This window comes from Amphibalanus amphitrite, unplaced genomic scaffold, assembly GCF_019059575.1.
Source record: "Amphibalanus amphitrite isolate SeventyFive unplaced genomic scaffold, NRLGWU_Aamphi_draft 000970F_arrow, whole genome shotgun sequence".
In the NCBI taxonomy this organism is placed as follows: Eukaryota; Metazoa; Arthropoda; class Thecostraca; order Balanomorpha; family Balanidae; genus Amphibalanus; species Amphibalanus amphitrite.
Window position 1 is genome coordinate 1 of NW_024882464.1, and position 272,705 is coordinate 272,705.

The following is a 272,705-nucleotide window of genomic DNA, read 5'->3' on the forward strand; positions in this document are numbered from 1 at the left end:
ACATACTTTAACCCTCGCCCTGGCAGGGGGGGGGGGGTCGATGCGCCCCCCCTAAGGTTTTTCGAAGATAGCGTAAAAACGGCGGCGCGCAGCGCCGCCAAATTTGGCACAGCCTATGGGGCAACCTTTTACATATGACCTGAAAATTTCAGGTCCGGGTGACCTTAGGTCAGGTCACCAGGTCAGAAAAACCGGTACAGGTCATGGTCAAATTTCAATTTTCTTTTTGCACCTGTCCAACTCACAGTTTTGCACTGATTTCCTTCAAACTTTCAGGATGTGCTAAGTTCACCGAGTTGTATAACATATAGTTCGGGTTTTTTGAGGTCACTGACCTGAGGTCAGTTAGAGGTCATTACGTCGTAATGTTAAGCCTATGGGAAAATACTAAATTCGGAAAATACTGGAGATATCCGCTTCGTTCTATCACTTTTGTGCTTTGAAACCACAGTACTCAACAGCAGTCACTTGGTGCTTCTTTGTTTGTGTGTACTTATCCATGGGTCAGGTCAAATGAGGTCAACTGAGGTCAAATGACGTTTTTGCCAATAACGTGGCACATAATGACGCTAGAGCTTAACAAATGGTACCATTGTGTTCCTGGTGATCAGCCGAATCGAATGATATGCGATATGATGCAATTTGGTTAACTTTAACTTAATTTATTAATTTAAGTTTACTTAAAATTTAAGAAAAACTTTAAGTACACTTAAGCAAGCTAAAAAGTATATCATTCGACGCGCCTTGACGTGCTGAGTTCACTGGTGCTTTTCTTTTTGCTTTATCTTAATTAGATCAAAAGTTATAAGCGAAAAACTTTTGACCTGTTTTTAGCGAAATTTTTACATTTATACCCCCCAAAACCCCCCTAAATATTGACCTAGAGCAACCAAATTTGCACAGGGGCGAGAACTCCAGGGGGCCCACCTACCTACCGAATTTGGTGTTTCTAGGTGCCATAGGAGCCAATCGTGAGGGGGGGTCGCATCGACCCCCCCCCCCCCCCTGCCAGGCCGTGTTATGAAAAATGCCCTGCCAGGGCGAGGGTTAAAAGCCCAAAGGAACATTTAAGTATACATATGTCTATCTAGCATCCACCATCCATTCTCTCTTCACAGGAAAAAAATACCATTGATCATATGTTAAAGAAGACAACAAATATCTCTTGACTCATCTTCCTTTTGCTATCCCTCCATTTCTCCTCCCTCTCTCTCCTCCTGCCCTCTCTGCATCCCCTCTTCCCCTGATTCTCACCTTCCCTGGCTCCGCCGTCTCCGGACCGAGTCGCCTAAATCGCGTCACTGTACGCCGCGGCACACCCGACACCGTCACACCGCCGCGCGTCGTCCCCGTCTGCCGTTCGTCGACAACGACAACCGTTCGTCGGTGCCGACGACGCAGCGCGGACCGCCGGCGGTTCCGGCCACGCCGCCCCGGGATTCAGACAGAGGCGGTCGGTGGCAAGGCGCCGCGCTGGGGCGTTACGGTAAAAATGCACGGAGAGCGTAAAGGAATGGGTGATCTGCGCAAGGCTGTGAATTGTTGATTGGGAGGGGTGTGGTTTTAGTTTTAGCTGTTCACTTCTAGCAGTGCTGGGCGTGCATAGTTGCATAGGATGTGGATGATTCATTCTATTGAAAACAATGCTCAGTAATTGCAAAGGAAGAGTTAGAGGAGAAGAAAGAGAGGAGAGAGAGAGAGAGAGAGAGAGAGAGAGAGGAGAGAGAGAGAGAGAGAGAGAGAGAGAGAGAGAGAGAGAGAGAGAGAGAGAGAGAGAGAGAGAGAGAGAGAGAGAGAGAGAGAGAGAGAGAGAGATTAAACGTCTGACTCACGTCATATGGCGTCGCTGATGAGATCTGCTGTTTGAGCTGCTCTCGCTCCGTAGGCGCCGGGGTGTGCTTAGCCAGAGAAGGTAGGCCAGTTACGGGGCGACACGGTAAACGAGCTAATTATGAGACAGAGGCTCAGACTGCAGAGATATATCAGAAAACATGGGCGGACAGGCACTTGAAGATCAGAGAAGTAGAGTGGATGGGATATGATGGAGGACAAAGGTTATGTGGTAACCTGCCGTTCGCCGCACCTGTGCCCCTTTCAAGGGGATCGAAATGCCAAAATAGCACTTACCAGTAAAACCATAGGCATGTTGAGCAATTAATGCGTAGCTAATGTGCTTGAATAATGATCCAAATATAAGAGCTTACGATTAAAAATGATGTTGTGGATCATTACTTGCCACGATTCTGCAATAAGTTTAACATGTATTTACGTTTTCTCCTCATCAATATAATATTTTACAAGATTTTCTTTTGCTTAAAAGTTAAGGGTCAGTTATGTTGAAAGCACTGCTCTTTTAAATATCTTACAGGAATCGAGCAAACACCTTGTGTGTTAGTTTTGCCATAACTGCAAAGGTCAGCTCCATGTCATAGCACCACATGGGCACCACCTTTAAAGTTCGAAACTGTTTTAGAGCTCACTAAGCTCAGTGTTAGCTTGATTGAATCCGGTATCGTGTTCATCCAACGCATCAGCAAACTGCAAGCGGAAAAGTCGCTTAAGTCAATTATTGACATTTGAGGCTTTTATCATTTAGCTGATAAAAAGACCTCAGACACTCAAGTTGATGATTCATCGGCAGAGGTGACCTTTTTACAAGAAAGAAAATGCATGCGACGAGGTGAATGCATATAGCATCCAGCAGAAGCACAATTAGCGCCTCAACGCTTTATTTTTCTCGCTTACGTGAACATAGCTGCTGTGCTGTGTGCAACTACGGCGCCTCCTGATTTGTAACGAAGCCTTTTAGTTTCCAAAGAAATGCTCCCATTCCAACGTTTTTACTCCACAGGGCAATTTACAAAAGTGGCTTGTTGTGTCTGAACACGGCCGAGACATCATAAAACAACAATATAGGTTTAATCTTATTAGAAAATTACATGATTTCCGCGACTAGCGCCCGTCACCGCAGGCGGCGAAGGCCAGGACAGCGCCGACAGGGTTTACGGGGCAGCTTATCACGAGTTGCACCATTTGCTGAAGGGCGTCGCCGGTCCGCATCCATTTGTCGTGCTGCCCGGGCCTCATTTGTTCCATGGCAGCCCGGCCCCGGGTCGCGGCCATTTGTTCGCGTCGGCCGTCCGTTTCTGCGCGCCGCCGCGGTCAGCTCGACTCGGCCCTGTTTTGGCCGCGTCGGCGCCAACAGGAGCCGGGACGCCGTGACCGGGGGTCGTCAGCGGAGCCGCCCCCGCCCCCGCCCCCGCCCAGCCGCCCCCGCTGTCGCCGTCATGGGCTCTCACATGGATCGCCACGCCTGACCTCCGACTGGGCGACATATTGTTCGGACGTCACGCCGTTCACCGCGGGGCCTCCCTGCTCGGAGCCTCGCCACTCGCCGGAGACCGAGTACGCTCGGAGTAGCAGCATCCCTGCACCGTCTGCCGTATTGCCGCAGATTGCCTGCTATTCTGAGGCGCGCGGCGGGACCCGTTCGACACGGAATGCTCCCAAGTGCGCCGCTGATGTAGTTTGCTGCGTGACGTGGTTTTCCGAGTTCTGCCGCGCATTTTGGGTTAAAGAAGGTGACTGGTTATAACGCTTGTGAGAGAACACAGTTCAACGTTGTGTTGATATGTTGACTAGCTTATCACCGGTGGACCGGTGATATTCAGATTGTCCGTTCCGGAGTATCTGCGTCTTGCTTTCATTCGTAATACGCCTGTGATATCTGTAAGCCATCCAACTCGCCAGCCCACCAGTAAATGCCCCCGCAGCAGTCTGGTGCCGGTTCACCGCCTGTAAAGCGCCCGCGGCTGTCTGGCGGCGGCAGCTCCCCACCCCTCCGCCGCCGCCGGCGCGACCGCTGATCGATGCGCCCCGTTGTCGCGCTGTCCGAACTGTCCGAGCGGTCAGCTGGGGCGCTCGAGCACCAAACCAGCTGTCAGCGCGACCAGCTTCGGTGTCGGTATCTCCGGCCAGTGAAGCGATGTCAATATCAGACGAAATTTCACAGCACTGCCAAATTACTGATGGTATTTCCTAGCCGGCCAGCAGAATCCCAAATTCAAGCGAAGGTCGGTGATGGTATGTCAGTGTCAACAGGGGTTTCACCAAATTCGGAGTGTACCCCGGGGGACTACCACAAGGTCTTTGTTCTTAGTTCTTTTTAATGTTTTTAATAGATATCTATTATCTATAGCTATTCGTAAGTACTAGGTAAACATTTTTGAAATCGCTGGTGCTTTTCATTTATCAGAATTTCATCGAAATCTCGTTTTGTATCGGGTATCAGCATGTTATTTTTATTTGCCAAGCTGGCCATTTCAGGCAACACTATGACTCTGTGGGCTGCGTGGGGTAGTCGGCTGATCCGTGCGTAGGTATGCACTTTCGTTTCGCTGTTTGCCTTCAGCAGAAAGCGATAACGGCGACCACCATTACGGGCACGGCGCGCGGAGCCCGCTGCGGAGTGCGCTCGCAGCTGTAATCGGCAGATATGTTTGTGTGTCAGAGGCGCGGTGTAAGTGACAGTCGCCGCCAAAAGTGATAGTTGAGCAGTGTCCAGCCGCCACTCCAACTCTGCAGGTGAGCCGAGCCGCCGCTCAGAGTTCCGGGAAGTGAAGAATCCGTGATTGGAGTGGCTGGACGGATGGACGGCGATCGAAGCAGCCCGCGTGGCAGCCCGTGTTTTATGTGGCATAAACCGTAATGCAGCTGGACGATTTGTCAGACGCCTGGATTTCAGGGAGCGGTGGGCTTCCGACGGTTGTCCGAGGTCGGTAGGCACAGGTTTGGTGAGTGACTGAAGGCGCACAAAGACAGGAAAAGACAAACATGATCCCATTCATTCAACTTCGATAGTCAAGCCCGATCGGCTTTGGACAGTGTTGACTTAACAGCAATATTCAAATAGAGTTTACAGAAACAAAGCAATGTAATTTAACGTTGCTTGCGAGTTCAAAGAGGATATCCAAACTAATTATTATGCTATAGAATTAATTAATGAAAAACTCATAGCAGCTGTACCTATTGCCGATCTTGTGTGTCTCTGAGGTCACTATTGGGTCTAGGACGGACACCCGTTTGGTTCACAGCATCCCTTGAAGTTCAACACATTGTTTTTCAGCAACTTCTAGCTCAATAGGCGGCAAAGTGGTGAAGTCGTCCTATAAAGTTTCTTGTTTCGCATTCTTTATGTGTTGGGAACACAAGTCGCAAGAATTTATAACAGCAATGTATGCCGGATATTACAACGGATATGAATTGCCATCAATTGATTGATACAAGGAGACGAAAAAAAAAAAACAAAATTAAGCAGAGATCGCAGTAGACCTAGTCTATCTACAGGCCTACTCAGGTAATTTAGGTGATATCATGCGAGTAAAACAACACACCTAGTTATTTGCACCGCAAACCCTAGCTCCACATCGCAATACTCAGCTGTAAATAATTCACTGTATTGAGAGCACTCTCGGTACCCACTATAAGCGGCTCTCACGGCACTCAGTCTTCTCCACTGGCTGCGCATCCAACCCGAAAAGCGTTTCACCGCCTCTTGGTTCATTCAGAACCGTCGCGTCCCCGCGGGAGGTGCGACGGCCGAGACCTTGGGCCGCGGAACTCGCTACTCGTGTGCCGACCTCTCCATCGATTTCGACGCCACAAGCCGGCGAGTCGTTTGTAGCCGCTATTAGCGTTGAGGCGGGTACCGGTCGGAGCGAGGCACCGCCGCCCAGTCGAGGCTCCTTCCCGACCATCCACCCTCGCGGCCCAACTTGACCGACTTCCGCCCGACCCCGCTCCCAACAGTCGAGCTTTCTATCGCCCCTACTTAGCCGAGCGGCTGAGGGAGCGACTCCCCGCTGCTGAGGGGCGTCTGTCGACTGACTGGCCCGCCCGTCTGACCCGGCAATGAGCGCGCCACCATAATGACGTCGACAGGTCCAACTGGCGGACAAAGTGGACCATTCACAAAGGGCACGAGCGCGATTGGGTCGCGTCCAGCTCGACCGAGATCGTAAGTTCAACTGGTTTGTCCGCAACGGTCTCTCTCTCTCTCTCTCTCTCTCTCTCTCTCTCTCTCTCTCTCTCTCTCTCTCTCTCTCTCTCTCTCTCTCTCTCTCTCTCTCTCTCTCTCTCTCTCTCTCTCTCTCTCTCTCTCTCTTTCTCTCTCTCTCTCTCCCTCTCTCTCCCTCTCTCTCTCTCTCTCTCTCTCTCTCTCTCTCTCTCTTTCAGCCCCTCTTTCTAGAGCATCTTTCTTAAGCGTTCATTTCCCTATTTTATTTGCTATTTCCCCTTTGACTTCTTTCACAGGCGTGTGATTGTGCTTAGATGTCTGTGTAAGCTCGTTTTGTAAATATTTGCAGAGAAAATACTGAATAAAACATCATGTTCTGGTATTCGTTGGACGTGCACAAACCGTGAAAAGGAAATAAAGTGAATGGGATAAAAGTGCAGTATGTATTAAAGGTAACTATGTACGAGTAAAGCTTTGTTTGATAGCTCACTTCATTAGAAACAGGGCGACCTAGATAAGGTATGGAGATTATTTAACGTTAGTTGCAGCTGAAGCTGCATTATGTGGAATTTAAATTTTCATCTTGTTCAATCCTGGTAATTGATGTGAACATTATGCTAGTCGACATTTATGATAATGAATATAAAGTGTACATATATACTTTATGCAAAAAAAAGTAAATTTTATGCCATGGCTATTTTTGTCATATACATGTTTGCTATTCGTTAGTTTAATAAACCTGCATATTTATGACGTAGAATTGATAAGCTGTTTAAATAGAGAAAATTACTTTAGATTAGTGTCCAGAAATGCATGTAAGCACTAGAGCTTTTTTAATGATTAACCCTCGCCCGCACATGGGGCGTTCTACTATGGGGGTCTTTCTACTCTGCACTCAACATTTTTAGAGCTAGAAGGCTGATTTTTCGTATAGCTGCTCCTCTATCCTTTCTTGATGTCCACTGAAAATTTCAAGTTTCTGTGATTTTTGGTTTCGGAGATATGACCTTGTTTTTCAGGTCATGTCATGACCCAAATGGCCAATTCTCAACATCTTGCGTTTGCCATGGGCCTTATGAGCTTTTGACACCCTGATTTCGGCCTTTTTTGCCAGTCTTACCTCCCACCTATCATGGAACATGTTGTTCGACGATGTACAGGGGTCAAGGTCAGGGTCAAGGTCAACCTAGGTCATCTAAGATAAATGCGTTTTAGGCAAGCTGAATTTACTTTTTTTGAAGTTTTTTTACTGCATTTTTGGTAAAAGCTTCTCAGATCATGATTTCATGTAATATGGACCCAAAAACAATCGGTGCACACATCAGTATACACACAGACACACACAGACATACAAACACATATAATTGACCTTGACCTAACTTGACCTGAAATGACCTCAGCAGCAAAATTCTGGTCGGGTAGTGTGACAAAGAGGTTCTAGCTGGCTTGGCACCAGAAAACAGCATCGTCATCGGTATTTGATAAGCAGCACACTTGATATCCAAAGGTGACCCAAAACAGCAACATTTTTTAGTTTGACCTGACCTGGAAGGTCAATGACTGACCTGAGAAGGTAAAACTGGGTATCATTGGATTCGTCTCTTCCCAAAGAATCTTTTTGGTCTTTACTGCTAAGCTCTATCTCCAACCGGAACGAAATGGCGCGGGGGGGTGGCAACCACCCCCCCCCCCCATGTGCGTTCTAGGATGGGAAAATGGCATGTGCGGGCGAGGGCTAATAATGTAAGCCCTTCATTTGGGCATAATCTGGCCTAATTCTTCACCTAATAGGTACCCGGTACTTACCAGAAAGCACATTTTAAAGCAATTATCCTCAGATACAGCGTTGAAGTTCATAAGCACCTTTCGCCACGTTAACGTTTTCTTCAAAATAAATGATAACAAAAAGAAAATGCGTTAGATGTAAAAATGTCCAAAATAAACCCGTGCCTAGACAGGGACACATGCCTCAGTGTTGTCATTGAAGCAAGGTCAGATTCATCCGTTCCTCGGCTCTGTTGAGTTATGACTTTAACTACCTCCCTGTAACATTTAATTTGTCGGAAGCTCTGATCGCCTCGCCTGACCATTGCCATCCATTTGTGCCAATGTGCATGAAACATTAAATCATGCGAGTGCATCCTTTGTTTCATTAAGGATATGGCGTTCATGACCGACCTCGTTTGCTACTATTCCGTTCATGGTGCGCCATATGGCTTCAGTCACGACCAGTGCTGAGGCATGGCGAGGCCTCGGAAGGCACACGATCCTTGGGCCAGATTGCGGAACTCGAATATGCTAAAATAAGCATGTCTGTTATAATAACTGATTGCGCATTAGGTACCAAAGTACGACTATCACCAGTTGAAAATGTGCTTGCGGTAAAGTTTAAACATGACATGCTTGATTCATCTCAGTTGCTAAAGTAGAGACAAGTTAATTGTTTTATGTACTTGTTACAAGGCACTCCTACAAAAAAAAATGGTTGAAATTCTACTGCCATGCATTAGGTTGGGTTGTCGGTTGTAAATAAGTATAGGGTTATGAAAAGCATATGATCGATGTGCATTCCAGTCTGGTCTTCAAGGGAACTAATTTCGGGGTTAAACTGAGAAATGGGACTAGGCATAGCCTGCTTCGCCTAGCAACAAATGCTTTTTTCAAACGGCTTGCTTTGAATATGCACCCGTCTTCAACATGGAAAGAACGTGCATTATACTGCGCACGATCGGAGGCGAATATCTTCCCTCCAAATGCAATCCCTTCTTGTCAGTAAGCATAACCAAATCACGTAATTCAAACAAATAAATGTTCACTGAAACAGAGTAAGTTGTTTGTACGTACTGATGTGGGTCGCCGTCCATATAGATCCCAACCCGCAGTCGGGCTTGCTTCCATTTCGCCGGCCCGTCTCACTGTCGCTGTAAGTCGCTGCGGCTCGCTGCTCTACATGGCTTGTCGCTTCCGTGGTGCCGGGTCATAAGGGCAGGGTTTCAATCCCGAGCAGCAGGGCCCGGCTCAATTGACCCAGCACTAATCCGAGACATGACTAGACGGTCACGCGCTGCGTGAGTGGTATCTGGAAATTGGTACAGCTGCAGTGGTGCTGAAAGTAGAGAGACGACTCGTCAGAAAGGCTCTACAGATATGCTGGTTTGTTGGCTTGATAAAATTGTTACCAATGGCATTGGGCAATCGCTGCACACTGATCATTGTTTTATTACGTATGTACATCAGTCAGGCATAATCAGCAGAAAAAGACGTAACCGATCTGGCGATGTCCTCAACCAACTGGGTTGACGATATGCCACCCATATAATGAATTACGCAAATCGTGTTTGTTTGATTACGGAGCGAGCGAAGCGAGCGTAGTCTTTCCTTAGATTAACGGAAATTTCTGAGTATGAGCGGCCGGCCGGCCGGCCGTGGTCACGATTCTGCGACGCTTATATCTCAGCAACCACTTGACCGATTTACACGCGGTAATTTTTGTAAGGTAGCTTCATTCCTTCTACCAAGTATTGGACTATTCCCGATGCATGTGGGCGACCCCTTATGCACGTGCCACGTGCAAAACGAAAAGGTGTCACTTTTGTAATTGTTGCAATATCTCGGTAACTACTTGGCCGATTGCGCTGAAAGTTGGCATGTAGGTAGGCACCCACTAGGCAATTATCCATGTGCCAGAATTGGGGTGCTGCTGCACGTGCGCACGTGCAGGGGTCGATTCCAGATCTCGAGAACGGCTGGACCGATGGCGCTCAAATTTGGCACATGGTTAGGGACCGGTTAGTAGGGTGTCATGCAAAAGTCAGTTGGGATCCATTTTGCACGTGCGCACGTGCAGGGTGCCGCTTCCAGATCTCGAGAACGGCTGGCCCGATTGTGCTCAAATTTGGCACATCGCTAGAGACCGGTTAGTAGGGTGCCGTGCACAAGTCATTTGGAGATACCCCGTCGAAATTTTGCACGTGCAAGGCTCACCCTTTCGCTCGCTCAGTTAGTCGCCCCAAAAGGCGTTATACTGGTGGTATTTGCAATGAGCTTCATTTCTTAACCCTCGCCCTGGCAGAAGGGGGGTCGATGCGACCCCCCCCCCCCCTCCCAAGGTTTTTCGAAGATAGCGTAAAAACGGCGGCGCGCAGCGCCAAATTTGGCAGAGCCTATGGGACAACTTTTTTACATGTGACCTGAAAATTTCAGGTCTCGGTGACCTTGGGTCAGGTCACCAGGTCATAAAAACCGGTACAAGGTCATAGTTAAATTTCAATTTTTTTATGCACCTGTCCAACTCACAGTTTTTGACTGATTTCCTTCAAATTTTTAGGATGGGCTAACTACACCGAGTTGTATAACATATAGTTCGGTTTTTTATGTCACTGACCTGAGGCCAGCTAGTGGTCATTACGTCGTAATGTTAACCCGCGCCGTGCTGGTGGCCTGAACTTTCCGCCGAGTGCTGGGGGGGGGCGTTTTCACGCCCCCCCGTCTAACTCGGCTCCTGGGCCACGTAGCGACACGCGGTAAGCGGCAATCGAAAGAGTGTCAAAAATAAGGACGAAAACACTTCGGTCATTTTTTGGGTCAGGTCAAAGGTCAGGTCACCAGAGGTCACCAAAGGTAAAATGTTGACTATTTCAACATTTTGGAAACTGCCAACGGCTATCTCGGGAACCGATAGAGCTACAGCGCCGCGGAAAAGCGCATTCGATAGCCCTTTTACAGACCTTTCTGAGCAATGTTCTCAGATTTGACCTCAGGTCAACGGTTTAGCCTCCAGAGGGCAAAAACTCCAAAAATAGCCGTTTTTACGAAAAACGTTTTTTCGTCAATAACTTTTGACTCATAAGCGCCATGACATTACTTTTGCCAGCATCGTGTTCCTCTCGTCGAGACGCGTCGAATGAACTATTTGTTGACCTTGAAAGGTCATTTTGAAAATTTGACCTCAGGTCAAGGTCATGACCTGACCGAAAAGGGTCATGTTGCATATCAGTCGATCCGTATCGTCGAGCTGAACACATCTGACGTGTTTTCACCGCTCTAGCACGTCTCTATCAAAAGTTATAGCCAAAAAACTGCTGGCGACCGTTCATGACCTGAGATGACCTCAGGGGCACACAGAGGGGTCACAGGTGCATTTTTCCTATTCAGTGTGTCATGTTTACCTATGAACCGATGTTTGAGAGCGTTTTGAACGATATTCGTCCAAAAGAGGCGCATTTCAATTTTCTCCCATTGACTTATAATGGAGAGGTCGCAAAATTGACCTGACCTTAGGTCACAGATATCAAAAATCCGAGATATACATTTTATACATACTGTTACTCATATCAATCGCTGAAAGTTTCAAAGTGATCGTTCAGTCGGTGTAGCTATAGCGAGCCTTTGAACTTTTTCTGAGGTAAGGTCACTTGACGTGACCTGGTGACCTGACCTTGAACGGCCTAGGTCTGAAATTTTCACAACATGTGCGGAAATGATGTAGGAACACGTGTTCCAAAAACGGCGGCGCTGCGCGCCGCCGTTTTTGAGATATTTGCGAAAAACCTGAGGGGGGGGCGTAAAAACGCCCCCCCCCCCCAGCACGGCGCGGGTTAAGCCTATGGGAAAATAATCAATTCGGGAAATGCTGGAGATATCCGTTTCGTTTTAACACTTTTGTGCTTGGAAACCTTAGTACTTAACATTATGTCTCTTGGTACTTCTTTGTTTGGTGTGCTTATCCATAGGTCAGGTCAAATGAGGTTAACTGAGGTCAAATGACGTTTGTGCCAATACCTTGTCACATAATAAAAATACAGCTTTCAAAATGCTATCATTCTGTTCCTCCTGAAGAGCCGAGTCGAATGATATGCAACATTAAGCATTTCGACCATTCTTAAGATTTAGGTTGTACTTAAGATGTGCTTAACTTTTAAAGTACACTTAAGCAAGAAAAAAGTATATCATTCGACGCGCCTTGACGTGCTGAGTTCACACTTTTCTGTTTGCGCTATCTTAATTAGATCAAACGTTATAAGCGAAAACTTTGACCTGTTTTTAGCGAAATTTTTACATTCATACCCCCCCCCAAAAAAAAACACTAAATATTGACCTAGAGCAACCAAATTTGCACAGGGGCGAGAACTCCAGAGGGCCCACCTATCTACCAAATTTGGTGTTTCTAGGTGCCATAGGAGCCAACGCGAGGGGGTCGCATCGACCCCCCCTCCCTGCCAGGCCGTGTTATGAAAAATACCCTGCCAGGGCGAGGGTTAATGTTAAACGAAAATAGAAAATTACTCACTATACGCATGTTGCATAAGACAATTGATGTTCAGAATAGAAAGGTTATATTCATTGCGCTAAAGGGGCAGGCAGGGGCATCAAGGGATGCTTTATATAGTTCCAGTGGTTCCAATAACATGCGTCCTTGGTCGGCTATCGATGTCGATTTGTTATCAAACAGACAATTATAATAGTGTTCGCTACGGTGTCGCGATATATACATAAATATGTACAATACAATCTCGGACGTCCAGTGGAGCTGAGAATGCATTCTGATCTCACTAAAACTTCACACCCTAAACATGATCCTACGCTTGGAAAGCTTCATCTTCATTTATAGTTTCTAAACAGAAGCAATCGTCCTGAAATTGTGAAATGGTCTTGATGGCATCTGCTTACCAAAACAGATATGAGTTTTGCAAATAGCAAGCTCCTTTCAGATTTCCGGGAGCCCATTCAGACCCGGATTAAATCTAATCGAAAACCGCTACTCTCCGACGGCGCTGCAATTTCGCGGTGCAGTCAGATTCAGTTAGTTCTGTTCCAGAACGCTGGTAATATTTCACTCCGCGGGATTTAGCTGTTAATTTGTCATTCAGCGAGGCCGCTGGCAATCTGACCATCCCCATTCTATCCGTCCCAGGGGAGGTGGTGGTGGCACTACTTCCGTCGATGACCTAGGTCGTAGGTCAGTACCATAATGCCTACATCAGGCGCAAAAGCATAAGGCTGAATTTCCGTCACTGATAGCATACCAGGGTGGATAAGTAACTCTGCCCCTCTTTGTTGTTAAAATAGTCCTCCTGGTTCAATTGTGCTAGTGCATCATATTCTCAATATTAATAGCAATTTCAGCAACCATAGAAATAGTTTCGTGCATTTGCTGGGGTCTTCATTCTTCAAGTCATTGGTTGAAGTACTTCAATGTATGCCCGCTCGAACAAGCATCATTTGCTTTATTCCAGCTCAAACAGCAATTCTTTTTTGCCGTAAGACTATACCCTTAAAAGAGCTGAATCGACATACCCGGACTGAACACCCGGACTGAACACCCGGACTCTGAACACCCGGACTGAACACCCGGACTGAACACCCGGACTGAGCACCCGGACTGAATCAGCACCCAGACTCACTAATACAGTTCGGCTTCATAACTCAGGCAATGTGGAACATGTGGAAATACCTATAATGTAAGCAAACCTTTCAGCAGCACTTGCTATGCAACTTTGGATTCAAGTGTGGGGTTTCATTCACCTGACTGTATTATGCATTAGACCTCGCCAATATACTGCACCAGTAAGTGAAAACTGGTGCTTCTGCTTGTTGTAGGATACAAAATTCCAAGGAAGGTGGGTTCGGCATCATCTTCCTGACGTTTCAGAAAGAAATAAGCTGTAGACATTCTGGAAGGAGAAAAAAATTAGAGTCTCAATGAAAACACCATCATGGTGAAATGGAGCGGCTACGGATACGGACTTGGCGCCCGCTGACGAACGGCTCAGCTTTATCCTCGTCATACGCCGGCCAGCTGCGGGTCACTATCACAATACTGGGTGGAATTTGATTCCTTGTGCCGCATCGTTGCGGCCGAAGTGCGGCACTAAATGCGCTAAGTATGCATCCATGACACGTGTCAACCATGAACAGCTTATCCAAGGACGTTGGGTCACAATGCCACGAAGGGCCATTTAGGGTCAATGCGAGTCGGTTTGCGGCAGCCAGCCACATTTATCGTAAACGACAGCACAGCTGGGTTATCATTACTATCGAGAGCGCGACGGCTGGCTTCACAGGCCACAGCAACGTTCAAACATCCAGGATTACGATGTGAAGCTAATCATCTACCGATTGGCTGACGCTTTGTACTTGATAAATAGCTCACAAGTTTTTGAATCATTTTCTAACTGTATACCTACACTAATACAGTCCTCTCAAGGTATATTGTGCAGCGGTTTAAGCCCCCACCGACGTGGCTCTAACTAACGGAGTGATTCCAAGAAGACTAGCGCTGTCAGCCGCAGCCGGATGGTTGGCGCCAAATTGACGCGCCAGATTTGTGTCACGAATACTGAACAGAGAGCGTCCCCATTTAAATGTCACCTGATATGGGGCCCAGCTAGAATACAAAATGTGGAGCTCACTTCAAATATCCGGACAACATAACAACGCAAAATGTCATTTTGTTGTGTCACAGTATGCTGTGGTGTTGACGATCTGACAATCCTCAATTAGAGAAGCATCGACACTAAGCGTATTCGTACACGGAAAGCTTTTGCTGCAGTCGCAAATTGCAAGTCACCGTAACAATACTAAACTAGTGGTAGTTGAGTTGATATGTAACTTATTTGAATGGAATTACAGCTGAAGTGATACGGAAACACAGAACATCATAAAAAGTTTGCATTGCGTAACTTCTCAAAGTACTTCCCACCTTATGAAATGGCTTGGAAAGGTTATAACGACTTTGGCAACGCCATGGTTTCAGTTGTAAATAATGGAGGACTCGACTGTCTTAGCTGGGAGACCAACACGCAGCATATAAGTTTGCAATGAATCAGATTCACATTGAATCAATAATATTAGACATGCAATACACGGGACTTCTGCTCAATGCTGCAGCCTCATGATAGGTAATTTTGAAAATTATATGACTTGATGGCTGTTAAGCGACTGCGCGTTAACTTTTAATCATGACGAGTAATGCAGGACGTAGTTGATGTGCGTTTTATAGTTTCAGCCTATCGCGGAGAGACAGGAAATCCATACCGTTGTTAAGTACGACTGTTACGATCTTTGGATGAAATAAAGCGTCTTCAAACTGGAAAGTACACGCATGTAGATTCAAAGTAACACCAGAGGTCTTCTAAAAAATGTCTGATGGCGAATACTACCTGTCCTACTTTACAAGGTAAATTAGTCATCCAATGATGTCTCGACAATTTTGTGGCGCCGTATTGACCTATGTTACCGTTCAGTGGTCACAGTAACCCGGTCACTGAACTGTTCTGACTTCGTGTGCTACGGTCAGTGTGATTGAGCTACATAGAGTCAGCTTCAACATGACGCAGACTCAGCCAGTTCAGAGGTTCCAAGATTTCTTTATAAAAGGATGTTTTGACTTTGGCCTGGCCTGATACTCAGTATAACAGCCATGATAGGTACTCTAGTACTTCACTTGACTTCGCTCACAATTTATCTGTGTATAAGTCTGATGAGCACCGGTACCAGACTGGCACCGAGGCCATGGCTGGGCAGGGGGCAGCCAAAGGCGCGCAAAGCAATCCGCAGTCATGAGAGTCATAAGTAACAGCGGATAGCGGTTCGATCGTTGCCGGCAGCGTCTCTGGTCGACGCCTACCGCTCAAACCTTGGTTCCATCCCACCTCTCCAGCCGACTGGGAATGCGGCGGCGGTAAATTCTGATGGCGAAGCTCGGGAACTCAGTTCTTCCTGTAAACTTCATCTCCCTTGGGAAAGATTCCCTAGCATTGAGGGCGCTGCATATTGGCATTTGAGGATATTTGTGCAGAGGTTAGCTTATGATGGTATGGGTCAGTGTTTGTGTCACAAGGTCCGGCTTGAAACACTACTCAAGTGTGCCAGCTTCTCAGCTCTCTATCCCCAACGCGTTCTAAGCAATCGCGAGCAAAACGTCCGCAGGTGGCATCCCCGCAGCCGGAGAGGGCTAACTGTTTTCAATTTCATCTCTCCGTAATTTCATCAACCCTATCTCAGCAACACGAAATCAAACAAATGAGAAGGCGACACAAGTTAGCACATCAGCCGTCGTCGCCCGGCTGATTGCGGTCAATATTCAGTCCTTTTAGGCCGGCCTCATGGATCTTTTGGCTACCGTTGCGCGCGGCCATGTTTTATCGCACATTGGCGATGGGCGGCACTGTTTCAGCGGCCGGCCGAGATTGACCGGAGCCGACTCGCCCGGGCGGAAAATGTACCACTGCTCCGTGTGGCGGGTCCCACTGTGACCACTGGAAAATGCACCACTGCTCCGTGTGGCGGGTCCCACTGTAACCACTGGAAAATGCATCACCGTTCGGAGGATCTTAGAACCACCGGGAAAGGCACATACCGCCGGAGACGTAAAAGAGGTGACCGCGTTCAAGATATAGTGAAAATACAATTATGCTGCTCCTGTCGGAAAAGCAGTCACCACTCAGCGCCAACATCCCAATTTTTATAACCGGTTGATACACCGTGTCCAGCACCGCATCCTGAATGAAAAGAAAATCCACCAGTATTGGGTGCAGGCCCCAATGCCCTGGTGGATCAAACCCTCAGGTCTGGTTCATTTCTCACTGAACCACACTTGGTAGTGAATGCACATATTCAGTCATCCGTATACCATTTGCCTATCGTTCTAGAATTAAATCGCAGAAACATGTTCATCTCTCTCAGCTTCCTGCCCTGGCTACCCGAGCCTCTCAATTTCATGTCCTTATGACCCATGATTTCTGGCTCCCTGTTATAGGAGCTCACTTCTCCCGACTTTCTGTGTGCTGGTGGCTCGCGTTTCCTCATTTCCTAGGTTCATGGCAATGTACCGACATTACCCTCAGCCCGCATCCCCCTAATTCACGTTCCAATGGCAAACATTCCCTGAGGAAGTTTTCTCACGTCTATCCGACGCAGCACGGTTTTGAGGGCGCAGCATGGACGCGTTCAGTTGGACCAATGGAGACAAAGCCTCTTGTTGACGCGGACCTAATGGCCTGGAATGGTCGCAGCCTGTCGCCTCGGCCCGCAGGGACCGACTGCAGTAAAACATGTAACGCTCTGAGTCTCTAGCTCGCTCTCTCCCTCCCTCCTCCTCTTTCTCCTCCTCCTCCTCCTCCTCCTCCTCCTCCTCCTCCTCCTCCTCCTCCTCCTCCGCCTCCTCCTCCTCCTCCTCTCTCTCTCTCTCTCTCTCTCTCTCTCTTCATCTCTCTCTCTCTGTCGCTCTCTCTTTCTCTCTTTCTCTTCCTTCTTTTTTCGTTCTTTTTTCTATGTCCCTCCCTCTCTCTCCCTCTTCCTCCTCTGCTCTTTTAACCTTCTTTTTCTCGCATTCTATCTCTCTATATGCATACCATTCCAACCTTGCCCCCTATCTATACCTGAGGGTGAGCTATTATGCGACTCCGAAGGGCATCTAAAATAGAGGAAATCTACACAGTACACATACTTCATAAAGCGGACTACTTGAATCTCTTGTAATCTATTTGGCATGTTCTTCCTTACGTTTGAGTCCAGGGATCTCCAATTAGGGCATTAGTCCCGTTCTATTCCAGAAGATGCAAAGTTGACCGGCTCGGCTAATTTGGGCCTCGCTCAGCAGACTGCACCCCTGCGTGTTCGTTCACAGACTCTCATAGACAGACTGATATTTCTACTACGGTAGGCTACTAACTCCATAGAATTGACTGACCTGTTGACCTAAGGTATACTCGTATGCTGACATCTAAGGGAACTCTGTCCGAACTATTTATTTACACTGTACGGCTGTTGTTATTTTAATTAGCAATAATTAAATGAAAAAGCCGAGTACTTTAATTTTATTTCTATACAGTATTTCTATTTTATTTCTGTAGACATGCTGAGGACTATAATAATTAAATGGATAAATTGCATCACAAATATATACGATACTTTCATGTTGATCAATGTCACATGTCCGCATGCAAGACTTGAATGTGATGAGCTAGCAGTAATCCCATCAATAATTAATTCCGACCCTCGGACGTTTGAAGCGACACCTATTAATCACAAACATCTGCTGAAAATCGACTTACGACGTCACTCGCCCAGACATGGGACATAACCCGACTCCAATCGACCTCCACTATCGAGAAGCAGCACCGGAGCGAACGCCGCGATCGCCTCCATTTGTATTTAACACCACCGCCCCTAAAAGGCAGCTTCTCCAAACGAGCCACCGATGAGCTGACCGATGAAAGGATCTCGGCTCTGCGGCACTTGTTATTCGCCGGCAGTATCCCGGTTAGCGCGATGCTGGCCGTGTCTGGCGGCCACGATTTTCTCTGGCCGGTCCAACCCCTCTGTCCCCTCCCCCCTTCCTGGCTGACGGTGGACGATAACCGGCTAGGAGCGACGAAGGCGGCGCGGTGGCGACGAAGGCGGCGGCAGAGGCACGCTGCCAACATCTGTTTCGAACCGCCGGGGGAAGCTCTTGTGTGGCTCCGAACAGAGGGTGAAATAAGTGTGGTGAAATGATTTGCTGTTCTAGAGGATCTCCGGGGAGAGGAAAAATAAATGTGGAAATAGTGAAATGAAAAAGAGATAAGCAGATTGTAAAGTGATTCGCGAGCATAAATATTTGTTGATATTGATTGGACGTGCATTGTAGCTCTGTGGGATTGAAATAAAATTATGAAGTGCCTAAAATGTAGGCCAATTCACTCGTGCTTCGCCGGACCTAACATGCGTCACATAATTTAATAGGCATTTATCATGCCTTTAATTTATGATGAACTGATTATGGTAAACAATTATATAAGATGGCAAGCAACAATTTTCTTTCGCAAAACACATTATGACCTTCTACTTATTTTAACCAATTATTTTGAGCTGATGGCTGTATTTTTGACAAATGCGATCATAATTCAATAAAAAAAAAAAAATAATATCATAAGTGGGTAGGTGTATATGGAGGGTGCTCAATAGAGATGTCAATCGGATGCCAATTTTTTGGTATACCGATACCAAACCGATACCAACTTGGTATTTGGTATTTCAATCCTAATGTACTTGGTATTTTGTTGGTATTATGAACCCTCACTTATGTATAAGAGGCTGAGAAATTGGTTAAAAGTCGGTATTTCCCTCATGTTATGAAGTTGGTTCGGTATCGGTATTTCTTCACGGTTTATGTTGGTATTTGGTTTGGAATTGGTATTCATATTTTCTATAATTGACATCACTAGTGCTCAAGCAAAGTCTAAGTTACACGCACAGGAAATCTAGAAAGCCTCTGAATGGCTTTATGCTTTTATGAAAGGGCTTGGGTATATGAAAAGTTTTCTGATGCATGTGCAAAAACTTTCAAAATGAACAATTTCTAAGAGTGGTATTTAAAGTATCGTAAGACATTTATTTATGTGTCCCTTATCATGTATTTGATCCATGATTGAGATGAAATCAACAACTCCAGTGACAGGCGATTAAAACGCAAACTGTCTGTAGTCCTGAAATAATATCGCGTCGTCAATCAAGGCCGAATCATAAGACGGCCGGAGTTCCGTTTCTGAGCGATGCGGCCGCGATCTGTAGCGGATTATGTGCTCTGGGAGTCTGCGATGGCCCTTTGGGAACAATGTCTCCGGGTCGGCAGCCACAAGGCAGTTATTGGGATTCGGCCGGGCGTCTGGCAGTACCAGCTGCCTACCAACACTGCACTGGCGCCGAGCGAACGGTTCGACCAGGCCAGCCAGACGAGCGATCCGACTCAGCCTTGTGCAAGGCGGATTCTGGAGCAATCAACGGCTGTCTGCTTAACTTATTATATTGGTACCTAGATGTATAATTAGGATAATTTTTTTAAAGATAACTTGTCGATGATTATAGCGAGAAACATTTCGGCAGATAATAGCGATGATTGCATGAATGTCTGCTTATCAGTGCTTCTCGATCGTTCCTAAGAAAGAAAACATTATGGTGAACGTAAAGAAGCAGCGATGAAGAGGTTGAGGACCAAATGATGCCCATCTTTACCAAGGGCTTACTAAATTCTATGTATACCTACTAGCTGTCCAAACTAGCCAATGACACTATACTCCTGATCCACAATGCAAACACTTAATCCCCATACCCCATACCAAGGTTGACAGCTGTATCGGCCAACGTGGGTGGTACTTACATTCCTGCGTTGCGTCGGTTGCCGTGCGATCACCTGACACGCAGCGGCCGGGTGTGCTCCGATCTATGTGATATGTCCCACCAATCACAGACCGCCGTCGGGGGACGGGTCGACAAAGGTCACGGCGGTCAGAGACAAGTCAATCGGGTCGGCTTGTCCTCGGCGAGAGAGCAGTGCCGTCTTCCGCGAACGGCCGACCCTTCCGGCTCCTCGGGAGGCACGGTTCGCTGGCCGGTCACTTCCACTGGCGGACACCGAGCTGCGCTTGCACTGCATGCAAACACGAGGCTTTTAGAGGCGCAGGGTCACTAAGGTCGCCTCAAGCCTGAAGCGCATATCTTCTTCTGAGAGCGTGCTCTGTAAGAGGGTTCCTGTATCAGGGTCATGCTGGCGTGGACGAAGGTTAAGCCTGTTTTCTTGCACCATTCCTATATATTTTCCGTTGTTTCAGTGTAAAAACAGCTGTTTTGTCATGTTTTGATAACATAAAATGATATGCTATGTCAGGAAATTGTAAAATCGCCTCAGCGACTTCAAAAGGTGTTTTTGATTGTCGAGTTGTTCGCCACCCGTTTGTCCATTAGGTACTACAGCAATACGTTTTTTTAGCATTTTGAAGTCAACTTTATATCAGATTGGGAGATTGGAAGCAAGCATCGCTGATCTTGTTTTATTTCATGTTAGTATTTGATTTTTTTTTTTTGGTGCATGTAACAGTAAAAGCAAGTAACAGTAAAACCGAGCACATACACATTGAAAGACAAAAAGATTGGGTGACAGCCTGTGAGTCTGTGAAAGTGCCGAAATGAGTCACAGAGAAACGAAATCAACATCAACATTACGTGACGACTCACGAGTCTCGAGTAGAGGTGGCAAAATGTGGACCCGGGGACCCGGTCTATGGAACCGGTCTGGACCCGGATGGGTCCAGACCGGGTCCCCCAAAATATTGGGCCGGGTCCAACCGGGTCCTATCATTTCCCTGTGCTTTATGGTAAACATTAATATCTTTTATGCTTTGGCAAACATAGTCATAGTTGATGCAGTTTCCAGTTCATAAGTCCCAATTCCACTTTTGAATTTTAATATTTCAGCAGATTGGGCTACCTATTCTATAGCATACTGATACTGGTCAGTCTTGCTTCAATTTCTTATCTTGTCAGTTGTCACCTACAACAGAATAAACAAGTTCTAAGTGCTAGCAATCCAGAAAACATTTCACCAAATGTTTGTACGGATCACTTCCATTCAGTTTGCTGTACAGCACCTAGCAATATTTTGAGCTGTAGAAATCAAATACCAATAACATATGTAGGTAAGTAGGTATGACTGAAATCCATTTATAAATGGACACAAATCCAATTGAAGCAAGGCTGGCCAGTGGCATTCTCACCTGCCTTTTCAAAGACATTGACATACCAAAGTCACTATGCCCACCGGAAATCAGAGTTCATGTTTGAATATTCAAATGCATTTCATAACTCAAACAGCTTTGAAATTATTTCTATCACGGCCAGAAGACAACTCATAAAACCAACATGCCCTTGCATAAATCCATAAAGCTAAAAATGAATCCAAGGCATTCTCCAGAAACCGTAGTATTGATCAGATTTTAGCCAACTGGCGCCGCATGGTGGCGCTAGCAGAGCGTATTATACATATAGCGCTCTACTAGCGCCATCATACGGCAGCAGCTGACAAAAAACTGAGTCAATACCAATGCCCTTCTCCAAGGCCAATGATTCCGTGTTGATGTGAAAATGGCACATTTGAGCGTCATATATGCTATACCTTATCGCACGCTAATCTACTGCATAAAGGTTACAATTTTGGAACACGTTCGGGAAGAAAGTCTCAGAACCCTTGGTATTTATTCTATGTCTAGGTACTAACAACAAAATGTAGTTTGTTTTCTACGTTAATAAATTGGCACTTAAGTCATGATCGCAACCTACTTAACCAACTTGCAGTATAAGTTTATTGCCATTACGATTTTGCAGTACTTTAACCCCAACAAAATTTTGCAGTGATTTAACGCCTGTTTTGTCCTTGCATTGCTATCGTGTCGACATTTCTGGCGAACCTCACACAGTTTTCATGTTTCTATTTTGATTTTGAATGTTTTATCGTTTGGGGCCTTTGATAGTTGATAATATTTGTAAGGACTAATGAACTTAATTCTAAAAACGAATATCTTTTACCAAGAATATTAGAAAAGGTATGTATCAGTATGGTTATCTTGTTCCATGATGATGTTAGGTTCTTGTTCTGACTCTGGTGAAGGCACTGGTCCATGGATCCCCAGTTCAAATCATTTTTAGCAGCTGTAGTAAAAGTGGCTTAGGTTAGCATGAAATTCATTGGTCTACTTCCTTCTTATATTCTTAAATATGACCTGAATCTGGTTCCAAAATACAAACTGTGAAGCGAAGTGAAATGACAATGGCATGAGTTTTTACTTTGCAACACAAGTATGCCCAATTGGAAAGAAACTATTTTATTTTGCTATACCTACAACTGTACACAATTTTCATAATGAATTTCGGGAACGGGTCCATCTGGTTCCAACGCTGACTTAGACCGGGTCTGACCGGTTCCAGAAATGTGCCAGCCAGACCGGGTCCGGGTCCGGGTCCCAAAATTTTCCAGTTTTGCCACCTCTAGTCTCGAGCTCCTGCCCCAATGTTTCCTTATGCTATGTAGGAATTAAAAGTTCCAGGCAGCACAAGGTCTTGGAGCTTACGCACCCAGCTGCCCGTGGTCGGCCATGGGAGCCGAACAGGCACCTCACATTTGCAAAAACGTAGCGTGAGGGTGGGTGGCTCCTTAGCTGATAGCCGGTGTCCTTCTACATTTTATTACCGCTCTAATGCCCTGCTCGAGAGCGCGATTACATTGGGCTTGGCGCCTTCAGAGCCTTTCCTTTGAGCGCTGCCGTTGTGAGGATAGCGTGCGAGGAATAACATCCACACCACACAGTCAGTGTCAGTGGCAAATGCGGAAACCGTGGACCCTCTGTTGACAATTTGGGGCTTAGCTTTCGGCTATATGTGCTGAAATGGAGATTCGTGACATTAGAGAATGTAGTGGAAGTTTCTGTCGGCGTAGCATTATTAAGCAGATTATCCAGATTTATGGACTATGAAACTCCGCTGAAGACCAGTGTGGAGAAACTCTGAGCAGTTCCCTAGCCGACGGTAAAGCAGCAGATTGATTATTAATCAAAGGACCGATGACCATACAACGATATGCACTGTGGACTCAGCAGTGATGTATAGGCATTACGCAGTGTAGCTGTAATACGAGTACAGGGCTTTGGTTGGGTCACGCGTTCAGTGCGGTGAACACTGAACAATGACCTATGTATTATGATGATCCAAAGATAAGACATAGTTTATTCATCATAATCTAATCGAAATGGCAAAATGTCGGCCGATTTCACACCCTGTACTTCAGTTGTTGACAAATCTAGGATATGAAAAGGATATGAAAAAAAAACATTCATGGGGCCGAATGTTCAATCTTCGCAAGAGGCGTGTGTATGTGTACGAGTAGTGTAATGTCTGGTAACCGTCACTTAGTTTGTCTTCTACTTTATTGAAAACTAAACGGAGGGGCTGCTTCAGATGACGCGGGACGTCGAGCCGCCTTCCTAGGGCCCGCTGTTGCCAATCCGGAATGCAAATCACAGCCGGCATTCGACGGATTCCGGGTCAGGCGGCGTTTCATTTCCCATCTGACCCTGCCGCAGTCACGGGACAGCTGCTGCCGCCAAAGACTCATACATAATTCAAATATGCGCACGCAAATTGTCCGTTTTTGCCGCGACGGCGTATTCGCCGGCCGGCATCGATCACTGCCGGCGGCGTCACGGTGCAGCGGTCACGTGACGCGGGCTGGGCGTCACGTGACGTAGTCACGTGTCACCCGCCGTCGACTTTGCATATACGCCGCGCCGTTTTCAATTATAAATCGTCAGCTCGGAGAGCGTGGCTGCCGACAAGCCATGTCGATCGATACGCTAATGTCCAACTTTTCCGCGGTCGCGGGCCGCTGGAATGGAAGTATTTGGTGAGTATGTATATTTGCTGGGTAATGAAAAGCGATTTGCGCAGCGGAACTCGACAGTGTGAACGATAGGAATTTCCGCACGACAAATGAAAGTAATCATCAATCGGCTCAGAAGACATTACCTAAAGCAAATTCGGTTTCAATGAATGCCGCGCTACGCCCGCGGCTTGAGGCTGGAATTTCCAAATAAATGCGTAGCAGGCAAAATGTCGTTAACTTGGCTTATTGTAAATGAAAGTCTGCCACCTGCTGACAACGGCGAACTCTTCCGACACATTCTGCTTAGTTTGAGGATGATGTAGTTTAAAACAACGTCACATCTCATTCACGTCCGCATCGAATTATGATGTCGATTGTCGGTCACCCGGTTTAAGCATAGTGTGACATTCAGAGAGCTGCCATGGACTTATAAATGTGTATTCGGTGAAACATATGTATAGGCCACCAAGCGTTTAAGGTGACTGCCATATTTTCATTTTCTTTCAAAGAGTGACATAGACTGTGGAGTGAAAGGAATAAAAAGGTTGAATGGCTGTAGTTTTTTTGCAGTCTTTTTGCTATTCCTAATATACATGTTTTTAATAAACCAGTATAACGCCTTTTGGGGCGACTAACGGAGCGAGCGAGAGGGTGAGCCTTGCACGTGCGAAATTTCGAGGGGTACCTCCAGTTGACTTGTGCACGGCACCCTACTAACCGGTCTCTAGCGATTTGCCGAATTTGAGCACAATCGGCCCAGCCGTTCTCGAGATCTGGAAGCGGCACCCTGCACGTGCGCACGTGCAAAATGGGTCCCAACTGACTTTTGCACGGCACCCTACTAACCGGTCCCTAACCATGTACCAAATTTGAGCGCCATCGGTCCAGCCGTTCTCGAGATCTGGAATCGACCCCTGCACGTGCGCACGTGCAGCAGCACCCCAACTCTGGCACATGGATATACATTGCCTTGTGGGTGCCTACCTACATGCCAACTTTCAGCGCAATCGGCCAAGTAGTTACGGAGATATTGCAACAATTACAAAAGTGACACCTCTTCGTTTTGCACGTGGCACGTGCATAAGGGGTCACCCACATGCATCGGGAATAGTCCAATACTTGGTAGACGGAATGAAGCTACCCTACAAAAATTACCGCGTGTAAATCGGTCAAGTGGTTGCTGAGATATAAGCCTCGCAAAAGCGTGACCACGGCCGGCCGGCCGGCCGGCCGGCCGCTCATACTCAGAAATTTCCGTTAATCTAAGGAAAGACTACGCTCGCTTCGCTCGCTCCGTAAAAAGTATATCCGTTATCCGGCTTTGCGCGATCGGATGCCTATATGGCTTGGGGCCTGAGCAACAAGTCCATTTAGCGTGGGTTTCGGCCCTGTCAATTCATCCAATCAAATATTCCAGATACATTTATTTTTAAGGCACTTTAAGTGCATTTTCTGCGAAAATTTTCCGAACGCTGCAAATCATCACATGTGTAGCAGGAGCCAGCCGAACTGAACACGCAAAACACATCTAGTTATCCAATCGGGACCTAGGCATAGCAATCACTAGCTGGATAATAGCGACGTTCAGTGCTAGCTGGAACCAGCCAACGCAATCCTGGCTGATCCACTGAAGATAAATGATGCTCTTAGGGGATCGAATCGTCACCAGGAAAGAGCCTATACCGCACACTAATAGCTTACCGTAAGAGCAAATATACCGTAATGGACTTGGCATCTTATGAAGGTCAATGCTAACATGAACACCAACGTATTGCGTCATAATTTCACTTCCGAGAGAAAAACAAGAACCATTAAGCCTAGGTTTATTCTATTCACTCTGCTTGGCTGGTTTTCAAAGTCGCACGGGACATGAGAGGGACGTCCACTGAACTCTATAATGGGGACGTCGTAAGTAGTATAAGTGATAATACAAATCCAGCGTATTGCAAAATTTTCTCGAACCAAATTAAGAACAGTCTGTAGTCGAAACAGGTGTTTTCAAGGCCATGCTTGAGGATCTTAACATCTTTTGCCCTCAATTTAATTTATTGGTAAGAAAAGTCAAGTAAACGTTTTATTATAAGCGCCGGTTTTATTTTATGTGACTGCTAAAATACTAACATTTTCAACACCTTCCTTTTGTGGCATTGCGACAGGTAAAGCATACACAAATGCATCGGTAGACTGGGGAAACAAGGTAATTGTGCGTTAAGTCTGCCGTGATTTCTTTTGTAATACCAATATCGTCCTGTCAGTGTTTAAAAACATGCATATAACTAAAAAAAAAAAATAGTATATAGGTAACAAATCAAGGTTAAAGCAGTCAGATCGTGTTTTATTCTTAACTGAGCATTTTAATTGCATTCGATCAGATCGGTTACTTGTCAATATATTTTAATTGCATTCGATCAGATCGGTTACTTGTCAATATAACCACAAAATTCATTATCTATGTTTACAGATATCTGTTTCATTCAACTGGTGTAGCACCCACTGACGTCGCACGTCCGGATACACTGAGGGCGTTTTTAACACAAACCAAGCGGCACTTCGTCCATCATCATTCGTGTCTGGTGCCATTTATCTGGCCGGCTGCCGGGAGCCATCAGGCCACTGTGTGCGACCACTAAAAAGCCGAGCCATGTTTGCCAGACCTGAGCAGTACATCAACAGAAAGGCGGGACCACCCCTCAAACTTTCAGCATAAATAGCCGACGCTGACCGAAAACCACCGCTGGAAACAGCAAATAACAGCCTAGTGCCCCGCCACAAACTATCGCTAGCGAGCAGGGCCCAGATTGGGAGTAATTATGAATTATCGCCCACCGCTGGGTACATTTACATTCAGAAATGAGTGAGTCCCGTGGGGCTGACTGCGGGCTGTCCCATAGCGATTTATAGTGGAGGAGTAGGATTTTATAAAGATGCTATCGGAAAGTGAACGATGGGAGTGAGAGAGGAGGAGAGTGGATCAGAGAGACAGAATGTGTGTTGTGTGTGCGTGAGAGAGAGAGAGAGAGAGAGAGAGAGAGAGAGAGAGAGAGAGAGAGAGAGAGAGAGAGAGAGAGAGAGAGAGAGAGAGAGACCATTTTATTCACACTGCTACAACATAAAATTCATAAATTACATAAGCAAGTGGCGCAAAAGTGCTACGCACTTAACCCTATTCCTGGCGGGCTCCGCCGGGACAAGAAACTGGCGGGGGGGGCCGATTCGGCCCCCCCCTGAGATCTCGAGAACGAAGCAAGATAGCGACAAGCGGTAAACGGCATCGGATACGCACGGCCAAGATCTACAATTTTTACAAAGGTCATTTTCAGGTCAGGTCAAAGATGACGTCACAGGGGTCGAAAAAGTCAAAATGGCGGCACTAGATATGGAGAGAGTTTTTCTCGAATAACTTTCGAATTAGTCAAGATAGGAACAAACTAAGGGCATCATCGTGATCCTCTCGTCAATCCGCATCGAATGATATATATGTTGACCTCGAAAGGTCAAGGTCAAAGGTTGACCTCAGGTCACGTGACCTCGAGGTCATCATGTATATCATTCGATGCGTCTTGACGAGCTGAACACAATGAGACCATCCACGCGTCTGTATCTTGTTCCTGTACGGAGTTATTGGCCAAAACCCTTTGGTGACCTTTGATGACGTCACATGACCTCACAGCTGCCCAACAGCAAAACAGATCTCAAGGTAGTGAAGGTTGATCGTATATGAAGTCATGTATGGTATATGGGGCCATTCCGACCCGTTTTAGTGGTAAAAACAGGGAGTTGATTTTTCCCCCATTGACTTATAATGGGAAGGTCGCGAAATTGACCTGACCTTAGGTCACCGATATCAAAATTCCGAGATATACAAATTGCACATACTGGTACCCTAACTAAACCCTGAAGAGAAGAAATTGATCGGTCAAAAACTCTAGCTCTGGCGTGATTGCAAACTTTTCTGAGGTAGCGTCACCAAACCGCCTCTGGTGACCTGACCTGAGGTCAGATCAACTCAAAATTTTCAGACATGTTGCGTAGAAGCCTTTTAGGAAAAGTCAGAAAATTTGAGCTTCCTAGCTCAACGCGTTTGGGAGATATAACCAAAAAACATCAGGGGGGGCTCCTGAGGCCCCCCCCCCGCCAGGAATAGGGTTAACTCTTTGGCGCTGCTTGCAAAGAATGGTAACACAATGATGAAACTAAATAAGACTCCTACCGCCCTATGCCGAGCCGCAACCCCGCAACCCCGGCAGTACGTGCGTTATATTGCTGCGCGTCAAACACGCCGTCATGACTGGACTAGGTAGAGAGAGAGAGAGAGAGAGAGAGAGAGAGAGAGAGAGAGAGAGAGAGAGAGAGAGAGAGAGAGAGAGAGAGAGAGAGAGAGAGAGAGAGAGAGAGAGAGAGAGAGAGAAAAAGAGAGAGAGAGAGAGAGAGTGAGAGTGAGAGTGAGAGTGAGAGAGAGAAAGAGAGAGAGAGAGAAAGAGAAAGAAGAGAGGGAGGGAGGAAGAAAGGGGGAGGGAGGAAGAGAGCGAGAGAGCGGGAGGGGATGGAGAGAGGATGGATGAAAGCGACAGAACAATGAACAGGGCCCTCGACTAAAGGCCAAAGTAGGCTCTCGCCCCACAAAAAAATGAAATGTAAATAAGTCCGATTCCGGCAATGAACTAAATGACACGGCACCTGATAAGTCCGCCGCAATGTGTCCAGTCACGTTCCTCCCAGCCAGCGCGGTCTTCTGCGACCATCCAGTGGCGCTGCAGCTGGCGGTAATCTGTCCGCGCACAGACATAGGGCCTTGGCACAGACGGGTAGCCGATTCGCCTCATGTCGCCCCGGCGCGCGCCACCGGAATATCGAGAGTCGCTCGAGCGTCCCGCGCGGCCCAGTTTGACTGATGAGACGCTCATTTCCCAGACAGCGATCGTCCCGAGAGCATCCGTATGCGGATGATCGATCTGTCATTGACATACGTCAACAAAATAACCGGTCGAGTGGAGGCACTCCGACGCCGGGTATCTATCTCCCTGACCGCCAGAGGACTGAGGATCGAATGGCTGAGAGTACGTACTGTAGCGAGACCATCGTCCAGAATAGCCAGTGTCCGCTGCATTGTTAGTTATGTTTGTGGCTTAGAATTCCGCGGTGGTAACTTGGAGCTATTCATTCGTCATCACCCAACAGTTAGTACATCGCGACTCGAGAATATAAACACATTACTTGTTGCCACTTTTTCAACGCACATTTTCCGTGGGGAGCTGTAAACTAAAAGAGATGGGCGAGACAGTCATCTTAGCTTCGCCGATGCCGGACTTTGTTAGAAAAACAGCCTTCCGCCGAGACGCGAAATTTTTAGAAATGAACCGCTGCTCCGTCGGAAACTGAGACGTCGGTAAGGAAAAACACAGCTGTCGCTTGAATGGTGTGGATATAGATGAAAACAAATATTGTTATTCTATTCGATTCTCATCGAAAACTAACTATTTCAATGTTACAAGTCAGTGTGCAGTTTTTCTATGCAAAATCGCTTTGTGATTTTAAACGTTCATGCCATGAATGTTGCATTTTCAATTGCAGGATGCATGCAATAAGCTTAGACAACGCAGCACCACTGTGGCCAGCTCTTCTTCATTTCTCTCTATACACATGGGCGGTACACTAGTTGAATGAAGCAGATAGAGTCCGTGATCAAATGTCACTGGAAACCAAATGAGAATCGGATTAATTGGCAGCTCTTCGGCACACAAGGAACGTTCGCTGTGGTTCAGGTTTCGAGTCCCTTTATTTCCTGAGCAGCAGTGTGGCAGCTTTGAGCTCTAACTATTACCTGTCAGAGCCCTGCTGATTTCCCGCGTCATGTCAGCCGGTTAATTTTCGGCCACGGGTGGTGCTAATATGCGCCTCCAAGGGCAAGTCCTCGCCACAATTAGCACCGCCTGTTTCGCTTGGAGAGGTCGGTGTCGAATAACGGCTAGAGTAAATGAAAAGTACAGAAATAACTGTCTTTCATTTGGAACCCAACCGCTTTTCCAATGAAAACTGTCAACCCATACAGACATCCTATTATTCAAGGGTTCGACAAGTGCAATAATGCTAAGGACGTTCCGGGACTACCCTCGCCCTGGCGGTGGTGCAAGTGAAGAACATCGAAGCGGAGGAAGGAGGCCATCTTTAGAGCCCTCCTCTCTTCAGGTCACACATATGTTTACATAGGCTTGAATGAAGAATTTGAGATAAGCGAGTGTTTGTAACGGTCCCTTCACGCAATGCATCGAGTTTCAGCGAATTCTTCAACATAAAGAAAATCCGCAGATTGGGTTGCCTAGACCACCGAGAAAGGCCGTACTTACAACATAGTAGTACGCCAGGTTAACCAGCATGGTTCCATTTGACCGTTCCATTTATTGGTCAAACATTGGTTTATTTTCACGTCATTCAATCTTCATTGGTAGCCACTTCCTGGTGCCGCCGTCTGTTGGTGCCTCTCAATTCAAACAGATAACATCTCACTGAGTTAGGTCAATGGATATTCATTCTACATCGTCGCATCTCCATTCATTGATATTCATAGTATCGAGCGCCACTCGACGCCTGCGGGCATCCGCCCCGACCCCCATGCCCGAGGGCAGCTGTACATATAACTAGTGCCGAGGCGTGAAACACTGAACCTGCAGAACAGGGCCTTCGGCAACAGGTGAAACACAGCACTTCCGTTGTCTGACAAAGGTGGTGTTCGGTCATATTTACCAATGATGAATGTTAAAATTCATGTGCACCACAAATGGACTTGCGGCCGCTATTAAATACAAACTCAACTTGCGATGCTTGTTTTACTTGTTCGTAGCTCTTGAATCGATAAATATAAGTATCTAATAAAACGTATTAATCTGAGACTTCATTTAAAAATCAATCGAAGAAAAAAACCGACTCAGCAAAAGTTTAAGCTAGGCTGTCACTTATGAGCAGCGTAACATTTGAGTTGCAAAACCTTGATCGCTGTTCCATTGACACCACAAGACCATCGATTATCGAAGCACATGACTGGCGCTTCCGCACAACACAGATCATACCCGCGCCCCCGCGCTGTCGAGCAGCCGACAGACGCCACAGATCATCCTCCAACGGGCGGCGTTTGAAGTGTGCCCCCGTGACCCCATCTGGGCGCGATGGTCGGCCCGACCAGGTCGACTGACGGTGAGTCTCAACACACCTGCGGTGCCGGGCCACATCAGCCGAGTGACGGTGAAAGGCAGCGCGCTGTTTACGGCGTGACATGGCGCTGGAAATAGCCTACAGGTGATCGCCTGATGGAGGTCAACTCGCGCCGCACAGAGGGGAGTGTCGAATTGTGGGTCGGTGGAGCGTCGACCCGTGCCATTTTACCCTTATTGAATGGTCGGCTAATGGCCGACGATAAGGATGATCAAATGCACTCGCTGTTTACTTTGTGTCCTAACATAAGTACCAAAATGTGCCAAATGGCGCGCACTAATTTAGTGCGTACCTATCACTTACTTCCCATTCAATGGTGTCAATCCCGAGAGACCTTCCTTGTAGTTCCCTCTCATCGATAAAAGAAGCACCATTTGAAAGCATGCCACAGTCCACTTCACACACAATAATAGCCGTTTTCACGACGGGCTATCCGGCGAGTGCACCTAATTTGACCAAATCTGCACCTAATCTGCACCTGCATCTTTTACAGCAAATATCTTTATCTTATGAATTTATTTCAGTGTTTTAATCGATGATACTCTGATAATATGACAAAGCAGGCATATAAGCAATTAGTGCAACCCTAGCTGATAGCTACTAAGACTGATACACTGAACCTAATTTGACCAAATATGCACCTAATCTGCACCAAATGTGCACCAAATGTGTATCAGATGGCCGTCGTGAAAACGGCTATTATTGCGCCTACCAGTCGATCGTAACCAATGCCAATCGTGCGCAAGTTAATGACCATTAAGGACTAAGACCATAGACGTGGCCTAACGCAACGACCATCTGAGGGAGGCATCAGCATCAGATCCAATCGGAGCAGACTGATCATTAGTTTCCTGAACTGATGGCGTCAATTAGGTCAATAATCGTCAATCAGGGCGGCGCTGATGGATCCCGAGAAAAAGGTTCGCACGCTTGGGTGGTGGACCGTGCGGCCTCGTCTCAGCAGTTAGAGCCGACACCATCTGGAGGACGTGACCGGCAGAGAGTTATCCAATGACGTCATAAGACCGCTAAACGTTACGACACGGCGATCAGCGACTTATTGTGCCGTGAGCGGTGTTCGATATTTCTGAGGTGAGATATTTACATATGAATGAGTTTACGACAGGACGGATCTCGGGTTGACGAAAATCTGCGGATTACACTAGCCCAGAGCACGATAATGCCACTCGTTCCACTGATATTTTCGGAGCCACTACACGACTCGAAAAACATCTGCGAATGCCGCTCTCTCCGAAAGGCGTTCGCTCCATCATCCTCGAACCTTACTTATGTACATATGTACGGTAGGAGCAAATAGTCGAGCTTCGATGTTGTAATAAGATTTAGGAATCAATTTGTGTGTGTAACCGGTCATTTGTGAGCAAAAATAAAATGCCGTCAAAGTAGCAAAAATACCGTCCATCGGTAAAATAAATAGGAATTTACGATGGGTGATTGTTTGCTATTGGTAGCTTGTTGCGTCAATGTATGTGAACTATCAGAGCTTCACACATACAGACACATTTTCTACCTTTTTGTCGGAAAACACCGCACTGACGTGTTTCTACCCAGAATTGTGTCCGTCGCTCGCTGCTAATGTCCTCCAAATGCACCAATTATGTCGCAGCGTCACAGGTCACACGCAAAGGCCAAAGGTCACGGACAGCCTTTCCTGTCCCCACCGTCAGCGCCTTAGTATTGACGTCACACACATACACACACGAACGTACACACACACATACACATATGCACGCACAGTCGTGATTTCATAAATGGCCCATTGATTATTTAATCTTGGCATTTGGCAGGATCCATGAAAAGAAAATTCTCACGTACGGCATACCTTAACACCTACACGCGTGCACATGCAAATTCCCACACCCACGTAGGTAGGCGTGCTTCGGTGATTCGTTCGAGGCCTTTCTCCCTCTCCGTTCTCCACCCCCATGCACCCCAATTCATTTATCTTCTGCGCCGGTCGTTTTCCGATTCGCTACCGCCTTCCAGTTAGATCGCGGCCCCACTTCCACTCCCTGCCGCTACTGTCGGGGCGGGGCCGCGGACGGATTCGGTGCCAGCGCCGGGCCGGGGGAGGGGAGGGGAGCGGGCGACGGATGTTCGTGACGACTTCCCGTGCGGCACGGATCACGTGTCGTCGTCACGTGTAGCCGCGAGTCGCCATCCGGTGACAAACACGGTGGCTACGTGTCGTAACCCGCACGGAGGCGCCGGAGCCCCCTCCCCTCCCCGCCCCAGTTGCTGCGCGGTGAGGTACCCCACTTGAACCCCAAGGGCGAGACGGTGAGAGTGGTAAGAGTATCGATCCGCGTGTCACTGTAGCCATGCTACAGTGATACGATTCCAGCGACCCGCGACAGCAGAGGATCTCGCTCTGCACATGTTACGAGCGTGTAAGTGCTCTTGTATTATGTAAGCACACAGTTCGTGTAATTACTTGTGTGCGCACAGGCGCTCAGTAACCAGCGGCCTCTGGATGACTCCCGGAATCGAGACTCTGATCCGCTCGTCGCTCTCGGGATGAGCGACGGGTAGTCTGCGCGACCGAGCGGCACTGCTGGGGCAGTCTGGACGGCCGAGGCATGGGAGTAATGCGGCAGTCGGCATCCCCATACGACTTCCTCAGCGGTGCTGACTCGGCGTCTGGCGCAGTCAGCCAGCAGCGACGGAAAAGTTTGGCGAATTCGGTGATTGCCAGATGAGAAATGCAAAGAGAAGACAGGCAAACAAAGACGAAAAGGCATCCCCACTGCCCAGGATGTGGGAATTGTGCGTTTCTGCAGCGAGGTTCGTCCGTCAGCTCGGCCCCAACGGAACAGCAGTGGATTCCAACCACCTTCCCGACGACATAGGTCGGACGGGACGCAGAACGTCGTTTTATGTGATGTAGTCACAGCTGAACGTAATTAAGTAGTACTGCGCATAGTGCCGTTCTAGGGGCTACTCTCACTGAATCTCATTTGTGGCGTATTACGTGACCTGAAATTGGGATGCAGTGCTTTCTCCGCGCCACACCATTCAGCTAAGGATTACAATCACATTTCTGACATGTTCTGGCTGCCAATGTTCTTTCTCTCATATGGCACTGGGGGCAGAATGTTTCGCGATGTTGGTATGGGTGGGATGAAAGCGAAACAAATTGCCTTTTCACGGCAAATATACCACAAATGACGGGAATTTAAGTCTGGTTCTTGACGATTCAATCAGGAGCACAATCTGTACCATCAGCAGCAATAGTCACCTTATTTTCTTCCGCTATGGGAATAAATAATAAATAATGTTAGTGGACGGTATTAAAAAAACTATAAGGAAATCAAAGAGAATGCAGCAAATGGTGACAAGAGGATTTCATACACATCTGGAAAGCTGAGCGCGTGTATGTAATAAAATATAACTAGCTGCAGTAGAATTAAGGTCCTTCGGAACCCTTCAGGAAGCATTTGTTGTAAAGCATCCTTCTTCGTTGCTTTACGCAGTGTAGCGAGTCGGGAGGCTACACCTTTTAATTGTTACTGTTTTTCAGCTACCTTCTAACAGCCCAAGATGACCTTTTGACACCAAAGCTTGCTGCTCATAAGTCGCGGTGTCACACGGGCAAGAGTTGGATAGGGACGGTCTGCCAGAAACAGTGTATTCTGTGCTAAGAAAGCTGTATACCACACTGCAGGGCACTGCGCAATGTTCCCGACACGGCAGACGTGGGTTTCCCCTGCAGGCTTTACTCGAGCGTACTTACCATCAAGCTGCAGGCTTGATGGAGCATCGCCTAATCGGTAGGTAGCCTAGCAGCAGCCACTCTAACCCATATAATGGATTCAGAGAAAAAGCGTAGGTAGGCACATACTTTCGCATACTGTAGGCGAGCCAAATGAAGAGCAAAATTAGTTTTAGAGGAAACTAAATACAACTTGGTCACAAGAACCTTGACAGGGCTTGATGCACGCAACGAGTGAAGATACGTAGATTGTTGGTACTGGAGAAATGCATCCTCTTGTGTGCTTGCTTTACTACTTCAAATAACAAAGGCAGGTCACAAGGAAAAATCAATATCGATTATCGAAATATCACTTCGTTATGGTTTTCAAACTTTTGACAGTGCTGCGTACTCGGCTGAGATCCTACGTCACTTGACCTGACCCATGCCTTACATGATCTTTGGATAATCCCGATAATCCGTAGTGAACAGCTTAGACGAAAGCCACTAAAACCAGCCGGGTGGGATGGGGATTGGGGAGGTCTCGATGGCATTCTCAGTGGGTACATACTTCATTGGCGATTGGGGTGTGCTCGTAACTCATCATTGTGTTTACAAGGTGCAACTTAACTGAATTTAATCACGTAATGTCAGCACACTGATCAGCGGGCACTGAGGCCATTATTCATCAATTGCCATCATGGCAAGCGAATTATCAAATGATGTATTTCCAAGTGGAAGCCAAACACGGCACATTGCCTATTAAGTACGTCATGATATGCACCGCTAGGCGGCTTCCGCTGAGCCAATGTATCGTCTCTGAAGTGGCCGAGGATTGTTCGAACGAATATCAGTTTGATCGATGGGAGTTTGGTATTAGCAAGGCATGCAGTGCTTCTCATTGTTGGCATGAACATAACAAACAAATCGTGAGAAAGTCATGACCTATGATATTCGTATACTATTGGTCATTAAAAGTAAAACACCGACTACCTTCTTCAGCCGCCTCAATAACATTATGTTCTGAGTGACACTGGCGGAAACTGTCTCGCTACCAAAACGTATATAATCATAGAAAAATGCTAATAACTTGTCTTTGAGAATGCCTATCAAAGGCAGTTGCACAAACAGGTGACGGCCCACGAAACGCACCGGCTCCAACCACCCTCATCGACAACAAACATGCCCAGCCTGGCGGCTTTATCTCCGACGCTGTTAGCCTGTAATGTAACAAGACAATCACTGGTGTGATTGGCCGTTGCCAAGTTCTCTAACACAAAAAGCTACTCTCTGGGTAATGGGCATATTGTTTTAGTTTATATCAACATTGTTCCGGAGACATTGATGGAAACATTAACGGATAGCCCCAATAAGCTGCAGCTGGCCGAGGAAGCAATGACACTGCGAATGAAATCAAACCGACGAGACCAGCAAACAAGACTATATGCCTCTTAGAACTCCGGAACAATAAGCATTAAAGGGACTATCCCACCTTCTAAAATGTTGTTAAAACCAGTTAAATTGTGCCCGACTTTATAGATTGGATGACCAGGAACACGGTTCTGGCATTTATTTTTCATTAAACATCTTAGGCTTCCCATATTCCAAACACAAACTTTCAAATATGTGACGTCACAGCCCAAAATTAGCTCCTTCCCCAGGCCACATTACTGTCATAAAGCTGATTCTTTTTACTCTTTATCCTCTAGAGACCCGAGAGCAAGTTTACAGATAAAAAAGACGAAATTTGGGATATAGTCTGCTTAAGTGGTGCGATTGATAGATTTCCAGTCGTTTTGGCCATATGCCCCAATGCGCATGCGCAGTGACCTGTATACTATAGTATACATTCGGTTTCAGAGCTTTTGCACTTGGTTGTTAATATTAAAAGTGATAAATATGCTTTTTAAGGGTCGCATGGACAATGTCTAGCAATGTGATGAATGGGCTGATGTGTTCTAAACCTTTTGAGGTGATAGCTGCATGGAAAAAACATACTTGTTGTTGTAAACATACTCAGGAGCATTGGGGGTGACATCTTGATCACCTAATTCGAGGTCACTCTCACTGTCGGACCCAGGAGCAGGATCGACTCGAGGGATATACTCGTCTCCTGAATCAGAGACATCTAGGTCGGATCCGGAACAGGGGGCGTAGCCAAGGGGGGGCCATAGGGGCGATGCCCCCCTGGAGCCCAAAAGGGCCCCCATCGTGGTGTCATAGTACGGTAAGGGGCACAATAAAAGTAGCGTAAGGGCCCCTCGGGGCACTCCACTGGGTTCGCGGGGGCCTTTCGGGCCTGACACCTTGCCGCTAGGGCCCTCTGGGCTCTCTTCATTGGTTATAAAAGGGCCCTTCTGGCCTGAGGCTTTGCCACTGGGCCCCTCGGGGCCCTCTCCATTGGGTTCGCAGGGGCCCTTCGTAATTTGAAGGTAGTTAAGCAAATAATACGTCATGAACTTAAGAAAATGTTGGCCCCTTCGCTCACATGGGCCCCTTTCGGTCTGATTGGCCCCCCTGAGGAAAACTCTGGCTACGCGCCTGGCCCTGTCAGGCGTTCAGGGGCCCCTTGGGGTCCTTAACATGCTCAGAAAGTTTTCCTGTAGATCAGAGGACCCGTCACGCGCGCTCAGGGGCATCTTCATGCACTTAGAGGGCCCTGTCGTGTACTCAGAGAGCCTTTCTGTGGCTTAGAGGGCCCCGTGAAGCGATCAGGGGCACCTCCATGCGCTCAGGGGGCCTTGTGTATTCAGAGGGTTTTCTGTTTCTTAGAGTGCCCTCGTCAAGTTATCAGAGCTTACGAGGCTCTCATGGGCTGTAGGGGCCTTTGGCGGTCTGAAGGACCCTCATCCGACCTACGGGGCCCTCAAGACCGCCTTCAGAACTAGCTGAGCGACTCTATGAAGCTATTCGTGGGCCTATCTAGCAGGGACCCATGGACTGCTTGCCCCTCAGTTCTAACATTTTTTTCATTTTTCATGTTTTTTAAATTATTTGGGCCCCCTCCAAAAAATAGTGGATGAAATCCGATAACTTTTTGAATTTTGAGGGGGCTTACCTTGGGCCCCTGTAAGTTTAGCCCCCTCCTGGAGGAAATCCTGGCTACGCCCCTGAATTCCGGAATCAGGTGCTTCGAGTATGGCCTTGATACTGGCAGACGACAGGCCACCTATAAAACAGCACAGTTTATCAAACTTCGCTCTATAATCCGACCTAACTTTTCAGTGATGGCATGCAGACTGTGACGCCACGGTCCCTTTTGGTAGTTTTACCATTTATTCTCCATTCAAAAACAGTATTTTACAACCAGTATAACGCCTTTTGGGGCGACTAACGGAGCGAGCGAGAGGGTGCGCCTTGCACGTGCGAAATTGCGAGGGGGTACCTCCAACTGACTTGTGCACGGCACCCTACTAACTGGTCTCTAGCGATGTGCCAAATTTGGGCACAATCGGCCCAGCCGTTCTCGAGATCTGGAAGCGGCACCCTGCACGTGCGCACGTGCAAAATGGGTCCCAACTGACTTGTGCACGGCACCCTACTAACCGGTCCCTAACCGTGTACCAAATTTGAGCGCAATCGGTCCAGCCGTTCCCGAGATCTGGAAACGACCCCTGCACGTGCGCACGTGCAGCAGCACCCCAACTCTGGCACATGTATATGCAGTGCCTAGTGAGTGCCTACCTACATGCCAACTTTCAGCGCAATCGGCCAAGTAGTTACCGAGATATTGCAACAATTACAAAACTGACACCTCTTCGTTTTGCACGTGGCACGTGCATAAGGGGTCACCCACATGCATCAGGAATAGTCCAATACTTGGTAGAAGGAATGAAGCTACCCTACAAAAATTACCGCGTGTAAATCGGTCAAGTGGTTGCTGAGATATAAGCCTCGCAAAAGCGTGACCACGGCCGGCCGGCCGGCCGGCCGGCCGCTCATACTCAGAAATTTCCGTTAATCTAAGGAAAGACTACGCTCGCTTCGCTCGCTCCGTAATCAAATACCAGTATAACGCCGTTAGGGCGATGAACGAGAGAGCGCAAAGGTGAGTCGTTTACGTGCCTGAGTGTGAAATGGTACCCCGACTGACTTGTGTGCAACACCATACTAACCGGTCGCTAACGTTGTGCCATATTTTAGCGCAATAATTTTTGAGATGTGTCCGTGGGAACCACAAGTATGTTTACGCTTCACGTCTTGAATGTATACTTGAGTGCACATGTCCTGTTGTAATGTAAGCCTAAGTGTATACTATAGTACACAAATCAAGAAACGAGCGAATCCTGATGGATACCATAGTACCTATACACATTCAATAAGTAGGATTTAATTTTGTGGTTTAGGTATGACAATTATCTTAATATGCGTCTTACAGTCACGATACATTAAAGTTTTTTTTCAAGAGAGTGGAATATAAGATATAGGGCACTTGCATCATCGGGTGGCATGAAATGAAGTCTGAAGTCCGGATGTATACTATAGTACACAATCAAGTACGATAACACATTTCGTCAAAATTACGAACGCTAAAGCAAAAATAACTATTCACATATTTGCACAGCACCTTCCTCATAACTAGCAACATGTCAAAAATGATGATAACATGGCATGATAATAAGAAAAAAAGAAAACATGTCGGAGCCTCACCTGAACGCGTCCGTCGCCCCGACGCGGACGTAGCGAAATCGAAAAGGCCCCTGGCGGCAAATTTTGCAACCAAAGGTTTGTTTTTGGCACTAGATGGCAGGCATTGGATCAGTCTGAGGTATGACCATAGCTATTCCCAGCAAACATGCCCACATGGGTCCCATATGGGGTGAACATGGGCCAGATGGGCCCACGTGGGACATGGGCTACAGATGGGCTACCCATATGGGCCCCATATGGGATAAAAATGGGCCAGATGGGCCAAACGCATGCATGGGCTGGAGATGGGCATCCCATGTGGGTCCCATATGGGGTGAACATGGGCCAGATGGGCCCACGTGGGACATGGGCTACAGATGGGCTACCCATATGGGTCCCATGTGGGCGCTGCGTGGGTCCCATATGGGGCCTACGTGGGCTGACCCATATGGGTCCCACGTGTCACCCACTGCCATTCCCATGTGGGACCCATATGGAAGAGGTGGGGGGCCCATGTGGGCCCCATATGGGAACCATGTGGGCATGTTTGCTGGGTTGCGATCTCGGAGTACATCGGAGCGATATAGACGGCGCTGAAGCCATGTATACTATAGTGCACCCGGGGTCTCTAGAGGCTATGCACCACAACAAAGTTCAGACCAAGTTTTAAGCGATTTGTTAACGAACAAACCCATTTAAATCAGAATGACTAAATGAGGTGACGTCACACTAACGGTCGCTCCATGTTGAAGATAGGGCCTTGTACAAGGCCCATTTTCAAATGAAGGGAACGAATTTCTTCAACACCAAGAGGCCGCGGGGGTTGCAACCTAGATAGATAGGGGTTTCTGAACCTCGCCGCAAACTTGGCTATCTCAACTCAAACCCCATGTTAAAGGTGGGATAGTCCCTTTAAATGTTCTTACTCAAAGTTGCAATGCTCGAACCGTGCTCATACTAAACCAACGTTTATATTTGTTGCCTTTGATGACTGCTTTTCAAGAACCTTGTGAGACGCAGCAGGCAGCTATCTTCCCACTAAGTTCATTGTCTTCCGTCTGCGACCCATCTCACGCGATGTTTCAGCTGCGCTACCAACGCAAAAACAGTGGCAATAACACCGTCATTGGTCATTTCGATCGCGCTGCGTATATATTTCCACGGCCCCTATGATGGAAGAAGGAAAAGCTGGATGGTGGTGATTGTGTAACGCGTTTTTGCGCTCAAGAGATTCGCACTTTTTCTTTTTTTGGCGTGGGTGCGGGAGCGAGCGGGAGGCTCATATGACGATTCTGGTGTTTTTCAATTATGCGACAAATATCTTCATAATTACTTATATTGTCCATCTGTCTTTAGATGATCCTCTCAGCACTGCCGCCGCGGTTCCATCAAAGCGGTACTGTGTCACGTTCAATGACATTCAATAAAACGTCAGATAAAGTTTATATCATAAACATCACCAATACAACAAATGCAAAACAGGTTTCTGCGAATACATATAAAGCGTCCTTCCACACAGCGAAGCTTTCAGCTCAACGGAACATCGTCTAACTCCCAGACATGACGAGCTGCTCTTGCCTTAACAAAACAACTGAACGCACACATGGTGTCAGCTCAAGCAAAAGACATACGAAGCTCGAGCCTCTCGTACGTAAACTCACCCCACGTGTCAATGCATATGATGACTTCCAGAACGCAAAACCGTCATGGAAACGTAGTCCTTACAACAAACCAAGTACAATACAAAATTACGACCGTTTATATAATCACATACAACATGACTATCGTAAAACACATGCGAGATACGATTTTCTGGAAACACAAATCGACTAATATCCATCTTCCCATTAAGTTATCACTCACTCGCGCGCGGTTCGGTCCCGTTTTGCCCGTACTGACGTCACTCAGCTGCGCGTGGCACGTGCCTGTAGTGCGTGCGCCGCCTGCGTGGCCGTCAGTACCTCGTCGAGGAAGGAGCGACTGTTGTGGAGGCACGTGCCGCCCAGGAGGACCCGCACTCCCGGCACGGTGCTGTTGACCTGGTGAACGGCCAGCGATTCCTCGTACGTGACGCCGCCGATCATAAACACGATGACCTCGACCGGCCTGTGACAGGCGGTGGCGGCGTCAGAGAGCGGAAGGGTGGCCATGGCATGCGGTGTCAGAGAAAATGGGTTGAGAAAAATAAAATAATGCAACTTAGGAGCACGGAATGTAACTCGAGGACACAATACAGAACACACAGTACCGTGTTACCGTACAGGCAATAAGCAGCAAGACAAGAAACATACAACAGTACACAGCGCAGGAAATTGACGAACTTTAACGAAGACAGACAGTAAATATAAGGCTAGACAAAAAGATAAATAAAAAATGACGCAGACAATTAATATTTGGATAAAGACGGACAGCATGCCTGCCCAACCCCTCAATCAAGTCGATAGCTTCGTCAGCGTTCAGAGCTTCATTCAATCACGGAGCAGGACATAAATCAAGAGAGCTTCACCGTTACTTGAGTGATGTATTGCACACTGTGGTCGTCATTTGCATGATGTACGACAATAAATGCCTGATTGACGTAGATCATTGACGATTACGACAATTATAAAATAACTTAAAGTCGTGTAACGCAGGAGCCTTGAAATATTGTACAGTCGGTGCAATGGAATGAGCACCTGAATCACGCGGCCCAGCCGGCGACCGAGACTACGAGCGGCGTCAGATCAGACACTGGGATGGTAGGCTGTTCCGCAGCACACCGACGCACTGCGGCACAGTCTATGTCCCAGGCACCCAGCCTCAGCCACCGCGCTGGCTCCAGCGAAGGCAGCGGAGCTATCGCGCTAGAGTTGCCATCGGCTCGGTCAAATAAATATTCGACCCACGTGGACAGTGTATGTTTACCGTAAGCACTCAGGCTTTTAAAGGCTTTGGTAATGTCCAGTGATACGTCCCACACAGCCATTTCCATGCTTTTGAGTGAAATCCTGGAGAGGTAGGCTGCCTTAAATGTTTTTGCAGCTCAACGTAGTGCCAACCCGAGCGTCAAGTAGTTCAATGCAACTCATTTTATAGCATGAAGTTTGAGCTACACAAAAAAACTTCTGGAAAACTGCCAATAATGACAATTCGTATTCTACCTAGAAATTGTCTGTCAAAAGAAACTTAATATTTCCGATGAGCAAAAGAATAAAGGGCGAACAAGCCGCGAGAAAGATAGTTTGATAAGCAAGAAGGCGTGTCAGCTTTTTCGTCTCATTTAGAAAACAAAATAGATTTCAGTGTTGGTCTGCTTCAGAGTTCACTACACGCCAGAGATTCCATGGCATTGGCGACCATCTTAAACCCAACCAATAATCCCTTATTATGCTTAGATTCTATGAGGGTCGGGCACGTATAATCCCGGGGTGTGAGCCTTCCACCCTCCGAGTAATAGTTCACTGGCTTTACTCGTGCATTGCAGGAATCAATGCCAAAGCTAATCACCCACCGAAAACGCCAAGCCGCCGCGCTGGAAAACAGCCCATCAATGAACCCCAAACTAAACACCCGAAGGTCACACAGCTGCCACCCAGTAACAGCTAATGACTACCCCCGGCTAGCAACAGTGTCAGCTAATTATAGAGCAGCGAATCACCGGCCGCCACCAGGACTGAGACCCACCTGAGCGGCTGGCTGTAGCTGCTGCTGTGGTAAGGGTAAGCCGTCTCCCTCAGCCGGCCCTTCAGCAGGTCGTCCAGCAGACGCGACAGCAGCGGCTTGTGCTGCGTGTAGATGTTGTCGACGCCCTTCACACCCTGTCAGATACGCAGCGAGGTTGGTATCATTGCGATCGGCGTTACAACGAACTGCTACGACACGGCGGTGAACGACCCGTAACCTAATCACCGGCGCGGTAGGCCGGCGGAATTCCAGATCAAACGCCAGCACGGGGACTCGGCGGGACCGGGCCGGGGCCGAGCCGAACTTCGCAGATTCGGAGCCTCAAAGGACCGCAGTTCTAACGGTCGCGGAAGCCAAAAGCAAATACTAGCGCACGCCACTCACTGAATTCCGCGGAGGAATGCTGGTTCGGTTAGGGAAACCACCGTACACTAATAAATCACCGCGAATCAGGGACAGTCAGATCAGCGCGCATGGTAATCGAAATCCCGCGAACCTGGCGTTCCTCGGATACTCGCCCATGGAGCTCCGCTGAACCATGTTTAAACAGTGCAAACAGTGAACACGCATTGCCGCCGATTCCGTTTCGCGAATCTAGTTATAAGTGGTGATTATCAGGCTCGTTTGCGCGTGACCTCAGGCGGCTAAAGACGGAACAGTACCTCGGCGTGCACATTGACGTGGGCGTAGGTCCGGGAAGGTGGGTGCCAGGTGTGCACTTAGCATTGATTCGGGCCATGGCTGATGCCGGCCAACAAGGTTATACAATATACATCGCTAACGAGCGGGGATTAGTGGTCAGTGGGGAGGGACGTATGGCCGGACGAGGGGGGGGGGGGGAGGGAGCAGGAGGGACATGGGCACCTGGGCCTCGTTTTATAAAAGGAATCATTCAATGTACGTCAATCAGATCATATTTGGCGCAATTAACGTCTGAATTGACTGCAGTCGGAAAAAAGGAAAATGTTACCATCTGCACACTTGTATAGCGAGTTCAAGACACTTATTTTGGCGTTGATAGGTTGTCGATATAAACGTCTTTAACAGACGATAATTACGACCGACGCCCAACACAAAAACCTTTTGTAATGCGCATTTGCTGTCTCATGTATCTGGGGGTAAGCAAGTCTCATCCCTTAATCCCGGTGACGTAACTTATGTCCGAGAGAAACCTATAAAATAATTAACACATATAAAAGTAGAAAGATGATGATTGAAGCTGGCCGGCGCCGTCGTAAAAGCGACTTTATGACGTCCAATGCAGCGGCGGCTCAGCCGCGGATACGTGCAGTAATGTACGGGGAGATTAGACCAGCTTACTAGCCGAGTGGCGGATTCTCTTTCATGCTGTTACAACTCAATACCTCGTTCCCCGAGGAATTTCAGCGTCGCGATGCATACTCTAAAGGCCACGCAACATGGCAAACACTTCTGCGAAGCGGCATTCACCGGCTCATTCCGGTTAGTCCTCCGCCCTCTGCTGCTGCACTGACCTTGAAGAAGCGCTTGGTGACGGCCACGGGGTCGTCGTCCCCGAAGAGGTCACTGCCGCGGGCGCGAGCGCCGCCGTAGTCCAGCATCGGGTACACCAGCTGTGGCGAGAAAACGAGTGCCAGTCCCCTCATCGAGCGCGTACAGCCTGGCATCAGACTTTCTCAACATCCCCCACCCCGACAAGGCGAGAAACAAGCACCACTCCTGCGTAACAGCCCCGCCATCACCACCACATCACACCACATCACATATATTTGAATATCCAGAAGCCATAAAACGTGTTCAGCCTCCCTGGCCTGGCATCAGACCCTCTCAGCAGTCACCACCCCAACTCCCACGCGCTAAGCCGCTCAAAGTGCGTCGACCGTCGACAACCCATCAGTGGCCTCGTTGGTCGCGCGGCGCTGTCCGGTGCGAACCGGCGCAGTGTCGACGATCACCCATTACCACCGACGGGTGTGTGTGCAGCGATCCGCACCGAACCCTGGCTCCGAGCGACGCGTCCACTGTCCGATCGTGATTAGAGCGACCAGCTTCAGCGCCAATTACAGGGTCGATCCCCAGCCGGGTCGGATTTACCCAATGATGATGTATTGATGCGCTCAGATAACCTCCAATTTGGAGTCTGCCGGCGCAACGGCGCCGACAATTTTCGGAAAAGCTTTATTGGATAAATCGTGCGATATGGTACAATTATCGCGAAGAATGCACATATTGTTTAGGGCATGTGGGTTACTTGAAAGTACCTGTGCGCCTTTTTTCGAGCATGTTACGTAAAGGAATCATTCTGATTATATAAGGAACTTATTTCCTTCAGGAAATTGAGCCCTCTGAGGAAGAAAAAAAAAACAGACCTGTCTTATCATTGCGGTATATAAAAACTTAGGTGGACTTAGAACAGATCGTTTTACAGACCAGGCCGTTTCTACCGCTCGTTGTCACCGTGCCTGGAGAAGTGGACGTAAAGCAAGATCAGTTTCGCCCTTGTAATGAGGAATGCAAACATATTAATTGCACAAGGCCAAGGACTTAAGCCAGGACTGCGGAGTCGATGGATTTTCTGGTGACTTCGACTCCGACTACAGCTTCAAAAATCGACCACGACTGCGAATCCAGCTCTTTTTTTCTCGAAAATCCAACTTAAAAGTCAATACCATGAGAGTAAAGTTTACGTCGGAAAACTTTATCTAGCTCAAAATAATCATTTGTGCGTTGCAAGATTTTAAATCGAAAACATACTTCATAAAGAACATACAAAATAAAAACAGGTTCCAGCGTCGCCGCCATCTGTTTTTTCCTCTCCGAAAACGCTCGCCCAAACCAGGAGTATGGCCTGAGCTTCGACAAAATCTGTTTTGGAAAGGTTAATGAGAGTAATATTTTAACCCGCGCTATACTGGGGGGGGGGGGTTGAACATCCCCCTACGGTTTTTCGCGGATATCTCAAAAACGGCGGCGCGAAGCGCCACAGTTTTTCGCACACTTTATCATACATCTTTTCTTCATATGTTGTGAAAATTTCAGACCCAGGTGACTTAAGGTCAGGTCACCAGGTCAGGTCAAGTGACCTCACTACATAACAAGTTTCAATGTCTGCCAAAGCTTTACCGAGTGACCGATCGCTTTGAAACTTTCAGAGATTGATAAGAGCAACATTGTGCACAAAATGTATATCTTGGAATTTTGATATCGATGACGTAAGGTCCGGCCAATTTTGCGACCTCCCCATTATAAGTCAATGGGAGAAAATTGAAAGTCACCTTTTTTAGACGGAAGTCATTATAAACACTCTAAAACACTGAATTACTCGTATCTTTGACACACTGAACATGAAAATGGCACACGTGACGCCTTTTTATGCCCCTGAGGTCATCTCAGGTCACCAATGTAATCTGTTATTCGCGAACAACTTTTGATAGGGGCATGCTAGAGCGATGAAAACACCTTAGTTGTGTTTGGCTCGAAGATACGAATCGACTGATATAAAACTTGACCCTTATCGGTCAGGTCATGACCTTGACCTGAAGTCAAATTTTCAAGTTGACCTTTCAAGGTCAAGTGATAGTTCATTTGACGCATCTTGACGAGAGGAACACGATGCTGGCAACAGAAAGTTCGTGCAAGGTTTGAGTCAGAAGTTATTGCAGAAAAAAACGTTTCCGAAAAATGGCTATTTTGGCAGTTTTTGCCTCCTGCAGGCAAAACTGTTTATGGTAGGTCAAATCCGAGAAAATTTGTCAGAAAGAGCGTTAATAGGACCATCAAATGAGCTTTTCCGTGGCGCTGTAGCTTTATTAGTTTCTGAGCTGTGCGTCGATTTGTTGAAAATTGTCGACATCTGACCTACAAATGGACGAATTTTGGCCTTCAATGACCTCTGGTTACCTGACCTTTGACCTGACCAGAAAAGCGACCAAGTAATTTCTTCTTTATTTTTGACGCTCTTTCGAACGCCGCCTTCCACGTATCGCTACGTGGCCCAGGAGCCGAGTTAGAAGGGGGGGGGGTGTTCAACCCCCCCCCCCCAGCAGGGCGTGGAAATACAGGACCCCCAGCCGGGCGCGGGTAAAAGCAAACATATGTAGGGCATGACTTTGAGCCATACACTATTGACTTGAGACTTCGACTGTCGACTCTAAACGACTCAGACTCAGACTCCGCAGCCCTGATTTAAACATACTCATAGAGCGATAGCGATTTATAATACGCCATTGATAAAGTCAAGCAAGGTTTGTCAAACACACATGACGAGTTGAAATACGTGGTGTTCATTCGAAAATGTGCATCATGGAGGGAAAGATAAGAAAGAAAGTCGCTTTACGATCCGTTTGGTTTTGTAGACACAGAATCAATGAGCGTGATCTTGAGAGCCTTCCGCCAAGTAGGAGTTCAGAGGCTATTTTCTGACGGTATTGTTTCATAACGTCCGGCTGCCATACTCATGGCAAGCTCGTAAACTCAGCCTTGGGCTTCGACATAAACTTCCAGCACCACGATAGCCGATAGCGCTGTGGAAGTATTGGCTTTTGAATCGCCGTTTGCTCACAGATATCTAGAATCCGAAGTAGCCGAGTATAGTGGCGCATCCTCGAGAAGATAAAGGGTAAGAGAAGATAAAGAGAAGATAAAGAGAAGACACAGGTATCCTATTCTTGATGAGGGACGGCGATTAGCTTCTGTCGCTGGTACCGCTGGTACGCCCTCTCAAAATGCAATTTGAGAGCATAAATTTAAAATACGAAACAAATGTTGCGGCTATGTGCTAACATATAAGCTAAGAACATGAAATACACAAATTTAGATACATGAAATGACATGAAACATGGCATGACGTGATGAAATACATGACATATAGTACATAATGCTTGTTGAACGTGATTGATAATCTGCCCACGCACGATTTCGTTACCAATCTGGGCTTAAAAGCCCCATGTGCAATTATACTTCCAATGTCATAACTTGAGTTTTGAAAGTGAATTGAGATTATGAGGCATGCAATTTAATGCGTTATCTGTGAGTAAGAACGTGAAAGCCATAAGCATAAGTCCATATAACAGAGCAACGACCCTTTGAGCAAGTGGGCAAACAACCTTATCTGCTTACGGTCCATTAACTTTAAACGGGCTGCATTCGATAGTACGATTTGGCAGCGGCTCTTTGGACCCTTAACGTTTATCTGTAGCACCTCGTGTTGAGCCAGGGGGAGCTACGCACACGAGTGGCAATGGCCGCAGCTTCGCTCCTTGGCCAAGAAGCCCTGGCGTGCCTCCAAAGGTCCGGCGCAAAACAGGGACGTGGGGTAATCTGTGTAAGCCTGGATATCGCTGTATCTTCACAATTATAAGCAAAAGCTTACACACTTCTTTTTATGGCTCCTTTTTACTCGCAGATCAAGTATTTTACGGGAAAAACAAACTGGTGACCACGGAAGTATTATGTAAAGCCAAAACATAAACGCTTGCAGAAACGTGCGCGATCGTGAACTTTAAAGCCAAAAATTAAATCAAAAATTAAAAATTCAACTCCTTGCCACAATAAATTAACGTCAAGGCCTTCCCTTAACACTTTCGGGCACAACGGACATCCCCTGCTGTTTCTTTTCCCCACAATCCATGTGGCTATATAATAGCAGATGTCAATGAATGAAAGAGACACGCGAGCTCCAGAGGTCTAAAAATATACCCCGACAGACAACACGAATTGACAGCGCTGAGCAAATTGATGAACATCCGCATCAACTAAATGTAAATATACGTCAAAAGAGCGATATTTCAGACATTCATTTGAGCGGCAGAAACTCCACCTATAGTCGTCAGCTGTTTCACCGAGCCGACAACGGGCCGACGAAAAAAGAATGTAGCTGACGAAGCCGTCTAGCTGTCAGGTGGCTGTGTTTCTTAAATGTAAGTCGAGCCGAGTCGGCTTTGTCTTCTTCCAACTGAGCGAAATGAGCAGCATGACAGCTTAGCAACAGCCAGAGGCAAGTGCAGGCGAAGTGTTTTGAGATGGATATCCCCAGGGTAATAGTGCAATAGTCCAGCCTCTTGGAGCTCTTCAGAGCACATAAACCGAGATTATATACGGTTTGCATCACCCGTCCTCTCAGCATACACAGTGGGGGCGGTCCAGGACTGTCTCCATGAGACTCTTAACACTAATGCCAACGTCTTTTCTCTCTTCCCACTGACCAGTCGCGGCGTGAGGTGCACTTAAGTGTGCTTATCATCAACTCTCTCCCTTCTCTTGGCCAGTGAAGACGCTAACTTCGGATTTGTGTATATGCTTGTCTCGCCTCTTCTTCTCTTCCATGTCAGTGTGGGCGTATATCCTACGTGTCATCGCCTCTTTCACGCCCCTGTGCACTTGTCTTGCCTCCCCTCCTTCCCTCTTCGGCCACTAGCAAGCAGCTGCATGGACCACACCTAGGTACAGATACTTGCCTAGCGCCTCCTCCCCTCCTCTCCTGCCACTAGCAGCACTCCTCACCATGGAAGGCAATAGGCATATATACTTGCCTAGCGTTCCCTCCCCTCCCCTCTCACTAACAGCGCGACTGCGTGAACCGCACCTTGGCGGAACTACTCCTCTCGCCTCCCACTGCCAGACTCGCAGCTGTTCACCTTGGTATACTTGTCGTCCACCCCTCGGCGCCTCAGCGTGTCCACCAGTCGGTTGATGTCGTTGTTGGAGTGCGTCTCGTACCGCAGCGCGTACAACATCACCAGCCTCACCGCGTCCAGCTCACGCGTCTTCTCAGAGTTGAGCAGCCGGTAGATCCGCTGGATGGTCAAAGATCAGTCAACAGTCAGCGATAATCAACGATCAGTCAACAGTAAACAGTCAGCGATGGTCAACGATAAGTAAAGAGGAACCATGATCCAACGATCAGGCGGGGACGGTCAACGATCAGTCAGTCAAACATAATCCAACGATCAGACAGGGGCAGTCAACAAAGTGGGTCTAAGGGCGGGTTGCATTGTAGGTCAGTGTGAAACTAGCGGATACATGGGACGAGCTGAGCTTGGAAGAATAACGGGATGGATAAGCTAGTACATATTTGTCTATCCAGAACATGTCCATCTGTTACAAACACTAAGCGGAACATGGTACTACGTGGCATATCATATCCTGACAAAACATCGCACCTGTCCGATAGGCATCCCTTTCATCTTCAATCTAGCTCATATTGCATTACATATCCGTCTATTGTCCACCGCCTAGCCTGAGGCATTAGTATGACATTTTTCATCAGGTACGCACCTGCAGGCTCTGCTGATGTTCGTCGTGGCAGGCCAGCTCCTGTTCAGTCTCGGAGCACTCGAGCAAGGCGTGACGGTCTACCAGGCGGGACAGCTCGCCCACCACCGTCACATGCTTGGCCACAGTGCCGGACATTTTCTGCGGACACAATGCGGACAGGGTTACAGCGGGAGCACCGTGCAGGGTATTTTCTGCGGACACGGCGCGGACAGGGTTACAGAATACAGGGGGGACACCGTACCGATCATTTTCTGTGGACACGACGCGGACACGGTTATAAGGACCACACCACGCACCGTGCCGGACATTTTCTGCGGATATGACGTGGACACGGTTACAGAGGGAGCACCGTGCAGGGTATTTTCTGTGGACACGACGCGGACACCGTCAAAGACACGACCATGGTGGGGGTGCCGCTAATAGTCAGTCTCACACGTCGAGTTGTGGGCCGACCGAAACCTTGAGAAGGGAAACTGAACGAATGTTGAGCATGCTGTATGGCTACGAGAAGTGGTCTATGTAAATGTCAGTTTGTTTATGGTGTTTTCAAGAGCATGTCATTGGACGCTTCAGAACTTTGTGCATAAAACTGTCACGCGCGCTGGACTGCAGAGCAGCCATTCGTTAGTCTTACACCCAGTTGGTTTTAGGCAGACTTTTCAAACTAGACTTAGCTACATCGATCAGCCGCAAGATGTCTGGTGGAAGGGTAATTTCGATATTTATAGTCCATATTAGTTAGGCCTTTTCCGTAAGCGATTTGATTAAAAAAAAAACATATAAATAGTGTACAGACTACATAAATAATTAAATCAATACACGAAGATGGGCATTGGGCACCGATGCACAGTGATGCAAATGGGGTTCACGAGTGGCCATAAATACCCAAAAGTCAAGTTTACCAAATCGAGTTAATTGCGATATGGCCGAGTAGACAAATGTTTGGGGCATCTGAAATCACATGGTTTTCATGTTTTTGTCAAAACCGGCAAATTGAAAAAATTATTGAAAACAAATTGAAAAAAATTATGCATGGAAATGATCCCCAAAGCCTTCTGCTTCTAATGCCGGGTCACAAAAAGCCGTATCTCATTCGCTTTGGCGGTAATCTGACTATCATCATGCTGCAATCGCAGTTTTTTACTAAGAAAAAAATGCTTTCGTTTCACCTACAGCACTTAACACAGTGTGTGCCCGTTAATCCACCATACCATAGCCTTCCCTAATCATTTCTGAGTCGCATCGTGAAAGAATTAAGGTGCTAGCACAGGGCTGACCGGCGCTACAGAGGTTTTTGTCCGGGCGGTCGGGTGCCGCAGTGGGCGCGCAGTGGGCGGGTGGGTGCCGCCACGCGGCGTCCGGGCGGCGCGGCGGCACGGCCGCCCGGGCCGCCCGCTGCGCCGCGGCACCCGACCGTGCCGGACGAAAACTTCTGTAGCGCCGGTCAGCCCTGTGCTAGCGCCTTAATTCTTTCACTTTGCGACTCAGAAATGATTAGGGAATGCTATGATATGGTGCACTAACGGGCACACACTGTGTGAAGTGCTGTAGGTGAGTTGAAAGCAAATATTTTTGGTAAAAAACTGCGGTTGCAACATGATTACAAATAGTTAGCTCACCGCCAAACCAAAATAGATGCGGCTTTTTATGACGTGCCATTAGAAGCAGCAGGTTTCGGGGATCATGTTCATGTATAATTTTTGCAGTTTGTATGACATGAACGCACGCTAGCGGCACTTGAATTTCAAGTACCTGACAGTCATTTTACGACATCGAAAATGTCTCGACTTCTGACAATCATACACGAGGCCGGTTTTGACAAAAACATTAAAATCATACTTTTTCAGACACCCCAAACATTTGCCTGACTGACCATATTACGATTTATTCGATTAAGTGAACTTGAATTTTGGGCCTTTTTCGTATTTATGGCCACTCGTGAACCCCATTTGCATCACTGTGCGATGGCCGGTAAAGAAAGAGGAGAAAATCTGGTGTATTATATTCACGAACAATGCATTTTAAAAACGTATCAATAGGCAAAACACACTTTTGGCTTTAGTCGGCGCGGAACGATTCCGTTACCGTTTGCCCAGAGCACAAATGATATTGCAATAAAGTCAACCATTCCCCAGTATATCGGGAAAATGTGCCTTGTCTGACATAGGGTAGGGTGTGGTAATTTGAACATGTGGGGCAATTTGAACATAGTGTGAAAAACACAAAATTACGGAAAATCCATAAGTGGCATGACAATAAGACCAATGAGGGAAATCATCGTAAATAAAAGGGCTATCATATGAAAGGGGTTTAAAGTTTCAGGGAATGAAGATGTTTACGCACAGTGTAAAAAATCAATTTCGCAAGGAAAAACGCCTAACAACACGTCATTGCAACTTCATTGCAGCGCAAAATATTGCATTGCTAGCGCCTAATACGCAACGGCTTTTGTTGTATAATGACCTAATCAGTGCCTTCAATCCAAGAAATTTGCTTTTGAACCCTGTTTTTAAAATGGCAAAATAACTTTTGGCGTGGGGTAATTTGAACATAGTATGAGAATTTCAATGAAGACAGGGATATCTCCGAAAAAAAACAACGCTCCCAGTTTTTTTTTTGCCAATACCTATTTGCGAACCAAAGCAGTAGCAGATAAGTGATGCCAGTTTTAGAAAATTTACCTCTTATATCCGTCTAATGTCCGGCATTTTCGTTGATTTTCCGTCCAAAAATGTTAAAGTCAACTATACAGGGTGCGGAAAAAGTTCTGTCATATGCATGCTAATCTCGCCTACGAGCGCTGCGGTTGAGTTCTGGGCAGCGAATAGCCGCAGGCGTGACCTTCGGTGACCTAGCCACCTGGCCGGAGGGCAGAAACTACCAGCCATTCACGGTCAGTCATGAAAAGGCAGGCTAAACGTCACCTCGTCGCTGGGTGCCTGCGCGCGGCGGCCGAATCGGACATGACCGATAAGCAGGTTATGGCAAAATGTGGAGTCACCTGGCGAACAGTCATGCGCATTAAAGCCAAAATACGAGCAGGGGAGACCAAGGGGGAGACTGTCGATCCGATGGTTCGATTCAATCCGGTGAATAAACATCCACAGAAAGTGATGGTGCTCGGCGTGCTGCGTTCGGACGGCAAGAAGTGCCCGATGCTCTTCATTGATGCCAATGAGAAGGTGAAGATGGTGGTGTACGAACGTCTGCTGAACAATGACGTCATCCCATGGATCCTGAAGACCTATACACTCGGCAATTTTGTGCTCCAGCAGGACGGAGCGCCCGCGCACACTGCAAGTTCCACCTAGCAGAAGCTGACGGAAGAGCTCGAGGGAGGCCCATTTCTGGCGCAGGGAGATGTGGCCTCCTCAGTCCCCCGACCTGAACTCCCTCGACTACGGCATCTGGAGCGTATTGCAGGAGGAGGTCCAGAGAGTGTCTCATCCTAATGTGGAGGCTCTCAAGGCGCACATCGTGAAGACGTGGGAGGCGATGGACCCCGCATACATCTTCAAGACATGCCAGTCTTTTCACCCCTGTGTGGAGAAGGTCATCACCGCTGAAGGGGGTTATATTGAGTAAGGGGGGAGTGAAAGCATGTGGTAAGATGTGGCAAACCAGTGTTTGGTGGTTTTATTAAATATAGTTTTATTAAATATATTAATTAACTTATGTTTAGTGAATTGAAGACCGTAAAGGACGGATGGCCAACGAATTTCCTTTCAAAATTATATAAAAATTCCACCTTGAATAATAATAATAATGTTAAACACGATTCCGCGAATATCTATGTAAGCTTAGTAGCTGATCATATTTGACTTTTTATTCAAGGTCCTTGAGCTTAAATAGACGTGGACGCGATGGAAATGAAAACGCTTCTTTGTTCGAAAACAGCTGCGACATTAAGAACAAGATGAAAGGTGCAGCTGCCGATTGTCTACAGCCTGCTAAGTATAATCCACTAATTCTATAATCACCATTCAATCTTTTTAACACATTGCTCGAACGACGAACGGTATGTTTACAGCAATCCAAGTATCAATTTCATAGCCGCGCCGAATAGCACAATACAAATAAAACAATTTCTCATGCTGTGATTGTAATTAAGCTTCTGCTGTATCCGAATAATTCACACCACGGCCCTGATCGCGGGCAGCTCCACTACAGAAAACGAGAGCGACATCGAGCGAGCATAGCAACGACCTGTCTCTCACCTTGAACTGTGGATACATTTCGACGAACTGCTTCATGTCGGCAATGCTCTCCACCTTTTTCTGACTCTGCAGCTTCTTCTGGTATTCGTCCATCAGACTCTTAATCGTCTGTCCGATCTCGCCAAAGTTTGAGAACAAATTCTGTGGAAATCGCACAGGACTTAGAACTCAAAGACGTTGAGGAGCTCCAACAGACTTCAGAGGACAGCTGATGACGTTTGTAATTGAGCCGGTAGTTAACAAAATGATTGGCATGACGACAGTGCGTTGCAAAATTTTCATTGCAAAATTAGCTTCAGATGCGAAGCACAAATATAAAATATCGGTCCGATTACAAAATGCAACAGCCCGAATCACAAAATGATGAAAATATGTATCGTTTCAGTGGGCGTTCATCCGAAGTGGGCGTTCTTTCGTGCATTAGACGTTCGTTATTTGGAATGTTTCATGATGCCCTGTGGGTAAATTCACCAAAGCAATATTTTTCGCCATTGTCATAAAGTCCTGAATTCTAAGAAATGTCAATTTATTCTTAGCATACCTACACCTCTAAGCTAGGCTTATCGTCACGAAGCGTTTCATATTTGATTTTCATCCCACCTGAGCATAGAACTCGTCGTGCTCTGCCGACATGACGACCTCCTTGAGTTCGGGCGGCACGTTGGGCACCTCAGCCAGGCTGACGCGGTTGTTGTTGATGGTCAACAGCTCGTGCACCATCGCCTGGTACGTCCACTGAGGAAGGAGGAGGAGGGGGCGGTGTCAACGAGTCAGTCGGGACGGAGCATGCAAGCTACCAAGTTACCACATACGGGCAGAAGTAGCGTGTATAACCATAACTAAACGCAACAGACTATGTAGATCATTTCGCACACTGTCTCTGCAGTTCAGCTTCACCATTGTGTACCAAATCGGTACCGTCATTGTCCCAGTCCAGCCCGGCCACTGTCCCTCTCAATTCAGTCCTTGTCACAGAATATCACCATGTCCCTACGTCTCTAGCCCGCCTCGCCAGTCTGCACCCTTGTCAGTTCATCCCCTCCCCTGCCCCAGTTCGGTTCTCATAGCCACCCTCCGCACATGCCGGCGCCGTTGGTACCTGGTTGAGCAGCGGCGTCACGCTATCGTCCCGCCGGTCCAGTATCAGCAGCAGCGGCGGCGGCTCGGCGCGACGGAAACTGAACAGCGTCGCCTCCTTCGTGAAGGTCAGCTGTGGAGTCGGACACGGCAGCCGGTCAGTGAAATAACAATGACAAAATAACGATGAATGAAGGATAGGTACTGGGCTGTCAGCTCGCTAAATAAAGTCAATGTCCACACAAGGCTACCGATCAAAGGGTTCGCACTCATTGTTTGAAGAGTCCCACTAACACGTGTTGGTTAGTTGATGTTACCCGTAAACAGTGCTGGAAATGAGGCCGCTTTCTGGTCCCGGTGTTTTATTCTCCTCGCGGGTTAATCCCGTCCAGCGTTTAGCCTTTCGGGACCCACTCGGGGTCGCGGTTGTTTTCGCCGCTCGCCCCAGTCGAGATGCAAAGTTAATAGTCACACGAAGCTTATTTAGGGTCAGCCAAACCAGTCTAGTTTGGAGTTTCTGTTAAATGTATGCATATAGATGAAAGAAAAAGGTTTTGTAGAATCGATTAATTTCGAAGTCGTATATTCAGAGGCCCCAAATAAACTTCGTGCGACTATCAACTTTGCATCTCGAATGGGCCGAGCGGCGAAAACAACCGCGGCTCTGAGAGGGTCCCGAAAGGCTAAGCGCTAGACGGGGCTATCTCACCCGGAGAATAAAACGCCGGGACCAGAAAGCGGCCTCATTTCCAGCACTGCCCGTAAATCAATGATTTAAAATATGAAAAATTAAAGGCAGGCAGCGTTTTCCGATGTAAGAGACTGCTGTTCTCTGGCCACACATAATTTATTGATTTCACCCACGCTGACCCAGCACCGACCAACGAGTCATCTCCGGGCCGATATATAAGACAGCGCGCGACCTACACGGTCCAATATAGCGACCGCCGCCCCGAAGGAGCAGCTATAGGCGGCCGCATGGGCGTCGGATACGGGACGACCGCGCCTGATCTCCCTGCCATCGATGGGGTACACTATATTAGGAGTTTCCGGAGCGGGCGCGCCACCTGAATTCAGAGTATATCACAACAGGCTGGGGTCGGCCGTTGTTAGTGTACTGAACGGACTCGGTGAATTTCTCCCTCACTCAGGGTCGAGGGGTTCGGATGGTGCACTAGACCGATAAAACACCGAGCCATCGAAAGCAAGGGAATAAATGTGCCTAGGCAAACGGGATAAAATAGTGGGGACTTTTCAGGTTCGATGAAAGCACTTTTCTACAACAAATGGCAAAGACACGTCCACTTTGAAGCACATTTCCGATGCGTTTTTTGAGTCACTTGTCATCTTTGGAATTTGTGATCTCCAGACAGTAAATATTGAAACAAATGCCGGACATCGGAGGCCAGCTCCAGACAGACGCGCATTTCGAGGTAGTTCCGTTCCTTGAAGCAACTACAAATGCACAGCAGGGCGCTTTTGTCGTTGGCCCTCCTTTTAACGTAAGCTCATTATTGTCCAGACTGACGTACATAAGCCCCAATTGCCCGACTCCCGGTATGCCGTAAGCGCAGTCGGGCTTCAATTTGAAACCAGTATCAAGTTCGTGGACTGAGCATAAACATCATCAGAAAGAAGACATCCGTTGACGTTACATCGAGAAATCGGATTAAAGTCAACAGCAAAAACTTTACATCGTGGGCTGGCAGTGACTCGTATGTATCGTGCGTTGATAATCGGTGCAACATTCTATGTGATACATTTGAAAGTCTAGGCCAAGTCGTCCCATGTTAGTGTGCCATTTGTTACACCGGTTCGGCTGTGCGCCGTTTGTATTGCCTCCTTTGAGAACTTCAGTACATTACCAAGACGTGGTTTGGGCTAAAATGCGAACGCTTTCCCGTCCAAAGTTGGCCGCTGGCCTATTGGTCTAAGTGTGGTGATCTGCTGGGGCAGATATCCAGGAGCGAACACAGGGTTAGATCCCCTCTGAACTGACCCTGTCCCCCCCCCCCCCCCCAACTGACCCGTATACTCTCCGCCAGTTTTCTGGCCATTTCGGACGAGTTCTGGTATCGGATGACGGGACACTTTTTCAGCGAGAGCAGCACGGCGGCCAGTCCCTGCGTGGCGCGCGTAAGACTCGGCTGCGTCCAGGCCAGACCTGGAAACAGACCCAGACCCGGATCTGGCGTCACATCTATGACAGCGGCGATTGAATCAGTAACCAGCCGGTGTGACGTCAACAGACGTCGGCAAACCTCCCTCCAGACATGCAATAATACCGTCTGAGACTGGGCAGGATGACATATCTGATAGGGATCGCGTATCAGAGAGACACATATACGGTTACGATTAGCCATAAAACCATCGACGATGATCGGCCAGACACCGGAAGGGCGTTGAACACAGAGACGTCTTTCTCAGTTGGCAACTGTAGAACGGGACATTAAGACATTTGTGGCCTGGAAATCGCTCCACTGCACAGCCAGGCAACGGACGCGGCAATGACACTGGAAGCCACCACACCGACAACACATGACAGCACAAGTCGGTGATCGGTGCGGGTTCAATTATGGCCTACATGACAGCATAAGTCGGTGATTGGGGCGGGTTCAATTATGGTCGAAGTCTAATCCATCCGAGCGGGAGCCAGAAACTGGGAACGGGCTACTATCTCACCAATAGAGATCTAATATTTAATACAGGAATTAGATGAACTCCCCAGTGGAGTAACCGCAAACGGTATGGTTACATTATTGAAATCTGGAGTGACACGGCCAGGAGGTCGCCATGATACTGAAGTCGAGAGCATATTTTGAGGGTGGCCACGTTCCTGAGCTCCGAGTACGACCTAGTTCGGTCACGTTACCCTCTAGTCTGTTCACATCATCCTCTAGTTCACCTCACCTCGTTCCGTCACCTCATCCCGCTAGTTCACCTCACCCTGCTGAGTCAACACTCCCAGCAGTTTGCCTCACCTTGGCTGCAGCTGGGCATCCCCAGGTGGAACAGGTGCGGGCCCACAGCCAGGTAGTCGGCGTACAGCTCCTGTACGTCTCGCACCAGCTCATTCTCGTCCGCTTCAGCGAGCTGTTTCACGTCGGCCTTGGCGATCACGTTACTGAAGTCTGGAGGGACGTGACGAGGGGGTGGTCAGTGGTTACATTACTACTTAAGTCACATTAATAGAGTCTGTAGAAGCATGGCGAGCGGTGCTCAGTGGTCACGATATTGAAGACTGGAGAGCAAGGCGAGGGCATATGCGGTCAGTGATCACGGTACTGAAGTCTAAAGAGACATGACGAGGGGGCTGTCAAGGTAGTCTGGAGCATACCTGAACAGCCACAACAGCCACTATCGTCTTAATGAAGTCTTAAGAGACACTGGGAGGGTATATGCGATCAGTGGTCACAGTTCTGAAGTGTGGTGGCATGAGGATGGTCACAGTTCTAGGTATGTGGATGAGTTTGAAAAGTCCGTGATCAGAGATGAGTTATCACAACACAGCTACGTAGAGGACGCGATGTAGAGGACGCGACAATCGGTTTACGGAGGCTGGGCTAGAGGTGCCATAATTCACGGAGTTTAGCAGCACCGACGATACTGAATTACTTAGTTACAGAGGTGCGAGAACTAGATACCATAGTTTAGTAGGTGAATGGCTTTCAGATAGAGCACTGTAACAGTCAACCGACAGAGAAACGTACCATTTTCCCACGCAACCTCTGCTTTGCCAACTCCAAGATGTGCGAGAAGTCGGGTGGCGAGATTCTTTGAAAAAAAGTTATAAACTAGTTCACCTGAACAAGTGATTCAAACGTCGTGACTTTGGATTGCTCAAATGTTCACAGTAATCAGCTGGAAAAAGATAGATTTATCCGTTTGAGTGAAAATTCCCATCGCATTGCGCGATACTCTCTTACATTTATCCGACTCTCGCATTCGCCTCGGATATTCTACACCACCCATAACCAGGATGTCGCCACTCCCACATCATCCCCCTCAGCCACTCACAGACATAGTAGTAGCCGTATCGGGGCCGGCGCAGCTCCCTGGCCAGTTTGGCCACGTTGTCACGGGTAGGCCGGACGAACACGATGCACTTGAGGTGTCGCATCACGTCCGGCGGGAGATCCGAGTCGAGACGCTCGAACAGGTACACCTCCTGCTGAAGCATCTCCGACTGGGCGAACACGATACTCACGATGCCCGTCTGAAGAGGGGGGAGGGAGTTGGGGAGGTCAGTCATGTCGGTGGACGGCGTGAGCGAGTGGTGGGTGTGTGAACAGCTCGTGAAGGAGGAAAATTAGGTACTGTCAATTGTAAGGGTGCTTTCCAAAAACTTAGGTTACATGGCATACAGACATCTTTGACTGCAGCTGTTTTGAATGCATCCTTGCATAACCAGTTACATGAACTGTATCAGCTGGTCTGATTAAGCCATGACAGCATTACAAAACCAGATGTGAAAACATCAACTCACCTGTCACCTTTTGAGTACCCTCAAATCACATTGACCACCTGATATTGGTCCAAAACAGGGCCCTGGGTGGTAGGTACTCACAGTTTCTTTGTCAAGCATCAGCACCTTCATGCCTGGCCCGCTTTCCTCAATCATCTTGGTGATGTACTTCCGAGCTGCCACTATGACGTCCATGGCGGTGGCTGTTCGCGTCAGTTATCACTAATACCAACTGCAAACTTTACTTTGCAGTGCAAAGTATCTGTGGGGGAAAAACAAGCAATGAGATTAAAAGACCAAGGGCCCGGGGGACCTGTGGGGTGCCTCAGCCTGCAGCTGCACCACTGCACACAAAATCCCCACTACAACTCAGTATATCTGCACTGCAATTCACTTTGCCTGGGTGTCTCTGGGCCAGCACTGAGACATCATCAATATTCAATTATGCAATGCTTTGTAGACATGTATGCAGTGCCTTCCCTCTGTAACATTGTTTCTGTCTCGTCCGCAGGACTAGATATGTCCAACATTCACTGAATTCCGAATACAGAATATCGAAATGGCGCGCATGCCTATCTATGTTGGACATATCTTAATTTGCAATCAAGCATAACGTCGAAACCCGAGCCTCGAACCATGGCAACAGCCTGCCCATTCAGCGGCTGTGAATACGTCGTCGCTGCAGATACCGCACCTATCGTGGTCGTACAACTTCTTCAAATGCACCAGTCCGAGGCCCATACCCGGCCTACAGTGAGCATTACTGCCGAAAAGGTCACCAGACCGCGCGTGACAGCTGCCGGATCCAGCGAGGACTGGGAGTATTTCACCAGCCGATGGACGGAGTACAAGAAAGCCACCGGACTCACCGATACAGACTGCGTCATCCAGCTGCTTGAATGCTGCGACGAAGGCCTCCGCAGGGACCTCACCAGATTCTCGGGGGGCTCCCTCTCATCCAAGGACGAACAGACTGTCTTGGCCGCAATGCGAAGTCTCGCCGTCCGCGAGGAAAACCTCGCAGTGGCTCGCGTCCAGCTCCACAACATGACGCAGGAGCACGAAGAGCCGGTCAGGGCGTTCGCCGCTCGTCTTCGCGGGCAGGCGGCTGTCTGTAAGTTTCACGTCACCTGCGAATGCGGACGGGTCGTCAGCTACCAGGATGAAGTCACACGCGATACGCTCGCCAGGGGGCTAGCGGACAGGGATATTCAACTGGACCTCCTCGCCCAAGGCCAGACACCGATCCCCCTGGAAGAGACCATTCGTTTCGTCGAAGCAAAAGAGGCTGGTAAGCGATCCGCTCAGACGCTGGGTCAGTCTCAAGGTGTGGCCGCCGCCCGCAGCCAGTACCGGCGAGCGAAAGCGAGCATCGGCGAGCAGGAGCGGCGAGTATCAGCTGGCGATGCTGGCCGTCAACAGAGTTCAGTCGCAGGACCGGCCGACGTCTGCCAATATTGTCGTCGGACAGGTCATGGCGTAAAAGCCTCTGTCGCGGTTCGCGCTAAATCCTGTCCCGCCTACCGCAGCCAGTGCCGTCATTGCAGACGCCGGGGCCACTTCACCGAGGCCTGCCTGCAGCGACAGGCAGCCGGTATCGCGACTACACATCCGGAGGGCGATGATGACGCTCCCAGTGACGCTCTCTGTAGCCTCAGAGACTCAACGCACGACACGGTAGCTTCATGCACCGCCGCAGCCATGCGGCACCACATGTACGACGACATCACCCAGAGCTGGTGTCAGCAACCCAGCCAGCCCCAGCCGTCGATTAAACTGGACCTCTCGCTCCAACCGGCCGATTACGGCGCCCTGGGCCTCCAGTGCACGGTCAGCCAGGCCACCATCACTCAGGAAGTCATCGCCGACACAGGCTGTCAGAGCTGTCTGGCGGGCATCTCTCTCATGCGACGCCTTGGCGTCACGGAGGCTGACCTCGTCCCGACGTCCCTGAGGATGCACGCAGCAAACGGCGATCCCATCGACATCCGCGGAGCGTTGATCCTACGTATATCCGGCCACCGCGACGGCATTCGGCGGGAGACTCGACAGTTCGTGTACATCACGCCGAACTGCGACACCATGTACCTCAGTCGAGATGCCTGTCGTGACCTCGGCATGATCGACGCCGCTTTCCCCGCTGTCGGGCTCGCGTCTATCTCCGCGGATGGGATCGGCATCGACGAGTACAACGCATGTTCCTGTCCTCGCCGTCAGACGCCTCCGCCTAAGCCAACAGAGCTACCTATGCCGGCAACGGAGAGCAACGTCGACGCCCTGCGTCAGTGGCTGGCCGACTATTACTCTGCGAGCACGTTCAACACCTGTGAACATCAGCCACTCACGCCGATGGACGGTCCACCCCTGCGCATCATGCTCAGACCTGACGCCGAGCCAGTGGCCCACCACAAGGCTATCCCAGTACCACTGCACTGGCAGACGGAGGTCAAGGCCGCCCTGGATCGCGACGTGCAGCTGGGGGTCATCGAGCCCGTACCGATTGGTGAGCCGGTGACCTGGTGCCACCGGATGGTCGTCGTCTCCAAGAAGTCGGGAAGCCCTCGCCGTTGCGTCGACCTTCAGCCCCTGAACCGCTGCGCCGCAAGAGAGACGCATCATACCCCAAGTCCCTTCCACCAAGCCCGGTCTGTGCCGAGGTCGACCTACAAGACGATACTGGACGCCTGGAATGGCTACCATTCGGTGCCCCTACACGAGGAAGATCGACACCTCACCACTTTCCTGACCCCTTGGGGCCGATACCGTTACTGCGCGGCACCCCAGGGCTACATCTCCAGCGGTGACGGGTACACGCGCCGCTATGACGAGATCGTGATGGCGGCAAACCTGTCACACGACTGCTACACGAAATGCATCGACGACACCCTTCTCTGGGGAGACAGCATCGAGGAGGTGTTCTGGCGCACTGTGGAATGGCTGGACATGTGTGGCCGTTCCGGCATCACGCTGAACAGCGAGAAGTTTGTCTTCGCCCAGAAGACAGCGGAATTCGCTGGGTTTGAAATCACGCCTGACACAGTCCGCCCGTCTCATGCCTTCCTTCAGAGCATCACCGAGTTCCCCACTCCCAGGAACCTGACAGACGTCCGCGCGTGGTTCGGGGTCGTCAATCACGTCGCCTACGCATTCGCCATGGCGGATGCCATGCTGCCGTTCCGGGAACTCCTGAAGCCCGGCAAGTTCACGTGGACGGATGAACTCCAGGCACTGTTCGACATGTCGAAACGGACCATCGTCGAGGAGGTCACGAAGGGTGTCCAGATCTTCGAGACAGATCGCCCAACCGTCCTGGCCACCGACTGGTCCCGTACTGGTATCGGTTTCTGGTTACTCCAGAAATACTGCACATGCGCCGGTCGGTCACCACTCTGCTGCGCTGAGGGCTGGAAGACCACGCTGGTGGGAAGCCGCTTTACATCCGGCGCTGAATCTCGGTACGCCCCGGTCGAGGGCGAGGCGCTGGCAGTGGCCGACGCCCTCGAGAAAACGCGCTTCTTCGTGCTCGGCTGCAGCGACCTCACGGTCGTTGTTGACCACAAACCCCTCGTGAAGATTTTCGGGGACCGATCACTGGTCGACCTGCCCAACGCCCGTCTCCGTAATCTCAAGGAAAAGACCCTCCGGTTCAGATTCGACATCAGCTATCTCCCCGGAGTCAAGAACCGCGTTCCCGACATCGCGTCCCGGTACCCAACCGGCGCTCCCATCGGCATAAGCCTCTCCGACGACGTCACCGTCGACGATGCTGGCGAGGTAGCGGCAGCCGCCATCACCACGATCCGGTCTGTCACCTGGGACCGCGTGAGGGACGCAACGGCAGGCGATCCGTCGATGATGCGACTTCTCGAACTGATCGAGGGAGGGCTACCAGCCCACCGCCACGAGATGCCTGAGGAGCTCCGAGAGTATCATTCGCTCCGTGATGGCCTATACACCAGCGACGGCATCATCCTGTATGATCAGCGAATCGTCATCCCACCCAGCCTCCGCGAGGAGGTGCTCCAGAGTCTCCACGGTGCGCACCAAGGGATCGGCATGATGCTCGCGCGCGCGGCCGTAAGCGTGTACTGGCCCGGCATCACGTCAGCTATTCGGCGCGCCCGTGAACGATGCCACACGTGCAACCGGAACGCCCCATCGCAGCCATGGGCCCCACCTGAGGACATCAGTTACCCAGAGTACCCGTTCCAGCAACTATGCGCGGACTACTTTACACACTGCGGCCGTACGTACCTCGTCATCGTTGATCGTTATTCTAACTGGCCAATCGTTGAGAGAGCACAAGATGGCAGCGCAGGCCTCCGAGACTGTCTCTACCGCGTCTTCAGCACATTTGGCATCGCTGAGGAGCTGACGAGCGATGGCGGGCCGGAGTTCACTGCCCACGAGACACAGGCGTTTCTGGCCGACTACGGTGTTCGTCACCGCCGCTCCTCTGTGGCATTCCCACACGCGAACTGTCGCGCTGAGGTTGGCGTCAAAACCGTCAAACGCATGATCGAAGGCAACACAGGTGACAACGGGGAACTGAACGTGCGACGCTTCCAGCGCGCCATGCTGAACTACCGCAACACTCCCGACCCCACGACAGGGCTGTCGCCGGCCCAATGCGTGTTCGGTCGTCCGGTGCGAGACTTCATCCCGATACCCCCCGGTCAGTACCGTCCTCATCCCACGTGGCGCGAAACCCTGAGTGCTCGTGAGGAGGCACTCCGGAACCGCCACATGCGGGACCACGAACGCTGGTCCGCACATACGAGGCGACTACCTCCACTGACCGTCGGTGATGCCGTCCGCCTCCAAAACCAAATCGGAAGATATCCCAGGAAGTGGGACAAAACTGGCCGCGTCGTGGAGGTGCGACAACATAACCAGTACATGGTCCGGGTCGACGGCAGCGGCCGAATGACATTGCGCAACAGGCAGTTCCTGCGCAAATACACTCCGGTTGTTCCGGCTCGTCGTCAGCACACCCGAATGGACGAACTGCTCGACGACTTCCGCCGACATCCAACACGCGTGTCACAGTCGCACGCGAACTCTGGACTGACGCCACCCACTTCTCCACCTGCGGCGCAACCCCCCGGCTCTCCGACTCCAGTGGTCGGCCAGATGCCGGCGACGCCGCCGCGGGCGCCCCGTGGCAGGCCCCCGACACCGCGTCCACCCGCGCCATCGCCGCCTGTGGTGTTATCCCCGCGCGAGCGAGATGCGTCGCCGCCCCTTGTGTCCCCACAGTGTGTGACGCCGTCACCGTCCATGTCGACTTCACCACCACATCGCGTGTCCCCGCATGCGTTGTCGCCCGGTCATGCCACGCCGTCGCCGCCGGCCATGCCGCCCCCTGCCGCGCCAGGCTCGCAGCCGCTGAGAGATACTGAACCCGACCGTCCCCGTCGCAGTGATCGCCCGCGCCAAATGCCGATCCGCTATCGCGACCCCAATTTCACGCGCTGACTGTGCCACTGACTCCCTATCATTGTCAAACTCGGCAGTTGTTTGCGATGTTCGGATATGTTCCGCGTTTAGTGTTTGATCGTTGTCCCGGCTCGTTTTCCAGCCGGTCCACTCGTTCTGGTTGCCTAGAAGCTGTGTTTTGTTGCCCCCTGGGCTATTTGTTTGTTCGCGCTCCCGTGAATGCGACCCGTCGTTTGGCCTTTCGGCGTCGTTTCGTTACGGCACCCTTCAATCTATGCCAATCTATGTAAGTCTTTGTTCCCGGCCGGCAAAGACTGGGGGGAGATAGACATGTATGCAGTGCCTTCCCTCTGTAACATTGTTTCTGTCTCGTCCGCAGGACTAGATATGTCCAACATTCACTGAATTCCGAATACAGAATATCGAAATGGCGCGCATGCCTATCTACTTTGTAGCAGAAAATGTTGATGGATCTTGGTGAAGGATCTATGATTTCAATGGATCTCAAAGCAAATGACAAGTTAGGAGCTGTACATCTGGGTCCCACATGGAAAATATATCCTGGGCCCTGTTCGGTTGCTATTTTTATATCAGCGTGCTGTCGGTCTTCCCCATATAAGGAAGCTATTGCTGGCGCGGCTTGGCCTCTCTGCTCTCATTGGTCTAACGAATAGACCACTTGAATTTGACCAATAAGGAGCCAAGAAGCAGCAGCATGGTCGCAGCCTGCTGATAAATAAACCGGGTGCGAACAGAGCTCTGTATCTATGATCTCATATTAATATGGTCTGACGATAAAACAAGAACCAAAGTTCTGTTCAATTAATGTTTTTTATCAGCATGTTGTCAGTTTTTGTACTCAGTTGTACTCAGGTGTCCTTAAGTGTATTTCATGCACAGACCTAGTCCTGAGTGAAATACATAGACGTTGCCAGAGGTTTTTGGTTGGGGTGGGGGGCAAAATCAACTTTTGTGTTAAATCTTGCCTTTCCGATTAGTCGTTACTCGTTACTCACTCGTTTTACATATCATTCGACCGGCCCGACTGGAAAAAATGCCTCCACTACGCTGAAGTTCTCGGCGGAGGTGATGCGCCGAAATTTCGGCGCAAGGGTTTATGCGCCGAAATTATTTTACCAAGCCATGCTTCATGCGCCGAAAATTTTCAAGGTTTACTGATGGCTGCAGGCTGTAGCCACGCACTTTTCGTCGAGGGGGGGCTGGTGTGTGTGTGTGGCTGTCTTCCAGTGACTACTGTCTACAGACGGTTGTTGGCACGGTCGACGGGATCGGGCAGACAATAGACATCAGCAGGCCATGCGGGACCGAGCACCAGCGTTCGCTATCACAAAATCTCCTGACTCACAAACTCACTGGCATGTTCCATAATTGTAATGTAACCTTTATTTTGTTGCCCGGCTCTGATCAGCAGTAGTGCCCAACCGGTGACTGACGCCTGACGGGGCCTTCAACAGGCGTGGTGCAAGCACGGCCGATGGGATCGGGCAGATACCACAACCAGGCCACGCGGGACCGATTGCCAGCGTCCGCTCGCAAACCACACGCCGGAAATACAGGAATCACAACGGTCAATATGCACATGATAGCATACGTTATCTGAACTAGGGAATCCGACAATCCATAACCTCACTCTCGACCGATGAACTGTTCCCGCCGTGGGAGAGTCACAATCAGGTTCACTGAACATGACTTAAATACCCTGAGACGAACACGAGACAAGATAAGTGATATTTAAGATGTTTAACTCCCAAAGACATTTAATCCTTGCCGGCCGAGGGGGGTTGGTGCCACCCCCTGACGGTTTTTTTCGCGATTTACGCCGAAGTACGCCGAAAATTTCGGCGCAAGCCGTCGATTTAACGCCGAAGTACGCCGAAAATTTTCGGCGCAAACGCCCAACTACGCCCGAGTTCTCGACGAAAGCGTGCATTTTTTCCAGTCGGGATTCGACGCGCAATGGTGCGAGGTGCGAGGAATCCAATGGTGACAAAGTTTTCCTTTTATCCATGACATGTAATTTTTTACAGAAAAATTCGAATTTTTGAAATTTATTGACAAAAACGACCGGTAGAATTACAGTCGCTGCGATTGCCGACGCACTGCAGAGGGCCCCTGTGCAAACGCTTCTCTCCCTTTAGCTCCTTTTTTGGTTGACTGCGGCTCAGCCAATACTACCTTAGCGCTGAAAAAACGACGAAATTGCCTCTAACCCAAGCTCTAACCCTTCTAACCTTCTAACGGAGTTCTATAGCCTTGCTTCTAACCACCCACGCAGCAAACAAGTACACAAATTTGCGCAATCGCAGCAAAAGCGCCACTTACTCTCCAAATGTTGTTTCCATATCGAAGGAAAGTGATTCCAAATCCTTCGTCGTACGCAAAAGTTAAGCCATGCAGCTAATTGCACTGGATCAATTATTCTACAATTTTACCGGAATTTCGAATTACCTGAAGGCGAGTAGTATTGTGTGTCGAAATTCCGTTTGCCTTGATTTTGCTTGTTTCGAATTTGAGGCGCTCTGGTATGGGAGGAATGAAGGACGGCTTATTTTTCAACATGCCTTTCAGATTTTTCGAAGGTGTCTCGGTCATGCAAGCAACGCCTCCAATTCTATGAAATTCCAAATATTCTTGCCATAATCTGAAACCGTCTAAGCTTCCATTCAGACGACATGAAGCAAAAACGCGCAAGGTGCATTGGCTGAAGCAGGATGCGGCCCACAGCTCCTCTCAAATGCGGCAAATTATCATGTAATATGCATCCACGCATTGGCGATGGAGTATCGTCATATATAAGCATCTTTGATCTAACTGACATGGCCAAAACTAAAAAACCCAAAGTAAAAATCACTCAAAACATTAGAAACAGGCTGCTAAGTTGCCTGCTGAGACGGGTTGCACCAAATGCCAAACACCTCACCAAATAAGAATGGATAACCGAACACGATTGACAAAACAGCTGGGCACTACCAACAGATGAACATTTATTCAGGAATTCATCGGAGCTGAACCCAGAGCGCTTTGGACATGTACAGTATGAATGCGGCAGGGAGCGATGAACAATAGTTCGGGCCGCCCCGATCGATCACAGCGCGCGCTACACTCCCCGCTCGCCGGCCGGCAGGGCTACCGTATAGAGCACCCGCGACAGCTGCGCGGCCACCCGCTGGTCCAGGATCTGCGACGTAACCAGCGCCAGCAGGCGCGCCTCGCAGCGCACCAGCGCCGGCCGCGCCTCGGCCAGCGGCGCCAGGCTGACCAGCAGACCCGCGGCGCGGCCCAGCAGGTCCAGACTGGTGCCCATCAGGTCCGGGTTCTCCCGCAGCGCATTCACGCCCTGCGAATTGGCCACGCTCATGGCACTCTGTTCGGCCGCCTCCACGAACCGCACCAGCGTGGCGGTCAGGTCTGTCTCGGCGGCTAGCACGCGCCCCACCCGCTCGTCCACTGCGGCAAGAGCGTGCAGCAGAGTGAGCGCCATCTCCCTGCGCACCTGGTCCCCCTCGGCAGCCACCCAGCCGGCCGCCAGCCGACAGACACGCTCCAGTCGCCAGCCGGGCGGCGTGGCCAGCAGCAGATCCACATTGTCCGCGTGCACACAGAGCCGGCAGAGCGCCTCGAGCGCCAACCGGGCGGCCGGCAGCGCGGCGCCGCTGACGGGCAGCGGGTCGGCCGCATACGAGGAGCGGCACTGCACCCAGTGCAGCAGACCGTCCAGCACGGGCCGCACCACGGCCTCGTCGTGCCCGCCCAGTCGCACATGGCCGCCGATATTGGTGAGCGTCACCAGCGCGTGCTCGTGCAGCGCCGGAAGGAAGTCGGCCCACCAGTCGTCGCCGCCGAAAGCCGGGCACGGCTCGCGCTGGTCGGCATCCTCGTCGCGGTCGTAGTTTGTGTGCGCGGCCGCGCGCGGCGGGTGCCGGTGGTGCAGCTGCAGCAGGTCGCCGAGCAGCACCAGAACCGGCTCGGTCGCCAGCTCCGCCTCGTTGCCCGGGACGAAGGACAGGTTCCGTAAGATGGTGCTGGCAGCTAGACAGCGAGTGGCCACGCTCTCCTGGGTCTCCGACGTCAGGAACAGGCTCGATTCGTCCCGCTGCTGGCACTCGTCCTCCTCGTCGGGTGGTGGCCGCTTCAGCGAGCCGCGCGGAAGGATCCCGCTGGGCACCGGCGCGGGAGGAGACACTGCGCCATTCGGCAGAGCGACCGGCTTCCCTTCCTCCGCCGGAACGGGCTCAGCCTTCACAGCCGACTCACCCTCCTTCACCGGCGGCTCGCCTGGCTCCAGTTTAACGTCCACATCCATTGCCTCCTGTTTTACACTCGCATCGCACGCGTCCCCCTTCGCATCGTTCGCACTGGGCTTTGCATCACTTTTCACACCGTCCGCATTCGGCTTTGCGTCCTGATCACTGTCCCCACCAGGTTTTACGTCCCCTTCCGCACTGGACTTAACATTGTCGTCCGCACTCGGTTTTACGCCTTCCCCACAGTCCGCCGGAGGAGCCACACGTCTCAACCGACTGAGGAAGAAACCAGGCTCCTCGAAGCCGGCCAGCCGCTCATCCAGCGGTGCCTGGCCGTTCACCTTCGGGGCGTCTTCCATCGGCTCGTCTGCGGGCTCCTCCTTGATTCGTCCGTCCACCAGCCGCCGCTGGAACGGTATCCGGCCGCTCTCAACTTTCACGTGCGTCAGGACGTGGTCCCAGCCGCCGTCAGCGTCGGCAGAGTCGGCCTCCCAGGCGCGCCGGCGAGGCGACACCAGGATCGTCTCCGAACAGTCGGCCAGCTCCACGGCCCTACCCAGACGGGACACTCGCGTGTAGTCGGCGCCGTGCAGCACCTTCTCGCTGTCCGAGGTGTCCGCCGGCCGGCAGACACCCAGGTCCGGCTCCGGCTCCCCCTCAGCGCCTCCCTCGAACCACTCTCCGGCAGCGCGCCGCGAGAACATGGCCGCCAACGACTGACGGAAGTGCTGCAGCAGCGCCGCCAGCAGACCGGGCATGCGAGCCAGGCCCAGCCACGACACGGAAGCGTCGTCGAAGGACAGGATCTGCAGCACGTCTAGCGCCCAGCGGCTCTCGGCCAGCTGGCCGGAGCGCAGTGCCATCGTCAGCCGCCAGCCGTCCACGGGGCCGACGTCCGCGCGTGTGCCGCGCCGCCGCCGCGCCAGGACGGGTAGCGTGGCCTCCACACTGTCAGGCGGGAACGTGGGCCGCAGGTACGAGGCAGGCATCGGCTGACGGGGGACGAAACGCGAGTCAGTGGTGGGTCGGCCAGGCGGGGTGAGGTCGATATGGTTCAACAGCACAATGCTTGGAGAAAATGGACCTGAAAGCCTACAAACAGCAAGCGAACAAATGATGCAAGTCATGTTCGTCACCTGAATTTACGCAAAACAGAAAGAGATGCATAATGCATCTCGTTCGACAGTGCATAAAAAGTTATCTTGAATTATCAACAAAATCATGAAGTCCGTTCGGAAAATCCAGCACAATAACCCATAGCCAACTCTAGCTCAATAATTCCCCTGTAACACCACACGCTTGTCCCACTGCCTCAGGCGTCTCTCACCTTGGCCGTCACGCCGGGTCTGTCGGGCCGGCCGGCCGGTCTGGCGCCGGGTGGGGCCGGCGAGGTGGTGGTGCCGCCCCACTGGCCAGGGGCCGGGTACCGCGGCGGCCACTGGCTGTACTGACCGCCACGCCACGCGCCTGAAGCAGACCGAAAGACAGACAGATGTGAATAATTAGGCAGGTTGGACACAGGGAAGAGTTTTGCATGAACATACAGAGGTGCATCTCGCATATCTCGCATAGAAGTAGTGACGCAACACTTACACGTACAAACACAATTGGCAAGACATAGACACAATGGGGCGCATCAGGGGCAGACACATACATTTTGTCGCATCAGAACCTCACCTTGTGATACATAAAGATATACGAAAACCGGATTCAGACACAAATGAACGGAAGCACAACGGATGCACCGAACAATGTCCAGACATGCGAAGCAAATACAAGACTCGTGACACCGAGTCGGTATGGGCCACCTGACCACCATCCATCATGTCCGTCAATCCACTCTGTTTACATCCACCCACAATCATCCACCTACCGTAAGGCTGTTGTTGCTGCTGCTGCTGCGGATGCTGCTGATGTTGCTGTGGATGCTGCTGGTGCTGCTGTGGATGCTGCTGATGCTGCTGCTGTGCCATCTGCGCCTGGTGCTGGCTGTAGGGCACGGCGGCGCCGGGCGCCGAGACGGGCGGCTGGCCGGGCCGGCCTGCGCCCGGCACCGGCAGAGCCCCCGGCGGAGGCGGAGGCGGAGCCGCACTGGGACTGTAGGGCCGCGGTGGACCACCGGATACCGACGCCGGGGCGTGGCTGTACGGCTGGGGGCGCAGAGGTGAGGGAGGTCAGGACCGGCGGGCTAAAAAGAATTGAGCTCGCCAATGGAACACGAGAACGATGAAACAGTGATGGCTTGACGCGCAAACTCGTGCCAGAATACACCGGCTGTTGCGCATGCACCCAAAACATAATAGTGTCCCGATGATAAAGACAATTGTGGCAATCCCTCAGAATAATAAAAAACTTCCTTTTTCACCATCTAGTCAGTTCCCTAGAGACAATCCCATGTTAAATATCGCTTCATCTCCGGATTCCTCTCCTGCAAAGTCTCCCAGCGGTTTCTTCCCCTGCCCATCAGACCCTCACTCACAACGCCGTGCCGGGCGACGCCCAGCTGCTGGGCGGCCGGGGAGACGAGCGCGGCCGGCGGCGCCGCCAGCTGACGACACAGCGTCGGAGACGACGCGGCGCCCGTCGGTTTCGACACAGCGCCCATCATCTACAGGAGACAGCCGCCGCACCGCGGGTGCGTGCAGACCGTGAGCGAACGGAACAGGAACAAAATATGGCGGAAAACGAAAAGTGATATAAAATGATCTGAATGTTTAAAAAAATTGCAAAAATAATGGTTTGATGCTAAAATTGACAAAACTATGAAACTGAGGCATGGACAAATAACAAATTAGTAAGAAATTGAGCTACATAAGTGCAAAATATAAGCAAAGCAGCATATCATACAAATACAAAGCATAAATAATGCACAGCCAAGCGGACAAAGCTGAGTGAGCAGCAGGCATGGCTGTGAGCTGCAGGCTAGCGCCTGCGAGCGCGCTGGGTGGCGGGGACGTCCACCGCCCTGTGGCACGGTACGTACCGGCGGCGGGGGTCGCACGCTTTGGCCGGGAGGAGCCGACAGCTGCTTGGCCAGCTGAGACTGCGGGGCGGCACTGACGCCCGGCCGAGCCTACGGGGGCAGCGGGGCCATACCGCGTGACCAGACGGTACACGGGGAGCCAAGCAGACGCGCCACGGAGGCACTATTTACATCACACACGTGCAAAGCAAAACAATGTCGTGGGAAGCAAAAATAAGTAAGCATAAAATAACTCAAAAAGCACGCAGTCAAGGCTGGCAATAAAAAGCTATAAAACAAAAAAAAAAAAACAAAAAAAACTAAATGACACACACACACACACACACACTAGCGGACTAGAAGCCGGTTGGCAGACGTATATCACACAGCCCCATGCACCCAGCCTCCCTCTCCTCCACTAACCGGCGTGTAGGGTCCTGGCGGGCCGGCGGCCGGCGCGGCTGAGGAGGTGGCCGGCGGGTAGCCGCCCTCTCCTCCGGGCGGCGGGCCGTAGCCGGGCGGGGGCGGCGTGGCGGCCGGGCTGCCGCCGCCGGCCGTCTGTGGCGGGGGCGGCGGGGTGCGCGGAGCCGCCGGGCCGCCCCCCGGGTAGTGCGGCGGCCGCGGCGGCGCGCCGTAGGTAGTCGGTCCCGGAGGAGGCCCGGGGTACCGGTACTCGGCGCCAGGCGGGCCGGCCGGAGGCGCGCCGCCCGGGTAACTCCTGGGGGAGGGGGCGCAAGGTCATCAGACGAAAGCACGCCGCGGGATTTCCAGAAACGCCGCGCAACACGGAGACATTGAACAAGATAGACAACTCGCGGTGGCCTATCCACCAAACACAAACAGATGAATGATGGGCGTGCCCTGACCAAAAATCTATCCAAGAACAGGGCCACTGGAACGCGTTAAAAAAGTTGTCATAACATGGCAGCAGCTGCTTCCAACCAACTGTGGAAGTACTCCGGTCAACGCCTACTGTTCTGTCAAGCTTCAGCCACCATCCAACACTCGCTCACCTGTTGGGGTACTGTTGCATATACTGCTGCTGCTGCTGCTGTGGATGTTGCGGATGCTGCTGCGGATGCTGCTGGGGGTGCTGCCCGTGCTGGGAGTGTGGCGGGTACTCCTGGCCCGGAGGCGGGGCGCCCGGAGGCCGCGGCGGGCCTCCCGGCATGTACTGTCCGTACCCGGGCTGAGGCGGCTGCTGGCCGGGGTAGCCGTGGCCAGGGTAACCTGACGAATATGAAACAATGGTCTTAGAGCACAGAGCGGGCCGGCGGGGCGCGACTAGGATCATAAGGAGAACATTGAACACTATGACTAATTCTTTTATAAGCGCTTTGGCGCTAAACAGTCATTCAGGGCCATGTAACGAGACAATAACGAATTCAGTGCCTCCAGCCTACTTGGCTTTACAAAAGTATAACAACATTCGTTATGAATGGGAGCGAAAGTTAACCCGCGCCCCACTGGGGTCTGCGTATAACACGCCTACTGGGGGGGGGGGGGCTATTCATAGCCCCCCCCCCCCCCTCCTAACTCCGAAACTACTGGGCCGATCGTCAAAATTCAAACGGCGTCTGATAGCCCCGGAAAAACTGTCGAGCGAAACCTAATTTCATTGACCTCAAGGTCACCGATGACGTCACAGGTCAGGTCAAAGTAAAAATTATTAGTATTTTGGCTTGCTCACGTTTTGGGCTCTGGCCGCCGTCCTACAAGTCAGATCAGGCTCATTTTTGGTTCACACACTCGTGAACAGATGCTCTGGATATCCTGAGGGTACCAAACTTGTACTTTGATTTTCAGGTCAAGGTCAGGTCATCACAGGTCACGAAAATATTATATCATGCGTCGGTCACGTGACACATGTTTTATGGTCCATTTAGGCCAAAGATTTCGAATTTGATGTCGTCTGTGTCATTCGAGGTCATTTTGAGTCGAATTTAGCTTAGGTCAGGTCACTTTCAGGTCAAAAAAGGTCAAATTTTGAAGTTATAATTTTTCAACAGAAAAGGTGTCTATTGGATGCAGTTTGAGCTCAGGAACACGATGGTGCTATTTATATTGGCGTACGATGTCAAATACGTGGTGAAAAATTGATTTGAAAAATTAATAATTGTGAATTTTTTGCAATAATGCGTATAACTTGGCCATTTTTGAAGATATTTAGCTGAAACTTGCTAGAGTTAGTCATAATAACGCATTCTATCATATATATTCCGTTTTTTTCGAAAAGTCAATAACTTTTTGAAAAAAAATGTAAAAATGTAAATTTAGAATTTTATTATATAAAATTTTCAAAATTTTCAAAATTTCGAAAATCCCAGATAGCAGTTTGATAGCGCAGTCTATTCTGAGTCGTCTCATGCAAAGAAATTGGATCTAGCTTAAAAACTGAGCCCTTGGGAGCGATTGCAGTGGTTCGATGTTTTGCGTCGAAATCGGCCGAACATGACGTCACTCTGACGTCATTTCCGGCCGACCTATGGTAGCTACGAAGTTCAAATTTTGACACAAGGTGTCAAATTGATGCAGCCAAAGGTACTGAAAGTTTGGCGTCGATACGTCAAGCGGTTTGGAAGTTATTGCAGAAAAACGGGAGGGGGGGCTATAAATAGCCCCCCCCCCCCTCCAGTGGGCCGCGGGTTAACAACCAAAAGCCCACAAATACTTTGAAGCCAGCTCCTATTATAACATTGTACCACATGAGTGTGTCAGCCACAACTGAATCCCCGTTGCAGTTCCTAGACTAATTAGTTGAAGAAAAAGCACTAAATAAGAAAATAATGCCTCAAAAGTACCAACCTCAACCGAATCAGAACCCAAATGCTCCCGTCGAATTCTCAAAGCAGCTGGTGTTGGCCCTCACTTACCCTGCCCCGGTACAGCTGGTCCGTTGCCGTTGAACTCGGGCCGCGGGTAGCCGGGAGGATAGCCGCCCGGGAAACCGTCCAAGGACCCAGAGTTGGAGAAACTGTCCTGGGGACCTGCTCGAATGGGGGGAGAGGAGAACGACATGTGTTAAAACTGTCCTCGGCAGTGTCAGCATAAGATCGGTGAAAAGAAGCATATCAGATTTCCACAACGAATGGGCAAACCCATACCAATATTCAGCAGCTATCAAAACCAGCATAATAGTTACCTCATACCTGAACATCGAATAAAGGCAAAAAGTAATAACACCAAACAATAATTTTCTCAATTGTACAGACACCCACTCTACCTCCCTGTCCACTATTTTCATTCACAAGTCATTCCATCCGTCTCTTCGGCTCTCCCATCGTAATGGCACTTACCGGGCGACGAGGCGCGCTTGGCCTTTTTGGAGCTCTTGGTCTCGAACTTGGCGATGATGGGCGCGGGGTCGGCGCCGCCGCGGTCGAAGCGACACTCGAACGCTAGCAGGTGCTTCATGTAGTGTTTGCGGAGCGTGTAGGCGCCGCTCGAGCTGCCGCCGATTCCCATCACAGTGGCCACGTCCTTCCACGTCTTGTTGGTAGTCACCTGGCGGGACGGAGGGTTTAGAGAGTTGTTAGCAAGGGGAGAACAGGAACAGGAGGGAAGGCAATGATGGAAGCGTTCGATTTAATCATACAGTTTATAGAAGAGAAGGAAACGGACTTACAAACAATAGTTATAAAAATTCACCCTAAGAGGGATTAAGACATAATGACTGTCAGGCGATGAAGCTCTTGAGAGAAAATGACCATCAAAGATGAGATGCCCCATTCGGCGATATAGCTGACATGAAAACCATTATTGGTGTTCACGATAAACTAAACCGTTTCATATTCCAGTGACCACCGGCTTCAGCACATCTCCCCAGTCCACTACCATCCATCCAACTCACCTCCACAAACCCGCCGCGCTCCTTGGTGAAGTGATACAGCTTGAACAGGTCCAGCGGCTGTTTGGAGACGGTGGGGCACTGCAGTATGGGCGTGCCGCGCTCCTCCATGAAGGATAGCAGACGGCTGACCCACTCCCGCCGGCCCGGCGAATCGTCCATCTCAAACAGTCGGCCCAGACTCTCTGCCTTCTGTTGATGGAGGGGGGGGGGGCGTCAGGTACGGAGGGGAGGGAAAAGGACAGACGCCGGCCTCCCCGTCAACGTTTATGTAGGCGGGCAGAGTGAAACTCGTACGAAAAGAACACACCAAACATATGTTTTGTGAACTTGTGAGCCTGAAGTCAGGTATGCGTTAGTGAACATTCAAAGAAATCCGGTTCGTGTGCTTTGAAAGTGACTCAAGACTTATTGAAAGCGACTGAAAGTATTATCACATCACAACTAGGTTTGTAAAAATCGGTACAAATTGGTCTAACAAATGTCAATTCGTATGTGAACTTTTCCCCCCTCCCCCCCCCCCCACACACATAACTTATAACACAACAGAAGAGGCCTTTAAAGGCTAGCTACAGGAACCACAAGTCCTTGACTCATTCGAAAGATAACCGAAATAAAGGCATTAAGCGCAGCAGCCTCTTCATCTTGGCCCGAGGTCAAAAGGACGGCTAGCACGGCCTCCTGAATCCCGAAAGCAACTCCTGCCAGGAGGTAACTACAGAAGCGAGCGAGCCTATCACCAACAAGCAAAGGGAACCAAATTGTAGAAAGCGTTTTACAAAGGCACGAACTTAAGCAGAACATCGACACCTCATCCAAAAATCTACCGCCGCTGGACGAATGAGAAAATGCATTCCGATTCCAAGCTGTGCTACAACGCGCCGCTTCCAAAACTGAGGTGAAAAGCGTAAGAACGTTTAGAGTGGATAAGCCAATATTAGACAGCTGCTAATTTAGGTGAAGAGGTGTGTAGAAAATAAGCACCTTTGACGATGGAGTGAACGTTTCCTTCGGCGGCGCATCGCTGGAAGCCTGTAGAACAAGGTGGTCAATATTGACGTGGCCTGGGAGATGAGTAAGCATGTCGCACATGCTGCAATTCAAGTGACGCAGAGATAAGCCTACGTTTCTGATGGACATTGTAGCAAAACGAACAAAGATCAGCAGCCCGAGAGAAAATCGACAAACTTGTGATCATATAGGTAAGCGACCTCCAGATGGACACATTGGGAAACTTGAATTTCAGGAACTCGACGTTATCAGTCGCAGCAATCAGGCAAGGAAACAACAGCTGTCGGCAAGTAAAACACAATGCTAATCACATGTAAGTTCAGTTCCCACCTTATCACTCTCCCTCTCCCTATACATCCCTCAAACCGCGCTTTCCCACCGCCCCCAACCCAGCTGGCCCAAGCCCTCCCCCCCCCCCCCCCCCGGGAAAAAATTATCCCACTCGACCTATGTAATTGTTCTTCCATCCCCTCCAACTAAAATACGATTCTTCACTCTCGTCCAGACATGTGCAGGGATCCGAGAAAATGGATCTGGGATCTGATCCCACGGATCCTGATCTCGGATCCAACGGGATCATAGATTCAGCTCTGTGATTTATCGAGAGATCCATATGGATCATAGATCCGAGTCTCATTTTTTGCTTGAGATCCAGTGAGATCATAGATCCTCACTAATTTTTTTGTCAACACATATATCCCCAAAAACACTTGTTTCAACTCACAAGCGTTCCGTTTTAGTGATTTTATGTGATCGCACGTCATAATCCATAGTTTTGTGGTACTTATTGGCATAGAAACCCTTTAAAACATGGTTTCAAATGTGGTGCATGGTGGGATCCACTCAGATCATAGATCCATGTTCTTAATTAATCGTCAGATCATATGAGATCATAGATCCAAAATGTATTTTTCACGCCGGATCCGGCGGGATCATAGATCTAAACCTGTACTTTGCTTCGAGATCCACTGAGATCATAGATCCATCACTCGGATCCATGCACATGTCTGCTCTCGTCCACGCCTTATTTCCGTCTCATTGTGACGGGGGGGGGGGCGGTATCCGTCCCGTACTCTGCCCCATGATCTTCTCGCCATCTTTTCAACCGCCCTCCCTTCTTCCTGTTTCCCCACACCACCCTTTCGAACCTTTCTCTCCGCTCCCCCACTCACCGATCCCGGTGACCTGGTCCACGATGCGGCGGTCGGCCCTGGCGGCCCGGCCGGCGGACCCCCCGGACTGGCGGCCGCCGCGGGGTCCTCCTCCTGTCCCAGCACTGACGGCGGACGCTGGCCCGGCCCCGGGAACGTGAGGCCGGAGGGGGGCGGCGGCGGCGCCTGGCCGATGCCGTCCCGCCGCGGTGACCGACACGCCTCCTCAGAGTCTAGTGGGGAGACAGGTGGCTTAGTCAGGGGGAAGGAACGGATGCTTGGTGCCTACAATCATACACCGGAATGCCAGTCCAAAAATCCTAACACAAGGATAGTCAGAGATAATCTGAGTCTAGCCCAGCCTGCAGGCACCGGGGACAATTCTTGTTAAGCGCTTTACGTTACGAATCGGTCCACGATACACAAGGTGCATTCTTTGAAACACATCTAAAAAGGGGAGAGCAATACCAGTGCAGGAAGATGAAAATGCAAAGTCAACCAATTACTAAACGCAGGGGATTAACGTCTGACTAGAGGCACGTGGAGTCTTTCAATCTAGAACACACCCTAACCCAGCAATATCACGTGCGACCTTCCCTCTCAGCCCCTGCCCTTCCGCGGTGCTCGGACACTCACTGGCGCTAGCGTTGGACAGCGTGCTGTGCTGCGAGCCCTCGTCCAGCGGTGTCCCGTCAGGGCCCATCAGAGCCGGGCCGGGCGGGGGCGGGGGCGGCGGAGCGGGCGCCTCTCCGCCCCCGCCGCCGCTGTCACTGCCCTGGGAGGTAGGCCGCGGCGGCTGCCCGGGCCCGTACTGCAGCTTCTGTGATATCTGGTGGCGCAGGTAGTGCGTCGAGAGCGGCGAGCCAGGCGCCGGCTTTCCGACGGCGGACGGCGGCGCGGCGCCCGCCGGCCACGGCTGGGGAGACACAGGGCGATCAGAACAAGGAAGAGAACGGCACGAGGCGGTTACAGGCGAAACACAGGGCATGGAGCTCAAGAAATGCCTAAAAATACGTCAGCAGCTACAGTTACTCTGTACAGTGCACAATGTGGGCTAAATCACTCCATCCTAAAAAATACTCAGCTATCCAATTGGACTGATTCGCATTATATCATATCGCTACAGGTCCATATCCCAAATCCAATTAAACCCAAAACAGCAAGTCAGCACCACAGCATCAACCACATCCACGTGTTCAAACCACACATCCGGTCCTATCCCACCCGGCACCACTCTCCCACACTCTGTCTTCCCATGACACCCTCCCTCTCCCCACCTCACCTGTTGGCCCGGATAGCTGGGGTAGTGCTGGGCTCCCGGCGGAGGCGCCGGGGCCGGACGCCCGTACGGCGACCCGTACATCCCGGCGTGACCTCCGTAAGGCATGGGTGTCGCTCCGGGCGGCGGCGGCGGCGGACCCTGGCCTTCGGATCCCGGAGGACGGTAGTTGGGATCCTGCGCAGATCCAGGCGGGCGGTAGCTTGGATCCTGCCCGGATCCTGGCGGTCGGTAGTTAGGATCCTGAGCGGACCCAGGCGGCCGATAGTTGGGATCCGGGCCGGAACCAGGTGGCCTGTAGTTTGGATCCTGAGCGGACCCGGGCGGTCGGTAGTTGGGATCCGGGCCTGACCCGGGCGGCCTGTAGTTAGGATCCTGTCCGGGTCGGTATCCGGGATCCTGGCCCGGCCTGTAGGCGGGGTCGTGTCCCGGCGGTCGGTAGGGTTGCTCGGGTCCGGCCGGTCGGTATCCGGGGTCCGGACCCGGTGCCCGGTATCCCGGGTGCGGCATATACCCCGGTTTGCCGGCCGCTGGAGGCACATATGGCATCGGTGCCAGGCGTTGTGACGGGTCGGGCCGAGCAGACGGCCGAGGGGGCACGCCCACTACCGGCTGGCCTGGCGACACGCAACAGCAGCGTGGTCAGAGAACATAGACGCGAGCCTAGGACGGAGCGGCGGCACACGGTCAGAGATACGGTTAGAAGGGAGAGGCGCACGGACAGCCAACTGAGGTACACGGTCAGACAAGAGACACACACGGTCAGACTAGAGTGACACGGTCAAACAACAGAGTAACAGAGCAGCGCATGGTCATACGGTCACAAAACGGCACACGGTCAGACGACGATAGATCACAATTCTCACGCAGTGGCACAAGGAAGCACACTAGCTATTTCGATCATCAAGCCGCGCCACGAGAGGTCACCTTTTCACTTTTAAAACGCCCACCTGTCCACCCCTCCTCCCATCCCCACTGCTCTCCCCCGCACACCACTGGTCGCCCCACCGCGCCGGTCGGATCAGTTCCATTTCCGCGCCGCGTCCCGGCAGTATCAGCTGATGCCATTAATCACCCCTCCCCTCCCCACAACAACGCCGGCCCCACGCGGCAGTGTCTCCCACGAGTGGTCCGTTGGCACGCGTCCGGTGTGAGTGTGTGGGTGTGCGCCCGGTCCCTCTGCCCCTCCTATCCTCTGAGACGCCACGGTCAGGGCCGCCACTGCCACGCGCTCTTAGGAGGGAAGGCGAGACTGCAAATCTAGCTAATTCAGCCAACAATCTGAGAAGTGAAAAAGAGATGACCCCGCCTGAAGATTAACTGTACGCACACCAAATCAAGAATATACCTCTACAACCATCACTTTTCCGGATATACAAGGACCAATGGATTTCGTCCTCCGATCTAACAGTCTTCCGGCACCGTGTCTACCACTGGAGCATGATCGGAGTTCAGTAACTGGTCCCCAGATTATCATTTACCGGCACCGTGTCTGCCCGTGGCGCTCGCTCTAAGTTCGCTCTAGATCGCTCGGAGTTAGGTCTATCATCTCACCTCCTGCCGGTGACATGGGTGTCGGTCGGCCGGCGGCGGCGGCGGCCGTGGCTGCAGCTGCAGCAGCAGCCGCTGCGGCGGACCGTCCGCCCGGGGGAGAGGACTCGTGCTCGGGCAGCGTCGCCGCCGACTCTGCTGCCGTCTGCTCCTGTAACGGCAACGACGGGGTCGTCAGAGGCACCGTCACAACGGTTAGTAAAAGAACGATACGGGTCAACGTCAAATAATGTTTAGCGTCGGTCCTGAATTTAACCTGTAAGGCTACACGTGTCACGAACTGGAAAAGTTATCTAACAAACACAGCAGGGAGTTTATCAACAGCAGTAGCAACATAGCCTGAGACAGTAGCGGCGGAACACCTTCAATTAAGGGGGGGGGCACTGCTTTTGGTCCCATTCTTTTCATGCAACGCCCAAAGGACTAATGTTAAAATGCCCAAATCAAAGGGGGCACGGTGCCCCGGTGCCCTCCCCGTTTCGCCGCCTATGGCCTGAGAGTGAAGAGTAGGACCAAAGGAAAAGGGTCAAGCTCAGGAATGTCCAGGCCACACAAATGTCATGCTGGCTCCATGCACTTGCCGGCGTATCCGTCCTGTATGCGTCAATCACCCAACGCAGCCTCGACACAGGAAGGCTTAGCGTCTAGCTCTAGCTAAAATAAACCCACGGGACCGCAGGAATCGCTCGTGCCTTATCCCAAACGCTGCATGAGTCACAAAACGCTAGAGTTAATAAGGGTTATAGTAAAAGACAAATGAGCTCATACTCAGCCACCCACTATTCCCCGTATATCCCATGTAGCGCTCACAGTCACGCCATCCTTTCTGTGCGCCTGGGACACCAGTCCCCCACATACGCCTGCCCGCCCCTCCCCGCCGCCACCCAACAAAGACCATCGAGCGGCCTACACACCACCGTACAACACTCGCTCACTGTAACAGCATGCCACCCGGGAGCTCCCAGTTCTCAGAAAGCCCCACGTGTTCCTGAGAAGCTCCCGGGGCCAACGCCAGTCTGCCGCCCGGCCGGCCGACCGCGCCGCGCCGCCACCGACCCTCGCCGGCCGGCTGGCCGCGCTGCTGACTCAGGAGAATCCATCCCACCCAGTCGGGTGACGTCACACGAACGGGAATGCATCAGATAGGAGCGTCGGCCAGCCGAGGGCGGACCACGTGAGCTTTCCGGGGGCGTGTTTACTACCAGCGTGCTATTATTTTACGCCGCTTTGAGATGCCCGCCAGACCGATCCCAGACTGAAGGGGACCGGAGCTAAATGAGGGGTGGACATTCGGGTAAAATTGCGATTATTTGGGACTTCACACTGACATTCCGGCTTAGCGAAGTAATGGAGGGACGATGGCGAGACAATACAGTGCAAAATCTCAAAAAATGATCCGCTAAACTAAGAACTAGGTTACTCGCCAACATTAGTTCCCGCCAAGCGTCGGCTACTGTCGGGCAGAGCCGAACCCCCGTCTGCCTTCCCGAGACGGTGGCCATGCAAAAACCCCGGCTTTTCTTGATGGACCCATTCAGCGATCAGCTGATCGGAAGGAATTCGGAAAATGTCACAGCACGTGCTATTGTTGAAGTGGGCGGGGCCGCCGTTCCGTCAGTAAAACACTGGCCTGTGACACAATGCCGGTTATGCAAATAGCGCGACCACAGGAATGCATGTCCACTCGGTGAGGGCCACGCACGTGTGCCGTTTCTCCGGCATATCGCCCATTGAAGCACGCCGAACCAAATAATAGGTGTTACAGATATAAAACAACACCTAACGATAACTATAAGAACTCGTCTGTCTACATGTCGAACAAAGAGGGAACTTTGCCTTTGTACAGGACGCATGGAAACGGGCCCGAAAAAAAATGAAATATCCAGAGGACAACAAACAATATAAAAAACGCGCCACAAATAACCAAATAACGTTAAGCATTAGAAAACAAAGCACACGCAAATATTCAACCTACCACCATATATCAGCGCCTCGCTCTGCACAGTTCTTCACCACGATTCAGCCACTTTTGAGCTCAAAATTCCACTTTCCCACAATCGCAAATGTCTCAATACACCACTGGAGCACCGGTAACTCCGGCCCGTCGGCCCACCGTAGCACCCGGCGCGGTAGGCGCGCGGCCCTCTGTCCCCGGCCCAGCCCGGCCCGCCCGCTGCCGCCGCCGACCGGTACGGTCTCTGACACCGAGTCCCGGCACAGCTACAGCGGCCGCCGCTGCGGCGCGCCGCGCGCTCAGAAAAAGGGTACCGGGCTTTTTTGGCGGACCAATTTATTTGCAGTCTAGGGTGTGTCATATCTAATATTTTTGTCTCAGATCAAGCGCTTCCGCGGATATTCCTCGTCCCTGGGTTCATTGAAGCCCATTGGCACCGTTCTTTTTTCGCTGCACCGAAAATTCAGGCGGCGCGGGCCCAATCAATTTCGACATTTCCCATGGCGCCCGGCGTTGAAGTCTCCATACTGAACACAATGCGTACCGTAGCGATAACACCAGCCATATGACTCGCCGTCGGCCTGTTGCGGCCAACACCGTTTGACGGTTAAAATTCGATTGCTATTTCTTGTTTAAATGGTCGTCGGACGAAACATACTGCTATCTTAATGTGTTGGGGCCATTCAGGGACCCACAGATGATCCATATAATAGGATCACGCTGGATGGACAGAGGGAAACGTGAGCGGGGTCTCGGGTATCTTTCTCCGTCGGCAACACAATGTGTCGGCTTTTGAGTCATGTGCATTGTGCTGTCTCCCCGAGGCACACGAGCTTGTGAAGAACGTGGGTCAGTCTGGTTTCAGCTGCGGCGTGAGCAGAAATGCGTGTGGCGCAATCGAATCGGACTATCCGTGCCGCAGTGATGCCGTTGCGAAGCAAAGCGAAACATTTTGTTATCGGGTCTCCCAGTGTGTTGCCGGTAGGTAAATCAGCTGCCTACAAACAGGGTTGTATTGAACTATGTGAGACTCTTGGCAGGGGATAGAAAAAGTGAGCGGACAGTCACTGCATGTTTACGTGAAGCAGCGGAAGCTGTGGTTGCAATGTGGTCGAGTGAGGGCATACCAACGAAACAAATGCACAATGTGGTTCGGAAGGTAAAGCAAATCTACGAAAGATTTCGCCGATCGAATAAGGTGCCCAAAAGAATGCAGGAGGGACAAGCGAAACAAAGTCTTTCTGAAGCGAGTCTGTTTCGTAAGCTTTGTGACATCGCCCGCTGCCGCTGTAAAGATCGGCGAAGCTGTACCTGTCCACTTTCAAACCGGGTACCGCCAGCGGAAATAGCATTCCTTCGAGACCAGAGAGGAGTTCGGAAGATGAGACTGGGTGGTGTGGACTACGAGGAGACAAGGAAACGGCGTGAGACTGCGAGCCTTAGAATGAGACGGGAGCGGAACGAGGGGAGGGGCGACGTGGGTCAAGCTGGTCCTTCCCACCTCCGTACCTATTCCAACGGCGTCAATATCGACGAGACAGGCCAGGTAGACTCGTCGGCAACGACCGACACCAACGACAGCAATGAAGACGTCACAAGTGATGCACTGAAGATGATTTGAGATGAAGAAATGCATCAAAGACTCAAACGATGATGATATGACAAACACTGCACTGGCAGCTGACTGACAGGTATGGTTTATCCAACCGTGCTGTGACGGCCGTCATCAACGGTTTTCAGATGGATATCGGTCGCGTAGCGAGCGGCAAAGCAGAATTGCTGGTCGACCCGAAAAAGTATAGAGAGAAAGATGCCGGATGAGACAAAGTACAGTGGCCGCGCGGGACCAACAACACAGCGACGCTGAGCTCAAGGCCATGTACTTTGATGGAAGGCATGATCAAACTAGCACGGGCCGAGGCGGCGACACGGCAGCTGAGGAACATGTGGCTAAGGTAGCAGAACCAGGAAACGAATATCTCTCCAACTTTACGCCAATTTCGGGTAAAGCCATTGATCAAGCCAATGAGCTGATAAACGCTGCCACTCTGGCTAATAGGCTGCGATGGCGCGGCTGTCAATACGGGCAGATCTGGAGGAATATGCCGACTTTTGGAGCTTATTGAAGAGAAAACGGTCCATTGGTTTGCTTGCCAGCTGCACTCGAATGAGCTTGTACTCAGGGAAGTGTTCCAGAACTTGGATGGCAAAACCAGTGGACCCGGATCATTCACGGGGCCGTTGGGTAAGGCAGCTGGCTGCTCCGTGCACCGTCTTTCTCCCGTGAAGTTCCGACCGGTGACTGGTGAGAGGCCCAGAGCTGGATCTGCCGGACATCATCGCCGACCACAGCAGCGACCAACTCCTGCTGTATCAGCTCACCAGAGCCGCGCGGACGGGCAACATCTCCTCAAAGGAGGCCTGGAAGAAAATCGGTCCCCTGAACCATACAAGGTAGGCAAATGCTAATTCAGTTGAATTCAGTTTGCTATTGAATGGCAAAGATGCATCTTTTCTGTGTAACCGTTGTCTAAAAAGAGGATACTGCCTCGTTTGCATTGCTCACATCCGTATTGACAGCGTCTGTCAACGCTAACAGGCGAAGACGCGCGCGGCTGGTGTTAGTGTCATCAAACGCATTACGCCAAACATGGAGACTGCAACGCCGGGCGCCACGATAAATCCCGAAATTCTTTTAGCCGGCGCCGATCGAATTTTCGATGCATGGAAAAAAGAACTGCACCAATGGGCTTCCATAGACACAGGGACAAGGAAAATCAGCGGAAGCAATTGATCTGTTTCTAGTGACACACCCTAATTTGCACCCGCCGGGCGCCGGGCGACGGTGCAAGGTTACGGGCGGCGGCGGCGGCGGCGGGCACTGGTAGACATGAGCGGTGCCACAGAGCGACTGTGAGTGACCGAATTATTTTCATAGTGCCAACCCCTCAACTTTTTTGGGACTATCCATAAGTGCGATGGGAAACAGCTCCCTTCACTCCTTGGCCCAAAAAAACAAAGATGTTTAAACTTTGCTAGCATAAAAACGCCGATTTTGTTTCCAAAAAAAAAGCCTTTTAACCGGGAGTAGCATGCAATAATGTTTTTCAAAACATATCGCACGTTTTAAACGTTCCTTTCAGTGTCAAGTATTGTGGGTTATGCATTTATGACTCATGCATATAAGCATGGCTATGAATCCGCGCTAGGTGGGGGAGAGGGGTTGACTCCCCTTCCCCTCTTACTCAGCTCCTGGGCCAGCAGTGGCACACAGTAAGCCAAGTTCCAAAAAGCGTCAAAATCGTTAAGTATTTGCGTTAGTTGTTTGTTTAGGGGGAGGGGCGGGGCAGGGTCAGCTCACGTAACCAGAGGTCCCTAAAGGGAAAAACCCCGATTTCGGCATTCTTGGAGAAATCGGTTATTAGCTCGTAATTTTAAAGAGCTAGAACATCGCTAAAAATGCATTTAAAATGCCTTTTAAAATGATATATTGCTGATGTGCCCTCAGTGTCAGCGGTTTAGCCTCCAGAGGGCAAAAACCGTTACAATGGACGTTCTTCTAACACCTTTTGGCAGAAACTTGTGTGACATTGATTTTATCAGCATCAGCCTGAAAAGATCTACTTGAAAACGTGGACTTGATTCAAGGTCATGACCTCACCGAAGTACCTAAATCATGATCCGTGCTCAGAAGATGTTTTCATCGCTCTGGCGAGTCTCCATCAAAAGTTATCGTCGAGAAACTGCTGTTGACCTTTTGTAACCTAGGATAACCTCAAGGGTTGAACTTTGCCAGGGGTGAAAATTTCCGACTTAGCATTCAATTTCACCTGCAACCGCTAACACGACGGTCGGAGTGTTAAATATGACTTTCGTCCACAAAGCGTAGTTCAATTTTCTTCCATTGACTTGTAATAAGAGCTAAAAAAATTGATCTGACATTAGGTCAACGACAAAAACAAATATGAAAAAAGTGTCCCGCACATCGTACGCCACTTTTATCAATAACATAAATTGCAAAAGTGATCGTTAAGCCGGCTTAGGATTGGCGAGTAAGTTTTTCGAGTTTAGGTCACTTGGCGTGACTTGGTGACCTGAACTAGAAACGAGCTAGGGTTTAAATTTTTACGTTTGCGAAAATATCCTAAGATGACATTTGTTAGATACCAATTTACCAGAAAACGAGGGTCGTCAAAACACCCCGGTTAACAATTGTGAGTAGTATTACACATATTTTAATAGATGAAATGTGCTATAGCCAGCAGGTATCACTAAACTAGCCAACTTGAAAGAGAACTTCAAATGATATTTGCATATTATGTATTTTTCGCTTGCGTTATAAAGACTTTGATCGATTCTCATGCTAGTCAGAATGTCCAGGTTCACTCTGCGACTACGGCTCAGCATTCCTGACGTGCTTTTATAAAATGCCATTCCGGCCAGGAACGGAAGAATAACCCAGTGCTGTTGCCTCGGAAAAAAAGTGAGAGGACGACCAACGTCTGTGTCCCTGACCGGCGAATTCTGGCATCAGATGCATTCCCAGGATGCTGACGCATAGTGTGCCAGATGTCCGAGCATATGACCATCGTAGACTCAGCTAAAAACGGCTTCCTCGGTGCTATCCAGTTGGGTTCGATGCTGTGCTGAGCTCGGCAGGCTGACTGCGCTGGAGCGCCGCCGAAGCACAGCCAAACGATTTATAAGTAAAAAGGCGCACAAGTTCGGGAATGGCACCATTGCTGTTTTGAGGAAAGGATAGGTAAGTAAGAGTTGGTTTCAAAAATTGCAAAAAGTTATCATCTTCGGAAAATTTTTGCTGCTCTGTATGAAAGTTGGAAGGCTATTTCAAGTGTTTATCTACACAGATTTAGGATCTAAAATGTCAGTCTACATTTATGCTTCTATACATAGAACAAGCACGATGCCAACCAATAACCAGAGGCGTGCCGATCCCGGTAAATCCCAAATCGACACATGTTATGTGTTGGCAGTGACATTAATGATCTGGCGCAAACGTGCATTGTTTCTGCATGATGAAAACAGCATTATATTATATACATCAACCACTATGTGAAATCACTAAGAGCTTATAAAATTATATAGAATATCGCCCCGACCTTCGCATAACAACAACAACCATTTATTTAGAAACAAAGTTGACGACAGTGGTGTTATGGGGAGATGGCACAAAGGCCCACAGCCTATCACTAGCCACCATCCCCCAGTATCGATCCCCAGTACCTATCCCAGTACCGTATCGATCTACATAATATCATTTTGTACACTTACTGGGCTGGGTAGTTCGATCCAAAATTTAAGCGTTAGCATTTTGTACCAGTGTCCTCGTTATCAATGAGCCTTGATGGAAAGCATCACGAAGCATCCATGACTGTATCCTCAGCGTCATAAGCGAAGACAATTGCTAAGCTCACCGCTCACAAACAGATATCCCGAGCCCTGCATAATGCATACCTGCTTCTGCCTATCAGACAACCAGCCGGCCGGCCGGCTCTGTGCCGTCGCCGCGCCGGCCGGCCGACCCGGCTCGCCTCGGCCTGCCTGGCTGGCCCCGAGCGCCGCGGCCGCGGCCGCCCGCCCGGCTGGCTGGCTGGCGTATCGCGGCCGGCCCGCCGGCAGCCGACGCTTGAAAGCACGGGCGGGCGGCGTGGCCGGTCGGCCGGGCGGGCAGGCGGGGGGCGCCAGATGCGGCCGCGCGGCAGCGGCGGCGGCGGCGGCGGCGGCGGGCCGCCTCCCTCGCCGGTTGGCGCTACGATCGATTTCCCGGGCCGGCCGACGGACGCGGCCCGAAAAACACCGGGCCAGCGCGGCGGCGGCGGCGGCGGCGCGGCCGGCAGGGGGCAGCAGCGGCCGCCGGGCCCGCCCGGCCGCCGCCGCCGCCCGAGATGGCCCTCTGGCCGGGGCGGCGTCGGCAATCGATGGTAACTATGGCGACGCTACTGATCTATGGGCACCTGGCGCGTGCTTGCACCGTGCGCAGTCGGCGCCGCGGCCGTCGGCGCACCTGATTCATTCTGCCCGGCCGCCGACCCCGTGTCCATGGGAGGCGAACGGGCGCGGTCACTGGCCGGCGCGGAAAAGTACCGCAGCGCCCGAGGAAGAAGCCTGACAGCTCAGATCTTAAAGTGAAAAATAAAGAATGAGAAAACGAAAATAAGTCAGATCCATGCTAGCTAGCAAGCAAAAAATGTTTATATTGCGACCTCCGCGGTTGCAACGCAAGAAATGCTCCCTGACCGTAACCAGAGTCAGGTCACGAGGCACGTCACAAAGGTCAAACATGTTCACCCGTCGTGGCATTTTGCCTAGACAGCTTAATGGCGTAGCGATGAAAACATGAATGAACCCAGGCACGACGTAGAGAAATACCCGGAATCATGCCGGAGGCCTTTTCTGTGAATTAGGATCAGCAGGACTAACATCAAATGGAAGAAGCTGCAGCCAAGGCAATATTCAGCGCCCTGCCCAACGTAGGAACGGAATAGGGATCTATCAGACGCAAAGTTCGCCAAGCTTGAGAACAGAGACTGATGCGTTAAAAAGCTTCTGGTGCTTTAACTACTGGCAAGACTAAAACCTACGAAAAAAATGACAGCCGTTCCTATGGGGTTGCTCCAGCATTGGCTAAGCTGAGCTTCATCAACTAAAGGACTTCCCTTTTCAATGCATGCACCGATAGGAAGAGGCGGAAATAAGCACGAAAACATGTACAAAAGTTTGCGGTGTATAAGAAGGCAGCAGACCCTAGCAAACAACGCAAAATGGACACTGATCTATCAAATATATCCTGATTAAGCAGTATGCACGACCCACATCATTTATGCACAATCGATTGGTTTTCCGTTGCAGCATGCACGGTTTGGATATTTTCCACTCCCCTGCCGGCAGCCACTCCCTCTCCGCCAGCACTGCCTTGCATCCAATGGGCGACGGGATGGCTGTACGGACCACGGTGATGATATAGATTTACGGAGGCCGTAACCACAAGGTTACAAGGCGCTGCGCCTCAGAGCCGGCCATGAACGCTGCAGCGGCCGACAGGCCGGCTCCAGGACAGCCACGATCGTGGCGCAAACACGTGGGGAAAGCGCCACGGGAGGCAGAGAACCGTTGGCGAAGAGCCGATGTCTAGTGTTGAAGCGTGTCGATCGAATGACGTGAAACCGTGAGCGAATAAGGAGATATTCTTGCACAGAAAATAATTACCTACCATCGGTAAGGTTTAGTTGCTAGTTCCCAATATATCTAGCACGGTTTGGGTGCCGAGCTGTCATCACTCATCAGCATATCTTCAGTAACACACTGCCGCGCTATGCAAATAGCAGCATGCGTGGATGCCTTCGCCGAACCACTCAATGGGCTCGCAAAGCAGCCGTACGACGCGCGTTTCCCGTCATAATCCTTCCCGGAAAGCCATAATCCGCGCCGTTCGAGTTCCCACGCCGCAAATACCAAACCCGAGACGATGCTGTCGGCACCCCCTCCCCCTCATCCCAGTCACAGAAGCCACCTAACCGTTCGGTGGACCGGTCGCCGCCGCCTGGGATCTCATTATCTACTACATCGCAGCGGTCGAGGCGGCACCTCACACACAGTAATCACTACGATCGCCCCCCCCCCCCCCCCGACCCTCCCCACTACAGCGGAGCGGTCACCGGGTCCGCAGAGCCCAGCGGCTCGGAATGCGGCGCCGGCTGTCACCCCTCCCCCTCCCCTCCCCAGACCGGAAGCGAGGTCGACCTTGCCTTGGCTGCGGCGGCAGACGAGCCGGCGTGGAGGGGAGGGGAGGGGTGGGGAGGGGAGGGGAGGCCACGTGTCGTCGTGTGTAAACAATGGCTGGCGGCAGCGACGGTCAGCTGATCGGCGTAGTGGTTCGAGGAGGGGAGGGGAGGGCCGGGGCTGTCGGCCCGTGAGGACGGCTGGTGACAAGGGCCGCCTGATGACCGCACTGAGACGGGATGCACCAGGTACGCCGGGAGTGACTGTGTGACTGATCACCTGACACTGGGAGAGACAGATTGATTAGTCATACTGGTAGAGTGACCGACTGACACTGGATCAGGAGGAGGCTGTATGCCTGGACCTCACTGACTGATACCGCCTGTGTCACTGAGTGACCAACTACTGACAAGAATTACTGAGGACTGACAAGAAGCGAGCCAGAAAACGATGGATGGACCGAAGCACTATTGGATGAGACGCCTAGCAAGCCATCCCATCTCAGCCAAAACCACCTACGGTGGGTCAGAGCTGAAGAAAACACGCCACTGAGTTGAATCAGAAGTAGGTATGGCAGGACGCTGGGCGTCGGACGATCCCAAGCTTGTCCAAAGCTAGACTGTCCAAAGCGGCCAAAAACGATTGTTAACTGCTTAGAAACGACCGTATCAGCTTAAGGACCTGAACCATTGCATTGCGCTGTCTATATGTGCCCCTAGCTTTTTTGAAATCGCCCACAATTCCGATTGAAGGTGGACGGTGGTTAGAAGGAATCTCTACGGAGAGTGCCGGTTCAAATGAGTCAAATGTCGGTTCCAACTTCAAAAAGGGTCTCTCACACCACCGCTAGAGCACAGAACGTCAGGTGGTTCACAGCAAAGGTACATTTGGATATTAAAGGGTCATATAACAGGTCCTGTCGCCTTCTCTAATGGTTTACGAAATTTGAGCGCAATGGTCCCAGCCGTTCTCGATATGTAGAAGTGACCTCTGCACAAACGCGCACGCGACTGAAGTATGATGATGATTTGGTGTTTTAGGGCGCACCAGCAACGAGGCTATATGGCGCCCAGCGCGACCGAGGTAGCATGGAAATGTGTTGTCTGGCAGGTGCCTACCGATATGCCAAGTTTCAGGGCAATCGACGTAAGAATTGTTCAAATATTGTAATCGGAACAAGATTGACACCTTCCTTTTGCACGAGCCACGTGCAGCTGTGGTTATTCATATGGAACGGGAAAAGTCCATTACTTTTTTCGTAACTACCTACCTTACAAGAAGACCGCAAGTCACCTCGTCTTTAATTGCCGATAGTTGAAAGTCTCGGTCCAAGAACACACTTTCCTTCTCGTTGTTGTCTCAAGTTTCTTATTTGATTCAAGCGCGCTCATTTCGGGATTTCAACGAAATCATCTGAGCAATTAAAATGTTTGTGCTAAATTTGAAATAAAGAGTTTGAGTAATGATTCGCATTATAATTTCGCGATGAATAAAATCGAGTAAGAGTCAATCATGATACCAGACGGTTCATTGTCATCAACACGTTGTCAGTTTGTTTTTGCCGAGGCTGAATCTGGTGATGTCGGCAGTCGGCGACTACCAGCTGTCGATGAAAAGATGCAGAAATACAGTGATTAAGACAGGCGACTACAATGATTCCAGATCGCCTCTGGATCTAAAGTAACACTCACCAGGTTGTCTGCGGCCGACTGCCGGCTGGAGGGTCGAGAGCCCGGCTGCTGAGACTGCGGAGACGGCACCGGCTGCTGCCGCTGCTGCTGCTGCGGCGACTGCGGCGGCCGCAATTGCTGCTGCGGCGACTGCGGCGGTCGCAGCTGCTGCTGGGGTGATTGCGGAGGTCGCAGCTGCTGCTGGGGTGACTGCGGCGGTCGCAATTGTTGCTGCTGCGGCGACTGCGGGGGTCGCAGCTGCTGCTGATGTTGCTGCTGTTGCTGAAGATGCTGCAGCTGCTGCTGCTGCTGCGGCGACCGCGGCGGTCTCGGCTGTCTCAAATCCTGGTGTGGGGACGGAGGCGGCTGGTGCTGATGAGGCGACTGCGCAGGAGCAGGCTGCTGCTGCTGCTGCAGGTGCTGGTGCGGGGATTGAGGGGGATGCTGCTGCAGCTGCTGCGGAGAAGACGGCGGCTGCTGATGCTGTTGCTGCAGCTGCTGGTGAGGCGACTGGGGCTGCTGCTGCTGCTGCAGCTGGTGATGGGGCGACTGCGGCTGCTGCAGCTGCTGGTGCGGAGACCGGGCCGGCGGCGGCGGCTGGTACGGGGAGCGCGGCTGCAGGTGCTGCGGGGACTGCGGCTGCTGCGGAGAGCGGGCCGGCAGCGGTCGGTGCGCCGCCAGCTGGCCGGCTGTCGGCGGCGCCAGCTGCGGCGACCGGGGCCGCGCCGCGGCACTGTACCCGGCCGGCGGAGGACGGTGCTGGTCCCACGGCCCCGGCGGGTATCCGTGGCCCGGAGCGGCCTGGGGGAGGACACAAACACATTGCAGCAAACGCACAGATAGGAAACAGGGCCAGCCAAGCGGCAGAGGCAGGCACATTTCACACGGACCTTTGGTTCATACAAAATATCGTACATAACAAATTTGACCCATCATAAAAAATTAACACTACAGCGAAATTAACAGTTCCAGGTTAATGCTGATAGTCCTCTCATGTTGCACAAGCACCACTATCTCAATCTCACCTGAGGTCGGGGCACGCCTGGAGCACCAGCGTAAGGGTGGTGCCTCAGAGGTGGGCCCCCCGGCTTCCCCTCGGCTGCCAGCTGCTGGTGCTGATACATGTAGCCCATGCTGCCTGGGACAGATGGACCGTAGCCTGGGTACTGCTGCAGCATTCTCGGAGGGTACCCACCGCCGGCGGAAAGGTACCGCGGTGGCTGGCCAGCCTGCGGTACAGACAGAATTACTTTAGAACCCCAAAAATTGAATGAGGTTAAAATGAATGTTATGTAAGGCTTGTTTCTTACCAAACTGCTACCTACCCCAATAATGCTTATTGTTTGCAGGACGGTTGCATAATGATCATTGATGCAGGTTATTTAACCTAAAATTAATGAGTAGTTGAGGTCTCTGCCCTCCCAGATCTAGACAAGGAGACTAACTAACTACCTAGCAGTAGTCAGTCAAAAGCATAGTCATAAACATTTCCAGCCTGGGTAAATGGTTGCCAGTCTGGGTGAGTCAACAGAATTGTGCCATCAGTGCTGTAATGCTTAGCCAGCAGATTTGTAGGACCACAATTTGCGAAGTATAATATAAGTATTGATTACATCATCAATAACAAAAAACATCATCAATAAACAACCACTTACTATTCCAAAAATTTGCATTCCTGGTCCTACTGCCCTGCCTTGTTGAGAGGCATCGCCCATTGATTTTCCAGGAATATAATTATTAGGAGTGGGTCCATTTCCAGCTCCATTCCCGTTTGCAAAAACAGGTCCAGTACGATCTTCTTCAGCGGAAGCGTGGGGCTGAATCTCAGAGTTTCTTTCATTTTCTGCCCCAACCGAAGCCATTTTCTCGCCGTTGCATCCGACGAGGGCCACGCCGCACCAGTGTCATCGAGCGTCACCACCTGAACGGCGCACCTATCGCAACCATTCACAAGCACTTTTCTTCAAGGTAAAGTATAACAATAAAAAACAACTACAAAAACAATCATTTTATCAATTGCCATCCACAAAAAAACACGCGCGTGGACCCGTGCGTCGCTTTCCAACTGCCGTTCAACTGCGGCGTTTGCGTATCTTTTATTGGCAGTCCCATCGGTGGCTAATCTAGGGAAATTATGGCGAAATCAGACTCACTTGAAAATTCCGCTAGGAATTTACAAAAAACCTCAATATGACAGTGAAGTGATTATGCACTACACATGGTTGAGTAGTGGGAGTCAGAGTCGGAGTAGGAGTCGGTCGGAGTCGATAGTTGTGACCGGAGTGGAAGTCAGAGTTGTTTTTTGAAGCCAAAGCCGGAGTAAGAGTCGGAGAAAATCCATTGACTCCTCCGCATAATGCCACTTGCCAAATGCCAGGGCTGCGGAGTCGGAGTCGGAGTCGATCTGAGTCGACCTGCTCGGTATCGGGGTCGGAGACGTAGATGATTTTGTAAGCTGGAGTTTGATACGAGTCGGAGTCACCGAAAATCCATCGACTCCGCGCAGCCATGAGGTGAGAAACGGCGATCCCCGCCAGCCGCCCCCCCCCCAACCATCGGGTTTTGACGGAGCCCTTGAGTAATAGTCGTTACCGCCAGTCGCCAGACGTGCTTTTATACACGCCAATCACCATCCGAAAACACCAACATTCCTAAAAAAACTTGCCTTGAGAAATAAAATTTTCTCTAGAGATTTTTCGACGAAATTCCCAAGAGATTCCCTAGTCTTTGCACTATCAGACCTGCAAAAAGATAAGCATGTTACACAAACCTTTTATGGCATTTCAATTTATTGCATTGACTTTTATTTTGCAAAGTGTATGTTATTTTGAATAATTCCACAGTTCTTTATACACCGTGAATCAAGGCGATCCCGTGAATTCCACTTGACAGTTGACACATCGATAGCTCAATGTTGCCGTGTGCTTTCTATTTTTGATTATTTTTATAATTCAATTTGTTGTCTTGTATGGGCTGCCTGCTGGCAAGAACAAGAAGCCCTAAATCCTAATTGTTCATTCAACTTGAAGGTAGGGAATCATGATTGCAGGATGGGGCTACTTATATGGCCTTGGGAATTGGGATGGCAGGTGGATTGGAGTTAAGCAGTCTAATACCAGTAATTATTTGCAACTTATGTGACGTGACCACTGACCAGTGACTGCACTCAGCCTCTCAAGTTGTTTGGGGTCACAGTATTAATTGGATAATTTGCCAGCTTTCGCCGTATGATGGCGCTAGCAGAGCTTGTTATATATATATATATATATATATATATATATATATATATATATATATATATATATATATATATATATATATATATATATATATATATATATATATATATATATATATATATATATATATATATATATATATATATATATATATATATATATATATATACCAAATATGTAGGTACCAAATTTCAGCGCAATCGGCTCAGCCGTTATCAAGATCTGGAATCGACCCCTGCACATGCGCATGTGCAGCAGTATCCCAACTGTGACACATGGATATGCAATGCCTAGTGGATGCCTACCTACATGCCAATCGGCACAGTATTTACTGAGATATTGCAATTGATAAAACTCGCACCTCTTCATTTTGCATGGGATGTGCATAAGTGGTCACCCACATGTATCGAAAATAGTCCATTACTTGGTAGGAGGAATGAAGCTACCTTGCAAAAATTACTGCAAGTAAATCGGTCAAGTGGTTGCGGAGATATAAGCTTTTCAAAAGCGTGACCACGGCCGACCTCAGAAATCTCTGTTAAAGGGACCCTCCCACCTTCAAAAAAGTTAATGAATTGGCATGAAAGTGATGTCGCTCGGTTCAGAAAGAGCGAATATGAATAACTACCAAATTTTGTGTAAAGATATTCACCGGTTTTCAAGATATTAGGCTTTTACTTTTGTTTACTTTTTGGCATCTCTGCTGTTCCTAGCGACTATATTTGAAAGTGCGGCACTTGTTGCGTGCAAAGCAGCAATACCACCATTATAGAGTTCAGTGAATACCACGCGTGCTACCATGCGTTTAAGTAAAAGATTTAAAATTGTTAGATCTGTGCTGACGTCACCGGTCACACATTCAGAGGGGCATTCTAATGCATTAACCCCTCTGAATCCAAGTGCTGCAACTTTGAATTTAGATATTTTCGATTTGAGGCATTTCTCGATGTTGTGAGTGCTCAAACCGGTAAGTGCAAGCCAGGGACCCCATTTTGGCTATCTCAACTCAAATCTAATGTTAAGGTGGGATGGTCACTTTAATTAATATATATATAGGAAAGACTACGCTCACTTTGCTCGCTCCGTAAAAATGGCCGGTAATGTCTGTAGTCAGTGTTGGTGATTTTTGATAAATCACGCCAATGTTCATGCCGAAGATTCACCAAAGCTCCGTGTTTCAGCCAACATGTCTTCAAGGGGCGGATCGGATCCACGAGCGGAGTTGGCGGAACTGGTGAAGAAAAGAGCCGACATATCGGTAAGCAGCCTGGCCTGGAGTAGCTGGTACCGCTCAACTGTTCAAATTTCGCGGAATCAGTAAGTTCGCGGAATCAGTAAAGCAAGTTTGTGTGCGTTCTTCATCTTTCCTTTGCTCGGAAGAAGCGTTTGACGTCTAGTCACGTCGTCTAGGATTTCTGACAGCATCAAAACTAGTCACGTATCACCAACTCTGTCTCGTGCGCCGTATACTTGCGACGGGGGAACCGCGGGAGTTGAGGTCGCTGTTCGTTGGTGTTGACCACGAGCATGGCACAAGACACGCAGACAGATTGGTGGTTTACCACATGCCGAGATATCCCTTTAACATTAGCACGTGCATTTGGGAAATGGCTTCGGCCCGCCTCGGCTAATGTTGAAGGTATTTGGGAAACGATTCGGCCCTAGGGCTTTTTGATTTTCCCAGACAAAGTTTTACTGAATATTCTGAGCGGAAGAACCAATTCCAAAGAAGATATTTTCGGATTGTGTGTTCACTAACAGCAACAGCAGAAGTGAGCAAAATTAAGTGACGGCGTTTTCACTTACTTTTGCTGTTAACGTAATTCAACTAAACAAGGGTAGGTATCGTTCCAATGCCAATGTATTTATTGCTGCAGAACATGGTCAGAGTACCTACTCATTATTACAACATAATGCACGCAAAAAACGAACACTTTAAATGCGCGAAGCATCTTAACGAGCCACAATGAAACATTTGGATATTGTTCCAGCTGGGATCTAAGACGCGTTTGATTCAGCGTTTCACCCAATTTTCAGTTTTCTTCACGGTTTCCTCACTCCTGCTGAACTCCATATCTTTATAGTTTATTCTAACTTCTGGCGCTTCACCATCTTCATCCTCAGCTTTTTTAATCTCTAAATAAGGGAAAAGTAAGGAATTTCATCTTTCATACTCAACGGCCAGCGTCGCCCAATAATGAAAAACACAAAAAATAATCGCGGTGACTATAAATATGAACATAGTATTAATAGAATAATTAACACCCTATTAAGAATATAATATATAATACCAAAAGAATATGATATTAAAGGGACCCTCCCACCTTAACATTAGTTTTGAGTTGAGATAGCCAAATTGGTGGCCATGGCCTGAAAATACCGGTTTGGGCACTCACAACATCGAAAAATGCTTTAATTCGGAGATATGGAATTTCAAACTTGCAGTTTTCGGATTCTAAGGGGCTAATGCATTGGTATGCCCCCTTAGAATTTGTGACGTCAGCGGAGGTCTAACGATTTTTAAATCTTTTACTAAAACGTTTGGTAGCACGCGGTGGTATATGCTGCTTTGCGCGCAACAAATGCCGCACTTTCAAATAAAGTCGCTAGGAACAGCGGAGATCCCAGAAAGTAAACAATAGTAAAAGTCTAATATCTTGAAAACCGGTGAATATTTTTCGATGAAATTTGGTAGATATTCGTTTTCGCTCTTCCTGAACCGAGCGACATCACTTTCATGCCAATTCATTAACTTTTTTGAAGGTGGGAGGGTCCCTTTAACTGTTGCGCCGGTACGGCATGTGGTAAATCTCTTCCCAACCTTGGGCTGTGAAAATGCAGTTTTATTCACCTCGGTTTTTGGCTACGGACCTCGTGCCTACCGGCACTCGGTCCTCCGCACAAAAACCTCGGTGAATAAAACGCATTTTCCCAGCCCCGGTCGGGAATATATAATCCCGTGCCAGAACCTGCGCGGGCGAGCGACGCTTATCCAATGTTGGACTGCGGAAGTTCAACAACTTACCGAGTGAAGTGCGGTGTGCTGTAACCATGGCCGGTTTTAAGCGTGCTTTGATGGCTGCACTGGGCGATGAGTGATGTTTATCTTTTAGCTGTGTATTTGTGTCTTTTATCCTTTTTATATATACATACTTTTTATTTTAACAATAGAGATACTTCTACAATTTTTCAACTGTGACGTGACGTCTGAAAAGCCTCGGTTGTGTTGAGGATGTCGTTGAATAAACTGAATCTGAATCTGAATCTGACGCTGAGATACATTCATTCTTCTTTCTATTTTACAATTTAAGTGTCTTGTCGCGCAGTCTTCATTGAATAATATTTTTACCGCAATACTTAAATGCCTAAGGGTAACGTAAATATGGTTTCCTGGAATCGGACCTTCATACTAGTTTACTTATACCGGTCTTCACGTCCTCCACAGCTACGCCAGTGTGCAGTGGGTAACTAACATAGGCACTGCGCCGTTGTAGCCTCGCTGCCACGCTCCCTTCGCTAGAGGAGCTTGGATTCGACCCCCGTGCCTGTCTGATTCCTCTCATGGCGCCCCGGCAGGAGACGCTGGCGAACTTGGAGCGTCAGATTTACCTGTTCGAGGGCAGCTACCTGGAGGACACCCAGCAGTACGGCAACATCATCCGCGGCTGGGACCGCTACCTCTCCGTCAACAAGAACAGCACCAGCAAACAGGACAAGCGCAGCAGGAAGTTCAAGGACGCAGAGCGACTCTTCTCCAAGTCGTCAATCACATCGATAGCGGTGGGTGCGAGATTGCCATTTGTCAATGTAGAAGACGGAGGACAAAGGTGCAATAGTTTAAAATTGTAATGAATTGTTGGTTGAGTTATATAATCACTGCCAGAGAATATTGTTCCGACAGTTATGACGTACAGTGTACACTGCACACTGCCCATTTTTAGGTTTCTTTTGTTACCTACGCCATACATTAGAAAATTCAATATGGTGCGTGTTTTGCGGTCTTCTCCAACGAAGCTCCTTTGCTTAGGTGACTTTTTGGTCAATTACTATGATTATGTGCCATAGCTTGATATGATTATATAAATACGGTTCACTCGATGTGTATGAGATCATTGTCGTCGTTGCCATTTCGGATTGGCATCCTTTAGGATTAAGGATATTGTGTCCTTGAATCGTTACGCATGCGGGATAGCCCAACAGAAGATTTATGTGACTTTCCTGTATGGTATTGCGAGACGGCACTCATGTTTATTTGTTGATTTTCAGGCGGTGAACGGCAGCATGGAGCACAATCACCACTCCTGTGAGTATCGATTACGTTACGTTAAAGCTTTGAAAATGTTTCCGACATTATTCGTTGCTTTTATTCCGACCCGTTGTAGTCGATGAGAAAGTGTGTGATAGTGCACAGCGATATGCCAACCCTCACGAGTCATTGACGCGCGGTGCGTGCCCTTTCAGACCGCGGCACCGACACCGACTCCCAGGGCGCCCACAGCGGCTCTGAGGAGGTGAACGGCTCCGTAGACGGCGTCAGCGACCTCAGCGAGCGGGACCTCTTCCGCGCCAAGAAGAACCGGCTCAAGAAGGTGTCGAAGAAGGTACCGCGACACCGCTGAGCTCGGCATATTCTGTGGATGGGTGCTGTGGGGGCTCTGTGGTGGGTGAAGTGTAACCCGCGCAGAGGAGGGTGGGCGGTGGGTAACCACCAGTGCTGCTAACGCTGAGAGCGAGGATGGATACTGGCTTCAGTCAGCCGAGGAGGGTTGTGGGTGGACTGTGGGCACCACCAGTGCTGCCATTGCTGAGAGCTGGGATGGAGACTGGCTAGGAGGGAAGGTTGGAGGTGGGCGGTGGGTGTCCACCAGTGCTGCCATTGCTGAAAGCGGCGATACACGGAGACTGGCTGTAGTCGGCCATGGGCGGTCGCAGGTGGGCAGTGGGCGCCCTCTAGCGCTACGCTATGACTCGGAGCGGTAATGGGCCAAGACTGGTTAAGACGCCACGGGCGACTTCCCACTCGTTATGACCAACTGGACGATACCCGGCAGCGTGTGGAGCACTATCATGAGACTGATGTACCTGGTGCTGGTGATTGACCAGCGCCGAGCGGACGTGCTTATTCTCAAACATTCATCGCTGGCGTGGGTGTGTACTGCGTATAGCCAGCGTAAATCATCAATGTCGAGAACAGTCGTATATAGGGAAGTACGACGGCGCAGAGCCACTTGTACTGTTTCCTGGGTTCACGGATATGACCGAATCGATGGTGACCTGCTCAGCATTTGTGCGTAGTGTTTCAACTGTGTAACCCCGTGTACCTGTGTACCATATATGAAATGCACCGAACGTCATCCATGTCTAGTAATGTTTCGTCTGCGGGCACCGTGGAACGATTCGGAGCCAGGTTTCCGTGATGGCCGGAAGATGGCAGCTCTCGGGACACTTCAGTATCGACATCTGTCTGAAACACTAACACTTTTGTCATCATATTTATGTATATCTTCAGTCACATTTCAGTACGAGTGAACAAAGCGATATGGAATCGAAACCTCATAGAAGCCACATTCTAGGGGTCTACGACGGCAAAATGTGCGGCAAACCACAATAAATTAGGTCTGGTATACACCTGTTGCTTGCAAAGCCATTGAAAATCGTGCTCAATGAAAGTATTTATTGCAGTAGCAATTGCAAAGGTACCCGGAATCCAAAAACAGACGCTTCAAATGTACGTTTGTACGAGATCACTAAAACCTTAGCCGGATGCGATAAGAATATTACAATCACTGATTCAGTGATTGGCTTCAGTTATCATTATGTACGAACATTATATTTGCATCCCAAGAATTATTCAATCATGTGATGCCAGGTGAGCAGCAAAGTTTATGTCTAACAAGCCTAGGACGTCTTCCACCGCCGTCACCGCTTCTTGGCAATGAGGACGAAGTTTCGAGGCGACATCTTGGGGTCGAAGGCAGGTACCAATATGCTAGGGTGCCCTGAAACGAATCAGAGTTCCGTCAGTATGTCAAAATCAACTGCCATATTGATGAAAGCATTTCACATGGTACGATCCTCACTTGGTGGGCGTTCTGGTCATCTCGACGTAATTGTAAATCCTTGCCCATTTTTATGGTATATCCTTGCAATGTTATTGTTATTTCATGATCCATATTGAAGGCAAATGTATGAAAAGTAATTGTTACATGGGATTCAACAAGTTCAAGAACTTCAAAGACGTGGCGGATTATAAATAAAAAATCATAATACCGTATCAAAAGACCACGGCCGTATAAAAGGGGCATCTGAGTTTGCACTGTTTGCAGGAATGGAGGAAGAGTGGGTGTGATGGATATTGACATAGCCTGGTAAACTAGCCAACCCATGGGAGGGTACGAACGACGCATGCCGCAGCGTGAGCATTGAGTAATGATTTGGCTTTCATAGCAATGGTGAGGTGACTCACAGCGATTCATCGACAATAGGGAACCTTAATACCGTAACGTCGCTGATTTTCTCAATGCAGGCCTCTTTTTTTTTGACGTAACGATGATACTGAGCTTATTATTTTCACCTTTTCAGCTTTTCTCGTGGGCGAGCACGAGACAATGAAGTTAAATGTCAGCATGGCTAGTTGACGTCATTTATCGCGTATTTCTCACTAGTCACCAATAAATGTTTCCATTCGATAATTATTTCACTCAAAGGAAAGGCTAGTGACGTCAAAAAAGCCCGTCAAAAGCGGGTAGGGTGGCGCTGTGTTCCGAAAATAAACACCGTACTGAGCACACGACTGAATCGACGTAGTGACCTCACACACATCCGCATATCGACCTGACCGCAAATTGAGCACCGGAGCACCGTCTACAGCCGTGTCCCTATTCTAGAACAATCCGCTTTGCTGTAAGGCAGTTTGGTAGCTCGTGCTGACTGTTGGCCAGAGAGTCGCCATCCACTGACCGTGCTCCCAGAGGTACATTTGACGGTCCAGCAGGATCACAGTCTCGATGACGGGCGCCAGCATCAGGCGCAGCGAGTAGAACGCCACCACTCGCCGCCAGTGCGCCAGGTCGGCCGCCGAGTGGCTGAGATCCAGCGCAGAGGGCGACACCGGCCCCGGGGTGTCCCCCGTGGCGCCGCTGAGACGGGACACGGCCCGGGCCACGTACCTGGGGGAAGGAGAGGTAACTTAAACCCTGCAAACTAATACGGACCTCATAATGACCATCCCAGCACGTATAGTTCGTAAGTTCCTTTCGCTGTAGCTTTCATCCTTAGTGTATGCCAGTTGCCGGGGGGGGGGGGGGGGACGAAACAAGGTTTCCCTGGCTCGCCAAAACTCCCAGCACCTCAGGTAATGCTAATGGTGAGGTGGGGCATAAGTTATTTTTCTATCCGAAATTCAGGTCGACCACCTCCCTATCACAAGTGTGAGCCAGTATTGACATCACTCGGGTAACGTAACGTCTCAGGTACGTTCCTTTACACACAGAGACAGTGAGCTCCAACATCCGGTTCACTCAAATGCCAAATCTTTCCCCGACCCAACTCAGAAAGAGTGATATCTGCCGTCCGCCTTACTCTGCGAAGGTGAGGGTGTGTGCCTTGTTGACACTGCGCAGGCCGATGTGCCTCAGCCGCGGGTCGTGGCGCACCAGTGCCCGCTCCAGCGCTGCCCGGTACGCATGCACCTGAGATACAGACGGGCCGAGCGAGTGAGACAGTCTGATACACACCGGATCGTCATATTATTTTTTACTTCGGAGCTATGTTGAAGTCACTGGTGAAAAAAGGGATAATTAATAGAACTCAAAAAGTGATCAAATGCGTTTGCTTTCCGAGAAGCATACATCCAATGCATGTTCGCTTAATTATCAATTCAAAATAAATGGAATAGGCGGAAAAAATACGCACTAAAATCTTCCCACACTTGATTGCATTGACATGAGACCGGTAAAAACCATTCATTGTAAAGCAATAACAGTCAAACTTAGCATTACAGCCACGCACGAGTGACCTATAGATTATCTACAGCGCGAGTGGCCTCGTACCTTGAGATGCTGCTCGCCTCCCGCCGCCAGTCGCGCGGCATACTCCTCGATAGCGTGGCACGACATCTCCCTCGCCTCGTAAGTCATATCGTATCCGTGCCTGTCGACCGTCTCCGCCACCAGTCCGCTGAGCGGGTACCCCGCCCACGTTGGAGGCCTCGTCCCTCCGTCCGCCGGCGGCGTCGACAGTTTCATGTAGCAGCAGCCGACCGAGACGACAGCGCCGCACTGCGGTGACCGGACGAACTGCCGCAGCTGGAGGGCGGCCAGGTCACCGCACGTGTGCAGCCCCACCGGGGTGAACTGCAGCGAATCCGTGGAGGTGCCCGTCAGGGAGCAGAGCGTCTGAAAAGAAACGAGATCGGTGCGTCAGACACCATAATAGCGGCTCGGTTACAGTGCGCCAATGCATGAACACTGTTGATAAATAAGAATCTGGCATGCTTTGATGTATTCGAACGAGGATGACCCTAAGATCTAAAATGCCAGACATTTCGGGCAAAGCGTGCACTCGTTAGTGGGTGGGTACTGGGTAGGTACTGCACACAGTGAGTTGTCGTGTTAGCATTTTGTCATCTGCGCTTGAACACGCCAATTAATAAATATTTCAGGCAGGCACATGCGTAATTGCCATCCCTTTATAGCAAAGCAAGAAAGCCGTTTTTACCTCTCAGATACCTCTCAGTAAATAAAGCAAGGCAATTTCAACATTTGATCAAAAATAGGCCAGTTAGTTCCATTCTCAATCATAAACATCTTCAATCTTCATGGATGTAATTAAGCAGGATCGCTGGTAGGAAGTGCCAGTTTCAAAGTTATTAACCTGCAAGATATAAGATGCAATATTTGGGAGTTCACGTGCAATGCACGCATTTACGATTTTGATAAATAATTTGCTTTGCTGTCTCGGCGTCTTGGACGGCCGTTAGCGACTTTGCTAATAAGTTGAATCAAAACAACTGTTATAACGGATAGTTAAGTAAAAATGAAGGCGACACATCTTATTCGCTATATTGCTTAGAATCCAAAACACAGCAATCATGTAGACTTGATGAGAAGTTGCCACTGTGTCCGTTAACAACGCTGGAGAAATGTGACAACACCGCGATCATTTTAGAGTGAACAATGGCCAATCCGGAGAAGAATGAGTCCCTGTCCGCTCCTGGATCAAGGACTGGGGCGTCGTCTATGGCCCAAATGCGATCCAGGTCGAACACCCTGATGCCGACAGACGAAGTGTCCATGCGCCAGTCAGCTTTGTCATCGGTGCTCGCCCATGCCTCCTCCTCGGCAGTAGGAAAATGCCGTGCGATCGGCGGCAATGGACCCATTCGAGACCGATCCATGTCACTGGCACAGGCACAGGAGACTGCCAAAGAGAAACAACAACGAGCAAAAGAAGCCAGAGAGGACAGAAAATCCCGCATCGATCTGACGCACAGACATTTGATTGAATGCACTGCACAGCTTCTCGGTCTGCAAGAAATTCAAGTGGAGGAAAGCATTCTAGACTGTGTCAAAAGCATTGAGATGATCGATGACCTGTTCGCCAAGGAGGGCAGCAAGTCGCTCTTCATGTTCTACATGGAAGCTGAACCTCCCGGCCCCGAGTCTGGACGAATCATTGGCGCCGCAGCCAGGGCCAACAAGGTTCGGCGCATCCTGATAGCTGACGACACGCCGCTACAGGCCCAAGGCACTTGCATCTTCTTCTGCCGCGACAAGAACGACGTCCCGATCACGATGAAGAACATTGCCGAGGAGTTGCGCTTCGGCAGCTTCCAGTTGTCTGGCGATGGCAGCACAGGCGGCGTACTGACCGGCCTGAACCAGTACCTCAGCACCATCTACAACCCGGTGCTGAAGGCGCTGCGCAACTGGGGACAGATCGAGAAAGACTCGCACCACATATCCGACTTTCTCGTCAACATGGCCGGCCTGGCAAACTTCCTGGACGCGGTGCACACCAACCTGGAGCAGCGCGTGGTGCTGAAGCAGAACGAGGAGTTGTCGACGCACCTGGGCACGCCCCGCGAGGTGATCGCCGCCGCCGCCAACCCGGAGCTCATCGAACAGGCCGAGGAGCTGGTTCTCTCCTGGTGCAAACAGATGGAGACCGTGCTGGTGCAGAGCGAACAGATGCGCAAGGAGGGCGATGACACGGGCCCGCTGGCCGAGCTCGAGCACTGGAGACACCTGACAACCAAGTTCAACGACATGGTGGAGCAGATCCGCTCGGAGCCCGTGCAGATGGTCCTCCAGGTGCTCATACAGTCTAAGTCTAAGGTGTTCAAGGCCTGGCGCGACATCGACATGCGCGTGACGGACGCGGCCAACGAGTCGCGCGACAACCTCAAGTTCCTGTACTCGCTGGAGAAGTTCTGCCGACCGCTGTACGCCTCCAATCCGGTGGCCATGCGAGAGGCGCTGCCCAGTCTGATCGGCGCCATCCGGCTCATCAACACCATCTCAAGGTACGGACACAGCAGGCAGTTGTGCCAACGCTTATTACCCATTGGATAGTTATAAATTATATCGGGCGTTTCTAATTCATAACATTTATTCAGGAAAGTGAATGCGTAGGCGTTTCCCAATTCCGTAGACCCTAATGATTTAAAAAGGCAAAAAGCGACTGTCAGAACCTTCAGCATTTTCTATAGGGGAAGCGGGGGTAACACCGCCCCCCCTAAGCTTTTAGCCAGGGGCGTCGTTTTGTATAGGCCTGGGAGTGCCCGAGCACTACCAATGTTCAGCTGAGCACTACCAATGTGTTGTTGAGCACTACCAACATTTTTCTTCACTTATTGAGAAAATTGCATTCAAACATGTCATACAAATAAAATGAATGAGGTTCTTATGTATAAAATCAACATGATAGCAAGTAACTTCAATGGTAAGTGGTAACTATTGATGAAAATCTTTAGACTTACTCCACAAGTAGATTGAATTTGAATTGGTTGACCAATTCAATCTTCTTGTAGCGTACCTAAGTCCATAAATTTCCATCAATACCTAGGTATCATTTTCACTTTCCACATCATGTCATTACGTCAAGTAATTTCAAGTTATGTGGTACCTACCTACCTACCTACCTACCAAGTTTCACAATAGTCAGGGGCGTCGTTTTGTATAGGCCTGGTAGGGCCCGAGCCTTACAAATGTTTATTTGGGCCCTACCAATGTTCGCTGAGCCCTACCAATCTTTTGTCACTTATCAGTTGATAAAAAATCAAAATAAACAGATAAGCAAATATTAAATAAGCACATATGCAAGTACACAAATAAGGTTCTAGCCACAGTAGGTGCATGTAGCTGACAATGAGGTTTCACGTGTCTAGGACTCCGGTCCTTAATGGATTTTAAGAGGCTCGAAAACGCAATTGGTTATAGAGGTCCATAACTGCCTCTGAGTCCCGCATACCACGCGACCGCCCCTAATAGACCCCGATCCGTCTCCACACCAGCCGCTGGAGGCCCTACACCGACTTCGGAAGGTGCCGCGGTGCTCCAGAATAGGCCATAGGTATATTGATTTGAGTGGGTGATGCAGCCTGAATCCCCAGGGTTCAACGCCAGGTCATTACCGCATCAGACCCCGAAAACTGAAGCTCGTAACTACGAGGGGCGTTCAAAAAGTTTCGGGCCGAACAATGAAGGAGTTGGAATTTTGGCCTGCAAGGCGGTGTGTTAAATGATGTGTTATTGGGATGTCCACTTACGCAAATTAAGTAAGTGGCCATTAATTAAGTCTCTTCTGTGATTGATTCGGGCTTCTATTCGTAGCATAGTTCGCCATTTCGGATAGGATGGGCGACGCCCAGAAGAGAGCAGTGATTCGTTTCATAGTAGTTAGTGCAGAAAAGGCACCAAGCGTTAACCCTCGCCCTGGGCATTTTTCATAACACGCCTGGCAGGGGGAGGGGTCGATGCGACCCCCCCTCCGCTCGTCAACTTTCCAAAACAGGGGCACACAATTGATGATGTGCGTCCATTCGATAAACATCGAGGAGAGGCTATAGGGAAGCTGACGTAAAGTGTGCACCTGATCCGCGACCACGCACCTGCGTACATGGGCGGGATGACGAACAGTGAAGCGATGAGCTTCGAGTTGTTGTCGCATCCACTTTTTTCTCTCCGAACCTTGCACACTCTGGTTAGTGGTTGCCACCTCTTCCCCAACATAAGAAAATTAGCAGCGGCAGCCTCGCTAACAGCAGGGAGACGAAATCAGCCGTCTTGGACGTGCAGGATGGGTCCAAAACCCACTTGGTTATGGAGGCCTTGAGGGCTCTCGCGAAGCGCTGCGCGAAATGTGTTTGTCTTAACGGTGTTTATTTGAATAAATGAACTTTTTGGTCTAATGAGTCGATGCTGTATCTCTCTACTCCTTCATGGTCGGGCCCGTAGCTTTCTGAACGCCCCTCGTACTGTCATCATTTTATTTTGGCAAGCAGGTCTTTCTACATAACTATCGTTGTGTTTCCAGTCCTCGTTAGTTGTCGAACCCTTCAATTGGCGTGGGTCTTCAAAACCGTTCCTGGCCCCGCAGCCGTCTTTTTTAGTCGGCTTGGGCCCTCAAAGCTGTTCCTGTCCGCTTTCAGCACAGCCGTCCTTTTAAGTCGATGTGGGCCTCTTTCAGAATGGCGTGCATTCCTCCGACACTATTGCCTATATAACTGCACGTTTTGTGCATGGCGTCCGGTGTGGACCCAGATTTCCAAAGTTTTTTTTTTGTGTTTTCTTTTAGATTTCGGTTAGTCTTGTCAATGACCAGGGCGAAAAATAAGTGGCCGAAATCCGATGAGAAAGGCAGATTTGGGGGTACCCTACCTTGTAAGCCCCGTCATATATGGCCAGCCGCCGCCTTTGGGCACTACCAATCATTTTCGGAAAACGACACCCCTGCTTTTAGCCATAATGAGAGAATATGTGTGAAGTCTCTTGGTAGTTATTGTCTTGGTTACAATATTTAAACATTTTCTCACGTGTTTTAGGTACTTATTTTGCATGCTCCTAAAAGGTTTTCATGTATCACGACTTTTAAAAATACCTTGCATAGTTGCTGCCTACAAATTGTGTGGGTAACCCCGCCACCGGTGTTGATGTTAACCCAACCCATTCCTACGAAAGCTTTTAATTGTTCAAAGATCGCGTGCGATAAGTTTCCTGTCCGTAAGTGGTAATTTTCGCAAATAATCGGTAATGGACACCTAAATAGGTATAGGTTCATCAGCTGCTTGCCAGTTTTATACAGCTGGCAAGTGCTTGGTCGGGATGCATGAAAAATATAAAGTAAAAAAATCAAATAAGCTGCTTTTTCCCGACTTAGGAACATCTACGAACATAAATAAAGCGTGTCTTTGGAGTTTCATCACTTATCACGCTACAAACAGGAAACACCGCAACCTCAATTGGGGTAACACCGCCACGGGGTGGCGGTGTTCCCCAATAAGTGATCACAAGCAAAAATCGCCAGCGGCAAGAATGTACTACACGGTTCAAGCAAACCTATCTTACTGGACAAAGCCGATCAGTTATTTTTCGATGTAATCAAGTAAATCAAAATGAGTCTCTACTTAAGGACATTCAAAAGTGCTCCCAACTCATCGAATTTTTATAAGAGAATGTGCATTTTTCTTTAAATGCCCACATTGGGCTTCGATTACACTGAAACACCGGAACACAAATCAGAAGACACTTACCTTCGTGCGGTTAATAGGAAATAACGGATTTTTACACTTCACATTTCATACTTTCGCCGCCAGATGGGGTGGCGGTGTTTCCCACAGTGGCGGTGTTACCCCCGCTTCCCCTACAAAGGAAATTTGAAATATGAAATGAAATAAAATGAAATGAAAAAAATGAAATAAAAATAGGCGATACTTGTGTGATTTTGAGAGTGATATTTGGAAAGAAAAATCCTTTTTTCATTATATTTCACTGAAACAGTAAACATCCTTTAGCATCTTTATGGTAACTTCTACGCTTTTATTAAAAAGTACCTCAATTTTAATTGCGCCCATGGCAATTGCGCCAGGGGGGCGCAAATAGAATAATGGTGTAGCTATTGTATCACGACAGTATGAATACATCATTAACTGATTGCAATAAAGAAGGAGTTTTATGTCAGGCAGGGGAGCAACCCGCCATCGTCAGTCCAAAAATTATTTCTCTCATCGAACTTATAATGTAGCTGCCATTTGGGCTATGAACTTGCGGTCACTGGCGGATCCAGGCTTGCGTTTTGGGGGGGGGGCCAACTCATGCAGGAGCCAAACCTAGGGTACCCCCAAATCCTGTTTTCTCATCGGATTTAGGCCACTTATTTTTCGTCACAGCCCTGACACTATGAATATTTTTTTTTAACTAAAAGTAAAAATATATAAATGGTAGTCCATCCGACCCATGCCTTTATATTACTTTGTAAACACTTACCATTGCTTTCGCTTCGAGTCAGTGCTTGGGTCCCTTTGCGGGCCGGGAGGTGGTAAAACACCCCCTGTCTAACTCGGCTCCTGGGCCAGGCACTGATTGAACTATGTTTCATTATCGCTTGGGGGAGGGGGCAAACGGGCCACTTTAGGCCTCTGGGAAGGGGGCATGGCCGTAAATGCCCCCTCCCTGGATCCGCCAGTATAAGAGACCATTGGAGCTGCAGTTGGGTACCTCAGACGTCAGGGTACGCCCTCAGATGTATAGGACTCGCATGGAGACCTCTTATGCTATAGTGGACTGAAAGGACCCAAAGGAGCCTGTCTAGGGCTCCCGGAGATAGACGTGGGCCCTCAGGAGCCCGCCAGAGCCCCCAATGAGGGATAAGTGAGGGATACCAAGTGCCTGCCATTGCATATTGCATAAGCCATAACGCCATTATTAATCAATATGATATGTATCAGTGGCAGATCCAAGGGGGGCCACATGGGTCATGACCCCCCCCCCCCTTGGTGCCCGGGGGCACCACAGGCCTGTCAGGGGCACCACCGGTCTAGCAGGGGCACCACCAGCCCGCCAGGGGCACCACAGGCCTAGCAAGGGCACCACGGGCCTGTGAGGGGCACCCCAGGTCTGTCAGGGACACCAGAGACCTGCCAGGGGCGCCGCCAGCCTCGCAGGGGCACCATGGGCCTGTCAGGCGCACCAGAGGCCTAGCAGGGGTACCAGTACCACAGGCCTTACAGGGGCACCACCGGCCTTGCAGGGGCACCTTGGGCCTGTCAGGGGCACCACAGTCCTGTCAGGGCCCAGGGGCACCAGCGGCCTAGCAGGGGCACCACAGGCCTGCCAGGGGCACCACCGGTCTAGCAGGGGCACCACCGGCCTTGCAGGGGCACCTTGGGCCTGTCAGGGGCACCACAGTCCTGTCAGGGACCAGGGGCACCAGCGGCCTAGCAGGGGCACCACAGGCCTGCCAGGGGCACCACCGGTCTAGCAGGGGCACCACCGGCCTCGCAGGGGCACCACCGGCCTCGCAGGGGCACCACCGGCCTCGCAGACAACACGGCATCACGCAGGGGCACCTTGGGCCTGTCGGGGGCATCACGGGTCTGTTAGGGGCACTTTAGGCTTGTTAGGGGCACCACAGTCCTGTCAGGTCCCAGGGGCATCAGCAGCCTAGCAGGGGCACCCTAGGCCCGCCAGAGGCACCACAGGCCTGCCAGGGTCCAGGGGCACCACAGACCTAGCAAGGGCACCACGGGCCTGTCAGGGGCACCTCAGGCTCCCGTGCCCCCCCCCCCCCCGATCCGCCAGTGATGCCTCACCACGCGAAACACCGCCAACTCCCAGCTACCGCGCCATAAACACGTGCCAACAACAGTCTTTTTTGAAGGTCGACTCCACTCGCGCAACTTTTGACTGACCCTCACTGCTACCATATTGCTTCCATATTATGCTGTGGAAAGCTTTACTTCACCAAGTGTGCTAAAAACCTCCATCAAGGTATATTTTCTTAGCAATTTTTCTGACGTTTTGGGGGGGGGCCAAACAGGCCACTTTAGGCCTTTGGGGGGGGGGGCCATGGCCCCCGTGCCCCCCCCCCCTGGATCCGCCAGTGCTTGCGGTGTAATTGACAAAATACGGCATTTTTAACATGGACACAGGCGTGAGAGGTGACAGCTATGATACAAAGTAAAAACTGATGTCAAAAAAGCTGTAGAAGCAATAAAAAATAGTAATTTTGAGAGAAACGATTGAAAATATAACCGTCTAAGTGCAACGTTCATATATATCTAGTCGGTTACATCAAACGTTTTCGTTCCACTTCAGAAGCATACCGGACACAAGTAAAGTTATTTACCTGCGCAAAAAAAAACATCGCAATTCAGGGGCGGATCCAGAAAATCTCCAAGGGAGGGGCCATTAGAAACCAGGAGGCCCCCATTATCCCACCTGTTGGAGGCCCCATCTTCCCACTTGTTGGGCCCCCCCCCAAAAAAAAAACTGCGTCTATTGGGCTTATCTAGCTGTTCAGGCAACATCTCAACATGAATAGCCACTTTATTTTCAGGAGGCCCCCTTTTCAGCTTTTTAACTTTTTATTTTATTTTTGAAAAAAAAAATCGGCCAAGGGGGGGGCATGGCCCCCATGCCCCCCCCCCTTGTATCCGCGCCTGTCGCAATTTATATCTACATTTATTATGTATTGAGCTTGATTCACATAATACATGTTCAAGTAAGCCACAATGACATAGAATGCCGGAGTGTATGCATTCCGTCTCCTTTGCTTAGCCATGTTAAAGGATAGGGCGCAATTGGATTCTAATTGCGCCATCCCCCTGGCGCAATTTACAGCAGTTGTTGGTAAATGCGCCCTTTTGCATGTTTCTGAAAAAGCAGCTGTCAGAAGCAAACGAAACATTCTTAATTGATCGGGAGGCCCTTAAATCTAGCCAATGAGTTCCTCTTTAAAATGGTTACCAGTGCATGCTTACATCTCCAGTGGTTTTCTTACAATTAGCGTTTTTCCTTAAGATGGCGCAATTCACCCTCCTTCCCCTGCTGGTGAAAAGCGACCGAGTTAGTAAATTCAAATTTAATCAATTTTAAGTCAAATCACGAGATGCGTGAAATCAAATTTGCGAGATGATGAAGCCACAAAAAACCTCGTATGAGGCATCTTTTAAATTATCTTATTTGATATTCGTCACTACCTCCCAGGAGCATCTAATTTTGTTCGGGTAGCGGGCGCGCCGGGCCGGTTTTCTCATAAATTTTCAAAAGGATTTCGCTCAAATTTTCAGGAAACGTGTTAAATTGATATGTGATAAGGTACTGAAAGTTTGACGTCGCTGGCGTAACGCGTTTAGAAGTTATTGGCGAAAAACGGGAGGGGGCAGATTCTGCCCCCCCCCCCCGCGGGGCGCGGGTTAAGGCACATATCGACACCTTTTTTTAAACCCCACATCTGCTCTCCCGTGAATTTCCGGGAGGCACGAAAGATCTCCTTTTAAAAGTGTCCAATCGTCCGATCCTGATCAAATATGTGTGTTCGTAGGCCTGTTCTGGTATTGCTTTATCTGCCAAGACAGACAAATTTGAGAAAAATCGAGTGATTGTACCTTTTTTGAAGGTCTCTAACCAACTTGTCTGAAATTCACCGGAGGACAAATGTGGGGTTAAAAAAAAGGTGTCGATATTGTGAAAATGTCAGACCCAGATCACTCAATGTCGGGTCACCAGGTCAAGGGAAGTGACCTAACCTAAATAGAATTAGCATGCTCGTGAAAGCTACACTGACTGGCCAGTTCCTTTTGCATTTTCAGCGCTCAATAAGTGTTATGCATGAGAGAAGCGTAAGTATGTAGGTATCGGGTTTTCGATATAGGTGACCTTGGGTCAGGTCAACTGCGCGACCCCTCCATTGTAACTTGTAAGTCAATAGGAGAAAATATATCTTAACCCGCGCACCGACGGGGGGGCGGATATCCGCCCCCCCCCCCCTGAGGTTTTTCGCGAATAGCGGGAAAACCGCGGCGCGTAGCGCCGCGAAATTTGGTATGACTATAACCTCATCAATTTTACACATGGTGTGCAAGTTTGAACCTCCTACCTTTTAAGGTCAGGTCACCAGGTCACTTTGAATGACCCAACCTCAAGTCACTTTTTTGCAACTTTGTCACCGTGCCAGAGCTACAGTAGATGTCGGAGGCATTTGAAAGTCGCAGGATATTATTAGGTCATTAGTAGCTACAATTTGTATATCTCGGAATTTTGATATCGGTGACCTAAGGTCAGGTCAATTTCGCGACCTCCCCATTATAAGTCAATGGGGGAAAAATCAACTCCCTGTTTTTACCACTAAAACGGGTCGGAATGGCCCCATATACCATACATGACTTCATATACGATCAACCTTCACTACCTTGAGGTCTGTTTGCTGTTGGGCAGCTGTGAGGTCATGTGACGTCATCAAAGGTCACCAAAGGGTTTTGGCCAATAACTCCGTACAGGAACAAGATACAGCCGCGTGGATGGTCTCATTGTGTTCAGCTCGTCAAGACGCTTCGAATGATATACATGATGACCTCGAGGTCACGTGACCTGAGGTCAACCTTTGACCTTGACCTTTCGAGGTCAACATATATATAATTCGATGCGGATTGACGAGAGGATCACGATGATGCCCTTAGTTTGTTCCTATCTTGACTAATTCGAAAGTTATTCGAGAAAAACTCTCTCCATATCTAGCGCCGCCATTTTGACTTTTTCGACCCCTGTGACGTCATCTTTGACCTGACCTGAAAATGACCTTAGTAAAAATTGTAGATCTTGGCCGTGCGTATCCGATGCCGTTTACCGCTTGTCGCTATCTTGCTTTGTTCTCGAGATCTCAGGGGGGGCGGTCACTGGCGGATCCAGGCTTGCGTTTGGGGGGGGGGGGGGCCAACTCATGCAGGAGCAAACCTAGGGTACCCCCAAATCCTGTTTTCTCATCGGATTTAGGCCACTTATTTTTCGTCACAGCCCTGACACTATGAATTTTTTTTAACTAAAAAGAAAAATATATAAATGGTAGCCCACCCGACCCATGCCTTTATATTACTTTGTAAACACTTACCATTGTTTTTATCGACCAGTTAAAGGGACCCTCCCACCTTAACATTAGATTTGAGCTGAGATAGCCAAAATTGGGTCCCTGGCTCACAATTACCGGTTTCGGCACGCACTCACAACATCGAGAAATGCCTTAAATCGGAAATATTGAATTTCAAAATTGCAGCATTTTGATTCAGAGGGGCTAATGCTTTTGGATACCCCTCTGAATGTGTGACGTCAGCGGAGATCTAATGATTTTTTAATATTTTACTAAAACGTTTGGTAGCATGCGGTGGTATAGGCTCCTTTGCGCGCAACAAATGCCGCACTTTCAAATAAAGTCGCTAGGAACAGCAGCGGATATCCCAAAAAGTAAACAAAAATAAAAGTCTAATCTCTTGAAAACCGGTGAATATTTTTCGATAAAATTTGGTAGATATTCGTTTTCGCCCTTTCTGAACCTAGCGACATCACTTTCATGCCAATTCATTAACTTTTTTGGAGGTGGGAGGGTCTCTTTAACCCGCTTCGAGTCAGTGCTTGGGTCCCTTTGCGGGCCGGGAGGTGGTAAAACAGCCCTGTCTAACTCGGCTCCTGGGCCACGCCCTGATTGAACTATGTTTCATTATCGTTTGGGGGAGGGGGAAAACGGGCCACTTTAGGCCTCTGGGAAGGGGGCATGGCCCTAAATGCCCCCTCCCTGGATCCGCCAGTGTAAGAAGAGACCATTGGAGCTGCAGTTGGGTACCTCAGACATCAGGGTACGCCCTCAGATGTATGTATAGGACTCGCATGGAGACCTCTTATGCTATAGTGTACTGAAAGGACCCAAAGGAGCCTGTCTATATGGGCTCCCGGAGATAGACGTGGGCCCTCAGGAGCCCGCCAGAGCCCCAATGAGGGATAAGTGAGGGATACCAAGTGCCTGCAATTGCATATTGCATAAGCCATAACGCCTTTACAAATCAATATATTATGCATCAGTGGCAGATCCAAGGGGGGCCACATGGGTCATGACCCCCTTGGTGCCCGGGGGCACCACAGGCCTGTCAGGGGCACCACCGGCCTAGTAGGGGCACCACCAGCCCGCCAGGGGCACCACAGGCCTAGCAAGGGCACCACGGGCCTGTGAGGGGCCCCACAGGCTTGTCAGGGGCACCCCAGGTCTGTCAGGGACACCAGAGACCTGCCAGGGGCGCCGCCGGCCTCGCAGGGGCACCATGGACCTGTCAGGGACACCAGAGGCCTAGCAGGGGTACCACAGGCCTTACAGGGGCACCACCGGCCTTGCAGGGGCACCTTGGGCCTGTCAGGGGTACCACAGTCCTGTCAGGGCCCAGGGGCACCAGCGGCCTAGCAGGGGCACCACAGGCCTGCCAGGGGCACCACCGGTCTAGCAGGGGCACCATGGGCCTGTCAGGGGCCCCACCGGCCTCGCAGGCATCACGGCATCACGCAGGGGCACCTTGGGCCTGTCGGGGGTATCACGGGCCTGTTGGGGGCACTTTAGGCTTGTCAGGGGCACCACAGTCCTGTCAGGTCCCAGGGGCATCAGCAGCCTAGCAGGCCCCCCGTATCTCCGAAACTACTGGACGGATCCGAAAACCAAATTTCATTGACCTCGGGGTCACCGATGACGTCACAGGTCAGGTCAAAGATAAAATGTTTCACCGTTCACGGGGCTTCTAGGGAAAGCGCTATAACACCGAGTAAAACGCATTTTGTCGAAAATCAGCGATAGGGCGTCAGTTGTCTAGTACATATGTTGCTATTAAAGGTCACTGGTCATGCCAGGTCAGGTCACAGGTCAGGTCACCAAAGGCCACCAAGGGTCACCACATGAAACCAACTTTACTAAGGTTGTGCGATGCATGTTTTATGGCCAGTTTTTCATTTCCAACTCAATGGTGTTGGTTATAAGACCATCAGGTACGGTTTAGGTCACTTTCTGGTGGAGGTCAGGTCAAGGTCAGGTCAAAAAGGTCAAATTTCAAAGTTGATATTTTTGCATAAGATGGGTATTGATTCGATGCAGCTCGTCACGGGGAGTCTAATGGTGGTGTTTATTTTGTGCTAAAAACTCTAGAATTGCTAAAAATTGAGTTTGAAAATTTGACGTCATCAATTTTGAACAGTTTTTTCGCTATAACTTGGCCAAAAAGAGGTATCGATCTCAAATTTGGTATGTAGATAGAAGGCGGTAGGGACTATCACATGTCTTCTAGTTTTTTTTTTCGAACTTCACAAAACTTTTTCGATTTTTCGGCTATTATATTAAAAAAAACTATTTTTTTTCATTTTTGGGGGTCAAAATCCAAAAACTTCAAAAATCCGAGATAGCAGTTTTGTAGCCCTCTAAATTCTACACCTTCTATGTCGCAACATTTTTCTGTATCTCTAAAGCTGTAGGCCTGACAGCTCTTCTCGCGAAACCTTTTTTTGGGTCGAAAATGGCAGAAATGACGTCACTCTGACGTCATTGTCGTCCAACCTATCATAGCCTTTGGAAAAATTGTGGTCACAATGTGCAATAGCTATTCACGGGAGGATACTGAAAGTTTGGTGACGATCGGCGCAGCAGTTCTCGAGATATATCGAAAAAACTAAAGGGGGGGGGGGCAAAAAAATGTCCCCCACCGCCTGGAAGGTTATAGGTCATGAAAGGTAGGCAATCAGCAGTTTTTCGACAATAGCTTTTGATAGACATGCGAAGTTTTTTACCTAACCTATCCCTCTAATCCTCTAGAGCGATGCAAACCCTTTGCCTATGGCTTCACCTCTGGCCTTAAGCCCTCCCCCCCCCCACTGGAACTCGCATGCGGGTTGCAAGGGGTTTTCGGGTTTCTTCAAATTGAAATCATACAATCTAAGCTTAGTGACCCACACTACCATCTAACAAGCGAGTCTGCATGTTTTTAGCTGGCGAGCGACCTTGCATCGCATTCCAATAGTTGATTTTGAGTCAACTTTCGATTTTCCTCGCTGCGAAGTCTGCAAGTTCTGCGAGGTTTGCGGATTTTTCGTTGGAGTCAATTTCGGTTCGTTGCGCTGGTATTGCAACTATGTGTAATTTTCTGAAGAATTTTCTGAAGGTGTACCGGCTTCACTCCATTCATAAAGTTACCATAAACGAACGGTCTAATCACTATGAATTAGTATTATATGCCCGCAAACTCAAAACCCGCAAACTCGTAGCCCGCATGCGAGGTCCAGTGTGGGGAGGCCTTTAACCCTATTCCTGGCGGGCTCCGCCGGGACAAGAAACTGGCGGGGGGGGCCGATTCGGCCCCCCCCCCCTGAGATCTCGAGAACGAAGCAAGATAGCGACAAGCGGTAAACGGCATCGGATACGCATGGACAAGGTCTACAATTTTTACTAAGGTCATTTTCAGGTCAGGTCAAAGATGACGTCACAGGGGTCGAAAAAGTCAAAATGGCGGCGCTAGATATGGAGAGAGTTTTTCTCGAATAACTTTCGAATTAGTCAAGAAAGGAACAAACTAAGGGCATCATCGTGATCCTCTCGTCAATCCGCATCGAATGATATATATGTTGACCTCGAAAGGTCAAGGTCAAAGATTGACCTCAGGTCACGTGACCTCGAGGTCATCATGTATATCATTCGATGCGTCTTGACGAGCTGAACACAATGAGACCATCCACGCGTCTGTATCTTGTTCCTGTACGGAGTTATTGGCCAAAAACCTTTGGTGACCTTTGATGACGTCACATGACCTCACAGCTGCCCAACAGCAAAACAGACCTCAAGGTAGTGAAGGTTGATCGTATATGAAGTCATGTATGGTATATGGGGCCATTCCGACCCGTTTTAGTGGTAAAAACAGGGAGTTGATTTTCCCCCATTGACTTATAATGGGGAGGTCGCGAAACTGACCTGACCTTAGGTCACCGATATCAAAATTCCGAGATATACAAATTGCACATACTGGTACCCTAACTAAAGCCTGAAGAGAAGAAATTGATCGGTCAAAAACTCTAGCTCTGGCGTGATTGCAAACTTTTCTGAGGTAGGGTCACCAAACCGCCTCTGGTGACCTGACCTGAGGTCAGATCAACTCAAAATTTTCAGACATGTTGCGTAGAAGCCTTTTAGGAAAAGTCAGAAAATGTGAGCTTCCTAGCTCAACGCGTTTGGGAGAAATAACCAAAAAACCTCAGGGGGGGGGGCTCCTGAGGCCCCCCCCCCCCCCGCCAGGAATAGGGTTAACGGTCAACCGATTTTCTGGTAAAGTCAAAGTTTTACAAGCTTTGTGTAAAAAAAAAATTGCAGACAAGCATTTTCAACAAACAAAGTCACTTTTGACAGTGTTTACCCTCTGAAGGGAAACCGTTGACCTAAGGTCGATTCTGAGTTAAAAATACGAAAAAAAAATAGAAAGGCTATAGAGTGGGCTTTTACGCCGCACTGTACTCGTTCCCTTTACTCGTTACCACGTTATGCTCTGATTTGCTAAAAAGAAATCAAAATAGGCAAAATTTGACCATCGATGACCTGGTGCTCTGAGCCTTAACCTGAGCTTTACATTGCCAAAAACAATACTAATAATACAGACTTAGGGCTTAAGTACTTTTTTTTCGTGAGTTTGGACTATTTTCCGGCAAAATGCGCGTCACTGCGTGGCCCAGGAGGCGAGTAAGACGAAGAGAGGGAGGCGTTCACACGCCGGCGAAGGTGGCACAGAGCAGCGACCCGGCGCGGGTTAACCCGCGCACCGACGGGGGGGGCGGATATCCGCCCCCCTGAGGCTTTTCGCGGATGCGAAATTTGATAAGACTATTCTCTCATCAATTTTACACATGGTGTGCAAGTTTGAACCTCCTAACTTTTAAGGTCAGGTCACCAGGTCACTTTGAATGACCCAACCTCAAGTCACTTTTTTGCAACTTTGTCACCGTACCAGAGCTACAATAGATGTCGGAGGCCTTTGAAAGTCGCAGGATGTTATTAGGTCATTAGTAGCTACAATTTGTATATCTCGGAATTTTGATGTCGGTGACCTAAGGTCAGGTCAATTTCGCGACCTCCCCATTATAGGTAAGTCAATGGGGGAAAAATCAACTCCCTGTTGTTACCACTAAAACGGGTCGGAATGGCCCCATATACCATACATGACTTCATATACGATCAACCTTCACTACCTTGAGATCTGTTTTGCTGTTGGGCAGCTGTAAGGTCATGTGACGTCATCAAAGGTCACCAAAGGTTTTTTGCCAATAACTCCGTACAGGAACAAGATACAGCCGCGCAGATGGTCTCATTGTGTTCAGCTCGTCAAGACGCATCGAATGATATACATGATGACCTCAAGGTCACGTGACCTGAGGTCAACCTTTGACCTTGACTTTTCGAGGTCAACATATATATCATTCGATGCGGATTGACGAGAGGATCACGATGATGCCCTTAGTTTGTTCCTATCTTGACTAATTCGAAAGTTATTCGAGAAAAACTCTCTCCATATCTAGCGCCGCCATTTTGACTTTTTCGACCCCTGTGACGTCATCTTTGACCTGACCTGAAAATGACCTTAGTAAAAATTGTAGACCTTGTCCGTGCGTATCCGATGCCGTTTACCGCTTGTCTGATCTTGCTTCGTTCTCGAGATCTCAGGGGGGGGCGGTCATCCGCTCCCCCCCCCCCCCCCGTTCGGTGCGAAGTTGGCGCAGACCCCCGTCGGTGCGCGGGTTAATATGAATTCCAAGTGAGATAGCAATTTTGTTAGTTGTGAAAAAATGTGAATGAACTTGTGCGTTAATGTTGCTTTAAGTTTTATTCCGATTGTTAAGTAAGAATAAAAAGGGCAACATTTCCAGCGCAAGTGTTTCGTACTGTGACTTTTTCTGACATGACCCCGTATCAGTGACGCAGTTTGGTAGCATAGCAGGGTACGGACGACATAAGTGTGCAGGTTTCAACCTTCGCCCTCATTACAGAGGGAGGGAGGCGTGTTTAGCCACGCTCCAGCTTCTGCGTGTAGAGAAAACCCCGGCGCGCACCACCGCAAAAGCCAGCATAGCTTATCATGATTCAATTTTGCATCGTTTGTGAAAGTCCAGACCCAAGTCACCTAAGGTGAGGTCACCAGGTCCAGTAAAAAACATGTCTCTAAAAAAAGTGGTCCAATCGTTACTACAGCTTCTCACTTACAAGCTTTAAACTCGGTGAATTAATTGAGGGCATCAGTACCTATCAACAATTCACATATTTTGGATTTCTCATACCTGTGACCTGAGGTGAGGTCAGAATTGTGGTAGCACCATTAAATAGCAGTGGGGAAAAGTACAAATGTCCACTTTCAAAGAAAATCCACGTCAAAAATGCGAGATATTTTCAACATCATAATATCTGCCCATATGCAATGTGCAGAGTGCAGCTGACGGACAGCTTGCAGTGAGTCAGTGAAGAGTCAGACGGTTCAGGATTTAGTGAGTGGGCCAGGGACAGTAGATGCAGAGAAAAAATATTCAGTTTTTAAAACGTATCTTGAAAAAGCAGTTTTGGTGCGCATTTCCAAAGATGACTTGTGAGTTGTGCTACAGACGAATATCGTCCGCTACTTGTAGGTTAAAGAAAGAATGTACCTAGACTTTCCGGTACAGTGTTAACACCAGGCCTCGACAGAAAATGATAAAATAATTTTTTTATCGCTGAAGCAAAAAACATGAAAAATCCAATCAAGGGCCAGGAAAACCATGCCGTTTAAATATACTTGTAACCTGGTACTCTTTCCCCACTTTTGGCAGGTACTACAACACGTCGGAGCGCATGACGTCACTGTTCGTCAAGGTGACGAACCAGATGGTGAACTCCTGCAAGAGCTTCATCACTGACGACGGCACCAGCGACATCTGGGAGCAGCCGTACCGTCCGCTGGTGGAGAAGCTGCAGGTGTGCATCCACCTGTACCGAGACTACCAGGCCTTCTTCCACAAGACCAAGCGGCGCATCCAGACCACGCCCGACGAGAAGCCCTTCGAGTTCTCCGAGATGTACATCTTCGGCAAGTTCGAGGCGTTCTGCAAGCGACTGGAAAAGATCATCAACATCCTCGACACCGTTGACCACTTCTCGGTGCTCACCAGAAGCAGAATAGAGGGCATCGAGATTCATGGAAAGAAGTTCACCGACATCTTCAACACAATCAAGAAGAAGACATACGACTTCTTGGATCCTCGCAAAATGGACTTTGACCAGGATTACGAGAACTTCCAGAACCAGATCTTCCAGCTAGAAAGAGCCCTACAAGCCTTCCTGGACAAGAGCTTCACGAACATACGGACTGTGTCGGATGCGCTCAGGCTGATGCATCGGTTCGAGCTGCTGAAGCTAGACTGCTTGGAGCTCAGCGACAAGTACAGCATCATCATCGAAAAATTCACACAGGAAATAGCTACCACACGAAAGCTGTATGAAGCCTCCAAGGATGACCCGATTATCAGTCACAATATGCCACCTGTGGCAGGCAAGATCGCTTGGGCTCGAAACCTGTACCGGAGGCTACGCGAGATCATGGAGTGCCTCCGCCAGAACTACCCAGAAACGCTGCAGTGTGCAGAGGCTCGACCCATGATACGCCAGTACAACCAGCTGTCGAAGTGCCTGATCCGCTACGAGATTCTGTATCACGAAGCGTGGGCAAAGTCCGTCGACGAGGTGCGTAACGGTCTGATGGCGCCCATCCTTGTGCGCCATCCTAAGACCAAGGAGCTGATTCCCAACTATGATCCACTGATTCCGTTGACGATACGCGAAGCTGACTGCATGCGCAAGATGGGCCTCGCCATCCCTGTCACCGCAAATGTGCTCAGCTATCGCAAAGAGCGAATCTTCGACGCCCTACAAGGTGTGCAAGGTATTCTGGAGAGGAGCCAGAAGGTGATTGGCCAGATTCCTGAGCTGTTCGCGCCCATGCTGGCGGCATTGACGCACAAGGTGGACAAAGCTCTGCAACCGGGTTTGATCAGCCTCACGTGGACGTCGTTAACACTGCATGAGTATTACGACTCAGTCCACAAGGCTATCGACGACCTGGAGCTGATGATCAAGCGGCTGACTGACATCAAGGAGCAGCGCATCGACTCGGTACTGGACACGATGGCCAGCACGCTGCTGGTCGAGCTTCCCGAGGAAGAACCATACACGACCACCGAGTTCCTCAGTCGGCTGGAGAAGCACAGCGGTCGAGCCGCCATCACACTCGACTTCCTCTCGTTCAAGGTGGAGCACGCCGTGTACGAGCTGATTGACATTTTCCTGCAGAACGCCGACGTGGGTGATGCAGAGCAGCCCAACCGCAACCAATGGCAGGAGTATGTGGAGCTGGCGGCGCGGCGCGAAGCCGACAAGGAAGACCAGAAACGGAAGTCGATGGCCGGAGAGGATCACATGCCGTCTGACCTCAGCATGATGAATCTGGACACCCGCGTCGAGGCACTCTATGACACTTGTCGTGAGCTGTACCAGTTCTTCAACGCGCGCAACTCGGAGGCACTGGTGCGCGCCACCAAGTACTCTTTGGACGCCATCAAGAAGCGCGTCTTCCTGCCGACGCGCTCGATGCTGGTGGCGCGGGACGACGACGAAGCGGAGGACCTGGCGCCGACGCCGCCGTTCCTTCTCACCGACATCATGCTGGCCATTCCAAACATCGTCCTCAGCCCCAGCATCGACGACGTGCAGGGTGTCATCAACAAGGCGGCACAGATGGTGCTGGAGGTGAACCGCGAGATAGCGCTCTGGGGCCAGGGGCGCACCTTCAGCCAGCTGAAGATCAGCACCCAAATGGACCTGGTGCCGGCCGAGGCTGAGGACGAGGCTGCCGCGGACGGCGAGTCGCCCGCAGATGAGACCGCCGAAGAGAAGGAGAAGCCCACCGAGCTACCCAACAGGAGGCTGAAGACGTACTACCGCTCTGTGCGCGAGCACAAGGACACCGGCCGCATGGTGATGATGCTGCAGACGGCGCTGTCCGCCATGAAGCAGGAGATCAACAGCGTGGTGCAGCGCTACCAGGGCTACAGCTACCTCTGGGAGAAGGACCGCAACCAGGTGGTGGAAGAGTTTGTGCAGACCCACCCCAGCCTGGCCATGTACCGGGCGGAGATCGCCAAATGTCGTCAGCAGCGAGACGATGTGAGTACTCACTACCCTGTCCTTGCAATTATTTGCATTGCAAAAAAAATATGTCAACTGTGCAGTATGCAATAATCAACCCTTAGTTGATTGAATGACCCTACAAATTATCTTTAGCTTCTTTAGTTGCATTTTTGCTGAAATATAATTTTCGGCGAGAAGCCTCCACATCAACGCCAAAATTTACCAACAACCTACCAAAATTTGCGGCCCTTCTAGATTTGTCCCTGTGGCTTCCGTAAACATCTTTTTTAATAATGCAATGATACAGACATTGGCAGGCTCCCCTAATTAAAACCATCATTGCAACAAAATATTCCAAGTTTTACGAATACCGCTCTGATGGAACAGCATTTAATGGTGAGATAACGTTATTCATTTTCATCGAACAGCTTGAACTATTATGTTTCTCAAACCAGAAAATGCTTCCTTTTTCGCTAAGTTGCAGCAGCACCGGTCAAAAATAGCAAACTTCGGAAAGTCAGTTCCGGAATGACAGCCATAGTCCCCACCAAACGAGCGCCGCTCAGGCCCAGCCAAAGCGCTAGTTGAGAACGTCTAAAGCTGACTGACATGTTACTAAGCCGTTGGATTTTTATTGTTAGTTTCCAGCTATCAGCTTCTTTTTTTTTTCTACAAAAGGTGAGTTGGTGCTTCAGAATACCATTTCGCCTCGTATATTACCAATCTTTGAGTCTTGCATAAAGGTCAGATACATAGGCGGCGGAACGGGGAGGGCACCGGGGCACCGTGCCCGCCTTTGATTTTGGCATTTTAACTTTAGCCCTATGGACGGTGCATGGAAAGAATGGGACCAAAAGTCGGCAGTGCCCCCTCCCCCCTTAATTGAAGGTGTTCCGCCGCTACTGGTCAGATAGTCTGGCATGCTCAGCTCACTTGTTTTCCTTTTCAGAGCGACGAACCACACCCTTCGCTAGCAACACTGGCGTTGTCCAGGAATATAAAAACACCACAAAGAGCTTGTAAATTGATAAAGTGGAGCTTATTGCCTTACAACCCGGATGGTTCACAAAAACCGTACTTCTCGGCGTTTCTATTCAACATTATTTCTGACTTCCAACAATTCTCAGTACCGTAATATGTGGCAGACAATCAACAAGGAACTTAATCAGGCAGATAGCTATTAAAGTGAACTTCCTCTTACTTACTCTGCTTCTTCCATATATTCTACTCTTCTAATCCACATACTTTTACTTACTCCATCCGTTACTTCCACACCACACGTTACGCGTTTTGATTCTTACAAAGTTAAAATCACCCGATTTCCAAATACCTAAAAGGACAAAATCAGCATGTCAACAATCGATTGGTGTTTCACCAACCTTGGTATTTCAAAGGGACACGGCTAGTGGCTACACACTATTTTTCCGTAATGAGAAAAATCGCAGAGCGCAGCGTCGCAAAACTTTGCATAACACATCCATTTTGCATGTCACGTGAAATTCTTCACTTCAGGTAACAAAAGGTCATATCACTAGGCAAAATAACCTTGTCTCTAAAACTATGAAAATGTTAATCATTCAACTTACTTCCTAAAGGTCTTAAACTTTTACTTTGCATGCAAGTACCAGTGCAACAAAATTGGTAACATATATATATCTAGTGAGGTTCAGCATACGTGGAATAACGCAAAGCTATGAGATGTTCACGAATTGGCGCTGTGTCGCTTTCAACTCACTAGCCCGATTATATTCACTGGCGGATCGCCTATCTGGAGTGATTATACTAAGCTGAAAAGTTCGAAACATACAGTCTACATTCACACGCATCTTTCAGAGCATTCTCAGCAACTTAACCCTGGTACTTTTAGTGAAGGGCAGGTCAAACGGACCGCCCCTCGATTTTTCACGAATAACTCGCGGAAAAAGCGGCCAATCATGACGAAACTTTCAGAACCCTCGAGTTGACCAATTTTACACCTACCCTGTAATTCACGACCCTAATCCAAATGACCTCCGACCTGTTTCAGTGTTTCTCGAGACCATGTTTGGCTATAATCGCGATTCGGCGTATGTCAGCTCACATTATCCACCCGTTTAAAGTCTTTTTGTGGTTGTTAACGTTGAAACATGGGAAATGATATTGATCCCATGCATTATGGTGGGTGTCAAGGTCAAGTGGTGGTCAGGTCCAGGTCATTGAACTTTCATGACTTTGGTCACTTTTCGTGTTTTACATGCCTCTATGGTAGTTTTTGGGTCAGATTTCCAATTTATCTCTCATTTGAATATTTACAAAGAAGATTTGGTGCCTCCGTTAAACATTAAGAAGCTGTCAGTGGTGATTGACATTTGACACCTACTATGGATAGCCGGTAGGACGCTTGCTGGTCGACCTGACCTGACCTGGCCTAAAGGCATGAAGACATTATTTGTCATCAAAACTTATATGAAATTGGTGATTAGCACCCAGAAAACCCAACAACAACCTCATTTTACGAAGCTCTAGCAGGTCCCGATTTTCCCGACTTTTGGGTCATTGACCTGACCAAGGAGTTCAGTCTCAAAGGAGGACCTAGGAAATTAAAATTGGGTATCATCGGCTTCCTCTCGTCACAGGCACACGCCCGTTTTTTTTTTTTTTGCGCAGCTCTAGCTCGATCAGGGGCCGAACGGCAGGGTGACTATTGAGTCCAAATTTCAATACATTTAGACGCCCCGTTATTCCCGCATGATTAATACGTTTTCCTGTGCATTCTCCCCTCAGGTGGAGGCGATGGAGGCCGCTCACCGGGTCGGCCCGCTGCAGCTGTCCACCGAGCTGCTGAAGGTGTCGCTGACGGTGGAGATCGAGGCCTGGCTGCGCGCCTACGCCAGCCGCCTCCACCAGGAGTATAGCGTCAAGCTCGACGACGTGGCAGAGTTCTTCAAGGAAAACTCGCACCAGCTCTCCAAGCCGATCAAAGATCTGGATGACGTCCGAAACGCCATGGAATGTCTGAAGACGGTTCGCGATCGCCAAATCGAGATTGATATGCTGCTCGGCCCGGTAGAGGAGGCGTATGCGCTGTTCAACAAGTTTGAGATCCCGGTACCGAAAGAAGAGGCGGAAAAGGTCGATGGCTTACGATACGCCTTTGAGAAGCTCATCCAGCAATCAATAGCCACCCAAGACTACCTCTGTAGCGTGCAAGACACGAAACAGGACGAGCTGGTTGCCTCGATCAAACAGTTCGTCAGTGACCTATCAGAATTCGACGAGCAGTATGAAATTGCTGGACCTATGGAGGTTGGAATCCCAGCCCAAGAGGCCAGCGACCGCCTTGCTCTCTTCCAATCGCGTTTCGACGATCTCTGGCACAAATTCCAGGTGTACACAGCCGGACAAAGACTATTTGGCCTTGCTGAGAGCGACTATCCCTCCCTCCACACAACGAAAAAAGAGCTAAATCTGCTCCAGAAACTGTATGGCCTCTACAACGAAGTGATGAAGAGCGTGAATGGCTATTACGACACGGCATGGCCTGATCTGGACATTGAGCAGATCAACGCCGAGCTGATTGATTTCCAGAACCGCTGCCGCAAGATGCCAAAGGCCCTACAGACATGGCCAGCCTACACAGACCTAAAGCAACGCATCGACGACTTCAACGAGACATGTCCTCTGCTCGAAATGATGGCCAACAAGTCCATGATGGAGCGCCACTGGGATCGTATCGCAACACTTACTGGCTGCACATTCGAGCCCGAGTCTGACAGCTTCATGCTTCGAAACGTCATGGAAGCTCCACTGCTGAAGTTCAAGGAGGACATTGAAGACATCTGCATTGGAGCAACAAAAGAGAAGGACATTGAGTCGAAGCTCAAGGGCGTGATCGCTGAATGGGCTCTACATGACCTCGCATGTGCTCCATTCAAGAGCAGAGGCGAGCTCTTACTGAAGGGACAAGAGACAGCCGAGATCACAGCGCTGATGGAAGACTCCCTGATGGTTCTCGGTTCACTGCTCAGCAACCGTTACAACGCACCCTACAAGAAAACGATCCAACTCTGGGTCCAAAACTTGAGCAACACCAGCGAAATCTTGGAGAGCTGGATGACTGTGCAGAATCTGTGGGTGTATCTAGAGGCCGTATTTGTCGGAGGTGACATCGCGAAGCAGCTGCCCAAGGAAGCCAAACGGTTCCAGAACATCGACAAGTCATGGGTGCGCATCATGACAAGAGCTCACGACATTCCCAACGCGGTCGAGTGCTGTGTCGGCGACGAAACGCTCGGCCAACTGCTCCCACACCTTCTTGAGCAGCTCGAGGTGTGCCAGAAGTCCCTCACCGGTTACCTGGAGGGCAAGCGGCTGGTGTTCCCAAGGTTCTTCTTCATCTCTGATCCGTCTCTCCTTGAGATTCTGGGACAGGCGTCTGATCCGCATACGATTCAGGCACATCTCCTCGGAATCTTCGAAAACGTGGCCACCGTTGAGTTCCATCCCAAGGACTACGATCGCATCGTAGCCGTGCTGTCCAGGGAAAAGGAGCGCATTGAGCTTGACAAGTCAGTGAAATGTGAAGGCAACGTCGAAAGCTGGCTGGGGCAGCTTCTGGATGAGCAGCAGAGCTCCCTGCACAGCGTCATTCGTACCGCATATCAGAACATCATAGATCCTGACTTTGAAATCATGACGTTCTTGGACACCTTCCCAGCCCAAGTAGGCTTACTCGGACTGCAAATAGTCTGGACGAAGGACGCAGAAGTCGCGCTCAACAATGCCAAATACGATCGCGACATCATGCCAGATACCAACAAGATGTTCCTCAACATCCTGAACAGGCTCATTGACATGACAACAAAGGACCTCACGAAGTTTGAGCGGATCAAGTATGAAACGCTCATTACGATCCACGTCCACCAGCGCGATATCTTCGACGGGATCGTCAAGATGCATGTGCGGTCTGTCAATGACTTTGAGTGGGCTAAGCAGTCACGATTCTACTTCGCAGATGATGAGGACCTGTGTCTGGTTAAAATTACCGACATTGACTTCATCTATCAGAACGAGTTCCTCGGCTGCACGGACCGATTGGTGATAACGCCACTCACAGACAGATGCTACATCACTATCGCGCAGGCGGTCGGCATGTCGATGGGTTCAGCACCTGCTGGCCCGGCCGGAACAGGCAAAACAGAGACAACAAAGGACATGGGCAAGGCACTTGGCAAGTACGTTGTCGTCTTCAACTGCTCTGATCAGATGGATTTCCGTGGTTTGGGACGCATTTACAAAGGACTTGCGCAGTCTGGATCTTGGGGATGCTTCGACGAGTTCAACCGCATCGAACTTCCAGTGCTATCCGTCGCAGCACAACAGATCCACATCGTCTTCAACGCCCGGAAAGAAAGAAAAACGAGCTTCATCTTCAGCGACGGTGACAACGTCTCTCTGAATCCCGAGTTCACCATCATCATCACCATGAACCCGGGATATGCTGGTCGCCAAGAGCTTCCTGAAAACCTGAAGATCCAGTTCCGTACAGTGGCTATGATGGTGCCAGACAGACAGATCATCATGCGAGTGAAACTGGCCTCGTGCGGTTTCCGTGAGAACATCAACCTGGCGCGGAAGTTCTTCGTCCTCTACAAACTCTGCGAAGAACAGCTAAGCAAACAAGTGCACTACGATTTCGGACTGCGCAACATCCTGTCCGTCCTGCGGACCCTTGGTGCGCAAAAGCGATCACGACCCGATGAGCCCGAGGAAATGGTAGTGATGCGCGTCCTTCGTGACATGAATGTCTCCAAACTAGTCGACGAGGACGAGCCACTCTTCCTTTCGCTCATCAACGATCTGTTCCCAGGACTCCAGCTCGACAAAGTGGTCCGTGCTGAGCTGATGCAAGCTATTGCCAACCAAGTACAGATCGCCAAGCTCGTCAATCATCCTCAGTGGAACCTGAAGCTCATCCAGCTTTACGAGACATCGCTTGTGAGACACGGACTCATGACACTGGGTCCAACTGGTGCAGGGAAAACCTCTTGCATCCATTTGCTAATGAAAGCCATGACAGAGACCGGCCGGCCACACAGGGAGATGCGCATGAACCCAAAAGCGATAACAGCGCCGCAGATGTTCGGCAGGCTGGACGTCGCCACTAACGACTGGACAGACGGCATCTTTTCCACACTCTGGCGACGCTCACACAAGGTGAAGAAGGGCGAGAACATATGGCTGGTCCTGGATGGGCCAGTGGACGCAGTTTGGATCGAAAACCTGAACTCCGTGCTGGACGACAACAAAACGCTGACCCTGGCCAACGGCGATCGCATCACAATGGCACCCACCTGCAAGCTGCTCTTCGAACCAGACAACGTCGACAACGCCTCGCCAGCCACAATCTCCAGGATGGGCATGGTGTTCATGAGCGCATCAGTCCTCGGGTGGAAACCAATCCTCAAAGGATGGCTGAACACGAGAACACAGGCTGAAGCTGAAATGCTCTGGGGCTTCTACGACTCCATTTTTGAAGACCTTATCAACTACGTCCGCCAAGAGCTCGTCAGCAAAATGTTCGTCCAAGAGGCGAACTACACCACACAGTCCACAGATCTGCTCACAGGCCTCATCATGGAACAGGAAGAAAAAGGCAAGTCAAGTCCACTTCCACCAGAAGAGATGCAGCGCCTGTTCCTGTTCTCAGTCATGTGGAGCTTGGGTGCGTTGTTGGAGCTCGACATGCGCGCCAAAATGGAGCAGTTCGTGCGTGCGCACGAGTCCAAACTCGACTGGCCCGTGTGCAACGAAGGCGAAACCATTTTCGAATTCACTGTGAATGCCAAGGGCGAGTGGGAACACTGGAGAAACTACGTGAGCGAGTACGTGTACCCGACCGACTCCGTGCCTGAGTTCTCAAGCATTCTAGTGCCAAACGTAGACAACATTCGCACAAACTTCCTCATCAATACGATCACCAAACAAAACAAGTGCGCCCTGCTGATAGGAGAGCCAGGAACGGCGAAAACTGTGATGATCAAGTCCGTGCTCAATGACCTGAATCCAGAGGAACATGTCTACAAGTGCATCAACTTCTCGTCGGCGACGTCACCTATGATGTATCAGCGAACGATCGAAAGCTATGTGGACAAACGAATGGGCACCACCTATGGTCCTCCTAACGGTCGAAAAATGACCGTCTTCATAGACGACATCAACATGCCTGACATCAACGAGTGGGGTGATCAGATCTGCAACGAGATTGTGCGACAACTGATGGAGCAGCACGGGTTCTACTCGCTCGAGAAGCCCGGTGATTTCACGCACATCGTCGACACACAGTTCTTGGCGGCCATGATCCACCCTGGCGGAGGCCGCAACGACATCCCACCGAGACTGAAACGGCGGTTTTCCATCTTCAACTGTACGCTGCCTTCTGTGAACTCCATGGACCAAGTGTTCCGTGTCATCAGTTCTGGCTACTTCTGCTCATCACGATTCCCCGAGAACATCGTCGAATTTGTGCCAACCATCGTACCGATGACACGAATCCTATGGCAGATGACAAAAGTGAAAATGCTGCCTACTCCAGCCAAGTTCCACTACGTGTTCAACCTCCGCGACCTTTCTCGGATATATGAAGGCATCCTGAAGGTCGAAGCTGAAACGATGCGTCAGCCAGAAGATGTACTCATGGTGTGGAAACATGAATGTACTAGAGTGATCGCAGACAGATTTACAAGCGACGCAGACAAGGAGTGGTTCCAAGGAGCCTGCCAGACTGTGGCAAAAGACAGCCTACCCGAAGAGCTGGCGTGTGTTGTCAAGAACGATCACTACTTTGTGGACTTCCTCCGAGACGCACCAGAGCCCACTGGCGATGAGCCAGACGATTTTGAACTGGAGACACCGCATGTTTACGAGGCGATAGAAAGCTTCGACGCGCTGGAACAAAGACTTCGAATGTTCCAGGAGCAATACAACGAGGCTGTCCGCGGTGCCGGGATGGACATGGTGTTCTTCGTGGACGCCATGGTCCACTTGGTGAAGATATCTCGAGTTTTGCGGACACCTCGTGGGAACGTCTTGCTTGTCGGTGTTGGCGGAAGTGGCAAGCAGTCGCTCACTCGGCTGGCATCATTCATTGCTGGATATCAAACATTCCAGATCACACTGACACGAGCGTACAGTACCAGCAACCTGATGGACGACCTCAAGATCCTTTACCGCGTCGCTGGCAAGGATGGAAAGGGCATCACGTTCATTTTCACTGACAACGAGATCAAGGAGGAGTCATTCCTCGAGTACTTAAACAACATGATCAGCACAGGTGAGATCTCAAACCTCTTCGCACGCGATGAGATGGATGAGATCACAAACGAGCTGATCCCAGTGATGAAGAAACTCGAACCACGCACGCCACCCACACCGGATAACCTGTACACGTTCTTCATATCAAGGGCACGTAACAACATCCACGTCTGCTTGTGCTTCTCGCCGGTAGGCGAAAAATTCCGATCTCGAGCACTGAAGTTCCCTGGTCTCATTTCTGGCTGCACCATGGACTGGTTCTCGCGCTGGCCACCAGATGCTCTGGTTGCTGTCTCGCACCACTTCATCTCAAACCACCCTATAGTGTGCACACCAGAGTCAAAAGAAGAGCTGATCAAGAGCATGGGTATGGTCCATGATGGAGTGGCAAAGCTGTGCGTCCAGTACTTCGAGCGATTCAGACGACAGACCCACGTCACGCCGAAATCGTACCTCTCGTTCCTCGACGGGTACAAAGCTATCTACACAAACAAACACAAAGAGATAGCAGAACTAGCTCGCAGGATGAACATGGGACTCACCAAGCTGGTAGAGGCGACCGCCAGTGTGAATGAACTAGCTATAGAGCTAGAAAAGATGACGCAAACGCTCGCTATCGCTTCAGCAGAGGCAGAAAAAGTGCTGGAGGAGGTCACGCAGTCGGCCAGTGCTGCTGAAAAAGTGAAAGCTGAAGTACAAGTAGTAAAAGATGCTGCTGAGCAGCTCGTGCAGAAAATCGCCGTCTCGAAAGGATTCGCCATGGAGAAATTGGAGGCAGCACGGCCAGCCCTCGAGGATGCGGAGCGGGCACTCGACACCATCACTGGCGGTGACATATCCACGGTGAGGAAGCTGGGAAAGCCACCGCACCTCATCATGCGTATCATGGACTGCGCCCTGCTCCTTTTCCAGAAGCATCTTGATCCTGTCACCCCTGATCCTGATCGACCCTGTCTGAAGCCGTCATGGGCCGACGCGCTAAAACTGATGTCAAACACACAGTTCTTGTTCATGCTGAAAAACTTCCCAAAAGACACAATTAACGACGAAGTGGTGGAACTGATGGAGCCGTACTTTGCCATGGAGGATTACACACTTGAGAGCGCAAAGAAGGTCTGCGGAAACGTGGCAGGCCTTTTGTCCTGGACTTTGGCCATGGCCGTGTTCTTCGGCATAAACAAAGAAGTGCTACCGCTCAAAGCAATGCTTGCTGTCGAAGAAGCAAAACTTGATGCCGCCAACAAACAGCTCGCCGAGGCACAGGCGCAACTGGACGAGAAACAGAGGGAGCTGGATGAGGTGCAGGCCAAATTCGACGCAGCAATGGCCTCGAAACAAAAACTCGTGGACGACGCAAACAGGTGTCAGCAAAAGATGGACAACGCGTCCACCCTGATCAACGGCCTCTCCGGTGAAAGGGTACGATGGACAGCGCAGTCCGAACTGTTCAAACAGCAGACTGAATGGCTAGTCGGCGACGTGCTACTCCTGACAGGCTTCCTGAGCTACGCCGGCCCATTCAACCAGGAGTTCAGGACATTGCTCATCAAACAGTGGGAGAAGGAACTCAAAACGAGACACATTCCATGCTCTGAGGACCTAAGCATTATCGGACAATTGACAGACGCGCCTACAGTGGCTGAGTGGAATCTGCAAGGTCTCCCAAACGACGACCTGTCGACACAGAACGGCATAATCGTCACTCAAGCGTCACGCTATCCACTGCTCATTGACCCACAGAGTCAAGGGAAAACCTGGGTGAAATGCAAGGAGAAAGACAATGACTTGATCGTATCCTCCCTGGACCACAAGTACTTCAGAAACCATTTGGAAGACGCACTTTCTCTTGGAAGACCAATGCTCATTGAAGACGTGGGCGAGGAACTGGACCCAGCCCTGGACAACGTGCTGGAAAAGAACTTCATCAAGTCCGGTAAAACACTGAAAGTAAAGCTCGGCGACAAAGAGGTAGACGTCATGGATGGCTTCACACTGTACATAACCACTAAGCTGGGTAATCCCACATATTCGCCCGAGGTGTCCGCCAGGGCCTCGATCATCGATTTCACTGTCACCATGAAAGGGTTGGAAGACCAGCTTCTAGGACGTGTCATCGGCACCGAAAAGCAAGAACTGGAGCATGAAAGAACAAAACTGGTGGAAGACGTCACTGACAACAAGCGCAAGATCAAAGAACTGGAGGACAATCTCCTTTTCAAGTTGACCAGTACGCAAGGCTCGCTTGTAGAAGATGAGTCTCTGATCGCTGTGCTAGCCAACACGAAAGAAACGGCAGCCGATGTGCATGAAAAGCTCAAGGTAGCGGCAGAAACCGAGCTGAAGATCAACGAGGCACGCGAAGAGTTCAGGCCGGTGGCGACGCGTGGAAGTATCCTCTATTTCCACATATGCGAGATGTCCATGGTAAACAGCATGTACCAAACGTCGCTGACCCAGTTCCTCGGCATTTTTGACAGATCTATGTCAGAGTCAGACAAGTCTCCGATCCCGCAGAGACGTATTGGAAACATCATAGAGTACCTGAACTACGCCTCTTTCCAATATACGTGTCGGGGTCTCTATGAAGTGGATAAGTTCCTCTTCACTCTCCTCATGGCGCTCAAAATTGATCTCAACAAGCGCATCGTCAAGTACGAGGAGTTCCAAGTGCTCATCAAGGGCGGAGCAGCACTGGATCTCAACAACGTCACACCCAAACCGTGTCGCTGGATCAGTGATCTGACCTGGCTGAACCTGGTTGAGCTCTCAAAGCTGCCGTACTTCCACGAGATCTTGACGCAGGTGCCACACGCTGAGAAAACGTGGCGCGCATGGTTCGAGAAGGAAGCACCGGAGGAGGAAGTCATTCCAGATGGCTACCACATGTCACTCGATACATTCCGACGGCTGCTGCTGATCCGATCCTGGTGCCCGGACCGCACCATCGCTCAAGCGCGGAAGTATGTCGGCGAGTCGCTTGGCATGCGCTTCACGGAGCCTATCCTTCTCGACTTGTTCCAGACATGGAAAGAGTCGTCGCCACGCATCCCTCTGGTGAACCTGCTCAGCACCGGATCCGACCCAACGCCAATGATAGAGGCGTTGGCAAAGAAGCAGAATGTTCCATGCTCAGCCGTGTCCATGGGACAAGGACAGGAGATCCACGCACGCCGCATCATGACTGAGTACATCGCTGGGGGCGGCTGGGTGCTGCTGCAGAACTGCCATCTGTGCCTCGACTACCTGGCAGAAGTGGTCAACACCATAATCGAGACCGAGCAGATCGACGAGCGCTTCCGCATCTGGATCACCACTGAGCCACATCCAAAGTTTCCCATATCACTCCTACAGATGGCCATCAAGTTCACGAACGAGCCGCCGCAAGGCATCAAGGCCGGTCTCAGGCGCACTTACCACGGCATATCACAGGAGCTGTTGGACTACACCAACTACCCTCAGTGGCGGCCGCTGCTATACGGGGTGTCGTTCCTTCACACCATCGTGCAAGAGCGCCGCAAGTTCGGTCCCCTCGGCTGGAACATCCCGTACGAGTTCAACCAAGCCGACTGGTCAGCGTCAGTGCAGTTCGTACAAAACCACCTCGACGACATCGACCCGAAAAAGGGAGTCAGCTGGGTCACGGTGCGCTACATGCTCGGCGAGGTCCAGTACGGTGGCCGCGTCACCGACGACTTCGACAAGCGTCTTCTAGTGACGTTCGCGAAGGTCTGGTTCAGCGACGCCATGTTCAACGAGCAGTACTGCTTCTACCAGGGCTACGGCATCCCGCGCTCCACGAAACATCCCGAGGTCATGGCGTTCATCGACGAGCTACCTGCGGTGGACGCCCCACAGGCGTATGGGCTCAACACAAACGCCGACATCACGTATCAGACGAACACCACCAAAGCGCTCCTGGACACAATCCTCGCCATCCAGCCAAAGGAATCCAGCGGTGGTGGTGGCGAGACTCGCGAGTCGGTTGTCTACCGACAGGCTGATGACATGCTGAGCAAGATGCCCGATGACTACGTGCCGCACGAAGTGAAGGCGAGACTCCAGTCGATGGGTGCGCTCAGCCCGATGAACATTTTCCTACGACAAGAAGTAGACCGCATGCAGAAGGTGATTTCGGCTGTGCGCCAAACTCTCTCCGACCTAAAGCTAGCCATAGACGGAACCATCATCATGAACGAGAATCTGCGTGACGCTCTCGACAACATATTCGACGCAAAAGTGCCGGCACTTTGGAAGCGTATCAGCTGGCAGTCGACCACCATCGGCTTTTGGTTCACTGAGCTGCTGGAGCGCAACGCTCAGTTCCACGCGTGGGTATTCCAAGGCCGACCGTCCGTGTTCTGGATGACTGGCTTCTTCAATCCGCAGGGCTTCCTGACGGCGATGAGACAAGAGGTGACGCGCGCACACAAGGGCTGGTCCCTGGACAGCGTTGTTCTCGCCAACGAAGTGCTCAAGGTGTACAAGGAGGACGTGGACACGGTGCCTCCAGAGGGCGTCCTCGTGCACGGCCTCTTCCTCGACGGAGCCGGCTGGGACAAGAAGAACTGCAAGCTGCAGGAGTCGCTGCCCAAGGTGCTGTTCATCAAGCTGCCGGTCGTCCACATCTTCGCGGTCAACAACCCGTCCGGCAAGGACGCTCGATCCTACAAGTGCCCGGTGTACAAGAAGCCGAACCGGACTGACCTGAACTACATCACCACGCTGTCTCTGCGCACTGTGCAGAGTCCCGACCACTGGATCCTCCGGGGTGTGGCCCTGCTCTGCGACATCAAGTAGGCGTAGCTGACGACCTGCGGCCAACAAAAGGCAGCATCAAGCACGCATATAGTTCGTTCTATGATCTATTCACTTAAATCGACTGCTCTTCTCACGAGCAAAGTTGTCACAAAGTGTAGTGTCCACTTGTAATGAGTTTATCTGTCTGAACATTTAGATCAGGCAATGACAAACTTTTGTCTTTCAATACAAAAGAGAAGTGTAGTAAGGGCTAGCTACGCTTCCATAAAATATATTTGAATTTGGTCATTCAGTGAATTTTGGGCGTCTGGACTTCCTTTACTTGACAATGCAACGTCGTGATGTGGAGTCAAGACCACATGTCTGAGACCTTACCAGTACCACCCTACAAGGAGAAGAGGCAGAGACAGTACCCAGGCTGTGATGTGTGTGTGTTAGAGCCTGGAGGGGATTGGGGGGGGGGGCTTGAAATTACCTCCACGGCATCTAGTGGGTTAAGCCTTCTCTATAGCTTATCTCAGATCTTTTACTCACGATAATCACTTGTTGCTGCAGCAAACGAGAAACTATCGTGGACTATAATCTTCTCCAGCCGCTGGAAAACCCAGTCCATGCGGAGCGGGGTGGGGGGGGGGGGGTGTTTCAAGAAACTACGGATATCCAGTTGTAGATGGTAACCCGGAATATAACGCAACAAACACGATTCGCTGGTCTGATTAGGTCGGACCTTTGAACTGCTAAAGCGTTTACGCGGTAGTCGGAAAATGTAAACAGATGAGGATTAAGTGAGTAAGCGGACTAGGTAGCATGCAGCTGGCTGACTGCGTAACACCATGCGCATTATGCACAATGGCAGACAGGCTTGCATAACAAGATGTTATACAACAGTTTGTCAGCGTGACATGTGGTTTCTTGAAGATCGTAGCAGCTGCGGAAACCTGACAGCTATCGAACAAAATATGAGGTCAATGCTCATCAGAGCAAGCAAGAGAATATATCAATAGAAAAATGAAAATATGAAACTGGAGATAAAACATAAATACACATGACATTGAGTAGATTTGTCAGCTCAACCTTGTCGGACGAAAATCCTGCCATCTGATTTAATCATCGTATGCTTCGATAGTGACACCGGCACAGTCGACAGAGTGACGTCTTTCATGTCTCTTTGACATGTTAGCATCCATTTTTTCTATGTAAATGACTCCACAAGACCACAAGCCAGACATAACTGGGGGAAAAGCACATAGCTGAGGTTAACAGATGACTAACACTACGTGTGACGCACGTATGTACGTACACAGCACCTCAGCCGCGTTCAAATATCCAGGCGACGATCACAGGCTTAATTGGAGGAATTAAAGAAATGAATTCAAAAGCGGTCTGACGCTTCGCCCTTCACCGGCACTCGCCCTTTGAATCATCAAAGACTAATGCAATGACGCACATACAAAGTGCTGCAAGTGCTGTAGAAGTGCTGCAAAACTTTATTACACAAATATTAGAAAACACTCACAAACCACCAAGACCATCGTATTATTTAGCTTGCAGCTGTAATGCTTCTTGCATCAGAAAATAACAATAACGCATTAAATGGCGAACAGCAACGGACCTGTCTAGATCCAAAGTAATGGGACTCACCTGCGCAAATTTTCCATTGGTTATGTATGAAACCAAGCACATACACCAAGCACCGCGTGATGCTCACCTGTGAGAACGCCTGCTGGTCCATATGCTCCGTGATGCGACAGGTAGAGTGGCGGGGTCGCGCCGGCAGCACGTACTCCTCCCGCTTGGACACCACTCTCTCCAGCTCTTCGTCCAGCTTCCTGTCAAAAACGAGAGCCATCGTCAGCGGTGGAGACTAGCACTTTAGCGCAGGTGAAACGTCTAGCGCATCCTTCTACGTGGTCAACGGATTCCCCTTACGGCAGAGTCAGTGAAGGCAATGTTTTTGAATGCGTTATGATAGGAGACATCACTGACGGCAAGACACAATAGGGTATCAACAGAGCATTTGATGACAAATAATGACGTTGGTGGATAATTGAGACATAAGCAATTGGCGTGTGCCAGCGTCCAACATATAACAGTGTATGTGATAATCATGGGACAGTATCGGCGTCAGGTGACAGTGAAAATTGCCAGTCCGCGTGACACTGTCTTATGGTCATACCAGTCTATCATAGTGTCAACTAAGACAGTAAGACTGCCCTGTGACAACGTCAGTGTCATGTGACAATGACCTGGACCTGTCAATCTCATCTCATCCTGTGAGAGTGGCATGATAGTGTCAGTCTCACGTGACAAAGTTAGCATCATGTGACAGTGTCAGTGCCAGTGTTGACGTCTCGTGATCAACTTTCGTCACATCGCAAGTCGGCGGGACGAGTCGCTATTGATGCAGCAAAGATTACATCATTCCCGCTGCAAGAGTCGCCCGGCCTGGCAACACAGACGTTGCCCGGTTCCAGTGAGCTATTTTCACCATCCCGTGCGGCTAACTGTAGCCAGCCACCTCCCATTCATCCGAGCCGAGATGAGATTGGCATCCGAAATAACACCGACGATTTAATATGGTATGCATGACGAGCAGATGAACCATCTCCTTTGGCTGGTAACCAAAGCTAACGCAGCGCCGCCGCTATGCAGAAACGATGAGATGTTAATCATGCATAAGACGGGAGCGAACATAAAAACTGATAGCTCGTCCATAGCTTCTAAATCCAGATAACTGCACTCAAACTACACAGATAGCTTATAAAATAAACAACCAAAGATTGACCACAATACCAGCCTCGTCCATTTCTGACACATGGCGGCGAAGTTCCACGCACGCCATTCGTTACATCCATGCCCCGTTCATTCACGCCCCCGTACGACCTTCGGATAGGTCATGAGAAGGCGGCACGGGTGGATAACGGATGGCTCGTGGTCGTGGACACTGGACAGCCACGGTGCCCGGACAAATGTCAGCTGCGGGTCGCCATGGCCACCGCTCACTCCGTGCACCAAATGGCATGGCGAGCGGACGCAGCCAGTCGCCGGGCCCGCTGTGGAGATCGACCCTTCAGAGTCTGAGCCTCGTCAGCACTGGTGGTTGGCACGGCGAGAAAATGGTAACAAATTGTAACAATTAGCGCAGTGACCGTGTCTTCACTTATCAGGGAACCAACAGCATCCACATTATGGATTCCATCCATATTATGGATTCTATCCATATTATGAATTCCATAGCCAAGGTGGCTTTAATAAATACAAGTAGCGAATGTCATGTATCGTTTTTCATACCTGGCGAATCAGATAAATTTTGTAAGTTAACAATAACAGCCAGCCGTTTCCATTAGTGAATCACACTTTGAAAGGTCGTGTCGCAGAAGCCACATGAAAGGCTAGCAAATAGCAAACATACTTCCTGATCAGTTCCAATAACCACTTGCTGACATATCACCTACTATGAACGTCAAACCCCTTGAGACCCAACTTTTTTGCGATAATTTTTAAATGCGTCAACTTTCGTTGACAATATTCTGGCATTGTATGTTTCAGAACCTGCCGAAACTTTTATTACTAAGGTATTTTGACGCCAAACGATTATGGAAGGTACTTCTCATTCACTCGTAATGCTAAGGTCAATTCAGGCCCGGGCAGAGGCTTGCGCTCGGCCACACTCGAGCCCCGCCACCAGCGCCATCTGCTCTAAATGCCATCTACCAGCGCCCGCTACCGCTACCAGCTACCGCCCATCATCAAGCCTGAATGGAGCGAGAGACGCGAGTGGCCGGTCGCCGGGCAAGGAGCGCCGGAGGGGTAGGGCGGAGCTTAGCGCTGACGTCATTGCGTGGCTCCGCCCCATGAGCGCGTAGCCTCTACCCAAACAGCAGATTCGTTCCGTGAAATTTAACATTACGATTGAATGAGAAGTACCTTTCATAATCGTTTGGCGTCAAAATACCTTAGTAATAAAAGTTTCGGCAGGTTCTAAAACACACATTGCCAGAATATTGTCAACGAGAGTTGACGCATTTAAAAATTATCGCAAAAAAGTGGGGTCTCAAGGGGTTTGACGTCCATAGGGTAATGTATTTCCTTGAAAAGCTCCATCTACAATAAATTGATGGAAACATCATGCAACTGTTGCATGTTTTTAAGTATCATCTTAAGAAACCTCCCTTTGAAGTAGTCTTGCCGGATGTCGGTAGAATAAGAACGTCTTAGATCAGCTTGAGGATTAAGTATTAAGAGATTATGATCTCCATAAATTGCTTCAGATTTCCTACAAAATCCGACTCATTCAACTTATGTGATCTACAGCGCTTAGGCTCATAGCAGATGAAAGCGCATCTTATTCTGGTATTGTAAACAAATGACGAGAAAGGGATTAAACCAATTTGACAGTCATGTGCAAAAAAGTTTTGTTGAAAATGAACCAGAAGTACATAAAAAGCCATAGGAGCACCACCCCAATTAGGTACGTCAATGGCTAGTATATAAAGCTGTTAATCACAGGTGGAACTTTGTGCCGAGCTGAGGGCGCCCATGCGCGGCAAATTCGCCGCCGCCCTAGCGGTGACCTTGACCTCCGCCGTCTGTTGCGTCTCCAAAGCCAAGCCGGCGTGGAATTGGTAGAGCTCGGGGACCCCCAACTCGGCACAAAGATCCACCTATGCTGTTAGTCTTTTCATCAGTGATTATAGTGTCGTCATAGTACGACATTTGAACTTACGCCATTACGAAGGAAATAGAAAAGCAATTCAACCCCCCCCCCCCCACCCACAATCTCCACCCTTTGCATACACCTCCAAGGCACATTAGTTTGCACGCACCTGGCTCCTGCGACAAACTCGTCGTTACACTCGAGGCAGACGATGGGCAGGCGGCTGCCGTAGGCCAGGTAGCGCGACAGGTGGCCGCGCCCGGAGCCCAGGTCGACCACGAGTCGCGGCTCCGTCAGCTCCACGAGCCGCGCCAGTCGCCGCAGCTCGTGCTGCTTCTTGGGCTTCACGTGGCGGCGAAAGACGTGCTGCAGCAGCTTCAGCTGGCCGCCGCCAGGTGTCAGCTCCGCCGCCGCGTCCTGTGGCCACTGTTCGGCGGCTGGGGGCTCGGCGGGGCTGCCGGCCGGTGCGCAGCGATGAAGGAACTCAGCCACAGGCGCGGGAGAGGCGACTGGCCGGCGGGGTAACGACAGCGCCCGGCACGAGGCACGGAACGCCAGCAGGGAGAGCGGCGGCGGCTCCCCCGGCGGCCAGCACCTGCAGGAATGGGCACCGCTGTCAGCCGGCCACATCGCCTGTTAGATTCGTAACTAAAAACGCAGCCACCATAAATGTAGCAAAAGAGCAGCATAGATCGATATGTACCTGATGTGATTGGATCGACTGAAGTTAAGAAACAATCCAAAACCAAAACCGAAAAAGGAATCAATGCGTAGCGTTTACCTATCCCATGACTCATACCCTTTTCGCGGCATACATTATGGAAATATGAGTTTCCCGACATGATCGCTTTTTGCTCGTGCACGACATTACCTCGTATATCTTACTCGTGGATGTGCAATGTTATCCATGGAAACTAAGTTTGCTGGCAGAATATTGAAGTAAAGCCTTTGGAACCTTCGAAAGCACTTCCAATCGCGGTAACATGCTTGAGGTGGGGTGTTCGCCTTAATCGGTTCAATCTGTTGTAACAGCCAGGCTGTAGATCCGCGTATGTAGATCCGCCCTTTAAGATGTTCCGAGTCATGATAAGGTGTACAACTGGCTTTAAGGACGTTCGTAAAAGAGCAAGGCTCAAGCATTTGTGCTGAGACTGCGCAACACAGCCTTGAGCCGTGGAAGTTGCTGACAAAACCGTGATATTATGAGTCAGCTTCGGGTATAGGGAAGTAGTGGTTAGCTTGCTTCTCGGATTGCGCATACAGTCATCTTGTGAGTACGAAGACGTGGGAGACAAGCGTACAACGAAATCCAGGATATCATAGGACAGGTTGACACCCAACTCATGCTCCTGGTAAAGGGACGTCCAACAAAAACAAATAACTACAACATAACCACCATGTCGTTTACAAGTCTTGTGTCATCTTCTGATGTGAAAACACAAGAATCCTACGTTACAAAAATGCGCTTCAGTCAGCATCTCTTGCTTGTCGGGCAGAAGGAAATAAAATTTTTAACCGACGAAGACTATAAATAGACGATGAATGAGACACGTATATCGCAAAAAAACATGTGCCGCTCGCACGTCCCGCCGCGACACTACCATTCTGATTCCTTAATGCATGTGCTTAACTTCCGATTGCCTACTCTATTCTCGCTAACTTTACCTTGTACACCAGCCCCGCACTTCAGCATCTCTTCAACGTCAATTTCAGAAGTACGAATCACCGATGGGTCGGATCTGAGGCCTTCAGCGGCCGGTCACAAATCCACCTCAATTTGTAACTTCTGCGCTACACTGAAATAGTCCAGGATAGTGCGATACCATATGGAAACCGGATGGCCTCACCAAGGACGCGGTCGATTGACGTCGCTGTTCACCCACAGAAGTAAACGATTAGTCGGCTATTTTCGTCTGTGCATGGACGATTTTTAACTACGCATATACATTGTGCTTATGTTCCTAACCAAACTTTTCGTGTCAGACCATCACTAAATTACTGCCTGTCACGTTTAGGGTTCTAATGAATTTAGAATAACTCCAATCGAAAGCAAACTTTGGCTGTAAATTATACCCGCCAATTGCGAAAAATTCATCTTCTGCGTGTTTAGTCCAATTCATATTTGGCCACAGGTTGAGTGCTCCTAGCAACAAGTGTTCTGAATACTTTGTCATTCCACACCTGCAAGTCGCTAGTGAATACTTATCTTTAATTTGGGCGGCGATTTTGAGGACCGCTCGCGAGTTTGTTTGTTGGGTGAGGCCACGAAATCTGCACAACGCCGACCCTGCCACGGAAAGCACAGTCCGCGACCGATTTAAAGCGCACATCCCCGCCATCTAAATCTGAGCGCGGCTCACACAAGCTAGCCGTGCCAGATGTACCAAAGGACCAGCGTCGCCGTTACAAAGGGCGGCACAAGGCGCCGCCCACCGCGAGCAAGGATTACACGAGTGTTGCATGATACAGCTCTGATACATCAGTGTGAGCAGACACGATGTCTGTGACTATTTTTTAGGCCAGCGCACCTGGGAAAGAGGCCAGAATGACTCACAGGGTAAGAACAAACGACAGTCGCCGACCTGGTTCATCGGGGGACGATACGTCAACAGCTTGTTGACTAGAGGTTAAACAGATATAGGAAACAGAAAAACAAGGTACAATGTCAACGCAAAGTGACAGTTATGGTGGATGTCATTATGTAAGTCTCTGCAAGCAATGCTGAAGCCAGAGCTAAACAAAGACCCACAAATGCCTTCGTCTAGACATCGATAGATAAGTGAACCAAATAAAGGCCAACATGTATTGATAGCACTTTGTTGCATTGATGAAAACTGTTCGGCAGCACAACCCAACTGGCTACTAGCGCCTGATTTGTCTGAATAGCGCAGTTTCTTTTTTAATTCCTGTAACTGGATGACATCGTGCCGAGAAATGATGCTTTCTGGACGGACTGTTACCTCTTGTTATTTCAAAAAGTTGGCGTAGTTACCTATTGACATCACATCCGGGCTGGTCCAAGGTGATGAAAAATGACAGTGTCTCGGCCGACCACGAGTCCAGAATTGGCCGCCACTGCTCCGGAAGGCTGTTCCACAGATCTTCCACGAAAAAGTCCTGGCGGAAAGTAAACAAAGCATACGATATCACCGAGCAACGAAAGGACACTACAATACAACGCATCAATAAGCAATAAGCATCACCATTGCACTCCACTCCTAAATAAAAAACGACAGATTCTATCTGGATTGATGTGCTGACTGCTGAGAACATGTAGACAATTGATACAGTGAAGGCGCCAGGTTTAGTGTTGCCAGGCCATTCGCTTATGAGAGATAGGTAAACAAGAGAGCGTTTCGACATCTGCATAACCTTATCTAGCATGAGCTTACACAGGCTTTAATGACTCTTCAACGAAGTAGGTGCCCCGTAACCACTGTTACGTTTCCCTGAAGCCTGGGTGCCGCCCACCGCGCAATAAAGCCGGCGACGGTACATGCGTCAACACATCTCAAAGTGCCCGTGTGCTGAGGTGGGTGTAAGGGTGACCTATACGGCGCCGCTCATTACAGCCCTGCGGGCACCCCGCCCACCGCTCGGACGAGGTGATCACATCCTCAGTGTGGCCCGCAGACAGCCCCAGTCTTTCAGGGAGATTGTAACATCACTATCAAGTGACCCACGACCGGCTACGAACCGAAATACCGCTCTGTGGTATACCGCGTCGGTTAACCCCTTTATCTAATAAGCGTTTGAGAGTTAAAGAAAAACATGTCATTTAATTCGCATCTATAGTAAAGAGAACCCAGCAATGCCGTGGTTCATAGTGTTCTCCAAGTTGCTTCTGTCATGCAATTTAGCATTTGGGTTCGTCGCTTATTCTTATTTATTTATTAGGCGATTTAAGGAGAGCAAAAAAGTCTTTATGAGCAAGTAACAACTTATTCGGTGCGTTCATACGCATCCAGCACAAAGAAACAAGCGCGGGAGCTTACCAGAATAAACGCGTCGGTCAGGTGGGCGTACATCTGGAGGAAGCGGACCGCATCGTCTAGGAAACGCCGCCAGGCATCGGCGTCCGATCCGCTCTCCAGGCAGACAGCCGCCATCACCGGGCCTGCAATGGTTTTTGGCGATTGAACAGCGGAGCGCAGATGAAGGGTCAGACAAATTCAGTTCAGACATTTATCTGCTCTTAGGAGACAATAAAAAGTTTTTGCACATCAAACATGCTGTAGTTTCATTGACCTTGGGTTCTTCGAGTTGGGTCCTAAGTAAGATAGCTAGATCGAGGCACTACATCAGCTAGATCATTGCGGAAAAAGCAAGCCTGGTGCCAGCCGAGAACAATAATGGCATGCGATTTACTACCCCTTGTTAATCCGTGACCTCAAAGGTCGGGTTAATGACCTCAAATTCCACGTTTTCCACAAATACCTTCTGAAGAAATAGTCGCAGAGCCATAGTATGGTACTAAAATATTTGCCTGATCAGACATCGAATATCCTGTTTGTTTGTTTTGTTGTTTTTCGCATGTCTTCTAGTCTTTTTAATACGTTATAGACAGAAGTTTAATGAGAGTTGACACAATAAACAAGATGTGGCTGGTGATAACATCAGAACTGTCTGCCTGTTTTCTGTGGCAGCCGAGGGAACAGAGCAGGTGCCGTCGGGAACTAGGACACTAGGTTCGTTCTCATTGTAATCCATGTCGGCTTTCATGGCAGTCAAGGAAACACGAAGTAAATGTCTGAAATGTCAGCCCTAGACAGTAAAGAAAACACAAGGACGTTTAGTCCAGATTTGCAGATCACCATCAACATGCAGTGGTCTGGACTCTTGGAGGGCGTTCCTCTCGAATGTCCTATGCTCTGTCCGCTGGCTTCCTCATCTCGAACACGACATATTCGGCGATGACGTCTTTCTTCTGCGGTCGATGTGCCCGGCAAGTCATCTAGCATCCTATCATCCAAGTCATCGTCATCAAACTCATCAAGGAAAACTGCACTATCAGAAAGTCGGCGTTCTCTATGGTGAGCCCATGGAGCTCTGTAAGTCGACCTGTGGTCAGGAGACCCGGTCACCCGAGCGTCCAAAGAAGCCACCGGCGCTGTCGCCGCGTTCGCCGTTCAGGGGTTCGCGTCACCCGCCCGCCCGATGTATTTCGGACCGACCTGGTCAGTCCAGTCAATATTTGCACAGCGGACAATGATCGGTTCGACCGGGGGCGTAACGGCATTCAGAATACATCCGGCAGGCGGCACAGTTCCATCCTGGTCGTCAGGTCGGCCAGTGGCAGGACCCTGCAGCTCGTTACATGGACGTTTTGTGACCCGCGGTGGATTTCGAAATACGATGTAGGTGAATCTGCAGTGTTAGCACACAGTTCACACTGAATAAGGAGAGTTAAGCGTCGTGAGGAATATCATCATGATGATTATGAGCATATTTGATTGACCGAATCCTCAATATAATCTGAATAAAAATGACAAATTAGCAAAATTCGGATATATTCGATCACAGATCTTTGTCAACCCTTTTTGAATAATGAGAGATGAATAAGGAGATCTTTTGAATAAGGAGAGATGAATATTGAATAACAATAAATTGACATGGCAAATGACAACCAAAAAATAATTTGCAAGTGCCTGGGTTCTGATCCAGCGATCAATGTACCTGGCTTTCTTCTTCTCGAAGTTCGCTCTCTCGCTTCACATACGAGTCGTTCTATCTTTTGCCAGGCGCAGACCAAAGAAAGAATACACTACCATTTTGAATCAAGTTCTGGTTTCATATTTTCTTACATATCTGTATTTATTTGGATGATAATTGTGACAACGGTGATGCTACAAACTCTTATTTGAATTTATTCGAGAAAATGCGCTATGTTCGCATTTTGCATTTCAATATAATCCATGTCGTAGAGACTACACCATACGCGCTGGCATATTTGACAAGAATCAGACCGGGTAGGTATATTTGATAAGAATCAGATCGGCCTCTTCAGGCCCATTCGTGCCAACCACAAATCGTGTGGGTGGTGCTGCAACCACCGGCAAAGTTTGGTCAAACATAAACCCTCCGGAAATGACGTAAATAGTATTCATGATCCTTCCAATACCTACTGTTACGTAAAAAACGAATCCTGGAAATTAAACAAAACATTTTCCTCAAAGCCGTTCTTTATTTAACGTTTCCCATAGAAAGTAAATGTATTAGATCGCGTGCCATTCGAAAGCACACAAGCCGTGGGCCTAGAAATGGAACTGGTGAACCCCAGTATGTGCGGTAACTCTGAGTGAAGGGGTATTTAACCGCACCATGTGCGCGATGATCGCCCTAAACCGAGCTAATACCAGCGGTCATCCACAAGGGTGCCGGCAAAACTCGGTTCGTAACAGGATTCCCGAGAAAGTACCCAGCATATCGCAGCCAACTCGGCAAACCATTATTCGGAGTAGCGGCGGGCCGGCGCGGCGGTCAGTAGCGGCGGCCCGTCACCGCAGCGTACCGCGAAATGGGAAGCGTTAGGGCGGGTGTCGTCGTGTCAGGGCCGTGTCAGGGCCGTGTCAGGGCCAGTAGCGACGGCGAGTGCTGGCTGACACGAGGTGACACGCTGACCGCAGGCATATCTCTGAGCGTCGTTGCCCGAAGGAATATGCGGGACTGAGATCGGTGATCCTGTTCGGTATGGATGCAGAGCTGGGTCTGCCGAGCAATGAGGCATTGAAGAGTGGTCCTGTATGGCGTCTGTGAGGACCTGCTGTTAACCCAAATGAACAGCGCCGCCAGCATGATTCACTATATTTACGTCTCAGTTGATTATGAAACGACGCTGAAAATAGTAAAAAAAAAGCAATGCAGCAAAGCTTACCTAGAACGAGCAGATTTCTTTTTTTTTAATAAGCTGTTCGCATCTTTTGCAGACGTCAAAACCCAGCATATTTTGCGGACGTCAAAAGCCTATGAATATCTCGAGATATGATAAAGAAAGAGATCCGACTATGCGGTAAGACCGGACATTCGCCTCAAAATGAATGTAAAACCAAACTTTTCAGTGTAAGCACAATGTTCAACGCGACCATCGCCAAAGCAGGCTACAGGTTCTGGCCAAGATAGCTCACCTTTACCTCTATATGCAGACAGAAAGACGCCATTCCAACGGCCCTTCCTAGAATTCCGACAGCCTTGTAAAAGGACATGACATCTTGATTGCCACAAGCTCAAATATGAGCATGTTATACATGCATCATCCTAAGAAGGCTGCAATGATTAGGAAACTTTTTAGACGAAGCATAAAGCGGTACTGCCAAGTAAAAATTAGTCAAACAGGATGTCTCACAGAAATGAGCAATTACCAAAAAAAAAGCAAGAAACTTTCGATTTGAACTTCAAAAAGTCAGGAATCTCAGAATACCTCCAAATACCTCCACGGATAAAAGGCGGCGTTGAGCTTCATTATCTCGCCGACAGGTCAGAGAAACCATTGCTTTTTGCGCAATTTAGCACAAAATTAGTTTGTGGGCGTCACCACCAAGCGGGTTTCTATTCCGGTTGCTAGTTAACGAAATCAGCATTTCTATGTTTTCAACGTTTATTTTGTGAAGGGGACAATTGAAGAAAAAAAATGGGGAGAATTGAGACAGCGTGTCCTAGTCGTGGACAAGATCTCCCTCCGGCAAACACGTTCCCAAACCTTCAGCGATATCGAGTCGAGTGTAAAAACGATAATCGAAGTGATTTTCTTTTGTCAGTTCTAAAATCGCTTTTACTTCAAATTGCGCCATTGCATCTCAGCTTGAACAAATTTATAACGTTTCTTTTACAGTACCAGTTCTCCTCTACATTTTCCCCACTTGACAGGTCCTGGACTCCTGGACGTGACCTAGTTGATAGTTCACCCTGTCAGCTTTTCTAAAAATATAAATTAGATAAATGATTCTGCCAAATAATTGAGAAGAAATAAAACCTTTATTAGAAAATGCAGATCTGCACGAGCCTAGATTTCACTATTTTACCGATCCAGTACAAAGACGACGAGCGTTTCGTGTCAGGCACAAATGAAAATTATGATGTATCATTTAACACTGACCAGTGAATAGCACAGAACCTTTCTAGACAAAAAGAAATACTCAGGCTTGCAACCGCAACTTTGCAAACGGGTAAATAGACCGTACTTGGTCGATGGGTGGCTATAAGCAGTAAGCACACAAAGTTCGTTTTTATCAATTGAAACATTGAAGTTTTCCTTGAAAAAAAGTTATTTCACACGCCTAAAAAAAATGGAACAGCAAACAGCGCCAATCGTGAAAAGAAGTAAAACCCAGTCCTTATAAAACAAGCCAATTATCAAGCTTCAACGACCACAATTCATACGACACAAAGATATAATAAAAAGAAATGCCAGTTGTATTTCGTATTTCACCCGAATTACGAAGATGTGAAAAAGAATACCTTTGATAAAAGGCTGGCAGCCCAGATAGAGTAAGTCAAAATCCTCTGACATGGATGATGAAATCAGCTGCCCAATAGCTCCAGCTCCGACAGTCGGCGAACACGTCAGCCGCACCCTGCATGGTGTGACAGTGATCGTTACCTTCCTCAACCCTTAACGGGCCCCAAGAGGCCCCGCGATAACACGACTTGAGTATGCAGTCAGGGATTATTCTCCTTAGCTGGCACATGCTGGTCAAAGGGGACAGGACGAGCACTGCACGATATGGTACAGTGAATTGCAAAAAGCATTTCCGCAGCTATAGGTTATTGCGCAGAATCTGTCTGGTTTAGGAAGCTCGATATCGGTAATTAAATGGTGTACCCCGTCATCGCACGCCCGGTTGAACAGTTGATAGGATGTGTGGATAAAGGCAGATTACATTAACATGCAATTGGAGAACTACGATTTTCGATTGTATGGACATATTGAGAGCAATTTGAGCCAAGTATAATGCCGTCTTTCTCAGTTAAACTCAAAAGCAAACTCCAAAAACGGTTAAAGGGCCCGCAGAATAGTTACTGAATATTATGTGTAAGGTTGTATCATCCACCAAACGCGGAAACGAATGGTGAAGCTTGCCAAAAACGGAGGAAAAAAGAAGTGTGGATTATCGTCCATTTTATTTGCAGTTCGAGAGTGAGATATGACCAGTTCCGCTAAAGATCGCCTTCAGTAGCCTCCTGGCTACCGGTTCATAACGACCTATCACGCTATCTGTTATATAACGGCCAAAGCTCGCCCGCCTCAGTGACTATAAGCTTAAGCTCGTGTCACGGTTTAGCAGATCTATATGACGTAAGTGTTCACCCCGTACAGTTGACATGGAATGAAGACTGCAGTGCTGTATCCGCGAGTCATCATCCTAAATTTGCAAAATACATATAGTATGCATGTTGCTATACGCAATTGGTTCGCCAATAGTCACCTATCACAGGTTGGTGTCCAATTTAAGCCCGAATAAGGCAATATTACGTGAAACTTAGTTTCTATGACAAAATAATCGTTAAAAACGATTTTGACCGATGCACATTTCTACAAAGCAGGTGATGCGCCACTTATAGAGCAAGTGCAATCGTATTGTCTAATCAACTTTTCTTTTTAGAGTGATATTCCATCGATATTCGATAGACTTCACCCTGGTGGGGAGGGGGACGTGATCATAACTCATAAGGTATTTGGCGACACTATCCAGTTTTTTTCACGCGCAAAGAGCAAACAGCGGTGCTTAAGTCGTAGCGTCGGTACACTTTGCATAGTTTATCACACACCAAGTTTGCACTGTGTGTGAAAATCTTGGCCTTAGATAAGCTAGGGTTAGATCACTAGGTCAAAATAAGTAACAAAATAAGTAGCAATGCCTCTAGGAAAGTGTGATCCAGTCATTTCTACAACAGACAGCATACATTCACTCCCCTATGAAGCTTGAAACTCAGCGTATTGCATGGGAGCATCAGTTCCAGCAAGTCGTACGCCTCGGTTTTATGGCAGTGACCTAAGGGTTTCATTTGTGACCTCGCCATTATAAAGCAATGGAGATTGAGGAAAAGTATAAATGCCCCTGCCATGGAGATACACGACAAAACCGCCAGAAAAAATAGAATCATAACATTTCTGCCAATATGCAATTCGCAGAATGCAGTTGATGGCCAGCGGTCACTTGAAAGGTCATGTTAGATCATAAAAGGCTTAACAACAGTTTTTCCACAATCACTTTTGTTGGCGACATGGTAGAGCGATGAGAGCACCTGAAATGTGTTCAACTGATCAATGCGTATCGACTGATATGCAATGTAGTCTTTTCCGGTCAGGTCATGACCTTGACCTGAGGTCAACTTTGAAGTTTGACATTGTTAGGTCATATCACAGTTCATTCGAGTTCGACGCGTCTTGATGAGAAAAAAAAATGACGATGCAAAAATAAATGCAATACATTGAATGAGTCTAAAGTTATTTTAGGAAATTGTTTTGGTGAAATATTTTTTTTCGTTTATTCAAGTGGTTTTAGCCCTCGTGCGCCAAAGCGTTGCACTGATATCAAATATGAAAGCGAGTTCGCGAGAGAGCTTTGCAAGAGAGCTATCGAATGCGTCTTAAGGCCGCCCCACACTGGACCTCGCATGCGGGTTGCGAGTTTGCGGGTTTTGAGTTTGCGGGCATAATACTAATTCATAGAGTGATTAGACCGTTCCCTTATGGTAACTTTATGAATGCAATGAAGCCGGTACACCTTCAGAAAATTACATGTAGTCGAAATACCAGCGCAACGAACCAAAATTCGACTCCAAAGAAAAACCCGCAAACCTCGCAAAGCTCGCACAAGGTCGCTCGCAAGCTAAAAACATGCAGACACGCTTGTTAGATGGTAGTGTGGGTCAATCAGCTTAGATTTTATCATTTGATTTTGAAGAAACCCGAAAACCCAAAAACTCGCAACCCGCATGCGAGTTCCAGTGTGGGGCAGCCTTTACCGCTAGACTGTATCTCATTCGGTTCACGAGTTATAACCCGATTTGTGAAAATATGTCAAAATTGGGAAAATTTTCGGGAAAATGTTTGACTCCACCGAGCTCCGTATTTACCATGGTGCATTGCAGTATTACTTGGCTGTAGTTGACTGAGGCTGACACCAGGGCATAGGATAAATCTTGAAATTCAAGTACCTTTTCGAGATACCTATCTTTTTCCAAAACTTTGACTTCCAGACAAAGGTGTATCATATAAATCACCATTTCAGTCTTGATATAGTTCATTCAGGATATCAGAAACATATGATGCCATTTCTTCACAATAGTGGAGAAAAATGGGTGTCTACAAAATTTTAGCTATATTCACTTGGTAAGCCTAAATGCACACTAGTTATGGTGTAAACCATACAATAAGCATGAACAGGAAGTACACCTGTACTGAATAGTGCATGTGTATTATCTTGACAGGGAACATGGTGGCCTTCAGACTTCATAGACAAAATGTATTAACCCGGCAGGCGGTGGGCCTACCAGCCACCTTCCGCGCGGTGGGGGGGGCATTTTTTTGCCCCCCCCCCCGCCGTATCTCCGAAACTACTGGACGAATCCGGAAAATTCAAACGGCGTTCGATAGCCCTGTCAAATTTGTCGAAGGAAACCAAATTTCATTGACCTCGGGGTCACCGATGACGTCACAGGTCAGGTCAAAGATAAAATGTTTCACCGTTCACGGGGCTTCTAGGGAAAGCGCTATAACACCGAGTAAAACGCATTTTGTCGAAAATCAGCGATAAAGCGTCAGTTGTCTAGTACATATGTTGCTATTAGAGGTCACTGGTCATACCAGGTCAGGTCACAGGTCAGGTCACCAAAGGTCACCAAGGGTCACCACATGAGCCCAACTTTACTAAGGTTATGCGATGCATGTTTTATGGCCAGTTTTTCATTTCCAACTCAATGGTGTTGGTTATAAGACCATCAGGTACGGTTTAGGTCACTTTCTGGTGGAGGTCAGATCAAGGTCAGGTCAAAAAAGGACAAATTTTAAAGTTGATATTTTTGCATAAAATGGGTATCGATTCGATGCAGCTCGTCACGGGGAGTCTAATGGTGGTCTTTGTTTTGCGCTACGAGGTCTAGAATTGCTAAAAATTGAGTTTGAAAATTTGACGTCATCAATTTTGAACAGTTTTTTCGCTATACCTTGGTCAAAAAAAAGAGGTATCGATCTCAAATTTGGTATGTAGATAGAAGGCGGTAGGGACTATCACGTATATTCCGTTTTTTTCGAAATTCAAAAAACTTTTTGGATTTTTTGGCTATTATAATCAAAAAATCTATTTTTTGATTTTTGGAGGTCAAAATCCAAAAAATTCGAAAAACCGAAATAGCAGTTTTGTAGCCCTTTTGATTTCACACCTTTTATGTGTGAAACATTTTTTCTGTATCTCTAAAGCTGTAGGCCTGACAGCTCTTCCCGCAAAACCTTTTTTTGGGTCGAAAATGGCAAAAATGACGTCACTCTGACGTCATTAGCGGCCAACCTATCATAGCCTTTGGAAAAAATTTTGGTCACCATGTGCGCTAGCTGCTCCCGGGAGGGTACTGAAAGTTTGGTGACGATCGGCGCAGCGGTTCTCGAGATATATTGAAAAAACTAAAGGGGGCAAAAAATGCCCCCCCCCCCCACCGCCTGGAAGGTTAAATGTACATTTTTAGCCTAAAATATTGTTTTGCAATAAGTTTGGGAGCAATGCTTTTGCATCATCAATTTTGCCATCATTACCTATGTAATCAAATGCCATCATATGTGTCCGTCACTAAGGCATGCCAGATAACAGGTCTAACATTTATCATTAAAGGTCATATCATATGTAAATTTAACCTCAGTTGAAGGCCTCAGGTCAAGGTCATGGCCTCACTAGAAAAGGTCATGTGGCACATCAATCGATTTGGTACTGTTAGGATGGTCATGCTAATATGTTTTCACTACCTTACACAGATACTTTTCCAAAATAAATTGATACCCATGGCCCAAAACCTGCTGTTGACTCTTCCATGACATCACATGACCTGTAAGAAAGTAGGTCTATCACACTTGCACAAATATTGCCTTGATTTTGTCAATCTACAATGAGAAACATAGCTGCTCTTTGTGAAGCATACTAACCAATAGCTCAGCCACAGTTTTAGGATTTGGGAGTTAGGAATAAAAATACACACCTCATACGTAGACAGCTACAATACAGGAAAAATTTCAAGGAGGTCCAGCCTCTGCAAATGCCAGTGAGGCTCCTGGGCCCTGGCTCTTAGATCTGGTAGATTAAATTGAAAGTGGGTCAATTTGGTAGCCTAAAAAAGTGTGATTTTGTGTGAACTATTCAATATCACATCTGCAATCAGTCATAGTACAGAAGCTTACCTGCTGGAAAATTATCACTTGGATCTGAGCTTCTTCAGCAAACAGAACTAGTCATTCCTCACCAGAGCAGCATGAATTGGGCACTCAGCATCAAGCCATCAAAATCTTGCAGCTTAGGATTATGTGAAACTGTTATAATTTTGCCACATATGAATTGTCAACTTGTTCCACAGCACAGCCATCACATGGGCTTCACATAGGGTCTGGGAACCTAAAGAGCATCCATAAAGTTGCAGAATTATATAACACCTCTGGAGACACAAATAGCTAGATCACTCAAAATTTGTGACAACACAAGACTGAAGCTTCAGCCAATCAAAACCCAGGCCATATGGTAGGTCTGTAAAAAGAATAGAAACAAGTGGAATTTTCTAATTATTCAACTCATTCTCCCCAAACACAGAAAATTAGACCAATTATAGAACTCAAGTTGAGTGATGTAAACCCCTTGCACTTTGCAGTGTTGTAAGTTATAGGTGTTTTCAAAAGGTGTTTGGCTCCAACGCCTCCAAGTACGTCATTCAACTAAGCATGTGTTTTAGCCAGCGAAACGGGCAAAAACTGAACCTGACAACATTTACAACTAAGCCTGGTGTCCCAGGAAGATGCCAGATTGGGACGACGGAGATATGTAGACCAAAACAAACCTAACCTGACCTGACCTAGCCCTACCTACAACCTACAACCTACCCTACAAACCTACAACCTACAATGCCCAATTGTATCTGGTATCTTCCTGGGACGCCAAGTTTACTTATACCAAAAGAACTGCTTACTCGATTTGGGCCTCGGAAACAGTAAGAAACGAAGTTTTCCCAAAATTTGTTGGCACTTAAAGACTTTGTACGGACATTGGGTGCCAGCTACCACCAGTGACGTCTTCTTAGCTTTTGAAGTCCATGTATTTACCAAGCACAATTTGAAATTGATCATTTTTAGAGTAATGAATTCTTAGCCAGACACGGAAGTCGCCAAACTCACGTGAGAGCTTCGATAATGCACTTGAAGCCAAACACCTTTTGCAAAAAAAAAAACTGTTACCTATAGTTACCTACGTCCTACCCTACCGCCATTGGTCGTCACTGTAACTTGAACTGTTGATGCCTCACCTGATCAAGATGTTACTTGGAATGTTGTTTCAGTACATCAAGCAGGTGCCAAGGATCTTGAATTCGACCTCTGTAATAATACTGGTTAGAGGGCCTTGATAATACTTTCGCATCAAACACAAGAGATTATTCAATGGTTTTACCAGTATATAGGGCCTTGGTTTTACCGGTTATATACCATTGCTATAATTCTATATTAACACGTGCGTGCTATCGAAATTCATCTTTGTCTCATGTGCGCCTATTTTTGTTGATGTTCCTGCATTCATATGGAAGCACTATACGATGCTGGTGAAGGGAAGCTGGCATGGTAGGGAAAACTAAGTAAAGTAATCTTGGGGAAAACTTTACCCATGATCAAGAGTAGGTAAAAGACCCATGATGATGTTACAATACCGTTGTTGTTACCAGGGCTGCGGAGTCGATGGATTTTCAGTGACTCCGACTCCGACTCCGACACCGGCTTCCAAAAACCAACTCTGACTCCAACTCCGACTCCGGGCAGAACTATCGACTCCGACCGACTCCAACTCCGACTCCCGACTCCGCAGCCCTGCCAGGTCTGCGGAGTCGATGAATTTGTCGGTGACTCCGACTCCGACTCCGGCTCCGGTTTCCAAAATCGACTCCGACTCCGACTCCGACTCCGGTCAGAACTGTCGACTCCGACCGACTCCAACTCCGACTCCGACTCCGACTCCGCAGCCCTGGTTGTTACAGCAGAGGTGAAAAAACCCTGCTACTCGCCTGCGTGCGTAGGCGACAGCCATAGGAATAAACAGACAGATTCGAGCATCTCAGTTGATGCATTTAAAGTAGATAACTAGGCCGTTTCCCCTACAATCAGAGCTGCCTTCCCATAGAAGACCACTATGAACCACGGCACAAAAATTTAACAGCGTCGTCTCTTTGTAGACAGCTGGGGCTGAAAAATCCCTCCGGTGCGACAGCCGGTGCGTTGTGAAGCGCCATAGACAACGCAGGAAAAACGGCGACAGCGCGACAGCTCGTCCCCGCTCGTCGCCGGTTGAGCGGAGGCGGGGACCGACGCGGCCTTGGCCGCCGACGGAGTAGGGAGGGACCGGGCGACTGGGACGGGGGACGTCACATCTGGGCCACAACTGGTGCGAGGTCCATGACCTTCGGTCCTAGAAACTTGGTAGGAGCGTTGATAATTGGTCTTGACTACTGAAGCAAAGACAAGTGAATCAGTGACAACTGACAATCCTTTCGTGAGTTCTGATTGAACTGGATCAGGAAGCCAGGACGAGCTATAGGAAGTCGATCAGACCTATAGGTAAGTTTAGTGATAGTGATTTATTTTTTGTTGTGTAACTATTGAAATATGGTGATGCGTTGTGATGCCCAGAGTCTGAAATTTGAAAGATCAGTTTATTTCTAACATTCTAGCCTCATTTAAAATTTACTTTTTTGGCCTCAAAGGTGATGAGAAAACGGCAAAAAATGGTACCTTCTGTTTCAAGATGACTTGTGAAAAATTGCCGACAGCTAGACATCGCGTAGGTGACAGCTTTTGAGTTTTATTCACCTCTGTGTTACAGTACGGTAGTTGGGTCATATACCTATGTAGGTCATAATAAGTCATCATATTGACGTGTAGGTCTAAAGGCCTGGCTACACTATGCGTTTTCTCCGTGCTTTTTTTTTTCTTTGCGGGGAGGGGATGCGGGTTTTGCAAATATCGTTTTAAAAACAAACGATAGGACCGACCTACCTATTACGTTTTTGTGATAATTATTTTTATATTAAGTTTAAGTTAATTTGAGATTTATATTAACTTCGGCATATAGCTAATGTAAAAGTTATATTATTTTTAACTTTTTTCTTGAAACGACATTACGCAAAAAACGCAAACCCGCAAAAAAGTTAAAAAGGCGCTGGTATGGGCTGGTTTAAAATAACCCTCCTTAAAAAAAATGTTCATGAATTGGCATAAAAGTGATATCCCGTGGCTCAAAAATATAAAAATGAACATCTACCAAATGTCACCGAAAAATATTTAGTGGTTTCAAGACATAAGAATTTATACTTTTACCTTTGTTTAGGTACTTTTTGGAATTGGGACCTCCGCTGTCCCTACCGCTACAGCGGAGTTCGGTTGCAACTTGTAAATACGCGTTCCTACGACTATAGGTGTCGATTTCTACCGAGTTGGGGGTGCCCGGGCGCAGCAAATCCGCCGCCGCCCTAGCGGTGACCTTGACCCGCGCGGTCTGTTGAGGCTCCAAAGCCAAGCCGGCCGAGCCGGCGGGGAATTTGGAGAGCTCGGGCACCCCCGACTTGGCGGAAATGGACACCCATGCGGCTACGACGTCATTTGGAAGCAATAATTTGGCATCCTAAGAGTACGGCAGATGTTGCGCGCAAAGCAATATATACCACCAGTAGCGGCGGAACACCTTCAATCAAGGGGGGGCACTGCCGACTTTTGGGCCCAATCTTTCCATGCAACGCCCATAGGGCTAATGTTAAAGTGTCAAAATCAAGGGGGCACAGTGTCCCGGTGCCCCCCCCCCCCACGTTCCGCCGCCTATGTATACCACCACATTTTACCGATGGTTTTAGTATAAGATCTAAAACCGTTAGATGTCCGCTGACGTCACAAATTCTAAGAGGGCATTGAAACGCATTAGCCCCATAGAACCTGAAAACTTCAAGTTTGAAATTAGATATTTCCAAATTAAAGCAGTTCTCGATGTTGAGTCCTCAAACCGGTAAGTGCAAGCCAGGGACCCCAATTTGGCTATCTCAACTCAACAAGGTGGGATGGTCACTTTAAGTGAATGAAAACCGTTACAAAAAAATACGTCGCAAAAAGTTATGCCCTACAGCTGGAGAGCTGCAATGCCATGCAAATTGCAATATTTACGGTACGCTCTTAGCCTTAGTACCGATTCGAATAAAAAAAAAATAGGTACCTACACCTAGGCAATAAAAGTGATAACTTAACCGGCGAACCGACGGGGGGGGGGGGCATGGTTAGCCGCTCCACCCCCACCCCTGAGGGTTTTCGTAATGGCGGTAAAACCGCTATTAACGGTTTTGGCATTAATTTTCCCTCATCAATTTTACTCATTATGTGCAAGTTTAAACCTACCATTCAAGGTCAGGTCACCAGATCACTTCGAATGAACCAACCTCAAATCACTTTTTTGCAACTTTGTCACCGTGTCAGAGCTACAGTAGATGAAGGAGGCCTTTGAAAGTCGTAGGATGTAATGAAGTCATCCAAAGCTACTATTTGTGCATCTGGGTCCCTGGGAATTTTTATGTCGATGACCTAAGGTCAGGTCAACTTCTTGACCTCCCCATTACAAGTCAATGGGGGAAAAATCAACCCCCTGTTTTTTTCCACTACAGGCCATTTTGATTTGGAATGGCCCAATATACCATGATGAATCACTGCATATACGATCAACCTTGCCTACCTTGAGGCCTGTTTTGCTCTTGGGCAGCTGTAAGGTTATATGACGTCATCAAGGCTACCAATTTTTTTTTTACAATAACTCCTTACAGGAACGAGATGCAGCCGTGCGGATGGTCTCAGTGTGTGTTCAGCTCATCAAGGCGCATCGAATGATATACATGATGACCTTGAGGTCACGTGACCTGAGGTCAACCTTTGACCTTGACCTTTCAAGATCACCTATATATGATTGATAGTGCCATTAGTTAGCTCCTAGCTTGGCTCCTTCGAAAGTTATTCGAAAAAAAAAACATTTCTAGCACCGCCATTTTGACTTTTTTACCCCTGTGACGTCATCTTTGATCTGACCTGAAAATGACCTGAGTAAAAATTGTAGACCTTGTCCGTGCATATCCCAAGCCGTTTACCGCTTGTCGCTATCTTGCTTCGTTTTTAAGATCTGATGGGTGGGGGGGGGGGGGGCGGTCAGGACTGACACTCGACAGAGGTGCCTTTGATGCCAGCCTGCTGGGCAGCTGCGGCGGTGACAACGGCAGTGGCAGCGGCTAGCACAGCGGCAGTCATCAGCAGGTGCCGCCCGCGCCGTTCGCTCAATCCCCGCCGGAACGCAGAGGTGCACCCGGCAACCGAGTGCGGCACCTGACTCAGCTTCGCCGAACGGCGCCGCCGGCGACACCACGTTGTTTTACTCGCATCCTGTCTGCGTGCCTGGCGCACCTCCTGTCGGCCGCCGGGGCTGCCGAGTATCGTCCGTCTCTCGAGTATCGTCCATCACAGGTGGCCACAATGGCTCGGTCAGGCCACGCGGTCGACCAGTGTGTGAACTGCGAATAGTGGCGAGAAGGGGAGGCAAGGGGAGGGGAAGTGGCGGAATGGGCGTGGCACAGGAATGGTGGCGAGGTGGGGCAGGGATGCGTACGATGACGTATCGCTGCTGGAATGTAGCGGCGTGGCGGCGGGTGGCGCCGTGCACTGGGCGCCGACAGGGGACTGCGGCACATGGTCTGTCAGAGAGAGACCGTCCCAGTCCGCCGTTCGGCGAGAGATGGCGCACGGAGGCCGGCGCAGGGGAGGGGCGGCACGACTACTCGGAATGCGTGAGCGGCCCATTGAACGAAATGGAATGTGAGCCGCAATTATTTTGTGCAGCCTGTCGTACAAATACGTATTTCTGGAGCTTTATGTGATAAGGGGAAATCGCACCTATGATTTGTAGCTCGAAACCGCGGTAAGCCTAGCAATTGACGATGCCACAATGGCAACATTCTAGCAGCTTCAGATTGGGTATGAGCACCTCATATTGCGACGTTTGCATGCAAACTGACCGCATTTACCGAACGTTTGCTGAAAAAAATGGCAAATAGCTTTGCATAAAACTTCCAAGGAAACATAACCGCTCTACTTTGTCCGGCTATTGGCGGCCTGCCCGGGTTTCGACCTCACCGGAGTGGTGGATCTGACCATATCTGCCAGCAGTTCCGGGCCCCTCGCCAATGTACTACGCACCCGGCCGCGTGGAATGCATAGCCCCGTGCGTATAGGCATTCACTCACGTCGGCTGCTCATTAGGGGAGCGACGGCCGGCCGGCAGGGATGGAGCCGCCGCCGGTCTGTTCTGACACGCCTGGACGACTCAGAACTGAGTTTGAATGTGACTGCTGCGAGAGAAGAAGTCGTGAGAGTTCTGAAAAACATAACTTATTTTTAGTAGGGGAGAGTGGGGAAAGATGCCCAGGGTTTGACTATGTCATATATTATTCGAAAATGACGATCGGAAAGCCAAAACTTGAAGTTTCAACGGAAGCCGACATCATTTTTCTCCAAAAATATCACACTTTCGTGCCTGAAACATGATAACTTTTTTTGCTATTAAGCATTTTCCTGAAGAAGTGAAAGGGGGCATCTTACCCCACAGGGTGGAAAAGACGCCCCCTGGCGTTGGGTAAGATGCCCCCTGCACTAAAAGTGGCATAAATAGGCACGTTAATCGCCGGAACGAATCAGTAGTACCTTCGAGCCTGCGGTAGACACCAAAAGTAATCGTAAGGGCCCTCAAAAGTAGTCGTAAGCATAGAGATCTTATAATATAGAGATGCCCATACAATGTTAAAACACTCAGTTTCGCACCGTTTCTTGGGCGTTTTTTAAGTAACTTTTTTGAGCGCAGGTAGCTCGTGAGGCTCTTGAACACAGACTGCCTCGAGAAGAAAGTAAAAACATAGATTGATGACATGCAGGTATATTTGACGAGTGTAGATACAGCCCACAGCTGAAGTAATGTGCGGTTTTACCAATCTCAACGGATGGCTTTGACTGACGACTTATAAATGCGGAGTGATCGAATAGAAGACGTCAATAGATAGACTTGCAGCTGCAAGGGTGACGATACATGTAAGCTACATTCAAAGTTTCATTGTAGTCTGGCTAAGCGTTCCTAAGCTTCAGAAGCAGAACATACCGCAAGTAGTAAATTAATATATTAAAAGAGACAATTATTTAAAACCGGACCGGTTTCGTCTAAACAAACTTCTTCAGCGCTCTTTTTTAAGCGCCGAAGAAGTCGTTTTAGACAAAACCGGTCAGCTGTTATGTAATTGTCTTTTTTGATATATTTACTTACTATTTGCTCTCTTATGGTACGAATGACATCATGGTTAACACTGATTCACCGGAGGCGCCAAGGTGATATGATAACAATGTATAAGATGATGTCTAAGAAAATGGGCCCAACCAACCGCTTCAGCCATTCAGGTCAAGATAAGAGACCAGAGGGCACAGCCTTCGAATATGCAAGGAAAAGGCTGTAACCAGAGAAAGACGTAACTGACGCTGATGGCTTTTAGGGACTGGAATGCTCTTCCAGAAAGAGTGGTTACTGCCCCAACCCTCAATGGATTCTAGAAAGAAATCGCTTTTGAAAGAAAGAACCAGCTTTGGGCAACAAAACAGTTCAAGCAATGAATAAGCTTGCTTGATGTGTCGTCAAAACCAGTCACTAAGTTCAAAAACATCTAAAGAAGGAATATCGTGAAGGAAAAGTAAATGTGAAGTGAGGAAGTCACAGACCCTTTGAAAGGGGCCTCTTTCCATGGACAGCTTCAACTTCAACTTCAATTAACCCTCGCCTGCACACGTCATTTTCCACACATGGGGGAAATGACCCCCCCACACACACACACACATGGGGGAGGGGGGGGGGGTGCCACCCCCACGCCATTTCGTTCCTGTTGAAGATAGAGCTTTGAGCTTTGAGCTTTGCTTTCAGCTTTGAGCCTCGCGGAAAAACCAACGTGTGCGCCGTTACGAGAGGCAGCGATTGGTACTCAATTCTAAGGTCTCAGGTCAACCGGTGACCTATGAGGTCAGCTCAAGTGGCCCAGGTCATTTTTCTGTATCTTCAAAGCTGTAGGCCTGACAGCTCTTCTCGCGAAGGTCTTTTTTCGGTCGAAAATGACAGAACATGACGTCATTCTGACGTCATTTGTGGCCAACCTATCATAGCCTCTGAAAACGTTTTTTGTCACAATGTGTAAAATTGATGCCCGGAGGGGTCCTGAAAGATTGGTGGCGATATCCCCAGCCGTTTAGGAGATATCGACGGAAAAGGACGGGGGGGGGGCCGTTTCGGCTCGCCTACGGGACGCGGGTTAACCCGAGCCGTGCTAGTGGCCTGAACTTTCCGCCGAGTGCTGGGGGGGGCGTGAAAACGCCCCCCCCCCGTCTGACTCGGCTCCTGGGCCACGTAGCGACACGCGGTAAGCGACAATCGAAAGAGCGCCAAAAATAAGGAAACAAACACTGGTTATTTTTAAGGTCAGGTCAAAGATCTGGTCCCCAGAAGGTCATCGAAGGTCAAATTTAGTCTATTTCAATAGTTTTGGGAACTGCCAACGGCTAACTCGGAAAACAATAGAGCTACAGCGCCGTGGAAAAGTGTATTCGATAGCCCTTTTATAGACCTTTCTTAAGAGTGTTTCCGATTTGATCTCAGGTCAACGGTTTAGCCTCCAGAGGGCAAAACTGTTAAAAATAGCCGTTTTCCCGAAAAAAATGTTTTTTTTCGGCAATAACTTTTGATTCAAGAGACCCACGACATTACTTTTGCCAGCTTCGTGTTCCTCTCGTCAAGACGCGTCGAATGAATTTGTTGACTTTGAACTTGTTGAACTTGTGAAATGACCTTTCAAGGTGACCTTGAAAGGTCATTTCAAAAATTTGACCTCAGGTCAAAGTCTGACCGAAAAGTGTCATGTTGCATATCAGTCGATCCGTATCGTCGTGCTGAATACATCTGACGTGTTGTCACTGCTCTAGCACGTCTCTTTCTAAAGTTATAGCAAAAAAAAAAACTGCTGGCGACCGTTCATGACCATAGGTTTAGTTACCTCAGGGGCATACAGAGGGGTCACAGGTGCATTTTCGGATTCAGTGTGTCATGTTTACCAATGAACTGATGTTTGAGAGCGTTTTGAACGACATTCGTCCAAAACATGCGCATTTCAATTTTCTCCCATTGACTTTATAATAAAGAGGTCGCAAAATTGACCTGATCTTAGGTCACAGATATCAAAAATCCGAGATATACATTTTATACATACTGTTACTCATATAATCGCTGAAAGTTTCAAAGTGATTGTTCAGTCGATGTAGCTATAGCGAGCCTTTCAACTTTTTCTGAGGTAAGGTCACTTGACGTGACCTGGTGACCTGACCTTGAACGACCCGGGTCTGAAATATTCACATGTGCGGAAATGATGTATGAACAGGTGTACCTAAAACGGCGGCGATGCGCGCCGTCGTTTTCGAGATATTCGCGAAAAACCTGAGGGGGGGGGGGGGCGTAAAAATGCCCCCAGCACGGCGTGGGTTAATTTGAGATCTCTACGTATTGCCTACGGTTTTGATCTCGTTTTGACCTCTCTACGGTTTTGCCTTTTACCTTGATCTCTGACCTCGAAAATTGCCATGATGTCAACAATTTTAGGTGTTTTGCATCGTCTCGTAAGGACCTTTCTTTTAAGACCGCTTTTGTTTCCGTTGCTCCCTTATTTACGGAGTTAGACAGGGGGCGAAATACGCCCCCCCCCCCCCCCGGCTGCGGTGGTTGGGATTACCCCCGGGCCCGACCCGGTTAATCAACGGTAAATTTCACCTGAAAACCTATGAACACACCCGAGTACCGGGAGCCGAATATAAAAATCAAGCAACGAACTTAGGAACATACAGCGCTACTTCAATGCTATCCCAACGTCAACTTCAATTCCAATCCACATATCCTGGGTTGTGTCCGACGTGTCCCAAAAAATAAGAAATTATCACAACAAAAACGCTTATAGTGGACTGATGTGATCCTTTTTTCATACACTTCATATATGTAATCAAGAAATACGAATTATTATCATTTATTTTCTTTTAAGAAGAGGGTACAAACACAAATCACGATATTCAAAAAGCGTAATTTCTTGCTTAGGAAACGCCCAAGAAACGTTAGGTTTTTTAGTACCAGGGCATCTCTATATTATAAGATCTCTATGGTCGTAAGGGGCTTCAGAGGCCATCGTTAGGGCCATCATAGTCCAGCGCAGCCAAACAAGCCTCCGTGTTGGCGTTCGGAGACCACTGTGGGGCCCTTATAGGTCTTCATGATGATTGAGGGCCCTCGAGCTCATCGTGGGGACCTCAGGTGCCAGCGCGGCCCGTGGAGCCAACGTGGGAGCCCTCAAAGGATGTCGTGAGGGGCCCTGGAACCAATAATGGAGCCCACAGAGGCCGTCGTGAGGGCTCTCAGAGTCAGATGCCGCCCAAAAAGTCGCTGTGTGGGCCGAGAGACCGGCATGGGGAGCACCCGACCGTACCGGACTCTCAATAGTCCCAGATCGGCTTTTGTCTCTCATCAAAAGTATGTAATAAATTATTTGACGGGCTGCTTGAAGGACAGCCTACGAATTTAGGGGGGCGTCTTTCCCCATCAGGACAGGGGGCATCTTACCCCAAGGTACCGAAGTAACATTAAATCAGCACAATTTGTTAGCCATAAAACTACACCCGGAAACAAACTGTTTGGGACACAGTACACGCATGTTAATGTATCACGGCTATAGCAAGGGACGCAAAAATTATCTACCTTCTTTGATATTTACAATGTTTTGACGCCAAAATATTTTTTGAAAGCAGCAAATAAAAAACATGCAATCACCAGCCAGCCGTTGCCCAACTGAGCTTCGCAAATTTTTGTGCAGTTAACAAGGCAGGCTTCCGCTTTACGCTAAGAACATTAATTTCCAGGTTCGATTCTTTGTTTCCCCGCTAGAGGAGGTGGGGCGTCTTTCCCACCCTGGGCATCTTACCCCACTCTCCCCTATTTTTAGGGACAATTGCCCAGACTCAAAATCAACCGTCGGGCAATAGACATTAGCAAAACATACACCAAATTACCAAATGAATCCCTGTTACGAGATCACTTAGTTGAACTCGCTTGATGTGTTTAAAACCCGCGACCGCCTGGGGGGGGGGGGTCGGATCCGACCCCCTCCGTTTTTCTTGAATAACTCATGAACCACTTTTGCTATCTACTTGAAACTTGGCATAGGGGAGAGCGGGGCCAGTTGAAACACGGGGTCAGATGAAACATGGCTTTATTTTCAACAGTATGCAACATATGGCGTTGCCGACACCACTGCGCATCCGCGCTCGACCACTTCCTTTGTCAACGGCGTTTGGGCGGCAAATGGACGGTAATTTTGATTTGACACTTGTTTTTGTGTTTTTGAGGGGCGTTTGGGAGAAATCGTTTTTATGAATATTTTGTGATATCTCATATACCTTTCTTTGCTGAAAGAAGAACTCCTGGCTCCGGAATAACACCTTATTTGGCCCTTCATTCAGCATGATGCCGTCCCTCCAGCTCGTTTGACATGTGCTTTACGGCGCGTGCGAGATGGCGGGAGCGGATGGGGTAATTGAAACGCTTCTCTGAGGGTCAGTTGAAACAGGGCCACAATCCGTTTCAATGGACCCCGGTGACCTTTGCAATGGTTATTGTTCAGGGGCTGTAAACATTAAAGGAAATAGTCCACCTTTGAAATGAGCTTTTAAACTGAAATAGTAGTTTAATAGAGCTCAATTTTTTACCCCTTTTTCTCCAGCCTTTTGCTTGAAAGCACACTATAGCCTGAGATATTTCTCATTTTCCTCATCCGCCCATTTTACCATAGTCTATGTACTTTATGTCACCTATTATGAGGAACTTTGCACTTTAAGCTTTCCAACGACCTATTGAATGTAGTAGCATTTGGAAAAGTAACCCGGACAAAATATTTCCTTAAGAAAGTTGCCCTAAAGAGGAAAACATCCCATTGTTAAGGATAGGTGCAATTGACCCCATGGGCTGGTTCAATTGACCCTCGCATCGGGGTCATTTGAAACGGGCGTAGAGCTGTTTTATAAGCATGCGTTTGGCAGCAAAATATGTTTGAAACATAATTTTACATATCTTAAAATAAAGCCAAAAGAGCATATTTTTTCATGGTATTGTGCATTTTTCGATATGACAACTAGATCTCGCTGTGCATGTCAACATATAAAAAGTGGTTCAACTGGCCCCGCTCTCCCCTACCTTCTCCCCCATCAATTTGACGTCTCCTGTGCAATTTTTAAGAAAAAATTTTCAAATTTTATTGAGATATATTGATTTTAGTGATGTAACTACATGGCGTTTTTAGTCAAAAAGTGGTAAATGTTTTAAAAATCGCCAAAAATCAGAGTTTAAAGCAAATTACAAATTAAGGACATGAAAAGACGCAGCTCAACGAGTTCTTTAAAATGGCTATCTCGGATTTGCCATAAAATGCGTTTTTCACCCCTAAAAATTCAAAAAACTATATTTTTTGGAAAACAGCTAATAAAATCCAAAATTTTAGGAATTTCCAAAAAAAACGGAATAAATGTTGTAGAGCTTTATTAGAACATTAGATGGCCCAAAAGTCAACTTTCTATCTTGATTTTTGACCCCCCAAATTGTAAAAAATAGCTCCAACATTCATAGGGCATGGTGACGTCATAAGCATTTTCGTGAATTAGAGGCACTTCTGAACATCGCATGTGAAAACAAATGTCACCACTAGATTTTTGGGACAAAGCTCGTCTAGAAAAGTGCATTTTTATGTCAAAAATAAAAAGTTGAAAAAATGACTTTTTTTCTTAGCCCTCGTTTAGTTATGTATGGTATAAACGATTTTTTATGCTTTCAATGCACACTTATCACCAGCACAGTGACTTGGGGTCACATATAACCATTACCATCGGATTCGGCGTGAAAAATAAGCCATAAAACATGTGTCGCACGCCCATGTAGCAGAAAGTGAAAACCGTGACCTTTCGTGACCTGACCTGACCTTGACCCGTACTTAGTATGACCCCTATACGCACATGGTACCTTCACTAGGCCTTTGAGGTCATTTTTGGTGAGTTTCGAGCAGCAGCTATCGATTCCGCTGTCCGTAAGCCTAATCATGCAAAACCCCTGAATTTGACCTTTGACCTGACCTTGACCCGAAAGTTGACCTCAATCTTAAAATCTTAAGAGTGCTTTGGGAAGGTCTCGTAGAGACCTTTCGAACGCCGCCTCGCGGGGCTCGATACAACCATTGGTTCTCGAGATAACAGGGGGGGGGGTCGGATCCGACCCCCCCCCCCCAGGCTGTCGTGGGTACGGAAATAGCCCAGGCGGTGCCGGGTTAAGAAGGCACGTAGAAATCATTAGTTAACCATCAATCAATTGTGTTTTGGAGGCATATCCTTGATTGAGAATTTAAAAATATTTTGGGGATTTCTCAATGCTCGCATACTTTGGTATGCTCGCTGGATTTGATGAACGATAACGGATCATCTCGGATTATTGGGACCACTGGTTTATGAAACCTCGGGAAAAGTGAGAGGGCAAGGAAGCTCTGTCCTCTCTTTGTGCGAGCCTTTTGGCTCACCAAGAACAAACGAAAGATAAAAAGCGCTCTCTTTTGATAAATCTATGCACACAATAGCACACATGATCATGTTTTCAATTATGATTATAAGGAGAAGTAAACTGTAAACAGTTTTGCTACAGAAAATATGAAGGCTCATACGCCTATCTAATTCCAAGCCCCCCTTTGGTTTATCTAAATATGCACTCATTCTGCCTGATTGCATTAGACATTCCGCGGCCAGAGTTCGGAAGATATTCAGATACGCAATGATGCTGCAATGCATGCATAGCATAAGTATGAAAGTACTAGCTGTAACAGCTACTGAACCTGAGAAATCATACGGATCGTTTCTGTACCTGGCATACAAGCTGGCGAGCCGTGCTTCTGCAGAGCGTGCTGAATATTGTCAAGGTTAATGAACCCTAACTTATGTGCAGGCTAACTGAGAGAGACGGTGAGGTCAACTTCCTTTGCAATCTACTTAATTAATACTGACCACACAGCTGTGCTATGCATGTTCCGCCTTCTATCGAGACTTTTGTACGATAGTTGGCTTTATGCATTGTGCAGCGATACGCGCTGAATTCTATTCCCGCTATCTCATCTGTCTTCTCACAGAAGATCTGTCTTCCCACTTCGGTAATCGCATCTGCGGTCAAAGGTCATTTGGGTCAGAGTCATGAAACTTTCAGGGTAGGTGTGAAATTGATCAATGCGAGGGTACCGAAAGTTTCGTCGCGATTGGCCGCTTTTTACGTGAGTTATTCGCGAAAACCTGAGGGGGGTTGCATCCCCCTGTGCCGGCGAGGGTTAACTTAGCCTGGCACAAAAAAGATATGCATTGTTATTGACGGCGCACCGTTAGATCTCCTGCTATGCATCTGCTTCGATACCCGTTTCGTTCAAGAGGTTGTATTTGCATATCATTGGGCGTGAACATACGAAAGGTGCATTATGCATTCACGGGGGAGGATGTGCTCCTCCGGGTGCTCGATATACGGGCCTAGTTTGTGAATGTTGTGTGAAGAGGAGTTGGACGTAAAGCCGTGAGATCCGCGAGCGGAGGCACCTCCGGCTGAAGTCTCCGTTCCACGACAGTGCCTTCAATGCACCCGGGGGCTCTCCAAAGCGCCGCGAAGTGCGTTCCGTTTGTTAGCAGAAGAAGATGGGGGTGTGCCTTTTCCGAATGTTCCAAATGCATGCATGGAAAACTTGGTGGCTTTGGCATATGTAAACTGTCGCTCTTATTAGTTTTCAAATATCACAACCCTGATCCCAGTTAGATAAGATACAACGTATCCTGTTCTATCAGTAACATATTTGTCTACTCTATTCCAAAATCACAGCGCGGAGAGAGGTGCCCCGAGTTAGGCCTTGAGCTTCTGCACCAATCTCCGATTTACTCTTTCTTTCCAGTACTTTCTGTTCAATAAATATCATCTTCACAGCCTATTTCTAAATGACATTGTGTGAAGCTATTCTAGAGCACACGGGTGTAAAGCGGAAATAAGTTCTTGTCATACCTGCAATGACAGATGCATTTTCCCAGTTCCGAAGTCATAATTTTCACCCGTCAGACTGATTTTAAAAGAGTGACGGTTTTGTTATAGTCTGATCTTATGGTAATTATAATGAATGCACGTAATTAAAAGGCTGCGACAAAATAATAGCGGTGGAAACAGCAGTAGCTACTTATTTATATATTGCACATATATATATTTATTCCTGCTTTAAGACGTAAAGTCTATGCGTAAAGAGAATTCAAACAAGAAACACTATCCGTACATAGCATAAACCTAGCAGCGCGTAAAGATAGTAGGTTTTGTCAGGATCGCACATTTGCATCTCTCTCGGGACATGGCCGTCCTGAGGGCACATCAGTCCCTGTCCGAGCCTGTGCCATCCGTTGTCCACATCCGTGTTGTCCGGACAGCTGGTAGGAGCTCGGGCAGGCTCCCGGAACACGATCAAGGGACGAGTCGTGCGGACCGTGACACGACCATCAGAAGAGGAGGCGACCAGACGCCCGCGCTCACCGGACCCTGGGTCGAAACCAGCTGGTCCAGAGCTAGTTCTCGATTTGACTTAACACTGGTTGTCTCGGGCTCAGCTCCATTTCGTCTCCGTTACTCCTCTTTTTTTTCTGTTCATCCCGACTCCGTCTCATTGCAGTGCCATGCTTTGTCGCGTGTCCATCTCATCACCATGTCATATTTCGTCCGTCGCCCTCCCTTCCCCCTGCATTTCATGATTTTTTCTTGCGCGGTTCTTCATTTATAGGATGTTTACAAATGCAGAAAGAGTCATTTTTTCTGTGAGAGGCTGTTTCCGATACGGACTGAATCATAGATCATGGTTGGATCACGAAATTACTCAGGTTTGGCTCAATTTGGAAGCTTATGCATAAGTGCAATGGTCTTCAAAGGTCTATTTCAACTATTTTAATGTTGTTTTTTCAATAAAAAGAATCAGCTGGCCTGATTAACAGTGAACTATATTTCTACAATCGCAAGGAAGCCTTTTCAAAATACGTTAACGTCAGAGAAAAATACTCAATATTTCACTGGACGACTTAACTGTGCGGGCCGGGCCTATGTCCCTCGCAAAGTTGGAGTCGGTCAAACATCGAAGGTGTCTACCTGAAGTCGAAACTCACTTTAAAAGTCCAGATTGCCGAGGTGAGGTGTATGTCTCACCTCATCGCCGAGCGACGTCTCATTCTCTGACGTACCAGAGTCCATAACCAAAGTGGGACTCGGGCGACCCGGTCCGGCTCTCCACCTGGCTGATCTCTGGTCCGGCGAGTGCCCTGCCGAGACGGGCGCAGCTCGGGCCCAGGGGACGGCAGGGCTGCCGCGCGCCGTCGCGTCGGTCGGTGACCCTGTCTGGAGGCCGGTCCGACGTCCCAGTCCGGCTCACGGCTACGTGACCACGCGCACCACGTGACCGGCGCCTCACGGAACCGGCCCGACAGAAGGGGCGCGCGGAGAGACGGAATGGGCCCGAAGCGGTGGACGCTGGCAGTGCACAAACGCGACGCGAGCTTTTTTTTTTTAAATTTCGTGGCTGTATTCAAAATAGTGAGTCATCCCTTGCAGTTTTGCTTTACAATGAATTGCCAGTTGATCAGGTTCGATAAATGAGCATTTCAACAGCGAATGCGTGAAAGGACAAACCATTGATGTAACAAAAGCTATCTTGCATTCACGGAACGTATCATCTCGGGTGAGATCAAACGGACTGGACATCAAAACGGCAGGTGGTTAAGAAAAGTTCGCATGCATCCAAGCGCGCATCGCATATTACAAAGACAGGTTTTTCTTCCCCTCAGTCTCCGGTTTCGGAGTGTTTTTCTGTAGCGAACTGCTCTTACGAAGAGTCGCTTAAGCGTGGCTATCTTTAGATTTAAGGGAATAGCACCAGGATATAATCCATCAATCGCATATCTCGGATGCAAAAATACCCTAGTAGCCTTTGTGCTCATAAATTGCTGTCGCGACATTCCAACAACTCTGCCGGTTTCTTTATTTGGCACCGCTAAAAACCTTTGAGGATGGAAACTCGGCCCACCCCCAAACCGTTAGACTGCCGGAGTATGAACGTCTCGGGCCCACCGAACGAGCCCGGTGCACGGCGGCCGTACAATCGGACCGGAACTCTTGGGATCGGGTGACGGTCCATTCCCGGTCCACTGGCACAATGTGCCGCCCTGACCGGCGAACACTGGGCGCTATTTCTGGGACCGCGCCGTCAGAGCCGGCGCTAGACATCACCTGCGCGGCCGGATCTTCTCGATTACAACCGCGGGCTGCCACGGATCGAGTGATACCGCGATCCCGGAGTCACGCTACTGGCGACGACACGGACCGGCTGGCTGCTGTCCGGGACCCACGTGACTGAGAGCGGCGCCGGCCGACTTCTGACGCGGCCATGCGCCACGTGACATGGGGTGCGCTACAGGCCTCAGAGTAACCGGATGACGGAGCGGCGATCGACAGTAGGTGCTACCGTGCTCGGACGTACCGGACGCACTGAGCACTATCCGAGGCAGTCCTACGTATATTACGTATAAATACATACAGTGCTGGGTCACTCGCTACTAGCTAGACCCAGCAAGGTCTATACTTATAGGCCATAAGGGACCATGCCGTGTTATCATGGACCGAGCTCCCCGTATAGTTATGGCGCAGACCGTGTACCAGGTCACCTGACGAACCATGCCAGGTCACCTGACGGATCACGCCGGGTCACCTGATGGCCGGGTCAGGTGATAGCCGTACCGGGTCACCTGACGGACCGTGTCGGGTCACCTGACGGCCAGGTCACCTGACGGGCCGGGCCGGGTCACCTGACAGACCATACAAGGTAACCTGACGGACCACATTGGGTCACCTGACGAACCGTACCGGTTCACCTGACGGAGCGTACCGGGTCGAGTCACGTGACGCACCGCGCCGGGTCACGTCACCTGACGGACCGCGCCGGGTCACCCGTCGGAGGGGCGCCGTCCGTCCCGAGCGGCGCCAGCCACCGATCTCTCTGAGAGCCGCCGACGGCGACAGGCCAGCGATCTCTCCCGGACGCGAGACGCTGGCGCCGGCTCCCCATAGATAACCCACGTCAGCGCGCGGCGCTGGAGAGCGGGCGCTCACAGACCTACACATTTACACAAACATATTATAAAAGGCGTAGCTAATTGTATCAACCTTTCCAATCCATATTCGCACAGGGTTTCTTACATGTATAACATCGCACAACGGTGATTGGAGGGACCAGGCTTTGAAATGTGAGCAGTTGCATTAGCTCTAGGAGCATTTAGATTACATGTGCGCAATGCGGATGTCGCTCTATTTCGCTAAAACGTTTTTCAAAATCCATGTGCAGATTTATTGATAAGCATCAACTATGCCTAGATTTAATGAGAGATAGGTACCAAAAGCAGCTGTTGCATGCGCAGTGAGCACACCACACAGGTGAGTGCGGCAGATAAGTCTCATTCGGATCAGACAGACCACCCGCATGGGGTCAGACAGATCGGATCACGTGTTACGAGACAGGCACCGGTAGACACACGGTAGACAGACACCGGACGCATTATACTAGAGCCCCACCGAGACGAAAGGAGCCGCCCCGCGCGCCGACCAGAGTCTGGGAGAAGCCGCCCCTCGCCGACCAGGGACGGAGGGCGCCTAGTGAAGCCTTCCGCGGACCGCCCTGTACGTCCACGCACCGACCTATGGAAAACGAGGCCTGGATCTCCGACAAGCTCAACCAAGACGAGAAGAGAAAAGCTGAATGAATTGCAAGAAAAATATCAGAAATGTTTTACATGTCTACGCTGGTCCTTTGTCTAAGCACGTTGTGATTCAAAGTCAATTTGATAACCTGGCCGGGCCCGAGGGAAATTCCATCCAACGCAGCCCGTGGGGAGCGTTTTTGGCCCCTCCTCCCTTCCCCATGCCTAACTCGTGAATAAAGAAGCTCTGGAAACAAAAACGGTACCGAACGAAAGCTTTCTAAGGGACGGTTATAAAGCATCTAAAAATTTCGACCTCAGGTCAATTAATAGGCAGAGGTTCAAACTGGTTGGAACTTGGAAACGAAAGCAGAACAGGAATAAAAAATAAGAATAAGAAATAAAATAACAAAGAGGTAAGAAATACGCATTCCCTGTAGCGACAGCTGAAGGAAAGTTTCGGCATCTCTTCAGCTAATGCTTTATGGTTTGCACACGTCATTTGGTTGTTTGTTTTATATTTGAATACCACCTGATGCTGCCAACGTTGACTATATTTACACTGAGCGAGGTTAAATATTACAACATGTCAATGTCCAATATCCATCCAACAGTTCATCAGTACACCCAACATTGCCATCACACATCTACCAAGTGTGATGATGCAAGCAACATATGTAATCGTAAAATTACAAAGTCGTTTAGGGAGGCGTGAGCTCCGGAACAGCGCTGCCGAGACCGTAAAGAATGATCTGCGTGAGATCAATTCAGCACTGAACAAAAGTCTTAAGTTCAAATACAAAAACAGATGTCATAGAACGGGATAAAACATGAGCCAGAACTCAGCTAGACAGCCGAGGTCAATCATATCATTACTGTTCTCATAGCTATCAAGACAAGAACATTGACAATTGGCAACACCGTCAGCTACAATAGAGGGTAGGCTATTGTCAGAAACGGTTAGGAACGGTCGGATGGGATGCTTCAAAGCAGCCATTCAACGCAGCAACAGTTCACCATATCTGCATTGATCCGAGAGCTCTCAGCAGACAGGGATTTAGCGCATTTGGCATGCCACTCAGGTTCCCTATAATGTCATACAAAGCGCCAGAGATATGACTTCATCTCTGAGCCACTACACAGACATGAACGTGCTCCTTAAATACGCTTACAGCTGCAAAAATACGCACAGCGACGCCAGGAAATTCCCACCCCACAATCCGCCGCCTCCGCTGAGCGTCTGCGCATGTCTTTATTGACACAGAAGTATTCACGATCCACATACTCCACCACTGAGGTAGACAATATCAGAGAGCCAACACTATCTCTCTTGCCACCTACCGCAGGCGCGCGGTGTGCCGCCGTACACTCACTGCGCACAACACAACGCCGGTGAACGGGCCGGCCGGCGCGACCCTGCCGCGGACCTAGCACTCGCGCGCAATTCTTAGCGCGCGAGCAGAATGGCGCCGCGGCGGCGCGCGCGCGCGAACACAGGTGCGCGGCGTCCGCGCGCCCTCTCTTCCACCCTCCTCGGCCGCCTCTGGGACGGCATCAGGTACAGTACCGGCACAGTGCCGGCGTCGCGCGCGGTATTGCGTCTATGGTGACGTCCAGACGGCACTCACGGCGCGGCGGCGCGCGCGCGCGCTCGCGCGATCCGCCGGCGCGCCAGATCCGGCCGGTGGCGGCGCGCGCCTGCACGTGCCAATCTGACGTCATCATGGTCGTTCGGTGTGCTCTGCCGCCGGCGCCGGTGCTCAGTTGTGCAGGAACGAGATGCTGGAGAAGGGCGCCGTCGTGTTGTTGTCACCTGTCGGAGGGCGGACCGAGCTGTCAGCGATCAGAAGTTTTACAGCGGCAGGGTGACGATTAAGCCCAAAACATTTAGATTTGACATTCGGAGTTTAAATAAAGTTAAGCCAATAAAACATTTGAATTAATAAATAAGTATCTAACAATACTTTTAAAAATAAATATTCATAAATGCATGCAATAATCTCATTCCTCATAGCCACATCAGCGCGGAACGAATGCACAAGAAGCAGCCACGAAGCAAGCCCGCCGCAAAACAGTTTCGTGTTGCTGTACAAATCGGAACCAGTGACTGGGCACGTTCTCAGTATCTCAGTATCTCAGTATCTCCTCAGTATATCCAGGTGGCATTAGAAACGAGCCCGTCGGCTCTGGCTCTTCACCGGGGATTTTGGCTCTGGCAACTGCCCACCGGCGCGGACAGGCTGCGGGCGGATCTAGGGGAAGGGGTGGACACTCCCGCCGAGAGAAGGTAGAGCACTTCGGCTGGGAGTTATACAGAAAAGGTGCCCCTGAGAATGGGGAAGGCTCCCCTAAGAATAGGTATGACTCTCCGGTCGCGGTATGACGCACTTCTCCCAGCCCTGGTGACATCAGCAGACAGTCTGAAGCAGCTCCGGTCAGCCGGTTTGGGCCACCGCCGCAGGGCACGGAGACGGCAATCAGAACTGGTAGTCGTCGCCAACACGGGGGCGGCTGGCGTGCATTGACCAGGGAAACCCGGAGATGGACCGCGGACCATAGCCGGTATATCGGACAGGGGAGAGGGAGGGGGAGAGAGAGAGAGAGAGAGAGAGAGAGAGAGAGAGAGAGAGAGAGAGAGAGAGAGAGAGAGAGAGAGAGAGAGAGAGAGAGAGAGAGAGAGAGAGAGAGAGAGAGAGAGAGAGAGAGAGAGAGAGAGAGAGAGAGAGAGAGAGAGAGAGAGAGAGGAGCCATCAGAGATACCAGTCCGAGAGAATGTTTCACGGCAGAGCACCGCGCTGTCGCTGGCCAGACGGCCACCGAAAGAATGTCCCGCTCTTGACTTTGCTGTGACGTGGAATTCCCAGCGAAAATTTATTGTGTGTAATTTGGCATCAACAGTGAAGTGGTCAGGTGATGCTCTTCAGCAGCTGGAGACAGGCTTAAAATGTCGATGGACAAATTTGATATTGCTCCCGTAGGCCGCGGGTATGTGACAACAATGTCATGGGCAGTGGGCACCATACCTATATTATTGCTGACAAAGCACCTAAATTGTACGTAGCGTAACATAACAACGTGGCTCAAGCCTTATTTGCTTATTCATTTGAAGTGATTAATTCGTGTTGATATCGTTAACCAACAAACCACCTGCCAATGAACCCATGCATGTGCCACCCGGCAGGGTCACGATTCCTGTATGTGCACTGTGCTATGCACCATTGCACTGTGGCAGTGGATGACGTCAGGCGGTCACGCTGATTTCAGGGAGCTCGTCCCCACACGTCCGCTTCTGCCTTCTGCCAGGTTCGCCGGTACGCTCCATTGCAACTTAACATACAAGCAGCACGAGACACGACCTCCTGAATTTTGATACATCCGTGTGGTAAGATTATGTCAAAGCTTAGACGAAAGGATTTCTTTTCATCAGTCAATTTTAGTCAGAGTTCGTCAAAACGTGGCTTACTTAAGATTATTTTAGCGAAAAAGCGGAATTATAATTTCGCTGATGCTAAGTTGCTCAACTGTTAAGAAGGAGCACGATGAAGTCATAATTTAATCCAGGTCGACTCAGAAAAATAAACGTCCTTCATTTACACTAATGTACTTACCGATAAACTACACATCTCATTTGTCTTAGCAATTTCCTCATACGTCATAGTGATCTCAGTGCATCACCTCAACAGACCGAGGAAGGCACCAGATATCCGCTCCGTTCCCGAATCTGTCCGAGATTGGCCCATGTTCCGACAGTGTGCCGCCAGCTCTCGGCTCATCTCAGGTACGAGTATGTCGTTATGCTGCCTTGCCATGGCGAAAGTCAGCGGCCGGCCTCGGCGGTTCCGTACCGTTCTTGCCGGCGGGCAGAGGCCGCTCGGACGTCACAAAACAAGGCGCAGCTCGCCCTCAGTCCCGGTGGCGCCGGCATGACCGTAAAGCTCACGTATACGACCTACTTGAGTCGGCCGAGCATGCCGTCACCACGTTAAAAAGCAGGGGCCCTCGCGCGACGGCACCGCTTTACGATCGCCGTGTTTTGCGTGGTCATTCACTCCGCGTAGCACGGCAGCCCACCTCCACGCTCGAGGGCAACCTCCTCGTCTCAGGAGCCGCTTGGGTCGTCGAGGGAGCCTAAAAGGTTACGGTCCCTAACTAGAGTTAGCTTTGACTTTGCTCACTTCACTGACCTGTGCCCGCCTCGAAGCGCCGCGAGTAGCACTTTCCGTGGTGGAGGACGTCGATGACGAGGCCGGTGGCGCACGAGTCCTTCATCAGGTGACACCAGGACCGGTACGTTACGTAGTTAGAGCCGCACACCTTGATCTGCTTGCCGCGGCCGCGTCGCCGGCAGCGTAGCTGGCAGTTGACGCAGCGGGGCGTGCGTGTCTTGGGACTGAGCAGACAGCGCTGACCTTGCTTGCAGCGCAGCCGGGAGCAGGTCAGACCCGCTGGGGGAGACAGCACACAGACAGAGGTCAGCAGAACCGACAACGGGTGAACGTGGGGATGGGACAGCTTCCGAGATGCGTGATGTGGTGGTGACTTGGCCATGATTATCTGTTCCATATCTGTTCGAATGATGTCTGACGTGTCATCAACGCGTGATTAAGTTGGTCTTTAGTGCTATAGTCCTGTAAACACATACCAAAGGCGCACTATTTTTACGATATTTAATTATAGCAAATGAAACTATTCCCAGCCGCACTAGCCATCTGTGTCATGTCTCCTCTGGTGTCACCACGACACGCAGACATCACTGGCGTCTGACCGAGGCGCCGGCACCGCGCGACCCTTCACAGCCCCACAGCTCCGCTCTGCGGTCGACACTCAGCAGAGGCGACAAACTGGTTTGGGCTCTACGACAGACCAGACTGACAGACTGAGGACGCAGCAGCACGCGATGCGGCGTCAAAGCGGATTGCCGTGAGGCCGGACCGTCTACGTTATCACCATTTAGACGATTTTTTTCGGGGCGGCGCGGCGGCGCGGACTGTGCCTGCCCCTGGCAGCGCTCGGCGGATAAGCCCGGATCGCCAGGCGCCGGCTGTTCGTCTCACTGCGGCACCGAGCCGAGTTTTTTTCGTCGCAGTCGTGCAACACGTGCCGCTAAGCCTCCACCGGTGGCGGCTCAGTTTTCCGAAACAGGAGACAGCTCTGGACCGACCACAATCGGTGCGACGGGCGTCCGACACGGGCGGCAGGCCGAGCGTCGTCTGATGACTAAATTAGCCGGCCGGCTCTCGGCTGGATGGCACGTATCAGCCGGTGGCCACAAGGCGAGTAATGCGACGCCTGCCCGACGGCCGCCGCCAGCTGTGCAATGGTGGCGTGCGCAGCTGGCGGCGGGGGTTGAGTCGCCGCACGCGGGCGCGCCACGCCGCCGTGAGCTCGGCAGGGGACCCGGAGACGATCCGGGCTCGCCGGCAGCCGCAACTTGCCGCCGGCAGCGGCCAAGGTCGCCGCGGCGCCCGCCAGCTCCGCCACCGGACGCCGGCGGCGGGAATAACGCGGCTAAGCACCGGCTGCTGATCCAGAGGCTTACGCCGCCGCCGTGGCCATCGCTAAATACAAACAAGACGATAGTGGCGCGGCGGTTCGGCGCCACTCGCCGCCGCCGAACTGACGGGCTCATCCTGTCGCCGCTACTGACACGGAAAGGGTACGACGGTAGGGGAGGGGGAGGGGCGTAGTAAGCAGTACCGGCTTGATGTCACTGGCCTCGGGCAGCATCCGTGTTATTTAGGGCTGGCGCCTCACTTTGGACGGCTTACTCAGAGACACAGCAAGACCGGGCGGCTTTGAAGGGTGCGCCAGCCGAGAGCAAAGGTTGGCCGCGGGCCGCTTCAGATTTTGTCACAGATATGCACACGGCGCCTCAGTGACCTAGGCGTTTCGGTTTATAATTATGTGCACAACCTGCCAAGCTTAGCTCGAGATGATGATATTTCAGCCCCCGCTGGCGTGAGATTAGCGTGAATGTAGCGGGCTGACCACAAATAGCCGGCCTTTGGACCTCGTGGCGCCGACGAGGGACCTTGGTGACGCAACGACACGGGGGCCCTGCCAGCGGCGACGGCAGCAGAGGGGCGGCGCGCGGTCCTCAGAGAGTAAAGGTCCCTACCCGAGATTGCATGACGACAAGGGCTTTGTGTGCACGACTGCGGGGATTATACGTATGTAGTGTGAATGAATGAATTGGCGTGCGCTGTTCAAATTATGAAGCCGGATGGGTAGGGATTGAATATCGTCGAGTGATTATTCTAACCAATGCTGCATCGCGCTGGTTTAAAAGGCACTTCTGCGGTGAGACAATTTACAACTTCGACTCGCACAGAAGTTTGGGCATTGACTGCTCTGCTACCGAGAACCATCATACGAGCTTGTAATTAGGATCGTTAATAAGTAAAGTTAAATTAAAGACAGCTCCAGTGAATGCCCAAGGTTAAGATGTAAACATCCGGTGAGGCCCAAAGTCAAACCCTGAAAATTAACGAATGCATTTAAACAGTTCAACTAAACGTTTCCAAGCTACTTGGGTGACGTGTCACATGCAGCGAATGAATGAATTGTCTATTGCTGAGAGCTTTGATATCGATCACTGTGGATTGTTCGAGGGGGAGCGGAACTCACGTCGGCACGGTCCTCGGTAGGCGATGGGGATGGCGCTGCCGTTGAGGCAGGCCGCCCTCCGCGCCTGGCACCGGTTCTTGTAGGTGACGCCGTTGACCCCGCAGATGGGACTGGAGGCGCGGTCGCTGCAGCGACGCAGGCACGGAGCGCAGTGCGGTATCCGGTTCTGGTCAAGCACGCACTGTTCGTTCTTCCTGGCGCACTGCACCGACTTGCAGGACGCTGCCGAGACAGAGCGGGAGGGGACACCGTGAGATGACGTCGGGAGATGTGTCGTCAGCGGTGCTCAGGGCTAGTTGGGGGTGCATGGAAGGCTGCACGTTGCTCTTTAGTGGCGAGACCGTGTCACGTGTCTGGCGCGTTTGGAGCTCGGCGGTGCCGTGTGTCTCGGCCGGCACGGGTACCCAGAAGTCACGTGGGGCAGTCCTCAGACGACCGCCGTTGGTCTAGGGTCGGTACGAAACTAGGCGGATAGGGTGGACTCATTACCTCCGTCTGTCTACAGAGCCCGCAGCCGACCGTGGCATAAGTGGCGCAGCAACTGGGCTCCAATGCGGCCAGTGACGTCACCACTTGTATCAAAACACAGCCGCGCCACCGGCCGCCACCGGTGCGTTCACGTGTTCAGCTCTCATGTCGGCGCTAATTTGCAAGTGCAATGGATTGGTAAGCTTCTTAGGTTTAAAGAGGTTTAAATAAGATTGTCGAATCCGGATTTATTCCCATCCGAACGACCACACGGGAGGTAGCTGGAAAAGTACACACCCGGAAGAAGTAAGAATAACTAGAGGCAGAATAAGGGAGAATAAGGAAATGGCTTAGGTATATAAACGGACTATGGGAAACACAGAACCACAGCAAGTTGCAGTTTCTTGAAGCTGCACGTTTTTATTTAATTTGATGATATGCATTGAAGGCAAGTACATGAACTGCTGAAACCGCATCTCACGTTTGACGCATGTTTCATGACGAATTTCAATCAGTAGGTAATACGGTTGAATTGTGCACAGATAAGTAATACACGAAGAAATACGTACCACTAATTGCTAGTTAATACACTTTAATATCTTGGCCAATATGTGATAACAATAAAAGCATCCTAATAATAAGCACACAAACAAGCCGAATCAGCGAAAGAAAATACGTCGACCATCGCACGATTCAAAGATACCAGTACAGCGAGGTTGACGTCCCCTTCAGAAATACGGTTGTGACAGAGAACAATTCACCAGTGCTTATAAAAAATATAGCGTATTTCATAACTTCAGTCATCTAAGTAGCCAGCTTTTCCTAAGAATTGCAGTCATACTCGTATGCAGCCCAGAGTGGTAAGTGCAAGCTTTTCATTGATGATATCGAATATCGAATGATAAGACGTTTCGGGGAAAACGTCTGTGCAAACTGCTATACAGTATAAAGGTACCTACTGATAGCGAACGTTGAACAGATTCAGCAACATTGTTTCAATCTGCAGATATTCATTTAAAAAGTCAGTTATTTGTATATGAGTAAAACGCGATGAACAGTGTCCCTCCAAGTATACAAACCAAAAATACCACGATGCCGAGCGGCCTTCGGATTTACCGCTAATCCAAACAGTAACAGTAAACCAGTGATAAGAAAATGTCCCGGACCAAATTTTCCCCAAACATCATATGCTACAATCAATTAACCTAATCTATTTCTTGAACCATCGACTGTAATACGAGGCTCTGGTGTGCTGTTTATGACTCATCTAACTGCCCTGTCTTATCATCATTTTTACTGCGTCATTTTCAGTGTCGGGGCCGGCTCCAAATAAGCTGCCGTTGGCACTGGTGAGTGTGTTCTGAAGGCTGAAGCACTGGCAAAAGGCAATGTGACAGGCGCATTGGTCGGTCGGCAAACGATTGGCGCCCACTGAGGGGCCCGGCCACGTCAGCGGGACGCTATGATAGGCCTTCTCGACTTCCGACCGGTCGGCCACGCTCCACACCGGCGCGGCGTGCCTCTCGTGAGCCCCACTCATGCACCGGCAAAAACAACGGCGTTCCCGATGGCTGATTTGCATAATAGGACATGGCTGATTGGCTCAGTGTTGGCAAAACGGCACGTCATCTCCAGGGAAAAACGACGGCGGATAGGCACCTATCGATAGCGCTCCATCCTGTCGAGACCAGGCTCCCTCCCTCCCTCTCTCTCTCTCTCTCTCTCTCTCTCTCTCTCTCTCTCTCTCTCTCTCTCTCTCTCTCTCTCTCTCTGGCTCTGGCTCTCTCTCTCTCTCTCTCTCTCTCTCTCTCTCTCTCTCTCTCTCTCTCTCTCTCCCTACCTCTGCTCAATTACACCTATTACCTGTCGCATTGCAACGCTTCCAGCACGAATTTTGTGACTACATCTTCCTCGTTTGAACATTTCTTTTGGATTGTTGCCAGATTACGCAAGACCAAACACGGGATAATCTAGCAATGAAATGCCAGCCATCACCGTCCATCTGGCCTTACGTCAGCCGCGACATTCCGGTCGCCCATACGCCCCCGATACTGGCGACAAGTGGGCCCGACTCGGCTGACTGTAACCGTCGACAGCCGGGCTTCGGCGGACCGGATACCCGACGTCCAGGTTATATCGTCGATCGACGATCGCTCGACGGGGCAAAGGGATCGCACAAATTAGGTGGCGGTGCCTCTTCCGCGTGGTCTGCACTGGATGTGACAGACCGCCCACCTGCCGCCGTCCCTTCCGGGACAGACTGTCTGGGACAGGACAGACACGTCCCCACTGCGGAAAGACGCGCACTCGCTGGGACAGAAACGACACATCTAGAACAGAAACGCCTCGACTGGGATAGACGTGCTTCCACTGGGGCAGACGTGCCTCGCCCTCCACTGGGACAGATATGTTCCCGCTGGGACAGAAACGCTTCCACTGGGATCGACACGTCTGACGCCTCCAATGGGACAGATTAGAGACGTCAATCGGATACCAACTTTTTGGCCTACCGATACCAAACCGATACTAGCTTGATATTTGGTACTTCAGTCCTAATATGTTTGGTATTTTGTTGGTATCATGAACCCTCACTAATGTATGAGAGGCCAAGAAATTGGTAACACGTTGGTATTTCCCATCTGTTCCTAAGTTGGTTGGGGTTCGGTATTTCCCCACAGTTTGGTTGGTATTTGGTTTGGTATCGGTATCCCGATTTTCCGTAATTGACATCACTAGGACAGATACACCCAAAATGGGACAGATACGCCCCACTAGGAGAGACACGCTCCCAGAGGAACAGACAAGTCCCCATTGGAGCAAACTGGGACAGTCACGCCTCCACTAGGACAGACACCCCCCCCCCTCCGCCTTGCGGCCGGACCGCGACCCCACCAACCCTCGAGCACCTGCGATCGACGTCCAGACACGGACGCCAAGTCTAACCGGCTGGGCCAACCGCGCTACGTCGGCGTTCGGTTCGGCGAACTGGCCACTCGGTCCGGTGTTGGGTGTCTGGGCATCAGTCTTCCGGCGGCCCAAAGTGCCGTGTCACGAGAGCAGCGACGCCGCGACTTATTAGGCAGCCGTGACGTCACCGTAGGCAGATGAACGTCGTCCTTACATGGAGGAGAGCACAGCCGCCTGACAAGGGCGCTGACGGGCGCGGCTGCGCTTAGGCGGTGGTAGAACTACAGTCTACACTGAGCCGAGTCCAAGCGAGCACCTGCGCACCGCATGACCACAACGTGGTAACAAGATGTAGGGAGAGGAAGAGAGGGAGAGGGAGAGGGAGAAGAGGGAGAGGGAGAGGGAGTGTGTGTGTGAGAGAGAGAGAGAGAGAGAGAGAGAGAGAGAGAGAGAGAGAGAGAGAGAGAGAGAGAGAGAGAGAGAGAGAGAGAGAGAGAGAGTGAGAGAGAGAGAGAGAGAGAGAAGAGAGAGAGAGAGAGAGAGAGAGAGAGAGAGAGAGAGAGAGAGAGAGAGAGAGAGAGAGAGAGAGAGAGAGAGAGAGAGAGAGAGAGAGAGAGAGAGAGAGAGAGAGAGAGAGAGAGAGAGAGAGAGAGAGAGAGAGAGAGAAGTCCGCATCCCCAAAGCAGTTTCCCAATGCTCCCACATTATAATATTTGAGAATCTGACAGGAAGGAGTGGAACTGGAAAAGATGATAAAGGCTATGGAAACCAGTAAAAGCTTGGAGTGCCAATATTCTTACCTGACAAATGGACGTATCCTAAGCAGCAAAGGAAGACGAAAGAAAAACGTTAGTCTTGGTAATTGACATGACATCAGCATTCAGCAGCGTAAACTGAAGCGTTTAAAAATTCCATTCACGGGAACGTATTTGATAATTCTGAACACATTCCATGCCCATATGTAGCCTGGCCTGCCTCTAAAAACGATATGATTTCCAGATATGACATATCTACAATCGCTTTTCAATATATGGATGAAAAATATTGATTAGCAAAGGCAGAATGTGCTCATATAATAGTTTCCCCAATACATATGTTTCTTCGTGTTGAACTTACCGCCTCGCTCTGCAGCATGAAATGGTAAAACATGTGTCAGACAATGGATGAATAACATACCAATGAAAATTTCCTCCGAACACACCATGAATTCCTTTTGAATGATGTGAGGGAAAATTGAAAGCTTCACGAATTCATTCACGAATAAGTAGTCATCTACGGGCTGGGTGGTCTCATTTGTGAGACAATTATGTCTCACAAATGAGACATAACTGTCTATTTGGTATAGACAAAATAGTTTGCTTAGCCTTCGATTGAATATTAAAAGTATGGAACACGCTAAAAGCTATTATATGAAATATAGACGAAACAGAGTCATTAGTTTGAATAACATATCATAATAAGCATAGACTATTATACCTAAGATATATAATGGTCTCTGTAAAGAGTTATATCAAAAGTCAGTCAGAACTTGAACAGTGATTATTACCTACTGCACCACCTCTTTGCCGTTGTCTTTTGTGAATAGTATGCATATTGCTACGCATTCATGACAACAACGTTCATGTGCATTAATATGTATGCAGATTGCAGGGCCTTGTCTATAATTTATTTTGGTAGTTGCGTGGGATACACAGGTGTACGTAACTGTAACCTAGATGTAAATCTTTTGCCTTCGGCCCTTCCACACCACGATTCCCATTGGTTTGGTTTCCATGGGCTGAATTCGTCAAAATCAGCCGATGTGGCTATAACAGGTGCGTGTCCGCGATTTTTCTACAACGCCGATTGTACAATCGTTCAATCACGACAGGGATTCACCCGCCCTAAGCAGACAAGCTTCCTTACAACAGCGCGTTGCATGCAACTTGACCGCAGTGTAATCGGGCTTCCAGCGGGCCAGATACGGGGCAGGAACTCCCTGTCTTCCCTCCCTCCCTCACTGCAGGTGCCCTCCAGTCAATGGAGTGCGCTGATCGGCGCCCGCCAGTATATTATTATTATTATTATTATTTCATTTATTTTCACCAACCACAGAAACGTGGGCGTTACGGTGAAAATAGGCACAAGGTAGGTACATACATACATACAGTTCACCAGGTACACAACACTTTACATGATCCACGTATGAACATACCTATTACCTATGCATGTTACCTACAGGCTACATGCACGTTACATGAACAGACTCAAACTGCCACCATATCAATATTCTCCTGATACAAAGAAGTATAGTCCTCAAACGTATAGTGCAGTGACTGGCGAGTGACATCAAATGAAACACTGGCAATTGCACACGTTGAAACGATACATTGTATAAGTACGAGCATATGACCGATAATCATGGCTTGTCAATGTCTGCCTTAGTTAGAATGTACTTTATTACTTCATTCTTTGAGGCGTTCCTCACTTGAGGGGGCAAGCTGTTCCAAAGCTTAGAGCCTTGGTAAGAAAGAGAATTTTTCATGAATTCCGTTCTTGGGGCAACAAGATCAAGGTTCTCTGATTGTCTTGTGTTACGTTCAGATTGTCGTGTCATAAAAAGCGTCGAAACGAGAGGCGTTGTACTTTCAGGAAAAAGCAGACATTGGCGGACAATATTAAGAGCAGCAATTTTATATTCCGTGGCAAGATCAACACGCCATGCCACACTTTTGCTTTCGCGACCCGCGATTCGCCTGGCAAATTTAACAATCTTAGCTATTCTTTTTGCTTGAGTCATACTGCAGTTTCCCCACACTGAAACACAGAAACGCATATGCGGCAAAACTAACGAGTTTATCAGTAGGACAATAGTTTTTAAAGGCATCATGTGGCGCAGCTGACTCAAACGGATTATATATCCAGCGCCGGAAGTCCCTCGGGCCCGCCCCGCGCCGCACTAACAGCTATCTTATCACAGACGCACGCCCGGTCAACACTCCCACCATTGCTAATCGCATTGGTGTAATCGGAAGCCTCACTGCCGGCCGCGGGTGCAGCGCACCAACGCAGTCGGCTATCTGCTCAGACAGGTGAGGTGACCCGTGTCAACACTGCAGATAGTGTAGTGGGTAGCTAGAATGTGCATGCACAAATATAGCCATCGACGGAAGGTTCCAGCTGCACGATGCTGTAATATCTGACGTGGCCGGTGCACGAGACCGGTCACGCACGCCGAGGACACGTGCACACAACGAGCGGCTTTATTGAACTCGTTCTTGGAACTCACATCGGCTGCTATCTTAATTCCAGCTTAGGGAAATATGGCGTGAGTATTTTTAGCGAGGACGCCATTCATTTTGAAGCGGCTAATTTCTCCAGTAAATAGAAAATCATTCTACTAGGTCACACACTGATTAACTACTTTGTAAAGATAGTTTGCTATTGATTGCTTAGATCAGACAGTCTTTCGAACCTAAGCGTGTAATAGTTATCCAATTCCGCTAGATGTACCCCTAGATAACATTGAGCCACCTTCTGTTCTCGATAAACAATGATTGTGTGCTGGGAGCCCACACAGCCCCGTGCGCAGCCCGCACTCGCCAGAAGCTGCCTCATGTCAACATCGACCGTGGGTAAATTAAGTCGCGGATATACCAACCACGCCACCTTCGCAGAACGAACTTTACCGGATCTCTGTCGATACTGAGCACAGAACAAGTGAACAGCCGCTACCGCCGGACAAGAGAGAAAATCGCTGAGATGGAGCCTGAGGGCACCTTGACTAGACCTTATGCCTCGATACGGCATCAGAATAGATTATCGTGCATCGGTAATCGGGACGGTCCACGACTCCACAGGCCATTAGAAGACTGCCGGGGTTGTGTTGGTCTGTAGTGGAAGATAGGTCTGTCGCAATCGTCTGTGCCTGTGGGTCTGTTGGAATGGCCAGCGGGTCTTTCGGAATGGCTAATTGATCCATTGAACTGTCCCGCGGGTCTGTGAGAACGGTTGGCAAGTCCATCAAACTGTTCCGCGGTTCTGAATAGTCAGAGGAAACCCACTGCACCCAGCTGTAGATCGGACGAGGCGGTGTTGGCCGTAACCGGGGCTCGCGGCGAACGGCGCGCCCTACTGCCATCGCTGTTATCTCAGATCGCCGCCCTCAGTGCAGATCAACCGAGCGGGCGGCGGCCGCGCCCTGGCCTTCCCCGCACGGCCGCCCCCGCCCCCGCCCCCGCCCCGTGCCGGCGCTTCCGAGTGGCTGACAAATTGCACACAAACAAGTCGACGAGCGCCGCCCACGGCCCGCCCCGCTCCGTCCCTCCTCCTTACGTCCTCGACCATCTCCCACTAGATTCTGTCCTCGCCTTCAGTCTGCCCCCACCTGCCTCTATCCCGCCCGTGCTCCCAAAGCCACACACCGAGTCTCCCCCAATCGACCACCTACTTTGGCAGGCTCCTTTGTAGGCCATCAGCAGACTGCTCTTCTTGCGGCACTGCCGCCGCAGTAGCTTGCAGTAGTTGCGGTAGGTGCGGCCGTCGTTCCCGCAGACGGGGCCGCGGCCAACCCGGCGCACCCGGCACTTTGGCGCGCATACGCAGCGCGGCACGCCGTTCCGTCTGCGGCACTTTTCGCCGCGGTCACACTTGACGTCGGAGCAGCTCGCTGTGGAGGAGAGGGAGAGAGGGTCAGCGAGGAGCTACAGAACACGACGAGACACATGGCGACATGGACAGACGGACACACGACTGAAGCGCCAGACAAAGTAGCGGCGGAACACCTTCAATTAAGGGGGGGGGGGGGCTCTGCCGACTTTTGGTCCCATTCTTTCCATGCAACGCCCATAGGGCTAATGTTAAAATGCCAAAATCAAAGGGGGGCACGGTGCCCCGGCGCCCTCCCCGTTCCGCCGCCTATGGCCAGACAACTGGGAAGCTGGAGACAAGATGGCCAGGAAAGAGGAAACGAGAAACGGCAAGACGCGAAGAGAGGAGAGACGAGAAGACAAAAGAGAATAGATGAAGGAGAAGAGATGAAAGACAAGAAACGAGAGACGGAGGGAAAATGTTTAGAGAGAAGGGATGAGGACGCGGCGAAAGGGACGAGAGGCCAAAAACGAAAGATGAATGGCTTGCAGGGACAGGAATGATGAACGTAACTCGATGCTGGGGGCGGAAGCAAAGGAACGCAAGATCATTGCGTTGGCTGCATTACTGTTATCTTATTGTATCATACGGGTGCCAGTGTCCTCAGCGGCGAGTAAGGAAGTGCTTATCTAGCTGACCGTGGCTGCGGTTATGCAATCGGATATCAGTCAGGAACTAGGAAGCACTCAAGTCTGTAAACACTCAACGTACTGATAGTTGTAGATCGACTGATAAGGCGCCGTAAGCCCCACGAATAGCGCTGCATATAAGATTCGCTTTGTTAGATCGTTCTAGCGCCATGGGTGACAATGTATAATCGTATGTTACATAAACTCGTTGCATACGCTACAATTGCCATTTCCAAGCCTTGGCAGCTCTCTGTCCGTAAGAAGGTCTTCCTCCTTTTTCCAGACGGAGTAGTCTGTCCTGTGATGCTCACTCACCCGCGAGGTCATAGTGCGTGCTACTTTGGCGAACAGCGTGGCCCTCAGAGCTCTGAATGGGAACATCCGCACGGGGCGGGGACGGGGTTCGTTCGCATCGATTGAGGTTGTCTCACGTCGGGTGACGTTTGGCGCGCGATGTTACTGCGCAAATGTTGGACGAGTGGCGTGTCACGCGTTCAGAGGTGGGCGATGACCTGAGCAGAGGCCCTACAGGGGTGCGTGTTCGCGGATTGCAGAGCAGAATGACATGACTGGGGCTCTACTGGGGTGAATATCATTTAAACAGGTGCACGAGGCAGCGAGTACAGGGATTTATCCCCTCCGATATGACGTCGAGAAAGTCTGGGCAGTGGACACAACTGATATCCTAACAACAACAAAAAAAAGGAAAATGGCCGCGCTTGTTGCATGCAGTTGACTCGGCCGTCTGTGAGGCTCAGCATCGGGAACCGTTCGTGAACCGCGCACCTGTTTTGTCCGCGATGGGTATCGGCATTCTACACGTGTTGGCGGTCAGTCTGTCTGTCGTTTCTGCTCTGTGTCGTGATCGGGCCCCGTTCGATACTGGGAAAACCTCAAAGACAGTATCAATGCGCCAACATTGCTAGTTTTGCTAAATGGCTTTGTCGACAACTGATTTGGAGATAAGATTACACAAGAGATTCTCATGTTTGAGGATGAGCTGCATCAAAAGACGCAGCGGTTCCGAAAATAGTGGCGACTGCTCATCACGAACACGTTAAAATATAGTTGTTGCATTGTGGGAAAATTTGAGCATATTTTCGGACACAGACAAAATGCCCTAATTTTAGCATATATAATACCTACCTTTGCTTAGAAGAGATACCAATATGAGCCAAGAACCTAAGTGGCACTACAAACGAGGTTAAGTGGCTGATACTCGACACAAATATTATTGAAATGAGCTTAAATATGTACTTGCTCGTGAATGTGGAGTGATTGGATGATGCAAGCAATCAACCACGTACATATATGTACTACGTAAGGCTATATCCGAATAAAACAAAGACATATTTCATGAACAAAGGACGATGTAATCGGTGCTGACTGCTGACTGCTGAGTGGTAGCACGTGTCGTTTCCATCGCTCTTAACCAGCCTGAACACAACTTTGAACCTACGCAAAACGATGGAAGGTATGCGCAGTGCGCACTCGCATGTCATATGGAAATGATCAGCAATAAAGTAGATGACTTCTACACGAGATATCAAATACCAGTCAGATTGCAAGTCGAGCTGTTCAATCACACGCAGAACGTATGCCAAATTCCGCCGTCACTAGAACAAATTCCACAGAAGAACTACGCAGCGGATATCCCTACCCCCGAGGTGCCAGTTCAAATCGACCCAGCATCCGAGTCATTTACTCAAGGCCCTCTACTGCACGTTCACCCGCTGTTCTGATGGGCAGGGTGCCGAGGTGGCCGTGCGTGCGGCGTGCTAACGGTTCCCGAAGCGCCGCCCCTTCCGACGAACACGGATCTGGGTATACGTCAGCCTGGCCCGGACGCCAAACAATTATTGCAGGCCGAAGAACGGCCGGCGGTGAAAACGCGAGATGGCACTGCAACTCGCCGACTGTAATTGGTTGCCGAGTGCGTCATGCATCGCCGTCCGGGTTCGTCTCATGGAAAGTCGCCGTCGTTTGGCGCGGCAAATAATGGGTGTTGTGCCTTTCGGTGCCGTCCCCGGCAGTTTGCAGAACAAGGCACGGCTGTAATTGCGGGCCAAATGGACGGGGTTACTAACAGGTATGTGTGTTCTGACACCGGCCCAAATGGACGGGGTTACCAACAGATCTGTGTTCTAACACCGGCCCAAATGGACGGGGTTACCAAGAGATGTGTGTTCTGACACCGGCTCAGGCGGAAGATGGGGTGGCGAAGGGAAGCGGCGCACGGCACCTCCTGGTCAGACCGTCACCCAAATACCGCTCACTACAGCAAGCACTGTGCAAATGCAACGGGTGAACTGACTGATATACTGGCTGGCTTGCCAGGAACTCCAGCCAGGGACTTTTATTTGTGCTTAGCAGCAGATTATGTCTCGAAAGTATCAAAGTAGTGACAAAGTATGATGCATGACGACTAACAGAGATTAACATCATTTACATCTTCAATTATGTCGTAAATGGACATTTTTGGCGGTTCGCATTTCCAAAACGGTGCTGTGTCATTTTTGTTCAGTTTTGCACGATAGGATGTCTAAAACAAGTTTCTCCGAAATAATCCGATCAGGCTTAAGAAAGCCGTCAATATTTTCCACTTATGACTTAGAGACTCAGATGTTTTTGGATATGTGGTCGAACACCCACAAGGATCAATATTTAACGAATGTAACTACTTGCGTGTTTACTCGATCGACTTTTATTTGTACAAATAAGCTAACAGATTTTCAACAGTATCCTACATTCGCTGACATCACCGCAGGCCTGTAACTGTTTGTAAATCACCTTGTCAATTTTCGCATTTTCCCCTCCGCTGCACGAACATGTGTTGAATGAAAATAAGGCTATAGAACAACGCAAGGCCTAGCCTTGTGCAACTGTCACTTTCTACAGATGTACATTGTACATATTCACCGAACTGACCGCAACTTTCCCGGCTAACGGATCACGTGTACCTTTCTATACATATGCCTAATACCGGTGCATCCGAATAAAGTTCGTGCGCAATGTTAGTTTCTTGACAAGTTTCGTTGCTTTTTTAGTGGGTGTGTGTGTATATGTATGGTACCCACTACTCAGCTATGGCTAGTTTGCACTTAGCATTAAATCGTGCCCCTTTTAAGTCACTGATGACGTCATAGCTCTATCTAATATTTTTAACATCCAGGCAAATAAAAAAAATGGCATTGTAATTAGAAAGTAATGTCGTCTTTGCCGTTTGATGCCGTTTCCTGCAGAGTGTAGTGAAGGTCAGGTCTCGGTGAGGTCAAAAGGTCAAATTTCTATCCTTAAAATCTGAACACAGTTTAGTTAAAAAGTGAAAATCGTGTTAAATTAATACCAGCTCACAAAATATGATTTTATCGAATTATTTTAACTTACAAAAGCTGCATCTGTCAGCATGAGATATCCTCATTGAATTAATTGATTATTTTCTTTGCAGAGCCTGCATACAATTGCAGACCTAGCTCAAGACCAGCCAACTGAATCATGCACCTTCCTTATCAGAGAACGATGCCCTCCGTATCAGACATTCTGAAATTGATCCCACTGACGAGTTTTTACATAATGCTGAGCATCAGCCACCACAAAATGCCTCCGTTAAGACTGCTGCCCTCGGCTTGATGCGGCTGTTGCCTGATGATTTATTGATGGCTTCGATGCTCGTTTCGCCGTATGGCAGCTGTGGATACGACACTCTAAAAGCCAGCGGGGCCAATGGCCATTCCGGCGCGGGGATGAGACGAGGTCCAGGACCTGTACAAAGCCTGTTGCTATGCGAAAGCCATGGAGGAGACCGTAGTTGAAGGCGACCACTGACCACAATGGTTGATCTATTTAGGGCCTTGGGTTGATCATCCTCGAAATGCAAGCGGCTTCGCCTACCGTGATCAGTCTTGGGAAAATAAACGAGCAACGCTAACGAAAATGATAACAGACCCAATGAAATAGAAACCGATTCAGTGATTGAACCAATTGAATTGAATAACTAAATAGCTGAATTTATTGACGTAATGTGACGTATGTACGTCACTCACCAGTCAGTCGTATCCCCCCCCCCCTTATTATTTGGATGATTGGTTTTGTCTCAAGTATAGACCACGCGGCCAGCAACAGCTCCAGCCGCCTGTGACGAAGTCCTTCGATATTCCGAGCTACTGGAGCAGCGTAAACTGAAATCATGAGCTGGATACGCCCACCAGACAACAGGCCGAAGAACTATAAAATCCTGCTAAAAATAGCAAGCCGGTAGGATCTTCGTCAGACGACAGCCGCCGCTTTCTGATGTAAGCCACTCAGCTCCTACTCCATTTGATATCAATGAGCGCGGTTGAAAGGCCAATGACAACGTTCCTACTCACTAGGCACGCAGCAGTGAAACTAACTAATTCAAGTTCAATAAACTGTACCAGGATGCCGAGGCTGACAACACAAACTACATAATACCAATACCAAACTGCCATATATCTTTCAAGGATCTGCTATTGAAAAGCGAAAGCGCTCGTCTCCTGAAATGTGATTTACATCATTCTGGCTTCACTCGATAACCGTCAGAGGTGCTGCCGCGGGAAGGCGAGCTCTGCACCGTCCCGCTCGAGCTCTTTCAGTGCTTCACCTTTGCGGCCGTGACCTGAGAGGCTGAGCGCGACATACCGCGACCGCCCACGGCTCTGACGGGCCATGCAGCGGCACGGGCCGGCACGCTTCCGCGAACCACCGCGACATGGGGCGACACGGCACGACGCAGCGCATAACGACACTGCGGTACATTGCGGTACACTGCAGTGTACTTCGGTGCACCTCGGCATGGTACGAGTACTGTACTAATGTGTACACAAATATTTGTGCCCTGCTGATGCACGGGGAGGAACGTTGCCGCGCGGTACCGCACTGTCGCGGGGCTGTAGGTACGATGGCGCAAGAATGTCTAAGACAACACGATGCGTTATACACAGTAGGTACGGTGCGGCAAGGAACGGCGCGATGCGATCCGGTACGGCGCGGCAAGGCACGGCAGAGCCTGTAAGCCCTCGGGCGGACAGCGACGAGCGGCGGCATGGCGGTGTGAGCCGCAGACCATTGCGGCGCAGCCGGAGATCATTGTGGCGCAGCGGCGCGCCGCATGACACGCGTGCCGCGGCCAGACGCTGACGTAGCCTTTCCCGGAGCCGGGGGCGCCGGCTCTGGCTCGGACATTTTAACGGCGCACTAAGGGCCGAGGTGCAGCCGCCCCCCGCGCGGGCGGCCCGAACTGCGAACAGAGGACAGCCAAGTGGCTTGCGCGCTGTCTGGCAGCAGGGGGCCGCTGTCAGACACCCTCCGCTGGTCGCCGTCGCCGTTTCATGAGGCCACTGCCGGCCACCCAGCCACAGCACAGGAATGCTTGTGCCGGGATTAGAGTGGCTGTTTCATTCATTCATTATGTTTTAATTTGTACCGTTTAGCGCACTTTTAAAGAACGATTCTCAGCCAAGGTTGAATATGTATGTATGTATGTATGTATTGACACCAAAAGCCTTCCACATATGGCGTGGCGATTACGGCTTAGATCCGAGTATAATGGGTAACAGTCATGCGGGCAGGGGGAAGAACACTCAGCACTAGACGACAGTCATCCATCGATGGGGGTCGCGACAATAATCATCGACATATGTACATAAGACAAACAATATATATGTTGCAGGCACTTTAGAAAATAAGTCATTTTGTAAAATGCCTAGGCATTTTGAATAAGGTCAATATGAATAAGGTCAGTGCTATAAATAATATCACACTGAAAACAATTTCACCCAAAGCTGGCGAATTAAGCGTTGCTCTGCGGGTGGTATATGTGTATTAACTCGCCATGTCCAGATTCTAGCTAGAGGGTAAGCAGACTTGCCTGCCTTATTACTCGTAAATATGCACTGTACCCACAGTCTGCAGTAAGGTAGCTACCCAGCACCGGATATTGTCCCCGCGGGTGTCGAGTCATTGGCACAGCCCTCACTGAAAGAGTTGGAACTACTCGAGGTATCGTAAACGCGTACCCGTGGATGGCGAACCTTTACATAACCTGCCCTGAAGGAGTTGGATCTACTGTGACAACTAGATGGCGTTGTCTTATACAGTTTTGAATTACAACAATTTTTTAACTTTTTTTTTGAACCAATGATATGTTGGCACATTGTTTGGCGGTTTTCAAGTGGGGGCGAAAGTACAATTGTTAGGGTGCATCCTTAAAACCTCTGCAATGTTCATCACGGGACGATTGGCAACGCTTTTTCTTCCGAAACTACCAAGTGAGACCATTTTGATTCTTATATAGGTCACGAAAGCAGCTGCGACACATCTGCTTGATTTCGGGCGGTCTGCATGACTGCCGGTGACGAGTCATGTCGAAATTTCTATGGGAATTCGATTTGACCTTTCCCACCGATGTGAAACTTTTTCACCGATGTTTTCTAGGTGTGAGATTGCTATAATATAGATGTTTTCCCGCAAATATGGTCAAGCGTGGGAGTTTTTTTGGCCCTCGTGACTTGGTCGGCGAAGGGTAGGCGTGGAGGGTAACCCCATCTCCTAGGGGTTTGTGGGGCGCTGCTGCCAGGTAGGCGTCGATGAATACCTTTCGATGGAGGGGTCGCGAGCCATTGGTGCGCGAATAGTCGTGGAGGGTTACTACTCTCCAGAGTGAATTGCGAAAGTGTTATGTCCTAAATTGACTCCTGGGAGGGTGGTTAAAAATGGTTGCGGATAGGGGTACCCGCGAGGCACCGGTTTACTCGCCAGTTTTGGGTGAAATTGTTTTCAGTGCACGGCACCAAAACATTCCGTTTGAGGGCCCATGAAAGCAGACTGAACAACACTGCTGCGCATCAGATCGGGCTTCACTGAGTCACAATGCACCGTAGGCATTCCTCGGCACGCTCTATCTGAAGCGCCCCAGAAGAGTTGCGTCAGAGGCCGCTGGAACTTTGTGCCCCGTCTCAGGCGCGGTTCGTGCGCCCCATGACGGCAAGCGCGGGATGTAGCGACCCGGCAGACTTCATCAGCCGCGTTCCACCCACGCCGTCGCCTTCCACTCTTTGGACGAGCTATTCCCTCTTACGCTGCCAATCATCCGGTTCAAATTTCCTCACCAGCTCCCGGCTGGCCCCCGACGTTCCAGTCTGAGCGGCGGCCGCGCGGGGCGGCGCGCCGGGGGTTGGGCGGTGAGGTCACGCTCCCCGGCGCCGCCCCGCCGTCGCGTCGGCGACCTTCCCGACCGGCGTCCCACCACGCCAGACATACGAGATGAACACTCGGTATTCTGGAGGCGGATCGGCTCGGCTCGGTGCGCGCGACACGGGGAGGAGCCCGCGCGCTGGGAACCGGCTTCGGCGCCGCGCGCGAGCGGCCGTCCTTGCGACCTCACCAGCAAGGACGACCGACGAGTCAGCGGCAGCGCGGCTGGCAGCGGAACCGATCGACAGAACCGTGACATGACCGGCATGCAGACGCCTGACTTGAGCTAATGGCATGCGGGGCTTAAAATAACGCCACGTGAAGCTAATGACTTGCACCGAGAGGTAAAAATAGCCCTCAGTCTACCGCTAGAGAATAAGTCACAGTTTCTCTAAAGCCTGTGGCTTCACGTGAAATGCCATTATGCCTGCACGGTGACATGTTTTCCTCAATAAATCAAAATAGGTCGATACAGCTCTCTGTGTCATATTTACGTCTCCGGTGCCTCGTAATCCGATGTTCATGGCGCGTAGTCGGATGATGCAACGTGATGCAATGTGTTTGCAGTAAAAATGCCCACAATAACCACACTTTGTCGCCGTCGTTCGATTTGCAGCTCACGATATGTCACTCAAGTGCGTGATTTGGGTCATTTGCCACCCGTGAACTGGGAAACCCGCTGCGGAGACGGGTCTGGACGCTGTGCGGTCACGTCGCGGCGCCGCGCTCCTCGGAGCGGCACCGAATGTTTTCGTCGTTGCTCACTGTCCGACCAGGCTCCGTCTCCTAACCGGTTCTAGCTGAGGTCCCAGCTAAAATTACCGATGAAGTTTGAACTTCGACCTCCGGCGTTGGGTAAAAATAACAAACCAATAAAATTAAAGCCAACCAAGAACACGCGATGAAAAATTTCTGCCAATCATGGTTGGCATGTGTTCACCCACAGGCAGCAATTTGCTGACAACGATTTCAGAGTTCAATTTATTATTTCATAACTCAATTATCGATCTCGTTTCGATTTATTCTCTTCGTGCTCCTTTTTTAAATTAAGAAATGCTGCCAGGCTATTGTATCGCTAATTCAAAGCCAAATGCGGCCGATGATTTTGTTTGCCGTTGACTTTGTAAAATCATGGCGGGAGGGCGGCGCGCGGGCTGCCCGACCTCGGTGTAGATCCTGTTAGGGAGCTGCGGATCGGAACTACCAGCTCGGCATCCGGCCCGGGAAAGCGCGGCCGTGGAGGGTCGCGATCGTGCACTGCTGTCGCCGCCCGCGGCACCCTCAAATCCGGGTCCGTATGGAAACGGCCGCTAACCACCGATGCACGGTGGCTCGCCGGCGCGGGCCACGAACGGGCAGAGAGACCGGCACTCCGTGCCGTGGAGAGGGCCCAGACGGACGCCGTGTTCTGCTAAACTAACGGACTGGCTGATGAGTACCGATTTATGCGGCCATAATACAGTCAGAGAGATGACGTAAGAGAGACATCATCACGAAAGGGTCATGAAAACGAAGAGAGTGCAAGAAATAATCGCAAGAATGAGAGAAGAGGGGGAAATGGACAGAACTCAGGCCAGGTGACACTTATGCGTATAATATAATCTAATTAAGTCTAACTAGGCACGATATTTGTCAATTTATCTGTAGCCTCCTGTAGGTAGGTATAAGTAGGTACGAATGATAAGCCTGCAATATGCTATTTAATGTCCCTGGATCGTAAATGGGCAACAGCTTCACAATACTTCTGATGGCTTACAAGTTGCAGAGTGAAATTAAAAGTCGACGGGTTATTTACAGCACCCATCTATTTCAAGGTCCAAAACAGGCTATACCTCGATTTATTTCCATATTTCTTTTTTCCTCGCGATATAATTTTCAAAATAAATCTTATCTTACCTGGTAACCACTTGTTCTATCGTGCACTGAATAGCATTTTCAGAACATTGCATGGATTGCTGATAAATATAGGTTAGGTTATAAGCGTGAACATAGACATAAGGCTCGACTGATTGCGCGAGGTCACTACAGGAAGTCCCGGTCCTCAGCAGCTCACTCCTACAGTTGCTGGGATCAGCGCAGCTCGACCAGGGAGCTAAGCTAAGGCATGTCGCCAGTTTAGTAGATCACATGAAGCATACTTATACTCAGAACAGTCACCGGAACCCTGGTTAGTCGCAGTGACCTGAGAAAAATCCGACAATACGAGATTTGCACGTAGCGGAAAGATCACCACGATCCGCGAAGACTGCAACCACTTATGAAAACATTTTATTTGGAATTATATCATCAGACAGGCATCAACTTTCGGCAAAGCATTTGGCAAATATCGACAGAGAGCTCCCATCCCAACGTAACTGGGTAATGAGTCTCGTGGGGGTTGATAGTGGAACTGGATGTCATAAAATCCCCAGCATTCTCGGTTGACGTCTGGTGGCCGACCGCATGTCGTCGAGGGTCACAGCGCGTTGCCGGCTGTCTGCGGCGGCGAATATTTGCACGCGGCGCGATTGCGACTTTTGCGGCGCGTCTGCCGCCGCCAGCTCGGTTTCCGCCGTGGTCGTGTGAGCCGCCGGGGCCGCGGGCGACTGTCTGCACTGAGCCCTCGCGGCGGCTCGGAGACTGCGTGCGGCTTGTGCCTCGGTGGCGCTGAGGGCTGGCCGCCGCCGACCCGCACTCCGGAGCGCCCTAATGGCCAGGTAGGCACGTAAATGGCCACCATTATATGCTGATTCCACACAAACAGCAGTTAAGTGTAATGCCTCATTCAAAAACCGGGAAGAAAAAGCGAGGATTGCGGCTGTCCCAGCGGCGAAATGGGCCATAATCGGGCGTAAAAAAGCGGCTAACGCACTGTCGGTACATGAAATAAACATGCACTCGAGGTAATATGGCCATTATAATTATGCCAAATAAATCACTTGCGCTAGAATCGGGTAACTTGCTTTGACGCACGAAAGGTGCTGTCCACTTCGGAATGGGAAAAGACTAGATTATTCATTGGTTCTCTTGTGGCATTGTCAACGTAAATATATTTCGACTTGTCAAGTGCAGCTGTCTTTAAATGGACGATACATAGGAACAGTATCCACTTTGGTTTTTGCAACACATTCTAATGAACACACGACCTATTGTTTTTATCTACTGCACTGAAAACAATTTAACCCAAGGCCCGCGAGTAAACCGGTGTTTTGCGGGTACCCCTATCCGCAACCATTTTTAACTACCCTCCCAGGAGTACAGTAAGGTCCCATTGCAGTGTAGTCGTCCCTGCTCTCAGCGGACTTGTTCGCTGACAGCGGTTATATCCGCTCAGAGCAAGTACGGCTACACCGCAATGGGACCTAGCACTACTCCTGGGAGGGTGGTTAAAAATGGTTGCGGATAGGGGTACCCGTAAAACACCGGTTTACTCGCCAGCCTTGGATTAAATTGTTTTCAGTGTGGCCATTGCGATAATTTTGACATTGCATTGTTTCTGCTCGCTTGAGCTCAATAGATGGCACTCTCATACTGTTCCATTATTTGCTTTCGCACAGCACTCAACACAAGAAACATCACGGTTCGCGGTTTCAACCCGAGAGTGATGCATTTTAAAATGTGGAATCATTAAACCAATGCACATATAACGCTTAAAATAACTTTATATTGCAAACAAGGCAGCAAATTTAGGCAGTTAACACGATAATCACTACAAGCTCCTGAAAATATCCCACCGACGGCAACGAGTCAGTTGGCGCCGATGCATCAACGGTCGTCTCTCCTTATGATGTCAACAGACACCTGATCCGGCCGTGCTCAGGCCGAGCTCGGGCACGCCCGGAACGTCTGGTATGCACGTACGGCAGGCCGTGGCCTTCACCCACCGACCGCCAACTTCCGGTGCCGATGTAGCACCGGAAACGATCGCTTCCGGTCGGCGGCGCTAGAAGCTGACACGAGGTGAGCCGATACCTTTCGGTCTCTTACGAGGTCATTTAAACGATGTTTCTTACTCTGCAATTATTTCCAGTGCATAATAGCCGTTTTCATGACGGGCTATCCGGCAAATGCACCTGATTTGACCAAATCTGCACCTAATTTCTTTTACAGCAAATATCTTCATTTTATGAATTTATTTCAGTGTTTTAATCGATGATGCTCTCTGATTATACGACAAAGCAGGCATATAAACAATTAGTGCAACCCTAGCTGATAGCTGCTAAGAGACACACTGAACCTTATTTGACCAAATCTGCACCAAATCTGTACCAGATGTGCCCCAAATGTGTACCAGATGGCCGTCGTGAAAACGGCTAATGTCTAAGTTGGTGTCTTATTCATTCCTGGTTCCTGTTTTTACATGCATTAAGTATAAAGCCCATCCGAAAATTCATCGTAAGGTTTGCGACGTTTCGTAAGCCGGATGCCACGAGTGAGCATCGACTCGCGCTGAAGCTAGACGGTAAGTCGATGAGCGATCACACCAAGAACTGGGATACATAACGGCGACTTGGATCAGAGAGGCGAATTGTGGGTTGTAAAGCAACATGGCTTGCTTTTTTCTTTGAACCAGACCCATCACGAGTGCCAAAATCGTCAGGAAGAACGAGTACTTGTCTAAAGGTAGCACGTCTAAAAAGCTTTCCGGTTTTGGCTCACCGAATTCCACGATAGCCCTCCCTAGGCCGTGTTTTCCGATGCCTAGCGAAGATCCACTGATCCCAGTACCTACCAGCTCGCAAATTTTGCTGACATGGCTGTACCTCAGGTCAGGCAGTGACCTCAGGTCATTTGATGATCTAACTATAGGGGCATTCCACGTCAAGTGGGACAAAAAATGACCATTTTGAACCTCACGTCCTCCGATTTTTGCGAAACTTTGTGAAACTACTCATCTATATATGAAAAGAAAGGAGACATTTTTTTGTCGAGATATGACGTCACGTTTCCGAGATACACGTCATCAAACATTGACTTAGGTAAGGCACATTATCATCTTTAAAACGTCATAATCATTGAAGTTTTAGACATATCACCACGCAACAAAGTGTGAAATGGAGGGAATAGATCAGGCTTTGATTTGAGGATAACAATATTGACGTTATGAAATAATTAGTGAACTTAATTAAAATACAAAAAATAAATTTTGATTTTCTGAAAAATGGGTATCCTTCGATTTTGCTGATTTTCACATATTTTATTCTCCTATACATGAGCTACATCATATAAAAAATCCAGCATGGGCCGACGTCTACGTAACTGTCTTTTGGACTTCGTAATGTCTGGCACTCGCGCGTTTTGTTTTAGCAACCAAGGAGAGGCGCTACCCGAAGATGCTTCTTTCTACCCCAAACCAAAGCAAACCTAACCTGACCTGACGTGACCTGACCTAATCTAGAACGCGTAAATATGTACAGCCCTTACGGCAGTTGCCGACTGGCCAAATACTACATACTTAGATACGAACATTGGCTCTCACGACATTTGCCGGCTGGCCAGATGCTACTTAAAAAACGAATGCGTGTTAAAACACTTGAGGCTACCGGCCGCGAGCCAGCGACCTTTAGATTACGAGGTGGGGTACACTCGGCACACTAACTACTAAGCCATGAAGGTAGGTGGTCATCGCGGAGATGTAAGCCAGTTTTTTTAATGATGCAATTGGGCATTCTCCGGGCAGCGCCTCTCTTTGGTTGCAAAAAGGAAATACCTACGCCTGGCTTTCCCAGCGCTAGGGGAGAATGACCCGGTTTAGCCAAAAAAGGTGTTAAAAAACGAAATTTGAATTGTAACTGGGGCGGTGGGGAACTTTATCGTGTGCCAATTTCATGTCCCTAGATCAATATCTTCAAGATCAAATGAGGTTAAACGTGACCAATTTGCTTTAGTGACTATTTTGCGTTTATACGCCCATAGCTCTAAGAGCTACATGCTAGCCGATTTTCCTATTTCTTCCTTTATACGACATTTGTAGTGTTATGAAAATCTCTAGTTAATCTAACCATAAATTTGGCAGTTAGTGGCCGGCTAAGAGAAAGATGACGCCGGCAGAGGCGGGGATCGGCCGACGCGGGAAACATTTCAGTCAAAGGTTGTGTTTGCACCCTAATAATTCAATTTTTACCAGTTAATTTTCGTATTTATTTGAGCATTAGATTGCCTGTACATTTTTTAGCCTTCACACAAAATTTGCTACGAATCGATCGTAATCAGCGGTAACAAGCGCAGTGCAACGATGGAACCGTCCCGCGCCGGCACAGTCTACCATTCAGGCGGCAACGGCCGGCGCCGGCCGCAGCGCCGCTCCGGCAAGATCTTTGACTTTACGCCGCTATAACTTGAAAAGTTGAGGACCGATTTACCTATTGCTTGCATGGGAGGATTTGCAATTCAATTCTTAACAGATACTGAAAGTTTGACGTAAATATATAAAGTATGGCGTGAGTTATTGGCGAAAAACAGGTGGTTTTGGCGAAATCCGCCCCTTCCACCGCCCGTGCTACGTTGCACTACTTGTTGCTATATCATCCAAAGTTATCGTTGGCCCACTCTAATTTTCTCAGCACGTGTGCCTTACGTGTAGTGGAAGACAATATCTAAATTTGAGCAAAATCGAAGGGTACCCATTTTTCACAAATTAGATTTTAAGAAATTAAATCAAAATAAAATAAATTAAAAATCATCAAAAAATGTAAAAATTGACAAATTTAACTAGCACAACTCCTTACGTACACGTTTCAGTTTGTTTGAAATTAAAAGCTTCAAAAATGTTGAAGCTATAGATCTTTCAAGATTGCAATACACGTCCAATTCTGCTAAAAAAGCAGAAGTTTAGCGGCTTGTATCTCTGTAACCCGAGGGCATATGGCAAAATCCTTTCACCCTCAGAGGTTTCACCCAATAGCCAATAAGTATACCAAGTTTGAACAAAATCGCAGAGATGGCCGATTTTGGCTGTCCCGGTTGACATGGAATGCCCCTATAATAACAAAGATGATAAAAAGATGAATAAGTTATTGCGCACTATCCGAGCATTTCTACCCCTGAACGCCGTGACTCGCTCTCGGAGCCTCTGTCCCCTGTGACCCCTGTGACCCCAGTGACCCCAATAACCCCACTGACCTTTGCACGGACTGCAGGGAACACCGCCGTTCAGTGTGCGTTGGAAGAAGAGCCGGCCGTCGTTATCGTACTCATCGTCGGACCATGCGGTGTTCTGAGGCCCCTTGGCGCAGCACGCCTCGCGGCTGATGCCCATCTCCAGGAGGCTAGTGCAGCGGCCGACCCGTTTGTCCGCCTGCCAGCAGGTCCCCGCTGCGGGAGGAGGAAAAATGACGTCAGGGAAGGAAGGGCCTCAACTACCTCTGAAATCCTCTATAGGCGTCTCCAGCCTGTAAACACACCGGTGGGCGAGCTCTATCGGAGCATCCCCGGCGCGGCGTCTCATATGTGGGATGTAGTTTGTCATATCTATGTTTGGGCTGCAATGCACGTGGTATAAACATTGCATTTGCAGCAGGAGCTTCCGTGTTGAACGTTTCGAGTTCTACCATGAAATCACGGCTACATTTAATTCAGCGGAAATCGTCACGGAAGCCCATGTCTGTTAGTCGCTGTCCATGTTCGTTTATGGTACATTTACTTGAATTAATCGGCAGTCATGAAAATGTTAATGCTTTCTCTGATCTATCTGTACTGCTATAAACATACACACAAACATGACTATAAACACACACATGTCCCATAAGTCATCGCGTAATTAGCTGTAGGTATATACTATATTATTACTTGTCGGCACCAGAAAGGACCCAATGAAGCTGAGCCTCATCTGCTCACATGACTGCACCGAATAAAAGTGTTTTGCGCCTGGACACCTGACACGTCCCATTCAGTAGCCCTCGCCGCCGGCTGGCGCGCATCTGCAGGGACTGAGCGCGACTGGCACGGCCACCGACTTATCGCAGTCGGGCTGATTTGGGTTGATTAGCGCAGGTTGGAGCGAAATTTACAGGGACAGGGGAGGATTCTCAGGGATTAGGTTCACTAATGCGTCCAGGCTGGGAGCTAGTAGGATTTGTGCCAAGCTTCCAGGTAAAGTCATCCTTGTGAGAAAGTCTCCCTGAGCGGATGCTAGTGCTGAGCCTTCACAATGGGATAAAGCAAGATCACACGTAATTTACGCATTCAATCTAGAGCCAGCCCTGCTAGCGAGAGCATCAACCAAACCAGATCTACAGACCACACACATCATAACTGCAAGCAAATGTACACAAATATCTATCGCCTTATAAGATGTGTCCTTAATTCCTATAACTGTTAATCATCTGAATTCTGATCCTTACCTATCTCAGTAATACACAATTCGCCAATTAATAACAATTTCGTTACGCATTGTCCCGTACTCCCCGGCTAAACCGCACATTGTCGACTGTCGAGTTGTCTACTCGAGAATCGAGATACCGAGACACCCAGTGTGCCAGGGACTTTGGGGCTGTACTGGCCGTGTGTGTAACGCTGGGTGTACCCATCGACCTGCAGGACCTGTCAGTGAGTCAACGGACGATTATTGGTTCCAGCAGACAAGCTGATTAGCCTAACGAGCTATCAGGTGGGATTTGTATGAAAATCGGCTGATTTAACGAGAACGCAGAAAAGTGAATCAAGTATTGGGCATTCACCTGTTGTGGCAATTGTCAGCACGCAAAACAACTTAAGACTTTGCTCAGCTAAACGACTATGTTTTGATGTGCCTGATTTTGTCAAAAAAATACAATAGCAGTTATATGTGAGCCATGTGTATTCAGATGAATTCACTTGTTCCGAGACTAAGCGAGCAGGTAAAGTAAAGGTGACACATGCTAGCGCTAACGCACCGCACAGAACCGGAACTCGTGCGACTTCTGTGGCACTGATACGGAGCCAAACACACCGAGTGACACCGTAAGCGGCTTACAGTAGCGGCCGCCTTTTAACGGAAGGCGCTACACAGCACGTAGTACGAGGCTGAAGTCATCGTTCTTAAAAGAAATGCACCGAATCTGAACCGGCTGAGCCTATCCCTAGGTTTGCATCATCAGATAAACTCGTTGACGGCGTGCAGGCATCGGCTAATGTGCTTACATAAACAGTGATACCGGTGCACATGATGGGACACCACCAACTAGCCATTCCACAGGGTCATAGAAGGGGCACATAATGGCTGATCTTTTATGAGTAGCTCTTAAACATAAGCTGCTATTTGTTTTAAAAATAGTCCTAGAGGCGCTTACAGAACACGTAAATGTAAGAAAGGTGAAAAAGTTCTGCACAAACTCTATCAGAAATTGAGCTCCAAACCCACACTGACTGATAAGAGGTAGCTTCTATTCCTATTTACGATTGCTATAAAGATCCATGGAGGCACATGCACAAATATGCTAAGGTGCTAACTAGCAGCTCAATATTTTTATTTTTGTTGCATTTTTAAATGCCAACTTCTTGCCTTATATGGCTGTAAAAAAGTGTTTTAACCCATTCCGCTAAAAAGGAATTTAAGCATAGGTATATAATGCATTCAAAATCATTTAATGCTTTGCAGTTACCGGAGTGCTGTCTATGGCTACCTAAGCTTCATTAGCCCGCAAAGAGCGAGCAGCACCTGTTTGAATGAAAATGCGCCATGCATAACTATACCTTATCTCATCTCCTCTTTCTACACTTTATTATCATGTTTAGCATTTCACTATTTCTCATTTAATTCGAATGACACGAATATCTTTTGAATTATACCAGCTGCTGACACATCCTACCTATAGGTATGTAAAATGTGGTCAGGAGCGATAGGAAGCCTGGTCACCTGACATCCCGCGCGTGTCCGGCAGACGCCACTCCCGCGCCGGCGGGGGGGGGGGATGGAATGAAAACAGTCGCACGGCGTCGCCCGAAATAAAACAGCAGGTCCCGTCGGAGCTCGCAGCGCGACCCGCAGTGTCATCCGTTACAGGCGGGGCGACCGAGCGCACTGCACCGCACAGCAGGACAGTGATGGACCGGAGGGCCGGTGTGAATGAGGAGCGAATGAATCTGGTAGACGAGTGTGTGGGAGACCCGAGCACTGTAATTTATAAAGGAGCGGCTACAATGAGCAGGTGTTATACAACGGAGACAAAATCGATTTTGTGCCTGAGGGGTTCGTGAGCGAATTCAAGCATCGTTTGAAATTTAGGTTTAGGTGACCGACAGCAAAGCGAAAACGTGCGTCATTCTGAAAGGCAGGTTTGCAAAATTAGCCGTCTTTTCCAATATGAGTGCCTGCTATACCCAAATCCAAGTTCCCACGATACAGTTACCCGTTGCATGTGAGAAGGTGTTCACATGGTTTTTCATTGCACTTGACCGAGAATTGCCAGTGTAAAGTACAAAAATAGACCCAGCCAAGGAGTGTTCTGCTTAACGACTTGACTCATGACCTAATCGGTATAGGTGTGGCCGCTGAGCTCATGAATGGGTCAACGCTTCACTTAGCGCGAAACAATAGAGAACGAGTGTAAAACGAACATAAAACGGCCAACACTGTCTGGCGCGTCACACGGAACCGCCCCATGCTGTAGCTGTGCAGACAGGTCAGCGTTCCAATGAGTCACATCATTTATAGATTTTCAGTGACCAATGAATGCATGACATTTTGATCACGATGAATGACGTTACTGTCACGTATTGTGACCTCGTGGAAATGGCAGCCCATTCGTGGCGGTAAAGGGTAAAAGTACGGATTCTAAAATATTTTAATCTGGTATGTAAAAGAAATATGTAGTTCAAAAAGGATTATTCAAAAATCAAAAAAAAAAAAAAATCCGTAACATTTATCTACTTTGAAGTTTGATCATTGTAACAAAGTTAAGTGAAGGGAGCAAACAAGGGAGTATAAATTGAGCACAGCGGCTGCACGCAAAGTACCTCTAAGCGGAGGAAATGACAACAAATATTTTCTAGCCAGTTTGTGCAAACAAATCACGTCCATTTAGTAACATCAACTAGCTTAAAAAAGCATCTTAAAGAAACTATATTAGCTAGCAGCTGCGTGCTACAAGGACGCATCTGCATACACAACCCGCTCCTGAAATGATGCTTGCCTGTCTGCCATAGATTAGAGATCGATCGGTAACGTTACGGCAGCAGCATTCAAAACCAAAATAGCTCGCCGGTTTAGTAGGGCATGCTGAGGCACGAGTGAGCTGACCCAAAACACCTTAATTGCCTCTTTTGTTACTCGCAGCAAATGAGCAGTACATTTTTAGCACGAAGCTCAGCAATGGGCGGCGTGGGCGGCGGCGTTTAGGACGTGTAAGGTCTGAGCTCTTTCAACAGGTTCTGCAAGTGGAATTAACCACCAGAGTGACAAGTAGGGAAGGGGGCGGATCTTTTGAGCTGTATAGGTCTGAGCGGAAGGGCAATATCCACGGAACTGTGTCAGGCTATTTTAAGAGCCGGCAGCAAAGTGAAGCTAAATGAAGTCGAATTATTACGCCGCTGTGACGGAGTCACGGAATCTTTGAAACGGCAAAAACGTCTGATCTTTCGGGCTGAAAAGCATCGCTCTATGAGGCGCGAAGATTCTTGAGTAATATGGCTGTTGCAAGGAACTCAATGCAGAATTTAAGAAGATGCCTTTTTAAGATTTCATGTTGAACTCGAGATAACAGTTGCAATCACCGGCAGCAGCTAAGTTATTAGCTAACGGGAATGAGCAATTCTCCGGTAAAGAAGACCTGTTACATTATACCTGTTAAAATGTATTTGAAAATCGATTTAAAAATTGAGGTCAATGCCTGACCTCAATTAGGGGTCAGGCATTGACCCCTAATTGAGGGGTCAGAGCGCGTGCCGGAGAGGGCCGGCCGCGGGGTGGAGTGGCTCTGATCTGCCGCCGTCGCCCAGGTCTCAGTTACCGCTCTGTGGACTGTGGTGATTCGCGCCTCTGTGGTGTCACCGTTATTGCTGACGACCGCCCGCTACTCAGCGTTGTGGGGTGCTACATGCCCTACTGGGACTCGTCCGGCGCTAATACAGGTGAATATGCTGACGTCACGGGGAAATTGTCCGCAATTCTCTCCTCTCTTCGGCCGAGCGCGCCCGTAGTGCTGCTCGGCGACTTCAATTGTGCTTTATGCCCGCTGCCTCGAGAATCTCGTCCATCCACCTGGCACCGCCTTCGAGGCTACACGCCGAACAGTATGGCCATGCAGGAGCTCCTGGATGATCATGAATTATCGGTTGCTGAGTTCAATTTTAACCAACCGATTAGTTATACATACTCACGCGCTGGCAATCGGTCACACATTGACCATGTCGCTGTGCCCAAACTTCTCATGCCGCAAGTGCTAAGCTGCAAGATTGTGCCTCCAGATCTGAACAACCTGAGTCCTCATCTGCCGCTCATCTGCAGGCTGGCCGTCTCTGCCCCTGCTAGCAGGAACCCACTACTGCATCAGGATGTCGGCCTTGCAAAGCATCCAGACATCCTCGATTGGAGCTGTCCTAAAAAGAACGAAACTTACAGAGCAGTACTGAGCGGGCTGCTGTCTGAAGTTCTTCCAGCCTGCGACGACTCCCTTGATGCCCTTGACGCAGCCATTTCGCAATGCGCCCATGATGCTGCTCGCATCGCCGAATGCTCGAAGCCACGCCGTTCGCCAAAGTCTTGGTGGACTGCAAGCGCTGCAGCGGCTCGGGATCGCTCTCGCTTCTGGTACCGACTCTGGGTCTGTGCCGGTCGCCCAGATTCAGCTCCTGTCGCCGACTGCTACCGTGAAGCTAGACGATCGTATCGTCACGCACGCCGTAAGGCCGCCACCTCACACATCGAGAAGCAGGCGCGGCTACTCCGTCTTCTGCGTCGTGATCGCAAGCTGAACAAGTTCTGGCACCGCGTCCAGCTGGCCCGGCGAGGCGGCCTTGCGGTCGGCTCTGCCTGCTCTGTGGTTGATTTCTATACCCACTTCAAGACTGTCCACCACGACAGCCGGGAGCAGCTCAGCGACGAGCAGCGGCTCATTGCTGACGCTGTCGAAGCTCGTGTCTTAGGAGCTCGTGCGGAGATCACCCACCGAACTGTAACGCCAGATGAGGTCACTCATCTGCTGAACCGCCTTCATCCTGGCAAGGCACCTGGTGTGGATGGAGTGTCAGCTGAGCACTTGATGTTCGGCTCTTCTCCCCCTCTTCGAGACGCGCTGGCTCGCCTATTGACTGGCTGCCTATCTTCCTGCACTGTCCCGGCTTCTTTCACCGAGAGTATAGTGGTGCCGCTTTTGAAGAATAGTCGTCTCGATCCCAGTTGTCTTGATAACTACCGGCCCATCTCAATCACAACGTGTGCTTCAAAGCTCCTGGAACTGCTGATTTTGGAGGAACTGCAGTCTTCTTTTCACCCGCACGACCTGCAGTTTGGCTTCATCCCTAATCGTGGCACAGCGGAAGCTTCTATGCTCGTCGAAGAGACCGTACATTATAACCGGCGCGCTGGTCTCCCTGTGTTCGCTGCCAACCTGGACGCACGCAAATGTTTTGACAAGATTTGGCATGACGGACTGTTTTACCGACTCACAGAACATATGAGCGTCAACTGCTGGCTCCTGATCGTCTACTGGTATCGGCATCTATCCGCCAGAGTTACATTTGGTGGCACCAGCTCCGAAACTTTTGAGGTTTTACGAGGAACCAGGCAAGGCGCTATCCTCTCGCCGACCTTTGCAAATGTGTTCTTGCGTCCATTATTGGCGACGCTGGACCGCAGCGGCGACGGCGCTTACTTTCATCAGCACCACGTGCCGGGAGTGTGTTATGCTGATGACCTGCTCCTACTGTCAACGAACGCCGCTCATCTCAGTGCACTATTGGTCCAGGTCGGTGACTTTGCGCGGGACTGGCGACTAGAATTCGTCCATCCAGACCATCAGAAGACAAAAAGCCACTGCATCGTCTTCGGAGGCGAGCTTCTGGCGCAGTCACCAACGTGGAAGCTAGCTGGCCAACCGCTCCAAATACGGCCTTATTCCGAGCACCTCGGCGTGACGCTCGACGCCCGCTCCACGGCTTCCCGACACGTCGACCAGCGTGTCAAAAGGGCTCGAGCTGCCTTTTATGGCCTAGCACCAGCTGGCATACTGGCCAAAAGCTTAAGCCCGGCTGACAAAGCTTACCTATGGAAGGCTGTTGTCCTCCCTACTTTGATGTACGGGTGTAGCACAGCTCCTCTTCGTCCATCCGAGGTGGACCGCCTGGATGCCCTTCAAGCCGGATGTGTGAAGGCGGCATTCGGGCTGCCCCGCTTCGCACATCACTCTGCCCTCCTGACGGCCGCTGGTTTGGCGCCGGTTCGAGAGTTGTTGAGAGGCGCAATATTCTCTGCTCTCAGGTCAGCGATGGTAGCGGAGCACCGCTTAAAACAGACCATGATCACCTCCCTAGCAAAGCTGGCCATGTGCCCCAGAGAACTTGAGGGCTCATTCCTCCTACAAGTGTTTGAAATGTACAACAGGGACTTTCGAGCAGTAATGGAGCTGGCGGCTGGTGGGCCCGTGGACCCTGACCGTGTGCGGGCTCCGCGGTTGGAGGACGGCTTGGCGGATAGCATTCGGCTGGTCCTTCAAGGAACATGTGAGGCATCCAGGCGCCTATTGAGGCTCCTCACGTGCTCACATTGAGCACCTATACCTGAGATACCAGCTTTTCAGGCTCCCATCATTTGTGACCACAAACATGTATATATTTGTATTTGTCGCTGTAAAAGCGGTGCATAATAAAGAATGATGATGATGATGATGATGATTCATTCGCAGGAGAATTGGGAATATATATTACTGAACGGCTCTGGGAAAGAAAAATGGAAACCGAGGTCTTTAAAAAATTGTAGGCACGAGGCGTAGCCGAGTGCCGGAGATTTTTTGAAGACCGAGGTTTCCATTTTTCTTCCCAGAGCAAGTTCAGTAAGATATTTCCCATACGTCGTTTAATATCTATTCAGAAACTCACAATTTAATTATTGAAATCACCTTTTTTAAGATTTTTATCAAAAAATCACCAGAACTGTAGGTCATCAACCCGTGCCGGAAAACAGTGCAGGAAAGATCACGTGAAAATGTTTCCCGCACGGCTAGGATAATGCTAAAGGGATATCTCGGCGTATGGGAAAAAGTAGGAATCTATAGTGTGTAGATGTCTGGTCGATTACACAGTTACAAACACAGTGAAAAATTAGCCGTTTTCACGACGACTATCTCAGGCAGCTTTTGCCAAATTCTCAGGGAACTCAGATTTGTTTTTCAATAGAAAATCACAATTCTAAAGAATAGTGATTTAACTATTGACAGCAAACCTTCGGTTATTTGGAACACAATTGGTGCAGTTTTGGTGCAGATTTGGTCAAATAAGTTTCGCTGTGTCTCTTAGTATGTTATCAGCCGAGGCTGCACAGTTGCTTATGTATATGATTTTTCAAATTATCAGACATTATCTTGGATTAAAACACTGAAATGAATTCATATGAAGATATTACATATTTGTTGTAAAAGAGATTTGGTGCATATTTGGTCAAGTTTGGTTACCTTCGCCAGATAACCCGTCATGACAACGGCTAGTATCGAGCAGAGTGCCTAATGAGCCAACTAATTTTGAATTCCATTTAACTACTTAGGTTGTTATAAAGGGACAGGGAACGCCTACCATGCAAATAAATTACCTGCCACCAAATAATTGAACTTACTTAAAAAAAAACGCTTTCCTGATTTGAATGAAAAATTGCATTAGACGGCTTTGCGTTTCAGATCCATATCTATGCGGTTTGCATTAATCTAACAGTAGGCTGATCGTACAGGGGAGATGATAAGCGAAGTAGCTATTGACACAAAATGCGACTTACGATTTATATGCAAAGCTCAAGTGACCACAAGTGAGCTATCAACGGGTAGTAATAATGCCACAATTAATAATACCTCTCGTAAGAGGCACTTTAGTTTTTCGTGTGAAACGTAATTTACACCTGTCATGTTAAAAATTTGCGTTGGTGTAGATGTTATGCCGAAAAAAATTGGTAGATTTTACGGACTTCAAAAACGAATGACAGATCTAAAAAACGGCCTTCGGTACCAGATACCTTTGTAATCTATGCAAATGATTGCTGAAAAAAATATAATACGAATGCTGATTAGGAATTAAATGCCGCATGAATCGGTAAAAAACTTACCTAAACATAAAAAATTCCGGTGCGGCCGCCGCCGGCCTCGGCCCGGCCGCGCTCCGACTACATCGGCTCCGAATCCCAAATGCGGACTAAACGCTCTGAGATCATAAAAAAAACTTACGGAAAATAGGTTATCAATTAAGTCAGGACCTAAAATACCTAATCACTGAGATAAACAGCTATTGGCGTTTAGGCTGGAAGATTTTTAACGCCAGCACCACCCAGCTGTGGCTTGACACCACGTGCCGGTCGCTCACCTTGCACTCCTGTCATGAGTCCACACCAGAGCGGCGGCAGCAGCAGCAGCGAGAGCCGGCACGGCCGACGACAGCGCTCCATCGCTCTCCTTTCGACGGCACCGGGACGGGCGGCTCGACAGCACGCCGGTCAGCGTCGCTCCTCTGGCTGCCGCCGCCGGAGCCACGCTTTTAATCGCGCCGGCCCACCACGTGACTTCATTCAGCGGCGCCGACCAATGGCAGCCGTCCGTCGGCCCCCAATGGTAGTAGCGCCGCGTGGGCGGCCGCCGTCCGTCCGTCAGGGTCGCAGCCGTCGGCACGGCAGACCGACGAGCGTCGGGATCGACGGCGGACGGCCGACGCCGGAGTCGGCGGAGGGAACGACGCGGCACTCGGCCGGCCGCGAGCCGCCCTCGTCGCAGCATTACTTGTAGGAATTTGTGAATGAACGTTCAAAGCGGATCTAGTCAATAGCGGATCTCATTGGAACACATTGGAGCTGTTCATCTTGCAACCATGTACTTACTGCTCAGTGCTCACCAGTCACCTGTTATGCAGAATGGCTTCCATCAGGCCGCGACATTGATCTTAAGCCAAGATATTAAGTTGATCTTTTAAGATGGTTCGGCAAGAGTAACACAATGCATTAGATAATTTATTTCAAGGAAACTTGGACATTCCTCAGCTGAACCCATTGAAAACACATCCTTGGCCAATCACCGAAGTTTGACACCAATGATTCAGCCAGTTCTGGTCTATGGATAATGGATATGGCTGAAGCTATGGCTAATTTCTCACCCATTGCGCAAATTAAGTTATTTATGCAAAGGTGCTTGCATATGCAAGAAAACGGCAGCGTTGGGCAGTGTCACAATGCAGTCCACCATCGGATGACAGAAAATGTTGAAGTAAATTTAATGTGGAAAAATTAACTTGAAATTTAATCAAGATGAAATAAAAATTGTGGGGCTAATCTTTTGGGGGCCCCATGCACGATCAGAGCCTAGTTGAGCTGATTTATGTAATCCAGTCAATTCAATATCCTGATTACGCGACTGTGAGTTTCGAGCAACATCACAGCTTACTTGCGTAAAAACGGTAGCTATTCATAGGCCCGAAATAAACAAATAGTTATGAGTGTCTGGCCGTGCATCGCCATTTTCCGCATTTCTCTTCGCTCCGTAGCAGCATTTAGAACACCACAAATAGACAGCTTAAAAATAAACACCGGAGACCATTTGCCAGCGGCGTGTCTTAATGCGTCACTGACGTATCTCTTTGGCCCACGGGAGGTCTACCTGCTGCCGGCATTCAGATGGAATTTTTCCCAGAAGAGCTCACTCAAGATCCCTTTAGATGTAACGCAACATCAATTCATGCTGTCAGGACGGGAACAGAAATGCGAGAAATATTTAGGCCAAAGTGCTGAGCCTTTCCAGAAATTCTATGCGTATCGATGTCGTCAAATGATCCTGCTGCTCCTAGTACTGAGTTCTGACCCATCACATAGGCTTAGTCATAGGTCCAGATCACAGGTCCTCGTTGGAACATTGACGTCATAACTATTACATTGCAATCAATGAGAAAACCTATAAGCGGCAAAAAAACCTGACTGCTTATGAGAATCACTTCATAATTATATGTAGTTGTTATAATGTGTATTATTAGGTTTTAATTAAATGTCCAAAATGATATTATTTTCAAGACGTCATCAGTCAGAGAGAGCGTTTTCAATGGCGATATAAACTAACATGTAATTCAATAATACATATGCACAATATACAAACCAAAAAACATTATTCATATGCTTCACTTTTCTCCTAGCTGGTCATACCTATGTCATGTGGCGCACACGACTTCATAAGATGACGTAATACTAAATTCACCAACAACCCCTCTTACGATAAACGCCTCTGCCTATGTACAGAGAGATCTTTCCTTCCAAGCCCATGGTGGCTTACTAAAGCGTTAGGCTGTCCCGATAAGCACCGAAGTTGAGCGACCCGGTCTTTTCCGTGGCATTGCGCTTGCTACATGGTCGGGCCAGGGACAATCTAACCATCTTGTAGTTACCACTATAAATTTATATTCTTTTATGCATATAAAACAATATATGATTTCTTATCTTCCTACGTTACCATGAAGACGGTCGACAGCATTTAGCCCCGGGCGCCGTCAAGTCAGGCCCGTGACCCGGGGCGGGCGGCTGCAGGCGCGCGGCGTCGGGCGAGGGACGGTGTGGAAAGGTGACAGTCCAGCGAAGTGCGCGGGCGGAGAGACCTGTCGAATACCTGCGAACTGAACGGTCGAACCCTGGCCGACGAGACACAGACTGAACGACCGGGGCCCAGCTGACAAGCTTTAGACTGAACCGTGAACGGTCGGAGCCCAGTCGGCGAGCTTGCAGACTGAACGGTTGGAGACCAGTCGACGAGCTACATGGATCGAACGGCCGTCTATTCTCTCTGAAAGGTGAGACGCCACTGTTTGTTCTTTCGAAAGCTCCGTCTCATAGTTTATTTGGTAGAACATTAGCTTCCTTGTGAAATGAAGTGAAATGAAACGCATTTGAGTCCCTCAGGCGTTCGATCAATATGATTCTTGGTTGGTATGATTTTTTGATTGGTAGGAGCAGCCGCCGTGAGTGGATGGACTCTGTCGTCTATGATGAACATTTCGAAACTTTCCATCGACATTTCTCCATCATCACTCATCATTCAACCCGCTCGTGTTTTAACAACCCTCCGGTTTTTCGCAAATATCTAGAAAAAATAGCGCGCAGCGCCGTTTTTGTCACACTTCATCACAATCTTTTTGACGTGCTGTGTAAATTTCAGATCAAGGTCACTGAAAGTTAGGTCACAAGGTCATGTCAAGTGAACTCACCTCATAAAAAGTTGCAATGCCTGCCATAGCTACACCGAGTGAACGATCACTTGGAAACTTTCAGCAATTGGCAAGGGCAGCAGTACGTACAAAACGTTTATCTCAGAAATTTGATATCGGTTTATACTCGTATCGGTCAGGTCAATTGGCAACCTCTCGACTATAAGTCAGTGGGAGAAAATTAAAAGGCGCCTCTTTTGGACGAACGCCATTTTTAACACTTTCAAAGATCGAATTACAAGTAAACATGACACACTGAACCGGAAAATGGCACAGGGACCCCCGTTTTGTCCCTGAGGTGGTGTCAGGTCACATTGGCATCTAACAGTTTTTCGCTTATAACTTTTGATAGAGGCACGCCAGACTGATGAAAACCTTAGATGTGTTCAGCTCGACGATACGGATCGACTGATATGCGGCATGTCCTTTTCCGGTATGGTCGTGACCTTGACCTTAGGTCAATTTTTTCAGTTGACCTTTCGAGGTCAACTTATAGTTCATTCTATGCGTCTTGAATAGAGGAGTACAATGCTGACTATTAACGCAAAAAAAAAACGTCTATTTTGGCCGTTTTTGCCTCCTGAAGGCTAAACCATTGACTTAAGGTCAAATCTGAGGGATTTATTCAGAAAGACTGTTAAAAGAGCTATCGAATGCGCTTTTGTAGCTCTATCCGTTCCCGAGCTATGCGCCGGTTTGTCGAAAACTATCGAGGTTTTATCTGCTCTTCCGGAGGACGCCGCCTAACGGCTTGTCGCTACGTGGCCCAGGAGCCAAGTTCGAAGGGGGAGTATTCAAACGCCCCCGTCCCACAGCAGGGGCCATGGCGTGGAAATCCAGGACCCCCTGCGGGGCGCAGGTTAAAAGGTAGTGTTAGGTCATAAAAGATCTCGCAGTTTTCCGACAATAACATTTGATAGAGACATAATAGAACAATTAGAGCTCCTGGTATGTGATCAGGTCAAGAATACGGATCGATTTATATGCAATATGGTCATTTTTGGTCAGGTCATCAACTTGACCTGAGGTCAAATTCTCCAGTTGACTCCCATCGACGCGTCTCGAACTTCGAAGAGAGAAACACGATGGTGGTCAGATAAATGTCGTGCAATGATTGACGTTAAAGTTACTGCAGACAAACTATTTCTACAAAATCCGTCTATTTAGGCTGTCCTCTGTCTGCCAAAAACCCTCTGTGGGCCAAATCGTTGACCTGAGGTCAAATCTAAAGACGTGCTAGCGAGAGAACTTTGAAAGAGGTATAGAAAGCGCTGTTATGTAAATTTTGATCCACGAGTTATGCGCCGATTTATGAAAATTGCTTAAGTCAAGGAAAATTTTACGGGAAAATTTCGTCTTTATATCACACTTTACCTCAGTGGTGAATTGAGCGAAAAATGAATTGCACGCTTCCAAATCAAAGCGTATAGAGAGCTACATATTGTTTTTTCTACGTCTTACTAGCCTTCCTACTAGTTTAATTGGTGTGACCCTTTCCCCGCCCTATATGGCGAAGCTGGCTGAGACACCACAGGGTGGTTAGTTGAAGCTGTTAATCGGCACTTAGCTGTCAGAATACAAACGCGAAAACCGTCCTCCGAGAGCTCCTAGCGATGCCCCCTAACCGTGCTCACTCTGATACAGAACTCGGTTTCTGTGGCGCCACCGCAGTCATCAGGTTTACACCGTATAGATGTCGTCACTGTGCGGGAAAGGCCCTCGGTTGGTAGAGGAGCACCGTCCATCCATAGCTACACTGTCATTCCACTACTCTATAATGTAAGGGATTCAGGGGTCAGGGTAGAATGCAGGGGTCTTATTAGATCGCAAGGGATTAGAACATGTCTAAACATAATAGTAGCAAAGCATGTGTTAGGTCGTGATTTGCTCCACTTCTCAAAACGGTACGATTTTCGGCATTTTCCTATGCCTATAGGTAGGAATCTATTTTTCATTGTCGTTCATTTTCATTTTAGTATGGCTTCAGATTCCCTTTAGTATGGCTTTAGATTCCCTATTTCTGAAAATGCATCACTAGCTTTTGCTTGCATTTCGTTTGGCCAATGATGAGACTGAATTTAACTTCTGCACTGCAAACGCCGAACGGTCAACGGTGCATATTCTGCCGATATTGATTTGTGTCGAGTTTTGCGAGCGCAACTGTGAAACCCAAGACAGTGATGATGCGACTCGTGACCATTTATGCGACAGATTATGTAATATGTTTTCTTATGTTTTCTGTTTTCTTATCTATCAATTGAAAGTGTCGATCCGTGCGATAGCATGAGAGTTTTGTGACATCTCTCATAAAGCATTAAAATTTATAATTCACACATGCATCCAAGGCCCTAAAACATAAGGTTGGACGAAGTTTCCTACCAACAAGGTACTAGAATTTGTCGTGATATTTCGTCCTTGCAGTTGTTTCTTTACAAATATAGAGCAAACAAGCATGTTTTCTAATAATATGAAAATTTGAAAGGAAATAATAAGTCACTTTACATTTGATTCACAAAAAGCCATTTCGAAATCAAATTCAGTGTAGTTTTGACCAAACTCTAGTCGACTTATCCAGTATCTACGTAATTTTCCAGATGCGTGGTTCAGACAAACACGTTGCTATGGGCGGTTGCTAAGGACGCTATCTCGTATTTGCAGATAGTTTTGTTGTTATGAAATAGAGTAAAACAAGCTCTTTGGATATTTTCCTGTATTTCGGGGCTCATCTAATTTATCTAGCTTTGGCATAATATTTTTACTTTATCATATCATGGTTCCAGACACAGGTGGTTAATTTCAGCGCGTAAAGAAATAAGACTAAAGACTTATTATGTTATACAGAATGCAAGTCGCCAGTCCCTGGTGGTAAAGTGAATGATACACAGAGATATCTGTTTTTATCCCGGTAGAAGCATCCTTGTGATCTAAGTGTGATCGATCATAAATTGTCTGAGAATCAGAAGTTTAGCTATAAGTCAAGAACCACGAAACAACCAGCTTGTAGCTGGTGGAAGAGCAGAAGCTTTCAGAAAACCGTGAACGGTTGAGACAGCCGACAGGTTGAGAAATCAAGAGACCTGAGGCGCCAGAGAACCAGAGAATGCCTGGGAACTTTAAGGAACCGCTGGCTACCAGATCTTGACTAGAAACCAGAAGCCATGAAATGACCATTTCACGATCTAAGATGCAGATTCTGGTGCCTGAAAATCGTGTGAACACACTTGACATTCCAACAGCAGCTCATTTCGGTACCGTTATAAGTCCAGGGCTGCGCAGTCGATGGATTTTCGGTGACTGTGACTCCGACTCCGACTCCTACTTCCAAAAACCAACTTCGACTCCGACTGCAGGCATACATTACCTATCGACTCCAGCCGACTATATTTCCGACTTCGACTCCGCAACCCTGCCAGGTCTGCGGAGTCGATTGATTTTCGGTGACTCCGACTGACTCCGGCTCTGGTTTCCAAAATCGACTCCGACTCCGACCCCGGTCAGAACTGTGCTTATAAATAACATGTCTGTGAATAAAAGCAGTTTCGGGTGCAGCCACCCCCTTTTGCTTTTCACACTCAAAAGCTCGTCCAAAACAGGAAGATGAACAGGAACTCAGCTTAAACATCGGTCTTGGAAAGGTCACCGAACGTAATATTTTTCCGCAAACAGACGAAGATCACGAATTTGAACAATGACATGTCGATTAACCCACGAGCCGCTGGGGGGGGGGGGGCATAAAGTTGCCCCCCCCTTTACGTTTTGTGGAATATCTCCGAAACCTGATGAGCTACGAACGTGAAACTTGGCATAGCTTCAAATGAATACCTAGGCAATGTTTTGAGAAAGTTTGGTGGTTGTAGCACCAAAGATGACTTCACAGTGACGTCATAAAGTTTTGTCGTTTTCCGATATGGACCGTTTCTGATGACGCTGAGCATGAAACTCAACTGTAAATGAACTAGACAGCACCTGCTGTCATCCTAAAACATCTAAGCACACTTCCATCTAGTTCCTGACCAATAATCGTCTCTTTATATTCGGTCCCATACATCTGATGTATCGTGAGGAAACTGAGAGTCGCAAATCTATAATTTGGCTTATGACGTCACTGTGACGTCATTTCAAATGGGATCGACACCAAATTTGGACACAACCTCGGCTAGGTATTCAGAAAGACGTGTGCAAAGTTTCGCTTCTCTATCTCTTCGCGTTGCGACGATATCTTCGCGGAAGTAAAGGGGGGGCAACTATATGCCCCCCCCCCCCCAGCGGCCGGCGGGTGGCGCGGAGGCCCAGCGGCCGCCGGGTTAAGACTCTGAATGCGGGCAAAACTGTCGACGCCGATCGACTCCGACTCCGACTCCGCAGACCTAAACTTTATTCAACGGATTTCCATGAGACTTTACGCCGGCAAAATGCAGATAAACATGCTCCTCTCGTCAATACGCGTCAAATAAACTTTGAATTGACCACAAAAAGTCATTTCGACAATTTTACCTCATTTCCAGGTCATGTCCTGACCGGAAAATGCCGTAATGCATATCAGTCGATCTGTATCGTTGGGCTGAACACATCTAATGTATTTTTGTTGCTGCTTAATCAAGAATCATATATCTGTCAAAGGTTACGGTAAAACAAAAAACTGCTGGAGACCATTCTTGACCTGAAATGACCTTAGGGACATAAAGAGGGGTCACGGGTGCAATGCTGCGCCTCTTGGGGCACCATATGCGATGAGATCGATGCGTGGCGACTGGCGTACACCTCGCTGTTTCTGCCTTTGAACAATTTTTGTCTGCTTTATCTGCTAAAAACACAATAAACACATTATCGAGCGTAGAAGCATGACTCTTTTGTTACGTACAAGCTTTGTTCAGTTTGTCTGTAAGCACCATCAAATATTGCAAGTTTCAAGGGGTCAATGCCCTGGGGCTGTGACGTCACGCTGGGGATCGTGACGTCAGCCGTGGGGTTGCCAGTCTAGTATGAACTAGACTTCGACCCCCCCATGCATCATTTTGTGCTGCCTCTTGGCAACCTCTTGGGAGCACTTTTGGCGGCTCTCTAGTCTCTAATGAGGTGGCATTTCCGGTCTGTCGAGACTACTTCCAGTTAATTAGGTATGAATAGTGCCAGTGACTTTGGGGAGAGTCGGGCTCGCCGGCTGGACGGGATGTGTGGAGGAAGCCCGCCGCATTCCAACAATGGACTCGCCTCTAGCAATGACTAGCCAGCGCCCTCGAGGTGGCTACTCGTACATGGGTAGTTATTAGACGTTTTCACTACAGCGTTATCTGGCATGTGCGAGTATATATTTGGACACATTTGAGGCCGTTTGGTCAAATTAGGTTCCAAGAGCTTCTTAGTAGGGTGACAGCTTTGATAGTAATTGTTGCTTCTGAGTTGTTAAATTTCAGACCTTATTTTCGAATAGAACTTTGAAATGAATTAAGGATATGAAGATATTTGTTGTAAAAATGGCTATGTTCTGGTCAAGTTTTGCGCATCTGCCAGGCAGCCCGTTGTACAAACTACAAACGGCTTTTGATGCTCCAAGTTTGGGTAACCAAGCTTCACCACACATTTTCCGATAATCTAGTTAAGCCATGTCCGAAAATAGTGCTCCCCAGGAAACTTGTCTTCTATAAGCCGAGCTTTTCTTCATGTATTATTCAGCAATACAAGGCCGCATACGGAACTTGATGCGATTTCAGGGAACTTTTGGACATTTCAAGTCGCTGTTCTGTGACATAAATAATACACCCGTTTCATTAGTCCAGGAGAAACCGTCCTTCATAAAACATACTTCCTGAATCATTTGGAGAAAAAAAAAACATCACTTCGTTTTTAATACCAGCGCTATTTGTCATCGCAAGGTCTCCAACCGGCCTGGGGAACGACTTCTCGGTAAATCTGCTAACGTTACGTGTTGTGTAGTCCATCAGCAGCCTATACATCCCACAGAAACAAAGAGAATAGAGAGCACGGATTGCCTATTGCTTTAGGTACACCACGCCGCAAGCAAATTGTGGGTATGTACAGTAGGTAAAGACTAGCCTTTCTGGAGCGAACACTCCAGGCTTGATAACTAATGGACAGGTTTAGGGAACAAACGCTAGGAAAACACAACATGTGGTAGGTAAAATATAAACTGAAGGGAACGACAATTTGGAGGAAACAGAATAGGCTCCAAAACTAGACGTAGAATGGACAATAGACATGTCTGTCACTCAACAAAACAGACAGGGAAAGGGAAACAGACTAGATTATGTGTATAGACAAGGAAGGTATATCACAGGTATACCTTGGCATATCACAGGTGGTGCTAGCTTCTTATGGAGAGTTGCAGTCGCTCATATTCCGTGCTTTTAGCCCGCGACCGCCTGGGGGGGGTCGGATCCGACCCCCCCTCCATTTTTCTTGAATAACTCATGAACCACTTTCGCTATCTACTTGAAACTTGGCATACCTTCTCCCCCATCAATTTGACGTCTCCTGCGCAATTTTTAAGAAAAAATTTCCAAATTTTATTGAGATATATCGATTTTAGTGACGTAACTACATGGCGTTTTTAGTCAAAAAGTGGTAAATGTTTAAAAAATCGCTTTAAAGGATTTAAAGGATTTACAGGATTTAAAGCAATTTGCAAATTAAGGACATGAAAAGACGCAGCTCAACGAGTTCTTCAAAATGGCTATCTCGGATTTTCCATAAAATGCGTTTTTCACCCCTAAAAATTCAAAAAAACAATATTTTTTGGAAAACAGCTAATAAAATCCAAAATTTTGAGAATTTCCAAAAAAACGGAATATATGTTGTAGAGCTCTATTAGAACATTAGATGCCCCAAATTTCAACTTTCTATCTTGATTTTTGACCCCCAAATTGTAAAAAATAGCTCCAACATGCATAGGGCATGGTGACGTCATAAGCATTTTCGTGAATTAGAGGCACTTCTGAACATCGCATGTGAAAACAAATGGCACCACTAGATTCCTGGGACAAAGCTCGTCTAGAAAAGTGCATTTTTATGTCAAAAATAAAAAGTTGAAAAATTGACTTTTTTTCTTAGCCCTCGTTTAGTTATGTATAGTATAAACGATTTTTATGCTTTCAATGCACACTTATCACCAGCACAGTGACTTGGGGTCACATATAACCATTACCATCGGATTTGGCGTGAAAAATAAGCCATAAAACATGTGTCGCACGCCCATGTAGCAGAAAGTGAAAACCGTGACCTTTCGTGACCTGACCTTGACCTGTACTTAGTATGACCCCTATACGCACATGGTACCTTCACTAGGCCTTTGAGGTCATTTTTGGTGAGTTTCGAGCAGCAGCTATCGATTCCGCTGTCCGTAAGCCGATTCATGCAAAACCCCTGAATTTGACCTTTGACCTGACCGTGACCCGAAAGTTGACCTCAATCTTAAAATCTTAAGAGTGCTTTGGGAAGGTCTCGTAGAGACCTTTCGAACGCCGCCTCGCGGGGCTCGATACGACCATTGGTTCTCGAGATAACAGGGGGGGTCGGATCCGACCCCCCCCCCCCAGGCTGTCGTGGGTACGGAAATAGCCCAGGCGGTGCCGGGTTAACCCTCGCCCGCACATGCCATTTTCCCATCCTAGAACGCATGCATGTAGGGGGGGGGGGGTGCCACATCCCCCGCGCCATTTCGTTCTTGCTGGAGATAGAGCTTCGCGGCAAGGACAAACAGATTCTTTGGGAAGAGACGAATCCCATGGTACCAAATTTTACCTCATTAGGTCAATCATTGACCTTCCAGGTCAGGTCAAACTAAAAAAATGTTGCTGTTTGAGGCCACCGTTGGAATATCACGTGCGGTGCCCATATACCGATGGCGCTGCCGTTTGTGGTGCTAGGCCACTTAAACAAATGTTTAGTTAAATTAGTTTCAGTTTTAAAAAAAAACTAAAAAATTTTTAGTTATAGTGCAGAGAGGCAAAACTACCTGGGGGCCCAGGTAGTTTTTTCTGTTCTGCACTGAACATTTTTAAAGCTAGTAGCCTGATTTTTCGTATAGCTGCTTCTCTATCCTTTCTCCGCGTCCACTGAAAATTTCAAGCTTCTGTGGTTTTTGGTTTTGGAGATATGACCTTGTTTGTCAGGTCATGTCATGACCCAAATGACCAACACTCAATGTCTTGCGTTGGCTAAAGGTCTTGTGAGCTTTAATACCTTGATTTGGGTAGGTACGCTTTTGCTAATCTTACCTCTCAGTTCTTACCTTTTATGGAACATGTTATTCGACGATGTGCAGATGTCAGGGTGAGGGTCAAGGTCAACCTAGGTCATCTAAAAACATTGCATTTTAGGCTTGCTGAATTTACTTTTCGTGTTTTTTTTTTACTGCATTTTTGGTAAAAGCTTCTTAGATCATGATCTCATGTAATAGGGACACACAAACCAATCGGTGCACACATCAGTATACACAGACACAGACATACAAACACACATCATTGACCTGACCTAGCATGACCTGAAATGACCACAGCGGGTAAAACCTAGTCGGATAGTGTGACAAAGAGCTGTTCTAGCTGGTTTGGCACCACAAACGGCAGTGCAATCGGTATATGATGGGCACCGCACGTGCTATTCCAATGCACGATGGGACCGCGGCCGGAATAAGCGCGACATTAGTGGATTTGCCGACCTTTCCCAAATTTAGTTTAACTGTGTCACATAGTTCAGAAATGTTCATGGACCACGAATCTGCAAATATTTTTCGTCCATGGTGTACATCGTCCACGCCACATCAGCCCAAACACAAAGTTCCGTAACAAGAATCGTAGACCCGTTTTCGTACGGAGAAAAGTAGCAACTAATGTAGGCAAGACAAAATATATATATTAGACGACTTCATCAATATTTTCGGGGTCTAGCCTGATAGTTTAGACCATGGGCTTCATGATGGAGAGAAAAAAAACTTTTAGCCGGCCGGAAGCTGTGAGTAACAGAACCTCAGGAGTTGTACAAGGTTGCCAAGTGCCTTAACCCGCGCGGGGCTGGGGGGGGGGGGGTAAATTTTACCCCCCTCGCGAATTTTTGCAATATCTCAAAAACGGCGGCGCACAGCGCCGCCAAACTTTCAGTACCTTTTCTTACATCAATTTGACATGTTCCCTGAAAATTTGAGCGAAATCCGTCGGAAATTTTTGAGAAATTGACGTTTTAGTGACGTCATGTTCGCCATTTTCGCCTCAAAAACGGCAAAACTTCAAACGCCGCTAACATCTTCATTTTTAAAGGAATCAAGACGTAACAAAAAGGTTATACGTTATTTTATTTTGTCTATCAAATAGCTATCTCGGTTTTTTGAAAATTTTGGATTTGGGCCCAATTTTTTTTTTCAAAAAACTGACTTTTTTGGGAAAACAATTATAAAATCCAAAATTTTGGGTGTGTCGAAAAAACCGGAATATATGTCAGAGAAGTGGTCTATGTGCACCTACATACCAATTTTTAGAAGAATCAGCTCAAAAATGTAAGAGCTATTCAAAATTTTATGACGTCACGACACACAAAATTTTTGAAAAATGATTTTTTTGGAAGTTCTAGACCTCGTACAGAAACAAAAATAGCACCTTTCGAATCGCCGTGAAAAACTGCATCAGATAGACACCTTTTTAGGCCTTAACAACCAACTTCAAAATTTGACCTCACTTGACCTGACCTTGACCTGAACTCGACCTGAAATTCATCCAGAGGTGGTCCATATCACTTATTGAGTGTGCCTATTGAATTCTATGAGTAAAATGACCCATAAAAGATGTGTCGCACATGCCCTTTTCTATATTTTGTTTTTTGGTGACTTGCCCTGACCTAACCTGACCTTGACCTTGACCTCTGAATGATATTGTATGCAACGAATATTGTCTTGGTAGCCTAAGAACACGTTTTGGGCAATCAGTCTCAGTCCATGACTCCATTCTTCGGCAACTACGGTGCAAGGCCGATACTGTAGAAACTTACAATTTGTACCCTTGACCTAACCTTGACCTTGACCTCAAACTTTAAATTAAGTATACATGTTTTTAGTTGTTCGTGATGGGAGCTTTCGATTGGCGTTTGAATTTTCCAAATCGGACCATTAGTTCGGGAGATAACAGGGGGGTAAAATTTACACCCCCCAGCCCCGCGCGTTCGGCTGGAGACCCCAGCCCCGCGCGGGTTAAGTTTTGTCCGGACATATCCGCACCTGCTTTCGAAGTGTCTGATACACTTTTCTGACCCGTACTTTATTTGTTATATAGTCATGTAGGCCATCAGGTTCCCATCATGGTTTTGGTGGCTACATTATTCGCTTTTCGGAATTTCCGGTGCCGTCATGACCTGACCTGACAGGTGTTGCCATCTTATCACGTGACCGAACCGAGTCGAGGTCAGCACAGGTCAAATTATTAATTAACTAATACACCGACTACCATTTGCATGATTCTATCATCCCTTTCATGTGAAAAGCGGGCACGAAACACGAAAAAGTACCGATGTCGCGCTAATTTTCGCTCCGGTCCCATTGTGCAACGGTGGCCCCAAACAGCAATATTGTTTAGTTTGACCTGACCTGGAAGGTCAATGATTAAACTAATGGGATAAAATTGGGAACCATTGGATTCGTCTCTTCCTAAAGAATCTATTGGTTTTTGCCGCGAAGCTCCAGTAGGAACGAAATGGCGAGTTGGGTGGCAACCCCCTCGCCATGTGCGTTCTATGGATGGAAAAATGACATGGGGGGCGAGAGTTAAAGACTGGGTTAGTAAACATCTTATGGGGTACTTGAACAGATACGCGGATATTATCATAGCGTTGTCCTTGTCAGAAACGTTTGCCGTTCAAATCCGGTAGAGCATTTGTGTTTCCTGGCAGGAATTTGTTTCACTCGATTTGCATTTAAGGTTTAAACTTACTCTCAAACGGTCTATACTTCTCGGCTACCTATTCTTGAGAAACTCGTCGATTCATATGAAAATAAATATATTTTTTATTTATGTCACTAGCATGCTTCTGATAGCACAATGCACAGTGATTCTATACTCAGCTCGGGAAAACTCTTCGGTAAAGCTGGATACCTTCTTGAAACAAAATAAGCCCACTGCTACTATTCCAAAGGCATCCGCGACATTTTCAAAGGCCTTGCATGACTTGCCTTGGACGCCTCTGGTTGACAACCTGCACTCTGCAGTGCAATTGTTATAAGCACTGTGTGTATATACTTGGACTGTTGTTTCAGCCGAAAATAGCCTCGCCAGTACCCAGAACAGTACGGCGCATCCCGTCGGTCCCGGACCACGCCGGCCCCTCAGATATTCAGCCCGTCTCTGGGCTGAGCGGCAGCATTTGGTTGATTAAAGGAAATAGTTCACTTTTTAACATGGGTTTTGAACTGGAATAGCAGTTCCGTAGCTTGGGCTGAGACGAGCATAAATCAGGAGCTTTTACAGCCCAACGATCACCCTAGGCAAAGATATTCTATTTCTCGTCCCGAAAAAGGTGTCTTGCGTTGAGGATATGTGCCTTGCATATATTTCCATCCAGTATGAAAAGAGCATGGGTCCCGAAAATTCTTCAGAAACTAGAGAAATTATCTACGAGAACTCTAGAGAAATTCTCGTACTGATCAATTAGGACATTCAGGGGAACATTATCAGATCGAGCAGATCGCCCAAATGCCGGTGGCTGCGATAATTTCTCTGTTTCTGAAGAATTTTCGGGACCCATGCTCTTTTCATACTGGATCGCGTGTGCCTTACAGAAACTGAAAAGTTCTTCCTATATCAAAATATAGAAAAAAAAATATTTTGTTATAAAAAGGTTTTATTTTCTTTGCTGATTATTTTGAACATAAAAAATAATAAATCGTTGCAAAAAAAAAATAATTTCGTGAAAGTGAACTATTTCCTTTAAACGCCTCTGTGTTGGGTCGGTTTCCAGGGTGACGTTTCATCTGGTCAAGTACTCTCTCACGGCGGACTGTCAGCCGGTTCCTGGACTAAGGGGGTCTATCCGGCCGACCGGTGGTGGTGGGGGGGGGGGGGCTATCCGGTCACCCCCCATACCCCCTCCCCCCGCTGGCGTCAAACTGCCCACACGTGGTCGGCCGGTCAATGTCATCGATGGATGAAAGTTTGTCCCAGCTTTAGCCTTGTGGTAGCGGGGATGTAAAAAAAAAACTAGCTATACCGATTTTTTCATAGGCCGAATTGAGCATAACAGACACGATAGATGAATTTGAAATAAAGTAAGAGCTCAAAAGGCAAACAACTGCTTACTATTTAACGCGTCTTGACTGTAAGATTGTTTCTTGGCTTCGATGAGATCGGTAAGTTAGTAGCTCTGCAGTATGAGTAGTCGCGCAATTTTCATTTCGAAGCTTTAACTTTTAACATACTGAGTGTTTTTTTGCCATGGAAAGCATTTGGGAATATAAATAAAATAGAGTTATTGATAACATGAAAGCCTTAAATTATGAAGCCTAGAAAATATTGAGATCAATGCATTAAGTGCAAACATTTTATCTTGTTGGAGATATTTTAACAAGTCAGGTTCAACACCATGACATGGGAGCGTCCGGAAATTGCTTGATGTATCATACTGCATAAAATGGACCCGATATTTGGTTGAGTACCATCAGAGGGCTCAGCTTTGGGGCATCCTGCCCCACTACCTCACAGTCGCATCCCTACGCTGCAATGTAGCACTCCATACGTTTGATGCAAAGTTCTTTTTTGGGACCACATGACTGCTGCACGTGCAGGTGATAGGTTATCACATGGCACACCGTTCCTCGATATGAAAGTCTGCATCTAAAAATAGCCAGCGGCGGCGGTGCGGCCGACCGATCCGGTGTTCGTCGTTCGTTCGGCGGGCGGTTTGAGTGGGTCGTTGGACCGGCCGGCGTCTGCCGTGACCCGGAGCCTGCCCCCCCCCCCCGGCAGAGGAGGGGGGATGGCGGCAGACCTCCACTCGCACATAGCCACCGTCGGTCGCCGGTCCGCCGCGGTTCGACGGAAGGCGATGACGTGGAACGGCCCCACTTTGGAGACGACACCCGACCGTCGCCAGGCGATTCTGGTTATTACAGCCCGTGTCTAGCTACCTCCCCCCCCCCTCACCCGCTTGGTCTACGATGGCTTTTATTAGTTCTTTATAGGAACTCCATCACTAGGGTGCATTCCAAAAAAGCGATGGCTTTTTGTGTGGTGGTACTGAAAATTCATTTTCATTCGCCCGTAACTATATATTCCAACTGTATTATCGTTAAGCTGTCGGGTACTTTACTTGCCAGCTCTCACCATTTATTTTTCTGGCTTATTGCTTTTTATGTTACATATTCTCACTAATTCACTTTACAATTGCTCTCTCCTTTGTTCTTTTGTTCAAATTCTCTTTTCCATGAAAGTACGGAGTCCTCGTATACACTGGCAGATCCATGTGAAGAAGACAGTTCATAGCCGATAGGTGGTATTGGCAGCGTATGTGTATTGTGTATAACGAGTACTCTCGAGCGGGATCGGGTGGATGCCATCCGGGAGCAAAAGCTACTAAGTACGGGGAGAGGGGATTTCGCTATAAATATCTTAGTATATCGGCTACCTTTGAGGATGATAATGTAATGGATACTTGGAGACCTTTGTGAGAAATTACCATAAACGTTGCTGATTCCACCTGTGATTGTACCGTGTACTTACTCGTAGTTAACCCGGCAGTTGCTGGGGTATTTCGCTACCCACCGTTTGCTGGGGGGGGGGGCGTTAAACGCCCCCAGCTGATAACTCGAGAACCAATAGGCGCAACGAAACGCACGAGGCGGCAAACGAAAGAACGCGACGAGACGCTTCAAATGAGTACTTTAAAGTTGAATTTTGAGGTCACAGGTCGGGTCAAGGTCAGGTCAAACACCTGAAATCGGGCTTTCAGTAGCATTGACTTCAGGACTTCGCAATGGGCGCCTCTCGTCATAAACTCTGTCAAAACGGTGCACAATCCATCATATAAGGCCTACAAGAGTGTCAGCTCCATGTAGGGGTCAGTTAAGCATAGGTCAGGGTCAAGGTCAGGTCAACCGGTTAGGCACATATCCCCAAAAATCAAAACTGATATTCGCAGCCTGTGACACATGTTTAATGGGTAATTTGGGGCGCAGAACACGCTGGTGACATTCATTTTATCATATGTGTACGTGTTTGGCTCAAAAAGTTCAATTTAAGAAATTCATGTATCATGGTCGTGAAGTAGTCACGAGAAATTGCCAAGATTCAGTTCAAGATTTTGGAAAATGCGGAACCATAATCAATAATCGAAGATAGCCATTTGATTGTTCAAGGTATTGGCAGTATAATGGCGTTTACGGCATGTCTGTATGTCTGTTCTGTGATTTTATATGATTTTTTGAACATATGCCGTTTTTGGTCGAAAACTCAGAAATCATGACGTCACTAAAACCTCGATATCTCAAAAATTTTCCGACCGATTTTTTTGAAACTTTGTCACAATAAACTTCATTCAATTCCCTACAGGTACCCAAAATTTGGCGCGCCTGCGGCGCGCCGTTTTTATGCTATGGTCCGGCGAAAAAAGTGGGGGCGTTTAACGCCCCCCCCCAGCAACTCGCGGGTTAAATGGCCAATGATCATATGCACGGAGTCTCCTATCATAAACACACATTTATATCTAGCAGAAGTCCTGAAAACGAATTAGGTCATTTATAGTGCAACATCTTTGCCCAGGATGATGACGCAATTGCCCAATTAATCTCAAATTAGTAAAAAAAAAAAATCACGAGAACACTGCAAAAAAGGCAAAAATTGGAAAGCAGATGGAAAAAGGAGAAACACTAGACAAGGCATAAAAATCGACTCGTAGTTGGTGCAGTTTTTAGGAAAGAAATAAAAACACGAAAGCACGAAAGCATCGACCAAGTACGCAAATATGTATGCTGCTTTTACCAGAGGGGCCATCGATCACATATTCCAGGATGATTGCGCTTTTCATGGTAAAGCGTCACTCGTCTGATTTACTTGAGCCAAGCTCTCGCAGCTCGGGTACTCAATCTTGTCACAGTTGCACTGGCTAGAATACCACCGATCCACTGATAGAAAAGGCACCGGAAACAGATCCATTCATTCCCGGGTCGTCCGACTGCGGCGCTCAGCACAATGAACTCCAGCTTTCATGCTCAGAGCCACTCAGTGCCGACCAGAGTTGGACGAAATTCGGGATGCAGCCATGAACTGCATAGAGCACGTTCTTCTGCATATGCCTACTTGTCAAGCATTGTCTAGGTAACCTGTATATGAGCCAAGGCTATATAAACCAGGTAGAACGCTCCGGGAAAAAAGTTGGAAACAATAAATTAGTTGCGGCATTCCCTGATGACGCGAATGTGGGTCAGCGGCCGGCGGCCGGCGGCCGCTAACACTGTATGAGGATGAATGCACGGAACTTTTGCTTGTTGGAGATTGCGCTAGGCAGTTAAATGTTAATGTTAGGATATGTTTCGAAAGTAAATTGAACGACGCTTCGAACGCCGTCAAAGAATTTGTGATACGACGACTATTTGTTTAGTTAGAGCCGGCGAACTTTTACCTTCCGACCGCGCGGGGAGGCGATATGGTGCCACACTGACGGTTTTTACGACAGCTCAAAATTCTTTTGAGCTAAAGGGCTGAAATTTGACATGTCCAATCGTTTGATCAAGCTGGATCCTCTGGTACAAGTCGCATATTTAAGGTACGTAAGGTTGTTGAGCTAAGTTGTCGCTCGTGAGCCTCTACATAGTCCAAAAACAACGCAATTTCTAAGCACTCAGTGCCAAGAAATCCTTCACAGAAAGATGATACTTGGCGGAAAGAATGGCTGTCGGTTTCTTACCGTTCGTATGTATCGTGTTTTCACAAGAGTTTAGTAAGGTCAGGTCCCTCACGTCACCTCCCCTCATAACTCAATAGGACTAGGTGTACTATCATAGAAGCGTTTATCAATCGCCGGAAATCTTAGCCAATCCCACTGGACACTGGATCCATACCCACATGGGGCCCTCCTGACTGGCCACTCCCTCTGAAATCCACAATAACATTGGGCTGCGGCCATGGTTATGTATTAATGCTTTTCACTAACAGAAATACAACTTCAACCGGCACAATGCACGCCGCCACAACAGTCCGACCAACGTCCCTGATATCGACTAGCACTCGGCCGGATGCACATATGCGGAGCCAATCAGTCCGAATGTGACCTGCAGCTTACAATTGCTGTGTCGCATGGCGCGTGGCACAGGACGATTCCTAGCAGCTGTCGGCTGGAGTGGAGAAACAGCACGTTGCGACACACCGCGCCGGCGACAGAGCTTAGCAGGGCTGGTTGGAGGCTGGAGCCGGAGGTAAGGGCGGACACAGACACGACATTGCAGGACAAATAACAGGATGTCAGTTAGGGATATAATTCAAGACGAATGATTCAAGACGGACTGAAATAATGCACATTTTGCTCACTTGGATACCAACTTCAAACTTGACGTTTATAGCACCACGGACAGGGCCTCGGCTAAGGAATTTTGACTGGTGGGCCACTTGGGCAGCGACATGGACTGACCTTCGTAGCCAAAGCCCCCCCCCCCAATTTTCGATTTCTCCCCAGATTTCGACCACTTTATTCTGCAAAAAAAAAAAACGTCAGGATGGCATATAAAATGTAAAAAAACGGGCCTCGACCCCTCCCCCGACTCTTCAGAGAGAGGAGAGAGTACCTAGAGAGTAGGGACCCACAACCCTCTCAGTGGTGATACTCCGGCGGTGCACATAAAATCGCACAAGTATGCACAAAATATTGACGCAGATAAAACTTTGGACAATAACTTACGGTCGGTCGGATGTTCAAAATCAGCGAGCCCTGAGTGGATCGCTCGCCGACTAGTCGGAGATTCGGAAGCGGTCGGACGGGATCGGGCGTTGTCGGGTGGATCGGGAGGAATTGTGAACAGCACGATTGCAGCTTTAGTAAAGTGGGTTGCAGCGGGAACCCCAAAAGGGGGTTGTAGCAGCAGCCCCAACATCTCTGAAAATGATCATTAAGGCTATTGGTGTCGCATGGAAAAGAATTGACTCAAAAGCCCAAGCGCACTGTGCAACCCTAATATTTTTCTAAAAAAACTAAGTTATGTACGCTTTTGGTGAACAGTGTTCCAAACTTCAGATTTCTCTTTGGTGTCTGAGTGGAAAATTCTAGCCACCCAAAATGTGAGAGTGGAAAATTATCCATTCTTATTCTTGAGTGTCATCTTCAGCCCAAATGAGAAAAAACCCCTCAATGCAAGTGCTGCCCCCAGCGCATTGCCCCCCCATTATTGTGATGCCGCCCCCGCCTAGCAGTGCGGTGCCGCCCCAGCGTACGCCACACCGACGGAACGATCACTTTTAAAACTATCAGAGATTGATAAGACTAAGAATATGTATAAAATGTTTATCTCGGACTTTTGATATCCATGACCTAAGGTCAGGTCAATTTTGCGACTTCTCCATTAGGTATAAGTCAATTGGAGAAAATTAAAATGCGCCTCTTTTGGACGAATGTGGTTCAAAACCCTCTCAAACATCGGTACATAGGTAAACATAACACACTGAATCGATAAAATGCACCTGTGACCCTTCTGTGTGCCCCTGAGGTCATCTCAGGTCATGAACGGTCACCAGCATTTCTTTGGCTATACCTTTTGATAGAGACTTGCTAAAGCGGTGAAAACACGTCAGATGTGTTCAGCTCGACGATACGGATCGAGTGATATGCAGCATGACCCTGTCCATCAAGGTCATGATCTTGACCTGAGGTCAAATTTTCAAAATGACGTTTCAAGGTCAACGTATAGTTCATTCGACGCGTTTCGACGAGAGGAATACGATGCTGGCAAAATAAATGTCGTCACTGTCTTGAGTCAAAAGCTATTGCAGAAAACGATTTTAATAAAAACTGTTATTTTTGGAGTTGTTTCCCTCTGGAGGCGTGGCAGTCAGTCACTGGAGGCAGTCATGCATGTCCAGAAGTAGGGGCTGCACGCACTAGACATCGAATTGTAAAGGGGATGTGTGGAGAAAAAATCCAGAACGTATGTCAGCGTTCGGTCGCCTCTGACTGCAGTCGCTGCTGGTATGACAATGAGTTGGGATCTCATGGTGGATCTCGTGGTCTTAATTGTTCAAGTCTTTCCTTGATTCCAATTTAGGCAATAAGTCGCAGCGTGTATCCTACATACGTGCGCTCTGATATTCTAAACACGGCAACCCCGGTCGACCACAGGCTGCAGCCCACAGGTCACTTCGGATCAGTGAGTGAGCCCGTATATTTTTCTTTTCTTTTTTTTTGCAAAGAATAAAGATTCTGCCTATCGATCAACGTATAGTTATTTTACCGTTTCGAATTCGCATGGATGCGTATTTTGAGAATAAAATGTCCGTAGCCTGAGCTCGTTTCCTATATCATGCTAAAAATTCATCTAGATCAAGGTTTTTTGATAAAAAAAACACCAGGCTGCAAATTGCATTAATTGGACTTTATGAAAATCAGCGAAAGCTGGTTCTTATGTATTTTGCAACACCTATAGTAAATCATGCATGAACATGACGTTACATTTTAGCCTGACACCCCTGTCACTAGCTGACAATGGCGCCCCTCTCAAGGGAAAAAGTCGCCCCCTCGAGCACCATGGCCCCCCTTTCGCTGATCTCTGGCTACGCCACTGTCTGCAGCAGATGCTTATGTGACTGCAACCACTCGATCGATCGGAAAGCTTGCAAGAACTTTCGCAGACCTCGATCGGCTGGAAGCCGCCGACACTATCTGTAATTGACAGAGGCAGACGTCTTTCACGATTATTGCATAAAATTTAAAGCCTCGGTCACACTTCACCGGATTGGACCAACGGACGAGAAACGGACGAGAACTGTCAGCGTCCGGTGATGTCCGTTTGTCATCCGTTAATATCCGTTCCATATCCGGTGGTGTCCGGTTGAGCACACCGGACACCACCGGACATGGAAGTACTGTGACGTCACATGGAAATCGAAGTAAAAATCATACAGCAAAGACGTAGGTGGTGGATTTTTTTTTTAAAGTTGTGGGTACTATAGTCCACCCAAGAGGATATTGCAAACAATAGGTTGAAGTTTTTTCACAAGAATATGTTTCACCGATGGGTACTTTACAGCCTGAAAATGTACGAAATGATCTGCTATTTAAATTTGAAAAGTGAAAAATGTGAAAACTTCGATTTTTCGGAAAATTACTGGTGGGCCAAATCTTTGAGGCTGGTGGGCCATTTCGGGTCACTGGTGGGCCATTTGGCCCACCAGTTAACATGTTAGCCGAGGCCCTGACCACGGAAACAATGGCCACACAGGAAAGAATCAAAAGATGAGGTGTTTTTAACTCAAAGTAAATAGAGGTTGCATATGATGGAACAGCCCGAAGTGCAGACAAGCATATATTTTTGGTAATAGCTATCAGCTGTCCTACTCCTCTTCTCCCTTCATCAACTACTGGACACATCTGAGAAAGCACCAATGTCCATAACAAAAGCTTGCAAAGTAGTTTTATGAAGCCAAGGGAAATATGCCTACATCATGCATGTAAACTCAAAATTACACATGCATGACAAAGAAAGCTTATGTTAAGAGAAGAGTTGGCAAAAGCATTTCATAGTTAAAATTATTCAAAATGCACACAGGGCAAACATAAAAAGCAGCAAGTGTGCTGTTCTGTTATGCTAAGAAATAGTCCAAACTCCAAAACAAAATACATCTTTTCATGTTTGAACTGGTTGTTCTTCTATGCCACTTCATCCATATCTTGATTACAGATGGGCTGTTGCTGTAGGCTGATGAAGTGAGTAGTGACACTTGATTGCCTTTGTGCGAGTTTCAGTTGCAGCCTCCTGGGTACTGCACTGGAAAGCAGATTGAATTGAATGCCTCTGAAAGATAGGTATACAGGCAAAGTTAGCTGTAGTAGTGTCAATGATAATAGACATGACATTTTTGTCCTTTGACATACATTTGTTGAAGTACAAAAAGATTCAAAATAAATTGGTTTGTTTCAAGACACACGCACTGCACAAAGCCTCACAGACATTACACAGGGATATGTTACTTGTAGGGCTCATTCCTCCTACAAGTGTTTGAAATGTACAACAGGGACTTTCGAGCAGTAATGGAGCTGGCGGCTGGTGGGCCCGTGGACCCTGACCGTGTGCGGGCTCCGCGGTTGGAGGACGGCTTGGCGGATAGCATTCGGCTGGTCCTTCAAGGAACATGTGAGGCATCCAGGCGCCTATTGAGGCTCCTCACGTGCTCACATTGAGCACCTATACCTGAGATACCAGCTTTTCAGGCTCCCATCATTTGTGACCACAAACATGTATATATTTGTATTTGTCGCTGTAAAAGCGGTGCATAATAAAGAATGATGAATGATGATGATGATGATATGAAATTGGTACACATAAAACTTGATGATTAAAAAGGTCAAAACTTGCAATAATAATTGAAGTAAAAGTTACAATCACAATCATTTGATTTAAAATGACTTGACAAGTCACAAGACGCAACGCTCCTATGGTTTTTATCCTTTCATTATCCTCCACATATCAACCAGCTTGATACCAGGCTGTGCAATAGTGTGTACATAACCCCATGTTGCCATTTTATTAGAGCAAGTGGGGTACAACAACAATGCTGATGTCAAACCCACATCTGCAACCCGTACTGCAGTTTCAATCACCTTACAAGCACACCTTCTGGCAGTTTGATAGGCAGAATGGTCATTACTACTTTCTCCTCATATTCAACACATAAACCCTTTATACAGATATAGTTTAGACCTGGTTATGGCAAGCATTTTCGAGAAAAGATATGATCAAAGTCCAAGACAAAGGCAGAAGGTCGAGAGAAACAACACCAACATAAAACACCGACTATGTAGCACTAATACTGTCAAATTCATAAAGATATATACATGAGTCGATCAGAAATTCACTGTAGATTTCGAAAATGGTATCAAATGCCACTCAAATACCTCCATTCGCATGTACGAAGCAATAAAACACTGACATTCAATTCCGCGTGCCATTCTCCATAGGCCACTGTGTATTAAATAACGCGTTCACTGATAGCAAAAAACGAGACCCACATATGACGCGTTTGCTACCAGCCAATCAGCGCTCGAGATGCCGAACGCTGATTGGTGGAGAGGGCCGTCGTTAGCAGTCCATTACACGTTGTTTTCCTTGAACATGTGCGTGAGCGCTGATGCTGCTCACGGGTTGTTGCCATTTTTCGTAATGCTGAAGGCACGGGAGCGAACCCCCCTGATATGAGCATTTAACAATTAATCCATTCATTCATTTTCTCCTAACGGCCGTCGTAAAGTTTGCATCTGGGCTCAGGTAGGCATGCATTTATGTAGGTATGCGGGGTTGAAGAAATAGTATGCAGTGCTCTAGCGAGAAACATCTTGATATACGTAGTTAGGATTTTAAATGACCTTTTCCTCGACAATTAACCACATGTGGCTTGAGAATGAACTGTTGTTCGAAAATTTGCCAAACAATATGATATTTGCTTTTTATTGCATTTCCAATTAATTATCGCGGAAAAGGTCATTTAAAATCCTAACTACAGGTATGCGGGATTATCTATTAACATTTCACCGAACTATTCACTGCGTTTGCGTGTGATGTGCCATCCCCGGGACCACCCGCCCGCGCGGGCGTCGCGCTCTTAGCCGCCGGCCGACGTCGGCTGCCACTCGGAGGCGCCCCAGCACCACCCGGCTCCGGCCAGCAGCCCCAGAGTGGCCAAAAACGGCGGCCGGGCCCGCTTCCGGCGCTGGGCCGGTCAGATAGATGTGCCCTGGCCGGGACACGGAGTCGTCGACGACGTCTGAGACAGCCGTCGCCACCGGCCGACGCCTCTCGTCGCCGAAAATGTGGCCCGCGCCCGGCCGGAAGTGGCAATGGCGAGCTGATGTCGGGGACGGGGCTAAAAGTGAGGGTGAGGGGATCGGTCACTGCCGCTGAGGTTTTTGAGAGAGAGAGAGAGAGAGAGAGAGAGAGAGAGAGAGAGAGAGAGAGAGAGAGAGAGAGAGAGAGAGAGAGAGAGAGAGAGAGAGAGAGAGAGAGAGAGAGAGAGAGAGAGAGAGAGAGAGAGAGAGAGAGAGAGAGAGAGAGAGAGAGAGGAGGGGGAGGAGGAGCAGGATTTGAAAGAACTAACTTCTTTCTCAGTTAAACATTTTTACAGATTTGATCCACCGTTTCGGAACTGTGTTTTAACCCTATTCCTGGCGGGGGGGCCTCAGGAGCCCCCCCTGAGGTTTTTTGGTTATTTCTCCCAAACGCGTTGAGCTAGGAAGCTCAAATTTTCTGACTTTTCCTAAAAGGCTTCTACGCAACATGTCTGAAAATTTTGAGTTGATCTGACCTCAGGTCAGGTCACCAGAGGCGGTTTGGTGACCCTACCTCAGAAAAGTTTGCAATCACGCCAGAGCTAGAGTTTTTGACCGATCAATTTCTTCTCTTCAGGCTTTAGTTAGGGTACCAGTATGTGCAATTTGTATATCTCGGAATTTTGATATCGGTGACCTAAGGTCAGGTCAGTTTCGCGACCTCCCCATTATAAGTCAATGGGGGAAAAATCAACTCCCTGTTTTTACCACTAAAACGGATCGGAATGGCCCCATATACCATACATGACTTCATATACGATCAACCTTCACTACCTTGAGGTCTGTTTTGCTGTTGGGCAGCTGTGAGGTCATGTGACGTCATCAAAGGTCACCAAAGGTTTTTGGCCAATAACTCCGTACAGGAACAAGATACAGACGCGTGGATGGTCTCATTGTGTTCAGCTCGTCAAGACGCATCGAATGATATACATGATGACCTCGAGGTCACGTGACCTGAGGTCAACCTTTGACCTTGACCTTGCGAGGTCAACATATATATATCATTCGATGCGGATTGACGAGAGGATCACGATGATGCCCTTAGTTTGTTCCTATCTTGACTAATTCGAAAGTTATTCGAGAAAAACTCTCCATATCTAGCGCCGCCATTTTGACTTTTTCGACCCCTGTGACGTCATCTTTGACCTGACCTGAAAATGACCTTAGTAAAAATTGTAGATCTTGACCGTGCGTATCCGATGCCGTTTACCGTTTGTCGCTATCTTGCTTCGTTCTCGAGATCTCAGGGGGGCCGAATCGCCCCCCCCCCCCGCCAGTTTCTTGTCCCGGCGGAGCCCGCCAGGAATAGGGTTAAGACAGGCAGTCAATTAATGGAGCTAATGGCATCAATGTTACAGTTGTTATGTAGGTGTATCATGGCGTATCCCAATTAAAATTTTAAAGTAATCGGCTTTTCCGTTAACCCTAGAACGCCTAGGGGGGGGTTGTATCAACCCCCCCCCTCAGGTTTTTTCGAAGTGCACGCTAAACGGCTTGTCGTAGCGGGCTGAAATTTTCAATACCCTCTGGGGCAGCCTTTGCGCATCTTTTGCCGAAAAAAATTGATCGGGTCATGTCAGGTCACGGAGTTATGACGTCATAAGAGGTACAGCCTCCGGCCGGATTTTCACAAACTGAGTGCCAACGCCCGAGGTTTCCTGCCGGTGGTACGGACATCGGTTGATGGATCGTGATGAAACTTCCCATGCATGTTGGGGCAAGTATTGGCTATCATATGGTATAAGAAATTTGACCGGGTCAGGTCAGGTCACGGAGCTATGACGTCACAAGAGGAACAGCGTCCGGTACTATTTTTGAAAAGCGCCCGAACCACTATTTTGCTAATTCTTGTCACCTCAATGGGAATATGCAGCAATATTAGCTTCTATAGGGAGCAAATGGACCTCCCAAATCCAAAAATACAATCAGATTTCAAAAATTTAAATTTTGATTTTTCGAATTTCTGCCGCCGACTGTGACCTTGCCGACTTCCGGCGCTCCCAACGCGCCCTTTTTAGAGCTAGGGAAACGAAATACATACCAAACGATAGAGAATTGATCAAGGAACACGATAGTGAAGGTTTCAAGTCGATATCTCCCACCGTTTTGCCGCAATCGCCGCCGAAAGTTGAAAAAAGTCTATTTTTCCGAAAATTTGACCTTTGACCGGTCAAAAGTAGGTCAAATGTTGACCTAGGACCAAAAAATATACCACCAATCGCGAGATCTCGTTGAGAGCAATCCGTTGTTTTTTTCCGCTAAGCTCTACGACCTTCCGTTTCGAAACGCCAGGGGGGGGGTCGTAACAACCCCCCCCCCTGGTCGTTCGTGTTATGAGAAATGGCCTGGTCGTGCGAGGGTTAAAGCCGAGTACTTTAACCCTCGCCCGTAAACGGCGATCTGCCACCTTCGCCCATGCAGGGGGGGGGTTGGTGCGACCCCCCCCTTGGCGTTTGAAAACGGAGCGTCGTAGAGCTTAGCGGAAAAGACCAACGGATTGCTCTCGCCGAGATCTCGCGATTGGTGGTATATTTTTTGGTCCTAGGTCAACATTTGACCTACTTTTGACCGGTCAAAGGTCAAATTTTCGGAAAAATAGACTTTTTCAAATTTTCCGCGGCGATTGCGGCAAAACGGTGGGAGATATCGACTTGAAACCTTCACTATCGTGTTCCTTGATCAATTTTCTATCGTTTGGTATGTATTTCGTTTCCCTAGCTCTAAAAATGGCGCGTTGGGAGCGCCGGAAGTCGGCAAGGTCACAGTCGGCGGCAGAAATTCGAAAAATCAAAATTTAAATTTTTGAAATCTGATTGTATTTTTGGATTTGGGATGTCCATTTGCTCCCTATAGAAGCTAATATTGCTGCATATTCCCATTGAGGTGACAAGAATTAGCAAAATAGTGGTTCGGGCGCTTTTCAAAAATAGTACCGGACGCTGTTCCTCTTGTGACGTCATAGCTCCGTGACCTGACCTGACCCGGTCAAGTTTCTTATACCATATGATAGCCAATACTTGCCCCAACATGCATGGGAAGTTTCATCACGATCCATCAACCGATGTCCGTACCACCGGCAGGAAACCTCGGGCGTTGGCACTCAGTTTGTGAAAATCCGGCCGGAGGCTGTTCCCTTTGTGACGTCATAACTCCGTGACCTGACATGACCCGGTCAAATTTTTTTTATCAAAAGATGCGCAAGGTTTGCCCCATAAGGTACCCAAAATTTGGCGACGCTGCGCGCCGCCGTTTTTGCACTATTTCCGAAAAACCTCAGGGGGGGGGGGGGGGTTGCACCAACCCCCCCCCCTACATGGGCGAGGGTTAATTCTATGTCTATATACTTGCTGAGAACAACTAAAATTTTAATACATCCGCTACTTTTTGTTGTTTGTTCATTTACATCGCCTTTGCAAAGCTAACGAGTTGATTTTCTCTGTTACCTTTTTCTTGGGAGGACAAGAAAATTATACACCTGTGTGTCTACGAAATGCTTTTTTTTATTTCATCGTGGGAACACGTGTGAAGATTGTAACTAGATTCATTAGGCAATTCATATTGCCATCTTCCGTCTCGCTGGTTACCAGACAGAAGGTTCAAAAGAATGTTTTCCAGTCGGCCCCAATACGTTTACTTGACTGGAACCGCGACGTCACGGCACTTACGTCAGCAAAATATATGACCATCCCACGCGGTCTATATGTTGTTCCTCGAGTTGGGACTTTACTCGCCTGAAACAAATCGATGGCCTTCTTATATATTTATACAGTCTTTTCAGCTGTCAGCAATAAGAAACTGTGCAGGCATTCACAAATATATGTTGACACCCTCCCAGTGCTGGAAATGAGGCCGCTTTCTGGTCCCGGCGTTTTATTCTCCTCGCGGGTTAATCCCGTCCAGCGTTTAGCCTTTCGGGACCCACTGAGGGTCGCGGTTGTTTTCGCCGCTCGCCCTAGTCGAGATGCAAAGTTAATAGTCACACGAAGCTTATTTAGGGCTTGCCAAACCAGTCTAGTCTGGAGTTACTGTTAAATGTATGCACATAGATGAAAGTAAAAGGTTTTGTAGAATCGATTAATTTCGAAGTCGTATATTCAGAGGCCCCAAATAAACTTCATGCGACTATCAACTTTGCATCTCGAATGGGCCGAGCGGCGAAAACAACCGCGGCTCTGAGAGGGTCCCGAAAGGCTAAGCGCTAGACGGGGCTAACTCACCCGGAGAATAAAACGCCGGGACCAGAAAGCGGCCTCATTTCCAGCACTGCACCCTCCCATGTAATATGAACCCTAGAGTCACAAGCAATAGGGTAAGGAGAGGTAACTTCGTGAAAAATACAAATTTTCCTCCAGAACCAACAATATGCGTTGGTATGCAAAGGCTGAAGCATGTCTGGCACGACCATTTCATTGCCCACGCTATGGTCCTTCTTATGTAATTCGTGTTATCGTCTGTGGATTTTTTTCGCAAATTGCATTAAAAAAAAAAGTTTTTGCTCCTAACTTCGTACGAAGGGTCATAACTTCGTGAATTATCTTTCGATGATAATAAACAAGCGTTTGTCTTGATATGCATGCCGTAAAGGCGAGACGCTTTGCTGAATTTAGCCTCTTTCAACAGCCGTCAGCACATCTCGCATGTTGTCTTCAGACCATAAATGATAATTTCCTTCCTTGCCCGTGGTTAAGCATAAAATCGCAGCGGGCATCGTAAAGGTAAACATCTGGCAATGGAAAGTATATATCTTTTAGAAAAGAGTATTGTAAGAACCTGGTTGGCTTTTCAGGAAATGCTTGCTTTACATTTTTCATCGCGAAGTTAGGTTTCAGGAAGTTGAGAACGTGGACAATATTTTTCATTTGGCAGCATTACAAAGGTTCAGAGAAAGCGGGACCAGAAGGTCGCCCACTGACATAATGACATAGACCTAGCAAACCAAAGACCACTTGTCAATTCTCAATTCAGTAAGTTGAGAAAGGTACGCTAGTTAACCCGCGCCCGGCTGGGGGTCCTGGATTTCCACGCCCTGCTGGGGGGGGGGGGGGGTGAACACCCCCCCTTCTATCTCGGCTCCTGGGCCACGTAGCGATACGCGGAAGGCGGTGTTCGAAAGAGCGTCAAAAATAAGAGGAAATCACTTCAGTCAATTTTTTGCTCAGGTCAAAGGTCAGGTCACCAGAGGTCATTGAAGGCAAAATTTCGCCGATTTCCAGGTCGAATGTCGACAATTTCCAAGAAGCCAACGCATAACTCGGGAATCAAAAGAGCTACAGCACCGCGGAAAAGCGCATTCGATAGCCCTATTAACGCCCTTTCTGAATAACTTTCTCAGATTTGACCTAACGTCAACGGTTTTGCCTGCAGGGGGCAAAAACTGCAAAAGTAGCCGATTTTTTCGGAAACAGTTTTTATGCAATAACTTTTGACCCAAGCCTTGTACGAGCTTACTTTTACCGGCATCGTGTTCCTCTCGTCAAGACGCATCGAATGAACTATAACTTGACCTTGAAAGGTCAACTTGAAAATTTGACCTCAGGTCAAGGTTATGACCTGACCGGAAAGGGTCATGTTGCATATCAGTCGATCCGTATCGTCGAGCTGAACACATCTAAGGCGTTTTCATCGCTCTAGCATGCCTCTATTAAAAGTTATTTGCGAAAAACTGTTAGATACCATTCGTGACCTAAGATGACCTCAGGGCATAAACAGGGGTCACGGACACCATTTTCATGTTCAGTGTGTCTAAACCACTTGTAATTCAGTGTTTGGGAGTGTTTATAATGTCTTTCGTCCAAAAAAGGCGCATTTCAATTTTCTCCCATTGACTTATAATGGGGAGGTCGCAAAACTGACCTGACCTTAGGTCATCGATATCAAAATTCTGAGAATAACATTTTGTACATGCTATTGCTCTTAGCAATCGATGAAAGTTTCAAAGCAATCAGTCACTCGGTGTAGCCATGACAGACATTGAAACTTTTTATGAGGTGAGGTCACTTCAAGTGACCTGGTGACCTGACCTTGAATGACCTTGGTCTGAAATTTTCACAACATGTGTAGAATTGATGTATGATAAGGTGTACCAAAAACGGCGGCGCTCCGCGCCGCCGTTTTTGAGATATTTGCGAAAAGCGTATTTGGAATTTCCGACTTCGACGAGCGTCTGTAGTAGAAACCACTTCTTTGGTAGGGGAAACTACTGCTGTCTGCTACCATTTGCACTGCATGTGTCGCTACAGTTGCGACATCTATGAGTATGCACAGCACATACATAGGAAACATAATATAGGTAGTAGGTACATATAACTACTTAAGGTGCAACTGGTCTGGAAGGTCGTAACGTGATGTAAGTACATAGTAACGGCAGCGTTCCGCGTCGTTTTTTTAACTTTAAGAGTTTGGGTCCGGGACGCGAGATCTCACCTCGCGGAGTCCAAGGCTCTACCGACTGAGCTACGGGACCGGCTCAGTCGGTTCCGGAAGTTGAGGTTAACAAAGTTAAAATTGTCAGGCCACCAGGTCAGTCCAACTGACCTCACCTCGAAAAAAAAACTTAAAATGTTCGGCTATAGCTACACCGACGGCACGATCGCCTTGAAACGTTCAGCGATTGATATGAATAATGTTAGGATCGGTATGCACTGGCCCGCCAGTGACCCCAGAGGGGCCTACACCATTCTCTGGGAGCCCTAGGCGGGCTCCTTTGGGTCTTTCCAGTTGACTAGCATATAGGGCTTCAGGCGCGACTCAACTTCTGAGTTATTAAACTGCAGCTACAGTGGTCTCTGAGGAGTCCCATCTGTCTTTTTTTTTTGGAAGAAAACGTTTCTTGAATGGTTTTTAGCACAGTTTTGAGAGACATTATGAATATAATAAGAGATATTAACCTTACTCTCATATTAGCCAAAAGATATAAAATTTCAAAAAGACAAAATACAGTTTCGGGAGCTTTCGGCTTTGCGCACGGTTGATAAAGGCGCAAAGCCGAAAGCTCCCGAAACTGTATTTTGTCTTTTTGAAATTTTATATCTTTTGGCTAATATGAGAGTAATCTCTTATTATAAAGAAAACGTTTCATTGGTTTCTTTTTTTTTTTTTGCATGATAGGCACTTTGAGAAAGGTATCCTCAAATCGTCAACTCGATGAATCGATAAAAATCACGAACGTCTCAGGAGGCACACTGCTAAAAGCCTGATTCACCCTGGCAACCCTGTAAAGAGGCATGTCTTTTGTGGCATCATATTGGACCTTCCTCCTCCCCCCCCCCCACCGCTCAGCAACTTTGACTGCCGGGAATCGGGCCGGCCATGACATGAGTCTCCCCCCCCCCCCACCCCCAAACCGAAAGTCTGGATGGATCCACCCTGGTGCCCTAGCTAATCGCTAACTAGAATCGGCGCACACAGATGTCGCAGTAAACAGTTTATAAGCGGTTTGTTTGCATAGATGTCGCGACTATAGCGACACATGCAGTGCAAATGGTAGCAGACAGCAGTAGTTTCCCCTACGAAAGTGGTGGTTTTCTACCACAGATGCTCGTCGAGGTCGGAATTTCCAAATACGCTTGCGAAAAACCACAAGGGGGTGTTCAAACACCCCCCAGCAGGGCGCGGGTTAAAGGAAGACTGCCACCTTCAAAAAGTTTTCTCAGATCGGCCTATGATTTATTGCCTGGACAAAACAAAATTTTAGAATTCACCTGACAAAGTATCATCACGTGAATCGCGAAAAAAATTGTCGATTATCATACAATTATCAATCGGTTAATGTCTAGCGACAATGTTTACACATCACTAGACTTCAAGGTCATAAGATTATTACATTTTATTTGAAAAAGTAAGGTATTTTATGATTTACTAGTATATGATTTCATAAGAAATTGGCCATGTTTAATTTATTTTGCATTTAAGTTCGTAAAACATTTAAAAATCATGGCTCATTTGGAATGGGTCTGGCCCATGTTAAACCCCATTTCCCACCCTTTTTGGAAAAAATGAACTACTGAATATATAAGTTTAACTTTTATTTTGACACTCCAAAATTCTTCTCTGAGGCCTGTTTCACTAACAAATAAAGTGTGTAATTACAAAGAAAAAACTTGAGTTTAAAAGAAATAATTACCAACATTTGAAATTTGGATTTCACGAAACCTTCGGGCATAAATTTTGAGTTTAAAATTTGCAAACTTTTTTACAAGAAAAAGTTTGCTAGAAAACACGGGAATCGCAAACTTTCTGTTTCACGAAGACCAGAAACTTTGAAAGAAAACATCGTAATGGGAGATAACACGGAACTTTGGCCGCCAGATGTCACTGTAGGCGTTCCTGCTGATTCAATTTGCGCCGGTGCCGTTCGGAGCCGTGTCGTGCGGTGAAAGTAGGTGAAATATTGAGGAAGTAATGAGTCACACGTGTCATAATACCTAAATTTGGAAGAAAATGGCCCAGTGTTGTGTCTATGGCTGCTCGGAGAATGGTGGGTTTGTATTTTCTCGCGACAAGAGGCCGAGGAAGATAGGTAGGTATGGCTCAGGGCTTGGCTCAGGCTGCAACGGATTTAATCCCACCAAACACTTGATTGTGTGTCGGAAGCATTTCACCGACGATGATTTTTTGGAATATACTGCCTACGGTAAGTTTTTATGGTCATGCGCAGCTTTGTATCTAAGATATACCCTATCATTCTAGAGGTCTGCACCGGCCGGCTGCAGCCGCGGCTGGCTGCAGCCCCACGGCTGTGGGCCGGGGCGGCTGCAAATATCTCCAAGAACACGGCTACGGCTGTGGCCACGGCTGTGAGATTTCAAGCTCAATCTTAAGTACTCAAATATAAAATTTTAAATCCTTTTATCTTACATTCTGATGAGCAGTCTAGCCTGTAAAAATCATGCAAAGGATGCCCAGCAATATTTAAAGTGGTGAAGCCTTTGAAAACCTGTAATGGTTTTACCATTTGCTGTAGGAGAGTTTGCACTCTGGTACAGAATACTATTTATAGGTACCAATTGTTCCTTCATCATCAATAGCTTGACAGTTTCAGAAAATGCAACATATTGCATTGTCACATCCCTCTCAAATCAATCTCAATCTCACCTGGTCATTAGGAGAGCACCTTACAGCTATTGAAGACGAGCGTTCAATAATTCTTTGAACTAACAGAATAATTCTTTCAGGTAATAGAAAAAGAAATCACGCCTAGGTAAAGGCAGGTAAAGGCTTCATAAAATATTATCTAAAATAACTCCTAGATGTATTTCTGGATTTTCGGCAAGTCCAATTACATAATATAAAACTGGCGCTTTATGTTCTAACTGGCGTGTGAGTGACCGCTAACAGAAAATGCTGATCAACGAAGCCAATGGAATTAGATTATAAGTGAGTATGAACCTTATTTACGGTTAATTCACATGATGGTGGAAACCCTGAACACGTAATTCACATGACGGTGAAAACCCTGAACACAATATTTCTTACGCGAGCTGTTGACTTTACTAATATAATGACGTCTTCTTCTAAAAATGTAAAAATTTGATAATTGATCTTTGTTTGAGAGCAAGTTTTTAAGTGTATAGCATTATTATTTATTAATTATGATTTTTTATGGCTGTTTATGGTGAAACAAAACAATTTATTGCCACTTTTTTGCTTTTGACGTCATTAAAAACTCAAGTAAAATTTTTGATTGAAAGAGGCAATTGTGGCTCGCACGTCCTTGGGGATTTGAGCGAAGATCATTATTTGGAAAAATCAAAATAATGAATGTTTTTCTTTCTTGGATGCTCCCTAGTGTTTTGATGCCTTGCATATCAAATTAGTTGGAGACTTGCTCAGAACGCTGCAGCCTGGCATATCACACCCCAGAAAATATGCAAGGTAAGAAAGAAGCAAGAGTTTTGACTAGACAATCACTGTTTGACAGTCCATCAACTTCAGTTTCATTTTCCATACCTAACATTGATAATGAAAAGCATCAGGGTCTGTTGTTCTGTCCCACAACCATGCTTCAGGATTTGGCATTAGATGTCTACACTGCTAGTGCTTCTATTCTGGTTCTTCGTTGTTTATGTTTTCTGTTGATGTAGGTACCTACCTACCCATCTTTCTTAACCCCTTGCAAGGGCTTGTGTAGGCATGCGATGCGCATCAGGCTTCAGGCCTTCGGCCTAAAGCCAGATACACAACCACTTAGCCTATGATGATTCATGAGCTTGAGAATCTATAGCCCATTGCAATGTGCTTTTGGCTATATGTTTCAACTAAAAACAACTTATTATATACTATTTGGTTGCATTTCATTGAAAGTATCCACGGCCGGCTGACGGCTGGCTGCCCACAGTTTGCCACGGCTGTGGGCGGCTGTGGCTGTGGAGCCACGGCTGTGGGGCGGCTAGGCTGTGGAAAATTGCAGCCGTGCAGAACTCTACTGGCAACCCTGTAAAGAGGCATGTCTTTTGTGGCATCATATTGGACCTTCCTCCTCCCCCCCCCCCACCGCTCAGCAACTTTGACTGCCGGGAATCGGGCCGGCCATGACATGAGTCTCCCCCCCCCCCACCCCCAAACCGAAAGTCTGGATGGATCCACCCTGGTGCCCTAGCTAATCGCTAACTAGAATCGGCGCACACAGATGTCGCAGTAAACAGTTTATAAGCGGTTTGTTTGCATAGATGTCGCGACTATAGCGACACATGCAGTGCAAATGGTAGCAGACAGCAGTAGTTTCCCCTACGAAAGTGGTGGTTTTCTACCACAGATGCTCGTCGAGGTCGGAATTTCCAAATACGCTTGCGAAAAACCACAAGGGGGTGTTCAAACACCCCCCAGCAGGGCGCGGGTTAAAGGAAGACTGCCACCTTCAAAAAGTTTTCTCAGATCGGCCTATGATTTATTGCCTGGACAAAACAAAATTTTAGAATTCACCTGACAAAGTATCATCACGTGAATCGCGAAAAAAATTGTCGATTATCATACAATTATCAATCGGTTAATGTCTAGCGACAATGTTTACACATCACTAGACTTCAAGGTCATAAGATTATTACATTTTATTTGAAAAAGTAAGGTATTTTATGATTTACTAGTATATGATTTCATAAGAAATTGGCCATGTTTAATTTATTTTGCATTTAAGTTCGTAAAACATTTAAAAATCATGGCTCATTTGGAATGGGTCTGGCCCATGTTAAACCCCATTTCCCACCCTTTTTGGAAAAAATGAACTACTGAATATATAAGTTTAACTTTTATTTTGACACTCCAAAATTCTTCTCTGAGGCCTGTTTCACTAACAAATAAAGTGTGTAATTACAAAGAAAAAACTTGAGTTTAAAAGAAATAATTACCAACATTTGAAATTTGGATTTCACGAAACCTTCGGGCATAAATTTTGAGTTTAAAATTTGCAAACTTTTTTACAAGAAAAAGTTTGCTAGAAAACACGGGAATCGCAAACTTTCTGTTTCACGAAGACCAGAAACTTTGAAAGAAAACATCGTAATGGGAGATAACACGGAACTTTGGCCGCCAGATGTCACTGTAGGCGTTCCTGCTGATTCAATTTGCGCCGGTGCCGTTCGGAGCCGTGTCGTGCGGTGAAAGTAGGTGAAATATTGAGGAAGTAATGAGTCACACGTGTCATAATACCTAAATTTGGAAGAAAATGGCCCAGTGTTGTGTCTATGGCTGCTCGGAGAATGGTGGGTTTGTATTTTCTCGCGACAAGAGGCCGAGGAAGATAGGTAGGTATGGCTCAGGGCTTGGCTCAGGCTGCAACGGATTTAATCCCACCAAACACTTGATTGTGTGTCGGAAGCATTTCACCGACGATGATTTTTTGGAATATACTGCCTACGGTAAGTTTTTATGGTCATGCGCAGCTTTGTATCTAAGATATACCCTATCATTCGCCACCCGGGGAACTGGGAAGTCACCTACCGGCTACCACCATAAGTATCAAACGAAAAATGGGTCTGCTTTTCATGGAATATTCATGTACTAAATGCTTCAGAGGTCAACAATCATTTAATCTTAGAATTATACAACTACCTTTATTTGTACAAATTATTGCATGCTTCGTAGACATCTCACATCAACATCATAGGTGAGGTACGTATACTTCATGATCCATCAAAGTTTAAGGCAAGAAAACACACTTCACAGTGCTATAAACAATGACGTGCATTGTCAAGGGCCAGACAACAGCAGAATAGGCTGAAGAAGGGGGTTATTCCATCTGTTACTCAGGGCAAAGCACCAGCTCCAACTGCTTCAGCAATTCGTAGGCAGGCTAGGCGCAAGGAAAAGGAACATGGCCAGCTGTTGGACAGCTTGGTCAGTGCAAACAACTACAGAGGTTAGATGCTGTCCTTTACCTGCAGATAAGATTTTTTTTATAAATTTAGTCCGAACCTTTTGATGGGAAGGATTCACAAGGACAGAGCCACGCTAAGCGAAGCTTGTTGCGATGACCCTGCCCTCTACCCTCCGATCGCGCAATTCCGATTCTATGGCAGAATTTGGAGTCCAAAGTTTAACCCGCGCCCCACTGGGGGGGGGCTATTTATAGCCCCCCCTCCCGTTTTTCTGCAATAACTTCCAAACCGCTTGAGGTATCGACGCCAAACTTTCAGTACCTTCGGCTGCATCAATTTGACACCTTGTGTCAAAATTTGAACTTCGTACCTACCATAGGTCGGCCGGAAATGACGTCAGAGTGACGTCATGTTCGGCCGATTTCGACGCAAAACATTGAACCACGGCAATCGCTCCCAAGAGCTCAGTTTTTAAGCTAGATCCAATTTCTTTGCATGAGAGGACTCAGAATAGACTGCGCTATCAAACTGCTATCTCGGATTTTCGAAATTTTTAAAAATTTTGAAAATTTTATATAATAAAATTCAAAATTTATATTTTTACATTTTTTTCAAAAAGTTTTTGACTTTTCGCAAAAACCGGAATATATGTGATAGAACGCATCATTATGACTACCTCTAGCAAGTTTTAGCTAAATATCTTCAAAAATGGCTAAGTTATACGCATTATTGCAAAAAATTAACAATTATTAATTTTTCAAATCAATTTTTCAGCACGAATTTGACATCGTACGCCAATATAAATAGCATCATCGTGTTCGTGAGCTCAAACTGCATCGAATAGACACCTTTTTTGTTGAAAAATTTTAACTTCAAAATTTGACCTTTTTTGACCTGAAAGTGACCTGACCTAAGCTAAATTTGACTCAAAATGACCTCGAATGACACAGACGACATCAAATTCGAAATGTTTGGCCTAAATGGACCATAAAACATGTGTCACGTGACCGACGGATGATATAATATTTTCGTGACCTGTGATGACCTGACCTTGACCTGAAACTCAAAGTACAAGTTTGGTACCCTCAGAGTATCTAGAGCATCTGTTCACGAGTGTGTGAACCAAAAATGAGCCTGATCTGACTTGTAAGACGGCGGCCAGAGCCCAAAACGTGAAGAAGTCAAAATGCTAATAATTTTTACTTTGACCTGACCTGTGACGTCATCGGTGACCTCGAGGTCAATGAAATTAGGTTTCGCTCGACAGTTTTTCCGGGGCTATCAGACGCCGTTTGAATTTTGACGATCGGCCCAGTAGTTTCGGAGTTAGGAGGGGGGGCTATGAATAGCCCCCCCCAGTAGGGCGTGTTATACGCAGACCCCAGTGGGGCGCGGGTTAACGTGCGCACAAAGCCGCGCACGGCCGGTCCCCTCGCTGACTTCGCCTGGCTACGGCCTGCCACCAACCGCAACCATACCTGTCAGGAGGCCCATAAATGTCGAGCGCCCGTCGCGCTTCGAACCCGGACTGTCATAACCGGGGACGCGTGCTCTCACCACGCGGAGTCCAACGCTCTAACCAACTGAGCTACGGGACCGGCTGAAAGATGAATAGGTTTGTGCCTTGTGGCACTATTTATCTATACCTAGCTGTTTATCGTTATTGACATTTGAGCAATGGGCAGACGCTGTCAGATCCAGACAGGATAGGAGATTCTCTGTTTTGTGATTTGGATGGCAGATGTAAGGGGATCACTTCTCAGTTTGTTTTTTGAAAGGTTTTTTTATCCCACAACTCAAAGACAAGTCACAAAAGTATACTTAACAGGGCAAATTGTATGTTCAATCTTAAGTGTTTTCACCTTTTGGCAGGTGTTAACTGCTCAGAACCAACCAGTGGTAATAAAAGATGTGCATAAAGTTTCTGATAATGGTCTATCTCATGCCTTGTCAGGCTGTATTCAGTATGTATGAAGCAGTTAATACAAATTTTATTTTTTTCACAGGTAGGTACAAGAATGGGCTCAACAGGCAGAGGAAATGGAGAAGAGTGCTCCACCTCCACCTGACATTGCTGCTTATGAGGAGTGCGACACTGAAGGGGTGTGCTGCACCACTGCGGGGCTATCTGATGGTGCTGTCAATATCAGCTCAGCACCAGACAGGGTTCAATGTCCAAGATCTGTTAGCCTGTCGTGATGTACGTGTCATAACACCAGCGTTCCTTAAAGTGAAGTCCCAGCTCTCTCTCGCCGAACGCACTCAGTCGCTCGCTATCACGAGGGATCATATCTACATATGTCGGGCGTATGACTGGTCTGATCAAGACTTACTCGTTTCTTAGGGGGCAAATCGATGCCGGTTACGTACCTGTTCTTTCAGACATATTCCGTTCTGTGTGTCTCGTCTGTAGCCTGCAGAAATCGCTCATGCAGGTGGCGGGGATGTGCGCGCTCTGGGACGTTAGCATTAGCAGACTGAGCTTCACCGTCTCATGTTTATTGTACATGCCTACATTTGTGAATGGTGCATTGGAGGGCTACATGTGTATGCTGGTGCACAGTGCATTGCTTGAAAGCTGTATGTTATTTGGTAATCGGTGATATTGAATGCTTTTGAGTTTTGGAGCTTGCCTTGTCGAAGTGGTTTAGCTAGTAGGTACTCTGCTATGTTTCGATGTCAGTTCAATACACCGCTGTTGACTATCATACACTGCTTCAAAAGCTATGTGTTGTATTGCCATCGCGCAGTGACGCTCATAAGTCATGAGTTCATTGACATGAATAGAAACGAACGAGTACTGTCTGCAGCTGGTTACAGGATACGGGCATGGTCTACAGGGTGTCTCAAAAGTTCGTTCACAGGTACCAGCCATGCTTTTTTGTCAATAATTCTGAATCAACATGAAATTAACAGTCGAAATTTTGCATGGGCATTGGTGACAACCTTCCTCAAGCAGTCTCATTGTTTTCAAGTGCATTCGACCCTTCATGAGCTCACAAAAAGGGTTCACCTCTGACCATGGGTCAGGCACGAAAATGTAGGTTGCAAAGTCGGGTATGCTGTGAAACTCTCTGTTTCAGGAGTAATGGGAATGGTTAAGTCGGAAATGACACATGGCTAAGTGTCGGCGAGGATGAGTGCAACATGATGATCATCTCATAAAAACGGTGGCTAAAATTTTTGAAGGACGAAACCATGCGAGACTAACAGCGTTTTGAACGACCCTCGTACGACAGCAGACTCGTGTTCCGGAAAGCAGCTGAAAATGCGGTCATAACTATTGAAAACTGGCAAGAAGGTCACAGACAGAGGTTCCCCATTTTCAAAAAGTGCAGGTCATCGTAAAATAAAGACAAATTATAATTTAAAATTGTTTATAATATCTATAACGATAATTTTGGGGGACAATAACACAAAAATCGTCAATGCCAAGGACACCTGACCCTCCAAAAGTGTCAGTTATTGTAAAATTTTATCTAACGAAGTTTCAAGAGGCAGGTCTGCAGCGAATAATTTTCTTTTAAACACAAAATCCCGATAAAACCACACGATGGACAGGTTTGGGCCGTTTACAAAGCAGAACATCTCCCGAGGAAAACATTCCGCAACCGAGCGAAGGTCTTGGCATGGGGAATGACGAGCGCTTGGAATTTGCCAAATTTGCACAATGTGTCTGAGAAACAGACGTCCGACACGTTCTGCTACCATATGATGCGAAAAATTTACTCCTGGCACTTCCCGTTTGTTCAGGACTGGGGTCGTTTTGAAAAGGAAAATGGCGCTTGGGATGTCGGCGCCAGTCATTCATGAAGGAGTTAGCGCCAGAGAATGCCTACAAAATACTCAAGAATGGTGTCGATGCAAGCTGTCGGCTTTCAGGGAAAATCAGATGTTGCCGGGGAGCTAGTCAAAACTAAATCCGACGCAGAAACTGCAGGTGATTCCCCTGCAAGAGCTTGAAAGCTGGTAACCTTTTATCAGCCTCCGGCAGCTGACGGAGCAACAAAAATCGGTATGGGCAAATATTTTTGGAGATACAGCAAAGGGGTTGGTTTCCAACCTTCTTAATCAGTTGTCAAAGCATGCATATTTGTCTAGTGTACACACAGACACCAAAACCTTATACTTTTGGCTGGTTCTTATATGCTTTATTGGCATGGGAAATGTGTGAACGAACTTTTGAGACACCCTGTAAAGGAACTCCTACAGGGTGTAACGAAATTATCCGCACATCTATTTTTCGCCATATCTGTTCGCATAGTTTCTTTTCTGACGTTAGAAGCGAGAATATTGGATGAATGCGTGCCTCTGGTTTCGGCTCTCGCCTCGGCATTGACCTGACCTTGCGATGTGACTCTTGCTCAGTAAGAGTCGAGTTACGGAAGGGTTCATTTGGTAGTTTTCTATCAAATGATTGAAAGCTTTGGGTTCATTTGATGGCATGGCGGCATGAGCCTGAAGCTGGTCTGCCAGCAGCTGGACATCAGCAGCAGCCAGTTGCATATCAGCCTGAGGCGCGATAATTGCTGGGACTTGGGTGACCGCGGGCGACCCGGGCGGACGCAGCCCGGGCCGTGTTCCACGGAGCGTTGCACTATGGTTGGAAACGGCCTCACGGATGGCCGTGGGCAATTTCGGAATATATGTATATTTGGGGTGTCATTCTGTTGGAAATTGATGAAATGTTTTGAATTGGGCAGAAAAATTATTTAGTTGCGCATTTAGTCTCCATTATTGTACGTGGAATCGGGAGTTTCTGACAGTGACTTTTTTGGTGCGCCGTCAAAGGTTTAAACAACCGCGCTGGTGATAGCATGTGGAGTACCTCCATGACGTTGTAAAACTGGATTATTATATATCAAAATAATCCTTGTTATGTTGGCTATCGAGTGGAGTGACTCTTTTTCCCATGCGTGTTCAAAATCAGGAACGGCATTGCATTCTGTTTGCAGTGTCACCACAGCAATATTTGCAAAATTGCGTTTATGTTTCATTGGACATACAAAAAGTTCTCCATCGACCTCCATTGAGCTTTTTGGCAGAATAAATCTCTGTTCAATTCTGCGTAAGGGGAACGTAAAAGCAGACTGCGCACTTGTGCGCAAAATCGTCCGTGAAGCTTCATCTCCCGAGGCGTACCTACCCGTCGCTTCGTTAGCACCAGGTCGGCTCGTCAGTCTTGCAATCGCTTATCCTTATAAATGATGGTAAGAAGCAAGGTTGCGGAGTCGTGGTGGCGCCAAATCCGACTCCGACTACGACTCCGACTCCTGACTCGTTGCCATGACTCCGGGCGACTCTTTCGGAGTCGCGATGGAGCTGTTCCGATTCGGACCGACTCCGACTTCCACTGCAGGCTCCTGACCGACCCCGACTCCGACTCCGACTCCTGGCTCGTTGCCACGACTCTGGGCGACTCTGAATCCGACTCCGACTCTGACTCCGACTCTGACTTCGACTCCGCACCCCTCGTAAGAAGTAACTGCTCGCCCCTGCACCTGGAGTATGAATATCGTGCAAACGTGTATGGATATCCTGGAGTATGGATATGGATATCCACTGACAGAACAGACATACAGACATGCTGTAAACTCCATTACACTGCCAATACCATGGCAAATCAAATGGCTATCTATGGTTTTTGATCATCGTTCTACATTTTCCAAAATCTTGAACTGAATGTTGGCAATTTCTCGTGACTACTTCACGACCATGACGCATGCATTTCTGAAATTGATCTTTTTTCAACCAGCCACGTACTCGTATGATAAAATGAATGTCACCATCGTGTTCTACGCCCAAAAGTACCCATAAAACATGTGTCATGCATGGGCTGCGAATAGGTACCAGTTTTAATTTTCGGGGTTATGTGCTTACCTGATTGACCTGACTTTGACCCTGGCCAGTGGCCTATGCTTGACTGACCCCTACATTGATCTGACACTCTTCTAGCACTTATATGAAGGGTTGTGACAGTTGTGACAGTTGTGACAGATTGCTTAGGACCAACTGATGACTGAATTTATTTAGGACCAACTGATGACGATATAATCGAAACGCGAAACGCGAGGCACCGATTGCGAGGTTCTAAAGTCCATCTGAAAGCTCGATTTCAAGTGTTTGACCTGACCTTGACCCGACCTGTGACCTCGAAATTCAGCTTTAAAGTATTCATGTGAATCGTCTCGTCGCGTTCTTCTTTCGTTTGCCGCGCCTCGTGCGTTTCGCTGCGCCTATTTGTTCGCGAGTAATCGGCTGGGGGCGTTGAACGCCCCCCCCCCCCCGGCAAACGGCGGATGGGGAAATACCCCAGCAACTGCCGGGTTAATCTGACGCATGTTTTGTCATTTGATCGTCATTTTATTTCTTACTTTTTTGCCCAATCTAAAAAAAAAATCATAAATACTCTTTCTCCAAATTTTTGACCCTTTATGACCAATAGTAAGACACTGTGCGTCACTACGTTGATATTTCTCGCCCTAAAGCATAACAACAATATCCATTCAGTAATAGCAGTATTCAAAACATGTTCAAAATGCCTCGCGATATCGATAACATAACGAAAGACATAGGCGACTTATGACATACTTGCAATGATGACGTCACACACGCGTGACGTGACGTGACCTCGTCATTTCTGAGTTACTGTATGATGCACGAAAGACACTGGTATACCTATGCAAAGTTTCATCGCAGTCGGTCTACGCATTAACAAGTTATGGGCAAAACATTTTTTCGCGTTGACCCCCGGCCATCCGTGAGGCCGTTTCCAACCATAGTGCGTTGCCTTGATTTCATGCTTGTCACACACTACCCCTATATCTCCAACGCTATGGTAGTGTGCAACAAGTATGAAACCAAAAGCGCCAACAGCGTTGGCAGCGCACTGTGATACCCGGCCCCGGCCGTGACAGCAAATGGATCGGCAGTAACGCCCTTGCTGCCACCTGGTGGCCATTATTGAAAGCTTTGCTCTGTGCTCTCCCATTACAAACCTGAAATTCCAGTGGTCCTGACGTTCGGAATTTTGATACTTTTTGTGCAATGATGCAAAGCAATCAATTATTTAAAACAAATATGATATGCTGAGTCATTATATGCTCTTTTTCACTTAGCACATTCCATACGAACCAGCTACGAGCAATAAACAAATATCGTCATGTTTTGTCATTGGCGCGCCATAATTGCATTCAACGGTCTTCTGCTGTCAAATGTTTTACGTGTTATTTTCTTTCAATAATAAGATATTGTGAACTATCATTTATACCACTCAGAAACAGCATCATTATTTTTAATTTATTCCTGCAATTTCTGACATGAAAACTAGACATAGTTTGATAAAAAGAAGCAATATCTGTAACATGTTAAAGTTCTTGATTAAAAACAATTTTATTGTTTACAAGTTTATTTACCAACTCTTTTTATCGGAGGTGCCGCTGGTGATGAAGTTTAGTGAAACCCGATTTTACATAGTTTGCAAAAATCTATTCACATATATAAAAATCAAAATGTCTGTACGTATGTATGTATGTATGTATGTATGTATGTAACGCGTCAGTCACGCTTGGCGGGCTATTGCTCCGGAACGGTGCGGGCTACGGGGGTGAAATTTTGGACTTAAGTCGGACGCGTGCATCTGTTTGTCGTATTAAATTTTGGTGGGGGTGCGTGCAGCGGTGTGCACGTGGCGGGCGCATCTTTGCAGCATTTTGGGCCGCGGCCGGCGCCGAGCAGACGGCACGCGCCCTAGGCTCAAATTGTTCGCTGCGAAAATGAGGGAAAACAGAGTCGGAGGTCGTTGACCTTTGGCAATGAATACCGGAACAGAGCACCGCCGGCCAGGAGGAGACGCCAAATTTATTCTGGCCATAACTCGGCCGCTACTGGACCGATTTTATTGAAACTTGATTTATTACGGTGCACGTAATGCTGTCCCTCTTTACGCTGCGCGTAATGCTGTCCCTCTAGTTACATATATAAAAATCAAAATGTCCGTATGTATGTATGTAACGCGTCAGTCACGCTTGGCGGGCTATTGCTCCGGAACGGTGCGGGCTGCGGGGGTGAAATTTTGGGCGCAAGTCGGACGCGTGCATCTGTTTGTTGTATCAAATTTTGGTGGGGGTGCGCTCGGCGGTTTGCACGTGGCGGGCGCATCTTTGCGGGATTTTGGGCCGCGGCCGGCGCCGAGCAGAGAGCACGCGCCTTAGGCTCAGTTTCTTCGCTGCAAAACTGAGGGAAATCAGAGCCGGCAGGTCACTGACCTTTGGCAATCAATACCGGAACAGAGCACCGCCGGCCAAGAGGAGACGCCACATTTATTCTGGCCATAACTCGGTCGCTACTGGGCCGATTTTATTGAAACTTGATTTATTACGCTGCACGTAATGCTGTCCCTCTTTACGCTGCGCGTAATGCTGTCCCTCTAGTTACATATATAAAAATCAAAATGTCTGTATGAAACGCGTCCGTCACGCTTGGCGGGCTATTGCTCCGGAACGGTGCGGGCTACGGGGGTGAAATTTTAGACACAAGTCGGACGCGTGCATCTGTTTGTCGTATTAAATTTTGGTGGGGGTGCGCTCGCCGGTTTGCACGTGGCGGGCGTATCTTTGCGGAATTTTGGCCGCGGCCGTCGCCGATCAGAGAGCACGCGCATTAGCCTCAGTTTCTTCGCTTGCCAAAATGAGCGAAATCAGAGTCGGCAGGTCACTGACCTTTGGCAATGAATACCGGAACAGAGCACCGCCGGCCAGGAGGAGACGCCAAATTTATTCTGGCAATAACTCGGTCGCTACTGGGCCGATTTTATTGACACTTGATTCAATACGCTGCGCGTAATGCTGTCCCTCTAGTCTATATTATGATTTATAAGTTGTCCGTGCGTGTGTCATGCCTTATGTGTCTTATTGCGCCTGAAAGGCGCCGCGTATCGGCGTGAAATTTGGCATGCCGAATCTTTGGGCGTGGGGGGCCTTTGTATTAAAATTTGGGCGTGATCGGGCCAGGGGTGCGCCGTCAGCACGCGCTCGCGAGCGCCATAGGGTTAACACGGGAAACGGTCAAAACGAACATCGGACGAAAACCGGCCTGCGGCGCCTGCTTCCCGGCTGTATAAGTCGGCAACGGGTGGGCGCAGCGAAAAGCGGTTTTCACCACTGGATAGAGGAGAGATGGAACTAGCGTATTGATATGGTTTCATTGTATAGCACGCGCCACGTGCAAGACAGCACCCCCGGTTGTGAAAAAATGACCGATTTCATGCATTGTGGGAAGAAAACCGATGCCGCTGGAAAAGGGCTTGACGGAATGAAATCGGTGTTGCATCATTTTGCAGACAAATGTACGTGTAATAGTAGGAAAGCAAATAAAAAGTGACGATCCGTACCATTTTCTTTAATAATGAAAAATTAATTTGAAAATTTGATTTGCACGGAGCGCGATGTCCTTTACAACACCAAAACGTATTGAAAACGATGATCAATCGTTATGAAACCTACATATTCGGAAAGAGCATTCTTTTCTGACCAATATCCACCCAAAATATTATCGAAAAGTCAATAAACTTTTGTGAAAATGACTCAAGCATGCGACCGTGTTTTGATTACGTTACGCGTATTTTCCGACGAAATCGTATCGGTGGCTTCGGCAGGCAGGCCCAGGCAGGCCATTGAACCTTTGACAACAATCGGTAGCGGAAGGCACCTCTCGCCAGGGGAATTCGCCAGTAAATAAAATAAATTTATTCTTGCAATAACTTAGCCGCTACCGGGCCGATTGTGCTGAATTTTGGGACTGTCAACGGGCACATATCGAACGACACATTACCATATGTAGGGTGCTAAATGCTAATGCACGTGCACACCTGGAAAGGAGCAGTTTCCTATCTCAAGAACGGCTGGGCCAATTTCTCTCAAACTTGGTACACACTACAGAACCCGTAAAATCAATTAAATACCATACAGTTATCGCGCAAACATGGCCATCTAGTCTATATTATAAATTATAAGTCGTCCGTGCGTGCGTTCTCCATCCGTGTGTCATGTCTTATGTGTCTTATTGCGCCTGAAAGGCGCCGCGTATCGGCGTGAAATTTGGCATGCCGAATCTGTGGGCGTGGGCGGCCTTTGTATTAAAATTTGGGGCTGATTGGTTCAGGGGTGCGCCGTCGGCACGTGCAAAAGGGCGCTCTCATAGGGATAGCATGGTGTCGGCGAGAGCGGCGGTCGGCCGAAAATCGGGCCGACACGGCTCGCTTTCCGGCTTGATATCTCGGCAATGGGTGGACGCAGCGAAAAGCGGTTGCCACCAATGCAGGGGTGTAGGATCGCAAAATAGGTTGGGGGGGCTGAGCCACGGACGCCGGTGGGGGCGGCGACGAAAGGTGCTGACCGGGGGGGGGAGGGAAAAACCAGCAGTGGAAAAGGTGTTGACCAATGACCGGGGGGAGCGTGGACCGTGGTGGTGAAAAGCGGGTCTATGACTTGAGTGATATGACTTAATCTCTCCCCCTGGATCCAAGTTCAAGCTTATAAAATAAGGCGTAGGTATATTCCAGCTCAACGTTTTACAACAACATGTCCACATTTATGCAGTGTATGTTCCCGCTCTTTTCAAATGCAAAGTGATGCCACTTAAACACTTAAACAGTATATGTATCATGTATGCTCTTATACTTAACCCTCGCCCCGCTGGGGGGTCAATTTGCCCCCCCCCCCTGTGGTTTTTCCTGAATAGCAAGAAAACGGCGGCGCGCAGCGCCGCCAAATGTTAAGTACCTTACCGGGCATCAATTTGACACCTTCACACAAAATTTCAAGTCTAAGGTCACCTTAGGTCAGGAGTTATTGAGGTCAAACTGAGGTCATGTTCGAGCAAAAAAAAGCAAAAAACATGAAATCTTGAAACGCTCACAAAAGCTACAGTTACTAAGCAATTTCAAAGTTCTTTATATGGTCATGTAGAGAAAAGACTGCACTACAAAACTGCTATCTCGGATTTTAAAAATTGTGGGATTTAGACCCCCAAAATTCAAAAAGTTTATTTTATTTAGAAAACGCAAAAAAAATCCCAAAGTTTTTTTACTTTCGAACTAACCGGAATATATGTGATATTCCCTGCGCTCTTCTATCTACACACCAATTTAAGATCGATACCTCTTTTTTGGCCAAATTATAGCGGAAAACTGTTCAAAATTGATGACGTCACATTTTTGAACTCAATTTTTAGCAATTCTAGACCACCTAGCGCAAAACAAAGACCACCATTAGACTCCCCGTGACGAGCTGCATCGAATCAATACCCATTTTATGCAAAAATATCAAGTTTGACATTTGACCTTATTTGACGTGATCTTGACCTGACCTTCACCAGAACATGACCTAAACTGGCCCCAAAGGCTGCCTGACCCACATAATCGCATTTGTCATGTAAAATGGACCATAAAAGATGCATCACATGGTATTTTCATATTTTGACCCTCAGTGACCTGACCTCTGTGACCTGACCTGGTATCAGTGACATTAAATAGCAAAATATGTGTTTGACAAACAATACCCCATCGATGACTTGCAATGAAATGCACTTAACTCGATTTTACAACGCATTTCTTGAAATGCCTGCAAACGGTGAAAATTCGACATTTGACCTGACCTGTGACGTCATCGGTTTGACCTAGGTCAACGAAATTGGGTCACAAGGTAGTTCCCTGTTGGGGCTATCCAAAGCCGTTTACTGCTTGTCGCTAGGTTGCGTGGTTCTCGAGATCTTAGGGGGGAGGGGGCCAATTTGCCCCCCCCCCCCAGCAGGGCGCGTTGCTCGGCAGACCCCAATGGGGCGCGGGTTAACGCTGATGAGAGATTCCATTTATTGATTGATTTAGTATTTAGATTCCTATCCCCTAGTTTGGCATACTGTTTAACGGGCTCCTTAGAGGGACCTTGGGGTGGGGGGGGGGGGGAGGTTACAGGTCGGCCGACATGCCGGGTCTGATGGATGAATTCTGACGACCGGGGGAGGGGGAGCGAGTATGTCGAGATCAAAAGACATTTTGTCTTCGTCGTTTCTAAGATGAAGCTTTATCGTTATAAGTCACTCGGCCTAATAGTTTTAGTTAAATTCACCTATGCAAGTGCGTCGCCACGGATTTCTCACTGGGGGGGGGGGGGGGGGGACGTATCGACCGACTTAAAAACCCAGAAGTTGATATTGTTACCGCACTTTTAGCCTAATGCATTAGAGGCATACAGTAGCGATCTCTCTTATGTTTATGAATCGGCGGCGCGAAGCGCGGCGAAAATTTGCAACTTTTTTTGTCAAAACATAGCTCTAAAACACAAATTTTATGACCCTTTTAGCATGCTAGTACAAGCCGGAGTTCCTTAACAGTACACATATGAATTTTGATTCAATTTGACATTGTTGGTGTTATTACAGTCACGACCTTTCTTATTGATTTGTGTAAGAATCGGAGGCACGGAGCGCCGAGAACATTTGCAAGAGCATTTGTCAAAACAAAGCTCCAAATCACACATTTTACAACTCTTTTAGCATGGTAGTACAAGCTGGAGTTCCTACACTCCACAGTACACATATGAATTCCGATTCAATTTGACACGGTTGGTGTAATTACAGTCACGATCTCGTATTGACCTGTGCGTACAACAATTTGCAAAAAAAAACAGAGGGGCCTCCTCTCTACAGAGGACCACCGCGCTGTACTGTGGGCCTCCTCTTTTTACAGGGTCTCTCAACTACAGAAGGCCTCCTCTCTACAGAGGACTTCTCTCTACTGAGGGTCTATATCCCTTTCAGAGGGCATCCTTTCTTCAGAGGGCCTCCTCTCTAGTCTTTACAGGGGGGCCTCTCTACAGAGGACCTCATCTCTGCAAAGGGCCTTCGGCCTCCGGCTTGCTAAAACCACAGTTGATTTTTTATGTGTGTGTAGTGTACCTTCCTGGTTTTGTTTTCCTAGTATTTTCTTTCTTATGACTCGAAAGTCATTTTATAAATTAAACTTACTCCCTCCATTGCAATGCACATTTTCAAGGCCCCCAGTTAGTCTTAAGGCCAAAATTGGGTAGTCGTAAAGCAGAGAGGCGCTGTACCCAGACTCCAGAGCTGCTTTCTAATCGGACCAAACCAAACCAAACCTAACCAAACCTGGCCTAACTTCACATACAACCTACAACCAAAAACCTGCAACCTACATACAACCTGAAACCTACCACCTAAAACCTAAAGCCTACAACCTACAGCCTAATCTACAGCGTCTTTCCTTGGTTGCAAAAAGAAGTGTGACGCCTGCTTTCTACTCCCCAAAATAGTACCATTTAACCTTGCCAAGTTGAGCTTTCTTTGATTTGGCCATGTTTTAAAATGTTGGGGGGGCTGACTTGCAAGTTGGGGGGGCTGGCCAGCCAGTTGGGGGGGGGGGGGCTGAAGCCCCCCCAACTGTATAGGATCCTACGCCCCTGCACCAATGGATAGAGGAGGGATGGAACTAGCGTATTGATATGGTTTCATAGTATAGCACGCGTCACGTGCAAGGCAGCACCCCCAGTTGTGAAAAAATGACCGATTTCGTGCATTGTGACGGGAAAATCGATGCCGCTGGAAAACGGTTTGACGGAATGAAATCGGTGTGGTGCCATTTTGCAGGCAAATGTACGTGTAATCAGAGGATAGCAGATAAAAAGCGATGATCCGTACCATTTCCTTAATAACGAAACATTAATTGGAAAATTTATTTCGCGCGGAGTGCGATGTCCTTTACAACATCGAAACGTATTGAAAACGTTGATCAATCGCTATGAAACCTACATATTCTGAAAGAGCATTCTTTTCTGACCAATATCCATCCAAAATATTATCGAAAAGTCAATAAACTTGGGTGAAAATGACTCAAACATACGACCGTGTTTCGTTAACGTTACAGGTATTTTTCGACAAAATCCGATCGATGGCTTATGGCCGGCAGGCCATTCAAATTTTGTTAATAGCTTTTAAAGCATGGGCTGCAATGCACCGCCCGCAAAGGGGAATTCCAAACACTGAAAATAAGCGCCTACCAGTAAACAGCACATTATTGTACTAGGAATAACTCAGCTACTACTGGGCCGATTGCGCTGAAACTTGGACTGTGGGTGGAGGGGACAATAACCTGGCGATGCATCGTCATTTCTGACAGGTAGGGTGGATCGATTGCACGTGCGCACGTGAAGGGTCCATTTTTACATCTCAACGGCTGGGCCGATTTCGCTCAAATTTTGTTCACTGTTGGGGACAATTTAGAAAGGTGGCTGGCACAAGTCATCTGGAGTCTCAGCTAGCGCGTGCGCACGTGCAGTGGGCCAGTTTTATATCTCAAGAACGGCTGGGCCGATTGCGCTCAAATTTGGTACGTTACTTTAATCGAGTATGAGAAGGGTAACTGTGTTATTAGTAAGGTAGGGTATGGTTAGGTTAGGGTAGGGTAGGGTGGGTTTGAGTTCGATAAAGGCAAACCATGAGAAAGGCTCTAACAACCCGCAACCAGCACCAGCATAACATGCCGTTCAAACAAATATCCAACTCCGACAAAATAAGACAAATAAAAATCATAAGTTCCCACACCCAAACTAATGCCCCATCAAATGCATCTATCAAAGGGTAGGTTAGGGTAGGGTAGGGTGTGTTTGAGTTCGATAAAGGCAACCCATGAGAAAGGCTCTAACAACCCGCAACCAGCACCAGCATAACATGCCGTTCAAACAAATATCCAACTCCGACAAAATAAGACAAATAAAAATCATAAGTTCCCACACCCAAACTAATGCCCCATCAAATGCATCTATCAAAGGGCACAGTTATAGCGCAAAATATGCCATCTAGTACTTATGAATTGTAAAGTTCAAACACTTGTAATCGCAAGTTTTTAGTGAAACAGGCCTCTGATCTCGAAACAATCAAAGTTTTGACATATATTTACCAAAAGATAAGAAAATTCATGTTTCAAAGTTATCGATAAACAGTAGAGATGTCGGTTTTCTTGGACTAAAAAAATGGCATCAAACTGAACTTTGGTCTCCGATTTCTCGCAAACGGGTTCGAATTTCGGAAAACCGACTTCAGTCTGGGACATAGGTGGCTCAGTTCTAGTGAAAACCGTTTTGTGGAAAAAAGGTGGCAGTCTACCTTTAAAATAAGCACTGAAAAAGAAGAATTGACTTGAAAAAATATATTTTAGGTTGTACCATACAAACCGAAGGAGGGACGACCGCATACCAAAAAGTCACTCCACCTACTGCCCGAGCCCCACAGGATCAAGGATGAGATGGTTGACAGCGCTGCAAGTTTTCAGATTTCAGAGAAATTGCGAATCACAAAGTTGAGGATTTTACGAAGTTACCTCTCCTTACCCTATACCTAACGAAAATCTGTTCATGCATTGACTCTTACATACATTAGTAACCGATGGATATGATGCAGCTCAATAAATTTGACTTTTAGATTTGTTTTATCAGTTTGTCTAAATAAGGTTTAATGATTAGTGTAAACGCCAGCTACTTATTTGTGCACGTAATCATCGATTTTTATTTTAGAGCAATAGGCATTGATATCCAATGCTAAGTGACTTCATACGTTCTCGTCAGTTGATGACAGAATGAGAGGAAAATTTTCATTGAAATTTGATATATGGACAGAAGTTTAACTTCGTCTATTTGTATACTCTTACTTAATCTGATAAGTGATACGTTTGAAGGCATATGTAGTGGGCACTCGGGCAGCACTCGGGCAGCGTGTTTTTTGTTGTTGTTGGTTTTGTTTTGTTTTGTTTTTTTTTTTCTATTTTTTTTTGCTCTAGTCTGGCAAATCAAAGAAAAAATGGAGGTAAGGCGCCTGAATCACTTTTTACGTGAGTTGGTCAGTGCAAATGCATAGTTCGAGAAAACCTGCCCGAAAAGCCGCAAATAAAATGTATGCCGTTTGAACAAATAAAATGTTATTTGTTTTATTTCAAATAAAACAAAATTGAAATGAAACTAATTTGCGGTTTAGTTTCCGCAAATTAACAACAAACGCAAAATATATGATACATGATAAATAAAAGCTAAACTACCGCGGTTTACTTTTTATTTGCGTTTTATTCTGGGTTCAAAATGTTACCAAGAATAAAACGCAAATAAAATGTTATGTTGGAGGCAATATTAAGGTAGATGAATCTATGGTGATTGCGCTTCAAATCCGTTATTCCTTATGTTTGCCAGTAGGTATAGTACGAATTTCGCTCGAGTATAGCTTTGCGTTGGGATAGGGTTAGAAATGCGCGGTTACTTTGCTCTGTTTTACGAAAAGTAGCATGTTTCTTGTGGATTTTATGTGACAGGTTAGATTTATATGACGTCTTGCACCTCATTCTATCTATGGATGTTTACATACTTATGATTTTATCATTTTTCTTGCATTGAATCCCCTTCTATTGCCCCTTATATCCGGCAAAGCTAGGGTTTGGCTCACTCCGGAAATGCGCTGTATCGAAATCCTCGGGCCGTCCACCCAGTTCCTAGGGATCGGCACCGACTGGCGTGACGGATGTGGAAACGCTGCACCTTGGCCGAAGTTTGGCCATTGTTTGGAGCCGACTGAGCCGCCAGCGCCGGCCGACCTCTCACGAACAAACTCTCGTCTTTCCACAGTGCCAGAAATAGGGACGCTCATGCGACAGGCGGCTGCGGATTTTTGTTGGTGCCGTGAGTTTTCGGTCACGCCCCGGGGGAAGTTGGTCCGTTCTGCGAACGACCGGCCGTACCCACTCGCTCCACTGGGTGCGGCGCCGTGCTCTGGGAACGCCGCCCACCTCCCTCGGCCGGACAACTAGCGCGTAGCTCGCCAACTGGACATGTCGCCGGCAGTGTTGGCGTCGCGACCGTCCGCCGCCGCCCCCGACTGGCGCGTCGCACCGTCGGCTCCTTTCCGGCTCTGACCCCGTGCGGCACCTCTCCCACCCCCGCTCCTCCTCCCCCGCCGCCTCCCCGGTCCTCCTCTCCTGGGGTCGGCCAGTTGGCCTCATCCAGTTCCGGCCATCCGAGACACGTGATCAGCCGTGCCGCCCAGAGGGCCGGTCGGCGCCAACGGCATTTGTTTCTGGGTCTAGATGCGGCCAATTTCCCGCGACTCGCTCGTAAAGCAAGCAATCGCAGAGGAAGAGCTTCCGCCAGAGCGACGACAGCGTTGGCGAGCCACGCTCCCGCTTCCCCTCCCCCGAGAACCGCTGATAATCCACCCACACCGAGTGGAAGTCTGTTTGGGGCCAACGGCCCGCATCGGCGACGTTATTAGCCCAACTCGTGTGATTTAGGGCGGACTCGATGCACATAAATCGCCTGACCTTCTCTGAGCTTTCTGACCTGGGGCTCGTCTCTCTGCCTGCTTGCTTGGGTGTTTGTCATTTTGTCTGTCTGTCTGTCTGTCTGTCTGTCTGTCCACTGGCGGTCGCAGCCGCTAGCAAAAGGGGGGGCCAAAGTCACACTCGCGGGACATAACATTTATCCGTCACCGGGGGGGGGGGGGGGGGTGATCGGCTAATTTTTTACGTCCACGAGGCGCCGCACAGTTGGCATTACTTATGCTTCATCCATCTCATTCTTGCGTGAAATCTTTGAGCTCAATTTAAGGCAAAATCACCAGTTCCATTTACCGTCTCACGGTGTGCCCACCGGTCGGGCCGCTGCACCGTCCATGACGACGGATCGGTGTAGCATAGGTATACTGGAAGGTCAGGCACGCGGATTCATGACCTTACCACTATAAAACAATTTGGAAAAGTACAGATACATCTTGCTAAAAAGTACAGATACCTCTTGCTTTGAACAAGCATGTGAAACCCAGAGAGCATTTTTAGACTTATGACATTTACCCATATAGGTACCTAGTTGTGTGGCGGCGGGAGAGAGTAGGTACACCGGCCTCTGGAGACCCCCACAGGTTCCGAGCTTTCAGAATTGGCATCTGAGGGCCGCGTGCGACTCCTGCGGGGCTTCGCAACGGCTCTGTTGGGGCTCACTCAACCTGCCTAGTCCTACTGCTAAAAAGACTGGCCCTGAGCCCTAAGGACTTCATCAGTCTCTGCCAGCCCCAGGACCCACACCGGCTCATGGGGTCCCGACCTCGAAATATGAGGGAATCAGCGCGGGACCATCAGGACGTAAAGCAATCTCGATCAGGACCAACGTAAGGCTGTGCCGGAGACTGCGTGAGCCCTCTGATCTTCAGAAACCCACCCATGTATGTTTTCATGTAGAGGCTAGTTTAGGGCCCTCAGAGACCAGTACAGGGCCTGCAAACTACAAAGGCCAGTAGTTTGAGACCATCAGAGACCGAGTTGGGCTCTCAGAGGCTAATGTGGGTCCTTACTCATTACAGGCCAGCATGGGCCCTCAGAGGTCAGCGTGGGGCCCTAAAAGACCGGCATGAGCCGTCGTTGGATCCCAGAGGCCAGCAGAGGGCCCTCAAAGGCCAAGATTGACCCTCCTCAGAGGCCAATGCAGACCCTTAGAGGCCGGCATCGGGTCTTCAGCAGCCAGTGCGGGGCCCTTATCCCGCGCCCCGTAGGGGGGCCGAAACGGCCCCCCCCTGTCCTTTTCGGTCGATATCTCCTAAACGGCTGGAGATATCGCCACCAAACTTTCAGGACCCCTCCGGGCATCAATTTTACACATTGTGACCAAAAATTTTTCCAGAGGCTGTGATAGGTTGGCCACAAATGACGTCAGAGTGACGTCATGTTCTGTCATTTTCGACCGAAAAAAGACCTTCGCGAGAAGACCTGTCAGGCCTACAGCTTTGAAGATACAGAAAAATGAGCAGACATAAAAGGTGTAGAATTGACAGGGCTACAAAACTGCTATCTCGGATTTTTGAAATTTTTGAGTTTTGATCCCCAAAAATCAAAAAAGCATTTTTTTGGATATATTAGCCAAAAAATCCAAAAAGTTTTTTGAGTTTCGAAAAAACCGGAATATATGTGATAGTACCTACCGTCTTCTATCTAAATACCAAATTTCAGATCGATACCTCGTTTTTTGGCCAAGTTATAGCGAAAAAACTGTTCAAAAATGATGACGTCAAATTTTCAAACTCAATTTTTGGCAATTCTAGAACTCGTAGAGCAAAACAAAGACCACCATTAGACTCCCCGTGACGAGCTGCATCGAATGGATACCCATTTTATGCAAAAATATCAACTTTGAAATTTGACCTAATTTGACCTGACCTTGACCTGACCTTCACCAAAACGTGACCTAGGCTGGCCCCAAAGGCTGCCTAACCCACAATCGCATTTGTCATGTAAAATGGACCATAAAACATGTATCACACGACACATTCATATTGTGACCCCCGGTGACCTGACCTCGCTGTGACCTGACCTGGTATCAGTGACCTCAGATAGCAAAGTATGTGTTTGACGAACAATATACCATCGATGGTTTTCAATAAATTACCAATTTACTCGATTTCACAGCACATTTCTTGAATTGCCTGTGAACGGTGAAAATCTGACCTTTGACCTGACCTGTGACGTCATCGGTTTGACCTAGGTCAATGAAATTTGGTCACAAGGTAGTTCCCGGGTAGGGCTATCAAATGCCGTTTGAATTTTGAAAATCGACCGGTAACTTTCCGAGATCTTAGGGGGGGGGCCGAAACGGCCCCCCCCCCCCCTACGGGTGGTAGGGTCCGCCGGTAGCCCTACGGGGCGCGGGTTATTGGCACCTAAAGGTTCGTCTTGGGACACCAGAGACAGAAATAAGGCCACCAGAGACCGGTGTGAGACCCTCAGACGCCGGTTGGGACCCCTGAGGCCGGTTAGGGGCCCTCATAGGCCAGATGTGGGGCCTCAGAGGTTGATGTAGGCTCTTAGCGGTCAACGTGGGCGCTTGACCGCCACTGAAGTTCCCTCAGAGGTCAGTGTAGGACGTTCAAAGACCGGTGTGGGAGCTATATTAATAGCTGGGCGTGGATTTTTTTAGCCTCGTGACGATCGAATAATTGCCAGGGCCCCATACACCTATATGGGGGCCCATTGGTTGTTTGAGGGGGGCAAATGATATGATGGCCCCCTTTATTGACCTTTGGGGGAATGGCCCTGATGCCCCCCCCCCCGCCCCCGCGACCGCCACTGTGTACACATTACACACATGCCTCTGAGATTACATACTAGCTCATGCAAATTCTATGCAGGGCCCGGAGGTCCCACGGTAATCCTTAAGAAACCAAGCCGGCATACGGCGTCACCACCGGGCTTCTGAGGTGCACAGCACCAACCCATGAGGTCTTACTTTAGTGTCTTGGAGCCAATCTCCTTTAGCAGGGCCCACCCGCCACTGCCGAAGAGGGTCTCATGCCAGCCATTGCTGAATGCTGGGCCTACGAGAGCCTCAAGTAAACCCACGCTGATATTCCATATAAGATCCGGCCATACTCGTGAACCGGTTCCAGCGACGCTGACCGCCTGACCGCCAAATTGACAGAATGCGAAACTGAGCCCACTCATGAGTGAAATTTACGTCCTTTGATGGCGCAAGAAAGAAAATGAAACATACGAAAAGCTTTTCTAGGACTTTTGTTCGATCTGAAAGGTGGGGCCAAAAGATAGTATGGCCCACCTTTCAGCACCAAAGGGGGGGCCATGGCCCCCGTGGCCCCCCCCTGCGACCGCCAGTGTGTCTGTCTGTCTGTCTGTCTGTCTGTCTGTCTGTCTGTCTGTCTGTCTGTCTGTCTGTCTATCTCTCCTCTCTCTCTCTCTCTCCTCTCTCTCTCTCTCTCTCTCTCTCTCTCTCTCTCTCTCCTCTCCTCTCTCTCTCTCTCTCTCTCTCTCTCTCTCTCTCCTCTCTCTCTCTCTCTCTCTCTCTCTCTCTCTCTCTCCTCTCTCTCTCTCTCTCTCTCTCTTCTGAAACTGGACCCACTTTAGGAATGAAAGTGAACGCACCGCCGTCTGCAACCTTTGACGATAGCCGGCCTCCAGTGGCCGACGGCACCATTCGTCCTGATCACCACGGAACTTCACTGACACCAGTGGCACCAACCAGCGCGTCCCCGACGGTGCACCAAATGTCACCGAGACCAGCATGGGAAACCTCTCCGGGTGGCAGTGTAGAGTCTATACCTTGACCCGTGTGTGCTGGGTGGGGTGCGGGGTGGCGTACATTAACTGAGGGGAGGGGCAGCAATTGGCTGTCTGGGGTAGTTAGGAGCGCGATGCGTCATGTTACGCGTTCATTTGTTCGCCACAGGATGGATTTGTTTGCAATTTTAGTCTGACGAGCGGCTGGCTGAGAGGGGCGCACACGTCAGCTGCGTGGCTTTCACATTGCCGTGCGTCCGTGCACGGCAATGTGAGTCCGTGCACGTTCACGCACGGCAATGTGCCGTGCGTCACATTGCCGTGCATTGCCGTGTTTCACATTGCCGTGCCGTGGCGTCCAATTCCAGAGATGTGCCTCTGCACGAAAATGAGCTCTGCTTTTATATCAATGTGGATTTAATTGATTTGCGGTAGAAGGCAACCTATCACATTTGCCTTATTATTTGATTGTACTTCATGAAAACGAACATTCAAGCTGACATTTAAAACCGTGACGTCAATTATCCCCATCTCGTATAAGTTTCCGTGCAAAAAAGGTGACTTTTTCACTTCCATTTTGAATACATTGGCCGCGCAAATTTAATTAGATCCGAGAGCCTTTCGTCTGAGCCTCTGACTAGTCACAAAGAACGTTTAAAACAGTCTTTAAGAACCGATTCCTTGGTGGCGACACCGATCATGCAAAGCCAGCACACAATTCATCTCCGATTGCTGCCCTCGGCACCCCTCGGGGGCCCACTCACAACACCGGTTCGCTTTTAGACATCGTAGAGGCAGAACACGTGATTTGGCTCCTCGCTCCGGAGTTAGAGCTTGTCATTTAAGTCCCCCATAAATTGCTGCGTCTTTTATTGCGACTGTAGCCAGCTATAAACCG

At 48.5% G+C, this 272,705-nt stretch overlaps 7 protein-coding genes and 1 long non-coding RNA gene across 10 annotated transcripts; 3 read left to right on the plus strand and 5 right to left on the minus strand.

The window, feature by feature from the left end:
- Positions 1-41,179: 41,179 nt before the first annotated feature.
- Positions 41,180-61,365, minus strand: LOC122368717 (vacuolar protein sorting-associated protein 45-like). The gene is made up of 13 exons (XM_043342925.1): positions 61,299-61,365; positions 60,532-60,691; positions 59,982-60,180; positions 58,946-59,095; positions 57,992-58,128; positions 55,987-56,097; positions 55,488-55,622; positions 54,888-55,028; positions 50,671-50,808; positions 50,031-50,189; positions 44,910-45,008; positions 43,417-43,550; positions 41,180-41,859 (listed from the first exon to the last, which is right to left on the minus strand). The coding sequence occupies exons 2-13, from the start codon at positions 60,622-60,624 to the stop codon at positions 41,658-41,660; spliced, it is 1,698 nt and encodes a 565-aa protein (XP_043198860.1). The 5' UTR covers positions 60,625-60,691; positions 61,299-61,365; the 3' UTR covers positions 41,180-41,657.
- A 7,489-nt stretch (positions 61,366-68,854) lies between these two features.
- Positions 68,855-72,059, minus strand: LOC122368720 (trithorax group protein osa-like). The gene is made up of 3 exons (XM_043342929.1): positions 72,007-72,059; positions 71,461-71,600; positions 68,855-71,125 (listed from the first exon to the last, which is right to left on the minus strand). Exon 3 carries the CDS (start codon positions 71,120-71,122, stop codon positions 68,987-68,989), a length of 2,136 nt encoding a protein of 711 aa, XP_043198864.1. The 5' UTR covers positions 71,123-71,125; positions 71,461-71,600; positions 72,007-72,059; the 3' UTR covers positions 68,855-68,986.
- A 454-nt stretch (positions 72,060-72,513) lies between these two features.
- Positions 72,514-95,349, minus strand: LOC122368718 (trithorax group protein osa-like). Its single transcript, XM_043342926.1, has 15 exons — positions 94,954-95,349; positions 94,324-94,527; positions 93,320-94,099; positions 81,938-82,085; positions 80,387-81,000; positions 79,741-80,020; positions 79,126-79,337; positions 77,927-77,974; positions 76,946-77,134; positions 76,392-76,599; positions 75,969-76,082; positions 74,109-74,325; positions 73,684-73,813; positions 73,117-73,206; positions 72,514-72,741 (listed from the first exon to the last, which is right to left on the minus strand). Exons 1-15 carry the CDS (start codon positions 95,158-95,160, stop codon positions 72,514-72,516), a joined length of 3,669 nt encoding a protein of 1,222 aa, XP_043198861.1. The 5' UTR covers positions 95,161-95,349.
- Positions 95,350-96,060: 711 nt separating this feature from the next.
- On the plus strand, positions 96,061-101,897 carry LOC122368715 (chromatin modification-related protein MEAF6-like). The gene is made up of 5 exons (XM_043342924.1): positions 96,061-96,327; positions 97,719-97,795; positions 100,114-100,317; positions 100,804-100,840; positions 100,999-101,897. The coding sequence occupies exons 2-5, from the start codon at positions 97,724-97,726 to the stop codon at positions 101,154-101,156; spliced, it is 471 nt and encodes a 156-aa protein (XP_043198859.1). The 5' UTR covers positions 96,061-96,327; positions 97,719-97,723; the 3' UTR covers positions 101,157-101,897.
- A 118-nt stretch (positions 101,898-102,015) lies between these two features.
- LOC122368714 (protein RRNAD1-like) lies at positions 102,016-157,141 on the minus strand. Of its 3 annotated transcripts, none has more exons than XM_043342921.1 (9): positions 156,941-157,141; positions 146,443-146,564; positions 145,440-145,564; positions 142,617-143,042; positions 139,499-139,619; positions 104,589-104,933; positions 104,119-104,228; positions 103,498-103,706; positions 102,016-102,536 (listed from the first exon to the last, which is right to left on the minus strand). In XM_043342921.1, the coding sequence occupies exons 2-9, from the start codon at positions 146,554-146,556 to the stop codon at positions 102,457-102,459; spliced, it is 1,530 nt and encodes a 509-aa protein (XP_043198856.1). In that variant the 5' UTR covers positions 146,557-146,564; positions 156,941-157,141; the 3' UTR covers positions 102,016-102,456. The 3 variants fall into 3 exon arrangements, with proteins under 3 accessions (XP_043198856.1, XP_043198858.1, XP_043198857.1); XM_043342923.1 differs by lacking the exon at positions 156,941-157,141 and adding an exon at positions 149,572-149,647 and having other exon boundaries at positions 102,167-102,536; XM_043342922.1 differs by lacking the exon at positions 156,941-157,141 and adding an exon at positions 147,262-147,611 and having other exon boundaries at positions 102,167-102,536.
- On the plus strand, positions 105,795-138,078 carry LOC122368713 (dynein axonemal heavy chain 8-like). The gene is made up of 3 exons (XM_043342920.1): positions 105,795-107,062; positions 122,388-124,776; positions 127,504-138,078. Exons 1-3 carry the CDS (start codon positions 105,810-105,812, stop codon positions 137,827-137,829), a joined length of 13,968 nt encoding a protein of 4,655 aa, XP_043198855.1. The 5' UTR covers positions 105,795-105,809; the 3' UTR covers positions 137,830-138,078.
- A 17,947-nt stretch (positions 157,142-175,088) lies between the features above and the next one.
- LOC122368719 (follistatin-like) lies at positions 175,089-213,664 on the minus strand. Its single transcript, XM_043342927.1, has 6 exons — positions 213,515-213,664; positions 204,161-204,352; positions 189,019-189,237; positions 181,215-181,436; positions 178,772-179,032; positions 175,089-176,400 (listed from the first exon to the last, which is right to left on the minus strand). Exons 1-6 carry the CDS (start codon positions 213,594-213,596, stop codon positions 176,348-176,350), a joined length of 1,029 nt encoding a protein of 342 aa, XP_043198862.1. The 5' UTR covers positions 213,597-213,664; the 3' UTR covers positions 175,089-176,347.
- A 36,252-nt stretch (positions 213,665-249,916) lies between these two features.
- Positions 249,917-253,409, plus strand: LOC122368712. The gene is made up of 2 exons (XR_006254281.1): positions 249,917-250,086; positions 252,712-253,409. It is a non-coding gene; the product is annotated as an uncharacterized LOC122368712 (long non-coding RNA).
- The last annotated feature ends 19,296 nt before the right edge of the window (positions 253,410-272,705 follow it).

Bases quoted from the DNA above. Each gene is read 5' to 3' on its own strand.
- LOC122368719 (XM_043342927.1), bottom strand. From the start codon at position 213,596: ATGGAGCGCTGTCGTCGGCCGTGCCGGCTCTCGCTGCTGCTGCTGCCG. The intron at 179,033-181,214 runs GTGAGTTCCGCT...TGTCTCCCCCAG, and splicing joins CTACCGAGGACCGTGCCGAC to CGGGTCTGACCTGCTCCCGG. The intron at 176,401-178,771 runs GTCAGTGAAGTG...GCCCTCCGACAG, and splicing joins GCGCTTCGAGGCGGGCACAG to GTGACAACAACACGACGGCG.
- LOC122368720 (XM_043342929.1), bottom strand. From the start codon at position 71,122: ATGCCTGCCTCGTACCTGCGGCCCACGTTCCCGCCTGACAGTGTGGAG.
- LOC122368713 (XM_043342920.1), top strand. From the start codon at position 105,810: ATGCCGACAGACGAAGTGTCCATGCGCCAGTCAGCTTTGTCATCGGTG. The intron at 107,063-122,387 runs GTACGGACACAG...CACTTTTGGCAG, and splicing joins CTCATCAACACCATCTCAAG to GTACTACAACACGTCGGAGC. The intron at 124,777-127,503 runs GTGAGTACTCAC...TTCTCCCCTCAG, and splicing joins GTCGTCAGCAGCGAGACGAT to GTGGAGGCGATGGAGGCCGC.
- LOC122368714 (XM_043342921.1), bottom strand. From the start codon at position 146,556: ATGGCGGCTGTCTGCCTGGAGAGCGGATCGGACGCCGATGCCTGGCGG. The intron at 145,565-146,442 runs GTAAGCTCCCGC...ACTTTCCGCCAG, and splicing joins TGACCGACGCGTTTATTCTG to GACTTTTTCGTGGAAGATCT. The intron at 102,537-103,497 runs GTCAGTGGATGG...GATTCGTTTCAG, and splicing joins AATGTACCTCTGGGAGCACG to GGCACCCTAGCATATTGGTA.
- LOC122368715 (XM_043342924.1), top strand. From the start codon at position 97,724: ATGTCTTCAAGGGGCGGATCGGATCCACGAGCGGAGTTGGCGGAACTG. The intron at 97,796-100,113 runs GTAAGCAGCCTG...GCGCCCCGGCAG, and splicing joins AGAAAAGAGCCGACATATCG to GAGACGCTGGCGAACTTGGA. The intron at 100,318-100,803 runs GTGGGTGCGAGA...GTTGATTTTCAG, and splicing joins CGTCAATCACATCGATAGCG to GCGGTGAACGGCAGCATGGA.
- LOC122368717 (XM_043342925.1), bottom strand. From the start codon at position 60,624: ATGGACGTCATAGTGGCAGCTCGGAAGTACATCACCAAGATGATTGAG. The intron at 56,098-57,991 runs GTCAGTTGGGGG...CCGACTCCACAG, and splicing joins AACTGGCGGAGAGTATACGG to CTGACCTTCACGAAGGAGGC. The intron at 50,809-54,887 runs GTGAGAGACAGG...TTGTGTCCGCAG, and splicing joins AAATGTATCCACAGTTCAAG to AAAATGTCCGGCACTGTGGC.
- LOC122368718 (XM_043342926.1), bottom strand. From the start codon at position 95,160: ATGGCTTCGGTTGGGGCAGAAAATGAAAGAAACTCTGAGATTCAGCCC. The intron at 80,021-80,386 runs GTGAGGTGGGGA...GTGTCTCCCCAG, and splicing joins CCAGCTATCCGGGCCAACAG to CCGTGGCCGGCGGGCGCCGC. The intron at 73,814-74,108 runs GTGAGCGAGTGT...CCCCTCCCCCAG, and splicing joins ATGCAACAGTACCCCAACAG to GAGTTACCCGGGCGGCGCGC.